This window comes from Schistocerca cancellata, chromosome 7, assembly GCF_023864275.1.
Source record: "Schistocerca cancellata isolate TAMUIC-IGC-003103 chromosome 7, iqSchCanc2.1, whole genome shotgun sequence".
Taxonomy (NCBI): domain Eukaryota; kingdom Metazoa; phylum Arthropoda; class Insecta; order Orthoptera; family Acrididae; genus Schistocerca; species Schistocerca cancellata.
Genome location: NC_064632.1, coordinates 578,603,009 through 578,891,366, shown reverse-complemented (window position 1 = coordinate 578,891,366; position 288,358 = coordinate 578,603,009).

The window sequence follows — 288,358 nt, the reverse complement described above, 5'->3', positions numbered from 1 at the left end:
GGTTAGAAAATTTGAAAAGGGAAATGGATAGGTTAAAGTTAGATATAGTGGGAATTAGTGAAGTTCGGTGGCAGGAGGAACAAGACTTTTGGTCAGGTGAATACAGGGTTATAAACACAAAATCAAATAGGGGTGAAGCAGGTGTAGGTTTAATAATGAACAAAAAAATAGGAGTACGGGTAAGCTACTACAAAGAGCATAGTGAACGCATTATTGTAGCCAAGATAGACACGAAGCCCATGCTTGCTACAGTAGTACAAGTTTATATGCCAACTAGCTCTGCAGATGGTGAAGAAATTGATGAAATGTACGATGAGATAAAAGAAATTATTCAGGTAATGAAGGAAGACGAAAATTTAATAGTCACGGGTGACTGGAATTCGAGAGTAGGAAAAGGGAGAGAAGGAAACGTAGTAGGTGAATATGGATTGGGGGAGAGAAATGAAACAGAAAGCCGTCTGGTAGAATTTTGCACAGAGCATAAGTTAATCGTAGCTAACACTTGGTTCAAGAATCATGAAAGAAGGTTGTATACATGGAAGAACCCTGGAGATACTAAAAGGTATCAGATAGATTATATAATGGTAAGACAGAGATTTAGGAACCAGGTATTAAATTGTAAGACATTTCCAGGGGCAGATGTGGACTCTGACCACAATCTATTGGTTATAAACTGTAGATTAAAACTGAAGAAACTGCAAAAAGGTGGGAATTTAAGGAGATGGGACCTGGATAAACAGAAAGAACCAGAGGTTGTAGAGAGTTTCAGGGAGAGCATAAGGGAACAATTGACAGGAATGCGGGAAAGAAATACAGTAGAAGAAGAATGGGTAGCTCTGAGGGATGAAGTAGTGAAGGCAGCAGACGATCAAGTAGGTAAAAAGATGAGGGCTGTTAGAAATCCTTGGGTAACAGAAGAAATATTGAATTTAATTGATGAAAGGAGAAAATATAAAAATGCAGTAAATGAAGCAGGCAAAAAGGAATACAAACGTCTCAAAAATGAGATCGACAGGAAGTGCAAAATGGCTAAGTAGGGATGGCTAGGGGACAAATATAAGGATGTAGAGGCTTATCTCACAAGGGATAGGATAGATACTGCCTACAGGAAAATTAAAGGGACCTTTGGAGAAAAGAGAACCACTTGTATGAATATCAAGAGCTCAGATGGAAACCCAGTTCCAAGCAAAGAAGGGAAAGAAGAAAGGTGGAAGGAGTATATAGAGGGTCTATACAGGGACGATGTGCTTGAGGACAATATTATGGAAATGGAAGAGGATGTAGATGAAGATGAAATGGGAGATACAATACTGCGTGAAGAGTTTGACAGAGCACTGAAAGACCTGAGTCGAAACAAGGCCCCGGGAGTAAACAACTTTCCATTAGAACTACTGACAGCCTTGGGGGAGCCAGTCATGACAAAACTCTACCATCTGGTGAGCAAGACGTATGAGACAAGCGAAATACCCTCAGACTTCAAGAAGAATATAATAATTCAAATCCCAAAGAAAGCAGGTGTTGACAGATGTGAAAATTACCAAACTATCAGTTTCTAGCTGATAGGGAAAGTTGCCTGTTTCTAATGAGCAGTTAAATATATGAGTGAGGGGGTCAGTAATGTACCGGAGGGATAGCTGCAAGATTCTGCTGGGTGTACTATCAACTCCTGCTGGCTATGTTGGTTTTAGACCTGTAACAGCCTTGACTGTTTCCTCCCTGCCTACATGATCCACAAACATTGATAATTTACAGGTGTTGACCTGATTTTCCACTGACTACTGATTTCCAACAAAATTAGTTTCTATTAAATTTTCAGCGATTCCAGTGAAGTAGCTGCTGAATATATTTGCTGTTTCACTTTGGTCAGTAATCATTTCATTGCCATATATCAAGACAGTATTCTCACTGGTTTTCTTTTTCTTGTATGTTTCCTTATTTATGATGTCCCACATTGCTTTTACTTTACTTGTACACTTTTTTGTATGTCTATCATTGTGCATTCTTTTTGTCTGTTTTGTAACCTTTTGTAAAATTTTTGCATAAGTTTTGTAAAGAGTGTGCATATCTGCTGTGACAGTATTTTCCTTGCAGATTTGGAGCAATTCTCTATTTTTTCTGGCAAGAAATTTTAATTGCCTTAGTAATCCATGCATTGCCTCTTTCATTCTTTCTGATATTTACCATTTTTAGAGGAAAGGCTGTATCAGAGTGCTTTGTCAGTTTTTCTAAAAATATGTTGAATTTTGTATTCAGACTCTGTTTGTCATAGACAGCAGACCAGTGTTCACTGTGTGCTTTCATTTGATTTTAGCAGCATCATTTGTCAGCGTATTTTATCGCTGTTGCATGCCGATTGGTCTACATGTACTGAAAACAAGCTTCGGGCCTTGAAACATCTCCCCACGGCTTGGACAACCTCTTCATGCCCCTCTCGGTGGGAGTAGGTAGTTTTGGCCCAGTTTCGGATTGGACACTGCCAGTTCAGCCACCGACATCTGCTGACGGCTGCGCCAGCGCCGTTCTGCCAATGTGGGCAGTTGCTGACGGTATGCCACATTTTAACGTCCTGTCCAAATTTTAATATACTGCGCATTGATCTCGGCCTGCCATGTACTCTGGATGAAATTTTAGCGGATGACAAAGGAGCAGCTGCTCGCGTTCTTTTTTTTATCCACTTGACAAACCTGTCTAAGGACATTTGATTATGCTGTTTTCTTTTAATCCCTAGCCTGTTAATGTGCCTTTTGTGGTGTTGTCCTTTTTAGTTGCTGTTTTAACATTGTGCCTCACAGTGCATTCACAATTTAGTCTGGGCGTTAATGACCACTGTAGTTGTGCGCCCTAAAACCACGAAGAGAAAGAGAGAGAAAAAAAAAGTGCAGTAATGAATTAGAGGTTTATGCTTTCCTGACAGAAGATCCTACATTTAATCTGAATAATCTGAAGTATGTTGCTGTTAACCTTCCCTCCTTCAGTTGTGATGGTCATTTTTAACGCTTTATAGTCACTGAAACCTGCATTAAATACTTTTACGGACCCCTTAAATTTCTCTTTAGCATTCAGGATTTGATCCAATGATGTAGTCACTGAAACCTGCATTAAATACTTTTACGGACTCCTTAAATTTCTCTTTAGCAATCAGGATTTGATCCAATACTGTGTCTGGTTGGTGTTATTCTTGTTGCAAGGTTTACCATGACAGTAAGATTATGTGATTTGATGAGACTGACTAGAGTGACTCTCAGTTTATTGTTTCTGAGAAAGTCAACACAAATTATAACATCATTTCTGGCTGCAGTTACTTTATTTGGGGACCATTCCATTTTTTCTAGGAACACTTCAAATTTTCCTGTTGGAGAACAGTATGCTGAAGCTATTACTAATTTTAATACTGGAACTTTTATGTCTGCCATTTTGAGGTCTTTTCCACAACTATATGGCAAGTCCCCTATACTGGCTACCTAGTTTACAATAGTAGTCACCCAGAGAGTAATTTTTTGTAGGGAGACGGATTTTATTAAGGTTTCATCAAGCCACTGCTCAGAAAGACACATTCCACAAATATCTTTTAGTTAATGCATTATTAGTATATTTAAATCATCAGATTTGCTATATAGGGACTGAACATTTTGGTCAAGGGTTTTCTTTTCTGAATTTGTGGGAATATCTGCAGTACCCCTTACCTTCATTTCAAATGCTGCTCTTTTTGAACTGTTGTAACTGATGATTTTGACTATAAAAAAATCCTACAGATGACTTGACTGCCTCTTGTTTCTTCTAACGGGGTGTATGGAACCACCACCTGTAGCAGGGGAGTTTAGTGCTCATGCTAAAGCGGTGTAGTTGCTATTGGCAACGTAACCATATCCTCGTGGGATCGTTGCAGTTCATCATTGAGGTTTATTCTGATGCTTCAGTGGTTGTTTCCATTGAGACTGCATGTCTTGCAAGAGTATGACTTTTCAGTCGCTGGGACACCATTATTGACAAATAATGCTTCTTGTTCTCTTCTTTCTTTGGTCCAGTTCATTCTTAATTCCTCAGATATCTTCTTTCTTATTTTCTGCTACCCTGAACCACTGGCCATTTGTAGTTTGCATTATTCTGATTACTTTCTTTCCCAAGTCTTCCACCTTTCTTTCGAAATACACTGATCAGTTGTAGTTTGTACTGTTTTGGACATTGTCTTTCCTATTCTTTCTGCTTTCTTATTTCCCTGTCTGTAGTTTTCTGAGGCTTAGTATTAGCACTTGCGATTTTTATGTTCTTAATAATAAGGAAAGCCAATCTTTCACATATCTTTTTTATCCTCTTTGTGTAAATGGAAGCCTTGTAAAGTACTTCTGTTTCAACCTATTCATTCCATTTGAAAATTAACAGCGATTCTTCTTTTGCTTGCATTTTGTAACTCGTCTATTGTCTGTACCATATGGTAAATAGTTGTTTCTATTTTTGATTTTGGATATTGTACATCAAGTCGTTTGGGTTAGTATGAATAATGATATTCATTTTATGACTAAGTTTCAATGTAGTTTGTAATGTTTTGTGCGCATACTTTTTTTACCACTTGAATAGGGCTATCAAACTCATTTGTACCTCCTTCTTTAGGCAGATGTGATAATGGGTTTATCCATTTGTTAGTTTCCTTATGGTTACTGGCAGGGGAACCTCCCCATCGCACCCCACTTCGGGTGGATAGGCCTTGAAAAACTGAACACAGATCAATCGAGAAAACAGGAAGAAGTTGTGTGGAACTATGAAAAAAATAAGCAAAATATACAAACTGAGTAGTCCATGCACAAGATAGGCAACAACAGGGATAGAGTGAGCTCATGAGCACCGTGGTCCCATGGTTACAGTGAGCAGCTGCGGAACGAGAGGTCCTTGGTTCAAGTCTTCCGTCGAGTGAAAAGTTTACTTTCTCTATTTTAGCAAAGTTATGATCTGTCCGTTCATTCATTGAAGTCTCTGTTCACTGTAATAAGTTTAGTGTCGCAAGGTCATAGGTCAACCGATTGCTCCACAGGAAAACATGTCTGATATATTCTATACGACACTGGTGGCGGCATGTGCGTCACATGACAGAAATATGTTGTTGACCCACCTAACTTGTACACTTGGCGAATGGGTAAAAAGTTTCTTCTTCCTTGCCCAATTTAGGTTTTCTTGTGGATGTGATAATCACTCCCACAAAAGTGATGAAAACATAAGAGTTTGTCAAAAACTGCAACAAATGAATGCAACAGTTTCACAGGTGCACAGTTTTCCCTGTGCTCTGTCAAAACAGATGTTTTTAACATTTTCAAATTTTTCTGTGTGTGGACTGTCAAATCCTGCATATGTCCAAGCAAATCTGAACATGTCCTGGAATTTTGGAGAGCGAAGTTGATTATGTGTGAGTGCCTGAACTTTGATAATTGACACACGATCACGTAAACAATACTGCTCTGTGTACCTGTGCAGCTTCAAAAAATCATAGAATCTTCTCACAAAGTATTTCACTTGCCGAAAACCAAACACATCTAAAGGTTGCACAAGAGGTGTACAACCTGGAGGAATGGTAATCATGTCTACTCCCACACTAAAATTTTACAATGCCTGATACTTCTGTCCTGTATAGCTGTCAAGGAGTAAGGCAAAATATTTGTCTGCATAAGGAGCAATCACACGTTCATTAAAGTCTTTCACTAGTCTTTTCTCCATTTTTCCTGATGCACTGCAATTCACAATGACATTCGGCGTTTGCGCAAGTATCCTATTCACCTGTTGCTGAACTTGCGGTCCAAATACACCATTTTTAAAATGTAGGTAAAAGAAATCCTGCTTTGTTCAGAGCTTATTGTACGGTAGAGCTATGTGAAGTGGCATGCAGCTGGTCTAAAGTACATTCCATGTTGCCTTCTTCAACTAACGGTAATGTGCGGGTCGATTTCATTTCATAGTTAAAACCGGACTGATCTGTGTTGATAATATATACGTCTTCATACTGTTGGAATCTGAAGTTAGTTTCTGAAACAAATGTCTTGGAACACTCTAAACGTTCTTCCAGTTTATTCGCGTAGTTTTTGCTTACATATCTCGTAATCTTCCTGCTCGTAATTTTGTATTTTCTTTTGAACGTGACAAGCCAGTGATATGAAGCCTTGAAGTCCAGGCCGATTTGTTTAGCGTAATGCAATCTCCAAATCTGTAGGTCGGTATCATGCACTACACTTAATTCATTTCTGGCTTTAATAAATTGTCGGTATACATGGTTTTCTAGTTCACTGAACTTCTGTCTTCAGGTTCCACCTCGTTCCACGACTTCTTTGCAATATTTAATTGTGCTTTTTTTCCTCCATCCCTTTAAATTTCTTAAATTTATTTGTTACTTCACTCCATAATCTATATTTACGTCTTTTAATTAGTTTGGACAGTAGCCTGTATTGGAGCATTTCCTTCATGTAACCCAAAGAAATACCATCAGATTGAAGTCGCGGTATTTCCTCTTTGTGTTCTTCGTACGGATCGTCAACAATCTCATCATCTGGTACATACAGCCCCGCAGCAATCAGCAAGGTATCATCCTCACCACAGGTACTGTTTATCAACAAATGTAGGAATAATCAAACAAATGTTCGACAATCGTTCGATCCCTTAAGGAACTTTCTGATTCCTTACAGTTCAGAAAATATTCATTGACCTTGTTATTGAAGTCGCGAGCTATATTTGCTGGATTCATATTGCCCACAGAATACATCTCACGTATTTAATGCACTCCCGTCCAAAGTAGCGAACAGTCAACTGCCAGCCAGGGAGCCTCGTTAGCAGGAATACTCTCTCTTCCGTGGGCTGTAGTCGACTGACATCATGTGTTTCGATGTTTCTTTATTTGTAGCGTCCCCATACTACGGTGCAATTACCTCGCATCAGACAGATGGACAGATAATAATTGTCTGAAAATAAAAAATTAAACTTTCCACTCGAGGGAAGATTTGAATCAAGGACCTCTTCTTTCGCAGCTGCTCACGCTTACCACAGGACCACAGCGCTCCTGAGCTCACACCATCCTTGATGTTGCCTGTCTTGTGCATGGACTACTCAGTTTGTATATTTTGCTTATTTTTTTCATAGTTCCACACAACTTCTTCCTGTTTTCTCGATTGATCTGTGTTCAGTTTTTCAAGGCCTGTCCACTGTGCCAACTTTTAACTAAATCTGAGGGGGGTGCAATGGGGAGGTTCCCTTGTGAGTAATTATGCAGGTGTTTATGGTGTTGGCTAAATTGGTAAATTATTTAAAATGTTTTCAAACAGTTCAACAACTCCATCGTGTGTTGTGTTCGACGATAGGGTCTTACAAAACAACTGAATTCTCTGAATATGCATTCGATCAGATTACTTTGAAGGTGGTACTGGGATATGAAAATGTGCTTTATATTGTAATGTAAAAAATCTTTCCATCTCTTGCACTTTAACTTAGATGCACTGTCTTTGAAGAATTTGACAGGCTTGCAAATTGTTACTAAGTAAGTTTAAGGACCCTCCTAATAGTAGATAAGTAAATTGTGCCATTGAGCTTGTAGCATACAGCTTGAAATATTTTGAAAAAAAGGCCACAGAGAGGTACAATTGGGAAGTAGCAGTATAAATTCAGTTTCATAAAAGGTTTTGTGGTGTTGTAATGACCCCAAACATAATGAGTATATAAAACTAAAGTTTCTTCATAAGTATCTGGAATGCACACACACCAGTCGTCATCAGAAACATTACATATGTAGAAGAAAATATTGTTTTCAGTTTTGTACTGCTGTAAAATTTTCTCAAGTGGGTTTTTTGTAAGAAGAGTTTTTATTTTATGCCACATCAGATTTGTATCTTGCAAAGTAGCCATGTTTTTACACATGTCTAAAGAGTTTTGCTTGTAATGTGTGTTTTTCATTATCAAAATTCTGTCATAAGTAGTTTATCCTGTTAAACCTGAAAGATCAGCTAGTACTCATTGCACAAGTCACAAAGCATCAGCCACAACATTGTTATTACATTTGTGATTATATTGAAAATACATTCCTGTAGAAAAGCTCTCAGTCCTGTAATCCTAGATTGTAGTAGCTTACAGGCTGATAAAAAGGTCAGAGCATGGTGGTGATAAAATACCTTAATGTGATTTCTATGAATGTAATTGTACTTTGTAAAAGGTCATATTGCAGATAGAGCTTCTACCTCAGAAGCAGAATATCAATGTTCACACTCTGAAAGGGTCCTACTGGCAAAACTACTCATGTTGATTTCAATCTTCCCATTCTTTTCAGGGTTTGAAATAGACATGCACAATTCTCAAAAGGATGTGTCTGTGGTAACGTAAAAATCTAAATTCATGTCAGTATGACATAGGATTGGAAAATTTTTCATGACAGTTATCAGGATCAGATGTTATTCCTGCAGGAGATATGACAAGACTCAAAAATTTTATTTTCTCATGACAAAACATTGATTTTTGCAAGTTAACTGTAACCCCAGCATGTGAAAATTTATGTAATGTTGTGTCCAATAACTCAGGGTGTTGTCCCCATGTAGCGGTTAAATCGAGACGTCATCAACACATAGTGTTACTTTGTCTAAGAGATCAGGTGCAAAAATTGTATGTAGTGCCATAATAATTACACCAGAATTTGCCTTAAGTCCAAACAGTAAAATGCAAAGCTGATAAATTCTGCAGCATGGAAGCTGCCTATTTCTAAAACTCAATTGACAATAAGACCTGCCAACAGGAATAGCGGAGATCAAGCAAATAGCATAACATCTACATTTACATCTACATCCATACTCCGCAAGCCACCTGACGGTGTGTGGCGGAGGGTACCTTCAGTACCTCTATCGGTTCTCCCTTCTATTCCAGTCTCGTATTGTTCGTGGAAAGAAGGATTGTCGGTATGCCTCTGTGTGGGCTCTAATCTCTCTGATTTTATCCTCATGGTCTCTTCGCGAGATATACGTAGGAGGGAGCAATATACTGCTTGACTCTTCGGTTAAGGTATGTTCTCGAAACTTTGACAAAAGCCCGAACCGAGCTACTGAGCGTCTCTCCTGCAGAGTCTTCCACTGGAGTTTATCTATCATCTCCGTAACGCTTTTGCGATTACTAAATGATCCTGTAACGAAGCGCGCTGCTCACCGTTGGATCTTCTCTATGTCTTGTATCAACCCTATCTGGTACGGATCCCACACTGCTGAGCAGTATTCAAGCAGTGGGTGAACAAGCGTACTGTAACCTACTTCCTTTGTTTTCGGATTGCATTTCCTTAGGATTCTTCCAATGAATCTCAGTCTGGCATCTGCTTTACCGACAATCAACATTATATGATCATTCCATTTTAAATCACTCCTAATGCGTACTCCCAGATAATTTATGGTATTAACTGCTTCCAGTTGCTGACCTGCTATTTTGTAGCTAAATGATAAAGGATCTATCTTTCTGTGTATTCGCAGCACATTACACTTGTCTACATTGAGATTCAGTTGCCATTCCCTGCACCATGCGTCGATTCACTGCAGATCCTCCTACATTTCAGTACAATTTTCCATTGTTACAACCTCTCGATACACCACAGCATCATCTGCAAAAAGCCTCAGTGAACTTCCGATGTCATCCACCAGGTCATTTATGTATATTGTGAATAGCAACGGTCCTATGACACTCCCCTGCGGCACACCTGAAATTACTCTTACTTCGGAAGACTTCTCTCCATTGAGAATAACATGCTGCGTCCTGTTATCTAGGAACTCCTCAATCCAATCACACAATTGGTCTGATAGTCCATATGCTCTTACTTTGTTCAATAAACGACTGTGGGGAACTGTATCGAATGCCTTGCGGAAGTCAAGAAACACGGCATCTACCTGTGAACCCGTGTCTATGGCCCTCTGAGTCTCGTGGACGAATAGCGCGAGCTGGGTTTCACATGACCGTCTTTTTCGAAACCCATGCTGATTCCTACAGAGTAGATTTCTAGTCTCCAGAAAAGTCATTATACTCGAACACAATACGTGTTCCAAAATTCTACAACTGATCGACGTTAGAGATATAGGTCTATAGTTCTGCACATCTGTTCGACGTCCCTTCTTGAAAACGGGGATGACCTGTGCCCTTTTCCAATCCTTTGGAACGCTACGCTCTTCTAGAGACCTACGGTACACCGCTGCAAGAAGGGGGGCAAGTTCCTTCGCGTACTCTGTGTAAAATTGAACTGGTATCCCATCAGGTCCAGAGGCCTTTCCTCTTTTGAGCGATTTTAATTGTTTCTCTATCCCTCTGTCATCTATTTCGATATCTACCATTTTGTCATCTGTGCGACAATCTAGAGAAGGAACTACAGTGCAATCTTCCTCTGTGAAACAACTTTGGAAAAAGACATTTAGTATTTCGGCCTTTAGTCTGTCATCCTCTGTTTCAGTACCATTTTGGTCACAGAGTGTCTGGACATTTTGTTTTGATCCACCTACCGCTTTAACATAAGACCAAAATTTCTTAGGATTTTCTGCCAAGTCAGTACATAGAACTTTACTTTCGAATTCATCGAACGCCTCTCGCATAGCTCTCTTCACACTACATTTCGCTTCGCGTAATTTTTGTTTGTCTGTAAGGCTTTGGCTATGTTTATGTTTGCTGTGAAGTTCCCTTTGCTTCTGCAGCAGTTTTCTAACTCGGTTGTTGAACCACGGTGGCTCTTTTCCATCTCTTACGATCTTGCTTGGCACATACTCATCTAACGCATATTGTACGATGGTTTTGAACTTTGTCCACTGATCCTCAACACTATCAGTACTTGAGACAAAACTTTTGTGTTGAGCCAACAGGTACTCTGAAATCTGCTTTTTGTCACTTTTTCTAAACAGAAAAATCTTCCTACCCTTTTTAATATTCCTATTTACGGCTGAAATCATCGATGCCGTAACCGCTTTATGATCGCTGATTCCCTGTTCTGTGTTAACTTTTTCAAATAGTTCGGGTCTGTTTGTCACCAGAAGGTCTAATATGTTATCACCACGAGTCGGTTCTCTGTTTAACTGCTCAAGGTAGTTTTCAGATAAAGCACTTAAAAAAATTTCACTGGATTCTTTGTCCCTGCCACCCGTTATGAACGTCTGAGTCTCCCAGTCTATATCCGGCAAATTAAAATCTCCACCCAGAACTATAACATGGTGGGGAAATCTACTCGAAATATTTTCCAAATTATCCTTCAGGTGCTCAGCCACAACAGCTGCTGAGCCAGGGGGCCTATAGAGACATCCAATTACCATGTCTGAGCCTGCTTTAACCGCGACCTTCACCCAAATCATTTCACATTTCGGATCTCCGTCAATTTCCTTCGATACTATTGCACTTCTTATCGCTATAAACACGCCTCCCCCTTCACTGTTCAGCCTGTCTCTGCGGTATACATTCCAATCTGAGTTTAGGATTTCGTTACTGTTTACGTCTGGTTTCAGCCAACTTTCTGTCCCTAGTACTATATGGGCGTTGTGATCGTTTATTAATGAGAGCAGTTCTGGGACCTTTCTATAGACGCTCCTGCAGTTTTCTATTAGCACATTAATATTGTTATTCCCTGTTGCATTTTGCCTACTCCTATCTTGCTGCGTCTCAGGAGGCGTCTTGTCGGGCCTAGGGAGGGGATTCTCTAACCTAAAAAACCCCCATGTGCACTCCACACGTACTCCGCTACCCTTGTAGCCGCTTCCGGCGTGTAGTGCACGCCTGACCTATTCAAGGGGACCCTACATTTCTCCACCCGATAGCGGAGGTCGAGAAATTTGCACCCCAGATCTCCGCAGAATCGTCTGAGCCTTTGGTTTAAGCCTTCCACTCGGCTCCAAACCAGAGGACCGCGATCGGTTCTGGGAACGATACTACAAATAGTTAGCTCTGATTCCACCCCGCGAGCGAGGCTTTCTGCCTTCACCAATTCCGCCAACCGCCTGTACGAACTGAGGATGACCTCTGAACCCAGACGGCAGGAGTCATTGGTGCCAACATGAGCAACAATTTGCAGTCGGGTGCACCCAATGCTCTCTATCGCCGCCGGTAGGGCCTCCTCCACATCTCAGATGAGACCCCCCAGCAAGCAGACAGAGTGAACACTGGCCTTCTTCCCCGACCTTCTCGCTATTTCCCTAAGGGGCTCCATCACCCGCCTAACGTTGGAGCTCCCAATAACTAATAAACCCCTCCCCCCGTGTGCCTGCTCGGACCTTGCTGAAGGAGCAGCCACATGTCCCCTCACAGGCAGAGCGGGCGATGCCACATGGCCAGCCTCCACATTGACCTTCCGCCTCGTGCGCCGCGAACGCCGTTGAACCCGCCACTCCCCTTGGGGAGAGGGTGGCCCAACCGCGCCCGGTACCCGCGAAGATGTCTCGACAGCAGGGACAGTGGGTGAAGCATGTAACACCTGGGGTGTACCTTGCGACGCACCAGACTCCCCACTGCCGCTACACTCCGAGGCAGCAGCCTGAAGACGGCTGACCGCGGCCATCAACACGCTCAGCTGTTCGCGAACAGTGGCCAGCTCCTCCTGCGTCCGTACACAGCAGTCACACATCCTATCCATCCTAAGGAAACAATTTACTGAAGAGAGTTAATCAACCTTTAACTAGACTGCTAATTCACTATAGGCGGCTGCTTATTCACTAAACTGTGGTTGCTAGCCACTTCTTGTAGAAAACAATGAAAATAGCACTACCTGTCTCTGGACTGTATTGAAAACAAACACTAGCACTACTGGCACTATGGTTGACTACAGGGACTCTCTCTGACTGTATTCAAAACAAACACGAAATCTATGGAACACTATTAAGAGCACTCGAAAAATAAAGCTTCCTAAAAGCAAATACACATGGAAGAAGAAGTGACAAGTAAGAAAAATACAGTTAATACTTAAATTAAGGTAGCTCGCTGCACAGCAGACGTGAAGCAGGCGGCAGTTACGACGACACGAAACTTCTGTAATTGCTCTTCTAGATTTTCTGGTTACATGCAGATGGGTATTATTATTTTGTTAAAGGACCACACATCCAGAATGAGGCATACTTGGCCATTAGGTTTATTTACTGCTAATAATAGACCATAGTATGGTGAATGTGATAGTTCAGTTACTTTCCACTGAGACATTCATCTTATTTCTTGATCAATAGCCCCTCGCTTCGTCCACAGAATGGAGTAAGATTTATGTCAAAATGTCATGTGGCATCTTGTCTGTGTGGTACATATACATATTTATTACATCAGGTTTCTCCTCAAAAACATGTGAGAACTTCAAAATTAAGTTTCTTAAATCTAACTGCTGTTGTGTATCCAGATAAGAAGATTCCATTGCCTTGTCTGGTATATATGCTTCATTATCATTTTCACCACACACTCTTCAGGTAAACTCTTTGCTTTTCAAGATTTTACTTTAATTCCCTGTTAGTAATTACCATATTTTACATGTGTTTGTATTAAATCTACTTCAATATCCTTGCTCCTAATGTGTAAGTACCACTTACCTAAAAAAAGTCTAATTTTACAGTCTTTTCATGGAAAAACTCCATACCCAGCAAGTGGTAGACAAGATTGTTTACAGTCAGGAATGTGCATAAGCCGTTTCCGACGACAAACTTTATTTGTGTCTGCACTTAACAGGTTGTAACTTTGATCCTGTGGCTCCACCAATACAATAATTTTGTACCAGATAGGTCAGCACATTATCTATTTATTTAAACTTTTCAAAGAGACTTTGTGAGAAAACATTAGACATCTGTTTCAAAAGTATTTTTGTAGGCATTTTTTCCTGCTATGGCATATATTGAAGTTTGTACTGTAACCTGTGTATTCTAAAATTGGAGACCTAAGTGTGCAGAGGCTGATGCTAGTCAACTCATCTCTGATATTAGTACCATCATTATGCCTTAAGAGATTGACATGACTGCCTTAATTGCCCCCACCCTGTTATACGACTGTCATTGGAAGGCTTACTGAGATTTAAAGGAATTTGTCACAACTTGGTCGTCCAGTTGTGGTGTATGAGTCACAGCAGGGATATTTATGGACAAGCTGTAATTGTGCTAGCAGTTATCAGGCAGACTTTGCGTCATGTAATTAGTTTCTGTGTGAGTAATTTTTATTCTCACTTGGTTCTGGGTGGCATTATGTGAATTGTAGCAACCATTGTGTTTATTTCTATAGGATAATTCACCCCCAGTTCTGGTTGGCATTATGTGAATTCCAGCAACTGTTGTTTATTTCTATAGAACAGTTCATCCCCATTTCCCTGGTAACCAGGGTGGTACTGGTTATTGTACTTACTTTCAAGTTTGTTTCTGTTTTTGCCTACACTGGTCAGCACATCGCGCATCACACTCGGGTGATGACGGAGATGATGTTACATGAGCAGTGTGACAACTAGCATGAAACCAGTTTCACACATACAACAAAAGTGTTGCCACAGTTTGTGGCATACCGCAGTTGTAATGAAATTACAAATGTGAACTCTCAATTCTTAGTCTCACAACTTAAGAGAGACAGCTTTTGTCATGCCACAAAAAGTTCAGCTTGGTTGTATTTCGTTTTGCCACTTTCATCCCACCACTGCTCCCTGGTGGCAGTAATTTGAAACACGAGCATTCCGTCAGTTATTGTGGAGAAATTGGTGCTGTGTTCCATGCTATTTCTGTGTGTTTTAATTTTACTACTGGAAAAAATGTAAACAGCGGTCGGCAGCTACACTTTCGCAGCTTCTGGAACTACAAAAGCACCTACCTATGTTCGATTTTCTGGAACAGTGTGAGGGGTATTGCAGAACAATACTGAATCCCACAATCGTAAAAGATTTTTGGATGAATAAATTAATAAATTTAATACATGTAGCCAAAAAACCATATTGTATAAACTCCATGTTTTGTGAGTCCAGGCATCATATAAATTGTGCATTATATGCTGGAAATAGCTCCTGTGTATGATGTGGCAGCTTTTAAACTAAAAATTAGTTATTCGAAATGTCTGTATCCACAAATATAATAAGATTCTAAAATCTTGGAAGAGTGGCATGTCTGCAGATGATATTTGCATACCAGTTGTTGGTTAGTTTCCCATTGCAGGTAGACTTTTCATCTTCGAATGTAATTTATTTTATAAACGAGTTTGCGGCTCCTGATTTAACCCTGTGCAAAATTTATATTTGAATCCAACATTTGGGTTTTGTCTTCCTTGTACGAGTATTTAACTCTGATCACAGATCTAATCCCATAACCTGCAGTATAACCTCCACACCTGACCATATGATTTCAGTTGACTCCATATAGAAAGCTGTGCAACTGTGTACAATTTGTGGCATCCTGTGTGAACAGTAGCTCACGATGTCACTACAGAAAGCCATAGGTTGTGACACCATATTAGTTGTTTGTGTGTGAACCCAGCTTAAGGCTGGTTTGAACAGTTAATTCTGCACTGCAATGTGGCCCTGCCATTTTGGTGTACAGACCTGGCATTGCTTCCACTGAATTAAATTTTCTTAAAGTAATAAGAGAGAGAGAGATTGTGAAATAATTACTTCATATCGTTCATGAGCTGGTGATAAGTTATTAGAATTTGTGTTGTTGCCATGCATTGTATGATTTATTGCAGTAGAACCGGTGTAATAGTCACATACTTTGACAGTTGGTGGGGGTGCCTTGAACAACTGTAGACAATTCTTGTTGTTCATTTGCAACTTGTGCATTTATTTGGTCATGTCATACCGGCAAATCTTTGCTCACAGTGACTTATTTGTGCTAGTTCAGACTTTGATTTGCCAGAATTTTCTCGTTCAGACATAGTGGCAGTGGCTGTTTCATCTATGACACACTGTAGTTCTGAATTCAGTTTGTCATTTATCTCTACATCCTTTCATGAAAATCACTGTGAAACATTAGCGTTTCAATTATTCTCTGATACCAAGTGGTATAGTTCCCAAACATAGTAATGAAAAATTGGAAAACCACACTTAATATCCAAACAAATTCAAATAATATCACATCACAGCCAATACAGATCAAGCATGGAATATACCAAGGAGACTCATTAAGTCCTTTCTGGTTCTGCCTTGCTCTGAACCCACTATCCAAAATGCTAAATAATACAAATTATGGATATAATATTACTGGGAGATACCAACACAAAATCACACATTTGCTATACATGGATGATTTAAAACTACTGGCAGCAAAATCAACAACTCAACCAATTATTAAAGATAACGTAAGTATTTGGCAATGACATAAATATGGCTTTCGGAACAGACAAATGTAAGAAAAATAGCATAGTCAAGGGAAAACACACTAAACAAGAAGATTACTTATTGGATAGCCACAGCGACTGCATAGAAGTGATGGAAGAAACAGATGCCTATGAATATCTAGGATACATGCAAAAAATAGGAATAGATAATACAAATATTAAAGAAGAACTAAAAGAAAAATATAGACAAAGACTAACAAAAATACTGAAAACACAATTGGCAGCAAGAAACAAGACAAAAGCTATAAATACTTATGCTATACCAATACTGACCTACTCATTTGGAGTAGTGAAATGGAGTAACACAGACCTGCAAGCACTCAATACACTTACACAATCACAATGCCACAAATATAGAATACATCACATACATTCAGCAACAAAAAGATTCACATTAAGCAGAAAGGAAGGAGGAAGGGGATTTATCAACATAAAAACCTACATTATGGACAGGTAGACAATTCAAGAAAATTCTTTATTGAATGAGCAGAAACTAGCAAAATACACAAAGCAATCACTCATATAAATACATCGGCTACACCATTGCAATTTCATAACCACTTCTACAACCCTTTAGATCACATAACATCAACAGATACAAAGAAAGTAAATTGTAAAAAGAAAACACTACATGGCAAGCACCCGTATCATCTAACACAGCCACACATCAGTCAAGATGCATCCAACACATGGCTAAGAAAAGGCAATATTTACAGTGAGACGGAAGAATTCATGATTGCAATACAGGATCAAACAATAAACACCAGATGTTACAGCAAGCATATTATTAAAGATCCCAATACCACAAAAGATAAATGCAGACTTTGCAAACAACAAATAGAAACAGTAGATCACATCACAAGCGGATGTACAATACTATCAAATACAGAATACCCCAGAAGACACGACAATGTAGCAAAAATAATACAACAACAACTTGCCATACAACATAAACTAATAAAACAACATGTTCCCACATACAAGTATGCACCACAAAATGTACTGGAGAATGATGAATACAAATTATACTGGAACAGAACCATTATAACAGATAAAACAACACCACATAACAAACCTGACATACTCACCAATAAAAAGAAGAAATTAACACAACTAATCAAAATATCCATACCTAATACAACAAATATGCAGATGAAAACAGGAGAAAATATTGAAAAATACATCCAACTGGCTGAGGAAGTCAAGGACATGTGGCATCAGGATAAAGTTGACATACCAATTATACTATCAACTACAGGAGTCATACCACACAATATCCACCAGTACATCAACGCAATACAGCTACATCCAAATGTATATATACAACTACAGAAATCTGTAATTATTGATACATGTTCAATTACCTGAAAGTTCATAAATGCAATGTAACATATACCGCACAGTTAAAAAGAAGTCATGCTTGATCAAGGTCTGCGTCACTTTCCATTTTTAACCAGACATAACTTCTGAGAAAGGAAATAAATGATAATAATAGTAATGACATCCACTTTATTTTAGTAACGAACTGGTAATAGGGTATTTGAGCGTTGTTACTTGTAAAACAAGCTAATTCCATGATTATTCTCCTTCTTCCTGAATCTTTCGGTAATATTGTCATACGCTGTGTGTCTTGCTTTCAAATATTCACAAAGCTGGTTTTTCAGCTGGTGTACAAAGAAGAACTGATAAGCAATCCTTGTCCATACTGTTCTTCAAATACACTTTCATGCAGTTGGCATAAGTAAAACTGCTTTCAATTGAAACACTTGTTGCAGGAATGGTAGTAATTAGAAAAAATAGTTTAAAAGTTTCTGGAAGAATTTGATCTGTTTCATTCTCAATCATTCTTTTGATAATGTCTCCAAGACACAGACTGAAATGTTTCTTAATGCTGGAAAGAAAGACAGTCTCCAGTTATACACATAACTGTGCGCAATTGAAGGATGCACTATAATGAATTCAAACTGTCTACAGGAAAATACTGAGCATAATTGGCAAACTGAGTAGCATCACCTAATTTAAGGAAGAGGAGCTTATCATGATGTGAAAATCTATTTTCCAGCTGTGTTACAATATCATCCAGTACCTTGAAGTAAACCTGTTTGTATTTTGACATCAATCAATTGCCATTACTTTCATCCCTCGTTTCAGCTCTATTCATGGAAGCTACAGGCTGCAGATTAGTGGAGCATTTTGTGGAGTTTATACAGTCTATCAGTTTATCTTTATTTCTTGTTTTCTTGAGGCAGCATTGTTGAAAAACTGTGCATCATTGGATTTTTTCCTGAAGAATGCTGAAAAACAGTTTAGTGTTCAAAAACTTTCTTTGAAAAACAAAAAAGAAAAACAAAGTCAGAGTTTAGGGGACTAATTTTAAAACAACAAACTTCTCTTGTAGTCGTTGCACTAGAGACTGGACTGTTAATTGTTTCATTTAAAATCTCAGTTAGCCCCAGACAGTTTTTGTGATTGTTGTTGTTATTGTTGTTGTTGTTGTCTTCAGTCCTGAGACTGGTTTGATGCAGCTCTCCATGCTACTCTATCCTGTGCAAGCTTCTTCATCTCCCAGTACCTACTGCAACCTACATCCTTCTGAATCTGCTTAGTGTATTCATCTCTTGGTCTCCCCCTATGATTTTTACCCTCCACGCTGCCTTCCAATACTAAATTGGTGATCCCTTGATGCCTCAGAACATGTCCTACCAACCGATCCCTTCTTCTGGTCAAGTTGTGCCACAAACTTCTCTTCTTCCCAATCCTATTCAATACTTCCTCATTAGTTATGTGATCTACCCATCTAATCTTCAGCATTCTTCTGTAGCACCACATTTCGAAAGCTTCTATTCTCTTCTTGTCCAAACTATTTACCGTCCATGTTTCACTTCCATACATGGCTACACTCCATACAAATACTTTCAGAAATGACTTCCTGACACTTAAATCTATACTCGATGTTAACAAATTTCTCTTCTTCAGAAACGCTTTCCTTGCCATTGCCAGTCTACATTTTATGTCCTCTCTACTTCGACCATCATCAGTTATTTTGCTCCCCAAATAGCAAAACTCCTTTACTACTTTAAGTGTCTCATTTCCTAATCTAATACCCTCAGCATCACCCGACTTGATTCGACTACATTCCATTATCCTCGTTTTGCTTTTGTTGATGTTCATCTTATATCCTCCCTTCAAGACACCATCCATTCCGTTCAACTGCTCTTCCAAGTCCTTTGCTGTCTGACAGAATTACAATGCCATCGGCGAACCTCAAAGTTTTTATTTCTTCTCCATGGAGTTTAATACCTACTCCAAATTTTTCTTTTGTTTCCTTTACTGCTTGCTCAATATACAGATTGAATAACATTGGGGAGAGGCTACAACCCTGTCTCACTCCCTTCAAAACCGCTGCTTCCCTCTCATGCCCCTCGACTCTCATAACTGCCATCTGGTTTCGGTACAAATTGTAAATAGCCTTTCGCTCCCTGTATTTTACCCCTGCCACCTTTAGAATTTGAAAGAGAGTATTCCAGTCAACATTGTCAAAAGCTTTCTCTAAGTCTACAAATGCTAGAAACGTAGGTTTGCCTTTCCTTTTTGTGATTGGCAGATATTATTCTGGCGTTACAGTTCCGCCTCATTTCAGGGTTGGAAGGAATGTGTTTACCAAAGAGAATTTTACGTTTGGAAGACTGGTGTAGGAAAACAGGAATACAATGAAGCATGGAAGAAAGACATCCTTACTGGTATTGTACAAACAGTTCTACTGCAAACTAAATTTAGACAATATGCAAAATAGTGAGTAAAAATAGCTTGGGGAATGGGGCTGGGGGACAATTTCATGGACCTTAATTTTTAGGCCATTTAATTCTCCATGTTCACTGCATTTGGTACAACTAACATAAGAAAAACCTAGAGAGATGGCACACAGATACTGGGCGGTTGTGTAGCAGAAGGGCAACACAACTTAGGACAGCCTGTATCCCCTCTTCTGTCTCTTGTAGTGGCAGCTGGTCGCCATGGCAACTGAGAATTTTCAGGCAGCATGGAATGGCTCTGCCTACCTCACCATATGCTTCACACCTCCAGCTGCATTAGGTTATGGTTAAGCTCTCGCATGTTGGTGTGCTGTCTAGTGCTGGTGGTTAGAATGAACTAACGCAAGCAAATGCCTTTCGCTCTCACTGACAAAAGTGCATAAAGGTTTACTGGAAACGAAAACTGTTGTTGCTACTGCGACTGCTTCTTCTGACACAAAAAATCAGGAGGGCTGACCTGCCTCCCTTGCCTTCTCTGATCAGCCGCCGCAAGTGTAGTACTAGATACTCATTGATTTGAAGAATATTACATGAATTAGAGAAAAATATTTATTCTTTGAAAAAGCTATTTACTCTTTGACTTTTGAACTTCTTCATATTTGTATAAAAAATTTTCGTGGTTGATATGTGCTGTACAATACCATTCAAAGTAGTGAATACAATGCTCATCCAAACTTCGATGTGTTTAATCCACACTACTTCAAGAATATGATGCATAGATGTGTGCTGCTGTCCATGCTCCTCTGTATGCACTGCTCAGCAGTGATGCTGCAGATATTGACGAATCATGTGTTGAGGCATCTGGGAGAGAGGAGAGTGGGGAGCACATCACGAGCTATGCTTACCCAAATAGGCAGTCACAAAGGGGCAGGTGATGTTATTGCACATACTTTAGTTTACTTAATGTCACCCATCATAACAAAACTACTGATAGGAGAGCACAGGCACAGGTAACAGCTAGTAAAGAATAGAGGTAAACTTCATAATGTAGTAGCATTGCTATCCTGCAAGTGATACTATTTTCTCTGGGTTTGTTGCAGATTTTAGTTGACTATCTCTACGCGTGTGAAGTAGCACTGTGGTAATAGTAACTTTGGCTAGAAGCATCAGAATTTTGCCATGATGTCATGCAATCTACTACTGTAGCAGAGGTTTATGTACTGAGGTGTGGTATTTCTTATACATAGATCACCCTTGGTTAGAAATCAGTACTCGGTTTCCCTGGATGATGTCGATCAATTCAGAGAAGTTCAATGCGGGAGGAGGAGTGAGGACACCAAGGAACCCAAGTGTGGAACTTGACATCAGATGTGTAACATGACACCAGATGTGACAAGATTGTTATATCATCTTGTATGAGCATAACTATCCTACTACTTGTGCGCTGCAGCATTATTATATCACGGGGCCATACTGATAACACCACTGCAGCCCACCGAGACCATGCAAATTTTCTCGAATCCTGTCTTTGAACCAGCTTTGCTATCCTACTTATGTGGTTTCCCAAACAGAACAATTTCAGCTATAGAATTGTATGAATGTGGAAAGAGGGTTGATAGAAGTAAGAAAGGAAAATTAGGAATGGGTTTGCAGGGTCAAAGAGAGAAAAATGATTGAGCCCCAAAGACAGAATCCCATACAACACCCACTCCAGAATACCCTCCCCAATGGTTTCTTCACCAAGACACCAGAAAATGAAGAATGTGTGATATACCATACAGAACAAACTTGTCCCGGTTTCACTTATACAGGCCCCAAAAATTGATCCTGACATACCCTTTTAATTAGCATGAACAGAGGAAGTACCCACATGCTTGGAATTTGTTGTGCAGTCATCACTATAAGTAGAACTGTCTGTTGTCATTACCTCCACAGGCTGTTATTGACTTATGGTATGTAACATTCCCTATAAAAGAAATCTTACAAACCATGCCACAACACATCATAGTATAGAGAAAGTATAAAATTGTTATTACACATAACATACATAATTTGTCGTCTATACTTGATAATGCTAACACAACATTTCTATAAACTATACAACCTGTGATGGATATTCAGTTGTGATGTTTTCTTCTATCACAGCTGTAACAGATCCCGTTTATTAAAGTGCCCCTTTGTTCTACACGTGAGAGATCAGTGGTAAGTCTCTCTGTAATTGAGCATTGGTAATCTCTGTCTTTCTACCACTAAGACAGTGCATGCGTACTGTGAGGCTTAGGCATGGTCAGCCACAGTAGAGACACTCGCGGAGTAGCTTTCCAACTTCAGAAATACTAGTCAGTGGTGGCATAATCCGTATCACTTCAGGCAGGAGGGGGGGGGGTACCATCATAGTCTCAGATGTTATTGAATTTATCGTATGTTAAAATTCAGGAGTAAGTAAGAAACACGTATTTTTTGTTTTCTCCAAAAAAATTCCTGCCACGAGATACAGGCCTCCAAAGATGACACTGCAAACACCATTTTGAAGATGCTAATTTTGGAAATTTTTTTAAAATGCTGTATCTCTGTAACAGTTCTAAAAAATTTTGTTAGGTTTTTGTTATTTGAAAGGTAATTTCTTAATGTTCACTATGCTATCCTCTGTTTGGACATATCTGTCAAAGTTCTTTTACTGTTGCCTCGTGAATTTTTTTATAATTTTCAGAAATTTTATACTTTTTTCAAAAATGCCAATCCAGAAACATTATTTCTTTTTTCTGTTGGTTAGTACCATGTAGTACTATATTCTCTGTAAAGGAGAGCTTACATTTTTAAGTTGGACAGGTTTTATTTTAAAAAATCATTTTCTTAACTTTCAAGGGTAATGTATGTCTTCACTGAAGTTGTTTCTTACTAATTTCTTTATTACAATGTATATTTCTATGATCTTTGTTGCAGTTATTTCTTTTCACTTTCATTTTTGCAGATATTTATTACACTTTGCTGTAGTTTCTTGTCAGTTTCTTTGTCATGGTTGTTCATAGCAGGTTTCTGTATTGTAGTTGTTCAGTGCTAATTTGTTTACTGAAGAGGCTTCTAAGAAATCGGAGACTGTCCAGTGAGTTCTGAGTTTTTGTGAGGAATTTGTCAGTTGACATAGTTGCACTGTGTTTTCTGAAAAGGATTGTTTGAAATGTCTTCTGACTGGGGCCACAGGAGAGTGAAATGTACTGACTATTTGCATATCCATAAGAGAGTGATATATAAGGAAAAAAGAAAAAGACTTTGTTCAGGTTGGGAATAAGTGTTCTCGTTTGAAGACTGTTTCAAAGTGAAGATGTTTCCAGTGACAACTTCTTGCATTCTAAATGTTTTGACAGAATAACAAAAATGATACTATCTGAACAAGGTGAAGCCTCCCAAGGTGCAGATGATGCAAATTTTACACCAATAAAGGAAGAATTAAACACCCTGAATCAGTCAACTACAGAGGCAGTTGTTAGTCCTGTTAAGAAACCGTGGTCAGTGAAGTCGAGTCATAAGCTGCATGCATCAAGAAAGTGGAGAGAAATTACTAAAGATATTGATGAATACACTACAGCAAAACTGATCACACTCTTCAAAGTAGAAATTCTATTTTCAGAAGAAAATGAACCAAAGCAGCCTTGTACCTCTTGCCAGGAATTTTTCACAAATATCAATTTAGCTGTTGGATATTGTGCATCCTACAGTGAAAAGGTGCATGTTTTAACTATTATTCTAGAGACATTTTCAAAGAAAACAATTTTGAACCACGTTCCATCAGTATCAAAGTACATGGTAGACAAATCAAGAAATGTGAGGTCTGTAAAAAAGAGTCTTTGGAAGACCAGATCCCTGTTATGGTCATCCTGTAGAAGCAGCTTAAGTTCAAATAATGCAGTCGTTTCACCTGGAAGATAAATGGGACTTTCTCACCAGAGTGCCAACAAAAAAGACACTATAACTGTAACAGTTGGATGTCAAAAAGTTGTGAAAGATGAAGAGGTACATAACTTGCAGTATTAAAGAAACTTTTGCAATGTATAAGGGCAACTACGCAACTTCACATATTGGAAGATCAAAATTTTATGCACTATGACCTAAGTGGGTAGTTCCACACTCACCTAGAGATGTATGTTTATGTGTGTAATGTGTGAATTTTGAACTTTGTGTGGTAACTTTGAAGAACTTACTGGAGCACATGACACATAAACCTTGGTGGGGCATGTGAAATCTTTAGTAGTCTGTAACGTAAAGCGAAAGACTTGTTTGTTTCAAGAATTTGGTGACTGCCCTGGAAAGGGAGGACTGTCTTTGCAGACATTTGGCCTGGAAGACATGGCAGATAACTCTGCTGAAATTACATGTGTGACATGGGAGGAAAATAAACAAATTAAGAAAACTGTTGCCTTTGATAGTTTCATTGATGGGCTTGGTAAATGGTCAGTGAAAGCAGTAACACACCAGCATCTGAAGAAATAGCAACAACACATTGCAGAAGTGAAAGGATGTGTACAGGCTGAAGAACTATGTTTAGTGCCTCACTGTGATTTTGGTGAGAACTGGACTGTAATTCTCCCTCAAGAAGTATAAGGGTATCATTGGAGTAATGACCAGGTTTGAATTTTTACAGGTGTGACATATTTTCAAAACAAGATCACAAGTGTTGCAGTTACAAATGATGACACAGGACATGACTCAGCACATGCTTTGCTAGCAATGTGCAAAATTCTTCAACTGCAAACAGGGGAAGAAAAGATCATCATTATTTCTGATGGTGCTCCAAGTCATTTTAAAAATCGTTACCAACTGTTTGAATTGAGTAAGTTGCTTGTGCCAACTGACTGGGTATACAGTGCTGCTGGTCATGGGAAGGGGCCTTGTGATGGTGTGGGAGGCCTGCTGAAGCACGATGCTACAAAACATCTTTTCAGACCAAATTTTATTGACTTCAAAATGCTGAGGATTTTACGAGATTCGTGAAATCTTACACATCCACAGCCCTCATTCTTTTGCCGAAAGAGAAAATCAAAGAATTCCATGAGCAGAAAGAAGAAGAGTGGTCTAAACAAACTACTCCTGTGAAAGGAATTCAGAAGATACATTTTTGGACTCAGAGTGATGTGTAAACCCATATTGCACGCACTTTAAAAAGCAAGAAAGAGGAAATTTTGTTCGTTCGGTCAACGCCACAGAAACAGCAGGATAATATTCAGATTCACAACCTGAGAAGAGAGATGTTTTTGGTGTGTGTGTATGACTGTGGCTGCTGGATTGCAGAGATTATAGACACCAGTTATGAGTTAAATGAAATTGTGAACTTTATGCTACCACATGAATGTAGGTTTCCAGTTGAAGGACAGCAACAATGCCATCAGTGCTCACTTCCTGTTCACAATGTTTTGAAGATTGTAAGTGCTCCAGTTCCTATTGGTTCAACAGGAAGGCATCACTCTATATCAAAGGAAGATACTGAAGCAGTGGAACACATTTTTAGTTCATTGACTGGCTAATTTCAGTACAAAACAAGAGTGCACATAAATTGAACCCTTTAAGTCTTTGGATCTATCACATACATTTTGGAACCATTTAAAATGCTTGAAAAATAAGTCTTTCTCATCTTTCAAAACTAAAATTATGTTAAATAAGGCTAGGTTTTGCTTTTTATGAGCTTGTTATGTGATAATGTGGTATGCATGGCAAAAATTTCAATTGTTTATAAAACCTGTTTAACCTAAAAGTGGAAGCTCTCCTTTTCAGGGAATGTAGAACTAGATGGTACTAAGTAACAGAAAAAAATCAGAATTTTATGTATCAGCATTTCTGAAAAACATAAAAAAAATTTTTCCCATAAATTATAAAAAAGAGTTCAGAATGGTATAGCAAAAGAACTTTGACAGATAAGTCCAAGTGGAGGATTTCTTTGTAATCATAAAGCAATTAACTTTCAAATAAAAAAAAACCCTCAACAAAATACATAGAACTGTTCCAGAGATACAACATTCAAAATTTTTTTCCAAAATTTGCATTTTTAAAATGGTATGCACAGTGTCATTTTTAGAGGGATGTATCTCAGAGCAGAATATTTTTGGAGAAAACAAAAAAATATGTGTTCCTTACTTGGACCTTCAGTTTAACATATGATAAATTCAATAACATCCGAGACTGTGAAGGTAAGATTTTATCCTAACCTGCCCGAATTGATATGGACTATGCCAAGTAGTTCAGTCCATGATGCATAGTCATTGACTCTGTAGAAAGCGGTCAGTTGCTCCTTTTGCCATTTTTTTCTTCCTTGTTCTGACCATATGTTTTTCTTTTAGGACTGCAGTCAGGGGTGCTAACAATGCAGTGGCATAGGAAAGGTGCCATTGGTAATAGTTTTAGCATGCCCAGAAAGCTTCTCAAATCTTTGTAGGCAAAGGCACGTTGCAGACAGCATCCATGCCTTCCGACAATGGTGTGATTCCAGCTTTGCACCAACCCAGCTGGACAAAATTTGAAAGCCAAGGAACTTGATGCAGCTCTTTCCAAACGCACATTTATCTTGGTTGACTCCATGTTGGCACAGGTGGACCTAGTGCTGAGTAAACGACTGCAAGAAAACCAGGGTGACACCCATACAACAAAAGAGGAATTCAAGGTCGCTGAGCAGTTGATAAATGTAGCACTGCCAAGTTTGAGCAGCATTCTTCAACCCATATGGCATATAACAATACTCTAATAACTCAAATGACATGGTGAGGGCTGTCTATTCAACATAGCTAGTACCACAGGAATTTGCTATTAAGTTCAGGTACAGTCAATAACGCTGAAACTTCAGCTATCACTATGGAGTTGTTGAAATCAATGATGTGTGGTATTGGATACCTGTTGGGTATCATTAGGCAGTTCAGTGCATGGTAGATGCCACATTGTACATGGTAACATGTAATAACTGTAAAATATTTTATTGTATTCTGCTTCCCTCATTTTAGCTTAGCGTCAGGTAGTGGCGTGAGCAGTTAAGTTAGGTACGCCGCAATACTTGCGGCCGGGCCCGACGTGCTATTACACTGAGCTAGGGATGTCACCATGGTATTGCTGAGTGGAAGATACCAACTTCCTGCCACAAACCCGCCAATGGAAGGTCAGGGTGCCATCACGTGAGGTACCCAAGAGGATCAATGAGGTAGAGGCTGCAACTGCGGGTTGCTCTCTTGCCTGCCAGCTTCCTTACCCTCTGGAAATGTCTATCAGTCCTTCCTATTAAGGGCGAAATGCTCTTTCCATACCATGTGTGTTTCACTCCGTGACCATACCCAGTGTGTGAATATTGTACATATTGGTGATGCGTCTTGGGAATAAAACCCATTTTTCCCTGAAACCTAGTATTTCTCATTTTACTTGTAGGAAAAACACCCCAGATGCCCACCTGTTCTCCTGATACCACCCTGACATGTGCAAACTGGTGTTCAAGAGTGGGATTTTTCCCATTGTTTGATCAGAATTGATATTTTCCTGCCAATCCTATGTGCTAGCAACCGCAGGCCCCCACACTGATGCCACCTCTGTGTGATGATTATGTTATTGGTCATGCCACTGCCTGAGGTTAAGTGAAAATGATGGACGTAGAATACAATAAAAATTTTCTAACATTATTACCCATTACCTATTTCCTTCTTCAAATCAGAACTAGGATGGAGATCGTTAACTGTTATTAAGTCCTCAACTTGGAATGCTTTTTTTAAAATTGTCTTTCCATGTCCTACTTTCTGCCTGTTTGTGTAAATTGTTGTTTATTGATTATGTATTTCTTCTGCTTTAATTTCTATTCAAAATGGCTACTTTAGTATTCATCAATGAAAGTTTCATTCGTAATCTCCATTGGTGATAAACCTGTAGACATATGTGGTAGGTAACCCATTCAAAGTAATTTAGAACTTATGACTTACCTTAGCCCATGTGGTATATTTGTTAGAACACTATGAGCTACACAGATCTGCTATGTCTTTCACCACTTGATCACAAGGCTGATGTTTCGAACTAGCTACATGTTTTATTTCTTCCAATCCTAGAAACTCTAAGTTATTGCTTGTACATTGTGATACGTTATCCATAAGGAGGTCGCAAGACTTACTTACATTTTTAAAATAGTCTCTTAAATATTCTATAACGACAACTTAGTTGGCTAGATTGACAGGATGAAGTTTTAATAACTTCTAACAGTACAAAGGTGTAAGTGGCTCCTCCTCAATCTGCAGGTATGTAATTCTTGAGAAACATCAGCAGAAGTTACATTGAGTAATCCTTTTGGTAATATTGGATATAACTTATACTGTAGACAGCTATTATCTTCATGAACCATCTGGCATATGCCGCAAGATTGTAGCAGCTTTACTATTTTTCAACTTGAGTTCTTAAAGTAATAAAATTTATTCTTGCGCTTTATACACTTTCATATGCACTCTGCATCCTTTTTTGATAAATCATAATAAGAAATTCTTCAGTACTCTGTAGAATTCATAGTTTACAACCAGATACAGTAACATTTAATCTCCAGAAGAAGATACCATCAAGTATCATCCATAATGCCTCTGCTGGTAACAACAATGCCTTTTCACCCTGCTGAAATTTAATGCTAAAATATTCGTCTTTTTTTATTGCCCACTTCATTCTTAAGGCTAGGGTTCTTAACTCATTATTGGTATAACTCATGGTTAGGAAATTGATTGCAAAAATGACACCAGGTTGTTCAGTGCATTTCATTTCATTGGTTGTGAGAACCTTTTATGTAATTTCTATATCGAATTCTGTAAAACACAAGACCCACCTCACAAAACGGTAGTGTAAAAACCTGCTCTCCATCAGGATTCCTAGTGCTTGGTGTTCGGTGTAAATTATTTTCGATCTCCAAACAATCATTTGGAATTTTCGAATACTCCAAACAATAGCTATAAAAATGTTGTTGTTGTTGTTGTTGTTGTTGTTGTCTTCAGTTGAGAGACTGGTTTGATGCAGATCTCCATGCTACTCTATCCTGTGCAAGATGCTTCATCTCCCAGTACCTACTGCAACCTACATCCTTCTGAATCTGTTTAGTGTACTCATCCCTTGGTCTCCCTCTACAATTTTTACCCTCCACACTGCCCTCCAATACTAAATTGGTGATCCCTTGATGCCTCAGAATATGCCCTACCAACAGATCCCTTCTTCTAGTCAAGTTGTGCCACAAATTTCTCTTCTCTCCAATTCTATTCAGTAACTCCTCATTAGTTACGTGATCTACCCATCTAATCTTCAGCACTCTCCTGTAGCACCACATTTCGAAAGCTTCTATTCTCTTCTTGTCCAAACTGTTTACCGTCCATGTTTCACTTCCATACATGGCTACACTCCATACAAATACTTTCAGAAATGACTTCCTGACACTTAAATCTATACTCGATGTTAACAAATTTCTCTTCTTCAGAAACGCTTTCCTTGCCATTGCCAGTCTACATTTTATATCCTCTCTACTTCGACCATCATCAGTTATTTTGCTCCCCAAATAGCAAAACTCCTTTACTACTTTAAGTGTCTCATTTCCTAATCTAATTCCCGCAGCATCACCCGACTTAATTCGATTACATTCCATGATCCTCGTTTTGCTTTTGTTTATGTTAATCTTATATCCTCCTTTCAAGACACTGCTCATTCCGTTCAACTGCTCTTCCAGATCCTTTGCTGTCTCTGACAGAATTACAATGCCATCGGCGAACCTCAAAGTTTTTATTTCTTTTCCATGGATTTTAATACCTACTCCGTATTTTTCTTTTGTTTCCTTTACTGCTTCCCTTTCATGCCACTCCAATCTTATAACTGCCATCTGGTTTCTGTACAAATTGTAAATAGCCTTTCACTCCCTGTATTTTACCCATGCCACTTTTAGAATTTGAAAGAGTATTCCAGTCAACATTGTCAACAGCTTTCTCTATGTCTACAAATGCTAGAAATGTAGGTTTGTCTTTCCTTCATCTATTTTCTAAGATAAGTCGTAGGGTCAGTATTGCCTCACGTGTTCTAACATTTCTACAGAATCCAAACTGATCATCCCCGAGGTTGGCTTCTACCAGTTTTTCCATTCGTCTGTAAAGAATTCGTATTAGTATTTTGCAGCCGTCGCTTATTAAACTTATAGTTCGGTAATTTTCACATCTGTCAACACCTGCTTTCTTTGGGATTTGAATTATTATATTCTTCTTGAAGTCTGAGGGTATTTCGCCTGTCTCATACATTTTGCTCACCAGATGGTAGAGTTTTGTCAGGACTGGCTCTCCCAAGGCTGTCAGTAGTTCTAATGGAATGTTGTCTACTCCCGGGGCCTTGTTACGACTTAGGTCTTTCAGTGCTCTGTCAAACTCTTCACGCAGTATCATATCCCCTATTTCATCTTCATCTACGCTCTCTTCCATTTCTATAATATTGTCCTCAAGAACATCGCCCTTTTACAGACCCTCTATATGCTCCTTCCACCTTTCTGCTTTCCCTTCTTTGCTTAGAACTGTTTTTCCATCTGAGCTCTTGATATTCATACAAGTGGTTCTCTTTTCTCCAAAGGTCCCTTTAATTTTCCTGTAGGCAGTATCTATCTTACCCCTGGTGAGATTAAATTCAATATCCTTTCTGTTACCCAAGGATTTCTATTAGCCCTCGTCTTTTTACCTACTTGATCCTCTGCTACCTTCACTATTTCGTCTCTCAAAGCTACCCATTCTTCTTCTACTGTATTTCTTTCCCCCATTCTTGTCAATCGTTCCCTAATGCTCTCCCTGAAGCTCTCTACAACCTCTGGATCTTTCAGTTTATCCAAGTCCCATCCCCTCAATTTCCCACCTTTTTGCAGTTTCTTCAGTTTTAATCTACAGTTCATAACCAATAGATTGTGGTCAGAGTCCACATCTGCCCCTGGAAATGTCTTACAATTTAAAACCTGTTTCCTGAATCTCTGTCTTACCATTATATAATGTATCTGATACCTTTCAGTATCTCCAGGCTTCTTCCGTGTATACAACCTTGTTTCATGATTATTGAACCAAGTGTTATCTATGATTAAGTTATGCTCTGTGCAAAATTCTACCAGGCGGCTTCCTCTTTCAATCCTTACTCCCATTCCATATTCATCTACTACGTTTCCTTCTCTTCCTCGAACTCGGGACCTTTGCCTTTCGCAGGCAAGTGCTCTACCAACTGAGCTATCCTTTCGGAAACATGGCTTAGCCACAGCATGGGGGATGTTTCCAGAATGAGATTTTCACTCTGCAGCAGAGTGTGGGCTGATATGAAACTTCCTGGCAGATTAAAACTGTGTGGTCGACCGAGACTCAAACTCGGGACCTTTGCCTTTTGCGGGCAAGTGCTCTACCAACTGAGCTACCGAAGCACGACTCACGCCCGGTACTCACAGCTTTACTTCTGCCAGTATCTCGTCTCCTACCTTCCAAACTTTACAGAAGCTCTTCTGCGATCCTTGCAGAACTAGCACTCCTGAAAGAAAGGATACTGCAGAAACATGGCTTAGCCACAGCCTGGGGGATGTTTCCAGAATGAGATTTTCACTCTGCAGCAGAGTGTGCGCTGATATGAAACTTCCTGGCTTCGGTAGCTCAGATGGTAGAGCACTTGCCCGTGAAAGGCAAAGGTCCCGAGTTCGAGTCTCGGTCGGGCACACAGTTTTAGTTTGCCAGGAAGTTTCATATCAGCGCACACTCTGCTGCAGAGTGAAAATCTCATTCTGGAAACATCCCCTTAGGGGAAATAATAGTTACAAAAGCTGCTAACAGATGGCGCTGTAATCGCCATACGTAATGGCTAGTATAAATAGTGATCCGAAGCCCAGAGCGATCAGTTCCACTATTGAAACGTGAAAGGAGGTTAGCGTACCGAAGGAAGAGATTAAAACCATGTACTCCATTGAACAACGCGTTTTTCTGGTGCTAGAGTACCACCGGTTAGAAAAGAGTCCTACGGCAACAAGGCGATTTAATGTTCCAAAAGGACCCAATGCGAAAACCATTCATACGCTCTTCGCAAAATTTCAACGAACAGGCAGCGTAACTGATGATCTAGTGGGGCATGTTGGCCGCAAGCAAATCTTTTAGCTCCTCCCTTATCCAAATCCGAGGAATACATTTCAGTTCTGGAAGTGTGACCTGCTACGTTGATAACGAGCCTATCAACAACAGAATCCATGGAGGCAACCAGGCGCAGCACTTTCTATTCTCCCTTTATGACGAGCCGTTCTATATCCCGTCACCGTTCGGAAGTTACGTGTGGAAAAGCTGCATGCGTTAGTTCCGGTACGTCTGTCAATGTTAACAGTCTTGTTACTTCTCAGGCCAAATCCTGCAGCTTGGCTCCAGATCAGCATTTGTATGATGTGCACGACGCTGTGAAAATGATTGTTTTTCATGTTTCCAAGAACCTCTGTGGTATAAAACGATGGACATAGTCCAAATAAAGAGGATTTGGATTTTCATTTCTGCCTTAAAAATTAAATTGTTATGTTTTTTTAGTTTAAACTACTTTTTTCATAAAACATCGATAGTTAAAAATTTGTGTTTGAAATGGAAACAGGAAATTTGCGTCCAATATGTAATTAGAAACAAGAAGACGTGCATTATTCATAAAAATGATGATGCGATTCATAATTACGAAATGTAGGTATTTCAAATTGAACAAGGAAAAAAAATGATATTTGGGAGATTTGAACTAGTGTATGAAAAAGGGAGTTTGGTTCACAATCCAATACTCTACCGATGGTGCTACACCTTCAATCCAGTTTTAATAATTTTTAATAATTAACTGCAGTATATAAATTGTGGGAAAACTTCACATAAACACTGGGAAAACTTCAAAGCCGATTTTGTCCGTAAATTTATGAAAAACATGAAGGGCAGCCTATTTCTCAGCACTTTTTACCGCGTCCCATGCGCATGTTTCACTACAGGACAGAAAGCGGCCTCAAGCCATTTTCATACTCACATTAACAGCGCGACAATCCGAGCACAACGCTGCAGATGCTGTGACTACATAATTTTTGAAATAAAAACCATGTGGCTAAACCGTGATTAAGAAAAACTTTGATGGCTGTTAATACATTTGAATATCTTAAAGTTTCATTTAACGTAACTTAGTAATAAGATATCTAATACATAAGTAGGAACTACTTCCAAGAACGTAACAACGCCAGTGTAAGTGTGCTACAGGTTCTGGCCAATCATCGCGTTTGTGTTTGTTCACATCAGGTTTATTCTTGTGATGAACGGATTATAGTAGCACCTTTTCCATAGCTGTGTAACTGAACTCGTAGTTTTTAAGGTTTCTGCTTGTGAAAGGGATAGTTTTTTCAGGCTCCCCAGCTTCAAGATTTCATTTCCCTTGAAACAACCCTGAAGTGATGTCACATTGTAAAGATTCCTTTTCTAATTTAAATGGCTCATGCATCACAGGACAGTTCAGTCTAGGTCATGCTTGCTTAATATTCTTAAAGGCTTCTGACGTCCCTTCATCCAATATCTGTCTTATCTTTGTTGTAATAATGTTCACAGTCTAGGATCGTTCATTACTCGAATGTGCATGTAGTGATGGTAAACTCTTGCTAGTTCCAGCAAAGAGCGTAATTGTTTAGCATCCTGGGGTTGCGGCCAATCTTTCACAGCCCTTATCCTTTCAGGATCAAGTTTGATTCTATGTACCCCTACAAGATGTTCCTCCCGCAGAAATGAGATTTGGAAAGTTTAACAACACATTTCTTATAAAACTTCTGGTGAGTTTTGTTAATAAAGTATTATGTTGTTCCCATGTCTAGGACACTATTAAGATATCATCTATGTAGAGAATCAGTTCTTGTAATAATTCTTTCCTCAAAGGTTCATGAACTGAAATATTTATGCCAGAAGGCCGTACTTTGAATTGATATGACTTTCATCAGACAAGAAGTCTGTATAATGTTTTCAGTTTTTGTGTAACCTCAATTGCCAGTGCCCCTCATGTAATAATGTTAGGACCTCCCATCGCAAACTTGCAGGAACAACCACGCGAGGAGCTGTATCATCGATAGCCAGAAGGAGAACTCCTTCCAAGACAGAGGCGGTCTCGTAGAACAAAATAATTATGAAGAGGGTCGGAGGCCTGGCCTGGAGGTCGGGACAACCACCCCTGCTGAACGAGGTGAACTACTTGCTGGAGAACCAGATGAGCTGCCGTTTCCCTGGCTACTCTAGAACTAGTGATCGGGAAGCCATCAATCGCTTGGCGGGACGCCACATCCAAATTAAAACTCATAATCTCCTCCTGATCAAACTTAGGATCCGGCCCACCGGAAGACAGGAAAGAGCGTCGGCGTTGGCATGCTGTCCGGTAGGGCGAAAATGAATGTCATAATGGTACTTAGAGAGGAACATGGCCCAGCGCTGCAGTCTGTGGGCCGCCCTATCCGGAATCTGAGAGGCGGGGCCAAATAACGATATTAATGGCTTATGGTCAGTGATTAACTGAAACTTCATGCCATACAAGAAAGGGTGAAACTTGGTAACAGTGTAGACAGTGGCCTAAGCCTCTTTTTCCACCTGGGAGTAATGGGCCTGTGCGGGACTAAGAGTTTTAGACGCAAACGCCAGTGGCTGCTCGGAGCCATCCGCGTTGCGATGGGCAAGGACTGACCCCACCCCGTACTGCGAAGCATCTGTAGCTAGGACCAACAGCTTATTGGGGTCAAAAGTAGCCAAACAAGGCGCTGACATGAGGAGGCCCTTCAACGAGGTGAACGCGCGCTCGCATGCAGGCGACCAATCAAAAGGAACACCCTTGCGCAGAAGGCAGTACAGGGGGCGGTCTGTGGTGGAAGCCTTGGGAATGGACCGGTGGTAATAGGCAATCTTGCATAAAAAAGCTTGTAACTCCTTCAGCAAAGCGGGCCGCGGAAGGTTGACGATAGCTTGGACCAACCATCCTAGTGGCGGGACGCCGTGCTGAGAGATGGTGTAGCCCACATACTCAATGGACGGTTGGAAGAAGTTCGACTTACGCAGGTTGCAACGCAGGCCCACGGACCTTAATTTGAGAAAGAGAGTTCGACGGTTGTGCAAGTGTTCCTTCGTGCTGCGGCCTGTGACAATTATGTCGTCCAGGTAAGAAATACAATGAGGGATTGTCGACGTGATGCGCTCAAGATAACGCTGAAATATTGCCGGGGCACTGGATATTCCGAAGGCCAACCGCTGGTATTGGTAAAGGCCAAATGGGGTGTTGATGATCGCCAGCCGTTTGGCGTCCTCATCAAGTGGTATCTGATGATAAGCCTCCGAAAGAACGAATTTCGAAAAATATTGGCCTTCCGCCGCGTTGGAGAACAATTCATCAGAATGAGGCAAGGGATAGGTGTCCACCACCAATTGGGAATTAATGGTGGCCTTGAAATCGCCACAAAGACGTAATTTTCCCAAGGGTTTCCTGACACTCACTAGAAGAAATGGGTGAACGACCCCGAGGGCTGTCTGCTGGTCTAGCTCTGCTTTTACCTGAGGGCGGAGAGCCAAGGGGATCTGCCTCGCGCATAGAAAATGCGGGCGAGCTGATGCCTTCAACGTTAAGTGAGCTTCAAAGTCTGGAACACGCCCCAGGCCCTCCTCAAAGATATCCTTAAAGTCAGAGGTCAAAGATTCCAATGATTGATAGGGAACGTCTTCAGAGACCAACTGTATGGTGTCTGCGATAGAAAAACCAAAAGCTTGAAAGGCATCCAATCCAAAAAGGTTAGCGGAGCTCGCATCACTGACAACAATAAAAGTAAGAGGCCGAGTGACTGATTTGTAAGTAACGTCGGTAGTGAATTGACCCAGTAGGGGAATGAACTGTTTACCATAACCGCGAAGACGCCGGTAAACTGGCGCCAATGGGGGCGACCCAAGGTTGGAGTAAGTTTGTGCATTCAACAAGGAAACTGCCGCGCTCATATCTACTTGCAGTTGTAATCGGCACGACAGAACCGACACCTCAATAAAGAGTTTGCGTGTCGATGCGTCAGGAGCCTGGTCTGATGAAACTTCCTGAATGTCAACGTTCATGTCCTCTGTACCTGCTTCCTTCGAGTCTTTTGAGGTTGAGCGGCAAACTTTAGCAATGTGTCCTTTTTTATTACATTTGCGACAAACGGCCCAACGCTGGGGGCACTCTGACCGATCATGATGTATATAGCACGACCCACAGGACGGTAACAGGGGCCGGTGGCTGGAACTCTGTTTACGCACCGTGCGGGGAGCAGCCGTAACGGCTGGATTGTACCGTTTGCACTTCGTCCAACCGGGACGCAGTGGACGCGTCCGTGCCGCCCCGAACCGCCACGACGTCGCACCGCACTTCCAACTGTTGACCTGCGGTGTGAGAGACTTCATACGAGTGAGCAATGGACAGGACTTCCTCGAGGGAAGGGTCTTCCAACTGCAGGGCCCGTTGCCGGACCTCCCTATCAGGGGCCGAACGAACAATGACATCGCGCACCATAACATGGACACACAACTCCCGTGACTGCTCCGTGACAAAATGACACTTGCGACTAAGACTGTGCAGGGTAGCGGCCCATGCCCGGTAAGACTGATGGGGCTGTTTCTTGCATTGATAGAACTCGACACAACATGCGTGCGGCGGCTATAAGATAAAGACAGCAATGAACACAATGCATCAAAATACAAGGACGAGGGTTCCTGCAATGGCACTAGCTGCCGCAAAACTTAGTACAGCGGGGGAGATATCCAAAACAAGAAAAGAGCACGACATACCTCCACATCGGCAACATGAAATGCCTGGAAATGCTGTTGAAGGCGATGTTCATATGCATCCCAATCCTCCGCCGTCTCGTCATACAGCGGAAAGGGAGGAGGGAATGGCGCTGGAGCAGACTGAGCAACGCCAGAAGCGCTTGTTTCAAGGTTGCCATGAGCTCCGTGTGCTGCTCAACCAAAACCCGCACTAAATCCTCCATGCCGTAGACAGCTGCAAAACCGGAACAATGACGCAACACGCGAAAGAAAGACCCTACTCGTCGCCAATTGTGTAATAACATGATTCATGTTGTCCGTCGCACTTCACATAGTGTAGACCGGGAACTGTCCGCTAAGCGTGCCTGACGTACAACTGACTGGGCACGGCCTGTGCTGCCTGAGTTGTTGTTCCGCCGGCAGAGGGCGCGGTCGAATTCTCGCGTGGCCTCTGGTGGACGGGACTTTACTTGCGGCAACTACTGTCCGTGATGCGCCGTGTCAATGTGCACCTCCCGTGATCTTTCTGGTGGCTACTGCAGTACACAGTTGCCAAAACATCCTAATATTTATGTAGAGCGTTATATTTTTCAAAACATGGCACCGTGCAGACAGCCACATCACACTTTCTGCATCTTATGCATCTCATTTTTCGTTGCGAATGAGCGGTACATCCTACACAGCACCTCTGGGGAATTCCTTTTTTCTCCATTTCTCTTTATTCTGCAGTCGGAAAGGGCTTTCTTCTTTCGTTGTCCGTGGGATTGCACTTTTACACATTTGACTATGAAATTTATCAAGAATCTGATGGATTATTTCAAAGTGGTATTTTGCTAGTGGTATCTTCTGTTGCTTTTGTATTTCAAAAATAGTTTTTGCATTAAGCACACAAGTCAGTCAAATAGAAGAATACTTTCTTGTACGGCTTGATTGCCTTTTGGATTCACTGTACAAAAGATAACAGCATGTCTGTCTTATCAACTGCACTCATTGACTTGTTATAGCTGACAACACAGGTAGGTTTCAATTTGTTTTGGCCCAATGTATGTTCTGTCTTCTCTGTCTCCACAAACTCTGGTCCATTTATGGTGGGAAGTATCGAGAGTTCTTTCTTGTCCATCCATTTGAGTGCCATTAATGTTCCACAGCACTTGAGCTGTATTTCCCCATTTTTTAGCTTGTCTGGCAACAGAGGTACACATTTCCTGATTTTGCTTACTGTTCTGACGGTGTTTGTACATTTATCATGGAGCCACAGGAATAATTCGGGGCTCGAATACCAATTGACTAAATAAATGGTATGATCTTTGTGGAGGTATGGCAATAACAAACTCATAACAACATCACTTGATTTTCCCCAGTTACCATTTCCAGATCCTACTTCCATGGCGGCGCCAGTATAGACAATATAATCCAAAATAGTGTGTATGTCACAAAGGACGAAAATTTTAATGGCAAAATGGCTATGTTTATTTTGTATGTACTGCTTAAATCGAAGTCTTCCTTTGAAAATTAGCAGACTTTTGTTGATCACTAGGTTTTCAAAGGGTACTTCTGCCTCACAGAATTTATTTTTTGTGTAATCTACAATGAGATGTATTTTTACAAGAATATCTTGAGATGCAGTGGAATTGTCACTGAAGTGCAGGATCAACTTGTACTGGTCCCTGGCCATTGTGTTGGAAAATACGGGTGTTTGAAGCAAAGAATCTGCAGAAACGAATTCCATGGACATGAAGTAATAAAATAAAATAAAATCTAATGGCTTGCTGACTCTTCAAAGTCTACTTTTAATCTGCTAAATATGTTCACAAAACGGTGTCGTTTCTTCACTGGATGATTCTCCGTCCAGTCATACTTTATTTTTCCTGACGTAGTTTCACTTACTACCTCTTCTTTTCAATCTTCAGAGGAAGAATCTTCTGTTTGTGATGTCGAGGATTCAGCAATACATCCAGATGCATCCAACTCTTTCTCAGAAGAAAGCTCCGAAGTATCAGCACAATCTTCGTCGCTACTATTCATAAGAATATCCATGATTTCCTTGTCTGATATATTGTGTCCCAACATGGGAAAGAGGCTACACAAGTGAACGTTGTTGTGTCACCAGAAGCGAAAAGAGGACTGGCCGAATGTTAGACTCGTAAGCAGAAAGGGTCCAGGGGAGGTGAAAACTAAAGCTCTTTTCTACATTACAAAGAAGACCGGGTAATGACACTGTTGTCAGAAATGCAGACAACAGTGGGTAACCATTCTATTGAGTACATTTACCTGCTCCTGAACTTGGGCATATATGACAGCTCTTAGCTGTCTGGACTTCCCACCCACTGGGCATACATGTACGCCCATATCCGTCTGGCCTTTCCACCTGCCGGACATACGTGTATGCCCTTAGCCACAAAAGGGTTAAAAACATAATCACTGACAAAAGTCTCATTTGGAGTGTGACTTCTGACAATCTCTGGCACAACCCTTCAGTTAGAAAAGTTTGCATACATTGGAAATTTCCTCTAATTATAGGTACACACATTTCTTGTCCTGCTTCCCGTAATACCTATAATATAGGCACCGGTAACAAATGGTATGGGACACAGGTCTTTGTTTCTCATTGTTTGTAGTAAATTTTCTGAGATCAGTGAAATCTCACTCTCAGAGCCTATATAAATACACACTTTCCTTCTGAAAATTTTCCCATCTATTATGGATTTTGGCTGAATTCCTTCTGTTTTCTCCTCCTCGTTCAACAACTCCTCTTGCATAGGTATTTTACGTGTAAAAGTTGTGAACTTTTCTATATATGGACCTATGTCTGTATTTTCATGTCATGGATCCTGGCCACTGCCCTAGTGTGTGCCACATTTTCCATTATCATTGCAGGATAATTCTGTTTTATTACCTTGTAATTTAACACAGATCCATTTACGGGTATTGTATTATCAATGCAGTTGTTGACAGTTTGGTACAAACACTTGCAAATGTGTGTTTATTCTTTTTCCTGTCTTTTGAAGTACTTTGGTTGTGGTGATTATGAACATGACAGTTTCTCTTTTCTTTGCAGAGTGGTTGGGAAAACACTTTCCCATGGTGTTGTCATTTCCCCAGTTTTCTCTCTGGACATTCTCACTGTCTTCTTTATTTACAGTATCTAGGCCTTAAATTAAGGTCAGCGAATCACTTATGGTTGTCCATCCTCTTTATAAAATTTACTTTCTTAGATAATGGGGGCAATCTGTGTACAAATACTTTCACTAGATGAGATTCCCCTAATGGTTTATCTAAACGTTTGCACTGAGTTAGATGTCACTCAAAGTATTTCTTTTAACATCTCAAGAACTATTGTGATACTCTGTGTCTGGCAATTTGAAAGTCAGCTTTTCTTGTGTGCTGGAGGACCAGAATTTCCTCTTGAACTTTTCCTGAAAATAGTCCCATGATTTAAAATCTTCCAAATGAGCAGTTCCCCCATTCTCCTGCATCTCCTACGACATCCGTAAGGGCAAAATCTGTTTTCTTATAATCTTGTCATTTCTTAGGTAATGGCCCAGAAAATATTCACTAAAAATAAATTGGGTGTACCTCCTTAACCAGGTTTGAACTTTGAAAATTGTTTTGATAAGTTCATGCTATTTCCTATTTGAAGGTCCTCTATAAAATTATTTCATACCCCAGTATTGTTGATAGCCATTTTGTTATTGTGTTCTCACTTGCTATTTTCAAGTGCTACCCATAACTTTTGAAATTCCTTTGGGCCTTCTACATATCACCCACAGAACTGTTGATAGTGCTGGTAGACTCAACCTTCTCTTGTACTTTTTCAACTAGTCCCTGTATATGTGCCTCCAAATTAGTCCAAGTGTTCTGATCATTAATTACTTTACCAAATTCTATATTTTATTCCAGCACCTCCACTCAGCCTTGTGTATCTGGGATTTGAGTGTGTGTACTTTCGAATTCACGGGTTGAAAATTCCTCTGTTTCATTTTACTGTTTGCTTTTTTAAACTGTACTTTAGCCTCTTCCTGTACTAAGAAAGATCCACTGTTTTTCTACTTCAGTTTGTATGAGGGTCACTCCAAAAGAAATGCACAATATTTTTGTAAAAATACAGTTTTCATTCTGCATGTGTGAAAGTTTTACAGTGTGTAGATACATCCTTGCCACTTGTTTTCAAACTTAGTTCAACTTGTTCCTGTGAGTGGTGCCGTCACAGCATGTCTTCAAGATGGCTGCTACACTTCACGTTCGCCAGAAGCAATGTGCTGTCATAGAATTCATGTGCTGTGAAAATGAGACAGTGAGAAACATCCACAAGAGGTTGAAAAAGGTGTATGGAGATGCTGCTGTCGATCGCAGTACAGTTAGTCGGTGGGCAAGCAAGTTACGTGATGAAAGTGGGCACGGCAGTATTGGGAATTGTCCTCGCAGTGGCGGGCCTCGTATTGCACACACTTCAGTCAATGTGCAGAGAGTTAACGAATTAGTGACTGCTGACAGACTCATCACAGTGAATGAATTGTCACGCTACATTGGGATAGGGGAAGGAAGTGTTTGCATAATACTGAAAGTGTTGGCGTTAAAAAAGGTTTGTGCCAGGTGGGTTCCCAGGGTGTTGATAGTGGCTCACGAAGAAACAGGAAAAACGGTATGCAGTGAACTTTTGGAACAGTACGAGAATGGTGGAGGTGAATTTCTTGGAAGAATTGTGACAGGTGATGAAATATGGTTCCATCATTTTTCACCAGAGATGAAGAGGCAATCAATGGAGTGGCATCACACAAATTCACCCAAGAAAAATAAACTCAAAACCACACCTTCTGCTGGAAAAGTTAGGGCTACGATGTTTTTCGATTCCGAAGGACTCTTGCTTGTGGACATCTTGCCAAGTGGAACCACCATAAATTCTGATGCATATGTGATGACACTGAAGAAACTTTAAGCTTGACTGAGTCATGTTCGACCACATTGGCAAAAGCAGGATGTTTTGCTGTTGCACGACAATGCACGGCCACATGTCAGTCAAAAAATGATGGAAGCGATCACAAAACTCGGATGGACAACACTGAACACCCGCCTTACAGTCTTGACCTGGCTCCATTTGGCGATCATCTCTTTGGAAAACTGAAGGACTCTCTTCATGGAGCAAGGTTTGACAATGATGACTCCCTTGTGCATGCTGCCAAACAGTGGCTCCAACAGGTTGGTCCAGAATTTCACTGTGCGGGTATACAGGCGCTGGTTCCAAGATGGTGTAAGGCAGTTGAGAGGGATGGAAATTTTGTGGAGAAATGAAAATATTGTTCCTAAAGGATGTATCTACACACTGTAAACCTTTCAAACACGTAGAATAAAAGACGGATTAAAAAAAAAATAGTGTGCATATCTTTTGGAGTGACCCTCGTATCTCCTACTACAGCTTTAATAATGTCACTTCCATATTTGAAATTTTATCACTTATTTCCTCTTTTGAAGAGTCTACAGAGCCTCTAATAACTCATCTTCTTCACCAAAATTGGCATACAACTTTAATAACAAAATTTATATCCTCGTTTGTAGCTAAACACCATCATTAGATTTTGTCCTGGCTACCCAAAGCCAGTAAAATGTGTATTAATTCTCCACAGAATAAATTACTAATTTAAAAATGAATCAGGTCAGTGCTGTCTACAGCTCACTTAATCAGGCACACAGCTAGCTGCACTGTTCTGACAATGTGAAATGAATGGGCTAACTGATGTGACAACCTGCCGCAGAGTCAATATGTAGCCAGCTTATTTGCCACTGCATTGGGAAGCAAAGCTGCACTATTGTTCTGCAGGTCTGTCATCACAGGGATGCACCTGGAGATTGCTTCTGCAATTTTAGTCTCAAAATCACAATGTGGAATTCTGTATCTTTGATGAAATTCTTCTCTACTTGTGTGTCAAAGGTTACTTAAGTGTGGATATTTTTCTCTGTAGAGCTCATTGCTAAAGTCACTTAATATGCTTTGTCCAACTCTTTGTAACACTTCTTCTGTCTTAACCAAATTAAATTATTTCTTCTTAAATATTCAAATTAATTCTGGCAACACAGCTGTATGTGCCTGCTTAAATTTTGTCAGTTGTTGATTTGGGTTGTTCTGGGCAACATCGTATCTTTATCTATTATTTTTGTCAAAATACCTCAAAATTCTTTTCATTATTATTAAAGATCTCTTCCTGTAACATCACATTTCCAGGTCCTTCCACCTGTGGCACCAAAATGGAGTGACACAACAGGTGTTTTGCTATGATGACTTCCACTCCACACATGATCTGTCACCCTGCTGATATGTGTGCCAATTTTTACATTATAAATATATCATGGTCGACATTCGTGATGTTATTCTGTGTAGTGGACTTGCTGAGCAGTGCGACCAGACTGTGACGTGTCCACTTGACAATGGACTTCTTCGCTTTTTGCAGGTCAGCTGCTGAAAGAGGGCTGGCCGGAGTGGCCAAGCGGTTCAAGGCGCTACAGTCTGGAACTGCGAGACCGCTATGGTCGCAGGTTCAAATCCTGCCTTGGGCATGGATGTGTGTGATATCCTTAGGTTAGTTAGGTTTAAGTAGTTCTAAGTTCTAGGGGACTGATGACCACAGCAGTTAAGTCCCATCGTGCTCAGAGCCATTTGAACCATTTGCTGAAAGAGATCTCTTATCCATTCAAGCTATTAAAATGATGTAGTCACTTTCATGATAACTCTTCTGTATTGTAAGTGCAATCTTTCCATTGCACAACTTCATTTACAGTTTTGTGGGTGAACAGATGTCTATTAACCTGTAGCTCAAAATAGATCATAACACGTATTCATGTACTGACATGACACTACAGATTGACGCTTCTAATACATACTCTTGAGTTGTTATGGTGTTGAAATTATTGGCCATGCCTTTCACTCCATGACTTCCAAGGCACTACCACAGCAAGTGGGGACCCCCATTCCCAGTTGCACTTTGTCAGTGTTCTAAGCTGATGTCTTCTACACCCCATCTACACATATGGCAAGCCAGAGTGCGCATAGTGGAATGTTCCTTACCTAACAACTACCTAAACTACATTTTTGGTTTCCATGAGCATCTTTTGCTGGCAGGAGTGGTTAGAAGTGTAATATGTTATTCTACAGAATAGACATCTGACACACAGCACTTAAACATACACAATAAGCAAAATTTGTAAGACCCTGAACATTTCAATTAAGAAATACGCTAAAATTTTGTTTATAATTAGACAGCCCTCCACACTCTGCTACCAAAATGTAGTTGAACAGGAAAATCATAGGGCTGGATTGAGATGTGAATGACCATTACTGCTAACCATTTTATTCCACACAAAATATCATCACAGAAGGAACTCTATTGATTTCAAGGCTGTGTGGTTAAGATTTATATCAAGCCCTTGAACATTAAGGAGCATCTCTGAACACATTTAACCTTAATCAATATTAAACAAAATAGAAAAGCTGTGAATCAGTTTGGCAACTCACAAAGAAGATAACTTGGACTCAGCAGCTATTTTAAATTGAATAAAATTGTACTGCAACATAGGCTTACATAAGGGAGGGAGGAAAGGGGGCACTTTCCCCATCCTGGAATCAAGGTTACAGACTTTGTTCATTACATAATTCTCACAAATTTGCAGCAGTCACTGTCTGAGGCTTCAGTAAACAGCAGATTTAACACTGCTGACCATGACAAGAAACACTGCAGCTTTAGCAATAACTGTACATCATCGGCTCTTTTTTTTAATAATATCAATTCCTCAGCGCGGCTGCAGCTTTGGTGCTTATCTGCAGATAGGATGGATATGGTCTTTAAATAATCATGGTGAAATAATGTCCTCAGTCTTTCTCTGTTTCTTTCTCATTCATCAGTAAGGAGCTGCTCTAAAATCTTGGCGCATGGATTCCATTACTAATTCCCAAGACATAAACGTGCTATTCACTCATTCACAATTCCCATAAATGCACTCCTATCCCATTCACAATTCCCATAAATGCTCCCCTCTCCTTGATACATAGCAGACTCACAACTGTAGTTTACCGTGTGTTTATCAAAGAAGAAAATATTATGACCGCTGATTCTGCATTCAGTTTTACACGACAGGGACATTGTAGTACACTCAGAAGAATGTGGCCATGCTTTATGCTAAATGTGTAAACCTGTTCCTCATTCCAAGCACATCAGTTGGAAAGAAGGTGCTGTTCTGTAACAGTGGGGAAAAAGGGTGAAATTTCAATGTTAAAAAAAAGTGCTCTTCAGAACTAGGACTCTCTCAAAGTCTGTATGAGCAGCAGAGCACAACATGCAGCTACAGAGGTGCATAGCAATTTAGTGAAATGGAAAGACAAGGATTACATTGGTGCAATCTGATTCTAAGAAATAATTTGAGGATGATTTTGGAACCTTATGCACATTCATCTAGTTGTTTATTGGCCGTGGGCTACACTTTACCAAACCACCTGAACAAAATGTGGTTTTCAAATAGCATGCCAGTCATGATTCAACAATAAAATATAGAAATCATGAAAGTAATGCAATAAAACCATTAATGCAAACAGAGGTGTAGTTTTACAGGCGAACAGTGTCAGTCGGTATCAACTTTTCTAAAGTTTGTTTTCCATTTCTCCACTTTGAGGAGTAGAAATTCAGCATGTTTGTTGATATACAGCAGTATTTTCTCAATCATTTTGACATTTGTTTCATCCCAGATTTTTATTTTTCAGTTTCAACCTAACGCTATGTAACTTATGTTCTTGATTTATTTCATAACCTGTTGGATACCCTCGGTTTCATCATATGATGATGTAATTTCAGATAGTAGAATGGAAAAAGTGGCATTCATATTATAAAAATATGTACTTTGAATGGAACATTGAAATATGCCTACCATTTAGACACCATAGATATGTAAAAATACTAAGTAGACAACTATCAAACTTTTCTTGTCTTATTTAGTTCCTGGGGCATGGCATGTTCCAAATGAACTGGATTGGTTATACCAAAACTTTCAAGTATTGAATCTCGTTCTCCTCTCGGAAAAATTCCTGTGGACATCCGTGTACCACAATGCAGTCACTAAACTTATTACTCAAATAATGCTCGACCAACCACAGATCTAGTACATCAGTTAAAATATGACTGAATATGTAAGTAAAATCCTTGCCACTATTAAAAATCAGAATGATTAAAATGATAATCCAGTCTGGTAATTACATACAAAAATCCTTGATTAACCAGCTGTTATTTGCTCATTTTTTAGAAATATCAACCATTTATGACATCCAGACAATACAGTCATCCAAACATCCAAGCAATTAGCCTCTTTTTAAGAGTCCACTGTCATAATGTTGTGTCCTCCCACCCATCAGCCTCACATGGTCCAGGCTGAAAATTTACCACACAGATCAATGTGCATCCAAAAAGCCCTGTTTTCCTGAACACATTCCCTGAGGTATGGGATTTGGGATGGAAGTCATTAAAGCAAAGACGTTTTTTGTCGCGGCAAGATCTATTTACAAAATTTCAGTCACCAAGTTTCTCTTCCAAATGCGAAAATACTTTGTTGAGCCCAGCCTACATAGGTAGGAATGATCATCAAAATACAATAAGAGAAATCAGAGCTCGAACAGAAAGGTTTAGGTGTTCATTTTTCTCGCGCGCTGTTCGGGAGTGGAACGGTAGAGAGATAGTATGATTGTGGTTCGATGAACTCTCTGCCAAGCACTTAAATGTGAATTGCAGAGTAATGATGTAGATGTAGATGTAGGTGAGCTCTGTCAGCACCATCTTAGACCACACAACATGGAATACTTGTCTGTCGACATGCACATGTTGCCTCAGTGCAGTATTTAAATTGCTGCTGTTATGTGATTGCATAAATTACACAGTTCCATAAGCCTTTATTGTGAGCCACGATAAAGGTTTGATCAAATTGATCAGGTGACTCAGCATGCTCAGATAAAGCAAATTTTTTCAGAGTAATGAAGGTGATAAGACCTCTTTCTCCTTACTGTGTAGTTCTACAGTGCGCACTGTTTGTCTGTTCTGTGGCTCTGAGTTGAGGAAGATAAGCTGTATGCTGAAAAGACACAAAATCAAATTTCTTCAGGCCACCAACAAAAATACGACAATTATTGAGACCAGTTAAAAATATGGAAGGTCTCAGAACAGCTGTTGTGTGTAAGATACCTTATAAATATAGCCAATCTCACGTCGAACCAACAATGCACAGTATAGAACAATGTAGGATGGATCATGAGAAGTGTTTTTGCTTATGCTACCCAGAAAAATCTGCTTTATCTGAGCCAGTTCTAGAATATAGGCACTGAATAAAATGTGAAATCTGTCATGTCTTGCACTGATAGCTATTGGGACTGTGGAATAACAGAAGCCATCAAAATAAATATCAGAGGTAACGCCCTTACCAGAGATGGCAGCCTGCAGCTCTGTAAAGCGTGGGACCCAGCAATCACAAGGCTGAAGCAGGCACACTGGATGCAGGAGTCTGTGTGTATCCACATGTGACAATGCCTTGAGGACCAGTGATACCAAAGCCGACTGCTAGAGTACATAAGGGTGTACCAGCAGCCCATCAGCAGTCATTGCACCTGACAATGGCCAGGGACTTAAAACTTTCGGGCTGATAGGCCATGGTCGATGTATAAAACTCTCCCCTGATGTTTCGTCTCTGACTGTGGGAGAGGTAAAGCTGTGAACTGCAAAGGGAACTCGAGAAAGTGCTGATTATATAGGCAGTGCAGAGGGCACCATTGTCCGTCACATGGCGTCGGCTGTGAGACTGTCTCTGGTAATGCCAACATTCTCTATTGAAAGTAATCAATCATCGTGCTTCCGACGCAATGCTGACATCCAAGTTTTATCCAGTTTAACATCTTCCTTTTTCCGGTTAAAATTATTATGGTGTTTATCAATCTTGATGGCCTCTCTATACATGGACGCATAATAATGCTAGGTTCTAGATATAACGCTCATCTCGCTGAATTTTATTTTGTGATTACCTTCCTGGTAAACATGTTCTGTGACGGTCGGTTTATCCATGTGACCCAGGCAGCAATTCCTCTCATGTTCCGCAAGATGGGTGTTAACATATCTCTTTGTGGTAGCGACATAAACCTGTCCACAACTACAAGGAATTTTATAAACCCCCGGTATAGCCAAAGGACGTTGTGCATCTTTTGCCGATCTTAAATATTCTTTTATTTTCCTCGTGGGTCTGAAAATAGTTTCCACCTCGTACTTGCTTCATGCTTTCTCAGTGTGATCTGTGACCTTACTAATGAACGGAAGAAAAACCTTGCCATTGGGCAGCTGTTGTTCATCATTGTTCCCGATTCTGTGTCTAGAGTGAAGTGCTTGATCTATCTCCTTGCTACAATAAATATTTTTCATGAAAGTCGACCGTAGATGTTCAATCACAGCTTCTAAATAAACAGGTTCACAAATTTTGTATGCCCTGCCTACCAAGGTTTTTATTACCTCTTTTCTTTGTAGGGTGGTGGTTTTGAATCTTTATGCAGATAACGATCAGTGTGTGAGGTGTTTCTATATGCCTTATGGCCCAATGTTACGTCCCATCGTTTAATCACAGGCACATTCAGAAAATTCAGTTGCCAGTTTCTCTCCGTCTCCATAGTAAATTGGATTTTCGGATTAATGCTGTTTAGATGTGTCAGGAAGGCATCCAACTCCTCTGCTCTGTGTGTCCATACTACGAAAGTGTCATCATCATAGCAGTATCATCTGGCTGGTCTCTTACTGCCTGTTGTTCAAAAGTCTCCATAAACAAGTTACACACAGCAGGACTGCCCAAAGCCACCGCATCAACCTGTTCAAAAAAGTCAATATTGTATTGAAAGTAGGGTGTGGTGAGGCAGTGTCTGAATAATGCCACAATATCAGTAGGAAAAATATCCGCTATGCATGAGGTAGTTTTATTTAACGGAATCATGGTAAATAATGACACAACATCGAAACTAATGAGTACATCATCCAGGTGCACACTCATTTCCTTTAACTTGTCAATGAAATAAGCTGAATTTTTAATATGACTGTCAGTCCTACCAACATAAGGTTGCAGCAATGAGGCAAGGTGTCCAGCTAACTCGTGGGTGGGACCGCCTACAGTGCTGACAATTGGCCTCAAAGGAATCTTAGGTTTATGCGCTCTGGGTAGTCCATAGAGTCTAGGTGGGTACGCTTCTGTTTTACAAAGCAGCTTCTTATCATCGGAGGGGAATGAAGCTGCTTTTACCAGTTGATTGGTCATTTTTAAAATCTTCATAATTGGATCCTTCTGAAGTGTTTTGTAATTGGAGGGAACCAAAGCGTCCTTGATCTTTGAAGACAGTACCGACCGTGAAAGCCTACATTGTATGATCAATGGCCAATGAGTTCTTCATGAAAAGCACGTGGCATTTTAACCACTTGAAGTGGCTGGAAGCCAGAGAACATTTTATTCCTTATAGTGAGTGTCTGATTATGGAAGAAATTGCTGTCATCATCTGTAAATCATGAGGGTTTATTGCAGTTCCATACCGTGTGAGAGAGTACGTAGCCACACTCACATTGGTAGGTATTCGGTTTATTCTTTTCAGGTAGAATAACAGATAATCATGTGAGTATGGTTGACCAGTTTACCTGCCTATCAACACCGTAGAGACAGCATCATGGTGAAGCAGACACAAATCAGTATGTCTCCCCAGCGATTTCAGTGTCTAGCAGTGCCCACGCTACGATGGAGGATGACGATGACGACGACGATGACTTATGGTTGAGGTTTACTGCCGCCAACTTATATTTCGCAAAAAGACCACAAAGATAAGATAATAGAGATTAGGGCTCGTACAGAGGCATATAGGCAGTCATTTTTCCCTTGTTCTGTTTGGTAGTGGAACAGGGAGAGAAGATGCTAGTTGTGGTACGAGGTACCCTCCGCCGTGCACCGTATGGTGGATTGCGGAGTTTGGATGTAGATGTAGGGTGCTACACAGCAGGGTCATAAGTGCCCTGTCACTGCTGTCCTTCATCAAAAGAAGTGGCAGGTAGTACCCATTAGCAGAAAGGTGTTCCAGTTTGGAATGTGTCGTTACAAAGGTTTGAGTATTTAGAAATGGTTGCTAGATGGCAACGTGACATTACTGTTGTTTTAAAATTCATAAATTATGTTATGAAAACAATGCCAGCTCAGAAATTGGCTGAATAGTTTCTTTAGAATTAGAAGTTGAAGAAGAAGCCAAGTAAAGAACTGAAGATTTCATGTGAAGCTTTTCACTGGAAGACACTTTTACAATTTTCCTGAGGAAGTAGCTGAGTTGCTGACATCAGTTGTTAGTACAGCTTTTGATAAATAGCATTCAGAAAAGAACTTTTACAATAGGTTTGTAGAATTTTGTGTCATCGTTCTTTCATCAGCAATTACTTTTGTGAAGATCCACCAAAATACATTGTTTGTAAAAACATTGATGCTGTGTGCAACAAAATGGAACGGGATCAACATATCTCTTATTGTGGGGTAGTGGCATCGTTACTCCATATTGAAGACTGTAGTACTTTCAGTTATACATCTTTAACTACTAAGAATCAACAGTGTCTAGTAATGGCAATTCAGACATGACAAAATGCCCATAGAGTGAAGGTAGGTTGGATGAACTGGAAAAGGTTGTCTTGCTTACTGTGCTACAGGAAAATAAATCAGAAGGCTAAAGAATGGTGTGGGTGTTGTGCCTCGCCGATCATTCAAAGCGCCGCCGCGCAATTACGCGCGTCCTCTACGTGCGGCGCTGTCTGCCAGCCATGCGGCAGCTGCGCCACCTAAGCGGCCAGCCGAGCAGCGGCCGCTAGACTGGGACTCAGTGCTCATTCGAATGCTAACGTTTACACATGTCTTGCTTGTCAACTTACTCTGTGACTTATATGTGTTGTGTCGTTCTGAAATATATGTGTTAAACTTGACGTTATAACAATTGGTGACGAGGTAGTGGATTTTTCCTTTTCACCGTTGACCCACAGGTTTCCATGGCTACTGTCGAGCAACTATTGCAAAACCTCCTTGAACGGCAAATGCTTCTAACTGCGGCGATTCGCGATTTTCGCGTGGCGTCAAATGCGGGGCGTTTCTCGTCGTTGGCTATACCTCCTTTTCCTCCTTGCGACGAGATGGCGGAAGACTGGTCTGATTATGAAAAACGTCTTCGACAGCACTTCTTGGCATTTCATGTCACGGACGAACAACCATGTAAGTATCTGTCCCTTTCCTGGATTTCACCTCAAATGTATCGGTTGTTGTCGCATTTGGCTCCTTTGAAGGATCCTGCGTCTTTGTCCTTTGCTGAAATGTGCTCACTCTCTATTTTCAAAAGCAAACGCATGTGGTAGCCTCTCGTGTTGTCTTTTATCGTTGTCAAAAACAGCCACATCAATCCTATCACGCTTGGGCTGCTGAACTTCACGGCCTCAGTCGAAAGTGTCAATTTGTTACTGACGTTTACAAAGAATCCTATGCCGATTCCATGGTACGGGATGCTATTATCCAGTCGGCACCCGACAAAGAAGTTCGGCAACGGGCCCTTCAGTTGGCAAATCCGACTCTAGATGAAGTTCTTTCCATTGCGCAGTCTTTTGAAATTTCTCGTGCCGCTGGGGCGCAAATAGAGGCGTGGGGTGATGTCGGGGAAATACAACCTCTGTGCGCTGTTGACGCGTGCGGCGCGTCCCCGCCGGCCGACGTGGCGGCAGAGCGCTCCCACGCGCAGCCTCGGCCTAGCCGTAAACAACCCGCTAAGAAACTGCAGCAAAAGCCCTGGCAACTTCCTTCATGTCCGCGGTGTTTTACGAAACATTCACCCGAGGATTGTCCCCAACGTTGGGCTGTGTGTCACAATTGCAAAAAGAAAGGTCATGTGTCTTCCGTTTGCAAATCCGACCGCATACATGATGTTTATGAACATGACGCTGATTCTGATTCTGTGTTGTCTGTCAATTGCACTTCTTCCCTTTCAGGGAAGTTATTCCTCACTGTCCAAATCCTTGGTCGAGATGTTCGCATGCAGGTGGATACCGGTTCTGCTGCCACTATAATTAATTCTCAGATGTATCTTCAGTTGGGTTCTCCACTCCTGTCACCTCTCACCTGTCACTCGGCAATTACGGACGTACAGTAAGCAGAAGATTTTTCTCTTGGGACAGTTTCGTGCTGAGGTATCTTACAAATCCGTCGTTCGCACTGTTCCCTTATTTGTAGTCGACCAGAGCAACGCAGAAAATCTTTTTGGTTTCGATGCCTTTCGCGTTTTTGGGTTCTCCATAGATGACTCTGTCAATATTGTCTCTGATGCTATTCCTTATGCTCAACTGGATTCCTTGTCGACGACATTTTCGTCCCTTTTTTCTCCTGGGTTAGGCCGTGCAAACGACTTTGAAGCTCATATCACGCTCAAACCCTCTGCTCAGCCTAAGTTTTTTCGGGCTCGGCCCATTCCTCTGGCTCTTCGTGATCGGGTAAAATGGGAGTTGGATCGTCTCACTACTTCAGGGGTCTTGCTTCCTGTCACTTCCAGTGAGTGGTCCTCTCCTGTTGTTGTTGTTGCAAAGCCAAATGGTGATATTCGTCTCTGTGGCGATTTCAAAGCCACTGTAAATGCTCAATGCCTCATCGACACTTACCCTATGCCCCGTCCTGAAGAACTGTTCACTAAACTTGCTGGAAGCCAGTATTTTTCTAAAATTGACCTGTCAGAAGCTTATCATCAACTTCCTCTCGACGCTGCTTCCCGGCAGTTTCTGGTCCTTAGCACACCTTTCGGCCTCTATCAATACCAAAACTTGCCATTCGGGGTTGCTAGCGCCCCTGCTCTCTTTCAGCGATTCTTGGAACAATTATTGCTCCCTGTCCGTGGGTGTATCAATTACATCGACGACATTGTCACTGGCTCCACCACTGAAGAACATCTTCAAAATCTCCGCACACTTTTTCATGTCTTACAGACGGCTGGTCTTAAGTGTAATCTTCAGAAATCACAATTTTTTCAGGCATCTATCACGTACTTGGGGTTTCAACTCTCTCTGGGGATGGTATTAGTCCGCTTCAGCAAACTGTCGCTGCGATCGATGCCCTTCCTCGCCCTACATCTGTTAAGGAACTGCAGGCCTTCTTGGGGAAAATAGCATACTATCACAAGTTTTTACCGTCTGCGGCTTCGGTGGCTCAGCCGTTGCATCGCCCGTTGCATAAAAATGTGCCTTTCCACAGGTCCGCGTCATGCGATGCGGCTTTCCAGAAATTGAAGACTATGCTGAAACAGGCCCCGTGCCTGGCTACTTATCAACCTGGCCAACATCTTGTTCTTGCCACAGAGGCCTTCAATACGGGGCCAGTGCAGTCCTTGTGCACTGTTTTTCTGATGGTTCGGAACAACCCATTGCTTATGCCTCCAAAACGCTCATGGATGCCCAACAAAAGTATTCTCAAATTGAGAAAGAAGCTTTGGCCATTATTTATGCTCTTCATCAGTTTGCTGTTTTTCTCTATGGCTCAAAATTTCATCTTGTTACGGATCACAAACCACTTGTTTCCTTGTTTCATCCATCAACGTCACTTCCCGACAAGGCTGCACACCGCCTCCAGTGTTGGGCTATTTACTTGTCTCGTTTCAATTATGAGATTCATTTCCGGCCAACGGCTGAACATGCAAATGCTGATGCTCTGTCTCGCCTTCCCATGGGTCCTGATCAGGCATTCGATAGGGACGAACTTTTGTGTTTCCACCTGGATGTTGCCGAGCAGCGGGTTGACGGGTTCCCCATCACTGGGGACAGGCTGGCGGCTGCTACGGGTTCTGACCCTACCCTCTCCCGGGTTTTACGCTGTATTCAGAAGGGTTGGCCAGATCGCCCGTCCGCTAAGAGTTCTGATCCGTTGTGGAACTACTACGCTTTGCGCTACCGCCTCACGGCTAGGGGTGGTGTTATCCTCCTTTCCACTGACGATGCTTCGCCGCGTGTTGTGGTACCTGCATCTTTGCATGCTTCGGTCTTGCGCCTCCTTCACCAAGGGCACTGGGGTGTGTCTCGCACAAAATCTCTGGCGCACCGTCATGTGTACTGGCCTGGCATCGACTCTGAAATAGCACACATGGTCGTTGCCTGCGGCCCTTGGGCGTCACAGGCCGCTGCCCCGAAGTCATCTTTGTCACCGTGGCCGTTGCCTGAGAAACCCTGGGAGCGCATTCATGCTGACTTTGCGGGACTCTTTTTAGGCTTTGCGGGACTCTTTTTAGGTACTTATTGGCTCCTCGTAATTGATGCCTACTCTAACTTTCCTTTCATTGTCTGTTGCACGTCGCCTACCACCGCGGCAACCACCAGTGCTCTCGCCCACATTTTTTCTTTGGAAGGCCTCCCCTCTGCTCTTGTTACTGATAATGGTCCGCAATTTGCCTCTTCCGAATTTGCGGATTTTTGTGCTCATCACGGCGTTATGCATGTCACGGCCCCGCCGTTCCATCCACAATCCAACGGTGAGGCTGAATGGCTGGTCTGCACGTGCGGAAACTTCTGACTTCTTCTGCTGCTGATGATGCGCTTCACCAGTTTCTGGCATCTTACCGTTTCACCCCCATGGGCGACCACAGCCCGGCTGAGCTCTTACATGGCCGACAGCCCCGCACGCTACTTCATGTTCTGCGGCCTTCCACCTCACGGCCGCAGGTGCCTTCACTTGGCCGGTTCACCGCCGACGACCTCGTCTGGGTACAGGGATATGGCAGGCGGCCAAAATGGAGCCCGAGCCGCATCTTACGACACCGTGGCAGACGCCTGTATGAAATCCAGACGGACACGGGTGTTGCAGTGCGTCATTAGGACCAGCTTTGGCCTCGTGTGCCGGCAACGCCTGTTCTGAATGCCGCTACACCACCTTCGGCTCTACCTGACGCTCGGAATCTTGGCATCTCTCAATACTCACAACGGAGCCCTGTCACCGTCTTCGCAATGCCAGCACAAGAATGGACGCCACCAGGAGACGTGCCCATGCAGGAACCGGATGACCATCCTCTGTCAGAGCAAATCTACTCGCCTCCTCCTCCAACGGACGCCCACACATTGCCCATGTCTCCTGTCATATCAACTGGACTTGCCGCAGCGGGCAGATTGGTGCATAGGGCCCCAGCAGATTCGACCCCTTAGTCTCCTGTCATCTCGACCCGTTATCATCGGGGACACTTCTGTCCGTACGGGAAGCCTCCTCCTTGAGACTTTACGGCGAGTCAAACAACGCCTATGGACGTTAGCCATCTCCAGGACACCTCCATCAAGACCAGTGCAACAATTTCAGAGGGGGGAAAAGTGTTGTGACTCGCCGATCATGCATTCAAAGCGCCACCGCGCAATTACGCGCGTCCTCTACGTGCGGCGCTGTCTGCCAGCCATGCAGCAGCTGCGCCACCTAAGCGGCCAGCAGAGCAGCGGCCGCTAGACTGGGACTCATTGCTCATTCGAATGCTAAGGTATACACATGTCTTGCTTGTCAACTTGCTCTGTGACTTATATGTGTTGTGTCGTTCTGAAATATACGAGGTGCATTCAAGTTCTAAGGCCTCCGATTTTTTTTCTCCAGACTGGAAAGAGATAGAAACATGCGCATTGTTTTAAAATGATGCCACGTTCATTGTCAATACGTCCCAGAGATGGCAGCACCGTACGGCAGATGGAACTTTATCGCCAGCGGCGAGAATGAGAACTATTTTAAATACTTAAAATGGCGACGTTTTCCTTACTTGAACAGCGTGCAATCATTCGTTTTCTGAATTTGCGTGGTGTGAAACAAATTGAAATTCATCGACAGTTGAAGGAGACATGTGGTGATGGAGTTATGGATGTGTCGAAAGTGCGTTCGTGGGTGCGACAGTTTAATTAAGGCAGAACATTGTGTGACAACAAACCGAAACAACCTCGGGCTCGCACAAGCCGTTCTGACGACATGATCGAGAAAGTGGAGAGAATTGTTTTGGGGATCGCCGAATGACTGTTGAACAGATCGCCTCCAGAGGTGGCATTTCTGTGGGTTCTGTGCACACAATCCTGCATGATGACCTGAAAATGTGAAAAGTGTCATCCAGATGGGTGCCACGAATGCTGACGGACGACCACACGGCTGCCCGTGTGGCATGTTGCCAAGCAATGTTGACACGCTACGACAGCACGAATGGGACTTTCTTTTCGTCGGTTGTGACAATGGATGAGACGTGGATGCCATTTTTCAATCCAGAAACAAAGCGCCAGTCAGCTCAATGGAAGCACACAGATTCACCGCCACCAAAAAAATTTCGGGTAACCGCCAGTGCTGAAAAAATGATGGTGTCCTGTTATGGGACAGCGAGGGCATAATCCTTACCCATTGCATTCCAAAGGGCACTACGGTAACAGGTGCATCCTACGAAAATGTTTTGAACAACAAATTTCTTCCTGCACTGCAACAAAAACGTCCGGGAAGGGCTGCATGTGTGCTGTTTCACCAAGACAACGCACCCGCACATCGAGCTAGCGTTACGCAACAGTTTCTTCGTGATAACAACTTTGAAGTGATTCCTCATGCTCCCTACTCACCTGACCTGGCTTCTAGTGACTTTTGGCTTTTTCCAACGATGAAAGACACTCTCCGTGGCCACACAGTCACCAGCCGTGCTGCTATTGCCTCAGTGATTTTCCAGTGGTCAAAACAGACTCCTAAAGAAGCCTTCGCCGCTGCCATGGAATCATGGCGTCAGCGTTGTGAAAAATGTGTACGTATGCAGGGCGATTACGTCGAGAAGTAACACCAGTTTCATCGATTTCGGGTGAGTAGTTAATTAGAAAAAAAATCGGAGGCCTTAGAACTTGAATGCACTTCGTATGTGTTAAACTTGACGTTATAACAGTGGGAGTCATAATGAGATTTTCAGTGCTGCAAGTAGCAGAGAAATGGGCACCAGCTAAGGCACATTGCACAGCAACAGATGTGGTTGAAATTAGAATTTTAAGAATAATTCGTGCCCCCCCCCTCCCCCAGCCTCAGAGCTGGTAGGATCAGAGAGGAGAGAACAAGAGGCAGCTAATGGAGATGACAAAGAAGGTTCAAGAAGGAAGACTGTAATGGTATGGACACATCATGAGGAAAGATGACAACTATGTTGGCAAGAGATTGGTAGTAATGGTGGTATGTTACAAAGGAGAGGCAGACCAAGAAGATGGATAGATGGACTGTGTACATGAGGATTTTACGGAGAAACTATAGTACCAAGGAAAACAGAGAAGACTCACCAACAACCTCACCCCTCATACGAGTGGGAAAAGCAATAGGAAAATAAGATGATGATTTAGGTGTGATCTGATTTTATGGATTCCGCGTAATTTGATTGCAGCTCAAAAGCAGGTTAGTTTCAGTTGGTAAGAGGAAATGCTCCAGAATTTGACCAAGAAAATACAAAATACATGTACAATATTGTAACAGGGGACATGACTTGGCTACCTTTGCACAAACCAGAAACTGTGGAGCAATCAGCTGTCTGGTTGTTCCAACATGAACCAAAACCAATAAAGATGGTTCATTCTCGAAGCCTTTCCAAGAAAGTAAGAGCTCATTCATTGCTTAGGCTGGACATGTCATGACCATTGCTTTACTCTTTAGAGGATTGGAGAACAGTTAATGCTGGATAGCATACCACAATTTGTTTGCCTCAAGTAACTGATGAAATCAGGATAAACAACTGTATATGTTGCTTCATAATTCATCATAACTGCTCTCACTATTACAGAACACACCAAACAGCTGATTGTTTCAGTATTGAAAAACCATTAAATTAATGCCCCATTGCCTGGTTCACCTGACTTAACATCTTAAGACTCCTTTTCGTCCCTTTGTGTCAAACAAAAAAATCCATGGTCATCAGTGAATTTCGTCTCCTCAAGAAGGTGCTGAATCCTTCCAAAAATAGGTTTTTGAATTAACCAACATCAGAGTGGAAACAGATGTTCTCAGAACGGATTCCAGTGCATGTCAGTGTGTAAATTTTAAAGGTGAATATTCATATTGTTAACCACCTGCTGTGATACACTCCTGCCTGACAAGATCATCTACCAGCCACAAAGAAAGTACAATTCTTTCTTGTGCACCGAGGTGTTTACAACTTGGGATAAACCAGGAGTGAGACATCAGCAAGACTCCGTATTTAAGCCTACCTCAGATGGAATAAGGTTGACCACGAATTTTATGGGTGCCACACCAGACTGCTGGCTAGCAGGGGGTAGAGAGGGCTGCTTGCTGTCTGACGGTCTCACAGTGTAATATTTGGTGCAGCAGGTGGAAAACTCTGCAGATAGCACGAACGGCAGCATTCACAAGCTGGCTGCCCTGCGGTCTTTGTCAAACAATTTTAAAGAAACTGTTTCACAAATAAATTTGATTCCCACACATCAATTTCATGACAAACTTCCTCAATTGTCACAGTTTTTGTGATATTATGAAATTAATTCATCACACAAAATTTGAATAGTCTCCAATAAAAAATAGCAGCACTGTGAGTTTACATTTGCTGCATACTATATCATTCATTAATGTGTATGAAATGTAGCTAACGTATTCAATTTTTGGAAGAGTCCTGTATCTGTCTGCAATCTCAAGAAAATGGATTGCATATAGTGCACTCACTTTTGATCATGTGCACAAATTGAGTATGAAAAGGTTCGAGCTACTGAAATGAGGTTTTGGCAAATGGTAGCATGCAGAAGTGAGAGTATTTTTCTATATGTTTAATGTGCGAAACTTCCTTAGCCACTGCAAAATACAGGTAACTACTGATTTCCTCAACGGACTAATGCAGTTTCTGGGGCATTGATGAAATGGGAAGTGCCATAGGTTTGCAAGAACATAAGTGAAGAAATTACACATTCATTTGTATACTAAGAAGGAGTTTTGCCACAAAGTGTTGGCTTGTCTTGCTCACAGTTGCTAGTTTAACGATACACTGTTTCACTATTCTGTTGTGATTGCAACAGCATTAGAACATTAATTGTTGTTGTTGTGGTCTTCAGTCCTGAGACTGGTTTGATGCAGCTCTCCATGCTACTCTATCCTGTGCAAGCTTCTTCATCTCCCAGTATCTACTGCAACCTACATCCTTCTGAATCTGCTTAGTGTATTCATCTCTTGGTCTCCCTCTACGATTTTTACCCTCCACACTGCCCTCCAATGCTAAATTTGTGATCCCTTGATGCCTCAAAACATGTCCTACCAACCGATCCCTTCTTCTAGTCAAGTTGTGCCACAAACTTCTCTTCTCCCCAATCCTATTCAATACCTCCTCATTAGTTACGTGATCTACCCATCTAATCTTCAGCATTCTTCTGTAGCACCATATTTCGAAAGCTTCTATTCTCTTCTTGTCCAAACTATTTACCGTCCGTGTTTGACTTCCATACATGGCTACACTCCATACAAATACTTTCAGAAACGACTTCCTGACACTTAAATCTATACTCGATGTTAACAAATTCCTCTTCTTGAGAAACGCTTTCCTTGCCATTGCCAGTCTACATTTTATATCCTCTCTACTTCGACCATCATCGGTTATTTTACTCCCTAAATAGCAAAACTCCTTTACTACTTTAAGTGTCTCATTTCCTAATCTAATTCCCTCAGCATCACCCGACTTAATTTGACTACATTCCATTATCCTCGTTTTGCTTTTGTTGATGTTCATCTTATATCCTCCTTTCAAGACACTGTCCATTCCGTTCAACTGCTCTTCCAAGTCCTTTGCTGTCTCTGACAGAATTACAATGTCATCGGCGAACCTCAAAGTTTTTACTTCTTCTCCATGAATTTTAATACCTACTCCGAATTTTTCTTTTGTTTCCTTTACTGCTTGCTCAATATACAGATTGAATAACATCGGGGAGAGGCTACAACCCTGTCTCACTCCTTTCCCAACCACTGCTTCCCTTTCATACCCCTCGACTCTTATAACTGCCATCTGGTTTCTGTACAAACTGTAAATAGCCTTTCGCTCCCTGTATTTTACCCCTGCCACCTTCAGAATTTGAAAGAGAGTATTCCAGTTAACATTGTCAAAAGCTTTCTCTAAGTCTACAAATGCAAGAAACGTAGGTTTGCCTTTTCTTAATCTTTCTTCTAAGATAAGTCGTAAGGTCAGTATTGCCTCACGTGTTCCAACATTTCTGCGGAATCCAAACTGATCTTCCCCGAGGTCGGCTTCTACCAGTTTTTCCATTCGTCTGTAAAGAATTCGCGTTAGTATTTTGCAGCTGTGACTTATTAAACTGATTGTTCGGTAATTTCCACATCTGTCAACGCCTGCTTTCTTTGGGATTGGAATTATTATATTCTTCCTGAAGTCTGAGGGTATTTCGCCTGTCTCATACATCGTGCTCACCAGATGGTAGAGTTTTGTCATGACTGGCTCTCCCGAGGCCATCAGTAGTTCAAATGGAATGTTGTCTACTCCCGGGGCCTTGTTTAGACTCAGGTCTTTCAGTGCTCTGTCAAACTCTTCACGCAGTATCTTATCTCCCATTTCATCTTCATCTACATCCTCTTCCATCTCCATAATATTGTCCTCAAGTACATCGCCCTTGTATAAACCCTCTATATACTCCTTCCACCTTTCTGCCTTCCCTTCTTTGCTTAGAACTGGGTTGCCATCTGAGCTCTTGATATTCATACAAGTGGTTCTCTTCTCTCCAAAGGTCTCTTTAATTTTCCTGTAGGCAGTATCTATCTTACCCCTAGTGAGACAAGCCTCTACATCCTTACATTTGTCCTCTAGCCATCCCTGCTTAGCCATTTTGCACTTCCTGTCGATATCATTTTTGAGACGTTTGTATTCCTTTTTGCCTGCTTCATTTACTGCATTTTTGTATTTTCTCCTTTCATCAATTAAATTCAATATTTCTTCTGTTACCCAAGGATTTCTATTAGCCCTCGTCTTTTTACCTACTTGATCCTCTGCTGCCTTCACTACTTCATGTCCTCAGAGCTACCCATTCTTCTTCTACTGTATTTCTTTCCCCCATTCTTGTCAATTGTTCCCTTATGCTCTCCCTGAAACTCTGTACAACCTCTGGTTCTTTCAGTTTATCCAGGTCCCATCTCCTTAAATTCCCACCTTTTTGCAGTTTCTTCAGTTTCAATCTGCAGATCATAACCAATAGATTGTGGTCAGAATCCACATCTGCCCCAGGAAATGTCTTACAATTTAAAACCTGGTTCCTAAATCTCTGTCTTACCATTATATAATCTATCTGATACCTACTAGTATCTCCAGGATTCTTCCAGGTATACAATCTTCTTTTATGATTCTTGAACCAAGTGTTGGCTATGATTAAGTTATGCTCTGTGCAAAATTCTACAAGGCGGCTTCCTCTTTCATTCCTTCCCCCCAATCCATATTCACCTACTATGTTTCCTTCTCTCCCTTTTCCTACTGACGAATTCCAGTCACCCATGACTATTAAATTTTCGTCTCCTTTCACTACCTGAATAATTTCTTTTATCTCGTCATACATTTCATCTATTTCTTCATCATCTGCAGAGGTAGTTGGCATATAAACTTGTACATTAATAAGATGAATTTTTGCAAACTGCTGTATTTCGGCAAAAGAGAAGTGTAAGTGTTACTCAAAACTTATCACTGTGATAATTCTCTGACGAGAAACAAAATAGACTAAGAAGCCTGATGAAAATAGAATCACCACTTCTGTTGGAATTTCAGTGGAATCCTTTATCCCAGCCTATTTATCTCCCTACACCCACACAGCTTCAATTCATTGACTTTTTCACCTCAAATATCTTTTTATTTGTTTAAGAAATAATCTACTTTCCTCTTGAAGTGCAGCTGCAAGTGACCAAGTGACTCATAAAAGGAATGTTTTGTCAAACAGAACTATTCTCATATTTGGAACCAAAATAGGAAGTCTAGTTGAGACAATACAACTATATCATAGCACTGAAGCTCTGATCATTCTGACTACTTGCAGATCCGGTCATGTAGTGCAGCCATCAAAGTGAAAATAGGTTATCAACATCTTTGATGAGCAGAATGGTATCTGAGGTGAAATTTCAAGTCCCTTGCTCTGTAAAAGGATAGTAACAAAAAGACGGTACACTATTTGGTTTGAAATTTTTTTCATATTTCTCAGATCATTGGGATGTGGAAAGAAATTAGACGTATCTGACCTGGGTGGCAAGCATCCAGGGCATGATGGTTGATCGATTATTCATATGATTGTGAAACGCATTCCTCTTGGTTTCCATACATTTTTGAACACATTCTGAGTTTGTTTCTAAATGAATCATAAGTTGTTTTTTGAACAGTGCATAGTGCACGTGACGTCTCTGTCGAGGGAATCCTAGTCGCATCTAGAAATAAACTTTCCTGCAGAAAAAAGAGGACAGGGCTATACGAACTGAGCAGAGTAAAGAGAATGGATGAATGCCAATCGCTGTCTGATTATATGGTTGATTGGGTTTGTGAATGATCAGGATTGTTATAATTACTAGCTAAATACATAGATTCAGACTACCAGAGTGGAAATAAACGACTAACAGGATTGACAGGTAAGAAAGATTAAGCATTATCTTCTCGGTGTGTCGAAGAAAAAGATATTTTGACAGAAAATTTTTGGCCAAGTCGCTACACTAGTAAGGGTCAGTTTTACCGTCCCCTGCTAGCAGCCGCTAAGTTCTATTCTGGAAGTAGCGCCCAGAAAATCGTTGCACGAACATGTAACAGCTCCTAACCGGAGAGTAATTGCAGAATAACCAAACCGGTGATTCTGGCAGGGTTAGTGAAGTTAACTGGTGAAGAAATTTTGACAATGGCAGGAATAGTTACAGAATTCTGATGACAAGATTGTGTGTTAGAACGAGGAAGGAGAAGAAATGGGGACATCACACAAATTAGGAAAGAAAATGACGATTCCAAATTTATATAGAAGTTTCTACTACTACTTTTTGATCTCATGGTTGAGAAGCTGGAGCGTATGAATGAAATGTGAAACTATTTCCTAGCATAAAGATTTTTGCTTGTAGTAGGCCTAATAGTCATTTGATATTGGTACTCAGTGAATTATATTCTGTCGTGTTATAAAAATGACCACTTGTGCCAAAACATTCTCGTTTATTTGGTGTGCGTTACAATTGCTGCAATATTGGAAAGGCCTATTTTGTTTTATGTAGCAGACAATGACAAAATAGATGTAATCAGGCCGAGAAACCACACCAGTCTTGTATACTATTTGTATTAACAGCTTTTTCAGCATTAAACAACATTTCGATTTTTCATGTAGCAAAACGTTTGCCAATAGACTTTCGCAGAAATGAAAGCACGCCATGTAAAGCTGTAGCAAGATTAGAGAGAGAAAAAAATGCTAGGAGCTAAGGATTGCAGAAATGTGTACTGTCTTGATTGTCTTTACTGGTTTTTTGTATCCTAAATCTAATTTTATATCACACAAAACAGCAAGTTATTAGCTAATAGGCAATAAAGAGTGCAAATTTTTGAAGAGTTATGAGGTGTGATTGGAAAGTTTTTAAAATTGGCTTGTAATTTACAATAGTGGTACTTACATGCTACTGTGATGCATCTCCTTCAAAATAGTCCCCTTCTCACTGAACATTCCGACTTCACCCGTGTTTCCACTTTTGGAAACATTCCTGGAAATTTTTTTGCTGAAGCGTGCTAAGGACGCTCTCTGTATTTGCCTGGATGTCTTCAGTCGAGTCAAATCATTTCCCTTTCAGTGAAAACTTTAGTTTAGGAAACAGGTTGAAGTCCTCAGGGGCCAAATCAGGGGAATATGGAAGTTGTGGAAGCACAGGAATCTTGAAGTTCGCCAAAAATTTAATGATGGAGAAGACACGATGAGCCGGACCATTGTCACTGTGTAGCACCCATTCCTGTCTTTCCACAGTGCAGGTCTTTTCTTTTGCAACTTTTCGCGCAAATGCTCAAGGACACATTTGTAGCATTCCTGGTTAATTGTGTGTCCTCCAGTTGTAGATTCATGATGCACAATACTGGTAGAATCGAAAAAAAAATCGTAAACATTGTCTTCACCTTCACCTTTGACCGACTTTGCTGTGCTTTTTTTTCAGTCGTGGTAAACCTGGAGTCTTCCACTGCGAAGACTGCACTTTGGTTTCAGGATCATATCCATATATCCACGATTCATTACCTGTAGTAATTATCATCTTCAACAAATCTGGGTCATTTTTAGTCCGATTAATCAGTTCTTGGCACACTTAAAGTTGGTATTGTCTCTGGTCCCTTACAACACTTTTGGAATGAATTTTGCGGACACTCAACTCATGTTCATATCTTCAGTTAAAATTGACTGAACTGCATAGAAACTTAAGTTCATCAGCTATCTCCCTAATTGTAGGTCTACGATCTTTGAGCGCACTAAGTCGCAAACTTTCACAACATTTTCATTTGCTATTGAGGTGGAAGTGTAACGTCTACGCTCGGGCGTACGTTAACTCTTTAAAGCCTGTACTATGGTAAGTTGACGGGCTTCACCTTATAAGAAAGGATTTTAGTAAATATATTGACCGTGTGTACCTGAATGGAGGCCAAATCAGACCTACACCCACTCAGTAACAACAATGATACGTCAAGGAAGTCTAAAGTGCAACTACACGTTAGGACGGGCAAGAAACATACACAGTAGATGCTACCAATTGTTAATAATACGGTCGCCAGCCTAATTAGGCATTAACTGAGTTTCTTCCCTGTACAAGAGGAAGTACGTTCAAGCATAACAACATGTAGTAACATTGCATTATATGGTAAATTTTAGAACCAGAAAAATCTAATGAACTAATATTTTCACTTTCTGTACTAATTTAGACAAGCTATAAATACACAACATTACACTATAATGATTACTACAAACTGAGTTTTGTCTATTGATCCGGCTGAAATCGGGCATAGGTTACCCTAGAAACAGCACTTTTGAAACACACATACAATGTCAATTTTAAGAAGGGTAAAACACTGATAAATTCAGGTTTTATATTGACTTTAACTTTGCTGGTCAAAGCAGTTCAGCACACTTCAGGATTCAAATGAATAGAAAAGAAAGAAAGAAGAAGGGGGGGGGGGGACCCTGAAACTGTTATGATCACTGTAGTGAAAGTTTGATCATTGAGAGCCTTAAGCATTCTAGATTTCCAATATATGATTTACCACTCTTTTTGTCTTATTTCCTGCTCATTTAACTGCTGTTATTTTTGTCTCAATTTAAATAAACTTCATTACTAAACCAATTTCAATATTATCTTTCAACTTGGTCAGACCTATATTATTCGTCCAGTATTTCATTAACAACAAAGTTCTTTAAACATCATTCTAACATAGATAGGTTTGCAGGTAATTATTATTAACATAAACTTTAAATCTTCATCTTGGGATACTCGGATTGCACAACATGTGGAAAGGACCCTGTCTAGGTTAGTTGTGAGGATAATTAATTGATAGCACAGTTCTGGTAAAATTTAAGTTGTTATTGAACAGTATGTAGCAAAAGTAACACTGGTCCACATGAATACAGTACTAAATGTTTCAACCTGTTCGTATCGATGAGGCGGTATGCAGGCGGCGGGATGGCGAGGCACAAAGCACACGTGCAATTACAGCAATGGCTCATGAAATATCAGCACTTTACTTCTTCATGGCATCGCAATGCTTTTCCATTTAGTGCCTATGAAATATTGTCATGCTGTATAGACGTCGGAAACAGCGCATCCGAGGCTCAACGAAACCACTTTTTCCAGGAGAGCCTCCTCGATCCAGCACGTGTTTCTCAGATCGATGCCCAACTCCGACTACTACTGCTGAGCCCGTTATGCCGTGCAGCATCCGTGTGCATTTTCCCTCGTTCGCTTGCCTCCACCTTTTACCGCTCCCCTACAGACAGGGTATTCACCAAATGTTTTACATTCCACATATTCTAATGCATTGCCTACGTATGGACCAGGCGTACAAATACAATTTTCACATCTTACAATAGTTTCAACATTAGGTACACTTCCCTTCGATTAGCACATTACTTGAAATTGAACATAAATATTAAAATTTACATCGAAAATTGTTTATAGCTTCTTTAACATAATGTCATGAAACAAAAAAGAAAGGAAACCAGAATATCGATTATACTAATTGATCGAAATTCGGAAAAAAAAAATTTATTACATATACAGTAGGATAACGTTAGTGTTGTTACACATGCCCCTGTTTCCATTAAATTTTACTAAGTGCAAATTTGATGGGAACACTGAACTTTATATTTATACACTGGTTCTGAATCTTTGTGTGATTGTCCCATCAAAAAAAATTTATACCACAAACTTCCTTTTACTCACTTTACATAAGTCTATAATTTTTTAACATATCAAGAACATTTTCCTATCGTTTGCTTAAGTGCCTTCGGCACAGTCCAACCTCTTATCACAACATTATTTAAGTAGCAAACTACTCATCATTGTTCAATTTCTCAGACAAATAAAAACCAAATTTGGAACACAAACACTTATTTGCAAAAGCAAATACAAATATCTATATACACTATAAAACAATTTGTTGCTGCTTGCATTGAATGGCAGTCCATTTCCTTATTTACTAAAAAAAACACACAATAATATTTAGAAAATTACTACACACATTTGCTGCCTATTATTTAAATTCCAGCAGTCCTTTTCACATCATATTAACATATCTCCTGTACCACACTTACAATTCTCCTTTGACTATATATCTGCCCTCTTTGGTGTTTTGCAGTCCTTTCTTTATGTTATGACTCATTTACTGCCCATTTTGGTTTTTGGCAGTCCCATCTTTTATCTGGCTTACAGCATTTATCCTTTCTTTTGAGCCCTTTCCTCTATAACTCTTTACATTTACAGTACATTTGGTAATCTGAAACTCACATAATTACATTAGTACACTGATATTGGTCTACCAATGTTACAAAAGTTTGTTACATTTGGCATAAATTAGTTTCAGCATAATATACAGCACATTTACCGCAAATTGTTTTCTGACTGTACTTAGGTCATTCACTTCTAGGAACATACAGTTTCAGGTCCACAACATTTCTTACACCTAAAGGTCTTTTGGATTTTGGGGAGATCAGGTAGTAAGCATTATCGTGTGGAATGTTCTGTATTATGTATGGTCCATTATAAATATATTTAAATTTGGAAATTTCATGGTTCAAATCACTAGATTTTTCGTGGGTTTTTTAAAAGAACATAATCTCCAATTTTAAATTTTGAAACTTTCAGATTTTTATCATGTCTTTTAGATCTCGATTCAGCTTTTTGCTTTGCCCTATTTCTGACTAATTCTTTCTTTTGATTCAATCCCAACCTTGTACAAGGCGGAAACTCTAGTTTTTCCTCAATCAAACTTTTACTTCTGCTGCCTAACAAATTTTCTTCTGGTGGGAACCCAGTAGATTCATGATGTAAGGTGTTCATGACATTCTCAAATCCTATATAAACTTGCCCCAGGCTATAAATCATGCCCCTTACTTCATTTTTCGCCACAACGCACATTGGTCGATTGTGACATCGTCCCAAGATACGTTCCTGACCTGTGAACCATTTATATCTGGTGGATTTTTAGGTTTCTGGAGTTCAAAGTCTTTACTTACTTGAACTCGTTGCAAAATAGACCCTGAGTCGTCAAGTGGCTCTTTCTTTCTTTGTTCACTCTCAACATCTGGATTTTGTTTTGAAACTTCGTCATCATTAGGTATAATATCGCAATTAACTATATTTCCATTATTTCCACTATTACCAAAATATTCGTCATCTGAACTATCGTCAGAATCCGACCATTCTGGATCGCTTTCAGGTTCTAACATAAAAGCTTTTCTGAGACAGGCACTAAGTTCTTCCTCTACGTTTTCGTCAGGTTTAGATTTTAACTCAGTATCCTCTTTCGGCAAAACGTCCTCATTATCAGCTTTACTCACATCTACTGTTACTTCATATTTAGTGTAATCCTCATGGACTTCAATTACTTTCAGGTAATTGCCTGCCTCTTCCTCACAGAGCCTTTCGGTAGCAGCTCGTACTGTTAGTGGATCGTTAACAGAAGTTACTTCCTCGTCAATGCTTATGATTTCATCCTCCAATTCCTTCCTACTTTTAATCATCGTCCTATCGGCAGCACGCGTACTTTGCGCGGCGCTGTTTACTCTCTCCTCTTCAATTTTGAGCCACGTCACCTTATCGACGTCCCTATTATCTCCTTTTTCATTAATTAACTTCCTTGCCTCATACTCCTTCTTAAAATCTTCCCACTCACATTGCTTGAGGCCCTTGTACAGATCGTCGATCTGCACACACCAATCACTTACTTCTGCTAGTTCATTCTCGCCATTTACTTCATTGCTAACACTGCTAACCGCACCTCTCTGTGTATACACAGTTTCATCTATTATTTCCTTCGCCACGGAATTACCACTCGTAATGTATTCCCCAGTTCTTACGGCAATGTTCGTTCCTAATGCTGCCGCATTGCTAGCGGCTTCTCTCTGAACAGCTGTTCTGCTAGGCTGGGCCATTGCCCTCTGATGCTCCACTCTCCTGTTAACGAGTATCGCTCTGCGCGGCGAGGATGACTCATTCGCGCTCACACCTGACGCTTGTTTCGCAACAACACGTTGCGTCGTTCCACGCCTGTCTCTAACCTGTCTCATAACATTACTGTCAGTTCGGTAACTTTTCTTAAATCGGGGCCGGTATGTACTGTCCGCTTCCGTTTGGCCCGCTACGTTCGCGAAAATCAGTTTCCCGCGTCATTATTATCTTGCGCGGTATACCCTGTACCGCGACTTAGATAACTTCTCCTTCCTCTGCCTCTGCCTCTTCCTCTCTGTATCATGTTGACGCGAAACCCTTCACTGTCATTTCTCTCGTCCCTATTACGATTATTTCTATTGCCAGAATTCTGGTAATTGGCACGACTTTCGCGCCAGTGGTCTTCGTCTTCGACCCTTTCGAGAAACGCTTGGAAGTTGCGATGATTGCTTCCCACGTATCTCTTTGAATCTTCTGGAAGCTTTTTATATAGCTCCCATATTATTTCAGAATCGGATCTTCTTCCTCTTAAATGCGTCAACTTCCGGTACCAATATTCGCAGAAATCTTTTAAAGAATTCCTGCCCCTGTTATCATGAAGTTTGGCCATGATAAATTCGCACCACAAATGATCCTGTTTTTGTTCGGACCAATATTCTTCCGTAAATTTTTGCTTAAATTCTTCGAACGTCATTCGTTCGGTATTCAAATTTATTCCCCATCGCTTAGCGTCACCTGCTGAGGCGTTAATTACTACGTTTATCTTTTCCTGATCAGACAAGTGTTCAGGAAACATTCTCTCGCAATTTTTGATGAAATCTAACGGATGCCATCCGTTATGTTTCTTGGCGGGATCGAAGCGTTCCTCACCTTCCAATAGCTTCGTAAGTGGTGTGCCATTACAGACAACACCAAGCCTATCTTTAATTTTACCCTCAAGATCGAAAATTTTGCCTTGAATTTTCGATGTATTTTGTTCACACTTTAGTACACATCCGGTCACCCTTTCCCTTAATTCTCTTTCAGTGTCTGAAACTGCCTTTTTCAACTGTGATTTTCCGTGTTGACATTCGTTTACGATCTCAGTTTTAAGACCGAAAACTTTTTCGTCTTCTTTTGTTTCAGCCAGAGTTTCTACTTTCTCTTGGATGCTGAGAATTTCAACATCAAACCTACCGTTAATGTTGTCAATTTCCCCCTGCATAGTATCCATATTTTTATTAATTGTGTCAATTTCAAACTTCATAGTATTTATCACAGAGCTTAAACTACCCACTTTTCGTTCTACCTGTTCTATTTGTTTACTAATTTTAATTCCTTGTTCTTTGACCTGTGCTTTAATCTGATCATTCTGTGTTTTGACCTGATTACTTTGTGCTTTGAGCTGCTCATCAACGTGTGTTTTAAGCTGACTAACCTGATTACTGACTTGTTTTTGAAGCTGATCATTCTGTCCTGCAATTTGTTTGGTTAATTGTTCAAATAAATCGTTCATGCTTAAAATTTTCACACTGTTTTGTTCTACGGAATCTGTGTGTTCCGATCCTACCTCAAAATTTTCTTTCGGTTCTTTCTTCCTCTGTGGAGAATCAAACATATCAGTGGATTCGTTCACGTACCCACTATCATCTACAAAGTCATCCCCTACTTCTTGTTTTATCCCTTGCTGTGTTCGAGGCAATCTCGACATTTCAATCTATTCATTAACATGTTCGTGATATTGTATGTACGCCAACTGTCTTCCGCTAACGCCATCTGTTATCTGGCCGCTTAAACTCCTGCTATTGCCATGCGCATCTTCCATTACGCTCGGCACATCTACCCTGTCTACTCTCCTGTCCATACTGAATGCAAATTACACCACACAACCGTACTTGATGTTCGCTGTTATTTATTTTACTAACTAATATTGCAATTCGTGCCACTGAACAACCACTGTTCGGAATTCACATTAATTTGTGACTGACAACAACGGGATGTCCTGTCACCGGGAAGCCACTTGTAACGTCTACGTTCGGGCGTACGTTAACTCTTTAAAGCCTGTACTATGGTAAGTTGACGGGCTTCACCTTATAACAAAGGATTTTAGTAAATATATTGACCGCGTGTACCTGAATGGTGGCAAAATCAGACCTACACCCACTCAGTAACAACAATGATACGTCAAGGAAGTCTAAAGTGCAACTACACGTTAGGACGGGCAAGAAACATACACAGTAGATGCTACCAATTGTTAATAATACGGTCGCCAGCCTAATTAGGCATTAACTGAGTTTCTTCCCTGTACAAGAGGAAGTACGTTCAAGCATAACAACACGTAGTAACATTGCATTATATGGTAAATTTTAGAACCAGAAAAATCTAATGAACTAATATTTTCACTTTCTGTACTAATTTAGACAAGCTATAAATACACAACATTACACTGTAATGATTACTACAAACTGAGTTTTGTCTATTGATCCGACTGAAATCGGGCATAGGTTACCCTAGAAACAGCACTTTTGAAACACGCATACAATGTCAATTTTAAGAAGGGTAAAACACTGATAAATTCAGGTTTTATATTGACTTTAACTTTGCTGGTCAAAGCAGTTCAGCACACTTCAGGATTCAAATGAATAGAAAAGAAAGAAAGAAGAAGGGGGGGGGGGGGGGGACCCTGAAACTGTTATGATCACTGTAGTGAAAGTTTGATCATTGAGAGCCTTAAGCATTCTAGATTTCCAATATATGATTTACCACTCTTTTTGTCTTATTTCCTGCTCATTTAACTGCCGTTATTTTTGTCTCAATTTAAATAAACTTCATTACTAAACCAATTTCAATATTATCTTTCAACTTGGTCAGACCTATATTATTCGTCCAGTATTTCATTAACAACAAAGTTCTTTAAACATCATTCTAACATAGATAGGTCTGCAGGTAATTATTATTAACATAAACTTTAAATCTTCATCTTGGGATACTCGGATTGCACAACATGTGGAAAGGACCCTGTCTAGGTTAGTTGTGAGGATAATTAATTGATAGCACAGTTCTGGTAAAATTTAAGTTGTTATTGAACAGTATGTAGCAAAAGTAACACTGGTCCACATGAATACAGTACTAAATGTTTCAACCTGTTCGTATCGATGAGGCGGTATGCAGGCGGCGGGATGGCGAGGCACAAAGCACTCGTGCAATTACAGCAATGGCTCATGAAATATCGGCACTTTACTTCTTCATGGCGTCGCAATGCTTTTCCATTTAGTGCCTATGAAATATTGTCATGCTGTATAGACGTCGGAAACAGCGCATCCGAGGCTCAACGAAACCACTTTTTCCAGGAGAGCCTCCTCGATCCAGCACGTGTTTCTCAGATCGATGCCCAACTCCGACTACTACTGCTGAGCCCGTTATGCCGTGCAGCGTCCGTGTGCATTTTCCCGCATTCGCCTGCCTCCACCTTTTACCGCTCCCCTACAGACAGGGTATTCACCAAAGGTTTTACATTCCACATATTCTAATACATTGCCTACGTATAGACCAGGCGTACAAATACAACTTTCACATCTTACAATAGTTTCAACATTAGGTACACTTCCCTTCGATTAGCACATTACTTGAAATTGAACATAAATATTAAAATTTACATCGAAAATTGTTTATAGCTTCTTTAACATAATGTCATGAAACAAAAAAGAAAGGAAACCAGAATATCTGTTATACTAATTTATCGAAATTCGGAAAAAAAATTTATTACATATACAGTAGGATAACGTTAGTGTTGTTACAGAAGGACAGCCGGACCGTTGTTCATCTTCAAATGATTCACGAACATTTTTAAATCTGTTGAACCAGACAAAAACATTTGAGCGGCTCATACAATTATCTCCAAAAGCTGTTTTTAATAGTTCGTAAGTCTCAGAAGCAGTTTTCCTGTTTTAAAACAAAATTTCACACAAACTCGTTGCTCTGTTTTTACGTCAATTTTCACGCAGACAGAATCCGGCAACAAGCCCTAACAGACCCGCTCTTAACCAGTTGCCACAATGAACTGAATAAAGAAAACACAGTTTCCTGTTAGAGGGCATTCAAGAACAAGGCAATGACTCATTCCCTACCCCTCGTTCTTTTATTTTCCCCTTTTTTTTAAAAAAAAAAAAAGAAGAGGGGCAGGACGTCAGACCATCTGACTGGGAGCAGGAGAGGCACAACAGGACATTCTAATTTCCACTGTCCTGAATATGGTTTGATGGCATCCATTACAAAATGTACAAGTTTCAATTCCACAGAGTGAAATACAGTGATGTGCGATAGAAGAATGCTTTGTAAAGAGGCGTGGCACTGCACTGTAGCATACTTAAGACCAAATAACATGTCATATGTTTCCTCAGACACACTTATGTTTTATGTATCAGACTCCTCAGAAAGATGTGTGCTACAAAATAAACATATTTTTGAAAGTTAGATTTTTAAAAAGTTTTGACGTCCTATCTCAAGCACTCGAGGGGGCCCGCCACTATCTAATATTACCCCGGTTCGGAAATATCGTAGATCCGGCGCTGATGTGCAGAGCAGTCTGAGTTATAGTGGGAAAGTGGGTAGTCTCCATGTGACCCATGTTTACATTTAATGATTTTGCTGTTTCCTCTTCATTTACTTCTCTCACGTGAAATGAAAACAAAATGGATTTCTGTGGCCAGGAGCTATCAAGTCAATTAAATTACATTCATTTAATTATGGAGGGTTAAAATATGTTATTAGTTTCAGATTTTATTTTATTTCCACCTTTTTGACAGTCTAGCATTAATGGCCTTGCAGAACAATGGAGTTGTTTTTGTAGGTTTGCTAAAGAAATTTGGCTTTTCATAACCTTTTCTGCTGAGGCAGTCAATGTGTCTGAAACGAAGTGTTTAATGCCACACTATTAGCTAGTTTCAAATGTTCGCTGCATTTCAAATGCACGTTTTCATCTTCTAGCACAAATGGCATTATGCCATAATAAAGAACCACTCTGAAAAGCTTAATATCAGGTTCAGGCCTGCTTCATTGGGAATCTGGACATAGGAATGTGCACTTTTTAGTATTGTTCATGAAATTCCGATGCTCTTGGAGTATCCTGTGATGTCTTGTTTCTTTTATGACATAATGTAAGATCGTTTAATGTTTTACACGTACGAACATCCGGGCTTCCTACGTCATCGTAGCTGCGCAAGGGCGGTGGCGCCTGTTACCTGGCGCTCCCTGGCAACTGCTGAAACAAACCTATTTCTAACAGGTTGCGGGAAAATATTGTGAATGGTGGTTCGAAAAGTGTTACTTTCAAAGAACTAACTTTCCTTTTAGCGAATTGAACTGTTGAACTATGTGCGAATGTACAATGAATTTCTTAAATCACAGAGCATTTGACTCTTGCTTAAAAGTGTGTGTGTGTGTGTATGTGTGTGTGTGTTGAGGCTTATGGGCGCTCAACATCGAGGTCATCAGTGCCCTGACACACATTAAAAGGAACGAATGTGGACAGACCTAAGAAAACTAAAGCTCACACTCAAAGAAAGCAGGAAAAGAGGGAAAACACTACATAAGAAAGTAAAACCTAAGGAAAGGGGAAACATAGCAACAAAAATGTCACAGGAAATTGTTATTGGCTGGCCACTTACATAAAAAATGGGCGAGCTTGTCACACAGTGAGCAAATTAAAATCCTCTCCCTAAAATCTTTGTAAAAACATTTGACAGGGCACAGAACTTTAAAACTTTAACCTCATTCGTCCGAGTGTTGCCTAAAAGAGATGGCAGGTCCGCTGGCAAGTCAGCCGCGACCCGCTGGTCAGAAAATAAAACGCAATCTAATAAAACGTGGCGCACAGTGACCTGGACGCCACAAGCACCACACATTGGAGTGTCCTCTCGCCGGAGAAGGAAGCCATGCGTCATAGGGCTGTGGCCTATTCGAAGCCGAGTGAGGAGAACCTCGTCCCGTCGATGGGGCTGAAAGGAAGTCCACCACACACGCGTTGTGGGCTTGACTATACAAGCTTATTGTCAGTCACTTCCAGCCACTCATCCTCCCACCGACGCATGACCCGTGAGCTCAACAGCGAGGTGAGTGCGTGCAAGGGGATAGCACACTGAGATACTTGTGGGACGAGACACGCCTCCTTGGCTGCGAGATCCGCCCTTTCATTCCCAGCAATGCCGACATGCCCCGGAACCCAGCAAAAAGCTACAACCTTCCCCAGTCGATGTATTCGGAGGAGGGCATCCTGGATGGTCTGGACTATTTTATCTGCCGGATACAAACGTTGGAATGAGTGAAGGGCACTGAGTGAATCGGAACAGACAAGAAATTTAGGAGAGGAAGAATGTCTCATGTGCTCCAGTGCCCGCAAGATCGCAGACAATTCTGCATCAAAGACAGTAAAAGTCTGAGGCAGTCAGACCTTGAGGACACGATATGGAAAAACAACTGAGCAACCAACAGAATCCCCTTGTTTCGACCCATCCGTAAAAACAGCTAAATAGTCGTGGTGCTCAGATAAAATGGCAGAAAATGCTGCATTAAAAACGGTGGGAGGAGTGCAATCTCTCTTGTACTGCAATAAATCTAAAATCACTCTCGGCCTCTTCAGTAACCAGGGTGGCAGGCGGTTAAAACCTTGGATTTGGGTTTTATGATGTGGAGATACTAGTGAGAAATTGGAATTTCATGTTGTTTAGACTAGTGTGAAGTGATTTGTGCGTCGCAATACCATTCACATAAAAGGAACAGCGATATTCACATGCTGCCAGGCCCACTACGTGGCAGCCTCTAACAGGGAGTTCAGATGAAGTGCCTACACCCGTACCATACGTAACATCTAGCCGAAAACTTTGGGAGTCATACACAGCACATCTTTAAATAGGATAACAGTTCGCGTAACTTATGGCCACACAGTTTAGTTCATGTACCGTCAAATAATGTTTGTGTGTGTGAGCGAGAGAGAGAAGAGACGCAGACCAGTGTCGAGTGCCCCCTGTCCTGACTCCAGGTGCAGCTGGAGAGCAGCCCGAGCAGTGCGTCCAGCTGGCAGCCGCTCCCCCCGCCGCTACACCAGGAGCACACACCGCCGGCTGCCGCTGCGGGAGGCGGAGCGCCGCCACTGCCGCGACACCACACTGCGGCTCTGCGCTGCGGAGCTGTCGGTGGAGCGGTGGCTGAGCACCAGTGCGCGGCCCACCACAGTGTGGTCATTTTACGATCTATATAATTTATGAAGTTTGCAGTTTTTACATTTTTTCCTGTTCGTCCCCGGACCTCGCGTGTCTCCGACGGCTGATAGCGTCGCCCCGCGAAATATCCAGTGGACCCCCGCTTTATAATTCCTCGGTTTATTGTGTTCTCGGGCTGGATGCCTCGCCGTCGCATTGATCGATGAGGTCCCCAAAATTCACTGTTATTCGACTTAAAAGACACTGGGAGACTTTGAACTCTGTGGAAGTCACTGCGACTGGCTTCTCTGGTGGGGACAGTGCATTCCACTCCTCCTGAGATGCAGAGTCCCGTGCTTTCTGTACTCGTGGGGTCTTCAGGAGGCAGTGTAGTGCAATGCAGAGAACAAAGACTTCGTTTTGGTGACGCCGTCTGTCATGCAACAGGGAAGAATCATATTGAAGAAAAATATTTTGAAGAAAAAAAAAAAGGATTTTATATTTTGAGGCAGTCTCTGTCTTCGCGTATAAACGGGAACTTGACTTGATAACACGTCAACTGTCAGCAATGTTACAACTTCAAAAACTTCAAAAACCAAGCATTATTTATCCCAAAAACTATGAAACACATGATGAATAAGATTGCATTGTATGTAATGTCCCAGATATTATAGGTTTGTTAAAAGTTTTGTCTTGTTAAATAAATCACATTATGACACAGCATAAAATTTGTTACGATCACTGTGTGCGATATAACTCAGTTAACAGCTGCACATTTCTGGGCAGGGTCACACTTCAGCAAACAAATCAAGTAATATCCACCACGTTGAAAAATTACTAACCTGTGCACAGTGAAATCTGTTTCGGAGGTGTATCAGAGATAATTTGTTACTAACAGGTGACAATCTGAGCTTTGGCGTCATCTGTGCATCTCATTGTAAGCGTGAAAACCATACATTTCGAACAAAAGATTTTCAGCACAACGTTGCAAGTTTACTTTACAGATGTGGTGGATGTAATTAAGATGAAAGACAATGTTTCACTGAAAACTTCCTGCAAATACAGCCACCATGTAGGCGAGCTACCTACAAATCAAATCACAGTTTAGAGGTGACAGGTTCTGTAGCTAACATACCTCTCAATGGCCGCCCAAAATTAATAACTACTGATGAAAATCTGCATCTAATTGCAAAGACTTTCGTTCAACCACCCAAGAAATCTGCAAGAACAGATTCAAAGCAACTACTGAAGTTCAAGGAGGATGGTAAAAATATTACATCTGAAGCCTACGCCGTAAACGACTAGAGCTTTATCGAAGAGTGTGTGTGTGTGTGTGTGTGGTTTGAGGTTTTCGGGCGCTAAACAGCGTGGTCATCAGCGCCCAAACGCATAGAGTGTGTGTGTGTGTGGTTTGAGGTTTTTCGGGCGCTAAACAGCGTGGTCATCAGCGCCCAAACGCATAGAAACAGGAACACATGCAGTGAAGGGACGAAGACGGACAGCCAGCGGACAAGGAGAACAGCTAAAAGACACAGAGCTGACGCAGTTACAAATCCTCACATACAGAGGCAAAACAAGAGGAAAAGAAACGCACTAAAAGAGGAAAGGAAACACAAGGAAAAGAGAACAGAAATCGAAGTGAAACAAGTAGGTAATCGTGACTGGCGGACCTCTTACTTAAGCCTGGGTGAGCCAGTCACCCAGCAGCACATAAAAATCCTCTCCCTAAAATCCGAGGCAACAAATTGGACAGGACACAAAACCGTAAGACCTTGACCACAGTCGTTGCGTCGTCTTGCAAAATAGAGGTCAAATCCAGTGACAAGGAAACCACCGCCCTCTGGTCAGAGAATAAAGGACACTCAAGTAAAATGTGGCGGACAGTAATCTGGACGCCCCAAGCACTGCAGATTGGGGGTCCTCCCTCCAGAGTAAATAACCATGCGTTAAGTGACTGTGCCCGATGCGGAGGCGAGTGAGGAGAACCTCATCCACCTGTACGCCTGGTATGACGTACGCTATGGCCGCGAGGTGGCCTTGACCAAACGCAGCTTATTTTCACCGACTGCCGGCCACTCCTCTTCCCATTGACGCATAACACGAAAACGCAAAAGGGAGGTAACAGCATGGAGGGGGCGGCACATTCAACAACGTGAGGGAGGGAACATGCATCTTTGGCAGCCACATCCGCCAGTTCGTTTCCTCTAATACCCACGTGCCCCGGCACCCAGCAGAAAGAAACCTCCTTCATTTGCCGTTGCAGGTGGAGGAGGGCATCATGGATGTTCTGGACGACCGTATCCGCTGGGTACAAGTGTTGCATGGTCTGAAGGGAACTCAGGGAGTCAGAAAAGATGAGAAACTTAAGACTGGGAACACATCTCATCTGCTCCAATGCCAGCAAGATCGCAAACAATTCGGCATCAAAGATGGTAAACGGTGCAGGAAGAGGTAACTTGACGACTCGATCAGGGAAAAAAACAGCACCACCAACAGAGTCCCCCCTGGTACATGGTCAGGATGCTGGTTTAAAATATCGTAAAATAAGGAGGTAAAAACAAACGCAGGAATGCAGCTCCTCCGGTGCTCTGACATGTCTAAAAGGACGCTGGGCCTCTGGAGCAACCTGGGAGGCAGGCGGGTAAAACCCTGGAGTTGTGGTGCACACGCTACACAACAAGGGACTCAAGCAAATCTTTGGCACGAATCCCAAATGGTCTCGGTGCCGTGCGACGACTGGAAAAGAGATGTTCCATAGGCGGTCATTCAATGGTAGGGTTTTTATAGAGGTTTACCTTCCTCACAATCCAGGCGGTCAAGCAAAGATTACCATTCCCTGCAGCACATAACATTCCATCGCCGCGCCATGCGGTGGTCGCTGAAGCATGTTCGGGGGTTATGGTGACAGGAGACTGGCGGCGCTGACCAGTCCCCAGCTCAAGACCCCGGGGTCGCCAAGCCCGTACTCAGCAAATGAATGCTGAGCCCCTGGGGAGAAAAATCATATCTATGCTGTCCAGGAGATCAACACTTTTTTCCTGACCTTTATTATTATTCTTACTATTGTTATTTTTAATTGGCTGTCGCTGTGGGTTTAGCGGGTGGGGCAGAGTGGGGAGGGCTGAGATGTCGTGGCCTGGCCACAGTGTCTCCAGCACCCCCAACTGGCGGGGCTCACTTTGGGAACAAAGGAAGGGTAAAGCATATTGAACATACAGAGAAATAAGGTTTTTCATTGTTATTTTTTGTTTATGTATATATTTACTTACTTTTTTATGGCGAAAAACTAAATAAGTCAACAATGGTAAATAAGTAAACAAAGAAAGTCTCTACAGGGGGGAGAAAGGCTGCTGCAGTTAGCAGTCCCCTCCGTGTCGCCCACCCGACACTCAACCTGTCACGTATATCTTCACCGAAACAATCATCAGTTCCCCAGAGAGTGGTTCTCCATGTTTGGAGTCTTCAGTTGTTGGCCGGAGGTTCCAGCTGCACGGACAGTCGCGGAAGGCACTGCCTATGTAATTTGCAAAGAACTGCTGATACTTCTGAATGCGAACAATTTTGGTATGTCTTTCTTGCAAGTAATTCCGGAAGTCCAACACGTCTTTGCATCATTACAAAATAGGTAACTAACCTCTTGTCTTCTGATCCACGCAACTACATTGGCTTTCGACGAGGGTAGTAGGTATCTTCCTGGGAAATGAGGGCTTTTGTATCAGTATGTGCCGGCGTTACTCAAAGAAAGTAGGCCACAATTTGTCACACCATGGCCATTTGCTGCTTGCCTCTCCCCACTATCCCTGTCTGGAGTTCAGCAGGTAGTGCAATTGGGTGAGTCTACCATGTTGATCTGTTGAAGTCTTGGTTGTGTCTCCTGTTTGCAGTTGACTGTGTGTGTGGTTTGAGGTTTTCGGGCGCTAAACAGTGTGGTCATCAGCGCCCAAACGCATAGAAACACATGCAGTGAAGGGACGAAGACGGACAGCGAACAAGGAGAAAGGCTAAAAGACACAGACCTGACGTAGTTACAAATCCTCACATACAGAGGCAAAACAAGAGGAGAAGAAACGCACTAAAAGAGGAAAGGAAACACAAGGAAAAGAGAACAGAAATCGAAGTGAAACAAGTAGGTAATCGTGAATGGCGGACCTCTTACCTAAAGCCTGGGTGAGCCAGTCACCCAGAAGCACATTAAAATCCTCTCCCTAAAATCCGAGGCAACAAATTGGACAGGACACAAAACCGTAAGACCTTAACCACAGTCGTTACGTCGTCTTGCAAAATAGAGGGCAAATCCGGTGGCAAGGAAACCACCGCCCTCTGGTCAGAGAATTAAGGACAGTCAAGTAAAATGTGGCGGACAGTAATCTGGACGCCACAAGCACTGCAGATTGGTGAGTCCTCCCGCCGAAGTAAAAAACCGTGCGTTAAGGGACTGTGCCCGTTGCGGAGGCGAGTGAGGAGAACCTCATCCCGCTTGCATGACTGGTAGGACGTACGCCATTGCCGCGTGGTGGCCTGAACCAGACGCAGCTAATTTTCACCGACTGCCAGACACTCCTCTTCCCATTGACGCATAACACGAAAACGCAAAAGGGAGGTAACAGCATGGAGGGGGACGGCACATTCAACAACGTGAGGGAGGGAACATGCATCTTTGGCAGCCACATCCGCCAGTTCGTTTCCCCTAATACCCACGTGCCCCGGCACCCAGCAGAAAGAAACCTCCTTCCCCTGCCGTTGCAGGTGGAGTAGGACATCATGGATGTTCTGGACGACCGTATCCGCTGGGTACAAGTGTTGCATGGTCTGAAGGGCACTCAGGGAGTCAGAACAGATGAGAAACTTAAGACTGGGAACACATCTCATCTGCTCCAATGCCCGCAAGATCGCAAACAATTCGGCATCAAAGATCGTAAACGCTGCAGGAAGCCGTATCTTGACGACTCGATCAGGCAAAACAACAGCACAACCAACAGAGTCCCCCTGTTTAGAGCCATCCGTAAATACTGGTACATGATCGGGATGCTGGTTAAAATATCATAAAATAAGGAGGTAAAAACAAACGCAGGAGTGCAGCTCTTCCGGTACTCTGACAAGTCTAAAAGGATGATGGTTGGTTGGTTGGTTGATTTAAAGATTAAAGGGACCAAACTGCAAAGGTCATCGGTCCCTTGCTTCATAAAACCACAGTGCACAGTGAAACCATCCACCAGTCAGGCGAAGCACTAAAATAAAAATTCCGGGGGAAGAAAAGCCCCATGGTCAATGGTAAGACAACACGGAAAACGGAGCACAGCAACAAAAAGTACATAGAGAACAAAGGCAGAAGGAATTAAAACTGCACAGCAGAGGACTGTGGCTGGCTGATCACGAAAATAATAGGATGAGCCAGCCACTCTGCAACACGTTGAATCGTCCAGCCTAAAAGATTAAGGTGGAGTCGAATTACAACACAAAACAAAGTAGAAGATACAGCACAAAAGATGGTGATGTAATAAAATTAAATGGACCTATAAAAGCCGCTTGTGCGAATAAAACTTAAAACCCGATCTGCCAGAGAGACATTGTCACCTAAAAGAGATGATAAATCACCCTGGAGATTAAATGCACGCCTGAGAGCGGTTAAAAGAGGACATTCCAACAACAGATGGGCCACCGTCATGGTTGCACCACAGCGACAATGAGGGGGGTCCTCTCGACGCAGCAGATGACCATGCGTCACATAACAGTGACCAATGCGGAGCCTACAGAGAATAACAGAATCCCTGCGAGAGGCCCGCGTGGAGGAAACCCACACGGTCGTGGTCTCCTCTACATGCCGCAGCTTGTTGGGTACAGACAGAGTGCGCCATTCGTCTGCCCACATCCCAAAGACCCGACGGCGTAACACCGATCGAAGATCAGTGGCCGGGAGGCCGATCTCCAACGGCAGTTTGCGGGTGGCTCCTTTAGCTAACTTGTCGGCGTGTTCGTTTCCCGCTATCCCAACATGTCCCAGGGTCCATATGAACACCACTGAACGTCCACGCTGTTCAAGAGCATGAACGGACTCCTGGATGGCAACGACAATGGGATGGCGTGGGTAGCACTGGTCAAGAGCCTCTAGACTACTGAGAGAGTCACTGCAAATGACAAAAGACTCGCCAGCGCTGGTACGAACGCGCTCAAGGGCACGAAAAATGGCTGTTAGCTCTGCGGTGTAAACACTGCAGCCGTCCGGCAAGGAGCGCTGGTCTACATAGTCCGCATGAGCGTAAGCGTACCCCACACTGCCATCAACCATCGAGCCATCTGTATGGATAGCCTCCGAGTCGCGGGATGCGTCGAGGAGAGCAAGAAATTGGCGGCGCAAGACTGCAGGAGGAACTGAATCCTTTTGCCATTGTGAGAGGTCCAGCCGAAGCTGCGGCCGACGAATACACCAAGGTGGTGTATGATGGTGGACCTGAAAAGCAGATGGAAGAGGCAAACACTCCACACACGCGTTGTGGGCTTGACTAAATGGAGCTTATTGTCATGAAAACGAACAGTGATTTGTGAGTAGTCAGTGATTGAATATAAATCGAAAATAAAGTGCGAAAAGTGTTTAAAGCGTACTTAGTGCATTTGTTACTAGAAGGCTGATTTTATTTCTATTTTAGACTATGTCTAAACGCTAAAGGGACTCTTGCCAGATCTGAAGAAAAACGGCGAAAATATAAAGGACGCCGAAAAAATGAAACAGACGAAGAGCTCGAAGCACGTTTAAGATCTCAACGAACGAGAACGAGCACCTTGAGAAGCAGAAAAACCGAGGAACTACGAAATGAACGTTTTGAAGAATCAATAATTGCGACACAATCTTATAATAAAAGACTGTGAACTCAAGCCAACCATGAAAATATCACCCTATGAGTAGCGCGGGTGAGGACAAGCAAGAGTACAACCTAATAAATAAAGTATTAACCTACGAACCGACGAACACGTCTTAATCGGAAAAATGGATAACATCTACCAATTTTGCAACGCCAAGAATTTCAGTAGAGAACCACCAGAAGTCTGTTGCGTGAATGGAAAAATAACCACCACTGGAAGCTTCACCGCGGAAATTTTTATATTAGCCTACATGGCCGAGAAAGATCAGAATTAAAACACTATCTTCAAACACAAAAGCGTACAACGCTTGTTTTCGCCGTCACTTCGATCAACTCTAACAGAAATGAAATCGATTATGCAGACATGACATCAGAAAGAATGAGATGCGTGAACAACTGTCGCCTTCTGTGTGACGTTTCAGTTGATTACTTAGTTGTTACTTGGTTTATTGATTGGTTGGTGTGATTTTTAAAGGGACCAAACTACATGGTCATCGGTCCCTTGTTCCACTGAAGTAAGTCCATGGGATACTACGGAAAACATACAGGACGCACAGCAGGAGTTCGAGACAGACAAAGAAATCACAAAGCTGAACACACTAGGGACAACAGAAAACAAGAAAAGCACATACATACATGAAACAGACAGAAGAGCTTAAAACAGTAGAGCAGATATCCTGGGCTGGCTGATCACGAGGATTTGCAATATGTATTGCTGTGAGTATCCACATATGCCGCTGAGTGTACCTAGGAAATTATATCATCGCACGATACCTAGTTCAGAAGATATGACGTCAAAAACATTAAGAAGAAGGCCAGACGCTGCGTGGTATGGGCGTGGACGAACAGCTGTAAGTAAATACCTGGGCAATGCCGGATTTCTCCGCTAGTTTTTAGTAATTTACCGTGGAAATTGGTTTTCGAAAAAGTGAGCTGCTGTTGTGTACTCTTATAAAAAAGTCATGTTTTCTGAGCAGTTTACAAGTACTACAGAGGGTGTAAAAGCACTGGACTGAGGACATAAGCCTAGATAATCGGTATTACCTTATCAAAATTCTCATCTTAGTTCTGCTTAAAACGATATCAGAGCCATACGTATATTACGACGACTCCACATGCCTGGGCGGCATTACCACGTTCTTCCATACTTAACTCAAAAATTTGAGTCTAAGGAGTAGCGTCACTTCTCTGATGAACATCATTTTCAATACTTTCAGGTTCAGAACCTTACTAACACATCAGTATCTCTTTAAAATGTAGTTAGTGAAAAAAAGTCAACAATAACGAACGGAATTTACGTTTCACAAAATTTTTTATAGTGGGTATAATGTACACTTCCCCGCCCCCCTCGCCTCCCCCCCCCCTCTCCGTTCAAAGTACACCTGGACTCCACTTGTGTGTGTGTATGGTTTAAGGTTTTCGGGCGCTAAACAGCGTGGTCATCAGCGCCCAGCTTCCACATCAGTATTTCGTTCTTACAAGTTAACAACAAATAAAGAATTTTATTGTTTTTCAATTTATTATGGTGTGCACAAAGTACCCCTCCACTCTTGGTTATGAAAAATGCTTTAGTACTGCTAATGTTAATGGATTATCCAGTTATGGCAAAATGCGACACACCTATACTCTACGTAAAAAAACAGTCATAGCCTATAATGGTTTGCTACCGGCGAAATGATGTGCCTGTCTATTTTTATAATCGTTTCGTCAGCCAAATTAGTGGTGTCTCTCCAGAGGCTTTTGTTAGGGCGTTGAGAATACGGAAAAAGTTTAGTGACAGTAATTCTGTTAATGCAATGGTGAGTCCTGGCTGTCTTACTGGTAACAATATTCAGCAAATTGTATTTTTTGGTAAGTAAAGGAGAAGTTGTTTTGTCATGTAGAACTAGTCCATTACCAATTAAAGTTTTCGGATTTGTATCCATAAGATTATTCGCCACCTTGCCTACTGGGGGGAATAATTAGATTAAATTAGATGGTATTCATCTTGACGTCTTTTTATTGTCATGAATCCTCAGAATACAGAAGTGCTACATCTTTAGCTGGATGTGTACATGGCGTAGAAGAATGTTAATTTGTAACGGCAGGCAGTAATATGTCGACACTATATTTAAAAAATGACAATCAGGACCTATAATGTTTGTGGTGGTGGTGTGTTGGGGCTTATGGGCGCTCAACATCGAGGTCATCAGCAGCCCTGACACACATCAAAAGGAACGAATGTGGACAGACCTAAGAAAACTACAGCACACACTCAAAGAAAGCAGGAAAAGAAGGAAAATACTACATAAGAAAGTAAAACCTAAGGAAAGGGGAAACATAGCAACAAGAATGTCACAGGAAATTGTTATTGGCTGGCCACTTACATAAAATATGGGCGAGCTTGTCACACAGTGAGCAAATTAAAATCCTCTCCCTAAAATCTTTGTAAAAACATTTGACAGGGCACAGAACTTTAAAACTTTAGCCATAATCGTCCGAGTGTTGCCTAAAAGAGATGGCAGGTCCGCTGGCAAGTCAGCCGTGACCCGCTGGTCAGAAAATAAAACGCAATCCAATAAAACGTGGCGCACAGTGACCTGGACGCCACAAGCACCACACATTGGAGATTCCTCTCGCCGGAGAAGGAAGCCATGCGTCATAGGGCTGTGGCCTATTCGAAGCCGAGTGAGGACACCTCGTCCCGTCGATGGGGCTGAAAGGAATTACACCAGACACGCGTTGTGGGCTTGACTATACGGAGCTTATTGTCAGTCACTTCCAGCCACTCATCCTCCCACCGACGCATGACCCGTGAGCTCAACAGTGAGGTGAGTGCGTGCAAGGGGATAGCACACTGAGATACTCGTGGGGCGAGACACGCCTCCTCAGCTGCGAGATCTGCCCTTTCATTCCCAGCAATGCCGACATGCCCCTGCGTACCTGCTATCAGTATATATAGATTGTCATCTCTTTCCATACAGAAAAATCGGCGAATGCTGTGTTGCTTATATTTCTCTCTACGTTTACGAAATGTTACTGACTTTCTCAATCGTGATTAAGCAATTACAAGATGCATATCAAAACTTCGACACATCTTTCCTGTCGTTCACGCCACAAATTTGACATTTTTAGGCGTAACTACGGAAATGAAGAGAATTACACAAAACTCGCATGATTTACACTGTTAGCCCACGTTTAGTCCAATTATTTCGCATGTTTTCCGAAGATGAAAATGAAGTTACTTTGTTGTATCTGAGTGTATACGTTCAATAAGTATTATTTATTGTTTTTGGAAACTCTTTATGAAAGTGTTTGACTAATTAATGCAAGAATGGCGCATCTTCACCTCCGTTAATCTAGTTGGTAAGTACCTACAATTCGTGCCAATATAAATGAATCTCTAAATCTTACCACAGATTTTGTTATCATCCTACGTACCTTTCCCCTGGCATATGGGGTTAGTACCATGATTACCTTGGGGCAAGTCAGAAACAGACCAGGTCACAATTTATACCGTTTGTACTTATTCTACAGGGCATATATTCCAAATGTTAATGTCAGTGCAGAGAGGGTTCCTTTGTATTTCTTGGCACACATCTTGTTCCGAGTCACACACGTCAACATCTGTCAGGAATGTTCATTAAGGGGAGCCCTCCCCCGCACTGTGGAGTTGTCGTTTTCCATACAAGGTATAAAAAACGTCAGATAGGCAATATTTACTGTGCTATTTGCTAACTCATTCCTGGAGACATTGGTTGGTTACAGTTGTGGCTGCCGCTATTAATTCTTCGCCAGTTGTGGGTCTGAAAAAGCATAGTGGTGTCTATGAGAATAAGGATAAGGAATAGGCACTTATCGCCCCCCCCCCCCCCCCGCTCCCCCCGCCATTACGCGCGGAGCACACATCGCCGGCAGCCTCTGCGGGAGGCGGACCGCCGCAAGCGCTGGCACTGCCGTGACGTCACACTGCGGCTCTGCGCTGCCGAGCTGAGCACCAGTGCGCGGCCCACCACAGTCTGGTCGTTTTACGACCTCTACAATTTATAAAGTTTTGCAGTTTCCCGTGTTTTCCTGTTCGGCCTCGGACCTCGTGTGTCTCTGACGGTTGATAGCGTCGCCCCGCCAAATCTCCAGTGCAGCCCTACTTTAATTCCTCGGTTTGTTGTGTTTCTCTGGGCTGGATGCCTCGCCGTTGGATTGACCCATGAGGTCCCCAAAATTCACCGCTATTCCGCTGAAGATCACAGTGTAAAAGACACTGGGAGACTTGGAACTCTGTGGAAGTCACAGCGACTGGCTTCTCTGGTGGGAACAGCGCATTCCACTCCTTCAGCGATGCAGAGTCCGGTGCTTTCTGCACTCGTGGGGTCTGCAGGAGGCAGTGTAGTGTTATGCAGTGAACAAAGACTTCGTTATGGTGACGCCGCCTGTCATGCAACAGGGAAGAATCTTACTGAAGAAAAATATTTTGAAGAAAAAAAAGGATTTTATATTTTGAGGCAGTCTCTGTCTTCGCGTATAAACGGGAACTTGACTTGATAACACGTTAACTGTCAGAAATGTTACAAAAAAACTTCAAAAACCAAGCATTATGTATCCCAAAAACTATAAAACACATGATCAATAAGATTGCATTGTATGTTATGTCCCAGATATTTAATGGTTTGTTAAAAGTTTTGTCTTGTTAAATAAATCACAATATGACAAGCTTTAAAACTATTTTTTATGTATTTGTGTGCAAAATACTACTTAAAATAGTTTTCTGATTACACAGCACAAAATTTGTTACGATCACTGTGTGCGATATAACTCAGTTAACAGCTGCACATTTCTGGGCAGGGTCACACTTCAGCAAACAAATCAAGTAATATCCACCACATTGAAAAATTACTAACCTGTGCACAGTGAAATCTGTTTCGGAGGTGTATCAGAGATAATTTGTTACTAACAGGTGACAATCTGAGCTTTGGCGTCATCTGTGCATCTCACTGTAAGCGTGAAAACCATACATTTCGAACAAAAGATTGTCAGCACAACGTTGCAAGTTTACTTTACAGATGTGGTGGATGTAATTAAGATGAAAGACAATGTTTCACTGAAAACTTCCTGCAAATACAGCCACCATGTAGGCGAGCTACCTACAAATCAAATCACAGTTTAGAGGTGACAGGTTCTGTAGCTAACATACCTCGCAATGGCCGCCCAAAATTAATAACTACTGATGAAAATCTGCATCTAATTGCAAAGACTTTCATTCAACCACCCAAGATATCTGCAAGAAAAGATTCAAAGCAACTACTGAAGTTCAAGGAGAATGGTAAAAATATTACATCTGAAGCCGTAAACGACATGATGTTTATCGAAGTATATGTGTGTGTGTGTGTGTGTGGTTTGAGGTTTTCGGGCGTTAAACAGCGCGGTCATCAGCGTCCAAACGCATAGAAACAGGAACAAATGCAGTGAAGGGACGAAGACGGACAGCGAACAAGAAGAACGGCTAAAAGACACAGAGCTGACGCAGTTACAAATCCTCACATACAAAGGCAAAACAAGAGGAGAAGGAACGCACTAAAAAAAAAGGAAAGGAAACACCAGGAAAAGAGAACAGAAATCGAAGTGAAACAAGTAGGTAATCGTGACTGGCGGACCTCTTACCTAAAGCCTGGGTGAGCCAGTCACCCAGCAGCACATTATAATCCTCTCCCTAAAATCCGAGGCGTACTGCATCAAGAATCTTGAGATACGAAGGCCTCGCTGACCCATACACAGAGCATCCATAGTCAAGACGCGACCGGACCAAAGCCCTATTTACCGATTTTTCGGCGCTGAGGACGCTACATGAGGCATACCGTACGTATGTACGCAGTAGAGTGCGTTAGATACACCCTCGCTATTTCGGAGCACAACCACCAGATCGTCAGCATGAACTGGACATCGAAACGTAACTCCTCGGAATATCATGCCCGTGATCTTCTGACGAAGGCGGCATAGTAGAGAATCAAGCGCCAGTGCACACAAGTGTCAAAAACGGGCATCCCTGCACCAACGAACGTGCGATGGAAGTACGGAGCGTGAGGTGGCCGTTGATTAGAGGTAAGGATGTGCTGCGGATAGCCCATGTTCAGGATGGATGATGATCGATGGAGAGGGATTTAAGGGCGCACGACGGCAAGGTCTTCAGCGCCCGCTCAGTAACCGATTGAGATGGGTGTCAAGAAAAGACTCAGAACAATAAGATAAAACAGAACGTAAGACACAGGAAACTAGCTTGGAAAAATATGTGCCTGCCCACACCGAAGCGTGGGACGAAGCATGCCGCCAGCAGTAAAACATGGAAAACCCAGGAAGAAAGTGGAAGAGGGAGCTAAAACAATATAGCAGATGGTAGTGGCTGGCTGACCGCAAGGAAAGAGGGAGGAGCCAGCCACTTTGCAATACAGTAAAACCTCCAGCCTAAAAGTTTAGGCCAGTGTCCAGACACATAACAAAACTTTGAAACCCTAGACACACACGTCTCATCATTAGCTAAAACACAGGGCAGGTCCCCATCAACTTGTGCTTCTGCCCTTCCACCATGGTATAAAATGCAGTTAAAATGGGCCGGACAGAGATGTGCACACCACAAGCATCACAAATCGGGGGATCCTCCCGCCATAATAGAAACCTATGTGTGAGAGGACAGTGCCCAATCTGAAGACTTCTTCCCGCCTGAGCACCTGGCAGGAGGTACGAAACGGCCGAGTTGTTGACAAACTGCAGTTTATTGGCCATCACCGCCAGCCATTCTTCCTCCCACTACTCCATGCACTTCTTGTGGAGCGCGGAAATGACGGACTGCAAGGGAATAGGACACTTGACCACATCCTGCTCTTTGCAGACTTCCTTGGCAGCCTGATCGACTTGTTCATTGCCGCATATTCCTACATGACCAGGCACCCAGCAGAAGGACACCACTTTACCCCGCCGTTGGAGCAAGTACAGTTGGTCATACATCAGCTGGACCACCTCCTCAGTTGGGTAGAGATTCTGCAATGATTGTAAGGTACTAAGAGAATTGGAGCAGAGGACGAATCGTTTGCCCCGAACACGATTCATCCGCTCCAGTGCCTTTAGGATCGCGTGGAGCTCCGCTGCGAAAACGGTATATTCATCATGGAGGCGGATCTGGGTAACATGATCAGGTAACACTACAGAACAGCCAATGAAACTCTCCTGTTTGGAGCCATCAGTGTAACGACGGTAAAACCGTGATGCGTATCTTAAATGTTAAAAAACTGAGATTAGAAGGTAAAGTCTGGTATAATATCTTTCTTAAAATTAGTCAAATCTAAAATAAGGCTTCTCCAACCACGATGGAAACCATGAAGAACAGCCATATCCATCGCAGAGAGACAATCCTGTGTGTGAATCCCATAGGGCCACGTCGCCCGTTGCCAGTTATGAAACAGCCGTGCCAGAGGAAGCTGAGCAACGGTATGGTATGCAGGTGTATATGGTGTGGACAAAGTTTTATACGCCTGGCGCACCGTAAGTAGCCACTGCCGCATATGAAGTGGCGGTTCACCAACCTCTGCACAGAGGCTTGGTATGGGGCTAGTTCTAAATGCCCCAGTGGCCAACCGAAGCCCCTCATGGTGCACAACGTTCAACATCTTTAAGTAAGAAGGCCTCGCATACCCATACACCGTGCACTCATAATCGAGCTGAGATCGCACAAACTCCCTGTAAAACTGGAGCAGACAAGTCCTGTCGGTTCCCCATGTACTGTGGCTAAGTCGCTTTAAAATACTTTAACCCTTAAGTCACCGTCGTTTAAGGTCTTTAAGATGAGATAATCACGTAAGCGTCTAATCAAAAATGAGCCCCAGAAATCTCACCGTGTCTTTAAAAGCGAGGACAGAGTCCCTTATCCTCAACTCAGGAAAGGTTAAAATCGAACGAGAACGGTGAAGAAGAGCACACACAGACTTCTCGGTGGAAAACTTGTACGATCAAACTTAAAACCACTCTTCTGCGCCCAGTCATCCAAACGTCTAAGAGTAAGTTGCAACTGACGTATTGTCGTTGCAAGGCTTGAAGAGGAGCAAAACAAAGAGAAATCATCCACAAACAAGGACACTGGACAGGACTTTTCACTATGGAGGTAATGCTATTAATAGCGATGGCAAAGACAGTCACACTTAAAACGCTACCCTGAGGGACACCGTTCTCCTGCTCAAAGCGGTTAGACAGTACGTCACCAATTCGGTATCTAAAATATCGTGGCGAGAGGAAATACTGAATAAAAAGACGAAGTCAACCACGAAAACCCCATTCGTGAAGCTGCTCCACGATGAGACGCCTCCAAGTAGTATCGTAGGCCTTCTCTACGTCAAAAAATACACCTAGAAGGTGATGATGGCGTAGGAAAGCTTGTTGTATAGCCGCCTCCAGGAGAGCAAGGTTATCGAAGGTGGAACGAAACCTCCTGAACCCACACTGTAAGCGACTAATGAGTTGCCGGGATTCTAACATCCAGACAAGGCGGTGGTTGACCATCCGCTCCAAGGCCTTTCCATGCAACTAGTGAGGGAAACACTATGGTAGCTACTCGGGCTCGTGCGGTCTTTCCCAGGTTTTAAAAAAGGAATTAAAACTGCCTCACGCCACGAGTCAGGAAAGAGACCTGACGCCCAAATGGCATTAAAAAGTGCGAGGAGGATTTCTTTGTTGCGCCTTGTGAGGTGCTGTTGACTACTGTAACGGATCCTGTCGTGACCAGGGGATGTGTCACGAGCTGCAGACAATGCAGAATCTAGCTCCCACATAGAAAATGGGTAGTTGTAAACTTCATGAGAGGTGGACTGGAAGTCCAGACTACACCTCTCACCAACGGCTCTATGGCGCTGGAAACCCGGATCCTGACTGGTCGTTGCAGTAACCATGGCAAAATACGCTGCCATAGTCTGGGCAATGTCTCGCGGATCCATGTGGAGAGTGCGATTAGCCATTACAGAAGCCATGGGGCACCTCCCTCCTCTCCCAGAACTTCTCCTGATGGTCTCCCACACAATGGAACTTTTGGTGGAACGACTAATGGTGTTCAGAAACTGTTGCCACGACCACTTCTTGCTCTCTCGAGTAATGCGGCGACATTTCGCCCTCGCCACCCTAAAGGCTGCAAGATTCTCAGTAGTCGATCAACACTGGAACCGATGCAGAGCCGCACGCCAGGTCCTGATTGCAGAGCAGCATTCGGCACTCCACTAAGGGACAGGTTGCCTCTCGTGTGTGTGTGTGTGGTTTGAGGTCTTTGGGCGCTAAATAGCGTGGTCATCAGCGCCCAAACACATAGAAACAGGAACACATGCGGTGAAGGGACGAAGACTGGTGGCCTGTGGACTGTGGAATGGATGCTTCACCGGCGTGATGGACAGTTTTGGTAATATGATCCACCCATGCCACAACATTTGCACAGTGTTCAAACTGGACCTACTGGCTATAAAGTGTCCAGTCAGCCCCACTGAGCAGCCATCTAGGTGGTCACCTTTCGGGGCCCACGCCATCTGGCAGGTGAATCTGAATTGGGAAGTGATCACTGCCATGCAAGTCAGTGACCACTTCCCACTGAGCACTGGCGGCAAGGTGTGTGTGTGTGTGTGTGTGTGTGTGTGTGTGTGTGTGGTTTGAGGTTTCCGGGCGCTAAACAGCGTGGTCATTAGCGCCCAAAAGCATAGAAATAGGAACACATGCAGTGAAGGGACGAAGGCGGACACCGAACAAGGAGAACGGCTAAAAGACACAGAGCTGATGCAGTTACAAATCCTCACATACAGAGGCAAAACAAGAGGAGAAGAAACGCACTAAAAGAGGAAAGGAAACACAAGGAAAAGAGAACAGAAATCGAAGTGAAACAAGTAGGTAATCGTGACTGGCGGACCTCTTACCTAAAGCCTGGGTGAGCCAGTCACCCAGCAGCACATTAAAATCCTCTCCCTAAAATCCGAGGCAACAAATTGGACAGGACACAAAACCGTAAGACCTTAACCACAGTCGTAGCGTCGTCTTGCAAAATAGAGGGCAAATCTGGTGGCAAGGAAACCACCAGCCTCTGGTCAGAGAATAAAGGACAGTCAAGTAAAATGTGGCGGACAGTAATCTGGACGCCACAAGCACTGCAGATTGGGGGGTCTTCCCGCCGGAGTAAAAAACCGTACGTTAAGGGACTGTGCCCGATGCGGAGGCCAGTGAGGAGAACCTCATCCCACCTGCATGAGTGGTAGGACGTACGCCATGGCCGCCTGGTGGCCTTGACCAGTCGCAGCTTATTTTCACCGACTGCCAGCCACTCCTCTTCCCACTGATGCATAACATGAAAATGCAAAATGGAGGTAACAGCATAGAGGGGGATGGCACATTCAACAAAGTGAGGGAGGGAACATGTATCTTTGACAGCCACATCCACCAGTTCATTTCCCCTAATAACCACGTGCCCCAGCATCCAGCAGAAAGAAACCTCCTTCAGCAACCAACTCCTTCATGAGGAGCCTTGCCGTAGTTGCCACAAGTCGCTTCGCCTTTACACCCTAAGGTGGTATGCCCAAAACGCTGGCATTCAAAACAGCGCATTGGGGTCGGGAAATAAGGCCTCACACTAAGGTGAAGGAAGGTAGCTTTAACATGTTCAGCAAGTTTCGTGTTACTGAAGGTCAGAAAAAAGGAGTCGGATTTGACAAGATTGCCGTCAACCCTCCTCATGATACGTTTTACATCATCGATATCTACCGGAGCCCACTCATGTTGCAGTTCTTCGCTGGGAATGTCGACTAGATCCCGGCATGTCAGAAAACCTTCGCTATAATTCAAGGTGCTGTGCAGTACAGTGATGGATGGGTGAATGGATGGAGAGGGTCGTATGGGCACACAACGGCAAGGCCTTCAGCGCCCGCTCAGTAACAAATTGAAATAGGTGTTAAGCAAATACTCAGAACAGTAAAATAAAACAGAACGTAAAACACGGGTAACAAGCTTGAAAAAAAATATGTGTCTACCCACACAAACTAAAGCACACACTCAAAGAAAGCAGGAAAAGAAGGAAAATGCTACATAAGAAAGTAAAACCTAAGGAAAGGGGAAACATAGCAACAAAAATGTCACAGGAAATTGTTATTGGCTGGCCACTTACATAAAATATGGGCGAGCTTGTCACACAGTGAGCAAATTAAAATCCTCTCCCCCTAAAATCATTGTAAAAACATTTGACAGGGCACAGAACTTTAAAACTTTAACCAAATTCGTCCGAGTGTTGCCTAAAAGAGATGGCAGGTCCGCTGGCAAGTCAGCCGCGACCCGCTGGTCAGAAAATAAAACGCAATCCAATAAAACGTGGCGCACAGTGACCTGGACGCCACAAGCACCACACATTGGAGGGTCCTCTCGCCAGACAAGGAAGCCATGCGTCATAGCGCTGTGGCCTATTCGAAGCCGAGTGAGGAGAACCTCGTCCCGTCGATGGGGCTGAAAGGAAGTACACCAGACACGCGTTGTGGGCTTGACTATACGGAACTTATTGTCAGTCACTTCCAGCCACTCATCCTCCCACCGACGCATGACCCGTGAGCTCAACAGCGAGGTGAGTGCGAGCAAGGGGATAGCACACTGAGATACTTGTGGGACGAGACACGCCAACTTGCTGCGAGATCTGCCCTTTCATTCCCAGCAATGCCGACATGCCCCGGAACCCAGCAAAAAGCTACAACCTTCCCCAGTCGATGTATTCGGAGGAGGGCATCCTGGATGGTCTGGACTATTTTATCTGCCGGATACAAACGTTGCAATGAGTGAAGGGCACTGAGTGAATCGGAACAGACAAGAAATTTAGGAGAGTAAGAATGTCTAATGTGCTCCAGCGCCCGCAAGATCGCAGACAATTCTGCATCAATGACAGTAAAAGTTTGAGGCAGTCGGACCTTGATGACGCGATATGGAAAAACAACTGGGCAACCAACAGAATCCCCTTGTTTCGACCCATCCGTAAAAACAGCTACATAGTCGTGGTGCTCAGATTAAATGGCAGAAAAAGCTGCATTAAAAACGGTGGGAGGAGTGCAATCTCTCTTGTACTGCAATAAATCTAATATCACTCTGAGCCTCTTCAGTAACCAGGGTGGCAGGCGGTTAAACCCTTGGATTTGGGGTTGTACAGACTCCACACCGAGGGACTCCAGTACACGTTGCACACGGATCCCAAATGGCAACGTAGCCCGGGGACGGCGGGAAAGACGGCGGCCCAGAGGTGGATGGCCAACAAGACGGTGAGCAGGCGAGCTGGGAGCTGCAAGAAACTTACAAGCCTGGCGCACCAGCACGAGCTGCCGCCGGATGGTGAGTGGCGGTTCGCCAGACTCACCACAGAGGCTCGGTACGGGACTGGTCCGATAAGCACCCGTGGCTAGTCGACTCCCAGCATGGTGAACAGCATCAAGGATCCACAAATAAGATGGCCTCGCTGACCCATATACTGTGCAGCCATAGTCCAGCTGTGAACGCACAAAAGCTCCATAAAACTGAAGGAGACGCGCTCTGTCCGCGCCCCAAGACCTGTGGCTGAGGCACTTGAGAATGTTCAGTGCCTTCAGCGTTCTGGCTTTCAAGTCACGTAGGTGTGGCAGCCATGACAACCTAGAGTCAAAAATTATGCCTAGAAACCGCACTGTGTCTCTAAAATGTAGGACAGTATCCCCCATATGCAAGGCAGGCAAAGTAAAAAGATGACGAGAACGATTAAAATGAACACAAACACACTTATCGGCAGAAAACCGAAAACCCGTCTTTGCAGCCTACTCCTCTAACCGCCGCAATGTTAGCTGCAACTGACGGCTCACGGTTGCAACACTGGAGGAGGAACAGAAAACAGCAAAGTCGTCCACAAATAAGGAGCACTGTACTGGACACCTCACTGTAGACGTTATACTGTTGATAGCTATGGCAAAGAGGGTAACGCTTAAAACACTGCCCTGGCGAACACCTTTCTCTTGCTCAAAGCGATCAGACAGTGTGTTACCAACGCGGGTCCGAAAAAAACCGCTGAGACCGGAAAGACCGAATGAAAATGTGGAGGCGGCCACGAAAGCCCCATTGATGCATTTGTGCAAGAATACAGTGTCTCCAAGTAGTATCATATGCCTTACTGATATCAAAGAAGATACCGATACAGTGATGCTGACGGAGAAAAGTCTGCTAAATAGCCGCCTCTAGGAGGGTCTGGTTGTCGTCCGTGGACCGAAATTTTCGGAATCCACACTGAAAGCGGCTAAGGAGCTGTCTGGTCTCTAACAGCCAGACCAGACGCCGGTTAACCATCCGTTCCAGGGTCTTTCCGACACAGCTTGTCAAGGCGATACTACGATAACTACCGGGACATGTGCGGTCCTTTCCTGGTTTGAGGAGAGGGATGAGGATTGCCTCCCTCCACGAGGTGGGGAACACTCCTGTCTGCCATATGAGATTAAAACATTCGAGGAGGATTTCCTTTGACGCCGCTGGCAGATGTCGAAGCATGGAGTACCGGATGCGGTCGTAACCTGGTGCAGTGTCAGAAGTCTCAGTAAGTGCCGATTCAAGTTCCCACATGGAGAAAGAGGAATTGTAGGCCTCAGAACTGTTCGAACGAAAGTCCAAGGTCGCTCTTTCGACTGTCACACGGTAGCGACGAAACGCTGGATCCTGATTTGCAGTGGCAGTACTTTGTGCAAAATGCTCTGCCAGCGTCTGAGCAATGGCTCTGGGTGTTGTTTGGAGGCATCCCTGGTTCAGGACAGCAGCTATTGGTAAACGGCTATGTTTACCGGAAATCCTCCGGATGGCTTCCCATACTCTTGTGGAACAAATGGAACGGCTGATGGAGTCCAGGAACTCCTGCCAAGACCTTTTCTTGCTCTCTTTAATGACACGGCGTGCCCTGGCTTTGGCGATTCGAAAGGCGGTTAGATTGACCGCTGTTGGGCGGCATTTAAATCGGCGAAGAGCCGCACGCCTGTCCCGAATGGCTGAACGGCACTCTTCTGTCCACCAAGGCACAAGGCGCCGCTTAAGAGTGCCAGAAGACTGTGGTATGGACAGGTCAGCAGCATGATGGACCACAAGCGTGATGTGATCCACTCATTCTTGTACTTTATTTTGGCGGTCAAAGACAGCCAACCGAGTGTGTCCAAAGTGCTGGCATTTAAAACACCGCATGGGGTTGGGGTAATAAGGCCGTACACTGAGACATAGGAAACCTGCCTTCACATGCTCTGGCAATTTGGTGCTGTTAAATGTAAGGATAAATGAGTCAGTCTTTATGAGAGCACCATCCACCCGTTTCATAATGTGTTGCACGTCGACAATTCCTTCCCGGGACCATTCAGCCTTCAGTTCGTCTTGGGGAATGTCAACGAGATCTCTGCAAGTCACAACACCCTTGCTGTATTTCGAGGTGTTGTGAAATTCAGTCTCTATCGCAAACTCCCCAAGAAATTGTGCCTTCTGAAGGTTCTGGACTTGCTGGAAGCTAGATGTTTCAACCAACAAGGTGCCATTTCGCAAGCGCTTTACAGATTTTAATGTGCCAGCAATACCTTCTAAGCCCTTCTGTATATAAAATGGCGAAACTTTTTCAAAACTCACATCTTTTCTTTTAATTATGAAAAACACATTCTGCGAAGCAGCATGGGTTCTGTTACTACTACCTGAATCAGGATGACTGGCTACACGAGCCCTCTTGTTGGATTGGGTGTTAGAACCCACCAGCGGTCCACCCTTTCCGCTGGCAGGAGAAGAATAAAAGTTCGAGGGTTCCATCTCGGTCCCACGAGCAGCTAGGGAACTAGAAGTCCACCTAGGCAGAGCCCCGCGTGCCTAGGTAAGCCTTATACAACTGGGGTGCGGCAGGTGCCCCAGAGGTTGCTCGCTTGCGACTGTTCCACCCCAACAGCCATGCATCTTATAGGCGCGCAGCACACCGTAAGATTGAGGGGTTTTTATAGAGGTTTACCTTCCTCGCAATCCAGGAAGTCAAGCCAAGATTACCATTGCCCGCAGCACACAACATTCCACCGACGCGCCATGCGGTGGTCGCTGAAGCATGTCCGGGGGTTGCGGTGACAGGAGACTGGCGGCGCTGACCAGTCCCCAGCTCAGGATCCCGGGGTCGCCAAGCCCGTACTCAGCAAATGAATGCTGAGCCTCTGGGGGAACGTCTGTAGCGTTTGATTCAACCCCGATTAGAACTGACTTTAATATGGCTGCCACACAACAACGACTAGCCGAATTTTTTCTGGGACAAAGGAAGAACCATTTATGATGAACAAACATAACACACTAATTCTCCGTTTTAACAGTAGTTAGTCTTTGTTTCAGGCTGTCGTTGGAGTCCTGCGGTGGCCAGCTGCGCCGTAGATGGTATACTTCGCTGCAAGCCGCAACTCTGCAGTCGTCTGTATTCAGTAAACTGGTTGACTTTGACCAGATTCTGCTCGTAAGATATTTTCAGGCGCAATCTCTAAAACTTTTTACAAAAATACTTAAAAGGAGATTTTTCAGACTACTCATTACACCCTCGTTTCATTTCATATGAAATTCATAAATTTTGATAATAATTTGAGGCAACACCTATTAGTAATGCCAATTTAACGCAACAACAATTTTGACGCATTACAGAGCCTTCTCCTCGCCTCAGGTTATTATCAAATAGATAACACAAATAACAATTCTCTTAAAACTGTTTCTTTAGAATTTACATGAACAAAGCTTAGGTGTTCACCCTTCCTTTAAAGTTTTTCCAGTGAATGTAAGATAACATTTGTTTTATCGTGGTTATTCTTTAGACATAATTTTTAATATTCAATAACTCAGCTCATCGGTTTTGCTCGTTGTGGAAGGCAGTGATAGACTAATTCAAGTCCATACATTGAAAAGAAATGGATACTTGTAACACATGCACTTATCGTACCCTACCAGTACTTAGACAGGAACACGACAGACCTTTCAGAAGACTGGATCTAAACTCTTACCTTCACCTTTTAACTGATCAACAGTCAGTACAGAAATAATCCATGTGTCGTTCCCTCGGAATACAGTATCAATGCTCTTCTGATGGTATGTCCTATAACCAGAACAATTTTGTTTGAAAACCAGTTTTTGATTTCCCTTCAAGCAGTTTAAATATTTCCTCTAAAAATATTCTTTGTATTGAGAAAAAAATGTAACTATTATGGCAGAGGCATTGAGAATCGATAAAGTGATGGGTATTTGTTAATCCTTGAACTAAGAGTGTGAAAATGTTCTTTAGTTTTGATTGGTTTGTATTTTGATGTGATTAGCGCTGACTCTGTTTCTGTCTAGTGTGTTCTTGATCTGAGTTTCTGTTTTGAATTGGAAAGACATGATAAAATGTTTTGTATTAACAAGCTCGTGCGTTGAAGAACATGATTTAGTACGTCCTAAAGTGGTGACCCAGAACTGAATGATGATTCATTCTGTGCACACTAGACAATGGATCCTCACATCACACCAACACTGTGAAGATGCAATGTCAAGGCTTGCCGTCGACCAACGACGGTGTACCGCCACCACCTGCACCATTTGCTGACACTGGTTCAAACAACAACAACAGTAACAGAGTCTGCAACACAAAAATTCCACCCTTCTGGCCTACAAGACCACAACTTCTGCTTATGCAAGTGGACGCCATTTTCTGGCAGCATGGAACTGTTCAAATGCTGAGCGTTTTGCTTTGGTCATTTGTCAGTTGGAATTAAGCGTTGCTGAGCTACTTGGCGACGTTTTGACTCAACAACAATATGTGTTATTTAAAGCGTTTTCCTTTGCTGCCGGAATCGCGACTTCAACGTATTGTAGACAGTGAATGTTGCGGCAGTGATTCCCTGTCCCACATCCTCTGGTCGCTGTGCACTCTGGCAGGAAACGAATTGTTGCCACAGCAATCACTGAACGTGTTTCGCCTCTCTAGACTGTCTCAGAATGTGCTTTTCCTGAACTGCGTGGATGAAAATGACGGCCCCGATCGCGCTTGCAAGCAGTGGCGGGCCCGGATTTGCTCGTTTCACCGCATGGAATGTGTGGTTCGGCGCCAGAGACGTACATGAATAAGCTGATCAACGAATTTGACCATGCTTAATTTTCGGCTTGCGAAGAAAGAAGGGAACGAGGACAGTAACGAGGTTGGCTCAGCCACACGTCACAGGTCCTAGTGCCATAGGTGTCTTGGCAAAGCTGTGAGACAATTCACTCATCCCTGTGAGCACCCAAACACTGTGGACAAGCGCCAGTAGATGCCCACGCTCGTCCGGATGCTACAGAGTGCCTACCACTCGGCAAGAATGCTATGGTAGCGGCAGTTAACGGCTCTACTACCGGTAGTTTATTCATCAGAGACGAAACCTCGGGAGCTCGTTTCCTAGTTGATACTGGATTGGAGATTAGTATCGTGCCACAGATGAAAAATGAATTCCGCCAGTCGACTAGCATTCCTATAATAACGGCTTCTAATCATTTTCACATTCCGATGTTTTGGCAAGAAGACACTGAGATTGACATTTGATGACGGATTCTGCGCTACTTGGAATTTTGTGGTTGCTGATGTTTCAGGACCAGTCGTAGGAAGCAGATTTTGTCAGGCATTTTTCCATGGTGTCTGAGTTAGCGACTGCTGTGTGATAAGAATAAATCTAAATACTAAGATGGTATCTGTTCTTTCGGACCATGCAGCTCGTTAGAATGAAATTACAATGAAATGAACATCCTTAGCTGCTTACAGGGGTTGACATAAGTCAACGGGGACGGATGAAAATGTGTGCCCTGACCGTGGCTCGAACCCGGGATCTCCAGCTTACATGGCCGCTCTATCCATCTGAGCCACCCAGGACACAGAGAATAGCGCGCTGCAGGGATTTATCTCTGGCACGCCTCCCGCGAAACCCACATTCTCGACGTATTGTCCCGCACTACGTTCGTAGTGCCCCCGCCCATTATACTCATTACTCGCGGTGCGTTGCCGGTTCCCGTAAGAGTTCGGGCACTGTTTGTGCATTCGCACAGAAGAGTGTGTGTGTGTGTGTTGGGGCTTTATGGGCGCTCAACATCGAGGTCATCAGCGCCCTGACACACATTAAAAGGAACGAATGTGGACAGACCTAAGAAAACTAAAGCACGCACTCAAAGAAAGCAGGAAAAGATGGAAAATGCTACATAAGAAAGTAAAACCTAAGGAAAGGGGAAACATAGCAACAAAAATGTCACAGGAGATTGTTATTGGCTGGCCACTTACATAAAAAATGGGCGAGCTTGTCACACAGTGAGCAAATTAAAATCCTCTCCCTGAAACCTTTGTAAAAACATTTGACAGGGCACAGAACTTTAAAACTTTAACCACATTCGTCCGAGTGTTGCCTAAAAGAGATGGCAGGTCCGCTGGCAAGTCAGCCGCGACCCGCTGGTCAGAAAGTAAAACGCAATCCAATAAAACGTGGCGCACAGTGACCTGGACGCCACAAGCACCACACATTGGAGATTCCTCTCGCCGGAGAAGGAAGCCATGCGTCGTAGGGCTGTGGCCTATTCGAAGCCGAGTGAGGAGAACCTCGTCCCGTCGATGGGACTGAAAGGAAGAAGATGGTCAAGTGGCCGGTTAGCCTTAACTATATATATATATACTAAGATGGTATCTGTTCTTTGGGACCATCGGTGACCATGCAGCTCCTTAGAATGAAATTACAATGAAACGAACACCCTTAGCTGCTTACAGGCGTTGACATACGTCAACGGGGACAGATGAAAATGTGTGCCCTGACCGGGACTCGAACCCGGGATCTCCTGTATCCGAAAGCACAGATACCACCTTAGTATATACATAGTTAAGGCTCACCGGCCACTTGACCATCTTCTGCTTCTGTGCGAATGCACAAACAGTGCCCTAACTCTTACGGGAATCGACAACGCGCCGCGAGTAACGAGTATAATGGGCTGGGGCACCACGAACGTAGTGCGAGACAATACGTCGCGAATGTGGGTTTCGCGGGAGGCGTGCCAGAGATAAATCCCTGCAGTCAGGCTGTTCTCTGTGTCTTCGGTGGCTCAGATGGATAGAGCGTCTGCCATGTAAGCAGGAGATACCGGGTTCGAGTCCCGGTCGGGGCACACATTTTCATCTGTCCCCGTTGACGTATGTCAACGCCTGTAACCAGTTAAGGGTGTTCATTTCATTGTAAGAATATATCTACCTTCCAGTCTCTCGACTGTGTGAGGCCGCATACTGTGCGATGCTGCCGATATTAGCTTTTGACCATGTCCAGGTTTTTCGCAGGTAAATTGCATTTGCTTACATTGTCGTCAATGTGGAATTCACTCTCATGCATTACTCGAGAAGCCTTGTCACACCGGCCGCCACTGCTGTGGCAACAGAGGAAGGCAGTGGTGCGTCCAACAGCAACAGGCACAGCAGCGGCCTCACGTCCTGTTCCAGGCAAGCCTCGGTGCCTTAAGCAAGTGTCTGTTCTACGGCAGCATCGCGTTGGCCATGTCTGTATTTGGGGGCTACAAGAAGAAACGTTGCCGCATTAGATTCGTGATCATCGTGCTGCCCTTGTATGTGGGGTGATGGGATGGTGCACGACTCGGGTACAACACGATGAGGTCTGTTCTGCACATTATCTAATTTGGGCAGCAGCCGTTACATTTCTGACATGTTACAGCCAGTGGTTGGGCTCTTGTCTTCGAGCAATCTGTGACGCTGTCTTTTGACCAGATAACGCAAGACCGCCTGTTGCCCGAGTTGTCCTGACCAACTTGGCCTCCTGAACGTTCTCCAAATCTCTGACCCACTGAAAACATCTGGTCGTGGGGTGCCACGAGGCTAGCACGACAACACTCGATAGCCGCTGCCATTGATGTACTCTGCCGTTATACAGTGCGCAAAAGTGTCACAGTTTCGAAATGCCGTAATTGTCTCCCATTGCGGCGCGTAAGTTTGAAATTCGGCTCAAAGGTGCCTACGACCCTCCTCTCTTATGATGCTAGAGCGTGCCGTCTTATGACGTCAAAAATGGTTCAAACGGCTCTGAGCACTATGGGACTTAACTTCTGAGGTCATCAGTCCCCTAGAACTTAGAACTATTTAAGCCTAACTAACCTAAAGCTGCTGTCGCACAGTTCCAGACTGAGGCGTCTAGAACCGCTCGGCAACTCCGGCCGGCGACTACGGATTTCGGGATTATATTTCAAGTGAGAGCTTGTTTATATTGTCCCGTTTAACTATAACAAAGCATGGGGTTGCCTTAAGAAAATCTGGTCATGGTATAAGAAGACAAGTGAAAATGGGAAATAAAATTACTTGAATTAATAAGTAAATGTCTCTCTTATGTATGTAAATTTTGATTAGGTCAGTGAAAGGAATACTGTCATTTTTATGAATAAGGAACTTGGGGTTGTGTTCTGAAACCAGTTTACGTTCATCCAGCTTAAATTGTAATGGAGGTACATTCATGAAACCTTTTTTACGGCCGTGTCCTGACATAAGCAACAAAGCATATTCCACAAGATTTGTCACAGGAGGTGCCCAGGTGGCGTATGTGTCTGGCAACTGGTTCGTAAAGCGAGAAATGCAAAACTGTGGTATTTTAAATATTCTGAAAATGCGATTCCCCTCCTTAGTTCATTCCGTACGTTACTAATTTTGTGATGTATGGGACTTGTAGCGTGCTGGTCATGAAAGACCAACAAATCATATCGGATTATTGCATGATACACGCGCTGTTGTAAAACATTCATATCACATATAGAACCTTTATCTTTAGTTATTTATTGATTATTAATTTAAGAAAAAATCATACACAAACAAGATTCCAAAGTTTCTTTATTTAAGACACTGAAAAGGCCATTTGAATATCTTCGTGCATCATTACTTTCATTGAAAAAGCTGCTGTGTGGGACCAGGTGTTCTACAGGTTCGATGATGAAACTGGCTGCCTACGAAACAGATGAACTGATGCACTTTTTTTTTTTAATTTTGGAAGCCTAAAATTCAAATGTTGTTACCTTGTAATATATCTCTTCTCATCATCACACTTATGACTGTGGTTAGCACACTGGACTCCCATTCAGGGGGACGATAGTTCATATACCCGTCCAGACAACCACATTTAAGTTTGCTGTGGTTCACTTAAATCGCTACAGGCAAATTCTGAGATGGCTGCTTTGGAAACGGCTCGCCCGAATCCCCCACCCTGCAGTAATGCGAGCTTGTGCTCCGTCTCTGTTGTTCGGGCCGTGGATGGGATGTCAAACTGTGTGTGTGTGTGTGTGTGTGTGGTATGAGGTTTTCGGGCGCTGAACAGCGTGGTCACCAGCGGCCAAACGCATAGAAACAGGAACACATGTAGTGAAGGGGCGAAGACGGACACCGAACAAGGAGAACGGCTAAAAGGCACAGACCTGATACAGTTACAAATCCTCACATACAGAGGCAAAACAAGAGGAGAAGAAACGCACTAAAAAACGAAAGGAAACACAAGGAAAAGAGAACACAAATCGAAGTGAAACAAGTAGGTAATCGTGACTGGCAGACCTCTTACCTAAAGCCTCGGTGAGCCAGTCATCCAGCAGCACATTAAAATCCTCTCCCTAAAATCCGAGCCAACAAATTCGACAGGACACAGAACCGTAAAACCTTATCCACAGTCGTTGCGTGGTCTTGCAAAATAGAGGGCAAATCCGGTGGCAAGGAAACCACCGCCCTCTGGTCAGAGAATAAAGGACAGTCAAGTAAAATGTGGCGGACCGTAATCTGGATGCCACAAGCACTGCAGATTGGGGGGTCCTCCCGCCGGAATAAAAAACCGTGCGTTAAGGGACTGTGCCCGATGCGGAGGCGAGTGAGGAGAACCTCATCCCGCCTGCATGACTGGTAGGACGTACGCCATGGCCGCGTAGTGGCCTTGACCACACGCAGCTTATTTTCACCAACTGCCAGCCACTCCTGTTCCCATTGACACATAACACGAAAACGCAAAAGGGAGGTAACAGTATGGAGGTTGGTTGGTTGGTTTAAGGATTAAAGGGACCAAACTGCAGAGGTCATCGGTCCCTTTTTCCCAAAATTCTAAAAATAGCCACAGAGAATAAAAGAAAATGTTCAACAGAATAGGAGACAGAGGACACAGAACAATAGAAAGAGACAAGGACCAGACAAAACGAAATAAAATCACAGGGAGTGTGACCGTGGTTGGCCGACCATAGGAACAAAAAAAGGAAAAGCCAACCACCGAAAACACATTAAAAACTTAGTTTAAAACCGTAGGCCAAAGTCCAGAATCAACACAAAACAAGAAAATAAAACAGAAACACTCAGATTAAAGAATAAAAACCCCCTGCCCGAATAAAACGTAAAACTAAGTCAGCCATAACAGGGTCATCAGATAAAGGGCAGGGAGCGTATCAGGCAGCGCAAATGTCTGCCTGACCACAGCTAAAAGGGGGCAGGCCAACAAAATGTGGGCCACTGTCAAAGCCAGCCCGCAGCGACATACAGGAAGGTCCTCCCGGCGCAGTAAATAACTGTGTGTCAGCCGGGAGTGGCCAATGCGGAGCCGACAAAGGACGACTGAGTCCCTGCGGTTGGCTCGCATGGATGACTGCCACACAGTCGTCGTCTCCTTAATGGCACGGAGTTTATTGGGTGTGATCCGATCGCGCCATTCAGCGTCCCAAAACGCAAAAACTTTTCGGCGGAGGACTGCCCGCAAATCAGTCTCTGGGAGGCCAACATCCAGAGACGGTTGTCTCGTGGTCTCTTTCGCCAGGCAGTCAACATGTTCATTGCCTGGGATACCGACATGACCGAGGGTCCACACAAAGACCACAGAGCGGCCGCAACGCGCAAGAGTATGCAGGGACTCATGGATAGCCATCACCAGACGAGAACGAGGAAAACACTGGTCGAGAGCTCGTAAAACGCTCATGGAATCGCTACAGATAACGAAGGACTCACCTGAGCAGGAGCGGATATACTCTAGGGCATGAAGATGGCGACCAGCTCAGCAGTGTAAACGCTGCAGCCATCCAGCAACGAACATTGTTCAGAATGGTCCCCTAGAGTTAATGCATACCCGACTCGACCAGCAACCATCGAACCGTCAGTGTAAACAATGCCAGAGCCCTGATACGTGGCCAGGATAGAATAAAAGCGGCGGCGGAAGGCCTCTGGAGGGACTGAGTCCTTCGGGCCCTGTGCCAAGTCGAGCCGAAGGCAAGGGCGAGGAACACACCATGGGGGTGTACGCAAAGGGGCCCGGAAAGGAGGTGGAACAGTGAAACCCCTAATCCCGGAGAGGAGCTCTTTGACGCGTATGGCGATCGGACAACCCGACCGGGGCCGACGGTCTGGCAGATGGACGACAGACTGTGGGAACAGGACATGGTAATTTGGATGTCCGGGCAAGCTAAAGACATGGACAGCATAAGCGGCCAGTAATTGTTGGCGTCGTAACCGCAGTGGAGGGACACCCGCCTCCACCAGTGTGCTGTCCACAGGGCTGGTCCGAAAAGCACCAGTGGCAAGGCGTATCCAGCTATGGAGGATTGGGTCCAGCACCCGCAACGCAGATGGGGATGCTGAGCCATAGGCTAGGCTCCCATAATCCAGGCGAGACTTGATTAACGCCTGGTAGAGCCGCAACAGGGTAGATCGGTCGGCGCCCCAGCGGGTGTGGCTCAAACATCGCAGAGCATTGAGATGCCGCCAACACGCCTGTTTGAGCTGCCGGATATGAGGCAGCCAAGTTAAGCGGGCATCGAAAACCACCCCCAAAAACCTGTGTGATTCCACCACTGAAAGAAGGTCGCCGGCTAGATAAAGTCGCGGCTCCGGGTGGACAGTGCGTCGCCGGCAGAAATGCATAACGCAGGTCTTGGCTGCCGAAAACTGGAACCCATGAGCTACAGCCCAAGACTGCGCCTTGCAGATAGCACCCTGTAGCTGACGTTCAACGGCTGCAATGCCAGTAGAGCTGTAATAAAGGCCGCAGCGAGCCCGTTAATGGCTATTAAAAACAGGCAGACACTTAAAACAGAACCCTGTGGCACACCGTTCTCCTGGACGTGGGTGGAACTATATGAGGCTGCGGCTTGCACGCGGAAGGTACGATACGACAGAAAATTTCTGATAAAGATCGGCAGAGGGCTCCGAAGACCCCATCCATGAAGCGTAGAAAGGATGTGATGACGCCATGTCGTATCGTACGCCTTCCGCATGTCGAAAAAGACAGCGACCAGGTGCTGACGGCGGGCAAAGGCAGTACGGATGGCCGACTCCAGGCTCACCAGATTGTCGGCGGCGGAGCGGCCCCTCCGGAACCCACCCTGAGACGGAGGCAGAAAGCCCCAAGACTCCAGTACCCAATTCAAGCGCCGGCTCACCATCCGTTCGAGAAGCTTACAAAGAACGTTGGTGAGGCTAATGGGGCGGTAGCTGTCCACCTCCAAAGGGCTCTTGCCCGGTTTCAAAACGGGGATGTCAATGGTTTCCCGCCATTGCGACGGAAACTCACCCTCGACCCAGAGACGGTTGTAAAGGTCGAGGAGGCGTCGCTTGCAGTCCACTGAAAGGTGTTTCAGCATCTGACAGTGGATGCGATCGGGCCCGGGAGCGGTATCAGGGCAAGCAGCAAGGGCACTGTGAAATTCCCGCTCACTGAATGGAGCGTTGTAGGATTCAGAAGTGTGGGTGCGAAAAGAAAGACTCCGACGTTCCATCCGCTCTTTAATGGAGCGGAAGGCCTGGGGGTAATTCGTAGAAGCGGAACTCATAGCAAAATGCTCTGCCAAGCGGCTTGCAATGACGTCGGAGTCTGTACAAACTGCTCCGTTCAGTGAGAGCGCAGGGACGCTGGCAGGGGTCCGATAGCCGTAGACGCGTCGAATCTTCGCCCAGACCTGCGATGGAGTGACATGGAGGCCAATGGTGGACACATACCGCTCCCAGCATTCCTTCTTGCCTTGGCGGATAAGGAGGCGGGCCCGCGCACGCAGCCGTTTGAATGCGAGAAGGTGGTCTATGGAGGGATGTCGCTTGTGACGCTGAAGCGCCCGCCGACGATCTTTAATCGCTTCAGCGATCTCAGGCGACCACCAAGGCACAGCCCTCCGCCGAGGGGACCCAGAAGAACGGGGAATGGCAGATTCGGCGGCAGTAACGATGCCGGTGGTGACCAATTGAACCACCGCATCAATGTCATCACGAGAGAGAGGCTCAATAGCGGCAGTGGAGGAAAACAAGTCCCAGTCAGCCATATTCATAGCCCATCTGCTGGGGCGCCCAGAAGAGTGGCGCCGTGGCAGTGACAGAAAGATTGGAAAATGGTCACTACCACACAGGTCGTCATGCACACCCCATTGGACAGACGGTAAGAGGCTAGGGCTACAGAGCGATAGGTCAATGGCGGAGTATGTGCCATGCGCCACACTGAAGTGTGTGGAGGCACCGTCATTTAAGATCGAGAGATCGAGCTGCGCCAATAAATGCTCAATAGTGGCGCCTCGACCTGTTGGCACTGACCCACCCCACAGAGGGTTATGGGCGTTAAAGTCGCCCAGTAACAAGAAAGGTGGCGGCAATTCGGCTATCAGCGCAGCCAGGACATGCTGCGTGACATCACCCTCCGGTGGAAGGTAAAGACTGCAGACAGTAACAGCCTGTGGCGTCCACACCCGAACAGCGACAGCCTCCAAAGTTGTATGTAGAGGGACAGACTCGCTGTGGAGAGAGTTAAGGACATAGATGCAGACGCCACCAGACACCCTTTCATAAGCTACCCGGTTTTTAATAATGACCCCGATAGCCACGGAGGGCGGGGGTTCGCATTGCTGGAAACCACGTTTCCTGAAGTGCAATGCAGAAGAAAGGGTGAAGGCTGATAAGTTGGCGCAGCTCAGCTAGATGTTGGAAGAAACCGCTGCAGTTCCACTGGAGGATGGTATTGTCCATGTCGGAGAAAGGGGTGACGGGACTGGGTAGGTAGATTACGCCGCTGGGTCACCTGCTGCCTCCGATTGAGCACCTGTGCCAGTGCTTGCCATGGCGTCTGAGGGATCGGCGAGATCGAGGTCCTCAGCGGACGCCAGAATCTCCACCTCGTCCTCAGACGCAGAGCTTGTAGGAAGCGGTGGGACGGGTGCCACCACAATGTTGGTATTCTTGGGGACTTTCTGCTGGTTCTGTTGCTGCTTCTCTCGTCGTGCCTTCGGTGGTTCAGGCTTGGAGGGCTACACAGGGTCAGTCTCAGGGACGGAGGACGACCGTGAGGCCCTACGACCAGGGACTGGTGGTTGTTTGAGCCAGTTGCGGGTGTCTGCTGTGCCGCTGGTCGGAACTTGCGAAGGGAGGTCCCCAAGGGACCCCTTCCTTGCGAGAGTAGCCAAAGATGTCTTACTCTTCTCCGGCTGGGAAGGGGGAACAGATGTCCCCGATGGTTTGGGGGGTGTTGCTCCTGAAGTAGATGGAGCAGGAGCAACAGGTTGTGAAGTGCCCCCCACAAGCAAGGGGGCTGGTGGATGCTGACCGATCTTAGAGCCGATTCGTGATGATGGGAGAACCGTCGTTGCAGCAGCGGCGTAGGTTGATGTCATTGCCACAGGATGGAGCCTCTCATATTTCCGTCTAGCCTCGGGGTAGGTCAGGCGGTCCAGGGTCTTATATTCCATTATCTTCCTTTCTTTCTGCAATATCCTACAGTCCGGCGAGCAGGGGGAATGGTGTTCTCCGCAGTTAACAGAGATAGGAGGCGGGGCACATGGAGTATCGGGATGCGAAGGACGTCCACAATCCCGACACGTGATGCTGGGAGTTTAGCGAGATGGCATGTGCCCGAACTTCCAGCATTTAAAACACCGCATTGGAGGAGGGATATATGGCTTCACATCACAACGGTAAACCATCACCTTGACCTTTTCGGGTAAAACATCACCTTCAAAGGCCAAGATGAAGGCACTGGTGGCTACCTGATTATCCCTCGGACCCCGATGGACGCGCCGGACGAAGTGAACACCTCATCGTTCGAGGTTGGCGCGTAATTCATCGTCGGACTGCAGAAGAAGATCTCTGTGGAATATAATACCCTGGACCATGTTGAGACTCTTACGCGGCGTGATGCTAACTGAAACATCCCCCAACTTGTCGCAATTGAGCAACATCCGTGACTGGGCAGAGGATGCCGTTTTGATGAGCACAAAACCAGAGCGCATTTTGGACAAGCCCTCCACCTCCCCGAACTTGTCCTCTAAATGCTCCACAAAAAACTGGGGCTTGGTGGACATAAACGATTCTCCATCAACCCTCGTACACACGAGGTACCGGGGTGAATAGTCTCCACTGCCTTCTTTAGCAAGACGTTCCTCCCATGGAGTGGCTAGGGAAGGAAACGATCGCTGATCAAATTTCTTCACGTTGAGGTTAGACCTCGATCGCTTAGAGACTGCTGGTGGAGGCCCACCAGCGAGAAATGATGTACCACGCTTCATTGCGGGTCATCCGCCCTGATGTCACCTACTCCGACCAAGGGCCCTCCCCACGGGCGCCACCCAGCCGCAGAAATAGCCACCGGGCAGGATGGTCATTGCCGGGAGTCCCGATGCCCCAGGGAGATGGGCATCTACTCCTTGGCATACGTGGTGAGTTAACGGCGCAGGCATCAGTAGAGCGATCCCTGTGTTGTCAGGGGGCTACAACCAACAGGGTACATGGCGGCCCCACCACAACGGACTGGCTACCATGCTGGATGTTAGGTCACATGTGATCCATGGTCGCCGTCAGTGCAGAAAAGGGCCCTGCACAGTGTTTGGCAGAAAGTGTACGCAGGACCGTATAGCATGCCCAAGCGATGGAGAGCGGGCAGGACTGCAATGCAACGACGAATAAGATGGCGAAAGTTCTCAACACAACATGGACACAACGCACCAAGTAAGGCGCCCTTCCCCAATCAGCTCGCTCTTGGAAAAATTTTGAGATATGGAGGTCAAACCATCACATAAGGCCGAAACGTTTGAGACTCCTTTTAGTCGCCTCGTACGACAGGCAGGAATACCGCGGGCCTATTCTAACCCCCGAACCCGCAGGGGGCCAGCATGGAGGGGGATGGCACATTCAACAACGTGAGAGAGGGAACATGCATCTTTGGCAGCCACATACACCAGTTCGTTTCCCCTAATTCCCACGTGCTCTGGCACCCAGCAGAAAGAAACATCCTTCCGCTGCCGTTGCAGGTGGAGTAGGGCATCATGGATGTTCTGGACGACCGTATCCGCTGGGTACAAGAGTTGCATGGTCTGAAGGGCACTCAGGGAGTCAGAACTGATGAGAAACTTAAGACTGGGAACACATCTCATCTGCTCCAATGACCGCAAGAACGCAAACAATTCAGCATCAAATTTGGTAAACGCTGCAGGAAGCCGTAACTTGACGACTCGATCAGGGAGAACAACAGCACAACCAACAGAGTCCCCCTGTTTAGAGCCATCCGTAAATACTGGTACATGGTCGGGATGCTGGTTTAAAATATCATAAAATAAGGAGGTAAAAACAAACGCAGGAGTGCAGCTCCTCCGGTACTCTGACAAGTCTAAAAGGACGCTGGGCCTCTGAAGCATCCAGGGTGGCAGACGGGTAAAACCCTGGAGTTGGGGTGCCACACGCTCCACACCAAGGGACTCAAGCAAATGCTTGGCACGAATCCCAAATGGTCTCGTTGCCCTTGGCCGACTGGAAAAGAGACGTTCCATAGGCAGTCGGGCAAAAGTAGGGTATGCAGGGGAGGTAGGACATGCAAGGAATTGACACACCCGTCGCACCATGAGGAGTTTCCGCCGGATGGCGAGCGGCGGTTCCCCTGCCTCAGCACACAGGCTGAGGATGGGACTGGTACGGAAGGCACCAGTAGCCAGCCTGATACCCTCATTGTGTACTGCGACAAAAATCTTCAGATACGATGGCCTCGCTGACCCATACACAGTGCATCCATAGACAAGACGCGACTGGACGAAAGCCCTGTAAAACTGCAGCAGACGCGCCCGATCTGCTCCCCAGGACCGATGGCTCAGACACTTCAAATTATTCAGCGCCTTCAGGGCCCGCAACTTGAGGTCTTTAGGATGCGGCAACCACGACAACTTGGAATCAAAAGTGAGGCCCAGGAACCTCACAGTGTCCCTAAAAGGAAGAATGGTGCTCCTCAGACGCAATTCAGGGGAGGTAAAAGCAGGTCGAGAACGATTAAAATGAACACACACACATCTGTCTGCAGAAAACGTAAAACCCGTCTTCGCAGTCCATGCCTCTAATTGCTTTATCGTAAGCTGCAGCTGCCGACTAGCAGTGACAAGACTGGAGGAAGAACAGAAAACAGCAAAATCGTCCACAAACAAGGAGCACTGGGCAGGACACCGGATAGTGGACGTGATACTGTTAATGGCGACGGCAAAGAGTGTTATACTTAAAACGCTTCCCTGAGGAACACCATTCTCCTGCACGTACAAGTCAGATAGCACATTACCAACCCGATATCGAAAGAGGCGGCGGGGAAGAAAGGACCGAATGAAGATGGGGAGATGGCCACGAAAGCCCCACTGATGGAGTTGATTGAGGATACGGCGGCGCCAAGTAGTGTCATACGCCTTATTAAGGTCAAAGAATACACCTAGACAATGCTGGTTACGTAGGAAGGCCTGCTGGATGGCCACCTCAAGCAGGGACAAGTTGTCTATAGTTGAACAACATCTCCGAAAGCCACACTGAGAGTGGCTAAGGAGCTGCCTGATCTCGAGCAGCCAAACTAGGCGACGGTTGACCATGCGTTCCAATGTCTTCCCAACACAGCTCGTCAAAGCAATACTTCGATAACTACTGGGATGCATTCGGTCTTTTCCCGGTTTGAGGAGGGGAATCAAAATCGCCTCCCTCCACGAGTCGGGGAACGTGCCGGATGACCATATCATATTAAAACAATTCAGGAGAACTTCCTTGGATGGCAGCAACAAGTGCTGCAGCATGCTGTACAGGATTTGATCATCACCTGGCGCAGTATCATGACCCACAGACAGCGCCGAATCCAGTTCCCACATTGTGAAGCGGCAGTTGTAGGGTTCAGAATTTGGAGACCGGAAGTCCAAGTGATCCCTCTCGATGGCAGTGCGGTAGCGGCAGAAATCTGGATCACAGTTAATAGTGGCAGTATATTCGGCAAAATACATGGCCAGTGTCTGGGCAATGTCTCTCGGCGCCGTGAGTAGACAACCCTGATGCAGCAATGCCGTGACAGGTAGTTGGCTGCGTTTCCCGGAAATCCTCCTGATGGCTTCCCATACTTTTGTAGAAGTAGTGGAGCGGGAGATGGAGTTCAGGAACGATTGCCATGAACGTCGTTTACTCTCTTTAATCACTCGCCGCGCTTTCGCTCTTGCCACCCGAAAGGCCGCAAGATTGTGAGCTGAGGGACGGCACTTGAAGCGGCGCAGAGCTGCACGGCGGGCTCGGATGGCTGAGCGACAATTCAGCAGCATGGGAGATCACGGCTGTAACATGGTCGACCCATTCGTGGACGCTGGCACGGTGTTCCAAAACAGCTAAATCGCTGAAAAGTGTCCAGTAAGCTCTGCAGAGGTGCCACCTGGGTGGCACTGGTAATGCCACAGTCTCATCCAGGAGGCGAATCCAAAGGGGGAAGTGGTCACTAGAATGGAGGTCAGCGGCAACCTCCCACAGAGCAGAATCCGCAAGTGCTCGAGAGCAAAAGGAAAGGTCAATAGCTGACGACGACCCAGAAGCAGTACCGAAATGAGTGGGAGCACCAGAGTTGAGGCTGCACAGTTCTTCGGATGCCATGAGGCTTTCCAGAATGCGACCCCTGGGGCAAGTAGTCGTAGAGCCCCATAAGACATCATGAGCATTGAAGGCCACCAGAAGGAGAAATGGGCGGGGGAGTTGGGTAATAAGGTCTGTGAGAGCCTCAGAGTCTATTGCATCCTGAGGTGGTAAGTAAACGGAACAGATTGTGAGCCTCCGCCCCACAAGAAGGTCAACTGCAACTGCTCGCAAGTCCGTAACAAGAGGGAGCTCAGATGGGTGGTGCATGTCATGGACAAAAACTGCAACACCACCCTTTGCCCTTTCCCCCATCAGATCATCTTTTCGATACATGGTATAGCCCCGTAAAGAAGGAGCATCAGTGGCCTGGAAATGTGTCTCTTGGAGACATAAGCGAAAGGGGCGCTCTTGTACAAGGAGTTGTAATTCGGCCACATGCTTCCTGAACCCATTCAGGTTCCACTGTAATATGGGAGCCAGTGATCAGGGTGCCTGAATTTTCACCCTGCCCCTGTGCTTTGGATGAGAGCCCGTACTGGCTGGAGATTTATTCTTGGAGCGAGAATATCGCCCCCGGTCGACATCAGTGTCCATCAGCTCTGATGGCGACCCAAGGGAGATGTCAGATAGTACGATGGCATCGTCATCAGACTGGCCCTGACTAGTCTCCTCAGGTGGCAAAACCTTCACCTTCGGCGTCTTCATCTTGGGGGGGTTAGAATGCAGAACCTTGTCAACAGTTGGAGCTTTACTCGCCTGGGCAGAAGGTGCCATATGGGGAGGGGCAGGAAGTACCCCAATGTCAGCAACCACGGTCTTGTCCGACGTTGTGGGGAGAGATGCAGGTTGCAAAACAACCGCAGCAGCACAAGTGCACTGGCAAACGCAGGTATTAGTGCTGACACTAGCAACCTCCGTTTGTGTAGCAACAGTGGCCAACTGTACCGGTTTCTGCAGAGTGGAAGCGAAAGATGTTGTAAACACAGGAGGCAGCATGGCCTTAAAGAGCTTCTTGGCCTCACCATAGGGGATGCGCTTAGTTGTTTTGATCTCCTGTATCTTCCGTTCCTCGAGATAGATGGGGCAGACCCGGCTCCAGACAGGGTGACTCCCAGAGCAATTCACGCGATGAACAATCGGCTCCTTCATGGGCAGGCTGACCACATTTACCACAAGTGGCTATCCCATTGCACCCTAAAGTAGTATGCCCAAAGCGCTGACATTTAAAACAGCACATTGGGTTGGGGAAATATGACCGTACTGGCAAACGTAATTAACCCGCTTTAACATGCTCTGGGAGTCTCGGGCAATTGAACGTGAGAATAAACGAGTCGGATTTGAGTAGGTCACCATCGACTTGTTTCATAATATGCTGCACGTCGACAATACCTTCGTCAGCCCACTCAGATTTCAACTCGTCCTTGGGGATATCCACCAAGCCCCTACACGTCACAACACCCTTACTATAGTTCAAAGTGGAGTGGAGCTCGGTCTCGATAGCGTACTCTCCGAGACAGGTTGCTTTCCTAAGAGAAGTGACTTGACGAGAACTAGAATTTTCATCTAACAGAGTCCCATTGCGCAGACGCTTCACAGATTTCAGTGTTCCTGCAATTACCTCAAGACCCTTGTCGATGTAAAAGGGAGAAACTCTCTCAAAGCTACCTACCTTCCGTTTGACAATCAAAAACACATTCTGATTATCAGCATGTGCTCTGTTACGACAGTCTGATAAATCTCTAGTAACACCAGGTGCTGGAGGACTCCCAGCACGAAGTCGCTTTTTCGATTGGGTGTGTTTTCCTACCAGTGGCCCACCCAATCCACTGGTAGGGGGAAACGTAGAGGTCGAAGGGTCCATTGTGGTCCCACGAGCAGCTAGGGAACTAAAGGTCCGCTCAGACAGAGCCCCACGTGCCTGAATAAGCCTTATACAACTGGGGTGCGGCAAGTGCCCCAGAGGTTGCCCGCTTGCGACTGTTCCACCCCAACAGCCATGCATCTTATAGGCGCGCAGTACATCGTAAGATTGAGGGGTTGTTATAGAGGTTTACCTTCCTCGCAATCCAGGCGGTCGAGCCAAGATTATCATTCCCCACAGCACACAACATTCCACCGCCGCGCCATGCGGTGGTCGCTGAAGTATGTCCGGGGTTTACGGTGACAGGAGACTGGCGGCGCTGACCAGTCCCCAGCTCAGGACCCCAGGGTCACCAAGCCCGTACTCAGCAAATGAATGCTGAGCCCCTGGGGGGTTGAGCATTTGAATTGATCGCTTCACTATCTGTAAAGCCTTAACGGTTCATTTGTGTGTGCACCATGCATGATGAATGTTTTTGTGGGGTGAGCTTGCTTGGTTGTGTCAGACTAGTGAGAGTATGTTACTGTTATAACTCTTGCATTAATCGTACTTCACATGTACTTCTCAAATTTTTGAACATATATTTTTGAAACATTATATTTCTCTGAAGTGAAATGTCTAGCACGCTATGCTAAAGAGATGTACTACGTGTGATGTAAACAAATTATTATTATATTAAAACATTTTGCATATTGTCTTGTTATTTATTATTATTATTATAATTTTTATTATTATCGCTGAAAGTACCAACTACCGTCCAATCCGGCTCCTCTCTCACACTATGAAGATATTAGAACAAATTGTTGATAACAGGCTCCGAAATATAGTCTAGCTCACGGTAAATAAATCTGCATCTACATCTACGTGATTACTCTGCCATTCACAATAAAGCGACAGGCGAAGAGTTCAATGGACCACGTCCAAGCTGTCTCTCTACCGTTCCACTCTCGAACGGCGCGCTGGAAAAACAAGCACTTAAATTTTTCTGTGCTAGCCCTGATTTCTCTTATTTTATCGTGATGACCATTTCTCCCTATGTAGGTGGGTGCCAACAGAATATTGTCGCAATTGGAGGACAAAACTGGAGATTTAAATTTCATGAGAAGATGCCTTCGCAACGAAAAACGCCTTTGTTTTAATGATTGCCTCTCCAATTCACGTATCATGTCTGTGACACTATCTGGCCTATTTTGCGATAGTACAAAACGAGCTGCGTTTCTTTGTACTTTTCGATGGAATCCGTCAGCCCCACCTGATACGGATGCCACACAACACAGCTATACTCCACCATAGGGTGGAAACCGTGGTGTATGCAGTCTCTTTACTAAACCTGTTCCATCTCTTAAGAGTTCTGCCAATGAATCGCAGTCTTTGGTTTGCTCTACCTAAACCATTATCTATGTGACCTTTCCAATTTAGGTTATTTGTGACTGTAATCCCTAACTATATAGTTGAATTTACAGCCTCCAGATTTGTGTGACTTACCACATAATCGAAGTATACCGGATTTATTTCAGTACTCATGTGAATAACCTGCCGGCCGCGGTGGTCTAGTGGTTCTAGACGCGCAGTCCGGAACCGCGCGACTGCTACGGTCGGAGGTTCGAGTCCTGCCTCGGGCATGGATGTGTGTGATGTCCTTAGGTTAGTTAGGTTTAAGTAGTTCTAAGTTCTAGGGGACTGATGATCACAGATGTTAAGTCCCATAGTACTCAGAACCATTTGAACCATTTTTTATGTGAATAACTTCACACTTTTCTTTATTCAGGGTCAATTGCCACTTTTCGCACCCTACAGATACCTAAATCATTTTAGTCATTTGAAGACTATACAAGGCGTTAAACGGCAGCATCATCTGGAAGTAACCAAGGGGGCTACTCAGATTGTCTCCTGTTGTTGCTGTTGTGGTCTTCAGTCCAGACACTGGTTTGATGCAGCTCTCCATGCTACCATATCCTCTGCAAGCTTCTTCATCTCGTAGTACCAATTGCAACCTACATCCTTCTTTATCTGCTTAACGTGTTCATCTCTTGGTCTCCCACTACGATTTTTACCCTGCACGCTGCCCTCCAATACTAAATTGGTGATAACATGACGCCTCAGAACGTGTCTGTGTGTGTGTGGGAGGGGGGGGGGGAAGGGGAAGGTTGAGGTTTTCGGGCGCTAAACAGCGTAGTCATCAGCGACCAAAATCATAGAAACAGCAACACATTCAGTCAAGGGACGAAGACAGACAGCGGACAAGGAGAACGGCTAAAAGACACAGGCCTGACGCAGTTCCAAATCCTCTTATCCAGAGGCAAAACAAGAGGAAAAGAAACGCACTCTAAAGGAAAGGAAACACAAGGAAAAGAGAACACTAATTGAAGTGAAACAACTAGGTAATCGTGACTGGCGGACCTCTTACCTAAAACCTGGGTGAGCCAGTCACCCAGCAGCACATTAAAATCCTCTCCTTAAAATCCGAGGCAACAAATTGGACAGGACACAAAACCCTAAGACCTTAACCACAATCGTTGCGCCGTCTTGCAAAATAGAGGGCAAATCCGGTGGCAAGGAAACCACCGCCCTCTGTTCAGAAAATAGGGGACACTCAAGTAAAATGTGGTGGACAGTAATCTGGACGCCACAAGCACTGCAGATTGGGGGGTCCTCCCGCTGGAGTAAAGAACCATGCGTTAAGGGACTGTGCCCGATGCGGAGGCGAGTGAGGAGAACCTCATCCCGCCTGCATGACTGGTAGGACGTACGCCATGGCTGCGTGGTGGCCTTGACCAGACGCAGCTTATTTTCACCGACTGCCAGTCACTCCTCTTCCAGTTGACGCATTACACGAAAACGCAAAAGGGAGGTAACAGCATGGAGGAGGACGGCACATTCAACAACGTGAGGGAGGGAACATGCATCTTTGGCAGCCACATCCGCCAGTTCTTTTCCCCTAATACCCACGTGCCCCGGCACCCAGCAGAAAGAAACCTCCTTCCCCTGCCGTTGCAGGTGGAGTAGGCCATCGTGGATGTTCTGGACGACCGTATCCGCTGGGTACAAGTGTTGCATGGTCTGAAGGGCACTCAAGGAGTCAGAACAGATGAGAAACTTAAGACTGGGAACACATCACATCCGCTCCAATGCCCACAAGATCGCAAACCATTCGCCATCAAAGATGGTAAACGCCACAGGAAACCGTAAGTTGACGCCTCGATCAGGGAAAACAACTGCACAACCAACAGCGTCCTCCTGTATAGAGCCATCCGCAAATACTGGTGCATGGTCGGGATGCTGGTTTAATATATCGTAAAATAAGGAGGTAAGAACAAACCAGGAGTGCAGCTCCTCCGGTACTCTGACAAGTCTAAAAGGACGCTGGGCCTCTGGAGCAACCAGGGAGACAGGCGGGTAAAACCCTGGAGTTGGGGTGCCACACGCTCCACACCAAGGGACTCAAGCAAATGTTTAGCACGAATCCCAAATGGTCACGTTGCCCTGGGGCGACTGGAAAACAGACGTTTCATAGGCGGTCGGGCAGCAGTAGAGTATGCATGGGAGGTAGGACAGGCAAGGAATTGACACACCCGTCGCACCATGAGGAGTTTCCGATGGATGGCGAGTGGCGGTTCTCCTGCCTCTGTGTGTGTGTGTGTGGTTTGAGGTTTTCGGGCGTTAAACAGCCTGGTCATCAGCGCCCAAATGCATAGAAACAGGAACACATGCCGCGAAGGGACGAAGACGGACACCGAACAAGGAGAACTGCTAAAAGACACAGACCTGACGCAGTTTCAAATCCTCACATACAGAGGCAAAACAAGAGGAGAAGAAACGCACTAAAAGAGGAAAGGAAACACAAGGAAAAGAGAACAGAAATCGAAGTGAAACAAGTAGGTAATCATGACTGGCGGACCTCTTACCTAAAGCCTGGGTGAGCCAGTCACCCAGCAGCACATTAAAATCCTCTCCCTAAGATCAGAGGCAACAAATTGGACAGGACACAAAACTGTAAGACCTTAACCACAGTCGTTGCGTCGTCTTGCAAAATAGAGGAGAATCCGGTGGCAAGGAAACCACCGCCCTCTGGTCAGAGAATAAAGGATAGTCAAGTAAAATGTGGCGGACCGTAATCTAGACGCCACAAGCACTGCAGATTGGGGGGTCCTCCCGCCGGAGTAAAAAACCGTGCGTTAAGGGACTGTGCCCGATGCGGAGGCGAGTGAGGAGAACCTCATCCCGCCTGCACGACTGGTAGGACGTACGCCATGGCCGCGTGGTGGCCTTGACCAGACGCACCTTATTTTCACCGACTGCCAGCCACTCTTCTTCCCATTGACACATAACACGAAAACGCAAAAGGGAGGTAACAGCATGGAGGGGGACGGCACATTCAACAACGTGAGGGAGGGTACATGCATCTTTGGCAGCCACATCCGCCAGTTCGTTTCCCCTAATTCCCACGTGCCCCGGCACCCAGCAGAAAGAAACCTCCTTCCCCTGCCGTTGCAGGTGGAGTAGGGCATCATGGATGTTCTGGACGACCGTATCCGCTGTGTACAAGTGTTGCATGGTCTGAAGGGCACTCAGGGAGTCAGAACAGATGAGAAACTTAAGACTGGGTACACATTTCATCTGCTCCAATCCCGCAAGATCGAAAACAATTCCGCATCAATGATGGTAAACGCCGCAGGAAGCCGTAACTTGACGACTCGATCAGGAAAAACAACAGCACAACCAACAGAGTCCCCCTGTTTAGAGCCATCCGTAAATACTGGTACATGGTCGGGATGCTGGTTTAAAATAACATAAAATAAGGAGGTAAAAACAAACGCAGGAGTGCAGCTCCTCCGGTACTCTGACAAGTCTAAAAGGACGCTGGGCCTCTGGAGCAACCAGGATGGCAGACGGGTAAAACCCTGGAGTTGGGGTGCCACACGCTCCACACCAAGGGACTCAAGCGAATGCTTGGCACGAATCCCAAATGGTTTCGTTGCCCTTGGGCGACTGGAAAAGAGACGTTCCATAGGCGGTCGGGCAACAGTAGGGTATGTAGGGGAGGTAGGACAGGCAAGGAATTGACACACCCGGCGCACCATGAGGAGATTCCGCCGGATGGCGAGCGGCGGTTCCCCTGTTCAGCACACAGGCTCAGGATGGGACTGGTACGGAAGGCACCAGTAGCCAGCCTGATACCCTCATGGTGTAGTGTGTGTGTGTGTGTAGTTTGAGGTTTTCGGGCGCTAAACAGCGTGGTCATCAGCGCCCAAACGCATAGAAACAGGAACACATGCAGTGAAGGGACGAAGACAGGAACCGAACAAGGAGGACGGCTAAAAGACACAGATCTGACGCAGTTCCAATTCCTCAGTGTGTGTGTGTGGTTTGAGGTTTTCGGGCGCTAAACAGCGTGTCCATCACATACAGAGGCAAAACAAGAGGAGAAGGAACGCACTAAAAGAGGAAATTATACACAAGGAAAAGAGAACAGAAATGGAAGTGAAAGAAGTAGGTAATCGTGACTGGCGGACCTCTTACCTAAAGCCTGGGTGAGCCAGTCACCCAGCAGCACATTAAAATCCTCTCCCTAAAATCCGAGGCGTACTGCGTCAAGAATCTTGAGATACGAAGGCCTCGCTGACCCATACACGGAGCATCCATAGTCAAGACGCGACCGGACCAAAGCCCTATTTACCGATTTTTCGGCGCTGAGGACGCTACATGAGGCCATACCGTACGTATGTACGCAGTAGAGTGCGTTAGATACACCATCGCTATTTCGGAGCACAACAACCAGATCGTCAGCGTGAACTGGACATCGAAACGTAACTCCACGGAATATCATGCCCGTGATCTTCTGACGAAGGCGGCATAGTAGAGAATCAAGCGCCAGTGCACACAAGTGTCAAAAACGGGCATCCCTGCACCAACGAACGTGCGATGCAAGTACGGAGCGTGAGGTGGCCGTTGATTAGAGGTAAGGATGTGCTGCGGATAGCCCATGTTCAGGATGGATGCTGATCGATGGAGAGGGATTTAAGGGCGCACGACGGCAAGGTCTCCAGCGCCCGCTCAGTAACAGATTGAGATGGGTGTCAAGAAAAGACTCAGAACAGTAAGATAAATCAGAACGTAAGACACAGGAAACTAGCTTGGAAAAATATGTGCCTGCCCACACCGAAGCGTGGGACGAAGCATGCCGCCAGCAGTAAAACATGGAAAACCCAGAAAGAAAGTGGAAGAGGGAGCTAAAACAATATAGCAGATGGTGGTGGCTGGCTGGCCACAAGGAAAAAGGGAGAAGCCAGTCACTTTGCAATACAGTAAAACCTTCAGCCGAAAAGTTTAGGCCAGAGTCCAGACACATAACAAAACTTTGAAAACCTAGACACACACGTCTCATCATTAGCTAAAACACGGGGCAGATACCCATCAACTTGTGCTTCTGCCCTTGCATCATGGTATAAAATGCAGTTAAAATGTGCCGGACAGAGATGTGCACACCACAAGCATCACAAATGGGGGGATCCTCCCGCCATAATAGAAAGCTATGTGTGAGAGGACAGTGCCCAATCTGAAGACTTCTTCCCGCCTGAGCACCTGGCAGGAGGTACGAAACGGCCGAGTTGTTGACTTGACAAACTGCAGTTTATTGGCCATCACCGCCAGCCATTCTTCCTCCCACACTCCATGCCCTTCTTGTGGAGTGCGGAAATGACGGACTGCAAGGGAATAGGACACTGGACCACATCCTGCTCTTTGCAGACTTCCTTGGCAGCCTGATCGACTTGTTCATTGCCCCATATTCCTACATGACCAGGCACCCAGCAGAAGGACACCCCGCCGTTGGAGCAAGTACAGTTGGTCATACATCAGCTGGACCACCTCCTCAGTTGGGTAGAGATTCTGCAATGATTGTAAGGTACTAAGAGAATCGGAGCAGAGGACGAATCGTTTGCCCCGAACACGATTCATCCGCTCCAGTGCCTTTAGGATCGCGTGGAGCTCCGCTGCGAAAACGGTATATTCATCATGGCGGCGAATCTGGGTAACATGATCAGCAAACACTACAGAACAGCCAATGAAATTCTCCTGTTTGGGGCCATCAGTGTAACGACGGTAAAACAGTGATGCGTATCTTAAATGTTAAAAAACTGAGATTAGAAGGTAAAGACTGGTATATTATCTTTCTTAAAATTAGTCAAATCTAAAATAAGTCTGCTCCAACCGCGACGGAAACCATGAGGAACAGCCATATCCATCGCAGAGAGACAATCCTGTGTGCGAATCCCATAGGGCCACGACGCTCGTTGCCGGTTATGAAATAGCCGTGCCAGAGGAAGCTGAGCAACGGTATGGTATGCAGGTGTATATGGTGTGGACAAAGTTTTATACGTCTGGCGCACCGTAAGTAGCCACCGCCGCATATGAAATGGCGGTTCACCAACCTCTGCACAGAGGCTTGGCATGGGGCTAGTTCTGAATGTCCCAGTGGCCAACCGAAGCCCTTCATGGTGCACAACGTTCAACATCTTTAAGTAAGAACAACTCGCAGACCCATACACTGTGCACCCATAATCGAGCTGAGATCGCACAAACGCCCTGTAAAACTGGAGCAGACAAGTCCTGTCGGTTCCCCATGTACTGTGGCTAAGTCGCTTTAAAATACTTTAACCCTTAAGTCACCGTCGTTTCAGGTCTTTAAGATGAGGTAATCACGTAAGCTTCGAATCAAAAATGAGCCCAAGAAATCTCACCGTGTCTTTAAAAGCGAGGACAGAGTCCCTTATCCTCAACTCAGGAAAGGTTAAAATCGAACGAGAACGGTGAAGAAGAGCACACACAGACTTCTCGGTGGAAAACTTGTACGATCAAACTTAAAACCACTCTTCTGCGCCCAGTCATCCAAACGTCTAAGAGTAAGTTGCAACTGACGTATTGTCGTTGCAAGGCTTGAAGAGGAGCAAAACAAATCAAATCGTCCACAAACAAGGAACACTGGACAGGACTTTTCACTATGGAGGTAATGCTATTAATAGCGATGGCAAAGACAGTCACACTTAAAACGCTACCCTGAGGGACATCGTGCTCCTGCTCAAAGCGGTTAGACAGTACGTCACCAATTCGGTATCTAAAATATCGTGGCGAGAGGAAATACTGAATAAAAAGACGAAGTCAACCACGAAAACCCCATTCGTGAAGCTGCTCCACGATGAGACGCCTCCAAGTAGTATCGTAGGCCTTCTCTATGTCAAAAAATACACCTAGAAGGTGATGACGGCGTAGGAAAGCTTGTTGTATAGCCGCCTCCAGGAGAGCAAGGTTATCGAAGGTGGAACGAAACCTCCTGAACCCACACTGTAAGCGACTAAGGAGTTGCCGGGATTCTAACATCCAGACAAGGCAGCGGTTGCCCATCTGCTCCAAGGTCTTTCCCATGAAACTAGTGAGGGAAACACTACGGTAGCTACTCGGGCTCGTGCGGTCTTTCCCAAGTTTTAAAAAAGGAATTAAAACTGCCTCACGGCACGAGTCAGGAAAGAGACCTGACGCCCAAATGGCATTAAAAAGTTCGAGGAGGATTTCTTTGTTGCGCCTTGTGAGGTGCTGTTGACTACTGTAACGGATCCTGTCGTGACCAGGGGATGTGTCACGAGCTGCAGACAATGCAGAATCCAGCTCCCACATAGAAAATGGGCAGTTGTAAACTTCATGAGATGTGGACTGGAAGTCCAGACTACACCTCTCACCAACCGGTCTATGGCGCTGGAAACCCGGATCCTGACTGGTCGTTGCAGTAACCATGGAAAAATACGCTGCCATAGTCTGGGCAATGTCTCGCGGATCCATGTGGAGAGTGCGATTAGCCATTACAGAAGCCATGGGGCACCTCCCTCCTCTCCCAGAACTTCTCCTGATGGTCTCCAACACAATGGAACTTTTGGTGGAACGACTAATGGTGTTCAGAAACTGTTGCCACGACCTCTTCCTGCTCTCTCGAATAATGCGGCGACATTTCGCCCTCGCCACCCTAAAGGCTCCAAGATTCTCAGCCGTTGGTCGACACCGGAACCGACGCAGAGCCGCACGCCAGGTCCTGAGTGCAGAGTGGCATTCGGCACTCCACTAAGGGACAAGTTGCCTCTCGTGTGTGTGTGTGTGTGTGTGTGTGTGTGTGTGTATGTGTGTGTGTGTGTGTGTGTGTGTGTGTGTGTAGTTTGAGGTTTTCGGGCCCTAAACAGCGTGGTCATCAGCGCCCAAACACATAGAAACAGGAACACATTCGGTGAAGGGACGAAGACTGGTGGCCTGTGGACTGTGGAATGGATGCTTCACCGGCGTGATGGACAGTTTTGGTAATATGATCCACCCATGCCACAACATTTGCACAGTGTTCAAACTGGACCTACTGGCTATAAAGTGTCCAGTCAGCCCCACTGAGCAGCCATCTATGTGGTCTCCTTTCGGGGCCCACGCCATCTGGCAGGTGAATCCAGATTGGGAAGAGATCACTGCCATGCAAGTCAGTGACCACTTCCCATTGAGCACTGGCGGCAAGAGCTGGAGAGCAAAGCGAGAGATCAATGGCAGAGAATGACCCAGTCGCTGTGCAGAAATGAGTGCTCTGTCCTCCATTGAGCAAGTAGGCACAGGATTACAGGAGAAGCCTCTCAATTTCTCTACCCCTGGGACAGGTAATTGCAGAGCCCCAAAGCACATTGTGGGCATTAAAATCACCGCAAATAATGAACGGCTGGGGCAGCTGAGTAAGAAGATCGGTGAGGGCCGTTTCATCAAGTGCATCATGTGGGGGCAAGTAAAGTGAACATACAAAGGATGACACACGTGCACGAACACAGCGACGGCCTTTAAAGTCGTTGTAAGCGAGAGAGGCGAGGTGCGATAGTCCAGCCTGACGAAAATACTTATGCCTCCTCTAGCTTTCTCTCAACACAGGTCGTCCATTTTGTGCAGTGTATAGCCTCGTACTCCATAAGCTCTGGGGAAGAGTCAGATGAAGCATCATGTAAAACGACATCTGCATGGTCAGACGGTTTACCACGTGATTTTGCCCGCTGTTGCTGCTGTATAGAAGCTTTCTGCGGTTTGGTGGGCTTTGGGGGAGCTGACATGGGAGGGGTAATGGCCGTGCTGCGCTTCGGAACAGCCTTAGGTGTTCGAGGAGCCAGGGGCTAGCCCATGTTCGCCACTGTACCTTTGTCTGCCATTCGAGTAGGGGCTACAGGCTCTGCAACACTGGCTGCATTGCAAGTGCACTGACATCTGCAGGTGTTAGTGCCAACACTCACCACCTCTTTCTGTTTAGAAGCATTGCCTTTTGGAGTAGGCTTCTGAATCATGGGTGCAAAAGACACAGCAAATGTGGGAGGCTGAATCGACTTGTAGATTTTTTTGGCCTCACCATATGGCATACGTTTGGTTGCTTTTATTTCCTGGAATTTGCATTCCTCCAAAAATATTCGGCAATCCCTACTCCATACAGGGTAGTTCCCAGAGAAATTTATACATTTTGCTGGAGACGAGGTGTGTGTGTGTGTGCGTGGTTTGAGGTTTTCGGGCGCTAAACAGCGTGGTCATCAGCGCCCAAACGCATAGAAACAGGAACACATGCAGTGAAGGGACGAAGACGGACAGCGAACAAGGAGAACGGCTAAAAGGCTCAGACCTGACACAGTTACAAATCCTTACTTACAGAGGCAAAACAAGAGGAGAAGAAACGCACTAAAAAAGGAAAGGAAACACAAGGAAAAGAGAACACAAATCGAAGTGAAACAAAAAGGTAATCGTGACTGGCGGACCTCTTACCTAAAGCCTGGGTGAGCTAGTCACCCAGCAGCACATTAAAACCTTCGCCCTAAAATCCGTGGCAACAAATTGGACAGGACACAAAACCGTAAGATCTTAACCACAGTCGTTGCATTGTCTTGCAAAATAGAGGGTAAATCCGGTGGCAAGGAAACCACCGCCCTCTGGTCAGAGAATAAAGGACAGTGTGTGTGTGTGTGTGTGTGGTTTGAGGTTTTCAGGCGCTAAACAGCGTGGTCATCAGCGCCCAAACGAATAGAAACAGGAACACAGGCAGTGAAGGGACGAAGACGGACACCGAACAAGGAGAACGGCTAAAAGACACAGACCTGACGCAGTTCCAAATCCTCACATACAGAGGCAAAACAGTCAAGTAACATGTGGCTGTCGTCACAAGCACTGCAGATTGGTGGGTCCTCCCGCCGGAGTAAAAAACCGTCCATTAAGGGACTGTGCCCAATGCGGAGGCGAGTGAGGACAACCTCATCCCGCCCGCATGACTGGTAGGACGTATGCCATGGCCACGTGATGATGATGATGATGATTATTATTATTAGTGTTTTAGGGCGCACAACAGCGAGGTTATCAGCGCCCATACCCAAAAGTTCAATTCAGAGCCGAATTGTGAGAGAATTGGTATCGTTCAAATGGCAAGATTGGACACAGCACATCAAAACAGGGAGATAAAACTAAAAATAAAATAGCAGTACAAACAGGTAAAAATAATTAACGGTGGCTGAGTGACCACTTACAGATAATGGGTGACCAAACCACTGGACAGCACATTAAGACTTCAATCCCAATATTTTGGGAAGAAGGCCAGACATCACACAAAAACGTAAAACTCTAGTGGGTGGCCTTGACCAGTCGCAGCTTATTTTCACCGACTGCCAGCCACTCCTCTTCCCAATCACGCATAACACGAAAACGCAAAAGGGAGGTAACAGCATGGAGGGGGACGGCTCATTCAACAACGTGAGGGAGGGAACATGCATCTTTGGCAGCCACAGCCACCAGTTAGTTTCCCCTAATACCCACGTGCCCCGGCATCCAGCAGAAAGAAACCTCCTTCAGCAACCAACTCCTTCATGAGCAGCCTTAACGCAGTTGCCACAAGTCGCTTTGCCTTTACACCCTAAGGTGGTATGCCCAAAACGCTGGCATTCAAAACAGCGCATTGGGGTCGGGAAATAAGGCCTCACACTAAGGTGAAGGAAGGTAGCTTTAACATGTTCAGCAAGTTTCGTGTTACTGAAGGTCAGAATGAAGGAGTCGGATTTGAGAAGATTGCCGTCAACCCTCCTCATGATACATTTTACATCATCGATACCTTCAGGAGCCCACTCACGTTGCAGTTCTTCGCTGGGAATGTCGACTAGATCCCGGCATGTCACAAAACCTTTGCTGTAATTCAAGGTGCTGTGCAGTACAGTGATGGAGGGGTGGATGGATGGAGAGGGTCGTATGGGCACACAACGGCAAGGTTTTCAGCGCCTGCTCAGTAACAAATTGAGACGGGTGTTAAGCAAATACTCAGAACAATAAAATAAAGCAGAACGTAAAACACGGGTAACAAGCTTGAAAAAAAAAATGTGCCTACCCACACCGAAGCTTGGAATGATGCTCGCCGTCAGCAGTAAAACATGGACAACACAGGAAGAAAGTGGTAGAGGGAGCTAAAACAATATAGCAGACGGAAGTAGCTGGCTGAGTGTGTGTGTGTGTGTGTGGTTTGAGGTTTTCGGGCGCTAAACAGCGTGGTCATCAGCGCCCAAACGCATAGAAACTGGAACACATGCAGTGAAGGGACGAAGACGGTGGTGGTGGTGTGGTGTGTTGGGGCTTATGGGCGCTAAACATCGAGGTCATCAGCGCCCTGACACACATTAAAAGGAACGAATGTGGACAGACCTAAGAAAACTAAAGCACACACCCAAAGAAAGCAGGAAAAGAAGGAAAATACTACATAAAAAAGTAAAACCTAAGGAAAGGGGAAACATAGCAACAAGAATGTCACAGGAAATTGTTATTGGCTGGCCACTTACATAAAATATGGGCGAGCTTGTCACACAGTGAGCAAATTAAAATCCTCTCCCTAAAATATTTGTAAAAACATTTGACAGGGCACAGAACCGCTGGTCAGAAAATAAAACGCAAGCTCGCCGTCAGCAGTAAAACATGGGCAACACAGGAAGAAAGTGGTAGAGGGAGCTAAAACAATATAGCAGACGGAAGTAGCTGGCTGACCGCAAGGAGTCAGCCACTTTGCAATAGAGTTTAGGCAAGAGTCCAGGCACATCACAAAACTTTAAAACCCTAGACACACACGTCTCATCATTAGCTAAAACACAGGGCAGGTCCCCATCAACTTGTGCTTCTGGCCTTGCATCACGGTATAAAATGCGGTCTGTTAAAATGTGCCGGACAGAGTTGTGCACACCACAAGCATCACAAAACAGGGGTCCTCCCGCCATAATAGAAAGCTTGTGTGAGAGGACAGTGCCCGATCCGAAGACGCCCGATCCAAAGAGGGGTCTCATCCTCCCACCTGAGCAACCGGCAGGAGGAACGCCATGGCCGAGTTGTTGACTTCCCAAACTGCAGTTTATTGGCCATCACCGCCAGCCTTTCTTCCTCCCACAACTCCATGCACTTCTTGTGGAGTGCAGAAATGACAGACTGCAAGGGAACAGGACACTGGACCACATCCTGCTCTCTGCAGGCCTCCTTGGCAGCCCGATCGGCCTGTTCATTGCCCTATATCCCTACATGTCCTGACACCCAGCAGAAGGATACCTCCTTTCCCCGCCGTTGGAGCAAGCACAGTTGAATATCTATCAGCTCGACCATCTCCTCTGTTGCATACAGATCCTGCAACGATTGTAAGGTACTACGAGAATCGGAGAAGAGGAGAAATCGATTGCCCCGAACACAATTCATTTGCTCCAGTGCCTTCAGGATCGCGTGGAGATCCGCTGCGAAAACGGTGTATTCACCAGGGAGGCGAATCCAGGTAATATGATCAGGGAACACTACAGAACAGCCAAAGAAATTCTCTTGATTGGAGCCATCAGTGTAAACGACGGTAAAACCGTGATGCACATCTAAAATGTTAAAAAACAGAGATTAGAATGTAAAATCTGTTGGTACAGAGACAAAACTACAGGGTCATCAGTCCCTTTTTCCTCATGAAAACAAATCTCAAGTTAAAACAATTCCCAAAAGGAGCTGGGGAAAGGAAAAGGGCGGAAAACTAGTGGGGAACCATACGGAAAGGAGAAAAAAAACGAAAGAAGATAACCAAAAGGGGAAAACGTACACTAAAAGGAAAGGTAATGGAAAGTATTAAAATAATATAGCAGGTGGCCAAGGGTTGCTGATCACAAGAATGGCAATCTGACTTGAAGCAAACCATCGATTCCCATATGGGGGTCTATGAAGGCGACATTATACTCTTATATTAAACCCTCTCAGTTGTCACGTTTAGTGGTCGACGCATTTGCAAAATTTGGCTTCCACAGCTCGTGTGTAATGTCTGATACACTAGATCAACATCCAAGGTTCAAAGTTCGCCATCTTGTGACATGCTGCCGAGTCCACTACACAACAGCCTCTAAGAGACAGTTCAGATATAGTGTCTACATCCTGCCCTTGCACAGCATCCAGTCACAATATTTGGGTGCCTTACAAGACACAGCTTTAAAATATACAGCCATGCGCACAACTATCAGTGGCACACTTTCGCTCACTTGGAGTATTAAGAATATCTAAACATTGTCTGTGTGTGTGTGTGTATGTGTGTGTGTGTGTGTGTGTGTGTGTGTGTGTGTGTGAAAACAAGTGATAGTGTGTGTTTTGGGGCTTATGGGCGCTCAACGTCGAGATCATCAGCGCCCTCACACACATTCAAGAGAACGAATGTGTGCAGACTTAATAGTGTGTGTGTGTGTGGTTTGAGGTTTTCGGGCGCTAAACAGCGTGGTCATCAGCGCCCAAACGCATAGAAACAGGAACACTTGCAGTGAAGGAACGAAGACGGACACCGAACAAGGAGAACGGCTAAAAGACACAGACCTGATGCAGTTCCAAATCCTCACATACAGAGGCAAAACAAGAGGAAAAGAAACGCACTAAAAGAGGAAAGGAAACACAAGGAAAAGAGAACAGAAATCGAAGTGAAACAAGTAGGTAATCGTGACTGGCGGACCTCTTACCTAAAGCCTCGGTGAGCCAGTCACCCAGCAGCACATTAAAATCCTCTCCCTAAAATCTGAGGCAACAAATTGGACAGGATACAAAACCGTAAGACCTTAACCACAATCGTTGCGTCATCTTGCAAAATAGAGGGCAAACCCGGTGGCAAGGAAACCGCCGCCCTCTGGTCAGAGAATAAAGGACAGTCAAGTGAAATGTGGCGGACCGTAATCTGGACGCCACAAGCACTGCAGATTGGGGGGTTCTCCCGCCGGAGTAAAAAACCGTGCGTTAAGGGACTGTGCCCGATGCGGAGGCGAGTGAGGAGAACCTCATCCCGCCTGCATGACTGGTAGGACGTACGCCATGGCCGCGTGGTGGCCTTGACCAGACGCAGCTTATTTTCACCGACTGCCAGCCACTGCTCTTCCCATTGACACATAACACGAAAACGCAAAATGGACGTAACAGCATGAAGGGGGACGGCACATTCAGAGCTTCTTGGCCTTACCATAGGGGATGCGCTTAGTTGTTTTGATCTCCTGTATCTTCCGTTAATCGAGATAGATGGGGCAGACCCGGCTCCAGACAGGGTGACTCCCAGAGCAATTCACGCACTTTACAGGCGATGAACAATAGGCTCCTTCATGGGCAGGCTGACCACATTTACCACAAGTGGCTATCCCATTGCACCTTAACGTAGTATGCCCAAAACGCTGACATTTAAAACAGCGCATTGGGCTGGGGAAATATGGCCGTACTGGCAAACGTAAGAAACCCGCTTTAACATGCTCTGGGAGTCTCGGGCAATTGAACGTGAGAATAAACGAGTCGGATTTGACAAGGTCCCCATCGACTCGTTTCATAATATGCTGCACGTCGACAATACCTTCGTCAGCCCACTCAGATTTCAACTCGTCCTTGGGGATATCCACCAACTCCCTACATGTCACAATACCCTTACTATAGTTCAAAGTGAAGTGGAGCTCGGTCTCGATAGCATACTCTCCGAGATGGGTTGCTTTCCGAAGAGAAGTGACTTGACGGGAACTAGAAGTTTCAACTAACAGAGTCCCATTGCACAGTCGCTTCACAGATTTCAGTGTTCCTGCAATTCCCTCAAGACCCTTGTGGTTGTAAAAGGGGAAACCCTCTGGATTATCGAAACACAAGATAAAAATTCCAGGGGAAGAAAATCCCGAAGGTCAATAAGAAAGAAACGTGGAAAACGGAGCACAGCAATAAAAACAACAAAGAGAAGAAAGGCAGAAAGAATTAAAACTGCACAGCAGAGGACTGTGGCTGGCTGATCACGAAAATAATAGGATGAGCCAGCCACTCTGCAACACGTTAAAACGTCCAGCCTAAAAGATTAGGGTGGAGTCGAATTACAACACAAAACAAAGTAAAAGATACAGCACAAAAGAGGGTGATGTAGTAAAATTAAATGGACCTATAAAAGCCGCTTGCTTGAATAAAACCTAAAACCCGATCTGCCAGAGAGACATTGTCACCTAAAAGAGATGATAAATCATCCTGGAGATTAAATGCACGCCTGAGAGCGGTTAAAAGAGGACATTCCAACAACAGATGGGCCACCGTCATGGTTGCACTACAGCGACAATGAGGGGGGTCCTCTCGACGCAGCAGATGACCATGCGTGAGATAAGAGTGACCAATGCGGAGCCTACAGTTAATAACAGAATCTCTGCGAGAGGCCCGCATGGAGGAACCCCACACGGTCGTGGTCTCCTTTACACGCCGCAGCTTGTTGGGTACAGACAGAGTGCGCCATTGGTCTGCCCACATCCCAAAGACCCGACGGCGTAACACCGATCGAAGATCAGTGGCCGGGAGGCCGATCTCCAACGGCAGTTTGCGGGTGGCTTCTTTAGCTAACTTGTCGGCGTGTTCGTTTCCCGCTATCCCAACATGTCCCGGGGTCCATATGAACACCACTGAACGTCCACGCTGTTCAAGAACATGAACGGACTCCTGGATGGCAATGACAATGGGATGGCGTGGGTAGCACTGGTCAAGAGCCTGCAGACTACTGAGAGAGTCACTCCAAATGACAAAAGACTCTCCAGTGCTGGTACGAATGCACTCGAGGGCACGAAGAATGGCTGTTAGCTCTGCGGTGTAAACACTGCAGCTGTCCGGCAAGGAGCGCTGGTCTACATAGTCCGCATGAGCATAAGCGTACCCCACATGGCCATCAACCATCGAGCCATCTGTATAGATAGCCTCCGAGTCGCGGGATGCGTCGAGGAGAGCAAGAAATTGGTGGCGCAAGACTGCAGGAGGAACTGAATCCTTTTGCCATTGTGAGAGCTCCAGCCGAAGCTGCGGCCGACGAATACACCATGGTGGTGTATGTTGGTGGACCTGAAAAGCAGATGGAAGAGGCAAACACTCGAGGTTAGTAAGGAGTGACTGAACACGGATCCCAATGGTATGGCCCGATCGGTGCCACCGGTGTGGTGTATGGACTGCCGCATTGGAGAAAAGGAGATGGTAGTTAGGGTGACGAGGTGAACAACGAACATGGGCAGCATAGTCAGCTAAGAGTTGTAGACGCCGAATGTGGAGCGGAGGAACCCCAGCCTCAGCAAGTAGGCTATTAACAGGACTGGTGCGGAATGCTCCTGTTGCCTGTCGAACCCCACAGTGGTGAACGGGGTCCAGCAGTTGCAACACTGAGGGCGACGCTGAGCCATACGCCACACTCCCATAATCCAGTCGGGACAGCACAAGGGCTTTGTAGAGCTGCAGCAGCGTATTACGATCTGCACCCCAAGTTGTGTTACTGAGGCAGCGAAGGGCATTCAGATGCTGCTAGCACTGACGCTTGAGTTGACGAATATGTGGAAGCCAAGTAAGCTGGGCATCGAACAGCAATCCCAGAAAACGGTAAGTATCAACAACCCTGAGCATGGCATCCTGAAGATAGAGCTCAGGGTGGGGATGGACAGTTCGACGCCGACAAAAGTGCATAACACAAGTCCTCGCAGGAGAAAATTGAAACCCATGGGCTAGGGCCCACGCCTGCGCCTTGTGTATGGCTCCCTGCAACCTACGTTCTGCAACACTAATGGTGGAAGAGCTGAAAAAGATGCAAAAATCGTCAGCATATAACGTGGGTGAGACAGACGACCCTACTGCTGCTGCAAGGCCATTAATGGCCACAAGGAAAAGGGGCACGCTCAATACAGCGCCCTGTGGAACGCCGTTCTCCTGGATATGAAGTGAACTATAGGATGTGCCAATTAAAACGCGGAATGTCCGTACAGATAAAAAATTCTGAATAAAAATGGGGAGAGAGCCCCGGAGACCCCACCCGTGCAACGTGGCGAGAATATGGTGCCGCCACGTCGTGTCATATGCTCTGGAAAAGCGGAAACAACCGCTGCAGTCAGTGTCTCAACCGCCACATCGATGGTACCGTGGGGGAGAGAATCAACAGTGGCAGCAGAGGAGAACGTTTCCCAGTTTGTCTTGCTAAATGCCCATCTAGGCAGGCGTTCATGGGATCGACGCTGGGGTAGTGAAAGGAAGATGGGAAAATGGTCACTACCACACACGTCGTCATGGACTCTCCAGTGGACCAATGGTACAAGCCCTGGGCTGCACAACGACAGATCTATGGTCGAGAACGTGCCATGCGCCACACTGAAATGTGTGGCGGCGCCAGTGTTTAAGAGACAGAGGTCGAGTTGGGAGATGAGATTCTCGACCTCTCTGCCTCGGCCAGTAACCTTCGTTCCACCCCACAGGGGATTGTGGGCGTTAAAATCCCCCAGGAGAAGAAAAGGCGTGGGGAGTTGGGCGACAAGTGCAGCCAATTCGGTCAGGGAGACTGTACCACCTGGAGGGAGGTAGACACTGCGGACGGTTATCTCCTGGGTAGTCCTTACGCGTACAGCCACAGCTTCCAATGATGTTTGAAGGGGCACAGGAGCACTATATACAGAGGTAAGGACATACACGCAGGTTCCACCTGACACACAATTGTAAGTGCTACGGTTGCAGTAATAACCCCTGTATCCACGAAGGACAGGGGTCCGCATTGCCGGGAACCAGGTTTCCTGGAGGGCAATGCAGAAAGCAGGTGTCATGCTTAGAAGCTGTCGTAGCTCAGGGAGATGGCTAAAATAACCGCCACAATTCCACTGGAGGATTGTACAAAGCGTGTCCTGTAAGGGCATTAAGGTACTGAAAAAGCAAATTACTTCACAGAGTCACACGCTGCCACTGACTGAGTGACTGACGTCGCAACTGCCATCGTTTCTGAGACGGCGAGATCGAGGACATCAGGGGACGCAAAGAGCTCGACCTCATCCGCAGAGGCTGAGCTGACAGGAAGGGTTGGCGCGGGAACCACTGGGTCCTTAGGCTTCTTAGAGAGCTTCCTCTTCTCTCTCTTGTCTTTGGGAGGAGGGTTCGCATGCTGGGAGGGCTTTCCTGATGCATTGTCAGGAACAGAGGAAGAGCGGGAAGCCCTTCGACCAGCAGCTGGTGGCTTCCTCAGCCACTGGATAGCGTCTAGCGAGACACTGGTAATATCCTTGGAAGGGACTCCCCCAAGGGACCCCTTCCAGATGAGTGAGGTCTGAGGAGGCTGTTGCCTCTCCGGCTGAGCAGCCAGAGGAGGCTGTTGCTTCTCCAGCTGAGGAGCCGGAAGAGGCTCTTGCCTCTCCGGCTGAGCAGCCGGAGAAGGCTGGTGCCTCTCCGGCTGAGAGGTGGGGATGGATGTCCCCAGTTGTTCAGGGTCCACTGCTCCCAAACCGGGTGTTTTGGGAACAGTGGAAGAGAGTGTGGCCCCTACCAGCGGTGGGGCAGGCGTAACTTTACTGTTCTGTGGGCCAACTGAGAAGGGAGTCTTTGCAGGAACTGGTGGCAGCAGAGTTGCAGCAGCATAACTTCTCAACATAGATGTGGGGTTCAGCCGTTCTAGCTTCTTCCTTGCCTCTTGGTAAGTTAAATGGTCCAGGGTCTTAATTTCTTGTATCTTCCGCTCTCTTTGGTAGACTGCACAGTCTGGCGAGCAGGGAGAGTGATGCTCCCCACAGTTAACGCAGGTGGGAGGCGGAGCACATGGAGCATTAGGATGTGAAGGTCGTCCACAATCACGACATGAGGGGCTGGCAGTGCATCTGGAGTACATATGTCCGAACATCCAGCACTGGAAGCATCGCATAGGGGGCGGGTCATAGGGTTTGACATCGCACCGGTAGATCATCACCTTGACCTTCTCAGGCAAGCAGTCGCCCTCAAAGGCCAGGATGAAGGCACCGGTAGCGACCCTATTATCCTTGGGCACCCTAAAGACACGACGGACAAAGTGCACACCTCGTCGTGCCAGGTTCTCCCGTAGCTCGTCATCAGACTGTAGCAGAAGATCTTTATGAAAAATAATCCCCTGGACCAAATATAAGGACTTATGGGGAATGACATGATCGGGGATGTCACCGAGCTACGGTGACATCGCTCGTGACTGTGCAGATGAAACTGCTTGTATCAAAATAGCCCCGCTCCTCATTTTAGAAACAGATGCCACTTCCCCAAACTTATCTTCAAGATGGTGAACAAAGAAGAGAGGCTTAGTCCCCAAAAACGAATCCCCATCGGTTCTGATACACAAGGTATCGCGGTGAATACGGCTCCTGTCTGTCTGCAGCCCTACGTTCCTCCCATGGCGGTACAAGTGTTGCATGGTCTGAAGGGCACTCAGGGAGTCAGAACAGATGAGAAACTTAAGACTGGGAACACATCTCATCTGCTCCAATGCCCGCAAGATCGCAAACAATTCGGCATCAAAGATGGTAAACGCTGCAGGAAGCCGTAACTTGACGACTCGATCAGGGAAAACAACAGCACAACCAACAGAGTCCCCCTGTTTAGAGCCATCCGTAAATACTGGTACATGGACAGGATGCTGGTTCAAAATATCATAAAATAAGGAGGTAAAAACAAACGCAGGAGTGCAGCTCCTCCGGTACTCTGACAAGTCTAAAAGGATGCTGGGCCTCTGGAGCAACCAGGATGGCAAACGGGTAAAACCCTGCAGTTGGGGTGCCACACGCTACACACCAAGGGACTCAAGCAATTGCTTGGCACGAATCCCAAATGGTCTCGTTGCCCTTGGGCGACTGGAAAAGAGACGTTCCATAGGCGGTCGGGCAACAGTAGGGTATGCAGGGGAGGTAGGACAGGCAAGGAATTGACACACCCGTCGCACCATGAGGAGTTTCCGCCGGATGGCGAGCGGCGGTTCCCCTGTCTCAGCACACAGGCTGAGGATGGGACTGGTACGGAAGGCACCAGTAGCCAGCCTGATACCCTCATGGTGTACTGCGTCGAGAATCTTCAGATACGCAGGCCTCGCTAACCCATACACAGTGCATCCATAATCAAGACGCGACCGGACGAGAGCCCTATAAAACTGCTGCAGACGCGCCCGATCTGCTCCCCAGGACCGATGGCTCAGACACTTCAAATTATTCAGCGCCTTCAGGTCCCACACCTTGAGGTCTTTAAGGTGCGGCAACCACGACAACGTGGAATCAAAAGTGAGGCCCAGGAACCTCACGGTGTCCCTAAAGAGAAGAGTGGTGCCCCTCAGATGCAATTCAGGGGAGGTAAAAGCATGTCGAGAACGATTAAAATGAACACACACACATTTGTCTGCAGAAAAGGTAAAACCCGTCTTCGCAGTCCATGCCTCTAATCGCTTTATCGTAAGCTGCAGCTGCCGACTAGCAGTGACAAGACTGGAGGAAGAACAGAAAACAGCAAAATCGTCCACAAACAAGGAGCACTGGGCAGGACTCCGGATAGTGGACGTGATACTGTTAATGGCGACGGCAAAGAGGGTGACACTTAAAACGCTTCCCTGAGGAACACCATTCTCCTCCACGTACAAATCAGATAACACATTACCAACCCAGTATCGACAGAGGCGGCGGGAAAGAAAGGACCGAATGAACATGGGGAGATGGCCACGAAAGCCCCACTGATGGAGTTGATTGAGGATAAGGCGGCGCCAAGTAGTGTCATACGCCTTATTAATGTGAAAGAATACACCTAGACAATGCTGGTTACGTAGGAAGGCCTGCTGGATGACCGCCTCAAGCAGGGTCAAGTTGTCTATAGGTGAACGACATCTCCGAAAGCCACACTGAGAGTGGCTAAGGAGCTGCCTGATCCCGAGCAGCCAAACCAGGCGACGGTTGACCATGCGTTCCAATGTCTTCCCGACACAGCTCGTCAAAGCAATACTCCGATAACTACTGGGATGCATTCTGTCTTTTCCCGGTTTGAGGAGGGGAATCAAAATCGCCTCCCTCCACGAGTCAGGGAACGTGCCAGATGACCATATCATATTAAAACAATTCAGGAGAACTTCCTTGGATGGCAGCAACAAGTACTGCAGCATGCTGTACAGGATTTGATCATCACCTGGCGCAGTATCATGAGCCACAGACAGAGCCGAATCCAGTTCCCACACTATGAAGGGGCAGTTGTAGGGTTCAGAATTTGGAGACCGGAAGTCCAAGTGATCCCTCTCGATGGCAGTGCGGTAGCGGCAGAAATCTGGATCACAGTTAATAGTGGCAGTAGATTCGGCAAAATACATGGCCAGTGTCTGGGCAATGTCTCTCGGCGCCGTGAGTAGACAACCCTGATGCAGCAATGCCGTGACAGGTAGTTGGCTGCGTTTCCCGGAAATCCTCCTGATGGCTTCCCATAATTTTGTAGAACTAGTGACGCGGGAGATGGAGTTCAGGAACGATTGCCATGACCGTCGTTTACTCTCTTTAATCACTCGCCTCGCTTTGGCTCTTGCCACCCGCAAGGCTGCAAGGTTGTCAGCTGATGGACGGCACTTGAAGCGGCACAGAGCTGCACGGCGGGCTCGGATGGCTGAGCGGCACTCAGTGTTCCACCAAGAGACAGGGCGCCTCTTGGGATGACTTGAGGACCGTGGGATCGACAATTCAGCAGCGTGGGAGATCACGGCTGTAACATGGTCGACCCATTCGTGGATGCTGGCACGGTGTTCCAAAACAGCTAAATCGCTGAAAAGTGTCCAGTCAGCTCAGTAGTGGTGCCACCTGGGCGGCACTGGTAATGCCACAGTCTCATCCAGGAGGCGAATCCAAAGGGGGAAGTGGTCACTAGAATGGAGGTCAGCGGCAACCTCCCACAGAGCAGAATCCGCGAGTGCTGGAGAGCAAAAGGAAAGGTCAATAGCTGACGACGACCCAGAAGTAGTACAGAATTGAGTGGGAGCACCAGAGTTGAGGATGCACAGTTCTTCGGATGCCATGAGGCTTTCCAGAATGCGACCCCTGGGGCAAGTAGTCGTAGAGCCCCATAGGACATTATGAGCATTGAAGTCCCCCAGAAGGAGAAATGGGTGGGGGAGTTGGGTAATAAGGCCTGTGAGAGCCTCAGAGTCTATTGCATCCTGAGGTGGTAAGTAAACGGAACAGACTGTGAGCCTCCGCCCCACAAGAAAGTCAATGGCAACTGCTTGTGTGTGTGTGTGTGTGTGTGTGTGTGTGTGTGTGTGTGTGTGTGTGTGTGTGGTTTGAGGTTTTCGTGCGCTAAACAGCGTGGACATCAGCGCCCAAACGCATGGAAACAGGAACACATGCAGTGAAGGGACGAAGACGCACACCGAACAAGGAGAACGGCTAAAAGACACAGACCTGACGCAGTTCCAAATCCTCACATACAGAGGCAAAACAAGAGGAGAAGAAACGCACTAAAAGAGGAAAGGAAACACAAGGAAAAGAGAACAGAAATCGAAGTGAAACAAGTAGGTAATCGTGACTGGCGGACCTCTTACCTAGGCAACTGCTTGCAAATCCTTAACGAGAGGGATCTCAGATAAGTGGTGCATGTCATGGACAAAAACTGCAACACCACCATTTGCCCTTTCCCCCATCAGATCATCTTTTCGATACACGGTATAGCCCCGTAAAGAAGGAGCATCAGTGGCCCGGGAATGTGTCTCTTGGAGACATAAGCACAAGGGGCGCTCTTGTACAAGGACTTGTAATTCGGCCACATGCTTCCTGAACCCATTCAGGTTCCACTGTAATATGGGAGCCAGTGATCAGGGTGGCTGAATTTTCACCCTGCCCCTGTGCTTTGGATGAGAGCCCGTACTGGCCGGAATTTATTCCTGGGGCGAGAATATCGCCCCCCGGTCGACATAAGCTCTGATGGCGACCCAAGGGAGATGTTAGATAGTACGATGGCATCGTCATCGGACTGACCCTGACTAGTCTCCTCAGGTGGCAAAACCTTCACCTTCGGCGTCTTCGTCTTGGGGGGCTTAGAATGCAGAACCTTGTCAACAGTTGGAGCTTTACTCGCCTGGGCAGAAGGTGCCATATAGGGAGGGGCAGGAAGTACCCCAATGTCAGCAACCACGGCCTTGTCCGACGTTGTGGGGAGAGATGCAGGTTGCAAAACAACTGCAGCAGCACAAGTGCACTGGCAAACGCAGGTGTTAGTGCTGACTCTAGCAACCTCCGTTTGTGTGGCAACAGTGGCCAACTGTACCGGTTTCTGCAGAGTGGAAGCGAAAGATGTTGTAAACACAGGAGGCTGCATGGCTTTAAAGAGCTTCTTGGCCTCACCATAGGGGATGCGCTTAGTTGTTTTGATCTCCTGTATCTTCCGTTCCTCGAGATAGATGGGGCAGACCCGGCTCCATACAGGGTGACTCCCAGAGCAATTCACGCACTTTACAGGCGATGAACAATTGGCTCCTTCATGGGCACGCTGACCACATTTACCACAAGTGGCTATCCCATTGCACCCCAACGTAGTATGCCCAAAGCGCTGACATTTAAAACAGCGCATTGGGCTGGGGAAATATGGCCGTACTGGCAAACGTAAGAAACCCGCTTTAACATGCTCTGGGAGTCTCGGGCAATTGAACGTGAGAATAAACGAGTCGGATTTGACTAGGTCCCCATCGACTCGTTTCATAATATGCTGCACGTCGACAATATCTTCGTCAGCCCACTCAGATTTCAACTCGTCCTTGGGGATATCCACCAAGTCCCTACACGTCACAACACCCTTACTATAGTTCAGAGTGGAGTGGAGCTCGGTCTCGATAGCGTACTCTCCGAGACAGGTTGCTTTCCTAAGAGAAGTGACTTGACGGGAACTAGAAGTTTCAACTAACGGAGTCGCATTGCGCAGACGCTTCACAGATTTCAGTGTTCGTGCAATTCCCTCAAGACCCTTGTGGATGTAAAATGGAGAAAATCTCTCAAAGCTACCCTCCTTCCGTTTGACAATCAAAAACACATTCTGATTATCAGCATGTGCACTGTTACGAGAGTCTAATAAATCTCTAGTAACACCAGGCGCTGGAGGACTCCCAACACGAAGTCGCTTTTTCGATTGGGTGTGTTTTCCTACCAGTGGCCCACCCAATCCACTGGTAGGGGAAAACGTAGAGGTCGAAGGGTCCATTGTGGCCCCACGAGCAGCTAGGGAACTAAAGGTCCACGCAGACAGAGCCCCGCGTGCCTGAGTAAGCCTTATACAACTGGGGTGTGGCAGGTGCCCCAGAGGTTGCCCCCTTCCGACTGTTCCACCCCAACAGCCATGCATCTTATAGGCGCGCAGCTCTCCGTAAGATTGAGGGGTTTTTATAGAGGTTTACCTTCCTCGCAATCCAGGCGGTCAAGCCAAGATTACCATTCCCCGCAGCACACAACATTCCACCGCCGTGCCATGCGGTGGTTGCTGAATTATGTCCGGGGTTTACGGTGACAGGAGACTGGCGGCGCTGACCAGTCCCCAGCGCAGGACCCCGGGGTCGCCAAGTCCGTACTCAGCAAATGAATGCTGAGCCCCTGGGGGGATGATGATGATGATGATGATGATGATATTGGTTTCCTGGAGCTCAGCAGCGTGATTATCAGCATACGTACAGAAGACACTACATGCTTAGTAGAAATAAAATAGTTCCTGATAAGCAGTGTCCTTGGGACAAATGCACGTGTACACACTTACGAGGGACTTCAAAGACTGTCTGGCAATCGCAACACAAACATTAGGAGTTCACCAGTATATTACAATGGATAATAAAACTTGTACATGGGACTGTGTGTGTCTACATGTTCGTTCGTGCCTTTCAGTCGGCATTAAATGAAACTATAAGACACGTTGTTCCAGGAGGAATGGTCAGTATTCAGGAACTTGACTGGAACAAGTATTCGAAGCAACAAAGTCTAGCGAACATAGGCTAGAAAATGCATATCTTATGAGCTATCAGCAATTCCTCACCATCGACACTGTGAAATAAGTGTGTTCCTCTGCAAGCCCTTAGCTTTACAGACTTTGAGAGATAGTGTTATGGAACAAAACAAGGAAAAACTTTCCAGTGTGTGTGTGTGTGTAGGTGTGTGTGTGTGTGTGTGTGTGTGTGTGTGTGTGTGTGTGTGTGTGTTTAGTTTTCGGGCGCTAAACAGCGTGGTCATCAGCGCCCAAATGCATAGAAACAGGAACACATGAGGTGAAGGGGTAAAGACTGACAGTGAACACGGAGTGTGTGTGTGTGTGTGTGTGTGTGTGGTTTGAGGTTTTCGAGCGCTAAACAGCGTTCTCATCAGCACCCAAATGCATAGAAACAGGAACACATGAGGTGAAGACGGACAGTGAACAAGGAGAACGGCTAAAAGACACAGACCTGACGCAGTTCCAAATCCTCACATACAGAGGCAAAACAAGAGGAGAAGAGACGCACTTAAAAAGGAAAGGAAACACAATGAAAAGAGAACAGAAATCGAAGTGAAACAATGATCATGGACCGTGCAGTGCAGCCATGAGGAATTATCTTCGCTACTGTGAAACACATCTCTTCTACTGAACAAGTGATAATAGCTCATAAGGTACGCACTTTAGAGCCCATGTATACTAGACATTTTTTCCTTTTTCTTGTTCCATACTACCTCCTTCCAAACTGTGGAAAGCATAGCGGCTCCAGTAGAAGAGATTTGTTTCATAATGTCGAAAACAAAGTAGTGACCATATCTCTTAAGGTATGCATTTAACAGCCCATGTTTATCAGACATTTTGGCTCGAATGATCGTTCCTGTCATATCCGTGAACACTGGTCATTTATCCCCAGACAACCTGTATAATGTCCACACAAGATACTATCTAAACCGATAGTTAGTTGAAGAGGACGCTAATATTTATTCCCTGGTAGATGTGGCTGGTAGACCACTAATAAAAACAGAGAAAGAGCTAGCCAGTATGAGAACTAGTAAATCTTGGGGAATAAGTGCGATAAACACGCTGAAACGAAAAGGTCTGTGTCTCACTCTCAAAATATAGAATGAAGGAGATATTGATACAAAGTGAAAAGTGGAAAGTGGTTAAGATAATGGTAGCAGGCTTGATCACTGACTAAAAGAGAGTTAACGAGCTACTTCTGAGGGACATTAAACTAACCTTCTCCAATAATTTAAGCAGGAGGCTTGACAATACACAAAACCTTAGAACCTTAACTTTGCTCGTATCAATGTTATTCAAAAGAGTGGAACAATCGTTATCAAGAAAATATCACTGTTCTACAAAAATATTTCTTTTCTATTTCTGAAAAAATACATTGTGAGCATAGTTGTACCTCGAGTGCTGAATTCGAAACTGTTTTAGTGTTTTTTTTATGTCACGAAAAGTTTATAAGTAATAGCAATTTTATTTCTCTTTCCTGTTTCTGATATAGTCCAGCAAATATGACAAAATTCGATAAACGAATTCACGTTTTCATGATGTTATAAGTTCATAAAAATAAAGGAGGGTGAGATCTATCATATAAAACAGTAATCTTTGTGTTCACGGTTCGTAGCATTTATCTGCCGCGAGAAATTGCAGAAAATGGACAAAAAAATGAGCCACTATTGTAATGCACATCACTTTTTTCTCTTGTATTGTGAATCTTTCTTCTATCGAATGATATTCCAGCAATAATCTGCTACTATAGAAGATACCCACTTCCCTTCATAACGCCTTTCTATGAAAGATAAGTCTTGATGGATTCTTTCGCCATGTTCATGCGATATGTCACTACAACTTCCGTGAAATAGTCCAGATCAGAGTCCATCCTATATACCTCTAAAGACATATTGCACCCCAGATCTCGATATTCTTTGATCGTGTCATTCACCATTGCTTTGTAGTTAGTAGCTCTTCTTCTTCCGATGCAGTTTTCATACACCATCTTGAAACAGTCCCATGCTCTTTGTCAGTTAAATGTGCTTCAAAATTTGCATCTTTCTGCAGCTCCTTAATTTGTGGAATCACAAATACACCTTCCTTCATTTTTGCTGCTGAAAGATGGGGGAATCTGGTAGCTAGATATGCAAACACCTGCCTGTTGGATCCATTGCCTTTACGAATTGTTTCATTAGGCAAAGTTTGATGTGAAGTGATGGAAGTAGTATATCTTCAGGAAGTACCAGACTTGCACATTGTACATTCTTTTCACCCACTTTCAATCTCCGCCTGGGCCATTTCTTTACACGTAGTGAGAATTTCTGTCTCGACTATCCCACTCGCAAAGAAAACAGGCATACTTTGTGTAGCCTTTTTGCATTCCCAGTACCATAGCAATTACTTTGAAATATGCACATACTTTCCATTTGTATTTATTGTATTTGAATGATTTTTACATCCTTTGTACGAATTTGTAATTCTCTTTGGTCAAGATGGCATAAGCTACTGGAACAGAGGATATTTTATTTCTGTTATGGAGCAAAACATCCCTGAGACTCGTTTTCGATGACTCTATGAAAACTGTGTGTGTGTGTGTGTTGGGGCTAATGGGCGCTCAACGTCGAGGTCATCAGCGGCCTGACGCATTAAAGGGAACGAATGTGGGCAGACCTAAGAAAACTGAAACACACACGCAAAGAAAGCAGGAAAAGAAGGAAATGCGATATAAGAAAGTAGAATGTAAGGAAAGGGAAAACGTAGCAACAAGAATGCCACAGCAAATTGTCATTGGCTGGCAACTTACATAAAATATGGGCGAGCTTGTCACACAGTGAGGAAACTAAGATCCTCTCCCTAAAATTTTTGTAAAAACATTTGACATGGCACAGAGCTTTAAAACACATTCGTCCGAATGTTGCCTAAAAAAGATTGCGGGTCCGCTGGCAAGTCAGCTGCGGCCCGCTGGTCAGAAAATAAAACGCAATCCAATAAAACGTGGCGCACAGTGACCTGGACGCCACAAGCACCACACATTGGAGGGTCCTCCCGCCGGAGCAGGAAGCCATGCGTCATAGGGCTGTGGCCTATCCGAAGCCGAGTGAGGAGAACCTCGTCCCATCGACAGGGCTGAAAGGAAGTACACCACACATGCGTTGTGGGCTTAACTCCCCACTCCTGTGAAATATACCAGAAGTTCAACACTTTCATTAGGCCAGCAATGTCATTCCAAAATGCCAGTGCTCCGTCAGTTGCAAAATAGGAAAGAAAGACATGTTCTCTTTACCTGAACACACTGACTTTAGTACTTTGGCAGAGTAGATTATACTCTTGTAATCTTGAATCAAGCAGTTGCGCCTTTTGTTTACTGCGTCCCAGATCACGTACTAAATCATTTAAATCTGCTTGTGATCACAAATGTGTCGATGACTCACTTGTGCAGTGACATAAAGGATCGTCATCTGTGATTTTATTAGTACTATTTATTTCATTGTCACTCCGAATTTGACTCTGAGCTCTAAAAGGTATTGGAAGGCTGTCACAATGCTGCACTGCCATTCTAGCTGAAGGCAGATCTAGGTAAACCATGAGCCTCTTCCAATTTTTTGCTTGTAAAACCCTGAATTTTTCTTAGACGGAAACAACAATCAGTAACGTGGTCCTTGGGCTCTCTCCACACCATGGGCACAGCGAACAACGCCACATTCTCTTTACCTTTCCACCACTGAATTACTTTCCAGTAACATGTAACACAACAGATATTTGGTGCCCATTCTCTTTCTTGACCTCTTACCTCTACTCCAAAGTAATGTTTATATGCTATCTTTATGACTGTTAAAATTTTCTTTTTACTTCTGACAAAGGTGAGCTTCCCACAGATAAAGACGAAGCTGTGTAGCTTATATCGACAACCACAACGACGTGGAATTTCTGAAAATTTAAAAATACCTCTTCAGTAATACACCTGTAATACATTAATACTAGAAAACTAGAGAAACGCTGATATGTAAAAATAAGAAGTCAATTTACCTTCAGCTCCAGGCTAAATCAGTTTAAACACAGGAACTTAGAAGGTCAACTGTGCTTGGAAATATAAGAGACATGGTTACTCTCAGACAAAACACTCACTCGTTAGGATTGACACAAATTATGGCTAACATCACTCTTGTAAACTCGATGCACCTTCCTCTGGGAAGCGTGAAGGATTACTGCCGAGGCAGCGACCGGCTGTCGCTGTTAGAGTTGATGAGCTGTTGCGGGTAGTCTTAATGACATAGGTGAGGCTGGGGATAACCCAATGACGTCTGATTCTTCCCACCTGCTGCTGAACAAGAAATTGTCACGTTCCGTTACTGTGTGTGTGTGTGTGTGTGGTTTGAGGTTTTCGGGCGCTAAACAGCGTGATCATCAGCGCCCAAACGCATAGAAACAGGAACACATGCAGTGAAGGGACGAAGACGGACACCGAACAAGAACGGCTAAAAGACACAGACCTGACGCAGTTCCAAATCCTCACATACAGAGGCAAAACAAGAGGAGAAGAAACGCACTAAAAGAGGAAAGGAAACACAAGGAAAAGAGAACAGAAATCGAAGTGAAACAAGTAGGTAATCGTGACTGGCGGACCTCTTACCTGCAGCCTGAGTGAACCAGTCACCCAGCAGCACATTAAAATCCTCTCCCTAAAATCCGAAGCTACAAATTGGACAGGACACAAAACCGTAAGACCTTAACCACAGTCGTTGTGTCGTCTTGCAAAATAGATGGCAAATCCGGTGGCAAGGAAACCACCACCCTCTAGTCAGAGAATAAAGGACAGTCAAGTAAAATGTGGTGGACCGTAATCTGGACGCCACAAGCACTGCAGATTGGGGGGTCCTCCCGCCGGAGTAAAAAACCGTGCGTTAAGGGACAGTGCCCGATGCGGAGGCGAGTGAGGATAACCTCATCCCGCCTGCATGACTGGTAGGACGTACGCCATGGCCGCGTGGTGGCCTTGACCAGACGCAGCTTATTTTCACTGACTGCCAGCCACTCCTCTTCCCATTGACACATAACACGAAAACGCAAAAGGGAGGTAACAGCATGGAGGGGGACGGCACATTCAACAACGTGAGGGAGGGAACATGCATCTTTGGCAGCCACATCCACCAGTTCGTTTCCCCTAATACCCACGTGCCCCGGCACCCAGCAGAAAGAAACCTCCTTCCCCTGCCGTTCCAGGTGGTTGTGGTCGTGGTGTGGTGGTGTGTTGGGACTTATGGGCGTTCAACATCGAGGTCATCAGCGCCCTGACACACATTAAAAGGAACGAATGTTGACAGATCTAAGAAAACTAAAGCACACACCCAAAGAAAGCAGGAAAAGAAGGAAAATACTACATAAGAAAGTAAAACCTAAGGAAAGGGGAAACATAGCAACAAGAATGTCACAGGAAATTGTTATTGGCTGGCCACTTACATAAAATATGAGCGAGCTTGTCACACAGTGAGCAAAGTAAAATCCTCTCCCTAAAATCTTTGTAAAAACATTTGACAGGGCACAGAACTTTAAAACTTTAACCACAATCGTCGGAGTGTTGCCTAAAGGAGATGGCAGGTCCGCTGGCAAGTCAGCCGCGACCCGCTGGTCAGAAAATAAAACGCAATCCAATAAAACGTGGCGCACAGTGACCTGGACGCTGCAAGCACCACACATTGGAGGGTCCTCTCGCCGGAGCAGGAAGCCATGCGTCATAGGGCTGTGGCCTATTGGAAGCCGAGTGAGGAGAACCTCGTCCCGTCGATGGGGCTGAAAGGAAGTACACCAGACACGCGTTGTGGGCTTGACTATACGGAGCTTATTGTCAGTCACTTCCAGCCACTCATCCTCCCACCGACGCATGACCCGTGAGCTCAACAGCGAGGTGAGTGCGTGCAAGGGGATAGCACACTGAGATACTTGTGGGGCGAGACACGCCTCCTTAGCTGCGAGATCTGCCCTTTCATTCCCAGCAATGCCGACATGCCCCTGCGTACCTGCTATCAGGATAAGTAGATTGTCATCTGTTTCCATACAGAAAAACCGGCGAATGCAGTGTTGCTTACATTTCGCTCTACGTTTACGAAATGTTACTGACTTTCTCAATCGTGATTAAGCAATTACAAGATGCATATCAAAACTTCGAACACATCTTTCCTGTCGTTCACGCCACAAATTTGACATTTTTAGGCGTAACTACGGAAATGAAGAGAATTACACAAAACTCGCATGATTTACACTGTTAGCCCACGTTTAGTCCAAGTATTTCGCATGTTTTCCGAAGATGAAAATGAAGTTACTTTGTTGTATCTGAGTGTATACGTTCAATAAGTATTATTTATTGTTTTTGGAAACTCTTTATGAAAGTGTTTGACTAATTAATGCAAGAATGGCGCATCTTCACCTCCGTTAATCTAGTTGGTAAGTACCTACAAATCGTGCCAATATAAATGAATCTTTAAATCTTACCACAGATTTTGTTATCATCCTACGTACCTTTCCCCTGGCATATGGGGTTAGTACCATGATTACCTTGGGGCAAGTCAGAAACAGACCATGTCACAATTTATACCTTTTGTACTTATTCTACAGGGCGTATATTCCAAATGTTAATGTCAGTGCAGAGAGGGTTCCTTTGTATTTCTTGGCACACATCTTGTTCCGAGTCACACACGCCAACATCTGTCAGGAATGTTCATTAAGGGGAGCCCTCCCCCGCACTGTGGAGTTGTCGTTTTCCATACAAGGTATAAAAAACGGCAGATAGGCAATATTTACTGTGCTATTTGCTAACTCATTCCTGGAGACATTGGTTGGTTACAGTTGTGGCTGCCGCTATTAATTCTTCGCCAGTTGTGGGTCTGAGAAAGCATAGTGGTGTCTATGAGAATAAGGATAAGGAATAGGCACTTATCGCCCCCCCCCCTCCCCCCACCGTTACGCGTGGAGCACACATCGCCGGCTGCCTCTGCGGGAGGCGGACCGCCGCAAGCGCCGCCACTGCCGTGACGTCACACTGCGGCTCTGCGCTGCCGAGCTGTCAGTGGAGCTGTGGCTGAGCACCAGTGCACGGCCCACCACAGTCTGGTCGTTTTACGACCTCTACAATTTATAAAGTTTTGCAGTTTTCCGTGTTTTCCTGTTCGGCCTCGGACCTCGTGTGTCTCTGACGGCTGATAGCGTCGCCCCGCCAAATCTCCAGTGCAGCCCTACTTTAATTCCTCGGTTTGTTGTGTTTCTCTGGGCTGGATGCCTCGCCGTTGGATTGACCCATGAGGTCCCCAAAATTCACCGTTATTCCGCTGAAGATCACAGTGTAAAAGACACTGGGAGACTTGGAACTCGGTGGAAGTCACAGCGACTGGCTTCTCTGGTGGGAACAGCGCATTCCACTCCTTCAGCGATGCAGAGTCCGGTACTTTCTGCACTCGTGGGGTCTGCAGGAGGCAGTGTAGTGCTATGCAGTGAACGAAGACTTCGTTTTGGTGACGCCGCCTGTCATGCAACAGGGAAGAATCATATTAAAGAAAAATATTTTGAAAAAAAAAAGGATTTTATATTTCGAGGCAGCCTCTGTCTTCGGGTATAAACGGGAACTTGACTTGATAACACGTCAACTGTCAGCAATGTTACAAAAAAACTTCAAAAACCAAGCATTATGTATCCCAAAAACTATAAAACACATGATCAATATGATTGCATTGTATGTTATGTCCCAGATATTTAATGGTTTGTTAAAAGTTTTGTCTTGTTAAATAAATCACAATATGACAAGATTTAAAATTATTCTTTATGTATTTGTGTGCAAAATACTACTTAAAATAGTTTTCTGATTACACAGCATAAAATTTGTTACGATCACTGTGTGCGATATAACTCAGTTAACAGCTGCACATTTCTGTGCAGGGTCACACTTCAGCAAACAAATCAAGTAATATCCACCACGTTGAAAAATTACTAACCTGTGCACAGTGAAATCTGTTTCGGAGGTGTATCAGAGATAATTTGTTACTAACAGGTGACAATCTGAGCTTTGGCGTCATCTGTGCATCTCATTGTAAGCGTGAAAACCATACATTTCGAACAAAAGATTTTCAGCACAACGTTGCAAGTTTACTTTACAGATGTGGTGGATGTAATTAAGATGAAAGACAATGTTTCACTGAAAACTTCCTGCAAATACAGCCACCATGTAGGCGAGCTACCTACAAATCAAATCACAGTTTAGAGGTGACAGGTTCTGTAGCTAACATACCTCGCAATGGCCGCCCAAAATTAATAACTACTGATGAAAATCTGCATCTCATTGCAAAGACTTTCATTCAACCACCCAAGAAATCTGCAAGAACAGATTCTAAGCAACTACTGAAGCTCAAGGAGAATGATAAAAATATTACATCTGAAGCCTACGCCGTAAACGAGTGTGTGTGTGTGTGTGTGTGGTTTGAGGTTTGCGGGCGCTAAACAGCGTGGTCATCAGAGCACAATCGCATAGAAACAGGAACACATGCAGTGAAGGGACGAAGACGGACACCGAACAAGGAGAACGGCTAAAAGACAAAGATCTGACGCAGTTCCAAACCCTCACATACGGAAGCAAAACAAGAGGAGAAGAAACGCACTAAATTAGGAAAGGAAACACAAGGAAAAGAGAACAGAAATCGAAGTGAAACAAGTAGGTAATCGTGACTGGCGGACTTCTTACCTAAAGCCTGGGTGAGCCAGTCACCCAGCAGCACATTAAAATCTTCTCCCTAAAATCCGAGGCGTACTGCATCAAGAATCTTGAGATACGAAGGCCTCGCTGACCCATACACAGAGCATCCATAGTCAAGACGCGACCGGACGAAAGCCCTATTTACCGATTTTTCGACGCTGAGGACGCTACATGAGGCCATACCGTACGTATGTACGCAGTAGAGTGCGTTAGATACACCATCGCTATTTCGGAGCACAACCACCAGATCGTCAGCGTGAACTGGACATCGAAACGTAACTCCACGGAATATCATGCCCGTGATCTTCTGACGAAGGCGGCATAGTAGAGAATCAAGCGCCAGTGCACACAAGTGTCAAAAACGGGCATCCCTGCACCAACGAACGTGCGATGGAAGTACGGAGCGTGAGGTGGCCGTTGATTAGAGGTAAGGATGTGCTGCGGATAGCCCATGTTCAGGATGGATGATGATCGATGGAGAGGGATTTAAGGGCGCACGACGGCAAGGTCTTCAGCGCCCGCTCAGTAACCGATTGAGATGGGTGTCAAGAAAAGACTCAGAACAGTAAGATAAAACAGAACGTAAGACACAGGAAACTAGCTTGGAAAAATATGTGCCTGCCCACACCGAAGGGTGGGACGAAGCATGCCGCCAGCAGTAAAACATGGAAAACCCAGGAAGAAAGTGGAAGAGGGAGCTAAAACAATATAGCAGATGGTAGTGGCTGGCTGACCGCAAGGAAAAAGGGAGGAGCCAGTCACTTTGCAATACAGTAAAACCTCCAGCCTAAAAGTTTAGGCCAGAGTCCAGACACATAACAAAACTTTGAAACCCTAGACACACACGTCTCATCATTAGCTAAAACACAGGGCAGGTCCCCATCAACTTGTGCTTCTGCCCTTCCACCATGGTATAAAATGCAGTTAAAATGGGCCGGACAGAGATGTGCACACCACAAGCATCACAAATCGGGGGATCCTCCCGCCATAATAGAAAGCTATGTGTGAGAGGACAGTGCCCAATCTGAAGACTTCTTCCCGCCTGAGCACCTGGCAGGAGGTACGAAACGGCCGAGTTGTTGACAAACTGCAGTTTATTGGCCATCACCGCCAGCCATTCTTCCTCCCACAACTCCATGCACTTCTTGTGGAGCGCGGAAATGACGGACTGCAAGGGAATAGGACACTTGACCACATCCTGCTCTTTGCAGACTTCCTTGGCAGCCTGATCGACTTGTTCATTGCCGCATATTCCTACATGACCAGGCACCCAGCAGAAGGACACCACTTTACCCCGCCGTTGGAGCAAGTACAGTTGGTCATGTATCAGCTGGACCATCTCCTCAGTCGGGTATAGGTTCTGCAGTGATTGTAAGGTACTAAGAGAATTGGAGCAGAGGACGAATCGTTTGCCCCGAACACGATTCATCCGCTCCAGTGCCTTTAGGATCGCGTGGAGCTCCGCTGCGAAAACGGTATATTCATCATGGAGGCGGATGTGGGTAACATGATCAGGTAACACTACAGAACAGCCAATGAAACTCTCCTGTTTGGAGCCATCAGTGTAACGACGGTAAAACCGTGATGCGTATCTTAAATGTTAAAAAACTGAGATTAGAATGTAAAGTCTGGTATATTATCTTTCTTAAAATTAGTCAAATCTAAAATAAGGCTTCTCCAACCACGATGGAAACCATGAAGAACAGCCATATCCATCGCAGAGAGACAATCCTGTGTGTGAATCCCATAGGGCGACGTCGCCCGTTGCCAGTTATGAAATAGCCGTGCCAGAGGAAGCTGAGCAACGGTATGGTATGCAGGTGTATATGGTGTGGACAAAGTTTTATACGCCTGGCGCACCGTAAGTAGCCACTGCCGCATATGAAGTGGCGGTTCACCAACCTCTGCACAGAGGTTTGGTATGGGGCTAGTTCTGAATGCCCCAGTGGCCAACCGAAGCCCTTCATGGTGCACAACGTTCAACATCTTTAAGTAAGAAGGCCTCGCATACCCATACACCGTGCACTCATAATCGAGCTGAGATCGCACAAACGCCCTGTAAAACTGGAGCAGACAAGTCCTGTCGGTTCCCCATGTACTGTGGCTAAGTCGCTTTAAAAAACTTTAACCCTTAAGTGACCGTCGTTTAAGGTCTTTAAGATGAGGTAATCACGTAAGCGTCTAATCAAAAATGCCCCCCAGAAATCTCACCGTGTCTTTAAAAGCGAGGACAGAGTCCCTTATCCTCAACTCAGGAAAGGTTAAAATCGAACGAGAACGGTGAAGAAGAGCACACACGGACTTCTCGGTGGAAAACTTGTACGGTCAAACTTAAAATCACTCTTCTGCGCCCAGTCATCCAAACGTCTAAGAGTAAGTTACAACTGACGAGTTGTCGTTGCAAGGCTTGAAGAGGAGCAAAACAAAGACAAATCATCCACAAACAAGGACACTGGACAGGACTTTTCACTATGGAGGTAATGCTATTAATAGCGATGGCAAAGACAGTCACACTTAAAACGCTGCCCTGAGGGACACCGTTCTCCTGCTCAAAGTGGTCAGACAGGATGTCACCAATTCGGTATCTAAAATATCGTAGCGAGAGGAAATACTGAATAAAAAGACGAAGTCAACCACGAAAACCCCATTCGTGAAGCTGCTCCACGATGAGACGCCTCCAAGTAGTATCGTAGGCCTTCTCTACGTCAAAAAATACACCTAGAAGGTGATGATGGCGTAGGAAAGCTTGTTGTATAGCCGCCTCCAGGAGAGCAAGGTTATCGAAGGTGGAACGAAACCTCCTGAACCCACACTGTAAGCGACTAAGGAGTTGCCGGGATTCTAACATCCAGACAAGGCGGTGGTTGACCATCCGCTCCAAGGCCTTTCCCATGTAACTAGTGAGGGAAACACTATGGTAGCTACTCGGGCTCGTGCGGTCTTTCCCAGGTTTTAAAAAAGCAATTAAAACTGCCTCACGCCACGAGTCAGGAAAGAGACCTGACGCCCAAATGGCATTAAAAAGTGCGAGGAGGATTTCTTTGTTGCGCCTTGTGAGGTGCTGTTGACTACTGTAACGGATCCTGTCGTGACCAGGGGATGTGTCACGAGCTGCAGACAATGCAGAATCCAGCTCCCACATATAAAATGGGTAGTTGTAAACTTCATGAGAGGTGGACTGGAAGTCCAGACTACACCTCTCACCAACCGCTCTATGGCGCTGGAAACCCGGATCCTGACTGGTCGTTGCAGTAACCATGGCAAAATACGCTGCCATAGTCTGGGCAATGTCTCGCGGATCCATGTGGAGAGTGCGATTAGCCATTACAGAAACCATGGGGCACCTCCCTCCTCTCCCAGAACTTCTCCTGATGGTCTCCCACACAATGGAACTTTTGGTGGAACGACTAATGGTGCTCAGAAACTGTTTCCACGACCACTTCTTGCTCTCTCGAATAATGCGGCGACATTTCGCCCTCGCCACCCTAAAGGCTGCAAGATTCTCAGTAGTCGATCAACACTGGAACCGATGCAGAGCCGCACGCCAGGTCCTGATTGCAGAGCAGCATTCGGCACTCCACTAAGGGACAGGTTGCCTCTCGTGTGTGTGTGGTTTGAGGTCTTTGGGCGCTAAATAGCGTGGTCATCAGCGCCCAAACACATAGAAACAGGAACACATGCGGTGAAGGGACGAAGACTGGTGGCCTGTGGACTGTGGAATGGATGCTTCACCGGCGTGATGGACAGTTTTGGTAATATGATCCATCCAGGCCACAACATCTGCACAGTGTTCAAACTGGACCTATTGGCTATAAAGTGTCCAGTCAGCCCCACTGAGCAGACATCTAGGTGGTCACCTTTCGGGGCCCACGCCATCTGGCAGGTGAATCTGAATTGGGAAGTGATCACTGCCATGCAAGTCAGTGACCACTTCCCACTGAGCACTGGCGGCAAGGTGTGTGTGTGTGTGTGTGTGGTTTGAGGTTTCCGGGCGCTAAACAGCGTGGTCATCAGCGCCCAAACGCATAGAAATAGGAACACATGCAGTGAAGGGACGAAGGCGGACACCGAACAAGGAGAACGGCTAAAAGACACAGAGCTGATGCAGTTACAAATCCTCACATACAGAGGCAAAACAAGAGGAGAAGAAACGCACTAAAAGAGGAAAGGAAACACAAGGAAAAGAGAACAGAAATCGAAGTGAAACAAGTAGGTAATCGTGACTGGCGGACCTCTTACCTAAAGCCTGGGTGAGCCAGTCACCCAGCAGCACATTAAAATCCTCTCCCTAAAATCCGAGGCAACAAATTGGACAGGACACAAAACCGTAAGACCTTAACCACAGTCGTAGCGTCGTCTTGCAAAATAGAGGGCAAATCTGGTGGCAAGGAAACCACCAGCCTCTGTTCAGAGAATAAAGGAGAGTCAAGTAAAATGTGGCGGACAGTAATCTGGACGCCACAAGCACTGCAGATTGGGGGGTCTTCCCGCCGGAGTAAAAAACCGTACGTTAAGGGACTGTGCCCGATGCGGAGGCCAGTGAGGAGAACCTCATCCCGCCTGCATGAGTGGTAGGACGTACGCCATGGCCGCCTGGTGGCCTTGACCAGTCGCAGCTTATTTTCACCGACTGCCAGCCACTTCTCTTCCCACTGATGCATAACATGCAAATGCAAAATGGAGGTAACAGCATAGAGGGGGACGGAACATTCAACAAAGTGAGGGAGGGAACATGCATCTTTGACAGCCACATCCACCAGTTCATTTCCCCTAATAACCACGTGCCCCAGCATCCAGCAGAAAGAAACCTCCTTCAGCAACCAACTCCTTCATGAGGAGCCTTGCCGTAGTTGCCACAAGTCGCTTCGCCTTTACACCCTAAGGTGGTATGCCCAAAACGCTGGCATTCAAAACAGCGCATTGGGGTCGGGAAATAAGGCCTCACACTAAGGTGAAGGAAGGTAGCTTTAACATGTTCAGCAAGTTTCCTGTTACTGAAGGTCAGAAAAAAGGAGTCGGATTTGACAAGATTGCCGTCAACCCTCCTCATGATACGTTTTACATCATCCATATCTTCCGGAGCCCACTCATGTTGCAGTTCTTCTCTGGGAATGTCGACTAGATCCCGGCATGTCAGAAAACCTTCGCTATAATTCAAGGTGCTGTGCAGTACAGTGATGGATGGGTGAATGGATGGAGAGGGTCGTATGGGCACACAACGGCAAGGCCTTCAGCGCCCGCTCAGTAACAAATTGAAATGGGTGTTATGCAAATACTCAGAACAGTAAAATAAAACAGAACGTAAAACACGGGTAACAAGCTTGAAAAAAAATATGTGTCTACCCACACAAACTAAAGCACACACTCAAAGAAAGCAGGAAAAGAAGGAAAATGCTACATAAGAAAGTAAAACCTAAGGAAAGGGGAAACATAGCAACAAAAATGTCACAGGAAATTGTTATTGGCTGGCCACTTACATAAAATATGAGCGAGCTTGTCACACAGTGAGCAAAGTAAAATCCTCTCCCTAAAATCTTTGTAAAAACATTTGACAGGGCACAGAACTTTAAAACTTTAACCACAATCGTCCGAGTGTTGCCTAAAAGAGATGGCAGGTCCGCTGGCAAGTCAGCCGCGACCCGCTGGTCAGAAAATAAAACGCAATCCAATAAAACGTGGCGCACAGTGACCTGGACGCTGCAAGCACCACACATTGGAGGGTCCTCTCGCCGGAGCAGGAAGCCATGCGTCATAGGGCTGTGGCCTATTCGAAGCCGAGTGAGGAGAACCTCGTCCCGTCGATGGGGCTGAAAGGAAGTACACCACACACGCGTTGTGGGCTTGACTATAAGGAGCTTATTGTCAGTCACTTCCAGCCACTCATCCTCCCACCGACGCATGACCCGTGAGCTCAACAGCGAGGTGAGTGCGTGCAAGGGGATAGCACACTGAGATACTTGTGGGACGAGACACGCCAACTTGCTGCGAGATCTGCCCTTTCATTCCCAGCAATGCCAACATGCCCCGGAACCCAGCAAAAAGCTACAACCTTCCCCAGTCGATGTATTCGGAGGAGGGCATCCTGGATGGTCTGGACTATTTTATCTGCCGGATACAAACGTTGCAATGAGTGAAGGGCACTGAGTGAATCGGAACAGACAAGAAATTTAGGAGAGTAAGAATGTCTAATGTGCTCCAGCGCCCGCAAGATCGCAGACAATTCTGCATCAATGACAGTAAAAGTCTGAGGCAGTCGGACCTTGAGGACACGATATGGAAAAACAACTGGGCAACCAACAGAATCCCCTTGTTTCGACCCATCCGTAAAAACAGCTACATAGTCGTGGTGCTCAGATTAAATGGCAGAAAAAGCTGCATTAAAAACGGTGGGAGGAGTGCAATCTCTCTTGTACTGCAATAAATCTAATATCACTCTGAGCCTCTTCAGTAACCAGGGTGGCAGGCGGTTAAAACCTTGGATTTGGGGTTGTACAGACTCCACACCGAGGGACTCTAGTACACGTTGCACACGGATCCCAAACGGCAACGTAGCCCGGGGACGGCGGGAAAAACGGCGGCCCAGAGGTGGATGGCCAACAAGACGGTGAGCAGGCGAGCTGGGAGCTGCAAGAAACTTACAAGCCTGGCGCACCAGCAGGAGCTGCCGCCGGATGGTAAGTGGCGGTTCGCCAGACTCAGCACAGAGGCTGGGTACGGGACTGGTCCGATAAGCACCCGTGGCTAGTCGACTCCCAGCATGGTGAACAGCATCAAGGATCCACAAATAAGATGGCCTCGCTGACCCATATACTGTGCAGCCATAGTCCAGCTGTGAACGCACAAAAGCTCCATAAAACTGAAGAAGACGAGCTCTGTCCGCGCCCCAAGACCTGTGGCTGAGGCACTTGAGAATGTTCAGTGCCTACAGCGTTCTGGCTTTCAAGTCACGTAGGTGTGGCAGCCATGACAACCTAGAGTCAAAAATTATGCCTAGAAACCGCACTGTGTCTCTAAAATGTAGGACAGTATCCCCTATATGCAAGGCAGGCAAAGTAAAAAGATGACGAGAACGATTAAAATGAACACAAACACACTTATCGGCAGAAAACCGAAAACCCGTCTTTGCAGCCCACTCCTCTAACCGCCGCACTGTTAGCTGCAACTGACGGCTCACGGTTGCAACACTGGAGGAGGAACAGAAAACAGCAAAGTCGTCCACAAACATGGAGCACTGTACTGGACTCCTCACTGTAGACGTTATACTGTTGATGGCTATGGCAAAGAGGGTAACGCTTAAAACACTGCCCTGGGGGACACCGTTCTCTTGCTCAAAGCGATCAGACAGTGTGTTACCAACGCGGGTCCGAAAAAAACCGCTGAGACCGGAAAGACCGAATGAAAATGTGGAGGCGGCCACGAAAGCCCCATTGATGCATTTGTGCAAGAATACAGTGTCTCCAAGTAGTATCATATGCCTTACTGATATCAAAGAAGATACCGATACAGTGATGCTGACGGAGAAAAGTCTGCTAAATAGCCGCCTCTAGGAGGGTCTGGTTGTCGTCCGTGGACCGAAATTTTCGAAATCCACACTGAAAGCGGCTAAGGAGCTGTCTGGTCTCTAACAGCCAGACCAGACGCCGGTTAACCATCCGTTCCAGGGTCTTTCCGACACAGCTTGTCAAGGCGATACTACGATAACTACCGGGACATGTGCGGTCCTTTCCTGGTTTGAGGAGAGGGATGAGGATTGCCTCCCTCCACGAGGTGGGGAACACTCCTGTCTGCCATATGAGATTAAAACATTCGAGGAGGATTTCCTTTGACGCCGCTGGCAGATATCGAAGAATGGAGTACCGGATGCGGTCGTAACCTGGTGCAGTGTCAGAAGTCTCAGTAAGTGCCGATTCAAGTTCCCACATGGAGAAAGGGGAATTGTAGGCCTCAGAACTGTTCGAACGAAAGTCCAAGGTCGCTCTTTCGACTGTCACACGGTAGCGACGAAACGCTGGATCCTGATTTGCAGTGGCAGTACTTTGTGCAAAATGCTCTGCCAGCGTCTGAGCAATGGCTCTGGGTGTTGTTTGGAGGCATCCCTGGTTCAGGACAGCAGCTATTGGTAAACGGCTATGTTTACCGGAAATCCTCCGGATGGCTTCCCATACTCTTGTGGAACAAATGGAACGGCTGATGGAGTCCAGGAACCCCTGCCATGACCTTTTCTTGCTCTCTTTAATGACACGGCGTGCCCTGGCTCTCGCGATTCGAAAGGCGGTTAGATTGACCGCTGTTGGGCGGCATTTAAATCGGCGAAGAGCCGCACGCCTGTCCTGGATGGCTGAACGGCACTCTTCTGTCCATCAAGGCACAAGGCGCCGCTTAAGAGTGCCAGAAGACTGTGGTATGGACAGGTCAGCAGCATGATGGACCACAAGCGTGATGTGATCCACTCATTCTTGTACTTTATTTTGGCGGTCAAAGACAGCCAACCGAGTGTGTCCAAAGTGCTGGCATTTAAAACACCGCATGGGGTTGGGGTAATAAGGCCGTACACTGAGACATAGGAAACCTGCCTTCACATGCTCTGGCAATTTGGTGCTGTTAAATGTAAGGATAAATGAGTCAGTCTTTATGAGAGCACCATCCACCCGTTTCATAATGTGTTGCACGTCGACAATTCCTTCCTGGGACCATTCAGCCTTCAGTTCGTCTTGGGGAATGTCAACGAGATCTCTGCAAGTCACAACACCCTTGCTATAGTTCAAGGTGCTGTGAAATTCAGTCTCCATCGCAAACTCCCCAAGAAATTGTGCCTTCTGAAGGTTCTGGACTTGCTGGAAGCTAGATGTTTCAACCAACAAGGTGCCATTTCGCAAGCGCTTTACAGAATTTAATGTGCCAGCAATACCTTCTAAGCCCTTCTGTATATAAAATGGCGAAACTTTTTCAAAACTCACATCTTTTCTTTTAATTATGAAAAACACATTCTGCGAAGCAGCATGCGTTCTGTTACTACTACCTGAATCAGGAGGACTGGCTACACGAGCCCTCTTGTTGGATTGGGTGTTAGAACCCACCAGCGGTCCACCCTTTCCGCTGGCAGGAGAAGAATAAGAGTTCGAGGGTTCCATCTCGGTCCCACGAGCAGCTAGGGAACTAGAAGTCCACCTAGGCAGAGCCCCGCGTGCCTAGGTAAGAATTATACAACTGGGGTGCGGCAGGTGCCCCAGAGGTTGCTCGCTTGCGACTGTTCCACCCCAACAGCCATGCATCTTATAGGCGCGCAGCACACCGTAAGATTGAGGGGTTTTTATAGAGGTTTACCTTCCTCGCAATCCCGGAAGTCAAGCCAAGATTACCATTGCCCGCAGCACACAACATTCCACCGACGCGCCATGCGGTGGTCGCTGAAGCATGTCCGGGGGTTGCGGTGACAGGAGACTGGCGGCGCTGACCAGTCCCCAGCTCAGGATCCCGGGGTCGCCAAGCCCGTACTCAGCAAATGAATGCTGAGCCTCTGGGGGAACGTCTGTAGCGTTTGATTCAACCCCGATTAGAACTGACTTTAATATGGCTGCCACACAACAACGACTAGCCGAATTTTTTCTGGGACAAAGGAAGAACCATTTATGATGAACAAACATAACACACTAATTCTCCGTTTTAACAGTAGTTAGTTTTTGTTTCAGGCTGTCGTTGGAGTCCTGCGGTGGCCAGCTGCGCCGTAGATGGTATACTTCGCTGCAAGCCGCAATTCTGCAGTCGTCTGTATTCAGTAAACTGGTTGACTTTGACCAGATTCTGCTGGTAAGATATTTTCAGGCGCAATCTCTAAAACTTTTTACAAAAATACATAAAAGGAGATTTTTCAGACTACTCATTACACCCTCGTTTCATTTCATATGAAATTCATAAATTTTGATAATAATTTGAGGCAACACCTATTAGTAATGCCAATTTAACGCAACAACAATTTTGACGCATTACAGAGCCTTCTCCTCGCCTCAGGTTATTATCAAATAGGTAACACAAATAACAATTCTCTTAAAACTGTTTCTTTAGAATTTACATGAACAAAGCTCAGGTGTTCACCCTTCCTTTAAAGTTTTTCCAGTGAATGTAAGATAACATTTGTTTTATCGTGGTTATTCTTTAGACATAATTTTTAATATTCAATAACTCAGCTCATCGGTTTTGCTCGTTGTGGAAGGCAGTGATAGACTAATTCAAGTCCATACATTGAAAAGAAATGGATACTTGTAACACATGCACTTATCGTACCCTACCAGTACTTAGACAGGAACACGACAGACCTTTCAGAAGACTGGATCTAAACTCTTACCTTCACCTTTTAACTGATCAACAGTCAGTACAGAAATAATCCATGTGTCGTTCCCTCGGAATACAGTATCAATGCTCTTCTGATGGTATGTCCTATAACCAGAACAATTTTGTTTGAAAACCAGTTTTTGATTTCCCTTCAAGCAGTTTAAATATTTCCTCTAAAAATATTCTTTGTATTGAGAAAAAAATGTAACTATTATGGCAGAGGCATTGAGAATCGATAAAGTGATGGGTATTTGTTAATCCTTGAACTAAGAGTGTGAAAATGTTCTTTAGTTTTGATTGGTTTGTATTTTGATGTGATTTGCGCTGACTCTGTTTCTGTCTAGTGTGTTCTTGATCTGAGTTTCTGTTTTGAATTGGAAAGACATGATAAAATGTTTTGTATTAACAAGCTCGTGCGTTGAAGAACATGATTTAGTACGTCCTAAAGTGGTGACCCAGAATTGAATGATGATTCATTCTGTGCACACTAGACAATGGATCCTCACATCACACCAACACTGTGAAGATGCAATGTCAAGGCTTGCCGTCGACCAACGACGATGTACCGCCACCACCTGCACCATTTGCTGACACTGGTTCAAACAACAACAACAGTAACAGAGTCTGCAACACAAAAATTCCACCCTTCTGGCCTACAAGACCACAACTTCTGCTTATGCAAGTGGACGCCATTTTCTGGCAGCATGGAACTGTTCAAATGCTGAGCGTTTTGCTTTGGTCATTTGTCAGTTGGAATTAAGCGTTGCTGAGCTACTTGGCGACATTTTGACTCAACAACAATATGTGTTATTTAAAGCGTTTTCCTTTGCTGCCGGAATCGTGACTTCAACGTATTGTAGACAGTGAGTGTTGCGGCAGTGATTCCCTGTCCCACATCCTCTGGTCGCTGTGCACGCTGGCAGGAAACGAATTGTTGCCACAGCAATCACTGAACGTGTTTCGCCTCTCTAGACTGTCTCAGAATGTGCTTTTCCTGAACTGCGTGGATGAAAATGACGGCCCCGATCGCGCTTGCAAGCAGTGGCGGGCCCGGATTTGCTCCTTTCACCGCATGGAATGTGTGGTTCGGCGACAGAGACGTGCATGAATAAGCCGATCAACGAATTTGACCATGCTTAATTTTCGGCTTGCGAAGAAAGAAGGGAACGAGGACAGTAACGAGGTTGGCTCAGCCACACGTCACAGGTCCTAGTGCCATAGGTGTCTTGGCAAAGCTGTGAGACAATTCACTCATCCCTGTGAGCACCCAAACACTGTGGACAAGCGCCAGTAGATGCCCACGCTCGTCCGGATGCTACAGAGTGCCCACTACTCGACAAGAATGCTATGGTAGCGGCAGTTAACGGCTCTACTACCGGTAGTTTATTCATCGGAGACGAAACCTCGGGAGCTCGTTTCCTAGTTGATACTGGATTGGAGATTAGTATCGTGCCACAGATGAAAAATGAATTCCGCCAGTCGGCTAGCATTCCTATAATAACGGCTTCTAATCATTTTCACATTCCGATGTTTTGGCAAGAAGACACTGAGATTGACATTTGATGACGGATTGTGCGCTACTTGGAATTTTGTTGTTGCTGATGTTTCAGCAGCAGTCGTAGGAAGCAGATTTTGTCAGGCATTTTTCCATGGTGTCTGAGTTAGCGACTGCTGTGTGATAAGAATACATCTATATACTAAGATGGTATCTGTTCTTTCGGACCATGCAGCTCGTTAGAATGAAATTACAATGAAATGAACATCCTTAGCTGCTTACAGGGGTTGACATAAGTCAACGGGGACGGATGAAAATGTGTGCCCTGACCGTGGCACGAACCCGGTATCTCCTGCTTACATGGCACACGCTCTATCCATCTGAGCCACCGAAGACACAGAGAACAGCCCGACTGCAGGGATTTATCTCAGGCACGCCTCCCGCGAAACCCACATTCGCGACGTATTGTCTCGCACTACGTTCGTGGTGCCCCAGCCCATTATACTCATTACTCGCGGCGCGTTGCCGATTCCCGTAAGAGTTAGGGCACTGTTTGTGCATTCGCACAGAAGCAGAAGATGGTCAAGTGGCCTGTGAGCCTTAACTATATATATATACTAAGATGGTATCTGTGCTTTCGGACACAGGAAATCCCGGGTTCGAGTCCCGGTCGGGGCACACATTTTCATATGTCCCCGTTGACGTATGTCAACGCCTGTAACCAGTTAAGGGTGTTCATTTCATTGTAAGAATATATCTGCCTTCCAGTCTCTCGACTGTGTGAGGCCGCATACTGTGCGATGCTGCCGATATTAGCTTTTGAACATGTCCAGATTTTTCGCAGGTAAATTGCATTTGCTTACATTGTCGTCAATGTGGAATTCACTCTCATGCATTACTCGAGAAGCCTTGTCACACCGGCTACCACTGCTGTGGCAACAGAGGAAGGCAGTGGTGCGTCCAACAGCAACAGGCACAGCAGCGGCGTCACGTCCTGTTCCAGGCAAGCCTCGGTGTCTTAAGCAAGTGTCTGTTCTACGGCAGCATCGCGTTGGCCATGTCTGTATTTGGGGGCTACAAGAAGAAACGTTGCCGCATTGGATTCGTGATCATCGTGCTGCCCTTGTATGTGGGGTGATGGGATGGTGCACGACTCGGGTACAACACGATGAGGTCTGTTCTGCACATTATCTAATTTGGGCAGCAGCCGTTACATTTCTGACATATTACAGCCAGTGGTTGGGCTCTTGTCTTCGAGCACTCTGTGACGCTGTCTTTTGACCAGATAACGCAAGACAGCCTGTTGCTCGAGTTGTCCTGACCAACTTGGCCTCCTGAACGTTCTCCAAATCTCTGACCCACTGAAAACATCTGGTCGTGGGGTGCCACGAGGCTAGCACGACAACACTCGATAGCCGCTGCCATTGATGTACTCTGCCGTTATACAGTGCGCAAAAAAGTGTCACATTTTCGAAATGCCGTAATTGTCTCCCATTGCGGCGCGTAAGTTTGAAATTCGGCTCAAAGGTGCCTACGACCCTCCTCTCTTATGATGCTAGAGCGTGCCGACTTATGACGTCAAAAATGGTTCAAATGGCTCTGAGCACTATGGCACTTAACTTCTGAGGTCATCAGTCCCCTAGAACTTAGAACTATTTAAACCTAACTAACCTAAAGACATCACACAGATCCATGCCCGAGGAAGGATTCGAACCTGCGACCGTAGCTGTCGCACAGTTCCAGACTGAAGCGTCTAGAACCGCTCGGCGACTGCGGCCGGCGACTACGGATTTCGGGATTATATTTCAAGTGAGAGCTTGTTTATATGGTCCCGTTTAACTATAACAAAGCATGGGGTTGCCTTAAGAAAATCTGGTCATGGTATAAGAAGCCAAGTGAAAATGGGAAATAAAATTACTTGAATTAATAAGTAAATGTCTCTCTTATGTATGTAAATTTTGATTAGGTCAATGAAAGGAATACTGTCATTTTTATGAATAAGGAACTTGGGGTTGTGTTCTGAAACCAGTTTACGTTCATCCAGCTTAAATTGTAATGGAGGTACATTCATGAAACCTTTTTTACGGCCGTGTCCTGACATAAGCAACAAAGCATATTCCACAAGATTCGTCACAGGAGGTGCCCAGGTGTCGTATCTGTCTGGCAACTGGTTCGTAAAGCGAGAAATGCAAAACTGTGGTGTTTTAAATATTCTGAAAATGCGATTCCCCTCCTTATTTCATTCCGTACGTTACTAATTTTGTGATGTATGGGACTTGTAGCGTGATGGTCATGAAAGACCAACAAATCATATCGGATTATTGCATGATACACGTGCTGTTGTAAAACATTCATATCACATATAGAACCTTTAACTTTAGTTATTTATTGATTATTAATTTAAGAAAAATTCATACACAAACAAGATTCCAAAGTTTCTTTATTTAAGACACTCAAAAGGCCATTTGAATACCTTCGTGCATCATTACTTTCATTGAAAAAGCTGCTGTGTGGGACCAGGTGTTCTACAGGTTCGATGCTGAAATTGGCTGCCTACGGAGCAGACGAACTGATGCACTTTTTTTTTTTAATTTTGGAAGCCTAAAATTCAAATGTTGTTACCTTGTAATATATCTCTTCTCATCATCACACTTATGACTGTGGTTAGCACACTGGACTCCCTTTCAGGGGGACGATAGTTCATATAGCCGTCCAGACAACCACATTTAAGTTTGCTGAGGTTCAGTTAAATCGCTACAGGCAAATTCTGAGATGGCTGCTTTGGAAACGGGTCGCCCGAATCCTCCACCCTGCAGTAATGCGAGCTTGTGCTCCGTCTCTGTTGTTCGGGCCGTGGATGGGATGTCAAACTGTGTGTGTGTGTGTGTGGTATGAGGTTTTCGGGCGCTGAACAGCGTGGTCACCAGCGCCCAAACGCATAGAAACAGGAACACATGTAGTGAAGGGGCGAAGACGGACACCGAACAAGGAGAACGGCTAAAAGGCACAGACCTGATACAGTTACAAATCCTCACATACAGAGGCAAAACAAGGAGAGAAGAAACGCACTAAAAAAGGAAAGGAAACACAAGGAAAAGAGAACACAAATCGAAGTGAAACAAGTAGGTAATCGTGACTGGCAGACCTCTTACCTAAAGCCTCGGTGAGCCAGTCACCCAGCAGCACATTAAAATCCTCTCCCTAAAATCCGAGCCAACAAATTCGACAGGACACAGAACCGTAAAACCTTATCCACAGTCATTGCGTGGTCTTGCAAAATAGAGGGCAAATCCGGTGGCAAGGAAACCACCGCCTTCTGGTCAGAGAATAAAGGACAGTCAAGTAAAATGTGGCGGACCGTAATCTGGACGCCACAAGCACTGCAGATTGGGGGGTCCTCCCGCCGGAGTAAAAAACCGTGCGTTAAGGGACTGTGCCCGATGCGGAGGCGAGTGAGGAGAACCTCATCCCGCCTGCATGACTGGTAGGACGTACGCCATGGCCGCGTGGTGGCCTTGACCACACGCAGCTTATTTTCACCGACTGCCAGCCACTCCTGTTCCCATTGACACATAACACGAAAACGCAAAAGGGAGGTAACAGCATGGAGGTTGGTTGGTTAGTTTAAGGATTAAAGGGACCAAACTGCAGAGGTCATCGGTCCCTTTTTCCCAAAATTCTAAAAATAGCCACAGAGAATAAAAAAAATGTTCATCAGAATAGGAGACAGAGGACACAGAACAATAGAAAGAGACAAAGACCAGACAAAACGAAATAAAATCACAGGGAGTGTGACCGTGGTTGGCCGACCATAGGAACAAAAAAAGGAAAAGCCAACCACCGAAAACACATTAAAAACTTAGTTTAAAACCGTAGGCCAAAGTCCAGAATCAACACAAATCAAGAAAATAAAACAGAAACACTCAGATTAAAGAATAAATACCCCCTGCCCGAATAAAACGTAAAACTAAGTCAGCCATAACAGGGTCATCAGATAAAAGGGCAGGGAGCGTATCAGGCAGCGCAAATGTCTGCCTGACCACAGCTAAAAGGGGGCAGGCCAACAAAATGTGGGCCACTGTCAAAGCCAGCCCGCAGCGACATACAGGAGGGTCCTCCCGGCGCAGTAAATAACTGTGTGTCAGCCGGGAGTGGCCAATGCGGAGCCGACAAAGGACGACTGAGTCCCTGCGGTTGGCTCGCATGGATGACCGCCACACAGTCGTCGTCTCCTTAATGGCACGGAGTTTATTGGGCGTGATCCGATCGCGCCATTCAGCGTCCCAAAACGCAAAAACTTTTCGGCGGAGGACTGCCCGCAAATCAGTCTCTGGGAGGCCAACATCCAGAGACGGTTGTCTCGTGGTCTCTTTCGCCAGGCAGTCAACATGTTCATTGCCTGGGATACCGACATGACCGAGGGTCCACACAAAGACCACAAAGCGGCCGCAACGCGCAAGAGTATGCAGGGACTCATGGATAGCCATCACCAGACGAGAACGAGGAAAACACTGGTCGAGAGCTCGTAAAACGCTCATGGAATCGCTACAGATAACGAAGGACTCACCTGAGCAGGAGCGGATATACTCTAGGGCACGAAAGATGGCGACCAGCTCAGCAGTGTAAACGCTGCAGCCATCCAGCAACGAACATTGTTCGGAATGGTCCCCTAGAGTTAATGCATATCCGACACGACCAGCAACCATCGAACCGTCAGTGTAAACAATGCCAGGATAGAATAAAAGCGGCGGCGGAAGGCCTCTGGAGGGACTGAGTCCTTCGGGCCCTGTGCCAAGTCGAGCCGAAGGCATGGGCGAGGAACACACCATGGGGGTGTACGCAAAGGGGCCCAGAAAGGAGGTGGAACAGTGAAACCCCTAATCCCGGAGAGAAGCTCTTTGACGCGGACGGCGATCGGACAACCCGACCGGGGCCGACGGTCTGGCAGATGGACGACAGACTGCGGGAACAGGACACGGTAATTTGGATGTCCAGGCAAGCTAAAAACATGGACAGCATAAGCAGCCAGTAATTGTTGGCGCCTCCACCAGTATGCTGTCCACAGGGCTGGTCCGAAAAGCACCAGTGGCAAGGCGTATCCCGCTATGGAGGATTGGGTCCAGCACCCGCAACGCAGATGGGGATGCTGAGCCATAGGCTAGGCTCCCATAATCCAGGCGAGACTGGATTAACGCCTGGTAGAGCCGCAACAGGGTAGATCGGTCGGCGCCCCAGCGGGTGTGGCTCAAACATCGCAGAGCATTGAGATGCCGCCAACACGTCTGTTTGAGCTGCCGGATATGAGGCAGCCAAGTCAACCGGGCATCGAAAACCACCCCCAAAAACCTGTGTGATTCCACCACTGAAAGAAGGTCGCCGGCTAGATAAAGCCGCGGCTCCGGGTGGACAGTGCGTCGCCGGCAGAAATGCATAACGCAGGTCTTGGCTGCCGAAAACTGGAACCCATGAGCTACAGCCCAAGACTGCGCCTTGCAGATAGCACCCTGTAGCTGACGTTCAACAGCTGCAATGCCAGTAGAGCTGTAATAAAGGCCGCAGCGAGCCCGTTAATGGCTATTAAAAACAGGCAGACACTTAAAACAGAACCCTGTGGCACACCGTTCTCCTGGACGTGGGTGGAACTATATGAGGCTGCGGCTTGCACGCGGAAGGTACGATACGACAGAAAATTTCTGATAAAGATCGGCAGAGGGCTCCGAAGACCCCATCCATGAAGCGTAGAAAGGATGTGATGACGCCATGTCGTATCGTACGCCTTGCGCATGTCGAAAAAGACAGCGACCAGGTGCTGACGGCGGGCAAAGGCAGTACGGATGGCCGACTCCAGGCTCACCAGATTGTCGGCGGCGGAGCGGCCCCTCCGGAACCCACCCTGAGACGGAGCCAGAAAGCCCCGAGACTCCAGTTCCCAATTCAAGCGCCGGCTCACCATCCATTCGAGAAGCTTACAAAGAACGTTGGTGAGGCTAATGGGGCGGTAGCTGTCCACCTCCAAAGGGCTCTTGCCCGGTTTCAAAACGGGGATGTTAATGGTTTCCCGCCATTGCGACGGAAACTCACCCTCGACCCAGAGACGGTTGTAAAGGTCGAGGAGGCGTCGCTTGCAGTCCACTGAAAGGTGTTTCAGCATCTGACAGTGGATGCGATCGGGCCCGGGAGCGGTATCAGGGCAAGCAGCAAGGGCACTGTGAAATTCCCACTCACTGAATGGAGCATTGTAGGATTCAGAAGTGTGGGTGCGAAAAGAAAGACTCCGACGTTCCATCCGCTCTTTAATGGAGCGGAAGGCCTGGGGGTAATTCGTAGAAGCGGAACTCATAGCAAAATGCTCTGCCAAGCGGCTTGCAATGACGTCGGAGTCTGTACAAACTGCTCCATTCAGTGAGAGCGCAGGGACGCTGGCAGGGGTCCGATAGCCGTAGACGCGTCGAATCTTCGCCCAGACCTGCGATGGAGTGACATGGGGGCCAATGGTGGACACATACCGCTCCCAGCATTCCTTCTTGCCTTGGCGGATAAGGAGGCGGGCCCGCGCACGCAGCCATTTGAAGGCGAGAAGGTGGTCTATGGAGGGATGTCGCTTGTGACGCTGGAGCGCCCGCCGACGATCTTTAATCGCTTCAGCGATCTCAGGCGACCACCAAGGCACAGCCCTCCGCCAAGGGGACCCAGAAGAACGGGGAATGGCAGATTCGGCGGCAGTAACGATGCCGGTGGTGACCAATTGAACCACCGCATCAATGTCATCACGAGAGAGAGGCTCAATAGCGGCAGTGGAGGAAAACAAGTCCCAGTCAGCCATATTCATAGCCCATCTGCTGGGGCGCCCAGAAGAGTGGCGCCATGGCAGTGACAGGAAGATTGGAAAATAGTCACTACCACACAGGTCGTCATGCACACCCCATTGGACAGACGGTAAGAGGCTAGGGCTACAGAGCGATAGGTCAATGGCGGAGTATGTGCCATGCGCCACACTGAAGTGTGTGGAGGCACCGTCATTTAAGATCGAGAGATCGAGCTGCGCCAATAAATGCTCAATAGCGGCGCCTCGACCTGTTGCCACTGACCCACCCCACAGAGGGTTATGGGCGTTAAAGTCGCCCAGTAACAAGAAAGGTGGCGGCAATTCGGCTATCAGCGCAGCCAGGACATGCTGCGTGACATCACCCTCCGGTGGAAGGTAAAGACTGCAGACAGTAACAGCCTGTGGCGTCCACAGCCGAACAGCGACAGCCGCCAAAGTTGTATGTAGAGGGACAGACTCGCTGTGGAGAGAGTTAAGGACATAGATGCAGACGCCACCAGACACCCTTTCATAAGCTACCCGGTTTTTATAATAACCCCGATAGCCACGGAGGGCGGGGGTTCGCATTGCTGGAAACCACGTTTCCTGAAGTGCAATGCAGAAGAAAGGGTGAAGGCTGATAAGTTGGCGCAGCTCAGCTAGATGTTGGAAGAAACCGCTGCAGTTCCACTGGATGATGGTATTGTCCATGTCTGAGAAAGGGGTGACGGGACTGGGTAGGTAGATTACGCCGCTGGGTCACCTGCTGCCTCCGATTGAGCACCTGTGCCAGTGCTTGCCATGGCGTCTGAGGGATCGGCGAGATCGAGGTCCTCAGCGGACGCCAGAATCTCCACCTCGTCCTCAGATGCAGAGCTTGTAGGAAGCGGTGGGACGGGTGCCACCACAATGTTGGTATTCTTGGGGACTTTCTGCTGGTTCTGTTTCTGCTTCTCTCGTCGTGCCTTCGGTGGTTCAGGCTCGGAGGGCTTGGAGGGCTGCACAGGGTCAGTCTCAGGGACGGAGGACGACCGTAGGCCCTACGACCAGGGACTGGTGGTTGTTTGAGCCACTTGCGGGTGTCTGCTGTGCCGCTTGCGAAGGGAGGTCCCCAAGGGACCCCTTCCTTGCGAGAGTAGCCGAAGAAGTCTTACTCTTCTCCGGCTGGGAAGGGGGAACAGATGTCCCCGATGGTTTGGGGGGTGTTGCTCCTGAAGTAGATGGAGCAGGAGCAACAGGTTGTGAAGTGCCCCCCACAAGCAAGGGGGCTGGTGGATGCTGACCGATCTTAGAGCCGATTCGTGATGATGGGAGAACCGTCGTTGCAGCAGCGGCGTAGGTTGATGTCATTGCCACAGGATGGAGCCTCTCATATTTCCGTCTAGCCTCGGGGTAGGTCAGGCGGTCCAGGGACTTATATATTCCATTATCTTCCTTTCTTTCTGCAATATCCTACAGTCCGGCGAGCAGGGGGAATGGTGTTCTCCGCAGTTAACAGAGATAGGAGGCGGGGCACATGGAGTATCGGGATGTGAAGGACGTCCACAATCCCGAAACGTGATGCTGGAAGTTTAGCGAGATGACATGTGCCCGAACTTCCAGCATTTAAAACACCGCATCGGAGGAGGGATATATGGCTTCACGTCACAACGGTAAACCATCACCTTGACCTTTTCGGGTAAAACATCACCTTCAAAGGCCAAGATGAAGGCACCGGTGGCTACCTGATTATCCCTCGGACCCCGATGGACGCGCCAGACGAAGTGAACACCTCGTCGTTCGAGGTTGGCGCGTAATTCATCGTCGGACTGCAGAAGAAGATCCCTGTGGAATATAATACCCTGGACCATGTTGAGGCTCTTATGTGGCGTGATGCTAACTGAAACATCCCCCAACTTGTCACAATTGAGCAACATCCGTGACTGGGCAGAGGATGCCGTTTTGATGAGCACAGAACCAGAGCGCATTTTGAACAAGCCTTCCACCTCCCCGAAATTGTCCTCTAAATGCTCCACAAAAAACTGGGGCTTGGTGGACATAAACGATTCTCCATCAACCCGCATACACACGAGGTACCGGGGTGAATAGTCTCCACTGCCTTCTTTAGCAAGACGTTCTTCCCATGGAGTGGCTAGGGAGGGAAACGATCGGTGATCAAATTTCTTCACGTTGAGGTTAGACCTCGATCGCTTAGAGACTGCTGGTGGAGGCCCACCAGCGAGAGATGATGTACCACGCTTCATTGCGGGTCATCCGCCCGGATGCCACCTACTCTGACCAAGGGCCCTCCCCACGGGCGCCACCCAGCCGCAGCAATAGAGCAATAGCCACCTGGCAGGATGGCCATTGCCGGGAGTCCCGATGCCCCAGGGAGATGAGCATCTACTCCTTGGCAAACGTGGGGAGTCAACGGCGCAGGCATCAGTAGAGCGATCCCTGTGTTGTCAGGGGGCTACAACCAACAGGGTACATGGCGGCCCCACCACAACGGACTGGCTACCGTGCTGGATGTTAGGTCACATGTGATCCATGGTCGCCGTCAGTGCAGAAAAGGGCCCTGCACAGTGTTTGGCAGAAAGTGTGCGCAGGAGCGTATAGCATGCCCAAGCGATGGAGAGCGGGCAGGACTGCAATGCAACGACGAATAAGATGGCGAAAGTTCTCAACACAACATGGACACAACGCACCAAGTAAGGCGCCCTTCCCCAATCAGCTCGCTCATCGGAAAAACTTTGAGATATGGAGGTCAAACCCGACAGGGGACCATCACATAAGGCCGAAACGTTTGAGACTCCTTTTAGTCGCCTCGTACGACAGGCAGAAATACCGCGGGCCTATTCTAACCCCCGAACCCGCAGGGGGCCAGCATGGAGGGGGACGTGAGGGAGGGAACATGCATCTTTGGCAGCCACATCCGCCAGTTCATTTCCCCTAATTCCCACGTGCCCTGGCACCCAGCAGAAAGAAACCTCCTTCCCCTGCCGTTGCAGGTGGAGTAGGGCGTCATGGATGTTCTGGACGACCGTATCCGCTGGGTACAAGTGTTGCATGGTCTGAAGGGCACTCAGGGAGTCAGTACAGATGAGAAACTTAAGACTGGGAACACATCTCATCTGCTCAAACGCCCGCAAGATCGCAAACAATTCGGCATTACAGATGGTAAACGCTGCAGGAAGCCGTAACTTGACGACTCGATCAGGGAAAACAACAGCACAACCAACAGAGTCCCCCTGTTTAGAGCCATCCGTAAATACTGGTACATGGTCGGGATGCTGGTTCAAAATATCATAAAATAAGGAGGTAAAAACAAACGCAGGAGTGCAGCTCCTCCGGTACTCTGACAAGTCTAAAAGGACGCTGGGCCTCTGGAGCAACTAGGATGGCAGCAAACAATTCAGGAGAACTTCCTTGGATGGCAGCAACAAGTGCTGCAGTATGCTGTACAGGATTTGATTATCACCTGGCGCAGTATCATGAGCCACAGACAGCGCCGAATCCAGTTCCCACATTGTGAAGCGGCAGTTGTAGGGTTCAGAATTTGGAGACCGGAAGTCCAAGTGATCCCTCTCGATGGCAGTGCGGTAGCGGCAGAAATCTGGATCACAGTTAATAGTGGCAGTAGATTCGGCAAAATACATGGCCAGTGTCTGGGCAATGTCTCTCGGCGCCGTGAGTAGACAACCCTGATGCAGCAATGCCGTGACAGGTAGTTGGCTGCGTTTCCCGGAAATCCTCCTGATGGCTTCCCACACTTTTGTAGAACTAGTGGAGCGGGAGATGGAGTTCAGGAACGATTGCCATGACCGTCGTTTACTCTCTTTAATCACTCGCCGCGCTTTCGCTCTTGTCACCCGAAAGGCCGCAAGATTGTGAGCTGAGGGACGGCACTTGAAGCGGCGCAGAGCTGCACGGCGGGCTCGGATGGCTGAGCGACAATTCAGCAGCATGGGAGATCACGGCTGTAACATGGTCGACCCATTCGTGGACGCTGGCACGGTGTTCCAAAACAGCTAAATCGCTGAAAAGTGTCCAGTAAGCTCTGCAGAGGTGCCACCTGGGTGGCACTGGTAATGCCACAGTCTCATCCAGGAGGCGAATCCAAAGGGAGAAGTGGTCACTAGAATGGAGATCAGCGGGAACATCCCACAGAGCAGAATCCGCAAGTGCTGGAGAGCAAAAGGAAAGGTCAATAGCTGACGACGGCCCAGAAGCAGTACAGAAATGAGTGGGAGCACCAGAGTTGAGGATGCACAGTTCTTCGGATGCTATGAGGCTTTCCAGAATGCGACCCCTGGGGCAAGTAGTCGTAGAGTTCCATAAGACATTATGAGCATTGAAGTCCCCCAGAAGGAGAAATGGGCGGGGGAGTTGGGTAATAAGGTCTGTGAGAGCCTCAGAGTCTATTGCATCCTGAGGTGGTAAGTAAACGGAACAGATTGTGAGCCTCCGCCCCACAAGAAGGTCAACTGCAACTGCTCGCAAGTCCGTAACGAGAGGGAGCTCAGATGAGTGGTGCATGTCATGGACAAAAACTGCAACACCTCCCTTTGCCCTTTCCCCCATCAGATCATCTTTTCGATACACAGTATAGCCCCATAAAGAAGGAGCATCAGTGGCCCGGAAATGTGTCTCTAGGAGACATAAGCAAAAGGGGCGCTCTTGTACAAGGAGTTGTAATTCGGCCACATGCTTCCTGAACCCATTCAGGTTCCACTGTAATATGGGAGCCAGTGATCAGGGTGGCTGAATTTTCACGCTGCCTCTGTACTTAGGAGGAGAGCCCGTACTGACCGGAGATTTATTCCTGGGGCGAGAATATCGCCCCCGGTCGACATCAATGTCCGTCAGCTCTGATGGCGACCCAAGGGAGATGTCAGATAGTACGATGGCATCGTCATCGGACTGACCCTGACTAGTCTCCTCAGGTGGCAAAACCTTCACTTTCGGCGTCTTCGTCTTGGGGGGCTTAGAATGCAGAACGTTGTCAACAGTTGGAGCTTTACTCGCCTGGGCAGAAGGTGCCATATGGGGAGGGGCAGGAAGTACCCCAATGTCAGCAACCACGGTCTTGTCCGACGTTGTGGGGAGAACTGCAGATTGCAAAACAACCGCAGCAGCACAAGTGCACTGGCAAACGCAGGTATTAGTGCTGACACTAGCAACCTCCGTTTGTGTAGCAACAGTGGCCAATTGTACCGGTTTCTGCAGAGTGGAAGCGAAAGATGTTGTAAACACAGGAGGCTGCATGGCCTTAAAGAGCTTCTTGGCCTCACCATAGGGGATGCGCTTAGTTGTTTTGATCTCCTGTATCTTCCGTTCCTCGAGATATATTGGGCAGACCCGGCTCCAGACAGAGTGACTCCCAGAGCAATTCACGCACTTTACAGGCGATGAACAATTGGCTCCTTCATGGGCAGGCTGACCACATTTACCACAAGTGACTATCCCATTGCACCCCAACGTAGTATGCCCAAAGCGCTGACATTTAAAACAGCGCATAGGGCTGGGGAAATATGGCCGTACTGGCAAATGTAAGAAACCCGCTTTAACATGCACTGGGAGACTCGGGCAATTGAACGTGAGAATAAACGTGTCGGATTTGACTAGGTCCCCATCGACTCGTTTCATAATATGCTGCACGTCGACAATATCTTCGTCAGCCCACTCAGATTTCAACTCGTCCTTAGTGATATCCACCAAGTCCCTACACGTCACAACACACTTACTATAGTTCAAAGTGGAGTGGAGCTCGGTATCGATAGCGTACTCTCCGAGATAGGTTGCTTTCCTAAGAGAAGTGACTTGACGGGAACTAGAAGTTTCAACTAACGGAGTCCCATTGCGCAGACGCTTCACAGATTTCAGTGTTCCTGCAATTCCCTCAAGACCCTTGTGGATGTAAAAGGGAGAAAATCTCTCAAAGCTACCCTCCTTCCGTTTGACAATCAAAAACACATTCTGGTTATCAGCATGTGCTCTGTTATGTCTGATAAATCTCTAGTAACACCAGGCGCTGGAGGACTCCCAGCACGAAGTCGCTTTTTCGATTGGGTGTGTTTTCCTACCAGTGGCCCACCCAATCCACTGGTAGGGGGAAACGTAGAGGTCGAAGGGTCCATCTCGGTCCCACGAGCAGCTAGGGAACTAAAGGTCCGCTCAGACAGAGCCCCGCGTGCCTGAGTAAGCCTTATACAACTGGGGTGCGGCAGGTGCTCCAGAGGTTGCCCGCTTGCGACTGTTCCACCCCAACAGCCATGCTTCTTATAGGCGCGCAGCACACCGTAAGATTGAGGGGTTTTGATAGAGGTTTACCTTCCTCGCAATCCAGGCGGTCAAGCCAAGATTACCATTCCCTGCAGCACACAACATTCCACCGCCGCGCCATGCGGTGGTCGCTGAAGTATGTCCGGGGTTTACGGTGACGGGGTCGCCAAGCCCGTACTCAGCAAATGAATGCTGAGACCCTGGGGGGATGATGATGATAATGATGATGATATTGGTTTCCTGGAGCTCAGCAGCGTGATTATCAGCATACGTACAGAAGACACTACATGCTTAGTAGAAATAAAATAGTTCCTGATAAGCAGTCTCCTTGGGACAAATGCACGTGTACACACTTACGAGGGACTTCAAAGACTGTCTGGCAATCGCAACACAAACATTAGGAGTTCACCAGTATATTACAACGGATAATAAAACTTGTACATGGGACTGTGTGTGTCTACATGTTCGTTCGTGCCTTTCAGTCGGCATTAAATGAAACTATAAGACACGTTGTTCCAGGAGGAATGGTCAGTATTCAGGAACTTGACTGGAACAAGTATTCGAAGCAACAAAGTCTAGCGAACATAGGCTAGAAAATGCATATCTTATGAGCTATCAGCAATTCCTCACCATCGACACTGTGAAATAAGTGTGTTCCTCTGCAAGCCCTTAGCTTTACAGATTTTGAGAGATAGTGTTATGGAACAAAACAAGGAAAAACTTTCCAGTGTGTGTGTGTGTAGGTGTGTGTGTGTGTGTGTGTGTGTGTGTGTGTGTGTGGTTTTCGGGCGCTAAACAGCGTGGTCATCAGCGCCCAAATGCATAGAAACAGGAACACATGAGGTGAAGGGGTAAAGACGGACAGTGAACACGGAGTGTGTGTGTGTGTGTGTGGTTTGAGGTTTTCGGGCGCTAAACAGCGTTGTCATCAGCACCCAAATGCATAGAAAGAGGAACACATGAGGTGAAGACGGACAGTGAACAAGGAGAACGGCTAAAAGACACAGACCTGACGCAGTTCCAAATCCTCTCATACAGATGCAAAACAAGAGGAGAAGAGACGCACTAAAAAAGGAAAGGAAACACAATGAAAAGAGAACAGAAATCGAAGTGAAACAATGATCATGGACCGTGCAGTGCAGCCATGAGGAATTATCTTCGCTACTGTGAAACACATCTCTTCTACTGAACAAGTGATAATAGCCCATGTATACTAGACATTTTTTCCTTTTTCTTGTTCCATACTACCTCCTTCCAAACTGTGGAAAGCATAGCGGCTCCAGTAGAAGAGATTTGTTTCATAATGTCGAAAACAAAGTAGTGACCATATCTCTTAAGGTATGCATTTAACAGCCCATGTTTATCAGACATTTTGGCTCGAATGATCGTTCCTGTCATATCCGTGAACACTGCTCATTTATCCCCGGACAACCTGTATAATGTCCACACAAGATGCTATCTATACCGATAGTTAGTTGAAGAGGACGCTAATATTTATTCCCTGGTAGATGTGGCTGGTAGACCACTAATAAAAACAGAGAAAGAGCTAGCCAGTATGAGAACTAGTAAATCTTGGGGAATATGGGCGATAAACACGCTGAAACGAAAAGGTCTGTGTCTCACTCTCAAAATATAGAATGAAGGAGATATTGATACAAAGTGAAAAGTGGAAAGTGGTTAAGATAATGGTAGCAGGCTTGATCACAGACTAAAAGAGAGTTAACGAGCTACTTCTGAGGGACATTAAACTAACCTTCTCCAATAATTTAAGCAGGAGGCTTGACAATACACAAAACCTTAGAACCTTAACTTTGCTCGTATCAATGTTATTCAAAAGAGTGGAACAATCGTTATCAAGAAAATATCACTGTTCTACGAAAAGATTTCTTATCTATTTCTGAAAAAATACATTGTGAGCATAGTTGTACCTCGAGTGCTGAATTCGAAACTGTTTTTAGTGTTTTTTTATGTCACGGAAAGTTTATAAGTAATACCAATTTTATTTCTCTTTCCTGTTTCTGATAGTCCAGCAAATATGACAAAATTCGATAAACGAATTCACGTTTTCATGATGTTATAAGTTCATAAAAATAAAGGAGGGTGAGATCTATCATATAAAACAGTAATCTTTGTGTTCACGGTTCGTAGCATTTATCTGACGTGAGAAATTGCAGAAAATGGACAAAAAATGAGCCACTGTATTGTAATGCCCATCACTTTTTTCTCTTGTATTGTGAATCTTTCTTCTATCGAATGATATTCCAGCAATAATCTGCTACTATAGAAGGTACCCACTTCCCTTCATAACGCCTTTCTATGAAAGATAAGTCTTGATGGAATCTTTCGCCATGTTCATGCGATATGTCACTACAACTTCTGTGAAATAGTCCAGATCAGAGTCCATCCTATATACCTCTAAAGACATATTGCACCCCAGATCTCGATATTCTTTGATCGTGTCATTCACCATTGCTTTGTAGTTAGTAGCTCTTCTGCTTCCGATGCAGTTTTCATACACCATCTTGAAACAGTCCCATGCTCTTTGTCAGTTAAATGTGCTTCAAAATTTGCATCTTTCTGCAGCTCCTTAATTTGTGGAATCACAAATACACCTTCCTTCATTTTTGCTGCTGAAAGATGGGGGAATCTGGTAGCTAGATATGCAAACACCTGCCTGTTGGATCCATTGCCTTTACGAATTGTTTCATTAGGCAAAGTTTGATGTGAAGTGATGGAAGTAGTATATCTTCAGGAAGTACCAGACTTGCACATTGTACATTCTTTTCACCCACTTTCAATCTCCGCCTGGGCCTTTTCTTTTCACGTAGTGAGAATTTCTGTCTCGACTATCCCACTCGCAAAGAAAACAGGCATACTTTGTGTAGCCTTTTTGCATTCCCAGTACCATAGCAATTACTTTGAAATCTGCACATACTTTCCATTGTATTTATTGTATTGGAATGAATTTAACATCCTTTGTACGAATTTGTACTTCTCTTTGGTCAAGATGGCATAAGCTACTGGAACAGAGGATATTTTATTTCTGTTATGGAGCAAAACATCCCTGAGACTCGTTTTCGATGACTCTATGAAAACTGTGTGTGTGTGTGTTGGGGCTAATTGGCGCTCAACGTCGAGGTCATCAGCGGCCTGACACATTAAAGGGAACGAATGTGGACAGACCTAAGAAAACTGAAACACACACGCAAAGAAAGTAGGAAAAGAAGGAAATGCGATATAAGAAAGTAGAATGTAAGGAAAGGGAAAACGTAGCAACAAGAATGCCACAGCAAATTGTCATTGGCTGGCCACTTACATAAAATATGGGCGAGCTTGTCACACAGTGAGGAAATTAAGATCCTCTCCCTAAAATTTTTGTAAAAACATTTGACATGGCACAGAGCTTTAAAACTTTAACCACATTCGTCCAAATGTTGCCTAAAAAAGATTGCGGGTCCGCTGGCAAGTCAGCTGCGGCCTGCTGGTCAGAAAATAAAACGCAATCCAATAAAACGTGGCGCACAGTGACCTGGACGCCGCAAGCACCACACATTGGAGGGTTCTCTCGCTGGAGCAGGAAGCCATGCGTCATAGGGCTGTGGCCTATTCGAAGCCGAGTGTGGAGACCCTCGTCCCGTCGATGGGGCTGAAAGGAAGGACACCAGACACGCGTTGTGGGCTTGACTATACAGAGCTTATTGTCAGTCACTTACAGCCACTCATCCTCCCACCGACGCATGACCCGTGAGCTCAACAGCGAGGTGAGTGCGTGCAAGGGGATAGCACACTGAGATACTTGTGGGGCGAGACACGCCTCCTTAGCTGCGAGATCTGCCATTTCATTCCCAGCAATGCCGACATGCCCCCGCGTAGCTGCTATCAGTATAGGTAGATTGTTATCTGTTTCCATACAGAAAATCGGCGAATGCAGTGTTGCTTATATTTCGCTCTACGTTTACGAAATGTTACTGACTTTCTCAATCGTGATTAAGCAATTACAAGATGCATATCAAAACTTCGTCACATCTTTCCTGTCGTTCACGCCACAAATTTGACATTTTTAGCGCCCGAAAACCTCAAACCACACACACACACACACACCCAAAATCTGCAGTGCTTGTGGCGTCCAGATTACGGTCCGCCACATTTTACTTGACTGTCCTTTATTCTCTGACCAGAGGGCGGTGGTTTCCTTGCCACCGGATTTGCCCTCTATTTTGCAAGATGACGCAACGACTGTGGTTAAGGTCTTACGGTTTTGTGTCCTGTCCAATTTGTTGCCTCGGATTTTAGGGAGAGGATTTTAATGTACTGTTGGGTGATTGGCTCTCCCAGGCTTTAGGTAAGAGGTCCGCCAGTCACGATTACCTACTTGTTTCACTTCGATTTCTGTTCTCTTTTCCTTGTGTTTCCTTTCCTCTTTTAGTGCGTTTCTTCTCCTCTTGTTTTGCCTCTGTATGTGAGGGTTTGGAACTGCATCAGGTCTGCGTCTTTTAGCCGTTCTCCTTGTTCGGTGTCTGTCTTCGTCCCTTCACTGCATGTGTTCCTGTTTTTATGCGTTTGGGCGCTGATGACCACGCTGTTTAACGCCCGAAAACCTCAAACCACACACACACACACACACACACACACACACACACACACTCGTTTACGGCGTTGGCTTCAGATGTAATATTTTTATCATTCTCATTGAACTACAGTAGTTGCTTAGAATCAGTTCTTGCAGATTTCTTGGTTGGTTGAATGAAAGTCTATGCAATGAGATGCAGATTTTCATCAGTAGTTATTAATTTTGGGCGGCCATTGCGAGGTATGTTAGCTACAGAACCTGTCACCTCTAAACAGTGATTTGATTTGTAGGTAGCTCGCCTACATGGTGGCTGTATTTGCAGGAAGTTTTCAGTGAAACATTGTCTTTCATCTTAATTACATCCACCTCATCTGTAAAGTAAACTTGCAACGTTGTGCTGAAAATCTTTTGTTCGAAATATATGGTTTTCACGCATACAATGAGATTCAGAGATGACGCCAAAGCTCAGATTGTCACCTGTTAGTAACAAATTATCTCTGATACACCTCCGAAACAGATTTCACTGTGCACAGGTTAGTAATTTTTCAACGTGGTGGATATTACTTGATTTGTTTGCTGAAGTGTGACCCTGCCCAGAAATGTGCAGCTGTTAACTGAGTTATATCGCACACAGTGATCGTAACAAATTTTGTGCTGTGTAATCAGAAAACTATTTTAAGTAGTATTTTGCACACAAATACATAAAAAATAATTTTAAAGCTTGTCATATTGTGATTTATTTAACAAGACAAAACTTTTAACAAACCATTAAATATCTGGGACATAACACACAATGCAATCTTATTGATCATGTGTTTTATAGTTTTTGGGATACATAATGCTTGGTTTTTTAAGTTTTTTTGTAACATTGCTGACAGTTGACGTGTTATCAAGTCAAGTTCCCGTTTATACGCGAAGACAGAGACTGCCTCAAAATATAAAATCCTTTTTTTTTTCTTCAAAATATTTTTCTTCAATATGATTCTTCCCTGTTGCATGACAGGCGGCGTCACCATAACGAAGTCTTTGTTCACTGCATAGCACTACACTGCCTCCTGCAGACCCCACGAGTGCAGAAAGCACCGGACTCTGCATCGCTGAAAGAGTGGAATGCGCTGTTCCCACCAGAGAAGCCAGTCGCTGTGACTTCCACCGAGTTCCAAGTCTCCCAGTGTCTTTTACACTGTGATCTTCAGCGGAATAACGGTGAATTTTGGGGACCTCATGGGTCAATCCAACGGCGAGGCATCCAGCCCAGAGAAACACAACAAACCGAGGAATTAAAGTAGGGCTGCACTGGAGATTTGGCGGGGCGACGCTATCAGCCGTCAGAGACACACGAGGTCCGAGGCCGAACAGGAAAACACGGAAAACTGCAAAACTTTATAAACTGTAGAGGTCGTAAAACGACCAGACTGTGGTGGGCCGCGCGCTGGTGCTCAGCTCGGCAGCGCAGAGCCGCAGTGTGACGTCACGGCAGTGCCAGCGCTTGCGTCGGTCCGCCTCCCGCAGAGGCAGCCGGCGATGTGTGCTCCGCGCGTAATGGCGGGGGGGAGCGAGGGGGGGGGGGGGCGATAAGTGCCTATTCCTTATCCTTATTCTCATAGACACCACTATGCTTTCTCAGACCCACAACTGGCGAAGAATAAATAGCGGCAGCCACAACTGTAACCAACCAATGTCTCCAGGAATGAGTTAGCAAATAGCACAGTAAATATTGCCTATCTGCCGTTTTTTATACCTTGTATGGAAAACGACAACTCCACAGTGCGGGGGAGTGCTCCCCTTAATGAACATTCCTGACAGATGTTGGCGTGTGTGACTCGGAACAAGATGTGTGCCAAGAAATACAAAGGAACCCTCTCTGCACTGACATTAACATTTGGAATATACGCCCTGTAGAATAAGTACAAACGGTATAAATTGTGACCTGGTCTGTTTCTGACTTGCCCCAAGGTAATCATGGTACTAACCCCATATGCCAGGGGAAAGGTACGTAGGATGATAACAAAATCTGTGGTAAGATTTAGAGATTCATTTATATTGGCACGAATTGTAGGTACTTACCAACTAGATTAACGGAGGTGAAGATGCGCCATTCTTGCATTAATTAGTCAAACACTTTCATAAAGAGTTTCCAAAAACAATAAATAATACTTATTGAACGTATACACTCAGATACAACAAAGTAACTTCATTTTCATCTTCGGAAAACATCCGAAATAATTGGACTAAACGTGGGCTAACAGTGTAAATCATGCGAGTTTTGTGTAATTCTCTTCATTTCCGTAGTTACGCCTAAAAATGCCAAATTTGTGGCGTGAACGACAGGAAAGATGTGTCGAAGTTTTGATATGCATCTTGTAATTGCTTAATCACGATTGAGAAAGTCAGTAACATTTCGTAAACGTAGAGAGAAATATAAGCAACACTGCATTCGCCGATTTTTCTGTATGGAAACAGATGACAATCTATATATATACTGATAGCAGGTACGCAGGGGCATGTCGGCATTGCTGGGAATGAAAGGGCAGATCACGCAGCCAAGGAGGCGTGTCTCGCCCCACGAGTATCTCAGTGTGCTATCCCCTTGCACGCACTCACCTCGCTGTTGAGCTCACGGGTCATGCGTCGGTGGGAGGATGAGTGCCTGGAAGTGACTGACAATAAGCTCTGTATAGTCAAGCCCACAACGCGTGTCTGGTGTACTTCCTTTCAGCCCCATCGACGGTACGAGGTTCTCCTCACTCGGCTTCGAATAGGCCACACCCCTATGACGCATGGCTTCCTGCTCAGGCGAGAGGACCCTCCAATGCCATCTCTTTTAGGCAACACTCGGACGAATGTGGTTAAAGTTTTAAAGATCTGTGCCCTGTCAAATGTTTTCACAAAGATTTTAGGGAGAGGATTTTAATTTGCTCACTGTGTGACAAGCTCGCCCATATTTTATGTGAGTGGCCAGCCAACAACAATTTCCTGTGACATTCTTGTTGCTATGTTTCCCCTTTCCTTAGGTTTTACTTTCTTATGTAGTGTTTTCCTTCTTTTCCTGCTTTCTTTGAGTGTGAGCTTTACTTTTCTTAGGTCTGTCCACATTCGTTCCTTTTAATGTGTGTCAGGGCGCTGATGACCTCGATGTTGAGCGCCCATAAGTCCCAACACACCACCACCACAACCACCTGCAATGGCAGGGGAAGGAGGTTTCTTTCTGCTGGGTGCTGGGGCACGTGGGTATGAGGGGAAACGAACTGGCGGATGTGGCTACCAAAGATGCATGTTCCCTCCCTCACGTTGTTGGATGTGCCGTCCCCCTCCATGCTGTTACCTCCCTTTTGCGTTTTCGTGTTATGCGTCAATGGGAAGAGGAGTGGCTGGCAGTTGGTGAAAATATGCTGCGTCTGGTCAAGGCCACCACGCGGCCATGGCGTACGTCCTACATGTCATGCAGGCGGGATGATGTTCTCCTCACTCGCCTCCGCATCGGGCACAGTCCCTTAACGCACGGTTTTTTACTCTGGCGGGAGCACCCCCCAATCTGCAGTGCTTGTGGCGTCCAGATTACGGTCCGCCACATTTTACTTGACTGTCCTTTATTCTCTGCATTTGTTCCTGTTTCTATGCGTTTGGGCCCTGATGACCACGCTGTTCAGCGCCCGAAAACCTCAAACCACACACACACACACACACACACACCCACACACACACACAGTTTGACATCCCATCCACGGCCCGAACAACAGAGACGGAGCACAAGCTCGCATTACTGCAGTGTGGGGGATTCGGGCGAGCCGTTTCCAAAGCAACCATCTCAGAATTTGCCTGTAGCGATTTAAGTGAACCTCAGCAAACTTAAATGTGGTTGTCTGGACGGCTATATGAACTATCGTCCCCCTGAAAGGGAGTCCAGTGTGCTAACCACAGTCATAAGTGTGATGATGAGAAGGGATATATTACAAGGTAACAACATTTGAATTTTAGGCTTCCAAAATTAAAAAAAAAATGCATCAGTTCATCTGCTCCGTATGCAGCCAATTTCATCATCGAACCTGTAGAACACCTGGTCCCACACAGCAGCTTTTTCAATGAAAGAAATGATGCACGAAGATATTCAAATGGCCTTTTCAGTGTCTTAAATAAAGAAACTTTGGAATCTTGTTTGTGTATGAATTTTTCTTAAATTAATAATCAATAAATAACTAAAGTTAAAGGTTCTATATGTGATATGAATGTTTTACAACAACACGTGTATCATGCAATAATCCGATATGATTTGTTGGTCTTTCATGACCAGCACGCTACAAGTCCCATACATCACAAAATTAGTAACGTACGGAATGAAATAAGGAGGGGAAACGCATTTTCAGAATATTTAAAATACCACAGTTTAGCATTTCTCGCTTTACGAACCAGTTGCCAGACAGATACGTTACCTGGGCACCTCCTGTGGCGAATCTTGTGGAATATGCTTTGTTGCTTATGTCAGGACACGGCCGTAAAAAAGGTTTCATGAATGTACCTCCATTACAATTTAAGCTGGATGAACGTAAACTGGTTTCAGAACATAACCCCAAGTTCCTTATTCATAAAAATGACAGTATTCCTTCCATTGACCTAATCAAAATTTACATACATAAGAGAGACATTTACTTATTAATTCAAGTAATTTTATTTGCCATTTTCACTTGCCTTCTTATACCATGACCAGATTTTCTTAAGGCAACCCCATGCTTTGTTATAGTTAAACGGGACCATATAAACAAGCTCTCACTTGAAATATAATCCCGAAATCCGTAGTCGCCGGCCGGAGTTGCCGATCGGTTCTAGACGCTTCAGTCTGGAACTGTGCGACAGCTACGGTCGCAGGTTCGGATCCTTCCTCGGGCATGGATCTGTGTGATGTCTTTAGGTTAGTTAGGTTTAAATAGTTCTAAGTTCTAAGGGACTGATGACCTCAGAAGTTAAGTCCCATAGTGCTCAGAGCCGTTTGAACCATTTTTGACGTCATAAGACGGCACGCTCTAGCATCATAAGAGAGGAGGGTCGTAGGCACCTTTGAGCCGAATTTCAAACTTACGCGCCGCAATGGGAGACAATTACGGCATTTCGAAACTGTGACACTTTTTTGCGCACTGTATAACGGCAGAGTACATCAATGGCAGCGGCTATCGAGTGTTGTCGTGCTAGCCTCGTGGCACCCCACGACCAGATGTTTTCAGTGGGTCAGAGATTTGGAGAACGTTCAGGAGGCCAAGTTGGTCAGGACAACTCGGGCAACAGGCGGTCTTGCGTTATCTGGTCAAAAGACAGCGTCACAGAGTGCTCTAAGACAAGAGCCCAACCACTGGCTGTAACATGTCAGAAATGTAACGGCTGCTGCCCAAATTAGATAATGTGCAGAACAGACCTCATCGTGTTGTACCCGAGTCGTGCTCCATCCCATCACCCCACATACAAGGGCAGCACGATGATCACGAATCCAATGCGGCAACGTTTCTTCTTGTAGCCTCCAAATACAGACATGGCCAACGCGATGCTGCCGTAGAACAGACACTTGCTTAAGACACCGAGGCTTGCCTGGAACAGGACGTGACGCCGCTGCTGTGCCTGTTGCTGTTGGACGCACCACTGCCTTCCTCTGTTGCCACAGCAGTGGTAGCCGGTGTGACAAGGCTTCTCGAGTAATGCATGAGAGTGAATTCCACATTGACGACAATGTAAGCAAATGCAATTTACCTGCGAAAAACCTGGACATGGTCAAAAGCTAATATCGGCAGCATCGCACAGTATGCGGCCTCACACAGTCGAGAGACTGGAAGGCAGATATATTCTTACAATGAAATGAACACCCTTAACTGGTTACAGGCGGTGACATACGTCAACGGGGACAGATGAAAACGTGTGCCCCGACCGGGACTCGAACCCGGTATCTCCTGCTTACATGGCACACGCTCTATCCATCTGAGCCACCGAAGACACAGAGAACAGCCCGACTGCAGGGATTTATCTCTGGCACGCCTCCCGCGAAACCCACATTCGCGACGTATTGTCTCGCACTACGTTCGTGGTGCCCCAGCCCATTATACTCATTACTCGCGGCACGTTGCCGATTCCCGTAAGAGTTAGGGCACTGTTTGTGCATTCGCACAGAAGCAGAAGATGGTCAAGTGGCCGGTGAGCCTTAACTATATATATACTAAGATGGTATCTGAGCTTTCGGACACAGGAGATCCCGGGTTCGAGTCCCGGTCGTGGCACACATTTCATCTGTCCCCGTTGACGTATGTCAACGCCTGTAAGCAGCTAAGGGCGTTCGTTTCATTGCAATTTCATTCTAACGAGCTGCATGGTCCGATAGAACAGATACCATCTTAGTATATAGATGAGTAGTAGTAGTAGTAGTAGAAGGGTTGTGTGGGCGCACGACAGCAAGGTCTTCAGCGCCCGTTCAGTATCATAGTGAGACGGGTGTGAAGAAAAAAACTCAGAACATTTACATATAACGGAACAGAAAACACGGGGAACAATCATTGAAAAATATGTGCTCACCCACACCGAAGCGTGGGATGAAGCAGGGCGTCAGCAGTAAAACATGGACAACACAGGAAGAAAAAGGTAGAGGGTGCTAAAACAATGTAGCAGATGGAAGTGGCTGGCTGACCGCAAGGAAAAAAAGGGAGGAGTCAGCCACTCTGCAATACACTAACACCTCCAGCCTAAAAGTTTAGGCCAGAGTCCAGACACATCACAAAACTTAAAAACCCTTGACACACACGTCTCATCGTTAGCTAAAACATAGGGCAGATCCCCATCAACTTGTGCTTCTGCCCTTGCATCACGGTATAAAATGCAGTCTGTTAAAATGTGCCGGACAGAGATGTGCACACCACAAGCATCACAAAACGGAGGATCCTCCCGCCGTAATAAATAGCTATGTGTCAGAGGACAGTCCCCGATCCGAAGACGTGTGAGCGCCACCTCTTCCCGCCTGAGCAGCCGGCAGGAGGAACGCCACGGCCGAGTGGTTGACTTTACCGACCGCAGTTTATTGGCCGTCACCGCCAGCCATTCGTCCTCCCACAACTCCATGCACTTCTTGTGGAGTGCTGCGATGACTGACTGCAAGGGGATAGGACACTGGACCACATCCTGCTTTCTGCAGGCCTCCTTGGCAGCCCGATCAGCCTGTTCATTGCCCCAAATGCCGACATGACCAGGCACCCAGCAGAAGGATACCTCTTTACCCCGCCGTTGGAGCAAGTACAGTTGGTCATGTATCAGCTGGACCATCTCCTCAGTCGGGTATAGGTTCTGCAGTGATTGTAAGGCACTAAGAGAATCGGAGCAGAGAAGAAATCGATCGCCCCGAACACGATGCATCTGCTCCAGTGCCGTCAGGATCGCGTGGAGCTCCGCTGCGAAAACGGTATATTCAGCAGGGAGGCGAATCCGGGTAACATGATCAGGGAACACCACAGAACAGCCAAGGAAAGCCTCCTGTTTGGAGCCATCAGTATAAACGGCAGTGACACCACGATGCACATCTAAAATGTGAAAAAACAGAGATTGGAACGTAAAATTTGGTGTGCCAGCTTTCTTAAAATTAGTCAAATCTAAAATAAGTTTGGGTCTCCGGAGGAGCCAAGGTGGAGATCTGCTCCAACCGCGACGTAAAACACGAAGACCAGCCATAGACATCGCACCGAGGCAATCCTGTGCGCGAATCCCATAGGGCTGCGTCGCACGTTGCCGGTTATGAAACAATCGTGCCAGAGGAGGCTGAGTAACGGTATGGTATGCAGGGGTGTATGGTGTGGACAAAGTTTTATACGCCTGGCGCACTGTAAGTAGCCGTCGCCGCATATGAAGTGGCGGTTCACCAGCCTCTGCACAGAGGCTTGGTATGGGGCTAGTTCGGAATGCCCCAGTGCAACCGAAGCCCTTCATGGTGCACAACGTCCAACATCTTTAAGTAAGAAGGCCTCGCAGACCCATACACCGTGCACCCATAATCGAGCCGAGATCGCACAAACGCCCTGTAAAACTGGAGCAGACAAGTCCTGTCAGCTCCCCATGTACTGTGGCTAAGACATTTTAAAATACTTAAAGCCTTAAGTGACCGCCGTTTCAGGTCTTTAAGATGAGGTAACCACGTGAGCTTCGAGTCAAAAATGAGCCCCAGAAACCTCACCGTGTCTTTAAAAGTAAGAATAGCGTCCCTCATCCTCAACTCAGGAAAGGTTAAAATCGAACGAGAACGGTTAAAAAGAACAGATACAGACTTCTCGGTGGAAAACTTAAAACCACTCTTCTGCGCCCAGTCATCCAAACGCCTAATCGTAAGTTTCAACTGACGAGTTGTCGTTGCAAGGCTTGAAGAAGAGCAAAACAAAGAGAAATCGTCCACAAACAAAGAACACTGGACAGGACTTTTCACTACGGACGTAATGCTATTAATAGCGATGGCAAAGAGAGTCACACTTAAAACGCTACCCTGAGGGACACCGTTCTCCTGCTCAAAGCGATCAGACAGGACGTCACCAATCCGGTATCTAAAATATCGTGGTGAGAGGAAAGACTGAATAAAAAGAGGAAGACAACCACGAAAATCCCATTCGTGAAGCTGCTCCAGGATGAGACGCCTCCAAGTAGTATCGTAGGCCTTCTCGATGTCGAAAAATACACCTAGAAGGTGGTGACGGCGTAGGAAAGCCTGTTGTATAGCCGCCTCCAGGAGGGCAAGGTTATCGAACGTGGAACGAAACCTCCTGAACCCACACTGAAAGCGACTAAGGAGTTGCCGGGATTCTAACATCCAGACAAGGCGGCGGTTGACCATCCGCTCCACGGTCTTCCCTATGCAACTAGTGAGGGCAATACTACGGTAGCTACTTGGGCTTGTGCGGTCTTTCCCAGGTTTTAAAAAAGGGATTAAAACTGCCTCACGCCACGCGTCAGGAAAGTGACCCGACGCCCAAATGGCATTAAAAAGTGAGAGGAGAATTTCTATGTTGCGCAATGTGAGGTGCCATAGCATACTGTAATGGATCCTGTCGTGGCCAGGGGATGTGTCACGAGCTCCAGACAACGCAGAATCCAGCTCCCACATAGAAAATTTGCAGTTGTAAACTTCATGAGAGGTGGAATGGAAGTCCAGACTACATTTCTCAGCAACGGCTCTATGGCGCTGGAAACCTGGATCCTGACTGGTTGTTGCAGTAACTGTGGCGAAATTACGCTGCCATAGTCAGGGCAATGTCTCGCGGATCCGTGTGGAGAGTGCTATTATTCATTACAGCAGCTATGGGGCACCTCCCTCCTCTGCCAGAAATTCTCCTGATGGTGTCCCACACAATGGAACTTTTGGTGGAACGACTAATGGTGTTCAGGAACTGTTGCCATGACCCCTTCTTGCTCTCACGAATAACGCGGCGACATCTTGCCCTCGCCACCCGAAAGGCTGCAAGATTCTCAGCATTCGGCCGACACTTGAACCGACGCAGAGCTGCACGCCTCGTCCTGATTGCAGAGCGACATTCGGCACTCCACCAAGGCACAGGTGGCCTCTTCCGGTGGCCTGTGGACTGTGGAATGGATGCTGCAGCGGCGTGGTGGACCATTTTGGTAATGTGATCCACCCACACCTCAACATTCGCACAGTGTTCGAATTGGGCCAATTGGCTATAAAGTGTCCAGTCAGCTCCACTGAGCACCCATCGTGGTGGTCTCTTTTCGGGGTCCACGCCATCTGGCAGGTGAATCCAGATTGGGAAATGATCACTGCCGTGCAAGTCAGCGACCACTTACCAGTGAGCACTGGCGGCAAGAGCTGGAGAGCAAAGCGAGAGATCAATGGCAGAGAACGACCCAGTCGCTGTGGAGAAATGAGTACTCTGTCCTCCATTGAGCAAGTAGGCACAGGATGACAGGAGAAGCCTCTCAGTTGCTCTACCCCTGGGGCAGGTAATTGCAGAGCCCCAAAGCACATTGTGGGCATTAAAATCACCACAAATAATGAATGGCTGGGGGAGCTGGGTAAGAAGGTCAGTGAGGGCCGCTTCATCAAGAGCATCATTTGGGGGCAAGTAAAGTGAACATACAGTCAATGGATGACGCACGTGCACGGACACAGCGACGGCCTGTAAAGTCGTCGTAAGTGAGAGAGGCGAGGAGTGGTAGTCCGTCCTGAATAAATACCTACGCCTCCTCTAGCTCTCTCTCCACGCAGGTCGTCCTTTTTGTGGAGTGTGTAGCCTCGTATCTCAGGGGAGTATGATGGATGGAAATACGTCTCCTGGAGACAGAGACACAGTGGTCTACCCTGAGAGAGTAGACGAAGTTCCTGCACATGCGTCCTGAACCCTTGCAAGTTCCACTGGAGTATGGGAGCCATCTATGTTGGGGGTAGCACCTTCATCCTGTCTCTCCGACGGGGCGGGGAGACCGCAGCAGGTGGAGAGGCGGGCGTGGGACGAGATGATTGCCCCACACATACATCGTACTCCATCAACTCTGGGGAAGAGTCAGATGAAGCCTCACCTAAAACAACATCCACATGGTCAGATGGTTTCCACGGGATTTGACGCGCTGTTGCTGCTGTACAATAGCTTTCTGTGGTTTGGTGGACTTTGGGGGAGCCGATGTGGGTGTGGTAATTGGCGCACTGGGCTTGGGAACAGCCTCAGCTGTTGGAGGCGCCAGGGCCTGGCCCAAGTTTGCCACTGTACCTTTGTCTGCCGTTCGAGTAGGGGCTACTGGCTCTGAAACACTGGCTGCGTTGCAAGTGCACTGACAGCTGCTGGTGTTAGTGCCAACACTCACCACCTCAGTCTGCATTGAGGCATCGACTTTTGGAGTAGGCTTCTGAACGAGGGATGCAAAAGATGTAGCAAATGTGGGAGGTTGCATCGACTTATAGATCTTCTTGGCCTCACCATAGGGGATACGCTTGGTTGTTTTTATTTCCTGGACCTTGCATTCCTCTAAAAATATTCGGCAGTCCCTACTCCAAACAGGGTGGTTCCCAGAGCAATTAATACATTTAGCCGGAGACGAGCAACCAACTCCTTCATGAGCAGCCTGACCACAGTTTCCACAAGTTGCTTCGCCTTTAAAGCCTAAGGTGGTATGCCCAAAACACTGGCATTTGAAACAGCGCATTGGGGTCGGGAAATAAGGCCTCACACTAAGGCGAAAGAAGCCAGCTTTAACATGTTCAGGAAGCTTTGTGCTACTGAAGGTCAGAATAAAGGAGCCGGATTTGACAAGAGTGCCATCAACCCGCTTCATTATGTGTTGGACATCAACGATACCTTCTGGAGACCACTCACGTAGCAGTTCTTCCTTGGGAATGTCAACTAGATCCCGGCATGTCACAACACCTTTGCTGTAGTTCAAGGTGCTGTGCAGTTCAGTGTCTATGGCATACTCTCCAAGGCTTTTAGCAGATTGGAGGTTAGTTGCTTGCTGGGAAGTGGAAGTTCCCACTAGCAAGGTCCCATTACGTAAGCGCTTCACCGATTTTAAGGAGCCACAGATTCCCTCCAATCCCTTTTGTATATAGAAGGGCGAAACCTTCTCGAAACTACCCTCCTTCCGTTTCACAATGAGAAACACATTCGGATTACGAGAATGCATTCTGTTACCTAAGACTGGACTGTTCAAAGAAGCGCCGGAGTCAGGGGGACTGACTACACGGGCCCTCTTAAGAGACTGGGTGTTAGAACCTTCCAGCGGCCCACCCTTTCCGCTGGGAGGAAGAAAAGAGGATTTCGAAGGATCCATCTCGGTCCCACGACCAGCTAGGGAACAAGAAGTCCACCTAGACAGAGCCCCGCATGCCTAGGTAAGCCTTATACAACTGAGGTGCGGCAGGTTCCCCAGAGGTTGCCCGCTATCGGCTGTTCCACCTCAACAGCCATGCATCTCATCAGCGCGCAGCACACCTTGAGATTGAGGGTTTTTTTATAGAGGTTTATTCCATCCTCGCGATCCGGGCGGTCAAGCCAAGATCCCCATTCCCTGAGACACACAACGTTCCACCGCCGCGCCGCACGGTGGTCGCTGAAGTATGCTCAGAGCTGACGGTGACAGGGGACTGGTGGCGCTCACCAGTCCCCAGCTCAGGAACCCCGGGGTCGCCAAGCTCGTACCCAGCAAATGAATGCTGAGCCCCTGGGGGCTCATTTGCTGAGTACGGGCTTGGCGACCCCGGGATCCTGAGCTGGGGACTGGTCAGCGCCGCCAGTCTCCTGTCACCGTAACCCCCGGACATGCTTCAGCGACCACCGCATGGCGCGTCGGTGGAATGTTGTGTGCTGCGGGCAATGGTAATCTTGGCTTGACTTCCGGGATTGCGAGGAAGGTAAACCTCTATAAAAACCCCTCAATCTTACGGTGTGCTGCGCGCCTATAAGATGCATGGCTGTTGGGGTGGAACAGTCGCAAGCGAGCAACCTCTGGGGCACCTGCCGCACCCCAGTTGTATAATTCTTACCTAGGCACGCGGGGCTCTGCCTAGGTGGACTTCTAGTTCCCTAGCTGCTCGTGGGACCGAGATGGAACCCTCGAACTTTTATTCTTCTCCTGCCAGCGGAAAGGGTGGACCGCTGGTGGGTTCTAACACCCAATCCAACAAGAGGGCTCGTGTAGCCAGTCCTCCTGATTCAGGTAGTAGTAACAGAACGCATGCTGCTTCGCAGAATGTGTTTTTCATAATTAAAAGAAAAGATTTGTGTTTTGAAAAAGTTTCGCCATTTTATATAAAGAAGGGCTTAGAAGGTATTGCTGGCACATTAAATTCTGTAAAGCGCTTGCGAAATGGCACCTTGTTGGTTGAAACATTTAGCTTGCATAAAGTCCAGAACCTTCAGAAGGCACAATTTCTTGGGGAGTTTGCGGTAGAGACTGAATTTCACAATACCTCAAAATACAGCAAGGGTGTTGTGACTTGCAGAGATCTTGTTGACATTCCCCAAGACGAACTGAAGGCTGAATTGTCCCGGGAAGGAATTGTCGACGTGCAACACATTATGAAACGGGTGGATGGTGCTCTCATAAAGACTGACTCATTTATCCTTACATTTAACAGCACCAAATTGCCAGAGCATGTGAAGGCAGGTTTCCTATGTCTCAGTGTACGGCCTTATTACCCCAACCCCATGGGGTGTTTTAAATGCCAACACTTTGGACACACTCGGTTGGCTGTCTTTGACCGCCAAAATAAAGTACAAGAATGGGTGGATCACATCACGCTTGTGTTCCATCATGCTGTTGACCTGTCCATACCACAGTCTTCTGGCACTCTTAAGCGGCGCCTTATGCCTTGGGGGACAGAAGAGTGCCGTTCAGCCATCCAGGACAGGCGTGCGGCTCTTCGCCGATTTAAATGCCGCCCAACAGCGGTCAATCTTACCGCCTTTCGAATCGCGAGAGCCAGGGCACGCCGTGTCATTAAAGAGAGCAAGAAAAGGTCATGGCAGGAGTTCCTGGACTCCATCAGCCGTTCCACTTGTTCCACAAGAGTATGGGAAGCCATCCGGAGGATTTCCGGTAAACATAGCCGTTTACCAATAGCTGCTGTCCTGAACCAGGGATGCCTCCAAACAACACCCAGAGCCATTGCTCAGACGCTGGCTGAGCATTTTGCACAAAGTACTGCCACTGCAAATCAGGATCCAGCGTTTCGTCGCTACCGTGTGACAGTCGAAAGAGCGATCTTGGACTTTCGGTTGAACAGTTCTGAGGCCTACAATTCCCCTTTCTCCATGTGGGAACTTGAATCGGCACTTACTGAGACTTCTGACACTGCACCAGGTTACGACCGCATCCGGTACTCCATGCTTCGACATCTGCCAGCGGCGTCAAAGGAAATCCTCCTCGATCTCATATGGCAGACAGGAGTGTTCCCCACCTCGTGGAGGGAGGCAATCCTCATCCCTCTCCTCAAACCAGGATAGGATCGCACATGTCCCGTTAGTTATCGTAGTATCGCCTTGACAAGCTGTGTCGGAAAGACCCTGGAACGGATGGTTAACCGGCGTCTGGTCTGTCTGTTAGAGACCAGACAGCTCCTTAGCCGCTTTCAGTGTGGATTCCGAAAATTTCGGTCCACGGACGACAACCAGACCCTCCTAGAGGCGGCTATTTAGCAGACTTTTCTCCGTCAGCATCACTGTATCGGTATCTTCTTTGATATCAGTAAGGCATATGATACTACTTGGAGACACTGTATTCTTGCACAAATGCATCAATGGGGCTTTCGTGGCCGCCTCCACATTTTCATTCGGTCTTTCCGGTCTCAGCGGTTTTTTTCGGACCCGCGTTGGTAACACACTGTCTGATCGCTTTGAGCAAGAGAACGGTGTCCCCCAGGGCAGTGTTTTAAGCGTTACCCTCTTTGCCATAGCCATCAACAGTATAACGTCTATAGTGAGGTGTCCAGTACAACGCTCCTTATCTATGGACGACTTTGCTGTTTTCTGTTCCTCCTCCAGTGTTGCAACCGTGAGCCGTCAGTTGCAGCTAACAGTGCGGCGGTTAGAGGAGTGGGCTGCAAAGACGGGTTTTCGGTTTTCTGCCGATAAGTGTGTTTGTGTTCATTTTAATCGTTCTTGTCATCTTTTTACTTTGCCTGCCTTGCATATGGGGGATACTGTCCTACATTTTAGAGACACAGTGCGGTTTCTAGGCCTAATTTTTGACTCCAGGTTGTCATGGCTGCCACACCTACGTGACCTGAAAGCCAGAACGCTGAAGGCACTGAACATTCTCAAGTGCCTCAGCCACAGGACTTGGGGTGCGGACAGGGCGCGTCTCCTTCAGTTTTATGGAGCTTTTGTGCGTTCACGGCTGGACTATGGCTGCACAGTATATGGGTCAGCGAGGCCATCTTATTTGCGGATCCTTGATGCTGTTCACCATGCTGGGATCCGACTGGTCACGGGTGCTTATCGGACCAGTCCCGTACCCAGCCTCTGTGCTGAGTCTGGCGAACCGCCACTTACCATCCGGCGGCAGCTCCTGCTGGTGCGCCAGGCTTGTAAGTTTCTTGCAGCTCCCAGCTCGCCTGCTCACCGTCTTGTTGCCCATCCACCTCTGGACCGCCTTTTTTCCCGCCGTCCCCGGGCTACGTTGCCATTTGGGATCCGTGTGCAACGTGTACTAGAGTCCCTCGGTGTGGAGTCTGTACAACCACAAATCCAAGGTTTTAACCGCTGAAGAGGCCCAGAGTGATTTTAGATTTATTGCAGTACAAGAGAGATTGCACTCCTGCCACCGTTTTTAATGCAGCATTTTCTGCCATTTTATCTGAGCACCACGACTATGTAGCTGTTTTTACGGATGGGTCGAAACAAGGGGATTCTGTTGGTTGCTCAGTTTTTTTTCCATATCGTCTCCTCAAGGTCCGACTGCCTCAGACTTTTACTGTCTTTGATGCAGAATAGTCTGCGATCTTGCGGGCACTGGAGCACATGAGACATTCTTCCTCTCCTAAATTTCTTGTCTGTTCCGATTCACTCAGTGCCTTTCACTCATTGCAACGTTTGTATCCGGCAGACAAAATTGTCCAGACCATCCAGGATGCCCTCCTCCGACTACAGCGACTGGAGAAGGTTGTAGCTTTCTGCTGGGTTCCGGGGCATGTCGGCATTGCTGGGAATGAAAGGGCAGATCTCGCAGCCAAGGAGGCGTGCCTCAATCCACAAGTATCTCAGTGTGCCATTCCCTTGCACGCACTCACCTCGCTGTTGAGCTCACGGGTCATGCGTCGGTGGGAGGATGAGTGGCTGGAAGTGAATGACAAAAAGCTCCGTATAGTCAAACCCACAACGCGTGTGTGGTGTACTTCCTTTAAGCCCCATCGACGGGACGAGGTTCTCCTCACTCGGCTTCGAATAGGCCACAGCCCTATGACGCATGGCTTCCTTCTCCGGCGAGAGGACCCTCCAATGTGTGGTGCTTGTGGCGTCCAGGTCAATGTGCGCCACGTTCTATTGGATTGCGTTTTATTTTCTGACCAGCGGGTCGCGGCTGACTTGCCAGCGGACCTGCCATCTCTTTTAGGCAACACTCGGACGAATGTGGGTAAAGTTTTAAAATTCTGTGCCCTGTCAAATGTTTTTACAAAGATTTTAGGGAGAGGATTTTAATTTGCTCACTGTGTGACAAGCTCGCCCATATTTTATGTAAGTGGCCAGCCAATAACAATTTCCTGTGACATTTTTGTTGCTATGTTTCACCTTTCCTTAGGTTTTACTTTCTTATGTAGCATTTACTTTCTTTTCCTGCATTCTTTGAGTTTCTGCTTTAGTTTTCTTACGTCTGTCCACATTCGTTCCTTTTAATGTGTGTCAGGAAGCCGATGACCTCGATGTTGAGCGCCCATAAGCCCCAACACACCACCACCACCATCATCGTCACGTTGAAGGTCGAATGGTTACAGTAAACCTGCAGCAGTAAATCGGAAATAACTACTGGACACCCACGAAAGGTTCCAAACACACACCGATTGTAGCGTTACTTCATTGGACGTAAGTCTTCATGCTGCCTGTTTCATTCAATAGCGATGTAATTTCTGAGTTCCATCGTATAGTTGAAAGTCGAATAGTTACAGTAAACCTGTAGCAGTGCATCGGACTCAACTACTGGACTCCCAGAAAATATTCCAAACATTCTACAAATGTAGAATTACTTCGCCGGACATAAGTCGTCATGGTTTCTGTTTCATTCAATAGCGATGCAATTTATGTTTTCCATCGCCAAGTTGAAGGTCTAATGGTTACAATAAACCTGCAGCAGTGCATCGGAAAGTACTACTGGACACCCACGAAAGGTTCCAAACACACACCGATTGTAGCGTTACTTCACTGGACGTAAGTCGTCATGGTGCCTATTTCATTCAATAGCGATGTAATTTCTGTGTTCCATCGTATAGTTGAAGCTCGAATACTTACAGTAAAGCTGCAGCAGTGCAACGGAAACTACTACTGGACTCCCAGAAAATATTCCAAGCATACTATAAATGTAGCATTACTTCGATGAACATAAGTCGTCATGGTTTCTGTTTCATTCAATAGCGATGCAATTTCTGAGTTCCATCGTCAAGTTGAAGGTCGAATGGTTACAGTAAACCTGCAGAAGTTCAACGGAATCTACTACTAGACACCCAGGAAAGGTTCCAAACACACACCGATTCTAGCGTTACTTCACTGGGCGTAAGTCGTCATGGTGCCTGTTTCATTCAATAATGATGTAATGTCTGTGTTCCATCGTATATTTGAAGGTCAAATAGTTACAGCAAACATGCTGCAGTGCATCTGAATCTTCTACTGCACTCCAAGAAAAGAATCAAACATACTACGAATGTAGCATTACTTCTCTGGACATAAGTAGTCATGGTTTCTGTTTCATTCAACAGCGATGCAATTTCTGCATTCCATCGTCAAGTTGAAGGTGGAATGGTTACAGTAAACCTGCAGCAGTGCATCGGAAACTACTACTGGACACCCAGAAATGGTTCCAAACACACACCGATTCTAGCGTTACTTCACTGGACGTGAGTCGTCATGGTGCCTGTTTCCTTCAATAGCGATGTAATTTCTGAGTTCCATCATATAGTTGAAGGTCAAATAGTTACAGTAAACGTGCAGCAGTGCATCAGAATCTACAACTGGAATCCCAGAAAATATTCCAAACATACTAAAAATGTAGCATTACTTCGCTGGACATAAGTCGTCATGGTTTCTGTTTCGTTCAATAGCGATGTAATTTGTGTGTTCCATCGTATTGTTGAAGGTCGAATAGTTACAGCAAACCTCCTGCAGTGCATCGGAATTTTCTACTGGACTCCCAGAAAAAATTCCAAAGATACTACAAATGTAGCAATACATCACTGGACATAAGTCGTCATGTTTTCTGTTTCATTCAATAGCGATGCAATTTCTGTGACCCATCGCCAAGTTTAAGGTGGAATGGTAACAGTGAACCAGTAGCAGTGCATCGGAATTTACTACTGGACACCCAGAAAAGGTTCCAAACACACTCCGATTGTAGCGTTACTTCACTGGACGTTAGTCGTCATGGTGCCTGTTTCATTCAATAGCGATGCAATTTCTGTGTTCCATCGTCAGGTTGAAGGTCGAATGGTTACGGTAAACCTGCAGCAGTGCATCGGAAACTACTACTGGACACCCAGGAAATATTCAAACATACTACAAATGTAGCATTACTTCGCTGGAAATAGGTCGTCATGGTTTCTTTTTCATTCAATAGCGATGCAATTTCAGCATTCCATCGTCAAGTTGAAGGTCGAATGGTTATAGTAAACATGCAGCAGTGCATCGGAAACTACTACTGGACACCCAGAAAAATTTCAAATCACACTCCGATTGTAGCGTTACTTCACTGGACGTAAGTCGTCATGGTGCCTGTTTCATTCAGTAGCGATGTAATTTGTGAGTTCCATCGTATAGTTGACGGCCGAATACTTGTAGTAAACCTGCAGCAGTGCATCAGAATCTACTACTGGACCCCCAAAAAATAATCCAAACTTACTACAAATGCAGCATTACTTCGCTGGACAGAAGTCGTCATGGTTTCCGTTTCATTCAATAGCGATGCAATTTCTGAGTTCCATCGTCAAGTTGAAGGTGCAATGGTTACAGTACACCTGCAGCAGTGCATCGGAAGCCACTACTGAACACCCAGGAAAGGTTCCAAGTACACTCCGATAGAAGCGTTACTTCACTGGACGTAAGTCGTCATGGTGTCTGTTTCATTCAATTGCGATGTAATTTGTGAGTTCCATCGTATAGTTGACGGCCGAATAATTGTAGTAAACCTGCAGCAGTGCATCAGAATCTACTACTGGATCCCCAGAAAATAATCCAAACTTACTACAAATGTAGCATTACTTCACAGGACGTAAGTCGTCATGGTATCTGTTTCATTCAATAGCGATGCAATTTCTGTATTTCAACGTTAAGTTGAAGGTCGAATGGTTACAGTAAACCGTCAGCAGTGCATTGGACTCAACTGCTGGACTCCCAGAAAATATTCCAAACATACTACGAATGTAGCATTACGTCGCTGGACGAAAGTCGTTATGGTTTCTGTTCCATTGAATAGCGATGCCAATTCTGTGTTCCGTCGTCACGTTGAAGGTCGAATGGTTACAGTAAATTCGCAGCAGTGCATCGGAAACCACTACTGAACACCCAGGAAATGATCCAACCACATTCCGATTGTTGCGTTACTTTACTGGACATAAGACGTCATGGATCCGTTTCATTTAATAGCGATACAATTTCTGTGTTCCATCGTCAAGTTGAAGGTCTAATGGTTACAGTAAACCTGCAGCAGTGCATCGGAAACTACTACAGGACAATCAGGATAGGTTCCAAACACAAACCGATTGTAGTGATACTTCACTGGACGTAAGTCTTCATGGTGCCTCTTTCATTCAATAGCGATGCAATTTCTGTGTTCCATCGTATATTTGAAGCTTGAATAGTTACAGTAAACCTGCAGCAGTGCATCGGCCTCTACTACTGGACTCTCAAAAAGCATTCCAAACATACTACAGATGTAGCATTACTTCCCTGGACATAAGTCGGCATGGTTTCTGTTTCACTGAATAGCGATGCAATTTCTGTGTTCCATCGTCAAGTTGACGGTCGAACGGTTACAGTAAACCTGCAAAAGTGCATCGCTATATACTACTGGACTCCTAGAAAGTATTCCAAACATACTACAAATATAGCATTACTTCGCCGGACATAAGTCGTCATGGTTTCTGTTTCATTCAATAGCGATGCAATTTCTGTGTTCCATCGTCAAGTTGAAGGTCGAATGGTTACAGTAAACCTTCAGCAGTGCATCGGAAACTACTACTTGACACCCATGAAATGTTCCAACCACATTCTGATTGTTGCGTTACTTCACTGGACATAAGTTGACACGGATCCGTTTCATTTAAAAGCGGTGATATTTCTGTGTTCCATCATCAAGTTGAACATCGAATGGTTACAGTAAACCTGCAGCAGTGCATCGGAAACTACTGCAGGACAATCAGGAAAGGTTCCAAACACACAACGATTTTAGTGATACTTCACTGGACGTAAGTCTTCCTGGTGCCTGTTTCATTCAATAGCGATGCAATTTCTGTGTTCCATCGTATATTTGAAGCACGAATAGTTACAGTAAACCTGCAGCAGTGCATCGGAAAGTACTACTGGACCCCCAGAAAAGTTTACAATCATACTACGATTGTAGCGTTACTTCACTGGACGTAACTCGTCATGGTGCCTGTTTCTTTCATTAGCAATTTAATTTCTGAATTCCATCGTATAGTTGAAGGTCGAAAAGATACAGTAAACCTGCAGCAGTGCATAGGACCCAACTACTGGACTCCCAGGAAATATTCCAAACGTACAACAAATGTAGCACTACTTCGCTGGACATAAGTCGTCATGGTGCCTGTTTCATTCAATAGCAATTTAATTTCTGTGTTCCATCGTATAGTTGAAGGCGGAATAGTTACAGAAAGCCTGAAGGTGTGCATCGTACTCAACTACTGGACTCCCAGAAATTATTCCAAACATACTACAAATGTAGCATTACAACGCTGGACGAAAGTCGTTATGGTTTCTGTTCCATTGAATAGCGATGCCAATTCTGTGTTCCGTCGTCACGTTGAAGGTCGAATAGATACAGTAAACCTGCAGCAGTGCATCGGAAACTGCTACTGGACACCCAGGAAACCCTCCAAACACACACCGATTGTAGCGTTACTTCGCTGGACATAAGTCGTCATGGTTTCTGTTTCTTTTAATAGCGATGCAATATCTGTGTTCCATCGTAAAGTTGAAGGTCGAATGGTTACAGTAAACCTGCAGCAGTGCATCGGAAACTACTACTGGACACCCATGAAATGTTCCAACCACATTCCAATTGTAGCGTTACTTCACTGGATATAAGTCGTCATGGATTTCGTTTCATTCAATAGCGATGCAATTTATGTGATGATGATGATGATGTTTGGTTTGTGGGGCGCTCAACAGCGCGGTTATCAGCGCCCGTACAATTTCCCAACCTTTGCTCAGTCCAATGTAGCCACTTTCCTGGATGGTGATGAAATGATGAGGACAACACAAACACCCAGTCATCTCGAGGCAGGTGAAAATCTCTGACGCCGCCGGGAACCTGGGACCCCGTGCTCGGGAAACGAGAACGCTACCGCGAGACCACAAGCGGCGGACATGCAATTGATGTGTTCCATCGTCAAGATGAAGGTCTAATGGTGCAGTAAACCTGCAGCAGTGCATCGCAAACTACTACTGGACACCCAGGAAAGGTTCCAAACACACACTGATTGTAGCGTTACTTCACTGAACGTTAGTCTTCATGGTGCCTGTTTCATTCAATAGCGATGCAATTTCAGTGTTCCATGGTATAGTTGAAGCTCGAATAGTTACAGTAAACCTGCAGCAGTGCATCGGAAACTACTACTGGACACCAAGGAAAGGTTCCAAGTACACTCCGATAGTACCGTTACTTCACTGGACGTAAGTCGTCATAGTGCCTGTCTCATTCCATAGCGATTTACTTTCTGCGTTCCATCGTATAGTTAAAGGTCGAAGAGTTACGGTAAACCTGCAGCAGTGCATCGGAATATACTACTGGACTCCTAGAAAATATTCCAAACATACTACAATTGTAGCATTACTTCGCTGGACATAAGTCGTCATGGTTTCTTTTTCACTGAATAGCGATGCAATATCTGTGTTCCATCGTCAAGTAGAAGGTCGAATGGTTACAGTAATCCTGCAGCAGTGCATCGGAAACTACTACTGGACACACAGGAAAGGCTCCAAACACACACCGATTGTAGCGTTACTTCACTGGACGTAAGTCTTCATGGTGCCTGTTTAATTCAATACCGATGCAATTTCTGTCTTCCATCGTAGAGCTGAAGCTCGAATAGTTACAGTAAACCAGCAGCAGTGCTTCGGAATCTACTACTGGACTTCCAAAAAATAATCCAAACCTACTACAAATGTATCATTACTTCGCTGGACGTAAGTCGTAATGGTTTCAGTTTCATTCAATAGCGATGCAATTTCTATGTTCCATCGTCAAGTTGAAGGTCGAATGGTTACAGTAAACCTGCAGCAGTGCATCGGACTCTACTACTGGACTCTCAAAAAGCATTCCAAAGATACTACAAATGTAGCATTACTTCCCTGGACATAAGTCGGCATGGTTTCTGTTTCATTCAATAGCGATGCAATTTCTGTGTTCCGTCGTCACGTTGAAAGTTGCGATGGTTACAGTAAACCTGCAGCAGTGCATCGGAATCTACTACTGGACTCCCAGAAAACCTTCCAAACAATCTACAAATGTAGCATTACCTCACTGGTCATAAGTCGTCATGGTTTCTGTTTCATTCAATAGCGTTGCGATTTCTGTATTCCATCGCTAAGTTGAAGGTCGAATGGTTACAGTATACCTGCAGCAGTGCACCGGAAACTACTACTGGACACCCAGGAAAGGTTACAATCACATGCCGATTGTAGCGTTACTTCACTGGACATAAGTCGTCATGGATTCCGTTTCATTCAATATCGATGCAATTTATGTGATGATGATGATGATGTTTGCTTTGTGGGGCGCTCAACAGCGCGGTTATCAGCGCCCGTACAATTTCCCATCCTTTGCTCAGTCCAATGTCGCCACTTTCCTGGATGGTGATGAAATGATGAGGACAACAAAAACACCCAGTCATCTCGAGGCACGTGAAAATCCCTGACGCCGCCGGGAACCCGGGACCCCGTGCTCGGGAAACGAAAACGCTACCGCGAGACCACAAGCAGCGGACATGCAATTGATGTGTTCCAGCGTCAAGATGAAGGTCTAATGGTACAGTAAACCTGCAGCAGTGCATCGCAAACTACTACTGGACACCCAGGAAAGATTCCAAACACACACTGATTGCAGCGTTACTTCACTGAACGTAAGTCTTCATGGTGCCTGTTTCATTCAATAGCGATGCAAATTCTGTGTTCCATGGTATAGTTGAAGCTCGAATAGTTACAGTAAACCTGCAGCAGTGCATCCGAAACTACTACTGGACACCCAGGAAAGGTTCCAAGTACACTCCGATAGTACCGTTACTTCACTGGACGTAAGTCGTCATAGTGCCTGTCTCATTCCATAGCGATTTACTTTCTGTGCTCCATTGTATAGTTAAAGCTCGAATAGTTACAGTAAACCAACAGCAGTGCGTCGGAGTCTACTACTGGACTCCCAAAAAATAATCCAAACCTACTACAAATGTAGCATTACTTCGCTGGACATAAGTCGTCATGGTTTCTGTTTCATTCAATAGCGATGCAATTTCTGTATTCCATCGTCAAGTTGAAGGTCGAATGGTTACAGAAAATCTGCAGCAGTGCATCGGGAACTACTACAGGACACCCAGCAAATATTCAAACATGCTACAAAAGTATCAATACTTCGTTGGGCATCAGTCGTCATGGTTTTGGTTTCATTCAATGGCGATGCGATTTCTGTGTTCCATCGTCAAGTTGAAGGTCGAATGGTTGCAGTAAACCTGCAGCAGTGCATCGGACTCCACTACTGGACTCCCAGAAAGTATTCTAAACATACTACAAATGTAGCATTACTTCGCTGGACGGAAGTCGTTATGGTTCCTGTTCCATTGAATAACGATGCCAATCCTGTGTTCCGTCGTCACGTTGAAGGTCGAATGGTTACAGTAAACCTGCAGCAGTGAATCGGAAATTACTATTGGACATTCAGGAAATGTTCCAAACGCACTCCGATTTTAGCGTTACTTCACTGGACGTAAGTCTTCATGGTGATTGTTTCATTCAGTAGCGATGTAATTTCTGTGTTCCATCGTCAAGTTGAAGGTCGAATGGTTATAGTAAACCTGCAGCAGTGCATCGAAATCTACTACTGGACTCCCAAAAAATAATCCAAACCTACTACAAATGTAGCATTACTTGGCTGGACATAAGTCGTCATGGTTTCAGTTTCATTCAATAGCGATGCAATTTCTATGTTCCATCGTCAAGTTGAAGGTCGAATGGTTGCAGTAAACCTGCAACAGTGCATTGGACTCTACTACTGGACTCTCAAAAAGCATTCCAAAAATACTACAAATGTAGCATTACTTCCCTGGACATAAGTCATTATGGTTTCTGTTTCATTCAATAGCGATGCAATTTCTGTGTTCCGTCGTCACGTGGAAAGTTGCGATGGTTACAGTAAATCTGCAGCAGTGCATCGGAATTTACTACCGGACTATCAGAAAATGTTCAAACTTACTACCAATGTAGCATTACTTCGCTGGACATAAGTCGTCATGGTTTCTGTTTCATTCAATAGCGATGCAATTTCAGTGTTCCATCGTCAAGTTGAAGGTCGAATGGTTACAGTAAACCTGCAGCAGTGCATCGGAGATTAATACTGGACACACCGAAAAGGTTCCAAACGCACTCCGATAGTAGCGTTATTTCACTGGACGTAAGCCTTCATGGTGCCTGTTTCATTCAGTAGCGATGTAATTTCTGAGTTCCATCAAATAGTTGAAGGTCGAATATATACAGTAAATCTGCAGCAGTGCATAGGACCCAACTACTGGACTCCCAGAATATGTTCCAAACATACAACAAATGTAGCATTACTTCGCAGGACATAAGTCACCATGGTTTCTGTTTCACTGAGTAGCGATGCAATTTCTGTGTTCCATCGTCAAGTTGACGGTCGAACGGTTACAGTAAACCTGCAAAAGTGCATCGGAGATTACTACGGGACACCCAGGAAAGATTCCAAACACTCTCCGATTTTAGCGTTACTTCACTGGACGTAAGCCGTCATGGTGCCTGTTTCATTCAATAGCGATGTAATTTCTGTGTTCCATCGTATAGCTGACAGTCGAGTAGTTACAGTAAACTTGCAGCAGTGCATCGGAATCTATTACTGGGCTTCCAGAAAATATCCCAAGCACACTATAGATGTAGCATTACTGCGATGGACATAAGTCGTCATGGTTTCTGTTTCATTCAATAGCGATGCAATTTCTGAGTTCCATCTTCAAGTTGAAGGTCGAATGGTTACAGTAAACCTGCAGCAGTGCATCGGACTCTACTACTGGACTCCCAGGAAAGGTTCCAAACACACTCCGATTTCAGCATTACTTCACTGGCCGTAAGTCTTCATGGTGCCTGTTTCATTCAATTGCGATGTAATTTGTGAGTTCCATCGTATAATTGAAGGTCGAATAGTTACAGTAAACATGCAGCAGTGCATCGGACTCTACTACTGGACTCCCAGAAAACCTTCCAAACAATCTACAAATGTAGCATTACCTCACTGGTCATAAGTCGTCATGGTTTCTGTTTCATTCAATAGCGTTGCGATTTCTGTATTCCATCGCTAAGTTGAAGGTCGAATGGTTACAGTATACCTGCAGCAGTGCACCGGAAACTACTACTGGACACCCAGGAAAGGTTACAATCACATGCCGATTGTAGCGTTACTTCACTGGACATAAGTCGTCATGGATTCCGTTTCATTCAATATCGATGCAATTTATGTGATGATGATGATGATGTTTGCTTTGTGGGGCGCTCAACAGCGCGGTTATCAGCGCCCGTACAATTTCCCATCCTTTGCTCAGTCCAATGTCGCCACTTTCCTGGATGGTGATGAAATGATGAGGACAACAAAAACACCCAGTCATCTCGAGGCACGTGAAAATCCCTGACGCCGCCGGGAACCCGGGACCCCGTGCTCGGGAAACGAAAACGCTACCGCGAGACCACAAGCAGCGGACATGCAATTGATGTGTTCCAGCGTCAAGATGAAGGTCTAATGGTACAGTAAACCTGCAGCAGTGCATCGCAAACTACTACTGGACACCCAGGAAAGATTCCAAACACACACTGATTGCAGCGTTACTTCACTGAACGTAAGTCTTCATGGTGCCTGTTTCATTCAATAGCGATGCAAATTCTGTGTTCCATGGTATAGTTGAAGCTCGAATAGTTACAGTAAACCTGCAGCAGTGCATCCGAAACTACTACTGGACACCCAGGAAAGGTTCCAAGTACACTCCGATAGTACCGTTACTTCACTGGACGTAAGTCGTCATAGTGCCTGTCTCATTCCATAGCGATTTACTTTCTGTGCTCCATTGTATAGTTAAAGCTCGAATAGTTACAGTAAACCAACAGCAGTGCGTCGGAGTCTACTACTGGACTCCCAAAAAATAATCCAAACCTACTACAAATGTAGCATTACTTCGCTGGACATAAGTCGTCATGGTTTCTGTTTCATTCAATAGCGATGCAATTTCTGTATTCCATCGTCAAGTTGAAGGTCGAATGGTTACAGAAAATCTGCAGCAGTGCATCGGGAACTACTACAGGACACCCAGCAAATATTCAAACATGCTACAAAAGTATCAATACTTCGTTGGGCATCAGTCGTCATGGTTTTGGTTTCATTCAATGGCGATGCGATTTCTGTGTTCCATCGTCAAGTTGAAGGTCGAATGGTTGCAGTAAACCTGCAGCAGTGCATCGGACTCCACTACTGGACTCCCAGAAAGTATTCTAAACATACTACAAATGTAGCATTACTTCGCTGGACGGAAGTCGTTATGGTTCCTGTTCCATTGAATAACGATGCCAATCCTGTGTTCCGTCGTCACGTTGAAGGTCGAATGGTTACAGTAAACCTGCAGCAGTGAATCGGAAATTACTATTGGACATTCAGGAAATGTTCCAAACGCACTCCGATTTTAGCGTTACTTCACTGGACGTAAGTCTTCATGGTGATTGTTTCATTCAGTAGCGATGTAATTTCTGTGTTCCATCGTCAAGTTGAAGGTCGAATGGTTATAGTAAACCTGCAGCAGTGCATCGAAATCTACTACTGGACTCCCAAAAAATAATCCAAACCTACTACAAATGTAGCATTACTTGGCTGGACATAAGTCGTCATGGTTTCAGTTTCATTCAATAGCGATGCAATTTCTATGTTCCATCGTCAAGTTGAAGGTCGAATGGTTGCAGTAAACCTGCAACAGTGCATTGGACTCTACTACTGGACTCTCAAAAAGCATTCCAAAAATACTACAAATGTAGCATTACTTCCCTGGACATAAGTCATTATGGTTTCTGTTTCATTCAATAGCGATGCAATTTCTGTGTTCCGTCGTCACGTGGAAAGTTGCGATGATTACAGTAAATCTGCAGCAGTGCATCGGAATTTACTACCGGACTATCAGAAAATGTTCAAACTTACTACCAATGTAGCATTACTTCGCTGGACATAAGTCGTCATGGTTTCTGTTTCATTCAATAGCGATGCAATTTCAGTGTTCCATCGTCAAGTTGAAGGTCGAATGGTTACAGTAAACCTGCAGCAGTGCATCGGAGATTAATACTGGACACACCGAAAAGGTTCCAAACGCACTCCGATAGTAGCGTTATTTCACTGGACGTAAGCCTTCATGGTGCCTGTTTCATTCAGTAGCGATGTAATTTCTGAGTTCCATCAAATAGTTGAAGGTCGAATATATACAGTAAATCTGCAGCAGTGCATAGGACCCAACTACTGGACTCCCAGAATATGTTGCAAACATACAACAAATGTAGCATTACTTCGCAGGACATAAGTCACCATGGTTTCTGTTTCACTGAGTAGCGATGCAATTTCTGTGTTCCATCGTCAAGTTGACGGTCGAACGGTTACAGTAAACCTGCAAAAGTGCATCGGAGATTACTACGGGACACCCTGGAAAGATTCCAAACACTCTCCGATTTTAGCGTTACTTCACTGGACGTAAGCCGTCATGGTGCCTGTTTCATTCAATAGCGATGTAATTTCTGTGTTCCATCGTATAGCTGACAGTCGAGTAGTTACAGTAAACTTGCAGCAGTGCATCGGAATCTACTACTGGGGTTCCAGAAAGTATCCCAAGCACACTATAGATGTAGCATTACTTCGATGGACATAAGTCGTCATGGTTTCTGTTTCATTCAATAGCGATGCAATTTCTGAGTTCCATCTTCAAGTTGAAGATCGAATGGTTACAGTAAACCTGCAGCAGTGCATCGGACTCAACTACTGGACTCCCAGGAAAGGTTCCAAACACACTCCGATTTCAGCATTACTTCACTGGCCGTAAGTCTACATGGTGCCTGTTTCATTCAATTGCGATGTAATTTGTGAGTTCCATCGTATAATTGAAGGTTGAATAGTTACAGTAAACATGCAGCAGTGCATCGGACACTACTACTGGACTCCCAGAAAACCTTCCAAACATACTACAAATGTAGCATTATCTCACTGGACATAAGTCGTCATGGTTTCTTTTTCATTCAATAGCGTTGCGATTTCTGTATTCCATCGCTAAGTTGAAGGTCGAATGGTTACAGTATACCTGCAGCAGTGCACCGGAAACTACTACTGGACACCCAGGAAAGGTTACAATCACATTCCGATTGTAGCGTTACTTCACTGGACATAAGTCGTCATGGTTTCTGTTTCATTCAATAGCGATGCAATTTCTGTGTTCCATCGTCAAGTTGAAGGTCGAATGGTTACAGTAAACCTCCAGCAGTGCATCGGAAACTACTACTGGACACCCAGGTAATATTAAAACATGCTACAAATGTATCATTACTTCGCTGGACATAAGTCGTCATGGTTTCTGTTACATTGAATAACGATACAAATTCTGTGTTCCTTCGTCACGTTGAAGGTCGAATGGTTACCGTAAACCATCAGCAGTGCATCGGAATCTACTACTGGACTCCCAAAAAATAATCCAAACTTACAACAAATGTAGCATTACTTCGCTTTACATAAGTCGTCATTGTTTCTGTTTCATTCAATAGCGTTGCCATTTCTGTATTCCATCGCTAAGTTGAAGGTCGAAACGTTACAGTATACCTGCAGCAGTGCATCGGAAACTACTACTGGACACCAAGGAAAAGTTACAATCACATTCCGATTGTAGCGTTACTTCACTGTTAGTAAGTCGTCATGGTGCCTGTTTCATTCAATAGCGATGTAATTTTTGTGTTCCATCGTATAGTTGACGGTCGAATAATTATAGTAAACCTGCAGCATTGCATCGGAAACTACTACTGGATCCCCAAAAAATAATCAAAGCTTACTACAAATGTAACATTACTTCGCTGGACATAAGTCGTCATGGTTTCCGTTTCATTCAATAACGATGCTATTTCTGTGTTCCATCGTCAAGTTGAAGGTCGAATGGTTACAGCAAATTTGCTGCAGTACATCTGAACATACTACTGGACATTCAGGAAAGGTGCAAACACACTCCGATTGTAGCGTTACTTCACTGGACGTAAGTCTTCATGGTGATTGTTTCATTCAGTAGCGATGTAATTTCTGTGTTCCATCGGCAAGTTGAAGGTCGAATGGTTATAGTAAACCTGCAGCAGTGCATCGGAATCCACTACTGGACTCCCAGAAAATATTCAAATCATAGTACAAATGTAGCATTACTTCGCTGGACATAAGTCGTCATGGTTTCTGTTTCAATCAATAGTCATGCGATTTCTGTGTTCCATCGTGAAGGGGAAGATCGAATGGTTACAGTAAACCTGCAGCAGTGCTTCGGAAACTACTACTGGACACCCAGGAAAGACTCCAAACACATTCCGATTGTAGCGTTACTTCACTGGACGTAAGTCGTCAAAGTGCCTGTTTCATTCATAGCGATTTAATTTCTGTGTTCCATCGTATAGTTGAAGCTCGAATACTTACAGTAAAGCTGCAGCAGTGTATCGGAATCTACTACCGGACTCCAAGAAAATTTTCCAATCGTACTATAAATGTAGCATTTCTTCGCTGTACATAAGTCGTCATGGTTTCTGTTTCATTCAATAGTCAAGCAATTTCTGTGTTGAATCGTTAAGTAGAAGGTCGAATGGTTAAAGTAAACCTCCAGCAGTGCATCGGAATCTACTACTGCACTACCAGAAAATATTCAAACGTACTACAAATGTAGCATTACTTCGCTGGACATAAGTCGTCATGGTTTCAGTTCCATTCAATAGCGATGCAATTTCTGTGTTCCATCGTCATGTTGAAGATCGAATGGTTACAGTAAACCTGCAGCAGTGCATCGGAAAGTACTACTGGACACCCAGGAATGGTTCCTAGCACACACCGATTCTGGCCTTACTTCACTGGACGTAAGTCTTCATGGTGCCTGTTTCATTCAATAGCGATGCAATTTCTGTGTTCCATCGTATAGTTGAAGCTCGAATAGTTACAGTAAACCTGCAGCAGTGCATCCGACTCTACTACTGGACACCCAGAAAACATTCCAAAGATACTACAAATGTAGCATTACTTCCTTGGACATAAGTCGTTATGCCTTCTGTTTCATACAATAGCGATGCAATTTCTGTGTTCCGTCGTCAAGTTGAAGGTCGAATGGTTACAGTAAACCTGCAGCACTGCATCGGAAGCTACTACTGGACACCCAGGAAAGGATCCAAACTCACACCGATTGTAACGTTCCTTCACTGGACGTAAGTCTTCATGGTGCCTGTTTCATTGAATAGCGATGTGATTTCTGTGTTCCATCGTATAGTTGAAGCATGAATAGTTACAGTAAACCTGCAGCAGTGTATCGGACTCTACTACTGGACTCCCAGAAAACATTCCAAAGATGTTACAAATGTAGCATTACTTCCCTGGACATAAGTCGGGAAAGTTTCTGTTTCATTCAATAGCGACGCAATTTCTGTGTTCCATCGTCAAGTTGAAGGTCGAATGGTTACAGTAAACCTGCAGCAGTGTATCGGAATCTACTACTGGACTACCAGAAAATGTTCAAACGTACTACAAATGTAGCATTACTTCGCTGGACAGAAGTCGTCATGGTATCTGTTTCATTCGATAGCGATGCAATTTCTGTGTTCCATCGTCAAGTTGAAGGTCGACTGGTTACAGTAAACCTGCAGCAGTGCATCGGGAACTACTACGGGACACCCTGGAAATGATCAAACATGCTACAAAAATATCATTACTTCGCTGGACATAAGTCGTCATGGATTCTGTTTCATTCAATGGCGATGCAATTTCTGTGTTCCATCGTCAAGTGGAAGGTCGAATGGTTACAGTAAACCTGCAGCAGTGCATCGGAAACTACTACTGGGCACCCAGGAAAGGATCCAAACACAAACCGATTGTAGCGTTTTTTCACTGGACGTAAGTCTTCATGGTGCCTTTTTCATTTGATAACGATGCAATTTCTGTGTTCCATCGTATAGTTGAAGCTCGAATAGTTATAGTAAACCTGCAACAGTGCATCGGAATGTACTACTGGACCCCCTGAAAAGTTTCCAATCACACTCCGTTTGTAGCGTTACTTCACTGGACGTAAGCCGTCATGGTGTTTGTTTCATTCAATAGCGATGTAATTTTTGTGTTCCATTTTATATTTGACGGTCGAATATTTATAGTAAAACTGCAGCATTGCTTCGGAATCTACTACGGGACTCCCAAAAAATAATCCAAACCTACTACAAATGTAGCATTACTTCGCTGGACATAAGTCGTCATGGTTTCTGTTTCATTCAATAGCGATGCAATTTCTATGTTCCATTGTCAAGTTGAAGGTCTAATGGTAACAGTAAACCTGCAGCAGTGCATCGTAAACTACTACTGGACACCCAGGCAAGGTTCCAAATACACACCGAATGTAGCATTACTTCACTGGACGTAAGTCTTCATGGTGCCTGTTTCATTGAATAGCGATGCAATTTCTGTGTTCCATCGTCATGTTGAAAGTCGAATGGTTACAGTAAACCTGCAGCAGTGCATCGGAAACTACTACTGGACACCAAGGAAATATTCAAACATACAACAAATGTAGCATTACTTCGCTGGACGTAAGTCGTCATAGCTTCTGTTTCATACAATAGCGATGCAATTTCTGTGTTCCATCGTCAAGTTGAAGGTCGAATGGTTACAGTAAACCTGCAGCAGTGTATCGGAATCTACTACTGGACTACCAGAAAATGTTCAAACGTACTACAAATGTAGCATTACTTCGCTGGACAGAAGTCGTCATGGTATCTGTTTCATTCGATAGCGATGCAATTTCTGTGTTCCATCGTCAAGTTGAAGGTCGACTGGTTACAGTAAACCTGCAGCAGTGCATCGGGAACTACTACGGGACACCCTGGAAATGATCAAACATGCTACAAAAATATCATTACTTCGCTGGACATAAGTCGTCATGGATTCTGTTTCATTCAATGGCGATGCAATTTCTGTGTTCCATCGTCAAGTGGAAGGTCGAATGGTTACAGTAAACCTGCAGCAGTGCATCGGAAACTACTACTGGGCACCCAGGAAAGGATCCAAACACAAACCGATTGTAGCGTTTTTTCACTGGACGTAAGTCTTCATGGTGCCTTTTTCATTTGATAACGATGCAATTTCTGTGTTCCATCGTATAGTTGAAGCTCGAATAGTTATAGTAAACCTGCAACAGTGCATCGGAATGTACTACTGGACCCCCTGAAAAGTTTCCAATCACACTCCGTTTGTAGCGTTACTTCACTGGACGTAAGCCGTCTTGGTGTTTGTTTCATTCAATAGCGATGTAATTTTTGTGTTCCATTTTATATTTGACGGTCGAATATTTATAGTAAAACTGCAGCATTGCTTCGGAATCTACTACGGGACTCCCAAAAAATAATCCAAACCTACTACAAATGTAGCATTACTTCGCTGGACATAAGTCGTCATGGTTTCTGTTTCATTCAATAGCGATGCAATTTCTATGTTCCATTGTCAAGTTGAAGGTCTAATGGTAACAGTAAACCTGCAGCAGTGCATCGTAAACTACTACTGGACACCCAGGCAAGGTTCCAAATACACACCGAATGTAGCATTACTTCACTGGACGTAAGTCTTCATGGTGCCTGTTTCATTGAATAGCGATGCAATTTCTGTGTTCCATCGTCATGTTGAAAGTCGAATGGTTACAGTAAACCTGCAGCAGTGCATCGGAAACTACTACTGGACACCAAGGAAATATTCAAACATACAACAAATGTAGCATTACTTCGCTGGACGTAAGTCGTCATAGCTTCTGTTTCATACAATAGCGATGCAATTTCTGTGTTCCATCGTCAAGTTGAAGGTCTAATGGTTACATTTAACCTGCAGCAGTGCATCGGAATTTACTACTGGAGTCTCAGAGAATATTCCAAACATACTACAAATGTAGCACTAGTTCACTTGACATAAGTCGTCATGGTTTCTGTTTCATTCAATGGCGATGCAATTTCTGTGTTCCATCGTGATGTTGAAGGTGTAATGGTTACAGTTAACCTGCAGCAATGCATCGGAAACTACAACTGGACACCCAGGAAATATACAAACATACTACAAATGTAGCATTACTTCGCTAGACATAAGTCGTCATGTCTTGTGTTTCACACAATAGCGATGCAATTTCTGTGTTCCATCGTCAAGTTGTAGGTCGAATGGTTATAGTAGACCTGCAGCAGTGCATCGGAAGCTACTACTGGACACCCTGGAAAGGTTCCAAACTCAAACCGATTGTAGCGTTACTTCACTGGACGTAAGTCTTCATGGTGCCTGTTTCATTCAATAGAGATGCAATTTCTGTGTTCCATCGTATAGTTGAAGCTCGAACAGTTACAGTAAACCTGCAGCAGTGCATCCGACTCTACTACTGGACTCCCAGAAAACATTCCAAAGATACTAGAAATGTAGCATTACTTCCCTGGACATAAGATGACATAGTTACTGTTTCATTCAATAGCGATGCAATTTCTGTGTTGCATCGTCAAGTAGAAGGTCGAACGGTTAAAGTAAACCTGCAGCAATGCATCGGAAGCTACTACTGGACACCCAGGAAAAGTTCCAAACTCACACCGATTGTAGCGTTACTTCACTGGACGTAAGTCTTCATGGTGCCTCTTTCATTGAATGGCGATGCAATTTCTGTGTTCCATCGTACAGTTGAAGCACGAATAGTTACAGTAAACCTGCAGCAGTATATCGGACTCTACTACTGGTCTCCCAGAAAACATTCCAAAGATGTTACAAATGTACCATTACTTCCCTGGACATAGGTCTGGAAAGTTTCTGTTTTTATTCAATTGCGACGCAATTTCTGTGTTCCATTGTCAAGTTGAAGGTCGAATGGTTACAGTAAACCTGAGGCAGTGTATCGGAAACTACTACTGGACTACCAGAAAATGTACAAACATACAACAAATGTAGCATTACTTCCCTGGACATAAGTCGGGAAAGTTTCTGTTTCATTCAATAGCGACGCAATTTCTGTGTTCCATCGTCAAGTTGAAGGTCGAATGGTTACAGTAAACCTGCAGCAGTGTATCGGAATCTACTACTGGACTACCAGAAAATGTTCAAACGTACTACAAATGTAGCATTACTTCGCTGGACAGAAGTCGTCATGGTATCTGTTTCATTCGATAGCGATGCAATTTCTGTGTTCCATCGTCAAGTTGAAGGTCGACTGGTTACAGTAAACCTGCAGCAGTGCATCGGGAACTACTACGGGACACCCTGGAAATGATCAAACATGCTACAAAAATATCATTACTTCGCTGGACATAAGTCGTCATGGATTCTGTTTCATTCAATGGCGATGCAATTTCTGTGTTCCATCGTCAAGTGGAAGGTCGAATGGTTACAGTAAACCTGCAGCAGTGCATCGGAAACTACTACTGGGCACCCAGGAAAGGATCCAAACACAAACCGATTGTAGCGTTTTTTCACTGGACGTAAGTCTTCATGGTGCCTTTTTCATTTGATAACGATGCAATTTCTGTGTTCCATCGTATAGTTGAAGCTCGAATAGTTATAGTAAACCTGCAACAGTGCATCGGAATGTACTACTGGACCCCCTGAAAAGTTTCCAATCACACTCCGTTTGTAGCGTTACTTCACTGGACGTAAGCCGTCTTGGTGTTTGTTTCATTCAATAGCGATGTAATTTTTGTGTTCCATTTTATATTTGACGGTCGAATATTTATAGTAAAACTGCAGCATTGCTTCGGAATCTACTACGGGACTCCCAAAAAATAATCCAAACCTACTACAAATGTAGCATTACTTCGCTGGACATAAGTCGTCATGGTTTCTGTTTCATTCAATAGCGATGCAATTTCTATGTTCCATTGTCAAGTTGAAGGTCTAATGGTAACAGTAAACCTGCAGCAGTGCATCGTAAACTACTACTGGACACCCAGGCAAGGTTCCAAATACACACCGAATGTAGCATTACTTCACTGGACGTAAGTCTTCATGGTGCCTGTTTCATTGAATAGCGATGCAATTTCTGTGTTCCATCGTCATGTTGAAAGTCGAATGGTTACAGTAAACCTGCAGCAGTGCATCGGAAACTACTACTGGACACCAAGGAAATATTCAAACATACAACAAATGTAGCATTACTTCGCTGGACGTAAGTCGTCATAGCTTCTGTTTCATACAATAGCGATGCAATTTCTGTGTTCCATCGTCAAGTTGAAGGTCTAATGGTTACATTTAACCTGCAGCAGTGCATCGGAATTTACTACTGGAGTCTCAGAGAATATTCCAAACATACTACAAATGTAGCACTAGTTCACTTGACATAAGTCGTCATGGTTTCTGTTTCATTCAATGGCGATGCAATTTCTGTGTTCCATCGTGATGTTGAAGGTGTAATGGTTACAGTTAACCTGCAGCAATGCATCGGAAACTACAACTGGACACCCAGGAAATATACAAACATACTACAAATGTAGCATTACTTCGCTAGACATAAGTCGTCATGTCTTGTGTTTCACACAATAGCGATGCAATTTCTGTGTTCCATCGTCAAGTTGTAGGTCGAATGGTTATAGTAGACCTGCAGCAGTGCATCGGAAGCTACTACTGGACACCCTGGAAAGGTTCCAAACTCAAACCGATTGTAGCGTTACTTCACTGGACGTAAGTCTTCATGGTGCCTGTTTCATTCAATAGAGATGCAATTTCTGTGTTCCATCGTATAGTTGAAGCTCGAACAGTTACAGTAAACCTGCAGCAGTGCATCCGACTCTACTACTGGACTCCCAGAAAACATTCCAAAGATACTAGAAATGTAGCATTACTTCCCTGGACATAAGATGACATAGTTACTGTTTCATTCAATAGCGATGCAATTTCTGTGTTGCATCGTCAAGTAGAAGGTCGAACGGTTAAAGTAAACCTGCAGCAATGCATCGGAAGCTACTACTGGACACCCAGGAAAAGTTCCAAACTCACACCGATTGTAGCGTTACTTCACTGGACGTAAGTCTTCATGGTGCCTCTTTCATTGAATGGCGATGCAATTTCTGTGTTCCATCGTACAGTTGAAGCACGAATAGTTACAGTAAACCTGCAGCAGTATATCGGACTCTACTACTGGTCTCCCAGAAAACATTCCAAAGATGTTACAAATGTACCATTACTTCCCTGGACATAGGTCTGGAAAGTTTCTGTTTTTATTCAATTGCGACGCAATTTCTGTGTTCCATTGTCAAGTTGAAGGTCGAATGGTTACAGTAAACCTGAGGCAGTGTATCGGAAACTACTACTGGACTACCAGAAAATGTACAAACATACAACAAATGTAGCATTACTTCCCTGGACATAAGTCGGGAAAGTTTCTGTTTCATTCAATAGCGACGCAATTTCTGTGTTCCATCGTCAAGTTGAAGGTCGAATGGTTACAGTAAACCTGCAGCAGTGAATTGGGAACTACTACGGGACACCCTGGAAATATTCAAACATGCTACAAAAATATCATTACTTCGCTGGACATAAGTCGTCATGGTTTCTGTTTCATTCAATGGCGATGCAATTTCTGTGGTCCATCGTCAAGTGGAAGGTCGAATGGTTACATTAAACCTGCATCAGTGCATCGGAAACTACTACTGGGCACACAGGAAAGGTTCAAAACACAAACCGATTGTAGCGTTTTTTCACTGGACGTAAGTCTTCATAGTGCCTGTTTCATAGAATAGCGATGCGATTTCTGAGTTCCATCGTATAGTTGAAGCACGAATAGTTACAGTAAACCTGCAGCAGTGTATCGGACTCTACTACTGGACCCCCAGGAAACATTCCAAAGATGTTACAAATGTACACTACTTCCCTGGACATAACTCGGCAAAGTTTCTGTTTCATTCAATAGCGACGCAATTTCTGTGTTTCATCGTCAAGTTGAAGGTCGAATGGTTACAGGAAACCTGCAGCAGTGCATCGGAATCTACTACTGGACTACCAGAAAATGTTCAAACATACTACAAATGTAGCATTACTTCGCTGGACATAAGTCGTCATGGTTTCTGTTTCATTCAATAGCGATGCAATTAGTGTGTTCCACCGTCAAGTTGAAGGTCGAATGGTTACTTTAAACCTGCAGCAGTGCATCGTAACCTACTACTGGACACCCAGGCAAGGTTCCAAACACACACCGATTGTACCACTACTTCACTGCACGTACGTCTTCATGGTGCCTGTTTCATTGAATAGCGATGCAATTTCTGTCTTCCATCATATAGTTGAAGTTCGAATGGTTACAGTAAACCGGCAGAAGTGCATCGGAAACTACTACTGAACACCCAGGAAAGGTTCCAAACACACACCGATTTTAGCGTTACTTCACTGGACGTAAAACTTCATGGTGACTGTTTCAATAAAAAGCGATGTAATTTCTGTGTTCCATCGTATAGTTCAAGTTCGAATAAATACAGTAAACTTGCAGCAGTGCATCGGAAAGTACTACTGGACGCCCAGGAAAGGTTCCAAACACACACCGATTGTAGCGTTGCTTCACTGGACGTAAGTCTTCATGGTGCCTGTTTCATTCAATTTCGATGTAATTTCTGAGTCCCATCGTTTAGTTGAAGGTCGAATAGTTACAGTAAACCTGCAACAGTGCACCGGAATCTACTACTGGGCTCCAAAAAAATATTCAAAACCTTCTACAAATGAGGCATTACTTCGCCAGACATAAGTCGTCATGGTTTCTGTTTCATTCAGTAGCGATGCAATTTATGTGTTCCATCGTCAAATTGAAGGTTGAATGGTTACAGTAAACCTGCAGCAGTGCATCGGTAACTACTACTGGACACCTAGGAAAGTTTCCAAACACACACCGATTGTAGCGTTGCTTCACTGGACGTAAGTCATCATGGTTTCTGTTTCAATGAATAGCGATGTAATTTCTGTGTTTCATCGTCACGTTGAAAGTCGAATGGTTACAGTAAACCTGGAGCAGTGCAACGGAAACTACTACTGGACACCCAAGAAGGGTTCCATACACACTTCGATTGTAGCGTTACGACATTGGACGTAAGTCTTCATGGTGTCTGTTTCATTCCATAGCGAAGTACATTCTGAGTTCCATCGTATAGTTGAAGGTCGAATAGTTACAGTAAACCTGCAGCAGTGTACGGATTCAACTACTGGACTCCCAGATAATATTCCAAACATAATACAAATGGTGCATTTATCCGCTGGACATAAGTCGTCATGGTTTCTGTTTCATTCAATAGCGATGCAATTTCTGTGTTCCATCGTCAAATTGAAGGTCGAATGGTTACAATAAACCTGCAGCAGTGCATCGGAATCTACTACTGGACTACCAGAAAACATTCCAAACATACTACAAATGTAGCATTACTTCGCCGGACATAAGTCGTCATGGTTTTGTTTCATTCAATAGCGATGCAATTTCTGAGTTCCATCATCAAGTTGAAGGTCGAATGGTTACAGTAAACCTGCAGAAGTGCATCGGAATCTACTACTGGACACCCAGGAAAGGTTGCAAGCACACTTCAATTGTAGCTTTACTTCCCTGGACGTAACTCGTCATGGTGACTGTTTCATTTAATAGCGATGTAATTTTTAGATTCCATCGTATAGTTGAAGCTCGAATAGTTACAGTCAACCTGCAACAGTGCATCGGAAAGTACTACTGGATACCCAGGAAAGGTTACAAACACTCTCCGATTGTAGCGTTACTTCACTGGACGTAAGTCTTCATGGTGCCTAATTCATTCAATAGCGATGTAATTTCTGTTTTCCATCGGATATCTGAATATAGAATTGTTACAGTAAACCTGCAGCAGTGCATTGGAATCTACCACTGGATTCCCAAAAAATAATCCAAACTTACTACAAATGTAGCATTACTTCGCTGGACATGACTCGTCATGGTTTCTGATTCATTCAATAGCGATGCAATTTCTGTATTCCACCGTCAAGTTAAAGTTCGAATGGTTACATTAAACCTGCAGCAGTGTATCGGAAACGACTACTGAACACCCAGGAAAGGTTCCAAGTACACTTCGATAGTAGCGTTACTTCACTGGACGTAAGTCGTCATGGTGCCTGTTTCATTCAATAGCGATGTAATTTCTGTGTTCCATCGTGTAGCTGTAGGTCCGATAGTCACAGTTAACCTGCAGCAGTGCATCGGAAACTACTACTGGACACCCAGGAAAGGTTAAAAACACACTCCGATTGTAGCGTTACATCACTGGACTTAAGTCGTAATGGTTTCTGTTTCATTCAGTAGCGATGGAATTTCTGTCTACCATCGTCAAGCTGAAGGTCGAATGGTTAGAGTAAACCTGCAGCTGTGCATCGGAAACTACTACTGGACACCCAGGAAAGATTCCAAACACACTCCTATTGTTCCGTTACTTCACTGGACGTAAGTCGTCATGGTGCCTGTTTCATTCAATTTCGAAGTAATTTCTGTGTTCCACCGTATATTTCAAGGTCGAGTAGTTACGGTAAACCTGCAGCAGTGCATCGGAATCTACTACTGGACTCTCAGAAAAAATTCCACAAATGCTATATGTAGCATTACTTCGCTGGACATAAGTCGTCATGGTTTCTGTTTCATTCAATAGCGATGTAATTTCTGAGTTCCATCGTCAAGTTGAAGGTCGAATGGTTACAGTAAACCTGCAGAAGTGAATCGGAAACAACTACTGGACACCCAGGTAAGGTTGCAAACACACTCCGATTGTAGCGTTACTTCACTCCATGTAAGTCGTCATTGTAGCTGTTTCGTTCAATAGCGAAGTAATTTCTGTGTTCCATCGCATAGTTGAAGGTCTAGTAGTTACAGTAAACCTGCAGCAGTGCATTCGAATCTACTACTTGACTCTCAGAAAAAATTCCAAACATACTAAAATTTAGCATTACTTTGCTGGACATAAGTCGTCATGGTTTCTGTTTCATTCAATAGCGATGCAATTTCTGTGCTCCATCGTCAAGTTGATGGTCGAATGGTTACAGAAACCCAGCAGCAGTGCATCGGAAACTACAACTGTACACCCAGGAAAGGGTCAAATCGCACTCCGATTGTAGCGTTACTTCACTGGACTTAAGTCTTCATGGTGCCTGTTTCATTCAATTTCGAATTAATTTCTGAGATCCATCGTATAGTTGAAGCTCGAATAGTAACAGTAAACCAGCAGCTGCGCATCGGTATCTATTACTGTACACCCCGAAAATATTCCAAACAAACTACAAATGTAGCATTACTTAGCTGGACATAAGTCCTCTTGGTTTTTGATTCATTGAATAGCGATGCAATTTCTGTGTTCCATCGTCAAGTTGAAGGTCGAATGGTTACAGTAAACCTGCAGCAAAGCATCCGAAACTACTACTGGACACCCAGAAAAGTTTCCAATCACACCACGATAGTAGTATTATTTCACTCCACGTAAGTCGTCATGGTGCCTGTTGCATTCAATAGCGATGTAATTTCTGTGTTCCATCGTATAGTTGACGGTCGAATATTAATAGTAAACCTGCAGCAGTGCATCGGAATCTACAACTGGACTCCCAGATAAGATTAAAAACTTACTAGAAATGTAGCATTACTTCGCTGGCCATAAGTCGTCATGGTTTCTGTTTCATTCAATAACGATTCAATTTCTGTGTTCCATCGTCAAGTTGAAGGTCGAATGTTTACAGTTCACCTGCAGCGGTGCATAGGAATCTATTACTGGACTCCCAGAAAATATACCAAACATACTACAAATGTAGCATTAGTTCACTGGACATCAGTCGTCATGGCTTCTGTTTCATTGATTAACGTTGCAATTTCTTTGTTCCATCGTCAAGTTGAAGGTCGAACGGTTACAGTAAACCTGCAGCAGTGCATCGGAATCTACAACTGGACTCCCAGATAAGATTAAAAACTTACTAGAAAAGTAGCATTACTTCGCTGGCCATAAGTCGTCATGGTTTCTGTTTCATTCAATAGCGATGAAATTTCTATGTACCATTGTCAAGTGGAAGGTCGAATGGTTGCAGTAAATCTGCAGCAGAGCATCGGAAACTACTACTGGACACCCAGGAAAGGTTCCTAACACACTCCGATTGTAGCGTTACTACACTGGACGTAAGTCATCATGGCGCCTGTTCCAATCATTAGCGATGTAACTTCGGATGTTCCATCGTATAGCTGAAGGTCGAATAGTTACAGTAAACCTGCAGCTGTGCATCGGAATTTCCTACTGGACTCCCAGATAACATTCCAAATACACTACAAATGTAGCGTTAGTTCACTGGACGTAAGGCGTCATGGTGCCTGTTTCATTGAATAGCGATGCAATTTCTGTTTTCCATCGTCACGTTGAAGGTCGAATAGTTACGGTAAACCTGCAGCACTGCATCGGACTCTACTACTGGACTCCCAGAAAGTATTCCAAGCATACTACTGGTGTAGCATTACTTTGCTGGACATAAGTCGTCATGGTTTCTGTTTCATTCAATAGCGATGCATTTTCTGTGTTCCATCGCAATGTTGGAGGTTGAATGGTTACAGTAAACCTGCAGCAGTGCATCATTATCTACTACTGGACTCCCAGAAAATATTCCAAACATACTACAAATGTAGCATTACTTGGCTGGACATAAGTCGTCATGGTTCCTGTTTCATTCAATAGCGATGAAATTTCTGTGTACCATTGTCAAGTGGAAGGTCGAATGGTTGCAGTAAACCTGCAACAGTGCATCGGAAACTGCTATTGGACACCCAGAAAAGGTTCCAAACTCACTCCGATTGTAGCGTTATTTCACTGGACGTAAGTCGTCATGGTGCCTGTTTCATTTTATAGCGATGTAATGTCTGTGTCCCATCGAATAGTTGAAGGTCGAATAGATACAGTAAACCTGCAGCTGTGCATCATAATCTACTACTGGACTCCCAGAAAATTTTCCAATTATACTACAAATGTAGCATTACTTCGCTGGAAATATGTCGTCATGGTTTCTGTTTCATTCAATCGCGATACCATTCTTGTGTTCCAACGTGAAGCTGAAGGTGGATTGGTTACAGTAAACCCGCAGCAGTGCAACGGAATCTACTACTGGTCACCCAGGAAAGGATCCAAAGACACTCAGATTGTAGTGTTACTTCACTGGACGTAAGTCATCATGGTTTCTGTTTCATTCAATAGCGATGTAATTTCTGTGTACCATCGTCAAGTTGAATGTCGAATGGTTAGAGTAAACCTGCAGCAGTGCATCGGAAACTACTACTGGACATCCATGAAAGATTCTAAGCACACTACTATTGTAGCGTTACTTCACTGGTCGTAAGTCGTCACGGTGCCTGTTTCATTCAATAGCGAAGTACTTTCTGTGTTCCATCGTATAGTTGAAGGTCGAATAATTACAGTAAACCTGCAGCAGTGCATCGGAATCTGCTACGGGACTCTCAGAAAAAATTCCAAACATGCTATAAATGTAGCATTACTTCGTTGGACATAAGTCGTCATCATTTCAGTTTCATTCAATAGCGATGTAATTTCTGTGTTCCATCGTACAGTACAAAGGTCGAACAGTAACAGTAAACCTCCAGCAGTGCATCGGAAAGTACTGTTGCACACCCAGGAAAAAGTCCAAGCAAATTCCGATTGTAGCGTTACTTCACTGGACGTAAGTTTTCATGGTGCCTGTTTCATTCAATAGCGATGTAATTTCTGAGTTCCATGATATAGTTGAAGGTCGAATAGTTACAGTAAACCTGCAGCAGTGCATCGGATTCAACTACTGGACTCCCAGAAATTATTCCAAACATACTACAAATGTAGCATCACTTCGCTGGACATAAGTCGACATGGTTTCTGTTTCATTCAATAGCGATGCAATTTCTGTGTCCCATCGTCAAGTTGAAGGTCGAATGGTTACAGTAAACCTGCAGCAGTGAATCGGAAATTACTACAGGACACCCAGGAAAGGTTCCAATCACACTGCGATTGCAGCGTTACTTCACTGGACGTAAGTCTTCATGGTGTGTGTTTCATTCACTAACGATGTAATTTCTGAGTTCCATCGTATAGTTGAAGGTCGAATAGTAACTGTAAACCTGCAGCAGTGCATCGGACTCAAGTACTGGAATCCGCGAAAATATTCCAAACATACTACAAATATAGCATTACTTCGCTGGACATAATGCAACATGCTTTCTGTTTCATTCAATAGCGATGCAAATTCTGTGTTCCATCGGTAAGTAGAACGTCGAATGGTTTCAGTTAACCTGCAGCAGTGAATCGGAAATTACTACTTGACATCCAGGAAAGGTTCCAATCACACTTCGATTTTACCGTTTCTTCACTGGACGTTAATCTTCATGTTGCCTGTTTCATTCAATAGCGATTTAATTTCTGTGTTCCAGCGTATAGCTGAAAGTCGAATAATTACAGTCAACCTGCTGCAGTGCATCGGAATCTACTACTGGACTCCCAGAAAATATTCCAAACATACTACAAATGTAGCATTACTTCGATGGAGATAAGTCGTCATAGTTTCTGTTTCATTCAATCGCGATGCAATTTCTGAGGTCCATCGTAAAGTTGAAGGTCGAATGGTTAGTGTAAACCTGCAGCAAAGCATCGGAAACTACTACTGAACACCCAGAAACGTTTCTAATTACACCACGATTGTAGCATTATTTCACTCTACGTAAGTCGTAATGGTGCCTTTTTCGTTCAATAGCGATGTAATTTCTGTGTTCCATCGTATAGTTGACGTCGAATATTTATAGTAAACCTGGAGCATTGGATCGGAATCTACAACTGGACTCCCAGATAATATTCAAAACTTACTAGAAATGTAGCATTACTTCGCCGGACAGAAATCGCCATGGTTTCTGTTTCATTGTATAGCGATGCAATTCCTGTGTTCCATCGGCAAGATGAAGGTCGAATGGTTTCAGTAAACCTGCAGCAGTGCATCGGAAATTACTACTGGACACCCTGGAAAGGTTCCAAACATACTCCAATTCTAGCGTTACTTCACTTAACGTAAGTCGTCATGGTTTTTGTTTCATTCAATAACGATTCAATTTCTGTGCTCCATCGTCAAGTTGAACGACGGATGTATATAGTTAACCAGCAGCAGTGCATCGGAATCTACTACTGGTCTCAAAGAAAATATTCCAAACATAGTACAAATGTAGCATTACTTCGCTGGACGTAAGTCGTCATGGTTTCTGTTTCATTCAATAACGATTCAGTTTCTGTGTTCCATCGTCAAGTTGAAGGTCGAATGGATACAGTTAACCAGCAGCTGTGCATCGGAAACTTCTACTGGACACCCAGAGAAGGTTCCAATCACACTCCGATTTTAGCGTTACTTCACTGGACGTAAGTCGTCATGGTGCCTCTTTCAATCAATAGCGATGTAATATCTGTATTCCATCGTATAGTAGAACGTCGAATAGCTCCAGTAAACCTGCAACAGTGCATCGGTATCTACTACTGGACCCCCAGAGAATATTCAAAACATACTGCAAATGTAGAATTACTTCGCTAGACATAAGTCGTCATGGTTTCTGTTTCATTCAATAACAATTCATTTTCTGTGTTCCATCGTCAAGTTGAAGGTCGAATGGTTACAGTTAACCTGCAGCTGTGCATCGGAATCTACGACTGGACACCCAGAAAAAATTCCAAACATACCACAAATGTAGCATTACTTCGCTGGAAATAAGTCGTCATGGTTTAGGTTTCATTCAATAACGATTCAATTTCTGTGTTCCGTCGTCAAGTTGAAGGTCGCATGGTTAACGTTAACCTGCAGCTGTGCATCGGAAACTACTACTGGACACCTAGGAAAAGTTCCAAACACACTCAGATTGTAGCATTACTTCACCGGACGCAGGTCGTCATGGTTTCTCTTTCATTCGGTAGCGATGCAATTTTTGTGTTCCATCGTCAAGTAGAAGGTCGAATGGTTACAGTTAACCTGCAGCAATGCACCGGAATCTGCTACAGGACTCCCAGAATATATTCCATACATACTACAAATGTAGCATTACTTCACTGGACATAACAAGTAATGGTTTATGTTTCATTCGATAACGATTCAATTTCTGTGTTCCATTGTCAAGTTGAAGGTTGAATGGTTACAGTTAACCTGCAGCAGTGCATCGGAATCTGCTACTGGACTCCCAGAAAATATTACAAACATACTACAAATGTAGCATTACTTCGCTGGACATAAGTAGTCATGGTTTCTGTTTCACTCAATAACAATAAAATTTCTGTGTTCCATCGCCAAGTTGAAGGTCGAATGGTTACAGTTAAACTGCAGCTGTGCATCGGAAACTACTGCTGGGCACCCAGGAAAGGTTCCAAACACACTCCGATTGTAGCATTACTTCACTGGACGTAAGTCGTCATGGTTCCTTTTCATTCAATAGCGATGCAATTTCTGTGTTCCATCGTCAAGTTGAAGATGGAATGGTTACAGTTAACCTGCAGCAGTGCATCGGAATCTACTACTGGACTCCCAGAAAATATTCCAAACATACTAAAATTATAGCATTACTTCGCTGGACATAAGTCGTCATGGTTTCTGTTTCATTCAATAACGATTCAATTTCTGTGTTCCATCGTCAAGTTGAAGGTCGGATGGTTACAGTTAATCTGAAGCAGTGCATCGCAATTTACAACTGGACTCCCAGAAAATATTCCAAGCATACTACAAATGTAGCACATCTTCGCTGGACATAAGTCGTCATGGTTTCTGTTTCATTCAATAACGATTCAATTTCTGTGTTCCAACGTCAAGTTGAAGATCGAATGGTTACAGTTAACCTGCAGCTGTGCATCGCAAACCTCTACTGGACATCCAGGGAACGTTAAAATCACACTCCGATTTTAGCGTTACATCACTGGACGTAAGTCGTAATGGTGCCTCTCTCTTTCAATAGTGATGTAATATCTGTATTCCATCGTATAGTTCAACGTCGAATAGCTACAGTAAACCTGCAACTGTGCATCGGAATCTACCACAGGACTCCCAGAAAATATTCAAAACATACTGCAAATGTAGCATTACTTCGCTGGACATAAGTCGTCATGGTTTCTGATTCATTCAATAAGGATTCATTTTCTGTGTTCCATCGTCAAGTTGAAGGTCGAATGGTTACAGTTAACCTGCAGCTGTGCATCGGAAACTACTACTGGACACCCAGGAAAGGTTCAAAGCACACTCCGATTGTAGCATTACTTCACTGGACGTAAGTAGTCATGGTTTCCGTTTCATTCAGTAGCGATGAAATTTCTGTGTTACATCGTCAAGTTGAAGGTCGAATGGTTACAGTTAACCTGCAGCAATCCATCGGAATCTACGAGTGGACACCCAGAAAATATTCCAAACATACTACAAATGTAGCGTAACTTCGCTAGACATAAGTCGTCATGGTTTCTGTTTCATTCAATAGCGATTCAATTTCTGTGTTCCATCGTCAAGTTGAAGGCGAATGATTACAGATAACCCGCAGCAGTGCATCGGTATCTACTACTGGACTCAAAGAAAATATTTCATAGATACTACAATTGTAGCATTACTTCGCTGGACATAAGTCGTCATGGTTTCTGTTTCATTCAATAACGATTCAAATTCTGTGTTCCAACCGCAAGTTGAACGTCTAATTATTACAGTTAAACCGCAGCTGTGCATTGGAAACTACTACAGGTCACCCAGGAAAGGTTCCAAACACACTCCGATTGTAGCATTACTTCACTGGACATAAGTAGTCATGGTTTCTGTTTCATTCAATAGCGATGCAATTTCTGTGTTACATCGTCAAGTTGAAGGTCGAATGATTACAGTTAACCTGCAGCAGTGCATTGGAATCCACTACTAGGCTCCCAGAAAATATTTGAAACATACTACAAATGTAGCATTCCTTCGATGGACTTAAGTCGTCATGGTTTCTGTTTCATTCTGTAACGATTCAATTTCTATGTTCCTTCGTCAAGTTGAAGGTCGAATGGTTACAGTTAACTTGCAGCAGTGCATCGGAATCTACTACTGGACACCCAGAAAAGGTTCCAAACACACTCCGATTGTAGCATTACTTCACTGGACGTAAGTCGTCATGGTTTCTGTTTCATTCAATAACGATTCAATTTCTGTGTTCCATCGTCAAGTTGAAGGTCGAATCGTTACAGTTAACGTGCAACAGTGCATCGGAATCTACTACTGGACTCCCAGAATGTATTCCAAACATACTACAAATGTAGCATTACTTCGCTGGACATAAGTCATCATGGTTTCTGTTTCATTCAATAACGACTCAATTTCTGTGTTCCATCGTCAAGTAGAAGGTCGAATGGTTACAGTTAACCTGCAGATGTGCGTCGGAATCTACTACTGGACTCAAAGAAAGCATTCCAAACATAGTTCAAATGTAGCATTACCTCGCTGGACATAAGTCGTCATTGTTTCTGTTTCATTCAATAACGATTCAATTTCTGTGTTCCATCGCCAAGTTGAAGGTCGAATGGTTACAGTTAAACTGCAGCTGTGCATCGGAAACTACTGCTGGGCACCCAGGAGAGGTTCCAACACACACCGATTGTAGCATTACTTCACTGGACGTAAGTTGTCATGGTTTCTGTTTCATTCTATGACGAATCAATTTCTATTTTCCTTCGTCAAGTTGAAAGTCGAATGGTTACAGTTAACCTGCAGCAGTGCATCGGACTCTACTACTGGACACCCAGGAAAGGTTCCAAACACACTCTGATTGTAGCATTACTTCACTGGACGTAAGTCGTCGTGGTTTCTGTTTCATTCAATAGCGATTCAATTTCTGTGTTCCATCGTCAAGTTGAAGGTCGAATGGTTACAGATAACCTGCAGCAGTGCATCGGAATCTGCTACTGGACGCCCGGAAAATAATCCAACCATACTACAAATGTAGCATTACTTTGCTGGACATAAGTCGACATGGTTTCTGTTTCTTTCAATAGCGATGCAATTTCTGTGTTCCATCGTCAAGGTGAAGGTTGAATAGCTACAGTAAACCTACAGCAGTCCGTCGGAATCCACTACTGGACTCCCAGAAAATATTCAAAATATACTACTAATATAGCATTACTTTGCTGGACATAAGTCAACATGGTTTCTGTTTCATTCAATAACGATTCAATTTCTGTGTTCCCTCGTCAAGTTGAAGGTCGAATGGTTATAGTTAACCTGCAGCAGTGCATTGGAATCTACTACTGGACTCCCAGGAAAATATTCCAAACATACTACAAATGTAGCATTACCTCGCTGGACATAAGTCGTCATGGTTTCTGTTTCATTCAATAACGATTCAGTATCTGTGTTCCATCGTCAAGTTGAAGGTCGAATGGTTACAGTTAACCTGCAGCAGTGCATCGGAATCTACTACTGGACTCCCAGAAAATATTCCAAACATACTACAAATGTAGCACATCCTCGATGAACAAAAGTCAACATGGTTTCTGTTTCATTCAATTACGATTCAATTTCTGTGTTCCATCGTCAAGTTTAAGGTCGAATGGTTACAGTTAACCTGCAGCAGTGCATCGGAATCTACTACTGGACACCTCGGAAAGGTACCAAACACACTCCGATTGTAGCATTACTTCATTGGACGTAAGTCGTCATGCTTTCTGTTTCATTCAATAGCGATGCAATTTCTGTGTTCCATCGCCAAGGTGAAGGTCGAATGGCTACAGTAAACCTGCAGCAGTCCATCGGAATCTACTACTGGACTCCCAGAAAATATTCAAATCATACTACTAATGTAGCATTACTTTGCTGGACATAAGTCATCATGGTTTCTGTTTCATTCAATAACGAATCAATTTCTGTGTTCCATCGTCAAGTTGAAGGTCGAATGGTTATAGTTAACGTGCATCAGTGCATCGGAATCTACTACATGACTCCCAGAAAATATTCAAAACATATTACAAATGTAGCATTACTTCGCTGGACCTTAGTCATCATGGTTTCTGTTTCATCCTATAACGATTCAATTTCTATGTTCCTTCGTCAAGTTGAAGGTCGAATGGTACCAGTTAACCTGCAGTAGTGCATCGGAATCTACTACTGGACACCCAGGAAAAGTTCTAAACACACTCCGATTGTAGCATTTCTTCACTGGACGTAAGTCGTCGTGGTTTCTGTTTCATTCAATAGCGATTCAATTTCTGTGTTACATCGTCAAGTTGAAGGTCGAATGGTTACAGTTAACCTGCAGCAGTGCATCGGAATCTACTACTGGACTCCCAGAAAATATTAGAAACATACTACAAATGTAGCATTTCTTCACTGGACATAAGTCGTCATGGTTTCTGTTTCATTCTATAACGATTCAGTTTCTATGTTCCTTCGTCAATTTGAAGGTCGAATGGTTACAGTTAACCTGCAGCAGTGCATCGGAATCTACTACTGGACACCCGGGAAAGGTTCCAAACACACTCCGATTGTAGCATTCCTTCACTGGACGTAAGTCGTCATTGTTTCTGTTTCATTCAATAGCGATGCAATTTCTGTTTCCCATCGTCAAGGTGAAGGTCGAATGGCTACAGTAAACCTGCAGCAGTCCATCGTAATCTACTACTGGACTCCCAGAAAATATTCCAACATACTACAGATATAGCATTATTCCGCAGGATATAAGTCGTTATGGTTTCTGTTTCATTCAATAACGATTCAATTTGTGTGTTCCGTCGTCAAGTTGAAGGTCGAATAGTTACAGTTAACCTGCAGCAGTGCATCGGAATCTGCTACTGGTCTCACGGAAAATATTCCAAACATACTACAAATGTAGCATTACTTCGCTGGACATAAGTCGTCATGGTTTCTGTTTCATTCAATAACGATTCAATATCTGTGTTCCATCGTCAAGTTGAAGGTCGAATGGTTACAGTTAACCTGCAGCAGTGCATCGGAATCTACTACTGGAATCACAGAAAATATTCCAAACATACTGCAATTATACCACATCTTCGCTGGACATAAGTCTTCATGGTTTCTGTTTCATGCAATAACGATTCAATTTCTGTGTCCCATCGTCAAGTTGAAGGTCGAATGGTTACAGTTACCCTGCAGCAGTGCATCGGAATCTACTACTGGACACCCAGAAAAAATTCCAACCATACTATAAATATAGCATTGCTTCGCTGTACATAAGGCGTCAAGGTTTCTGTTTCATTCAATATCGATACAAATTCTGGGTTTCATCGTCAAGTTTATGGTCGAATGGTTACAGTTGACCTGCAGCAGTGCATCGGAATCTACTACTGGACACCTGGAAAAGGTTCCAAATACACTCCGATTGAAGCATTACTTCACTGGACGTAAGTCGTCATGGTTTCTGTTTCTTTCAGTAGCGATGCAATTTCTGTGTTCCATCGTCAAGGTGAAGGTCGAGTGGCTACAGTAAACCTGCAGCAGTCCATCGGAATCTACTACTGGACTCCCACAAAATATCCAAACATACTACAAATGTAGCATTACTTTGCTGGACATAAGTCAACATGGTTTCTGTTTCATTCAATAACGATTCAATTTCTGTGTTCCCTCGTCAAGATGAATGTCGAATGGTTATAGTTAACCTGCAGCAGTGCATCGGAATCTACTACTGGACTCCCAGAACATATTCCAAACATACTACAAATGTAGCATTACGTCGCTGTACATAACTCGTCATGGTTTCTGTTTCATTCAATAACGTTTCAATATCTGTGTTCCATCGTCAAGTTGAAGGTCGAATGGTTACAGTTAACCTGGAGCAGTGCATCGGAATCTACTACATTACTCCCAGAAAATATTCAAAACATATTACAAATGTAGCATTACCTCGCAGGACATTAGTCATCATGGTTTCTGTTTCGTTCAGTAACGATTCAATTTCTGTGTTCCATCGTCAAGTTGAAGGTCGAATGGTGACAGTTAACCTGCAGCTGCGCATCCGAAACTACTACTTGACACCCAGTAGAGGTTCCAAACACACTCCGATTGTATCATTACTTCACTAGACGTAAGTCTTCATCGTTTCTGTTTCTTTCAATACCGATGCAATTTCTGTGTTCCATCGTCTAGTTGAAGGTCGAAGGGCTACAGTATACCTGCAGCAGTGCATCGGAATCTACTACTGGACTCCCAAAAAATATTCCGATTATACTACAAATGTAGCATTACCTCGCTGGACATAAGTCGTCATGGTTTCTGTTTCATTCAATAACGATTCAATTTCTGGGTTCCATCGTCAAGTAGAGGGTCGAATGGTTACAGTTAACCTGCAGCGGTGCATCGGAATATATTACTGGACTCCCAGAAAAAATTCCAAACATACTACAAATGTAGCATTACTTCGCTGGACATAAGTCGTCATACTTTCTGTTTCATTCATTAACGATTCATTTTCTGTGTTACATCGTCAAGTTGAAGGTCGAATGGTTACAGTTAACCTGCAGCTGTCCATGGGAAACTACTACTGGACACCCAGGAAAGTTTCCAAACACACCCCTATTGTAGCATTACTTCACTGGACGTAAGTCGTAATGGTTTGTCTTTCATTCAATAGCGATGCAATTTCTGTGTTCCATCGTCAAGTTGAAGGTCGAATGGCTACAGTAAACCTGCAGCAGTGCATCGGAATCAACTACTGGACTCCCAGAAAATATTCCAAACATACTAAAAATGTAGCATTGCTTTGCTGGACATAAGTCGTCATGGTTTCTGTTTCATTCAATAGCGATGCAATTTCTGTGTTCCATTGTCAAGTTGAAGGTCGAATGACTACAGTAAACCTGCAGCAGTGCATCGGAATCTACTACTGGACTCCCGGAAAATATTCCATACATACTACAAATGTAGCATTACTTCACTGGACGTAAGTCGTCATGGTTTCTGTTTCATTCAATGGCGCTGCAATTTCTGTGTTGCATCATCAAGTTGAAGGTCGAATGGCCACAGTAAACCTGCAGCACTGCATCGGAAACTTCTACTGGACACCCAGGGAAGGTTCTAAACACACTCCGATCGTAACGTTACTTCACTGGACCTAAGTCGTCATGGTGCCTGATTCATTAAATAGCGATGCAATTTCTGTGTTCCATCGTTAAGTTGAATGTCGAATAGTTACAGTAAACCTGCAGCAGTGCATCGGAATCTACTACTGAACTCCCAGAAAAAATTCCACACATACTACAAATGTAGCATTATTTCGCTGGACATCAGTCGTCATTGTTTCTGTTTCATTAAACAGCGATGCAATTTCTGTGTTTCATCGTCATGTTGAAGGTCGAATGGTTACAGTAAGCCTCCATCAGTGCATCGGAAATTACTACTGGGGACCCAGGAATGCTTCCAAACACACTCCGATTTTTGCGTTACTTCAATGTACATGAGGCGTAATGGTTCCAGTTTCATTCAATAGCGATGTAATTTCTGTGTTCCATCGTAAAGTTGACGGTCGAAAAGTTACAGTAAATCTGCAGCAGTGCATCGGAATCTTCTACTGGACTCCCAGAAATTATTCCAAACATGCTACATATGTAGCATCACTTCGCTGAACATAAGTCGTCATGGTTTCTGTTTCATTCAATAGCGATGCAATTTCTGTGTTCCATCGTCAAGTTGAAGGTCGAATGGTTGCAGCAAACCTGCAGCAGTGCATCGGAAACTACTACTGGACACCCAAGAAAGCTTCCAAACACACTCTGATAGTAGCGTTACTTCACTGGACGTAAGTTGTCATGGTGCCATTTTCATCAATAGCGATGTAATTTCTGTGTTCCATCGTATAGCTGAGGGTCGAATAGTTACAGTGAACCTGCAGCACTGCATCAGAAGCTACTACTGGGGACCCAGGAAAGCTTCCAAACACACTCCGATTTTAGCGTTACTTCAATGTACATGAGGCGTCATGGTGCCAGTTTCATTCAATAGCGATGTAATTTCTGTGTTCCATCGTAAAGCTGACGGTCGAATAGTTACAGTAAACCTGCAGCAGTGCATCGGAATCTACTACTGGACTCCCAGAAAATATTCCAAACATGCTACATATGTAGCATCACTTCGCTGAATATAAGTCATCATGGTCTCTGTTTCATTCAATAGCGATGCAATTTCTGTGTCCCATCGTCAAGTTGAAGGTCGAATGGTTTCAGTTAACCTGCAGCACAGCATCGGAAACCACTACTGGACACCCAGGAAAGCTTCCAAACACACTCCGATTTTAGCGTTACTTCAATGGACATGAGGCGTCATGGTGCCAGTTTCATTCATTAGCGATGTAATTTCTGTGTTCCATCGTAAAGTTGACGGTCGAATAGTTACAGTAAACCTGCAGCAGTGCATCGGAATCTACTACTGGACTCCCAGAAATTATTCCAAACATGCTACATATGTAGCATGACTTCGCTGGACATATCTCGTCATGGTTTATGTTTCATTAAATAGCGATGCAATTTCTGTGTTCCATCGTCAAGTTGAACGTCGAATGGGTATAGTAAACCTGCAGCAGTTCATCGCAAACTACTACTGGACACCCAGGAAAGCTTCCAAACACACTCCGATTGTAGCGTTACTTCACTGGACGTAAATCGTCACGGTGCCGTTTTCATTCGATAGCGATGTAATTTATTTGTTCCATCGTATAGTTGAAGGTCGAATAGTTACAGTAAACCTGTAGCAGTGCAACGGAATCTACTACTGGAGTCCCAGAAAATATTCCAAACATACTACAATTGTAGAATTACCTCGCGGGACATAAGTTGTCATGGGTTCTGTTTCTTTCAACAGCGATGCAATCTTTGTGTTCCATCGTCAAGTTGAAGGTCAAATGTTTACAGTAAACCTGCAGCAGTGCGTGGGAAACTACTTCTGGGGACCCAGGAAAGATTTTTCATTCAATAGCGATGCAATTTCTGTGTTCCATCGTCAAGTTGAAGGTCGAATGGTTACAGTAAACCTGCAGCACAGCATCGGAAACTACTACTGGACACCCATGAATGGTTCGAAGCACACTCCGATTTTAGCGTTACTTCACTGGACGTAAGTCGTCATAGTGCTTGTTTCATTCAATCATTAGTAATACACACTGATCAAGCGTGCCTATCAGGAGAGAGGCCAAAGACAGACTTGCAGGCAATGCGCTGCCAACACCCTCTCTACCACCAGTATTTAGATCGCAGCCTCGGTCTGGAGGGCTGTCAGATAGTCAGCCCAGTCGCATGTTTAACGGGGTTCTTTTTTTCATAAGAACAAGAAGCTACTTATCTTTAAACAAGTTTTTGTGGTACAAGCTACCAATTTAGCCTCACTGCTTGTGAAGTACAAGTCCCTCTATATACATAACACTGGTAGCTAGATACTGACTGACTCTGAACTAGAGTATGTGACTGACTGACTCTGACTGCGACACTGGTCCTCCAAACCTGCAGAACTAGCACTCCTGAAAGAAAGGATACTGCAGAGACATGGCTTAGCCACAGCCTGGGGGATGTTTCCAGAATGAGATTTTCACTCTGTAGCGGAGTATGCTCTGTTATGAAACTTCCTGGCAGATTAAAACTGTGTGCCAGACCGAGACTCGAACTTGGGACCTTTGCCTTTCATGGGCAAGTGCTCTACCGTCTGAGCTACCCAAGCACGACGCACGCTCCATTCTCACAGCTTTACTTCTGGCAGTAGGAGAGCTTCTGTAAAGTTTGGAAGGTAAAAGACGAGGTACTGACAGAAGTAAAGCTGTGAGGACGGGGCGTGAGTCGTGCTTGGTAAGCTCAGATGGTAGAGCACTTGCTCGCGAAAGGCAAAGGTCTCGATTTCGAGCCTTGGTCCGTCACACAGTTTTAATCTGCCAGGAAGATTCATATCAGCGCACACTCCGCTGCAGAGTGAAAATCTCATTCGTGATGAGATGTTTTAATTGAGTGAGAGATCTGGAGAATGCGTTGACCAAGGTACAGACAAATGGCTTTTGTTGGGTTCATGAACGAAGACCCAAAATGATCACAGAGGACAAAAAATTGGTGTAGTCACAAATTTTTGTACAGTAGCAGGATGGAGTGCCATTAACAACATACTAAAAATCATGACCAATGGGATATGAACACTGCGGTGTTTGGGCTTTAAAAGTTGGCTTTTCTACTTTTTTTCTTGAATAAGTCGAAAACTCGGCTTCTAGAGTAAATGTTTCACAGTAAAAGTGAAATGACATTAAATTTCCTACAAAAATAATGTGTTATCCATTTTTATCTAGGATTAATAGTTTCTGCACAACATGGGAAACGTTAAGGAGTTGCTATTAAATTAAGTGAGTTAAAAGCAAACTGTTCAATAAGTAACACAATAATTTTCTTTTTCTGAACGGAAGTTGGCTTTATTCAGGATTCCCGCTGCATCCTATTATTCACTGGTCTTTTGACTACAAAACTCTGTTTCTCAATATAATTCCCATTCAGTGCAACAACCTTACACTACGTTACTGGGATGGGCAGTACGCCCGCATGGTACCAATCTAGCGGTCGACGTCAAAGCTAACGTTTCGCTGCATCAGAAACCTCACCGCACAGTGCGTCCTTCATTTGGCCAAATGGATAGAAGTCAGAAGGTGTCTATCATTTTGTGTTACATAGCAAGGAAACCAGCAGGCACACAACTTTGAGTACCACAACCGGGGATGATTGTGTCAGCACTAGCAATGGAGACGTGCACTTGAGCAATGAGGTATCTAAACTGTGATCCATAAATCACTTCAAATGAGAGTGTTCATACGTTCCAGAATTTCAGGGGTCACATTTGTGCCAGCAGATACATGGGAGATCAGACAGGTTTTTATGACCGCATCTTGACGATGACTCACCGTGATTTGCTTACTGCCAGATCTCCGTAGACATACTGCAAGCCGCTGTGAATATCTGCGACACTCTGGTTTTCTTCCAAAAGAAACTCAACAACAGCTCTCTGCTTGGAAGGCACCTCCATTACAGAGCCCGTTCTGAAGTTTATGTATAGCACCATGTATTGAACTTCATGAAACTATGGGGTCTGAAGTGGGAGTGTTCCACTATGTCACACAACAAATTCCGAATTTTTTCCACCGAAATTGGGCGAGAAAAAAAATTTGCATTGTGTATTGAACGCCCCTATAAAGGTGTGTACCACATATTGTACAGTATGATTGTATTAAGGTATAATTTGTGTTTCTTGTGTGTAACAAGATGGTGAGGGAGAGGGGCGGGGTGGAGTCTATGTTCATGATGGAAGGACTGTTGAGAAGTACAGTACTTCCCTCTTTAGTAGGCCTGCAAAATGAAGAGCAGGCCGGCAAGTGCCCACTGTCTATACTCCACTTCGTTACAAGGAGGAAGTAGAGAAAAATCGACCCTTCTGCCAGTCGCCTTGTTAATCACTGGCTGCACAATGTGGAGACATGCCTGGGGGATTTTCTTTCCACAGAGTGCGTTGACACTGTACAGAATACAGGTATGAGACACTGATAATTCTAATAAACATATGCAATGCCGATTGTTTGCTACTATCAGTTCCATTTCCATAGATACAACATTTTCATAGTAATCCCAGAGTCTGGAGATGGGTGTAGAAACGCAAGCAAGCAGGCAGGTCCAGACCAGAAAGAGTAACGTGTTTATACTGAGGGGGGAAACAAGCCAGTCTTTGCACAATAGTTCTGAGAGTGACTTCAATCCACTGAGGGCTTTCTGATATAAAAGGGATGATTTTGTATGGCAGAGGATACGAATTATATGTTTACTACATCGACACTGTATGTGGTGATATATTTCTGGGTTGGAGATCGGTTTCACGCCCTATTATTCAATCTCCTGTCCTCAGTGAGAGAAGAGTGTAATTGAGTAATAGTCTTTCCGTATTTGACGATATGTATAGCACTTTTCGAGGTTTAGTCGTCGACGCAATATAGCGATCAGCGTAAAATAGTTTTTTGCCGCTGAAAGTCACATCTGTAGAAAGAAAGAAAAGGCGGAATGTGCTTCCCTAGGACTGAGGAGAATCGTGACATATAGCCACTGTGAGTGTAGGCATACCATACTTTTTTGGGTGCTGTATAGATATAAAAGATAACTGCACTGTTTATGTAAAATGTGTATATATTGCATTGTAAAGTTACTATGGCTTATGTTGTGTAAAATGTGTATATATTGCATTGTAAAGTCACTATGGTTTATGTTGTTGCATGACTAGAGATGATGACTGTATGTCCCATCATGAGGGACATATAGATTCAGCACATCGATAACCATGAGGGTTTGACAGTGACTTTTTATGTGGAAAATTATGTGCGCCATAGGTACTGAGATTCATTGTAAAGCACAACTGTCAAGAGGAGACATTATCTGTACATCAATCAGTGTCAGATTTTAGCAGCAATCGTAATATTCAATTGTAGCTACACTGGTAAACACGTCCCTGGATTCCAATATTCTTGTGAGTCTCATATGTATGTGGTGATCTGTAGACAACTTTGTGGGTTTAACTGTCAGTGGAAGTTAGCGATCTGTGCAAAATAATTTTAATGCTGAAAGTCTTGTCTGCAGAAAACAATTGCGAACACTGCTCCTACTGGACACGCATTGCAGCTGTGCGTCATCACGCCAGCAACGGTAAACACACGTGCGCGCAGTCACGAGGATGACTTGGCGGTTATTTAGATAGACATGTGAAGTCAGTATAATATTCGACGAAGTTTCACATGCTATCAGCAGTGGAGTGAGAGTGATGGGTCACACAGGCTTGCGTCCAGTGTTGACACATCTGCAAATAGATCTTCGCTCCTGTCAGCAGCGATGCTTAGGAGAACATGTATTTCTACATCTCCATCTACATGGTTACTCTGCAATTCATACTTAAGTGTCTGGCAGAGGATTCATCGGACCATTTTCATACCACTTCTCTATCATTCCACTCTCAAATGGCGTATGGGAAAAAGGAACACCTAAAACTTTCTGTTCGAGCTCTGATTTCTCTTATTTTATTATGATGATCATTTCTCCCTACATAGGTGGCTGTCAACAAAATATTTACACATTCAGAAGAGAAAGTTGGTGATTGAAATTTTGTAAATAGATCTCGCTACAAAGAAAACTGCCTTTGTTTCAGTGACTGCCATCCCAACTCGTGTAACATATCAGTGACATTCTCATCCCTATTGTGTGATAACATGAAACGAGCTGCCTTTCTTTGTAGTTTTTTGATGTCCTCTGTCAATCCCACCTGGTAAGGATCCCATACAATTCAGCAATATTCCAGCAGAGGACAGACAAGTGTAATGTAGGCTGTCTCTTTAGTGGGTTTTTTGCACCTTCTAAGTGTTCTGCCAACAAAGCACAGTCTTTGTTTGCCCGCATCTCGTGGTCGTGCGGTAGCGTTCTCGCTTCCCACGCCTGGGTTCCCGGGTTCGTTTCCCGGCGGGGTCAGGGATTTTCTCTGCCTCGTGATGGCTGGGTGTTGTGTGCTGTCCTTAGGTTAGTTAAGTTTAAGTAGTTCTAAGTTCTAGGGGACTTATGACCACAGCAGTTGAGTCCCATAGTGCTCAAAGCCGTTTGAACCACAGTCTTTGTTTCGCCTTCCCCACAATATTATTCGATGTACCAGGTATGAACAGGATGTCACCACCTCATTCTTGTGGGCACCTGTGCATGACTTGGCAGCTGATGGCCACGTCACTTCACAGGGGCTGTCGGTTCATCTCGACTGCTGGTACCCGCCTGTGCGGTCTAGAGGACGGGGGCGGCGGACGGTGCCTATGTGTGTCTGTTGCATTGTTTTGCGAGCAAGTCTGTAGGCTGTGTTATGCGTTAATTGGACAGTTTACGAGTTGATTTCGGGTCTACACATGAGTGTGCTGCATTACTTAGGAGGAGTTTGCATGTCTGTACTGTAATTATTTCAGTAATTTAGGAGTTGCCTGCAGAGCATTCTTTAAAAGTAGTTTACAGGTCTGTAGGCTGTGAGGCATGATCCCAAGCATGTAAGATTGTGTGTTTTGTATCAGTGTGATAAATATACTCCATCCATAAATAAACTGTTTCAGAATAAATAAAGTACACTCCTTCCTTACTCTCTCCAGCAACCCAGCGCAGGCTGTCATTTCCCCCTCCAGACAGCCGTCTTGGGTTACATCATGGATCAGAGGTCAGCGTCCATTTGGTGACAGTACTGTGTACTGGGCCCATACCTTGTGGTGACCACACTGTTTCCTGTCATTTCCCCCACCATCTTAGATTACATCACAGAATAGACGACAGCACCCTTTGGTGGCAGTACTGTGTACTAGTCCAGTTGGACTCCATACCACATGGTGAACACACTGTTTGCCGCCATCTTGAATATCGGTACTTGCATCATCAGCTGATGTCATGGCACCATCTTGTATTACGTCACCGAATGGATGACAGCGCCCTCTGGTGATGGTACAGTGTACTAGGTCAGTTTGGCTCTGGACCTCATGGTGAACACTGGATTGAGGTAATGCCTCAAATTGCTTAAATAAACACTGGTGCATGATTTCGACATTTGATGATTAGCAAGCGTGTTTGCAGAGTCTTTTATATGGATTTATTATTTTGATTATTTACGAATTGTTTGGCTCTCTGGACGTAAATGTGTTGCATTATTTACAAGTGGTTTGCAGGTCTGTTGGCTGTGTGGCACGTCACAGTGTGTGTTCAGTATCACTGTGATAAATATACTAGCTCTCAGAATCTGCCCCTAAATAAATTGTCCCAAAATAAATAAATTACACTCCTTCCTCTCTCCAGCAGCCCAATGCAGGCTGGGTCCTTTTCCCATCAATCCCTAGAAAGAGGTGGTGGTCAGATGGCTTAGGTTAGTGGAGGTAGTCCAAGTGACCTTTCTTTCCAGTCTTTTCTTAGCTTAGCAGAGATAGCCCTGGAGACCTTTCTTTACTGCCAAAATTCAAATTTCCCACTAATTCCTAGGACGAAGTAACTTATTTTAGTGGAGGTGGTCCTACTGCCCTTTCTTTCCCTCCATTTTCTTGAGTTAGTAGAGATAACTATGGTGTGATGAATTATCCTGTTGGAATTTGATTTTCCTGTCATTTTACTGGGAGAGGGGAGGGGAGGGGGGTTGGGTTAGTGGAGGTTGCCCAATTGACCTATCTTCCCACTCAAATCCGCCATCTTGGATGATGTCACAGCAGCTATTTTGGATGACATCATGCACTGTTGCCAAGTCTACTCAGCGCCATTTTGGATACATCAGGCAACCATGGAAAGTGGTGCAGCTACTGCCTTGCCCCAATACTCACGAGGTTTCGGAGAGAACGATAGTCAAGTGCAGTACTCGTACATGAATACTAAAGTGAACATGCCATGCTAACCAGAGTGAAGTAAACTAAAATCCCACCAGCTGTGAAATTTTGTGCACTATATATCAGTGTTTATGCAACCTCCTTTATTATGTACAGTGGTATGTATTCCATAAATTTGTCTGCCACTTATTTTGCCTTACTGCATGGGTACTGATGTATTTTTGTGCTCATGATGTAAACGTTTCTTTAACAGACTGTCTCATAATGGGCCACACCCGAAGTGCATAATAAAGACTTTGGATTCAATCAACATTTCTCTGAAACACCGAAGATATGTTATTAGCGACCAATCAGCATTGTACACTCCTGGAAATTGAAATAAGAACACCGTGAATTCATTGTCCCAGGAAGGGGAAACTTTATTGACACATTCCTGGGGTCAGATACATCACATGATCACACTGACAGAACGACAGGCACATAGACACAGGCAACAGAGCATGCACAATGTCGGCACTAGTACAGTGTATATCCACCTTTCGCAGCAATGCAGGCTGCTATTCTCCCATGGAGACGATCGTAGAGATGCTGGATGTAGTCTTGTGGAACGGCTTGCCATGCCATTTCAACCTGGCGCCTCAGTTGGACCAGCGTTCGTGCTGGACGTGCAGACCGCGTGAGACGACGCTTCATCCAGTCCCAAACATGCTCAATGGCGGACAGATCCGGAGATCTTGCTGGCCAGGGTAGTTGACTTACACCTTCTAGAGCACGTTGGGTGGCACGGGATACATGCGGACGTGCATTGTCCTGTTGGGACAGCATGTTCCCTTGCCGGTCTAGGAATGGTAGAACGATGGGTTCGATGACGGTTTGGATGTACCGTGCACTATTCAGTGTCCCCTCGACGATCACCAGTGGTGTACGGCCAGTGTAGGAGATCGCTCCCCACACCATGATGCCGGGTGTTGGCCCTGTGTGCCTCGGTTGTATGCAGTCCTGATTGTGGCGCTCACCTGCACGGCGCCAAACACGCATACGACCATCATTGGCACCAAGGCAGAAGCGACTCTCATCGCTGAAGACGACACGTCTCCATTCGTCCCTCCATTCACGCCTGTCGCGACACCACTGGAGGCGGGCTGCACAATGTTGGGGCGTGAGCGGAAGACGGCCTAACGGTGTGCGGGACCGTAGCCCAGCTTCATGGAGAGGGTTGCGAATGGTCCTCGCCGATACCCCAGGAGCAACAGTGTCCCTAATTTGCTGGGAAGTGGCGGTGCGGTCCCCTACGGCACTGCGTAGGATCCTACGGTCTTGGCGTGCATCCGTGCGTCGCTGCGGTCCGGTCCCAGGTCGACGGGCACGTGCACCTTCCGCCGACCACTGGCGACAACATCGATGTACTGTGGAGACCTCACGCCCCACGTGTTGAGCAATTCGGCGGTACGTCCACCCGGCCTCTCGCATGCCCACTATACGCCCTCGCTCAAAGTCCGTCAACTGCACATACGGTTCACGTCCACGCTGTCGCGGCATGCTACCAGTGTTAAAGACTGCGATGGAGCTCCGTATGCCACGGCAAACTGGCTGACACTGACGGCGGCAGTGCACAAATGCTGCGCAGCTAGCGCCATTCGACGGCCAACACCGCGGTTCCTGGTGTGTCCGCTGTGCCGTGCGTGTGATCATTGCTTGTACAGCCCTCTCGCAGTGTCCGGAGCAAGTATGGTGGGTCTGACACACCGGTGTCAATGTGTTCTTTTTTCCATTTCCAGGAGTGTATATGGTTAGTGGATCATAATTGTCGTATACATCACGCGTGACTTCAAGTTGCAATTGCAATTGGTAATTCTAACGCAAGAAAGAATATGGACAGATTCTTCACCAGTCTCTGCACGTGGTTCCACACTGTTAGAGCGGAAACTAATCCTCAGTTATCCTATAATGAAAATAACTTCGCTATATGAAGTCGAGCTCAGAAGCAGTTCTGTCTGCTTACATAAGAGAACTGGACAGGAAACGCTGAGGATGACGAGGTCAGTCAGAAAGTGACCTCTGGCCGGGACCCTCCTCACGACTGCTGCAGGCTGTTCGCTTTCGGACATTTCACGCCGTACGCGACAACGGCCGTCTGCCTCACGGAGCGTAAGACTTGATGCATCTGAGGAGGCCGCCTGCCGTTCGTCAGTGGACGTCCAGTCGTGGTGTTGGCGTGCCAATTCCAGGATTCGTCGCCGATGACCAACAGTCAGCTTGGGTGCTACAACACCGAGGTTGAAACTAACTTGATGTTAACGATGTTCCATTTTACACGTATGACATTTCACTTCAGCAAACGCATGTAGCGCTATGGCTGTTTTATAATTTCGTCTTTTTATTACTGACAAACTAGTGTGCTTACGCTGCATTATGACTGGAATGTGTTCTCACTTAGTGACCAATACGTTTACAGTTTAAATTTCCGAAGATCGCATGGCTACAGGAAGTTTCTGTAGAAACCGGTATATCCTGAATCAAATAATATTTAGGAATATAGGATTAAAAAAAAAATCTTTCAATCCAATCCACAGATATACAATCAATACTGAATAAACTGAGTTATATTATTTCTGTTGTGCAAATACAGAAGTCCAATTTAAAACGGTCTGCTGCCATCGCTTGGTATTATTCTCTCGGGTACTAGGGCATGAAGATCACAAGAAAATCAGAAAACTAAAAAATCGAATCTTGTTGCAAAGGCACTGCCCACAGCACCCGCGACATCAGAAAATAGTATGTAGTTCCAATATATAATTTTCTTTTTCACTTAAAAATATTTGTTGTGGTGCCTTATAATGTGTAGATTCAAAATGTGTAAGTGGTAAGCTTCTACCAACAACCATAGTTTTGTGAAACTGGATTTCTCTTTGTGTAGCACTCGCCTTTCCGTCCCTGTTTTCTCTCTTTTCTGTAACGTGGCCCGAGGTGTCACGATATAACGTCAAGATTGGCTCGTAATGAAAAAAGGTTGACGACCACTTGTTCAGAAAGACACCATATCGGTGTGATTATTTTTAAATAACATGATTTTAAACATGGCTGCGGCAGCAACTGTTAAAATTCTTCACAATAAAGGATGACAGCCAAAAACAGTTGCAGGATAAAATTTATTAAAATTCTTGACCAAGGTTTCGGTACATATAAATATACCTTCATTAGAAGTAAAACTTCCTGAACAGAAAGACAATTCATTAGAAAAGCCATATCAACGAAAGTGAGAAACAGAAGCTTAAGTAACGGTGAAATTACTACAGTAATGCAGGCACAGAATCATTAGTACTTACTAAAATTACATCATGCAATGGAGAGTAATAAAAACAATTATGCCAAAGGCGTCGTCAGTAATTAAAACATCTCCATTTGTACAACATATGTAATGGGCCCATTTTTACCTAACAAGTGTTCTTTATACCTAACTTTAATGGGTCTACCTGTCTGCCCTATGTAATAGTTTGGGCAGTCGTTACACGTAATTTTGTATACCCCGGACTTAGTGCTGAGTTCTTCTCGTGTTCCAATATTATGAATTACTCTACGTTTCAGGCTATTATTTACGGAAAAGGCAACTCTATAACCGTATTGTTTCTGTAAAAGTCTTCTTATCTTATATGAAACGTTCCCTAAAAATGGAGTAGAAATAAAGTTATTACTCTCATACTTTTTTTCCCTGTTATCTCCTAAAGTAGAAAATTTTACAGCTGTTTTTTTCTTAGCAATTTGGTCAATTAATTTAGGGTCATATCCATTGTTAGTAGCTATTGATTTTAATAAAGATATTTCATTTTCAAAAACAATTCTGTGCTAAAGGTGTGTTCACAGCGCGTTGAACTGCGGAATGAAAAAAGGCGATCTTGTGAGTTTGAGGATGACAGGAATCTGCTGGAATAATATTATCAGAAAAAGTTTCTTTACGAAAAATGTCGAAGCTAATAGTGTTACCCGATAACTTGAGTTTCAAATCAAGAAAATGGAGTTCTCTCTCGTTATTTTGAATCTCTTTTGTGAATTTCATTTTCTCATGGAAACTGTTGAAAACATGAAACAGTTGTTGTAGATCTTGGTCACACCCTTGAAACAATATGAGTATATCATCAACATAACGAGCATAAAAAGAAATCTTATTGCCTAACGTAGGATTGTTTTTGAAGAAATTTTCTTCTAGTGCATTCACAAAGATGTCAGCTAAGATGCCAGCTAACGGGAAACCCATGGCTAAGCCGAATGGTTGTTCATACATTTTACCATTAAACTGGAAGTAATTGTAATCTAGTACAACATGCAGTAGTGACATAAGTTCTGACAACTGTAGCTCACTTAGAGTTTTATGTTGTCGAATGTTACCTTCAATAATCTTAAGAGTGATATCCACTGGAACATTAGTGTATAAACTTACGACGTCAAAAGAAACCAAACAAGAGGAAGAAGTGATCCCTATCGATTTTAGCTTGTTTATTACCTCAGCACTATTTTTAACAGAGTAGTTGTTTCCAAAAACAAAGGCTTCTTTAATTTTAGTGTGTAAAAATCTCGCTAGTTTATGATGTGGGCTCTTTATTCCGTTAACGATGGGACGAACTGGGTGTTGACTTTTGTGTACCTTAAACTGACTTCTAAGCATAGGTGCTCTAGGGTTCATATTAATTAAGGTTTTCTTTTGAAACTCTTTCATAAGATGTTTACTTCTTCTTAACGTATCCCGAATTTGCTTTTGTAACATAGGGGTATGATCCTGCTCAATTTCAAATATACCATTTTCATCAAAAAAAGACAAAGTTTTAGCAATATATTCACTTTTATAGGCTACAACAAGCGAATATCCTTTGTCTGATTTAGTGATGAGAGCCTCATTATTTTTTAGTTTACGGTTAATACTAGTAATAATGTTACCCCCTCTCTGTTTTAAATCACTGTTTTTTACCGACTTGGCCTCTCTTTCTATAATTACGCTACATTCATGAGCAATCCTATTTTGTTGGGATTTTTCAGTTTTTACGGAATCAAGACCAACTTTAAGGTCAACAATAAAATTATCTACCACTTTAGGATCGTTAATATTAGGCATGAAATTATATTTAAAACCTCTCGCTAGCATGGAGCTTTCTTGAGGGGTAAAGCTTATAGAAGTTTTGTTTATTACTCTGTCGAAAAATTGGTGTTCGCAATTGACAGTTCTTTTTGCATGAACAACATTAGATTTTGGGGTAACATTTTCCAGTTTATGAAGTTTAAAATCATGCCTACACTGAATTTCAACCTTACGATTGTGTAACCACTCATTAACACTATGCCAAATACTGTCTACATGAAAGTTAAAATAATCTTTAAAAGTTCTAGTAATATAGAGGTACAAAGAGTAAGCTTCTTCATTTAGTTTATCTTTCTTCTTATAAAGGTCACTGATTCTGTCACTCATAATTTGTTTCACCAGTTTAGCTTTAGTAGATGGAAACTTCTTACACTGTTTCACATTGATAAAGGCCTTCACGTAATTCGGTGTCAAATGGCGTCTCTCACACTGTTTAGTGAAATCAATAGCCATACCTGTTTTCAGGATTTTAAATGAGATGTCCATGTATTTAGAAACAGCCTTTGAAACCTGGGCAGGTACATATTTCATGATTTTAAACATGGCTGCGGCAGCAACTGTTAAAATTCTTCACAATAAAGGATGACAGCCAAAATTTATTAAAATTCTTGACCAAGGTTTCGGTACATGTAAATATACCTTCATCAGAAGTAAAACTTCCTGAACAGAAAGACAATTCATTAGAAAAGCCATATCAACGAAAGTGAGAAACAGAAGCTTAAGTAACGGTGAAATTACTACAGTAATGCAGGCACAGAATCATTAGTACGTGCTAAAATTACATCATGCAATGGAGAGTAATAAAAACAATTATGCCAAAGGCGTCGTCAGTAATTAAAACATCTCCATTTGTACAACATATGTAATGGGCACAGGGTCCATGTCTCTACTGCATGTTGTACTAGATTACAATTACTTCCAGTTTAATGGTAAAATGTATGAACAACCATTCGGCTTAGCCATGGGTTTCCCGTTAGCTGGCATCTTAGCTGACATCTTTGTGAATGCACTAGAAGAAAATTTCTTCAAAAACAATCCTACGTTAGGCAATAAGATTTCTTTTTATGCTCGTTATGTTGATGATATACTCATATTGTTTCAAGGGTGTGACCAAGATCTACAACAACTGTTTCATGTTTTCAACAGTTTCCATGAGAAAATGAAATTCACAAAAGAGATTCAAAATAACGAGAGAGAACTCCATTTTCTTGATTTGAAACTCAAGTTATCGGGTAACACTATTAGCTTCGACATTTTTCGTAAAGAAACTTTTTCTGATAATATTATTCCAGCAGATTCCTGTCATCCTCAAACTCACAAGATCGCCTTTTTTCATTCCACAGTTCAACGCGCTGTGAACACACCTTTAGCACAGAATTGTTTTTGAAAATGAAATATCTTTATTAAAATCAATAGCTACTAACAATGGATATGACCCTAAATTAATTGACCAAATTGCTAAGAAAAAAAAAACAGCTGTAAAATTTTCTACTTTAGGAGATAACAGGGAAAAAAAGTATGAGAGTAATAACTTTATTTCTATTCCATTTTTAGGGAACGTTTCATATAAGATAAGAAGACTTTTACAGAAACAATACGGTTATAGAGTTGCCTTTTCCGTAAATAATAGCCTGAAACGTAGAGTAATTCATAATATTGGAACACGAGAAGAACTCAGCACTAAGTCCGGGGTATACAAAATTACGTGTAACGACTGCCCAAACTATTACATAGGGCAGACAGGTAGACCCATTAAAGTTAGGTATAAAGAACACTTGTTAGGTAAAAATGGGGAAAACGTATATAATTCCACCTTTGCTGAACATCTATGGCTCTTACGGCACACGCCAAGTGAACTGGACGACGTAGAGCTGCTTCATGAAGCTAATAAAGGTTACAAACTAGACTTGCTCGCAGAATTAGAGATTTTCAAGCATCTGTCTCTAAAAGACGGTTTTGTTCTTAATGAACAGGTGCAGCTTCGAAACAAAATTTTTTTAGATAGTTTCAAACCCCTCATTGCCTTAATGTAACATAGTCTGGCTGACTAGTAGTTATTTTCTTGCTTCTTAATGTCGGTGAAATGCGCTTTTCCTGTCTTGTTGGGATTCTACGTATTGTGATGTTTGTTTGTTATTAATTTCAATGTGTATGTATGGTTAAGTGACTACTATGTTTTATTCATAATGACAGTTGTTTTCGTTTTCTTATAACATTTTTGGTCGTTTCGCTAGTATGTATTTCGCTGCCTACGTTACGCGAGACTCTCGCGCATTACACTAGTGCCCTCTCTTGTCAGATGTTCCAAGCGCAAGCTTTATCCGTTTGACACTAGGATACAGATAAATTGGTTCTATATTTCTATTTTACATAAATGTCTTTAATTGGCCTGATACGTTTTACTTATTAAGACAGAGTTTGAATTAACACAACATTTAATAATTTTTGATGCGCTTATGTATGTATTTATGGATTTTAATATGCGTGAGTCTGGCACATGCAAGTGCCCTCTCTCGGCGAAACCATCTGCCCTAGTGCTTTGACACTCGTGTCTCAATAGTTCATAAGTGAAGTAATGCTGCTAATACTGTTCGCTTGGACCCTGTGCCCATTACATATGTTGTACAAATGGAGATGTTTTAATTACTGACGACGCCTTTGGCATAATTGTTTTTATTACTCTCCATTGCATGATGTAATTTTAGTAAGTACTAATGATTCTGTGCCTGCATTACTGTAGTAATTTCACCGTTACTTAAGCTTCTGTTTCTCACTTTCGTTGATCCCGTTTAAATGCAACCCTACCACTCAACTCGTCCAAGTTCTGGTCGGCCTTCCGTCGCCTTACCGGAACTAAACCCTCCCCCTACTATCCTCTTCTCCACGATGATCACCCCTTCCCTGACGCCCTTAGTAAGGCCAATCACTTTGCCTCCTACCTCTCCGATGTTTTCTCCATACCCGATGATCCCCAGTTCGATTACTCCCTCTTCCCGGATATCCGCGATCGAACTGACACCTCTGTCCCTCCCCTCGCTCCTGGTTTCCAGTACTTGGACAACATTACACACACGGAACTCAATGCCCCTATCACTACACAGGATCTCATTGATACACTCCGCACAAAACGCAACACCGCTCCTGGTCACGATCGTGCCACCTACCGTCACCTTCGTGAAGCTCCTGTCTCTTTCCTCTCCACCCTGGCCAGGCTCTACAATGTAGTCCTGTCCACCGGTTACTACCCCGACCTGTGGAAAACCTCCCGTATCCTCATGTTCCTTAAACCTGGCAAACCGCCGTCCGCCGTCTCCTCTTACCGTCCTATCAGCCTTACCTCGGTATTCAGCAAGGTCCTGGAATCTATTCTCACCCGCCGCATCCACCAGCATCTCCGCCAGCACCGCCTCCTTCCCGTCACCCAGTGTGGCTTTCGGCCATCCTTCTCTTCTGACGATCTTCTCCTTCACCTCACTCATCTCCTTTCCGAACAGCTTAATTCCCGTCGCTCCGCAATCTTCCTCTCCCTTGACCTCGAACGCGCTTATGACCGCGTCTGGCATTCCGGTCTCCTCTTCAAGCTCCAAACCTTTGCCCTTCCCATTAACTACGTCCGTCTGATCGGTTCCTTTCTCTCCCGCCGTCCTTCCTATGTCACCATCCATAACACAGATTCCTACACCTTTTTCCCCTCCGCCGGTGTGCCCCAAGGCTCCGTCCTCTCCCCCCTTCTGTACCTCTTGTACACGGCGGACATGCCGCCGCCGTCACCCCCCGTCCACCTTCTCCAGTTTGCCGATGACACTGCCTTCCTTGCCCTTGCCCCCACCCTGCAACGCTCCCAACGCCTTCTCGAATCCCATCTTGACCGCTTCACTGCTTGGTGCAACCAGTGGTTGCTTAAGGTCAATCCCTCCAAAACCCAGGCGATCATTGTAGGCAAAACCACCCCTTCCTTCCGCCTCCTTGATTTCTATCTCACCGTCTATGGCCGTCCTATCGCCCTCACTCCCACCCTTCAGTACCTTGGCGTCACCCTCGACCGTCGCCTCTCCTGGACTCCCCATCTCCGGACAATCCAAGCCAAGGCACGTTCCCGCCTCCGTCTCCTCAAGCTCCTTTCTGGCCGTACGTGGGGTTTGGACGCCTCCACAATCCTCCACACCTATAAATCCCTCATCCGCCCTATACTTTGTTACGCCCATCCCGCCTGGATCTCCGCGCCCCCTATCTTTTATAAATCCCTCCAAATCCTTGAACGCCATGCTCTCCGCCTTGCCTATCGCATCCGTCTCCCCTCCCCCACGCGGATCCTGTATGATCTCATCCCCTTCCCCCACCTCCTCCTTTTCCTTGAAAGGATACGGATCCTGTACACCTCCCGTAAACTTGATCCTCCTCACCCGCTCGTGTCCCCGATCCTCTCCCACCCCCGCCCGCTGCCGCGCCTGTATTCCCACATCCCACCCGGTCTCCATCTCTCCACCCTCCTTACCCTCTCCCAAGGTGGCTTCCGCCAGCTCCCCCTCCCTGATGATGTCCTCCTCCCCTGCATATACCCCTCCTATCAACTTTGATCCTCCCCCCCGCCTCCTGTGTCCTTTCCTTTAGGCACCCTCCCTCCCCCCCATTCCCTTCCCTTCTCTTTCCTTTCCCCCCTCCCTCCTCCCCTCTCCTCCGGGCTTCCCCTCCCCCTTCCTCCCTCCCCCTCTCTCCTTTGCCCATGGCATCTCTGCTCTCCCCTCTCCCATCTCCCCTTCCTCCTCCTTCACCTCCACTCTTGGCAGGTCCCCGGACTCGTACACGCTGAGTGAACATTCGTGCGCCGGAGGTCGTCGCCATCAGTGTATCGTGTGTGCCGTCGTGTTTAGTGTTCAGTGTTGCCGTCGTACTCCATCGTTCACCTGTGCCATCGCCATCTTCAGTGTTCGTGCGTCGTGACAACAGTTTGTAGTGAATTATCGTCGAGTGTGAACGGCTCCGTGTTTGTCTTTATGTGTCTTCTTTTTATTAACCACCGTTATGACGCATCTGTGTATTCTTTCTGTTTTTCATATCTCCTCTACGGCTGAAGAGCGGCGTACCATGCTGCTGACAGCCTGCCTGTTTTGTACGGGTTTTAAATCACAATAAAGGAAAAAAAAAACACTTTCGTTGATATGGCTTTTCTAATGAATTGTCTTTCTGTTCAGGAAGTTTTACTTCTGATGAAGGTATATTTACATGTACCGAAACCTTGGTCAAGAATTTTAATAAATTTTATCCTGCAACTGTTTTTGGCTGTCATCCTTTATTGTGAAGAATTTTAACAGTTGCTGCCGCAGCCATGTTTAAAATCATGAAATATGTACCTGCCCAGGTTTCAAAGGCTGTTTCTAAATACATGGACATCTCATTTAAAATCCTGAAAACAGGTATGGCTATTGATTTCACTAAACAGTGTGAGAGACGCCATTTGACACCGAATTACGTGAAGGCCTTTATCAATGTGAAACAGTGTAAGAAGTTTCCATCTACTAAAGCTAAACTGGTGAAACAAATTATGAGTGACAGGATCAGTGACCTTTATAAGAAGAAAGATAAACCAAATGAAGAAGCTTACTCTTTGTACCTCTATATTACTAGAACTTTTAAAGATTATTTTAACTTTCATGTATACAGTATTTGGCATAGTGTTAATGAGTGGTTACACAATCGTAAGGTTGAAATTCAGTGTAGGCATGATTTTAAACTTCATAAACTGGAAAATGTTACCCCAAAATCTAATGTTGTTCATGCAAAAAGAACTGTCAATTGCGAACACCAATTTTTCGACAGAGTAATAAACAAAACTTCTATAAGCTTTACCCCTCAAGAAAGCTCCATGCTAGCGAGAGGTTTTAAATATAATTTCATGCCTAATATTAACGATCCTAAAGTGGTAGATAATTTTATTGTTGACCTTAAAGTTGGTCTTGATTCCGTAAAAACTGAAAAATCCCAACAAAATAGGATTGCTCATGAATGTAGCGTAATTATAGAAAGAGAGGCCAAGTCGGTAAAAAACAGTGATTTAAAACAGAGAGGGGGTAACATTATTACTAGTATTAACCGTAAACTAAAAAATAATGAGGCTCTCATCACTAAATCAGACAAAGGATATTCGCTTGTTGTAGCCTATAAAAGTGAATATATTGCTAAAACTTTGTCTTTTTTTGATGAAAATGGTATATTTGAAATTGAGCAGGATCATACCCCTATGTTACAAAAGCAAATTCGGGATACGTTAAGAAGAAGTAAACATCTTATGAAAGAGTTTCAAAAGAAAACCTTAATTAATATGAACCCTAGAGCACCTATGCTTAGAAGTCAGTTTAAGGTACACAAAAGTCAACACCCAGTTCGTCCCATCGTTAACGGAATAAAGAGCCCACATCATAAACTAGCGAGATTTTTACACACTAAAATTAAAGAAGCCTTTGTTTTTGGAAACAACTACTCTGTTAAAAATAGTGCTGAGGTAATAAACAAGCTAAAATCGATAGAGATCACTTCTTCCTCTCGTTTGGTTTCTTTTGACGTCGTAAGTTTATACACTAATGTTCCAGTGGATATCACTCTTAAGATTATTGAAGGTAACATTCGACAACATAAAACTCTAAGTGAGCTACAGTTGTCAGAACTTATGTCACTACTGCATGTTGTACTAGATTACAATTACTTCCAGTTTAATGGTAAAATGTATGAACAACCATTCGGCTTAGCCATGGGTTTCCCGTTAGCTGGCATCTTAGCTGACATCTTTGTGAATGCACTAGAAGAAAATTTCTTCAAAAACAATCCTACGTTAGGCAATAAGATTTCTTTTTATGCTCGTTATGTTGATGATATACTCATATTGTTTCAAGGGTGTGACCAAGATCTACAACAACTGTTTCATGTTTTCAACAGTTTCCATGAGAAAATGAAATTCACAAAAGAGATTCAAAATAACGAGAGAGAACTCCATTTTCTTGATTTGAAACTCAAGTTATCGGGTAACACTATTAGCTTCGACATTTTTCGTAAAGAAACTTTTTCTGATAATATTATTCCAGCAGATTCCTGTCATCCTCAAACTCACAAGATCGCCTTTTTTCATTCCGCAGTTCATCGCGCTGTGAACACACCTTTAGCACAGAATTGTTATTGAAAATGAAATATCTTTATTAAAATCAATAGCTACTAACAATGGATATGACCCTAAATTAATTGACCAAATTGCTAAGAAAAAAAAACAGCTGTAAAATTTTCTACTTTAGGAGATAACAGGGAAAAAAAGTATGAGAGTAATAACTTTATTTCTATTCCATTTTTAGGGAACGTTTCATATAAGATAAGAAGACTTTTACAGAAACAATACGGTTATAGAGTTGCCTTTTCCGTAAATAATAGCCTGAAACGTAGAGTAATTCATAATATTGGAACACGAGAAGAACTCAGCACTAAGTCCGGGGTATACAAAATTACGTGTAACGACTGCCCAAACTATTACATAGGGCAGACAGGTAGACCCATTAAAGTTAGGTATAAAGAACACTTGTTAGGTAAAAATGGGGAAAACGTATATAATTCCACCTTTGCAGAACATCTATGGCTCTTACGGCACACGCCAAGTGAACTGGACGACGTAGAGCTGCTTCATGAAGCTAATAAAGGTTACAAACTAGACTTGCTCGAAGAATTAGAGATTTTCAAGCATCTGTCTCTAAAAGACGGTTTTGTTCTTAATGAACAGGTGCAGCTTCGAAACAAAATTTTTTTAGATAGTTTCAAACCAATCATTGCCTTAATGTAACATAGTCTGACTGACTAGTAGTTATTTTCTTGCTTCTTAATGTCGGTGAAATGCGCTTTTCCTGTCTTGTTGGGATTCTACGTATTGTGATGTTTGTTTGTTATTAATTTCAATGTGTATGTATGGTTAAGTGACTACTATGTTTTATTCATAATGACAGTTGTTTTCGTTTTATTATAACATTTTTGGTCGTTTCGCTAGTATGTATTTCGCTGCCTACGTTACGCGAGACTCTCGCGCATTACACTAGTGCCCTCTCTTGTCAGATGTTCCAAGCGCAAGCTTTATCCGTTTGACACTAGGATACAGATAAATTGGTTCTATATTTCTATTTTACATAAATGTCTTTAATTGGCCTGATACGTTTTACTTATTAAGACAGAGTATGAATTAACACAACATTTAATAATTTTTGATGCGCTTATGTATGTATTTATGGATTTTAATATGCGTGAGTCTGGCACATGCAAGTGCCCTCTCTCGGCGAAACCATCTGCCCTAGTGCTTTGACACTCGTGTCTCAATAGTTCATAAGTGAAGTAATGCTGCTAATACTGTTCGCTTGGACCCTGTGCCCATTACATATGTTGTACAAATGGAGATGTTTTAATTACTGACGACGCCTTTGGCATAATTGTTTTTATTACTCTCCATTGCATGATGTAATTTTAGTAAGTACTAATGATTCTGTGCCTGCATTACTGTAGTAATTTCACCGTTACTTAAGCTTCTGTTTCTCACTTTCGTTGATCCCGTTTAAATGCAACCCTACCACTCAACTCGTCCAAGTTCTGGTCGGCCTTCCGTCGCCTTACCGGAACTAAACCCTCCCCCTACTATCCTCTTCTCCACGATGATCACCCCTTCCCTGACGCCCTTAGTAAGGCCAATCACTTTGCCTCCTACCTCTCCGATGTTTTCTCCATACCCGATGATCCCCAGTTCGATTACTCCCTCTTCCCGGATATCCGCGATCGAACTGACACCTCTGTCCCTCCCCTCGCTCCTGGTTTCCAGTACTTGGACAACATTACACACACGGAACTCAATGCCCCTATCACTACACAGGATCTCATTGATACACTCCGCACAAAACGCAACACCGCTCCTGGTCACGATCGTGCCACCTACCATCACCTTCGTGAAGCTCCTGTCTCTTTCCTCTCCACCCTGGCCAGGCTCTACAATGTAGTCCTGTCCACCGGTTACTACCCCGACCTGTGGAAAACCTCCCGTATCCTCATGTTCCTTAAACCTGGCAAACCGCCGTCCGCCGTCTCCTCTTACCGTCCTATCAGCCTTACCTCGGTATTCAGCAAGGTCCTGGAATCTATTCTCACCCGCCGCATCCACCAGCATCTCCGCCAGCACCGCCTCCTTCCCGTCACCCAGTGTGGCTTTCGGCCATCCTTCTCTTCTGACGATCTTCTCCTTCACCTCACTCATCTCCTTTCCGAACAGCTTAATTCCCGTCGCTCCGCAATCTTCCTCTCCCTTGACCTCGAACGCGCTTATGACCGCGTCTGGCATTCCGGTCTCCTCTTCAAGCTCCAAACCTTTGCCCTTCCCATTAACTACGTCCGTCTGATCGGTTCCTTTCTCTCCCGCCGTCCTTCCTATGTCACCATCCATAACACAGATTCCTACACCTTTTTCCCCTCCGCCGGTGTGCCCCAAGGCTCCGTCCTCTCCCCCCTTCTGTACCTCTTGTACACGGCGGACATGCCGCCGCCGTCACCCCCCGTCCACCTTCTCCAGTTTGCCGATGACACTGCCTTCCTTGCCCTTGCCCCCACCCTGCAACGCTCCCAACGCCTTCTCGAATCCCATCTTGACCGCTTCACTGCTTGGTGCAACCAGTGGTTGCTTAAGGTCAATCCCTCCAAAACCCAGGCGATCATTGTAGGCAAAACCACCCCTTCCTTCCGCCTCCTTGATTTCTATCTCACCGTCTATGGCCGTCCTATCGCCCTCACTCCCACCCTTCAGTACCTTGGCGTCACCCTCGACCGTCGCCTCTCCTGGACTCCCCATCTCCGGACAATCCAAGCCAAGGCACGTTCCCGCCTCCGTCTCCTCAAGCTCCTTTCTGGCCGTACGTGGTGTTTGGACGCCTCCACAATCCTCCACACCTATAAATCCCTCATCCGCCCTATACTTTGTTACGCCCATCCCGCCTGGATCTCCGCGCCCCCTATCTTTTATAAATCCGTCCAAATCCTTGAACGCCATGCTCTCCGCCTTGCCTATCGCATCCGTCACCCCTCCCCCACGCGGATCCTGTATGATCTCATCCCCTTCCCCCACCTCCTCCTTTTCCTTGAAAGGATACGGATCCTGTACACCTCCCGTAAACTTGATCCTCCTCACCCGCTCGTGTCCCCGATCCTCTCCCACCCCCGCCCGCTGCCGCGCCTGTATTCCCACATCCCACCCGGTCTCCATCTCTCCACCCTCCTTACCCTCTCCCAAGGTGGCTTCCGCCAGCTCCCCCTCCCTGATGATGTCCTCCTCCCCTGCATATACCCCTCCTATCAACTTTGATCCTCCCCCCCGCCTCCTGTGTCCTTTCCTTTAGGCACCCTCCCTCCCCCCCCATTCCCTTCCCTTCTCTTTCCTTTCCCCCCTCCCTCCTCCCCTCTCCTCCGGGCTTCCCCTCCCCCTTCCTCCCTCCCCCTCTCTCCTTTGCCCATGGCATCTCTGCTCTCCCCTCTCCCATCTCCCCTTCCTCCTCCTTCACCTCCACTCTTGGCAGGTCCCCGGACTCGTACACACTGAGTGAACATTCGCGCGCCGGAGGTCGTCGCCATCAGTGTATCGTGTGTGCCGTCGTGTTTAGTGTTCAGTGTTGCCGTCGTACTCCATCGTTCACCTGTGCCATCGCCATCGTCAGTGTTCGTGCGTCGTGACAACAGTTTGTAGTGAATTATCGTCGAGTGTGAACGGCTCCGTGTTTGTCTTTATGTGTCTTCTTTTTATTAACCACCGTTATGACGCATCTGTGTATTCTTTCTGTTTTTCATATCTCCTCTACGGCTGAAGAGCGGCGTACCATGCTGCTGACAGCCTGCCTGTTTTGTACGGGTTTTAAATCACAATAAAGGAAAAAAAAAAACACTTTCGTTGATATGGCTTTTCTAATGAATTGTCTTTCTGTTCAGGAAGTTTTACTTCTGATGAAGGTATATTTACATGTACCGAAACCTTGGTCAAGAATTTTAATAAATTTTATCCTGCAACTGTTTTTGGCTGTCATCCTTTATTGTGAAGAATTTTAACAGTTGCTGCCGCAGCCATGTTTAAAATCATGAAATATGTACCTGCCCAGGTTTCAAAGGCTGTTTCTAAATACATGGACATCTCATTTAAAATCCTGAAAACAGGTATGGCTATTGATTTCACTAAACAGTGTGAGAGACGCCATTTGACACCGAATTACGTGAAGGCCTTTATCAATGTGAAACAGTGTAAGAAGTGTCCATCTACTAAAGCTAAACTGGTGAAACAAATTATGAGTGACAGAATCAGTGACCTTTATAAGAAGAAAGATAAACTAAATGAAGAAGCTTACTCTTTGTACCTCTATATTACTAGAACTTTTAAAGATTATTTTAACTTTCATGTAGACAGTATTTGGCATAGTGTTAATGAGTGGTTACACAATCGTAAGGTTGAAATTCAGTGTAGGCATGATTTTAAACTTCATAAACTGGAAAATGTTACCCCAAAATCTAATGTTGTTCATGCAAAAAGAACTGTCAATTGCGAACACCAATTTTTCGACAGAGTAATAAACAAAATTCCTATAAGCTTTACCCCTCAAGAAAGCTCCATGCTAGCGAGAGGTTTTAAATATAATTTCATGCCTAATATTAACGATCCTAAAGTGGTAGATAATTTTATTGTTGACCTTAAAGTTGGTCTTGATTCCGTAAAAACTGAAAAATCCCAACAAAATAGGATTGCTCATGAATGTAGCGCAATTATAGAAAGACAGGTCAAGTCGGTAAAAAACAGTGATTTAAAACAGAGAGGGGGTAACATTATTACTAGTATTAACCGTAAACTAAAAAATAATGAGGCTCTCATCACTAAATCAGACAAAGGAAATTCGCTTGTTGTGGCCTATAAAAGTGAATATATTGCTAAAACTTTGTCTTTTTTTGATGAAAATGGTATATTTGAAATTGAGCAGGATCATACCCCTATGTTACAAAAGCAAATTCGGGATACGTTAAGAAGAAGTAAACATCTTATGAAAGAGTTTCAAAAGAAAACCTTAATTAATATGAACCCTAGAGCACCTATGCTTAGAAGTCAGTTTAAGGTACACAAAAGTCAACACCCAGTTCGTCCCATCGTTAACGGAATAAAGAGCCCACATCATAAACTAGCGAGATTTTTACACACTAAAATTAAAGAAGCCTTTGTTTTTGGAAACAACTACTCTGTTAAAAATAGTGCTGAGGTAATAAACAAGCTAAAATCGATAGAGATCACTTCTTCCTCTCGTTTGGTTTCTTTTGACGTCGTAAGTTTATACACTAATGTTCCAGTGGATATCACTCTTAAGATTATTGAAGGTAACATTCGACAACATAAAACTCTAAGTGAGCTACAGTTGTCAGAACTTATGTCACTACTGCATGTTGTACTAGATTACAATTACTTCCAGTTTAATGGTAAAATGTATGAACAACCATTCGGCTTAGCCATGGGTTTCCCGTTAGCTGGCATCTTAGCTGACATCTTTGTGAATGCACTAGAAGAAAATTTCTTCAAAAACAATCCTACGTTAGGCAATAAGATTTCTTTTTATGCTCGTTATGTTGATGATATACTCATATTGTTTCAAGGGTGTGACCAAGATCTACAACAACTGTTTCATGTTTTCAACAGTTTCCATGAGAAAATGAAATTCACAAAAGAGATTCAAAATAACGAGAGAGAACTCCATTTTCTTGATTTGAAACTCAAGTTATCGGGTAACACTATTAGCTTCGACATTTTTCGTAAAGAAACTTTTTCTGATAATATTATTCCAGCAGATTCCTGTCATCCTCAAACTCACAAGATCGCCTTTTTTCATTCCGCAGTTCATCGCGCTGTGAACACACCTTTAGCACAGAATTGTTTTTGAAAATGAAATATCTTTATTAAAATCAATAGCTACTAACAATGGATATGACCCTAAATTAATTGACCAAATTGCTAAGAAAAAAACAGCTGTAAAATTTTCTACTTTAGGAGATAACAGGGAAAAAAAGTATGAGAGTAATAACTTTATTTCTATTCCATTTTTAGGGAACGTTTCATATAAGATAAGAAGACTTTTACAGAAACAATACGGTTATAGAGTTGCCTTTTCCGTAAATAATAGCCTGAAACGTAGAGTAATTCATAATATTGGAACACGAGAAGAACTCAGCACTAAGTCCGGGGTATACAAAATTACGTGTAACGACTGCCCAAACTATTACATAGGGCAGACAGGTAGACCCATTAAAGTTAGGTATAAAGAACACTTGTTAGGTAAAAATGGGGAAAACGTATATAATTACACCTTTGCTGAACATCTATGGCTCTTACGGCACACGCCAAGTGAACTGGACGACGTAGAGCTGCTTCATGAAGCTAATAAAGGTTACAAACTAGACTTGCTCGAAGAATTAGAGATTTTCAAGCATCTGTCTCTAAAAGCCGGTTTTGTTCTTAATGAACAGGTGCAGCTTCGAAACAAAATTTTTTTAGATAGTTTCAAACCCCTCATTGCCTTAATGTAACATAGTCTGGCTGACTAGTAGTTATTTTCTTGCTTGTTAATGCCGGTGAAATGCGCTTTTCCTGTCTTGTTGGGATTCTACGTATTGTGATGTTTGTTTGTTATTAATTTCAATGTGTATGTATGGTTAAGTGACTACTATGTTTTATTCATAATGACAGTTGTTTTCGTTTTATTATAACATTTTTCGTTGTTTCGCTAGTATGTATTTCGCTGCCTACGTTACGCGAGACTCTCGCGCATTACAGTAGTGCCCTCTCTCGTCAGATGTTCCAAGCGCAAGCTTTATCCGTTTGACACTAGGATACAGATAAATTGGTTCTATATTTCTATTTTACATAAATGTCTTTAATTGGCCTGATACGTTTTACTTATTAAGACAGAGTTTGAATTAACACAACATTTAATAATTTTTGATGCGCTTATGTATGTATTTATGGATTTTAATATGCGTGAGTCTGGCACATGCAAGTGCCCTCTCTCGGCGAAACCATCTGCCCTAGTGCTTTGACACTCGTGTCTCAATAGTTCATAAGTGAAGTAATGCTGCTAATACTGTTCGCTTGGACCCTGTGCCCATTACATATGTTGTACAAATGGAGATGTTTTAATTACTGACGACGCCTTTGGCATAATTGTTTTTATTACTCTCCATTGCATGATGTAATTTTAGTAAGTACTAATGATTCTGTGTCTCCCATAAGTCCAACCCCTCGTCCAAGTCGTGGGAGATGGGCAACGGCACAAAGTAGGGGACTGCCTATAGGGGCGATGTACAGCGGGGACTTCGTGTGCCCCAGGACCGCTACGGTAGCTGAGAAGGCTCTATGGGAACCCTGAAACGTGACGGCTAACGGGGCTCTGGTGAAGCTGCGATAGGCCTAGCAAGCCAGTAGTGGATAAATCAACTGCTTTTAAAAAGGGAACATGCCTCGGATCACGGAACGGATCTAAAGGAAACCGACCAAGCAATGGAAAAGGATTACGAGATGGTTTACGACTGGGCACCTTAAACGTAAGGACTCTAACTGGGAAGTTAGAAGAAATTGTAGAAATGATGGAAAGGAGGAAATTGGACATCTTGGGACTTGCTGAGACTAGGTGGAGAGGAGTTGGTGAAAAACCACTAAGTAAAGGATGTAAACTGTACTGGATAGGGAATGAGAGGGGAAGAAATGGAGTGGCAATAGTGGTCAGAGAGGGTCTGCAGGAGGAGGTGGAAGGTATCAATGATCGAATGATAAAAGCCAGAGTACGAGTGAAAGGAAAAAGCATTGAAATCATCCAAGCATATGCCCCACAGGTGGGGTGTACAAAAAAGGAGAAGGAGGAATTTGAAGATGACATGCAAAAGCAGCTAAATGGAGGTAATCAGATTATAATAGGGGACCTCAATGCACATGTTGGCACAGACAGGAAAGGATTCGAGGAGATAATGGGACCAGAGGCCTGGGGGAACCGAAATAGAGAAGGAAAATTGTTGCTGGAATTCTGCAAGAGGAATGGGCTGACGATCGCAAATTCCTGGTACAAGAAGAGAAGTAGTCACAAAATAACTTGGTACAGTGGGGACTGGTCCCAAACTTCAGTAGTAGACTATGTACTAGTGGATAGGCAGATGATGAGCAGCCTCACAGATGTTAAGGTCGTTCCATCTGAGGCCTTAGACAGTGACCATCGGCTGTTGGTAGCCACCCTGAGAGAGAAAAAAGATAGGAGGGCAACAGATATACAGGAGAAAAGGTTGAAGACATGGATGCTGAAAGAGGATGAACGGAGGACCCAGTACCAGACACTGATCAGGAAGAAGCTGCCAAAGGAAGATCAGAGAACAGTGGAAGAAGAATGGGGAGATTTTAAGAGGGCCCTAGTTGAGGCAGCTGAGATTGTGTGCGGAAGAACTAGCACAAAGAGGAGAAGTAAGGAAACCCCATGGTGGAACAACATATGTAAAGAGGCAGTACTTCGAAAGAACAAAGCCTTCAGAGAATGGTTCCAGACCCGAACAGAGGAAGCTAGGGTAAAATATAAGGAAAGCAAGAAAGCGGCACAGACCATAGTAAGGGCGGAGAAGAAGAAGTGGATGGAAAAATGGACAAGAATGTTAGAAGAGGACAGTGAAGGGAACAAAAAAGTACTTTACACCATGGTAAGAAATAAGAGGAAGGACAGAAGCGAGTGCCTGAGGATCATGGATAATAATGGAAGAGTTGTGGAGGAAATGCATGAGCTCAAAAAGATTTGGAAGGAGTACTTTGAAGATCTGTTGAATGCCGCCAAGCGGGTAACTAACAGCGATGGAGAGCCTAAAGCAGCAGACGATGATAATAGTGGGGAAATTGATGATCTAACTTGGAATGAAGTGGAAGAAGCCATAAAGAGGATGAAAGGGGGCAAGGCACCAGGTTGGGACGAAGTCACAGTGGATATGATACGAGCAGCAGGAGAAGTAGGAACCCAGTGGCTATACAGAGTGCTGAGGGTGGTGTGGAAGGAGAACAGAATTCCTGAGGATTGGAAGAAAGGAATTATAGTCCCGATCTTCAAGAAAGGGGATAAAAGGAGATGTGAGAACTACAGAGGAATCACCCTGCTATGCCACTGTGGAAAAATCTATGAAAAGATCCTGGAGAAGAGAATAAGAAGCAGTATTGAAAGTAGACTGCAAGAGGAGCAGTATGGTTTCAGACCAGGAAGATCAACAACGGACCTCATATTTGCGGTAAGGCAACTGCAGGAAAGGCACTATGAGTACGGGAAGGACTTAATCATGGCCTTTTTAGATATTGAGAAGGCGTATGACAGTATCTGTAGGGACAAGCTCTGGGATGTGCTGAACGCAAAAGGGATAGATGAAGAGATAACACGAAAAGTCAGAAAAATGTATGAGGGAAGTGAGAGTTGTGTGAAAGTGGGGAGGGAATGTACTGCATGGTTCAAGCTGGAAAATGGGCTGCGACAGGGAAGTGCACTTTCGCCTTTATTGTTTATTATTGTTATGGATGAAATCCTACAGCAAGTGTCAGATGCAATTGGAGATCATAAAATGAAAGCAGTGCTTTTTGCCGATGACCTGATGTTATGGGGAAATTGCGAGAAGGAGGTGCAAGAGCAGTTAGATGGATGGGAGGCAACGGCAGCACAATATGGAATGCATTTCTCTGCAAAGAAAAGTAAAATAATTGTCACAACAAGGAAGACGAATAGGCCAAATGTGGATATAACTTGTGGAGGGGAAAAACTACAAGTGGTAGAGAACTTCAAGTACCTGGGAAGCGTGATTGAAAGTAAGGGGGGAAACGCAATGGAAATAAATGAAAGGTGCAGAAAAGCAGGGCAGTTCTACAAATGCATTAGGGGGCTTATTTGGAGCAAGGAGGTGCCACAGAAATCCAAGGGAATTATATACCGAACCTACTTTGTCCCCATATTGGCATACGGAAGTGAGACATGGGTAATGCACAAAAGCGACAAAAGTAGAATACAGGCTAGCGAAATGAAGTTCCAGAGGAGCAGGTTGGGTGTAACAAGACGAGACAGATTGCGAAATGAGTATGTGAGGGAAAGACTAAAGGAGGAACCAGTACAGGACAGGATAGAAAAATCAAGACTGCAGTGGTATGGACACATGAAGAGAATGGATGAGGGAAGAATTCCTAAGAGGATGTTTGATCTGCAACTGGAGGGGAAGAGGCCCAGAGGAAGACCAAGAGATAGATGGGTGAAGGGAGTGAAGGAATGTGTGACGAGAAGAGGAGAGAACTGGACGAAGGTGGAAGAGGGGGAATGGTGGAAAGACAGAACACGATGGAGAGGCTTGTGTTCCCGACAGACCCAGCCAGTGGCTGGAAACTGTCCAAGATGATGATGATGACTAATGATTCTGTGCCTGCATTACTGTAGTAATTTCACCGTTACTTAAGCTTCTGTTTCTCACTTTCGTTGATATGGCTTTTCTAATGAATTGTCTTTCTGTTCAGGAAGTTTTACTTCTAATGAAGGTATATTTATATGTACCGAAACCTTGGTCAAGAATTTTAATAAATTTTATCCTGCAACTGTTTTTGGCTGTCATCCTTTATTGTGAAGAATTTTTAAATAAGATTTGGACAAAAATCGTGGTGGTTCTTAATCAACGATATACCTGAATTCTAAAACAGCGCTATGGGAACGTGCCTAGTTGTACATAGTGTCGTTTCATGTATCAGTATAGCGCCATCTCTTGTGTACCACAAACATCTGAAAATAACATAAAAAATGGTTCAAATGGCTCTGAGCACTATGGGACTTAACTTCTGAGGTCATCAGTCCCCTAGAACTTACAACTACTTAAACCTAACCAACCTAAGGACATCACACACATCCATGCCCGAGGCAGGATTCGAACCTGCGACCGTAGCGGTCGCTCGGTTCCAGACTTTAGCGCCTAGAACCGCTCGGCCACACCGGCTGGCGAAACTGACTTCCTCCAGCTTTATTGTGTCGGTATTCGTGTATTACAGTGAAGATGCTAGTATGATTAACAACTAAGTGACAAAGTGTGAACGCTGTCTTTCATTTGTTAGAACAATTGTAAATCCAAATAATGTTTACTGAAGAGCCAAAGACACAGGTATACTTGCCTAATTTCGTGTAGTGCCCCGCGAGCATGCAGAAGTGAGGCAGCACGACATGGTTTGGACTCGACTAATGTCTGAAGTAGTGCTGGGGGGGAAGTGACACCATGAATCCTGCAAGGCTCGTCCGTAAACCCGTAAGAGTAGGCCTACGAGGGGGTGGAGATCACTTCTGAACAGCACGTTGCAAGGCATATGCTCAATAATGTTCCTGTCTGCGGAGTTTGGTGCCCAGCGGAAGTGTTTAAACTCAGAAGAGTGTTCTTGGAGCCACACTGCAGCAATTGTCGACGTGTGGGGTGTCGCATTGTGCTGCTGGAATTGCCCAAATCCGTCGGAACGCGCAATGGACATAAATGGATGCAGGTGACAGGACAGGATGCTTATGTACGTGTCACCTGCCAACGTCGTATCCAGATGTATCAGGGGTCCCATATCAATCCAACTGCACACGCCCCACACCAATAGATAGCCTCCACCAGCTTGAACAGTCCGCTGCTGAAGTGCAGCGTCCACGGATTCATGAGGTTGTATCCGTACCTGGACACGTCCATCCGCTCGATAGAACTTGAAACGAGACTCGTCCGACCAGAGAACATGTTTCCAGTCATCAACAGTCCAACGTCGGTGTTGGCGGTTACAGGCGAGGCCTAAAGCTTTGTGTCGTGCAGTCATCAAGGGTACACGAGTGGGCCTGCGGCTCCTAATGCCCATATCGGAGTGGTTCCGTCGAATGGTTCCCACGCTGACATTCGTTGACGGCCCAGAATTGAAACCTGCAGCAGTTTGCGGAAGGATGGATGGTACGTTAAAGGATTCTCTTCAGTCGTTGTTAATTCCGTTATTTTAGGATCTTTTTCCGACCGCAACGATGTCGGAGACATGATGTTTTACCGCATTCCTGATATTCACGGTACACTCGTGAAATGTTCGAACGGGAAAATCCCCACTTCCTCCGTACTTCGGAGATGCTGTGTCCCATCGCTCGTGCCTCGACTGTAACACCACGTTCAAACTCACTTAAATGTTGTTAACATGCCATTGTAGCAGCAGTAACCGATCTGACAACTGCTCCAGACACTTGTTGTCTTATATAGGCTTTGCTGACCACAGCGCCGTATTTTGCCTGTTTACATAACTCTGTATTTGAATACGCTCGGCTATACTAGTTTCTTTGGCGCTTCAGAGTACACCGAAAACCTGGAATCAAAGCCCGTGACTCTTAAGGTAGGAGACGAGTGCCATTAGAAACCAGTTAGACACGGTCGGTCTCTGGATAGTATTCACTTGCTTAACATCTGTGCTCTGTTGAGGGAGTCAACTGACCTTGTGGCACCTGTTACACTTCTGAAAGCGCGCTCTCGGAAATATGACCTTCAGTTCCGCAAAAGGCAGTGCTACATAGAGGGTATACCGCGTAATAGCAGACCTCTCACATGTAACATCGGTTCTACAGCGCGGCTGTGTTACCCAATATGTTTGCATCAATCTCCAAGCATCGTAAATAAGATACATCTTTGTTACAGTTCGAAATGTAACGTCTGAAAATGTTTTTAATGCGTGACTCAGTTTCAGTACACAGTCACGTTTCGCAGCATATGAACTGTAACTGCAATGCGGGTTGACTGGGCATAACTCTAATGGAGGGTACATTTCGTTACGAACGCCACGTTTTACGTCTCCGTAACTTACCGGAATTATTCACAATTAACTAGCAGGCAGTTGTTTACTTCAGTAAACATATTAGAGTCCGACGTGTAAAAACATAAAGTTCTGTTGTTTGTTGTTGTGGTCTTCAGTCCTGAGACCGGTTTGATGCAGCTCTCCATGCTACTCTATCCTGTGCAAGCTTCTTCATCTCCCAGTACCTACTGCAACCTACATCCTTCTGAATCTGCTTAGTGTATTCATCTCTTGGTCTCCCCCTACGATTTTTACCCTCCACGCTGCCCACCAATACTAAATTGGTGATCCCTTGATGCCTCAGAACATGTCCTACCAACCGATCCCTTCTTCTGGTCAAGTTGTGCCACAAACTTCTCTTCTCCCCAATCCTATTCAATACTTCCTCATTAGTTATGTGATCTACCCATCTAATTTTCAGCATTCTTCTGTAGCACCACATTTCGAAAGCTTCTATTCTCTTCTTGTCCAAACTATTTACCGTCCATGTTTCACTTCCATACATGGCTACACTCCATACAAATACTTTCAGAAATGACTTCCTGACACTTAAATCTATACTCGATGTTAACAAATTTCTCTTCTTCAGAAACGCTTTCCTTGCCATTGTCAGTCTACATTTTATATCCTCTCTACTTCGACCATCATCAGTTATTTTGCTCCCCAAATAGCAAAACTCCTTTACTACTTTAAGTGTCTCATTTCCTAATCTAATTCCCTCAGCAACACCCGACTTAATTCGGCTACATTCCATTATCCTTGTTTTGCTTTTGTTGATGTTCATCTTATATCCTCCTTTCAAGACACTGTCCATTCCGTTCAACTGTTCTTCCAAGTCCTTTGCTGTCTCTGACAGAATTACAATGTCATCGGCGAACCTCAAAATTTTTATTTCTTCTCCATGGATTTTAATACCTACTCCGAATTTTTCTTTTGTTTCCTTTACTGCTTGCTCAATATACAGATTGAATAACATCAGGGAGAGGCTACAACCCTGTCTTACTCCCTTCCCAACCACTGCTTCCCTTTCATGTCCCTCGACTCTTATAACTGCCATCTGCTTTCTGTACAAATTGTAAATAGCCTTTCGCTCCCTGTATTTTACCCCTGCCACCTTTAGAATTTGAAAGAGAGTATTCCAGTCAACATTGTCAAAAGCTTTCTCTAAGTCTACAAATGCTAGAAACGTAGGTTTGTCTTCCCTTGATCTTTCTTCTAAGATAAGTCGTAAGGTCAGTATTGCCTCACGTGTTCCAGTATTTCTACGGAATCCAAACTGATCTTCCCCGAGGTTGGCTTCTACCAGTTTTTCCATTCGTCTGTAAAGAATTCGTGTTAGTATTTTGCAACTGTGGCTTATTAAACTGATTGTTCGGTAATTTTCACATCTGTCAACACCTGCTTTCTTTGGGATTGGAATTATTATATTCTTCTTGAAGTCTGAGAGTATTTCGCCTGTTTCATACATCTTGCTCACCAGATGGTAGAGTTTTGTCAGGACTGGCTCTCCCAAGGCCGTTAGTAGTTCCAATGGAATGTTGTCTACTCCGGGGGCCTTGTTTCGACTTAGGTCTTTCAGTGCTCTGTCAAACTCTTCACGCAGTATCGTATCTCCCATTTCATCTTCATCTTCATCTTCATAATATTGTCCTCAAGTACATCGCCCTTGTATAGACCCTCTATATACTCCTTCCACCTTTCTGCTTTCCCTTCTTTGCTTAGAACTGGGTTTCCATCTGAGCTCTTGATGTTCATTCAAGTGGTTCTCTTATCTCCAAAAGTCTCTTTAATTTTCCTGTAGGCAGTATCTATCTTACCCCTAGTGAGATAAGCCTCTACATCCTTACATTTGTCCTCTAGCCATCCCTGCTTAGCCATTTTGCACTTCCTGTCGATCTCATTTTTGAGACGTTTGTATTCCTTTTTGCCTGCTTCATTTACTGCATTTTTATATTTTCTCCTTTCATCAATTAAATTCAATATTTCTTGTGTTACCCAAGAATTTCTACTAGCCCTCGTCTTTTTACCTACTTGGTCCTCTGCTGCCTTCACTACTTCATCCCTCAAAGCTACCCATTCTTCTTCTACTGTATTTCTTTCCCCCATTCCTGTCAATTGTTCCCTTATGCTCTCCCTGAAACTCTGTACAACCTCTGGTTCTTTCAGTTTATCCAGGTCCCATCTCCTTAAATTCCCACCTTTTTGCAGTTTCTTCAGTTTTAATCTACAGGTCATAACCAATAGATTGTGGTCAGAGTCCACATCTGCCCCTGGAAATGTCTTACAATTTAGAACCTGGTTCCTAAATCTCTGTCTTACCATTATATAATCTATCTGATACCTTTTAGTATCTCCAGGGTTCTTACATGTATACAACCTTCTATCATGATTCTTAATCCAAGTGTTAGCTAAGATTAAGTTGTGCTCTGTGCAAAATTCTACCAGGCGGCTTCCTCTTTCATTTCTTAGCCCCAATCCATATTCACCTACTATGTTTCCTTCTCTCCCTTTTCCTACACTCGAATTCCAGTCACCCATGACTTAAATTTTCGTCTCCCTTCACTACCTGAGTAATTTCTTTTATCTCATCATACATTTCTTCAATTTCTTCGTCATCTGCAGAGTTAGTTGGCATATAAACTTGTACTACTGTAGTAGGTGTGGGCTTCGTATCTATCTTGGCCACAATAATGCGTTCACTATGCTGTTTGTAGTAGCTTACCCGCATTCCTATTTTCCTATTCATTATTAAACCTACTCATGCATTACCCCTATTTGACTTTGTGTTTATAACCCTGTAGTCACCTGACCAGAAGTCTTGTTCCTCCTGCCACCGAACTTCACTAATTCCCACTATATCTAACTTTAACCTATCCATTTCCCTTTTTAAATTTTCTAACCTACCTGCCCGATTAAGGGATCTGACATTCCACGCTCCGATCCGTAGAATGCCAGTTTTCTTTCTCCTGATAACGACGTTCTCTTGAGTAGTCCCCGCCCGGAGATCCGAATGGGGGACTATTTTACCTCCGGAATATTTTACCCAAGAGGACGCCTTCATCATTTAATCATACAGTAAAGCTGCATGCCCTCGGGAAAAATTACGGCCGTAGTTTCCCCTTGCTTCCAGCCGTTGGCAGTACCAGCACAGCAAGGCCGTTTTGGTTATTGTTACAAGGCCAGATCAGTCAATCAACCAGACTGTTGCCCTTGCAACTACTGAAAAGGCTGCTGCCCCTCTTCAGGAACCACACGTTTGTCTGGCCTCTTAGCAGATACCCCTCCGTTGTGGTTGTACCTACGGTACGGCTATCTGTATCGCTGAGGCACGCAAGCCTCCCCACCAACGGCAAGGTCCATGGTTCATGGGGGGGATTAAGTTCTGTAAGACATTAAATTACTAACAAGATCCTTTGTTGAATAAAAACAGCTCTTGATCGTCGACATATACATCTGATGAATAGTATTGCATCAGATACATTTTTTTGGATATGTATGTGTAATCAAGGAAACTTGTAACATATTTTCTTAGATTCTATGTCTTCCCCAGTGTCTCGATCATTCGTAGCATATAAATACCGGGTGATCAAAAAGTCAGTATAAATTTGAAAAATTAATAAACCACAGAATAATGTAGATAGGTAAAAATTGACATACATGCTTAGAATGACATGGGGTTTTATTAGAACAAAAAAAAAGAAAGAAAACGAAGTCCACAAAATGTGCGACAGATGCCGCTGGATAACTGCTACCGTGACGGGTGAGAGGTACGCCGATATGTTACAGGATCGCATCATCCTCAGCCTGGGTGATAAACACCTGTTGGAACGTACGATGTTTATGCAGGATGGCGCTCCGCCCCATGTTGCTAGACGCGTGAAAGATCTCTTGCGCGCGTCGTTTGGTGATGATCGTGTGGTCAGCCGCCACTTTCGTCATGCTTGGCCTCCCAGGTCCCCAGACCACAGTCCGTGCGATTATTGGCCTTGGTGTTACCTGAAGTCGCAAGTGTATCGTGATCGACCGGCATCTCTAGGGATGCTGAAAGACAACATCTGACGCCAATGCCTCACCGTAACTCCGGACATGCTTTACAGTGCTCTTCACAACATTGTTCCTCGACTACAACTATTGTTTGCGAATGATGGTGGACATATTGAACATCTCCTGTAAAGAACATCATCTTTGCTTTGTCTTACTTTGTTATGCTAATTATTGCTATTCTGATCAGATGAAACGCCATCTGTCGGACATTTTTTGAACTTTTGTAGTTTTTTGGTTCTAATAAAACCCTATGTCATTCTGAGCATGTGTGTCAATTTTTACCTCTATCTACATTATTCCGTGATTTATTCAGTTTTCAAATTTATACTGATTTTTTGATCACCCGGTATAAGAGGCGATCCAAAAGTTTCCGTTGGAGATCGTTGCTGCTGCGTATATGCAGCTCATGTGTGGGTATATAAGCACCGACCTGCAGGAAAGGTATCATGGTGACATTCGTGTTCATCTGACATGCGTGCGGTAAACGCCGAGATGTGAACTATGGCGACGTTGTTACAAAATTCGTACAAACAGGATCAACATGCTGTTATTCTTTTCTTGGCTGCCGAAGGACCAACACTTGTAGACGTCCATCTGAGAATGAAGAACGGGTATGGGGCAGCACGGCTGTCGAAAACACGCGTTGTGGAATGGTGTGCGACAGGGGGTCCTGCTGCTTCACGACAGCGCGGAAGTTACGACGACTCAAGTGACGGACACTCTTCACTCGTACACCCCCCCCCCCCCCCCTCGACCCCTCCCAAACCCTGTATGTAGTCCTGAATTCTCCCCACGCGATTATCGCTGGGTCTCTTAAAAAAAGACTCGAAGGGTCGACGATTCCTGCCGGACGTGGATGTGCTGCAGGCAGTTACGGACTCCTTCATGCAGCAGAACACGGCATTTTACCAAAAGGGTATCTTCAACCCGGTGCGTCGATGGGATGATTGTCTGTGTTCACGGCGATTTTGCCTGTTTGGCATAACTATTCTGGACTGTGCGGCCTTCGAACGGAAACTTTTTGATCGCCCCTTACGGCTTTGAACGAAAGTGGAATAATTTTTCAGTTTGTTTCTACTCATACGGTGCTCTCTCAGATCAGTAAGCACTGATGCTCCTGTATTTTTAATAGACTGTTAGTGATATTCTCTAAATTTATCTAGTACATTTCAATTTGTTCTATATAATGTGTGGGGTTTTACTTACACTGTAATTTAGTGAAATACTCCATGACGTCACCTAAAAGATAATGGGCTTCTTTAGTGGGCGGTCCCTCTACGCCTGAAAAGAAATTCATGGTTCCTCGGAAGGTATACGAAAAGCTGTGGCATCATATAACAATAGGCCATTTCGTCCAAAAATGGTATGCTTGTTAGTTGATTATTAAGACTTGGTGACCCTTTCATTCTAGTTGCGTTGCAGCTGCTAAAAGCGTTGTGTTTATATGAAACTCATTTCATAGGAAGTTCTGGTTCTGAGTATTTCAAAATAATTTTGTGGTAGATTTTTAGTTGGAAACTTCCAGTCCGTACTAATGTACTTGGAATTACTGGATCCAGCTTTAATAATTATAATGAACTGCTACGCTATACGAAGAGTAGCAACGGTTATAAATTAGACAAATACGTCTAGTTTGATCTTCAACTTGTTTCCACGTCTAACTTGAGTATGGGTATATTCGTTTTATTAATTTTAAGCAAGTTCGCTATTTACTAATTTTTAAATAGTCAGCGTGCACTCATACACAAACCGCCACCATCTACATTCATATGTCATCCGCAGAAAAAAAATTTACAACAGAAACAGTATGTTCACTCTCTGCTTAGCAGTCTTATTTCAAACAATGTACGTATACACAATACAACTATCGTTACCAATCTGTAAAGTGGGTTCAATGCTCCTAGGGTGTGTAAGTCATAGTTCCTCATTCATGCAGCGCAGGTATCGAATAACTTGTCAGGTTATGTTTTACTTCAGATGTCAACCATATGATAGGTAGACTATTTTCAATAATTACCTGTGAAAGGACTCTATTGTGGGACACTTACTTGTGGCACCCGAATATTGTAGTGATACTAATGTAAACTAACATGAAACTATTATATTATAAATGATGTGTGTCTCTGATGGACGCTATAAAGCGGATCGCTGACTGTGTACGACTGCAGAGCCAAAGTTACTGCTTCTGGTCTGAGACTGCAGTGCTGGAGTAATAGAGTGCTTGGCGCACGGCAGTGAGCGAAAGAGGATGGAGCAGGCAGTTTTTGTGGAGTGCTCCGTAAAGCCACCAAGTGTTACATTACAATGCAGGAATTACGAATACATGTATTATTGGAAACATAAATGTGGAAGCAGAAGTCTTGTCGAAGGCAAGGTAAAGAAGTTAAATTCTTAGGACTTTCGTTCTGCCAGCGCGGTAGTGTAAATGAGTTGGCTGATAATTCGTAATAGTGAGCTCTATGTTGAGTAACTCCAGAATGTACGTAAACAGATTAGATGTATACGCTAGTTAGGTATTTCGCTTTTGTAATCGTTCTAAGATTTGTTAACACACGTATACATAATTTGATGATTTGTCTTTATGCTTATTTTAGTGAGGTTAAATTATAATTGCTGTACACATCTCATTGTTTGTGACTCAATTAGAAAAAGAGTATGAAATTTTTCTGATAACGTAATTTCAATTGTCAGACGTTTTGGGAAGCCAAACTTAACTTCGAATACAATTTCGATATTGGAAAAGTCAGTGTTAGTAATTCACCCAAATCAATACTGCGTCCCTGTCCAGGTCAATGTTTCTCAAAGCCGTCGAATATTTCTTAAATGTTTCCACTTACGAGCAAAAAGAATTTCATGTACATTTCAAAGTATTACGGCCAGCATTCCACGCCGCTCAGCCTGTAGCTAGTATATTTCATTCTTCTTCATGAGATCAGAATATATAACGACCCACCGTTGCTGCTTTAGATCAGAGACAATTTTACTTATTTGTTATGTGCACAGGGACCGAAGTTATCAGTTTTGAATAGGGCCAGAGAATTCAGTACCTAAGGGACTGAATGTATTTTCCAGTGACTGTATTTCTTCATTGGTATTGGGAGTTCCATAGCCCAATCAGTTCGTATCAGGTTTTGGCTGAAAGTAACCTAGAGTAAATACACCACTTGTAGTTACAACACGCTACACGATAACTGCAGTTTTGTATGCATTCCCAGTTCAGGCATTTATTCAACGGATTCCAAAGAAATGAATAAAGAAGTTACACCTGATATGATGTAGTGGATGCTGCCATATATGTAGCAGGTTAGCGACAGTAGTATTGACAGCTCACAGATATCAGAGTCCTGTAAGTGTTTGCTTGTATGTGTACAAAATGGCACTCATGTTGCGTATCAACTGTACAAATTCCTTCCACAGTTCTTTGGTAGTAATACTAAAGAAAGTAATTCAGAGGGAATCTTATAGGAGCAAAATATTTGCTTTCTTGTTCCTAGAACCAAATATGTAAACGCAAATAAACCTTTTTTAAATGTCGTACTGACTTGGTTCCGAAATTATCTTGAAGTATAGAAGCACTCTGGTGTCTCACGATGCCTGCCAACCCACCTGGCTTTGTCACGGTACCTCGCAGCGACCGGAACCACTTTTTCTTTCCACAACCTCCACTATTTGTCCCCTTCGCATTCTCAATCTGTATCCCAATGCGGGCGCTGAGCCAGACTCGAATGTGTTATCAAGCTACAGTGTCCATGCATGTGCTGCATCTAACTCACGAAACTCTACATCGCACACGGAAATCTCCAACCTCTGCCCGCTTGTCTCGACGAATTCTAACATATGTTTTAACGCAGAGAAATCAGTGTAATTCTTGTGTCAGAGACCTGTCTCAAACCAAGCATTCCCGCCCGTCTCGTGAATCTAGACAGGTCTGCGTCTCTAAGGTACGAGAGTTGTAACATATGACGGGGGTGGAGTAGGTGTTTAACTAAGCTCTGATTTATTATCTACCGTGTTACACCCATCCAACAATAATAAAGACACATAAGTGGAATTTATGATAATGGAGGTCAGATCACTTAACAGAATATGCCATATCTATATCCTCTACAAGCCTTCTATGGATGACCTATTCCGAGTCCAAATAGCCATGCGATTATGTGCACTGTCAAGTCACATTAGTGTGCCGTCTGCCAAAATGCTTCTGCAGCATTCAGCGTGGAATATAGCCAGTCGTGCAGAACGAGAGTCTGAGACATTCTCGAAGCTACCGAGAGGAATGTGGAGCCACGTCGACTCCAGTGTGGTGGCCAACAGCTGAGGACCCATGGAGCTTTGAGCCCAATGGAAGTTGTCCCACAGATTCTCGATTGCGTTTAAATACGGGGAGCTCCGTGGCCAGGGGAGTACGGTAAACTCGTAATCGCGATTTCCGAAACACTGTGAGCAGTGCGACACGTTGAATTGTCCTGCTGCTAGGCGCCAACGTATCGAGGAAAAACAAACTGTACGTTGGGTTGGGCATGGTCCTCAAGCAATGATGCATTACTCTGTAGATCTGTTGTGCCTTTCAGAATGACGAGATCACCTAGGGAATGCCACGAAAACATTCCCCCGACTATGATGTACCCTGCTCTGGCCTGGACCCTTACGCCTGTTCTTGCAGAGTTTTTGTCTTCAAACGTTTCTTGCTGTACATGCAAAAGGCCATGTGTCCGATGGAGCACAAAACGTGATTCATCCGAAGAGGCCACCCGTCGCCGCTCAGTAATGTTCAGTTGTGGTACTGGCGTGCAAATTCAGGCTTCGTCGCCGATGAACAAGCGGGAACCAGGCGGCTGCTGCGGAGACCCATATGCGGCAACGTTCGCTGAATGGTCGTTGAGGAGAATCTGTTTGCAGCCCCGCGGTTCATCTAGGCAGTCAGTTAGTCAACAGTTGCATGTATATTCGCCCGTACACATCTCCGCAGCGCTCGTTTATCCCGGTCATCTATGGCCGATGTGCTGATTCTGGACAGCGCGATTTTGCCATGCACTGTATATTTTCTACATCTACATCTACATACATACTCTGCAATCCACCATACGGTGCGTGGCGGAGGGTACCTCGTACCACAACTAGCATCTTCTCTCCCTGTTCCACTCCCGAAGAGATCGAGGAAAAAATGACTGCCTATATGCCTATGTACGAGCCCTAATCTCTCTTATCTTTGTGGTCTTTCCGCGAAATGTAAGTTCGCGGCAATAAAATTTTACTGCAGTCAGCCTCAAATGCTGGTTCTCTAAATTTTCTCAGTAGCGATTCACGAAAAGAACGCCTCCTTTCCTCTAGACACTTCACTCGAGTTCCTGAAGCATATCCGTAACACTCGCGTGATGATTAAACCTACCAGTAACAAATCTAGCAGCCCGCCTCTGAATTGCTTCTATGTCCTCCCTCAATCCGACCTGATAGGGATCCGAAACGCTCGAACAGTACTCAAGAATAGGTCGTATTAGTGTTTTATAAGCGGCCTCCTTTACGGATGAACCACATATTCCCAAAATTCTACCAATGACTCCGAAGACGACTATCCGCCTTCCCCACAACTGCCATTAGATGTTTGTCCCACTTCATATCGCTCTGCAATGTTACACCCAAATATTTAATCGACGTACACTACTAATGGAGTATTCAGATATTACAGGATTATTTTTCCTATTCATCTGCATTAATTTACATTTATCTACACTCCTGGAAATTGAAATAAGAACACCGTGAATTCATTGTCCCAGGAAGGGGAAACTTTATTGACACATTCCTGGGGTCAGATACATCACATGATCACACTGACAGAACCACAGGCACATAGACACAGGCAATAGAGCATGCACAACGTCGGCACTAGTACAGTGTATATCCACCTTTCGCAGTAATGCAGGCTGCTATTCTCCCATGGAGACGATCGTAGAGATGCTGGATGTAGTCCTGTGGAACGGCTTGCCATGCCATTTCCACCTGGCGCCTCAGTTGGACCAGCGTTCGTGCTGGACGTGCAGACCGCGTGAGACGACGCTTCATCCAGTCCCAAACATGCTCAATGGGGGACAGATCCGGAGATCTTGCTGGCCAGGGTAGTTGACGTACACCTTCTAGAGCACGTTGGGTGGCACAGGATACATGCGGACGTGCATTGTCCTGTTGGAACAGCAAGTTCCCTTGCCGGTCTAGAAATGGTAGAACGATGGGTTCGATGACGGTTTGGATGTACCGTGCACTATTCAGTGTCCCCTCGACGATCACCAGTGGTGTACGGCCAGTTTAGGAGATCGCTCCCCACACCATGATGCCGGGTGTTGGCCCTGTGTGCCTCGGTCGTATGCAGTCCTGATTGTGGCGCTCACCTGCACGGCGCCAAACACGCATACGACCATCATTGACACCAAGGCAGAAGCGACTCTCATCGCTGAAGACGACACGTCTCCATTCGTCCCTCCATTCAAGCCTGTCGCGACACCACTGGAGCCGGGCTGCACGATGTTGGGGCGTGAGCGGAAGACGGCCTAACGGTGTGCGGGACCGTAGCCCAGCTTCATGGAGACGGTTGCGAATGGTCCTCGCCGATACCCCAGGAGCAACAGTGTCCCTAATTTGCTGGGAAGTGGCGGTGCGGTCCCCTACGGCACTGCGTAGTATCCTACGGTCTTGGCGTGCATCCGTGCGTCGCTGCGGTCCGGTCCCAGGTCGACGGGCACGTGCACCTTCCGCCGACCACTGGCGACAACATCGATGTACTGTGGACACCTCACGCCCCACGTGTTGAGCAATTCGGCGGTACGTCCACCCGGCCTCCCGCATGCCCACTATACGCCCTCGCTCAAAGTCCGTCAACTGCACATGCGGTTCACGTCCACGCTGTCGCGGCATGCTACCAGTGTTAAAGACTGCGATGGAGCTCCGTATGCCACGGCAAACTGGCTGACACTGACGGCGGCGGTGCACAAATGCTGCGCAGCTAGCGCCATTCGACGGCCAACACCGCGGTTCCTGGTGTGTCCGCTGTGCCGTGCGTGTGATCATTGCTTGTACAGCCCTCTCGCAGTGTCCGGAGCAAGTATGGTGGGTCTGACACACCGATGTCAATGTGTTCTTTTTTCCATTTCCAGGAGTGTATATTTAGAGTTAGCTGCCATTCTTTACACCAATCACAAATCCTGTCCAAGCCATCTTGTATCCTCCTACAGTCACTCAACGACGACACATTCCCGTAGACCACAGCATCAGCAAACAGCCGCACATTGCTATCCACCCTATCCTAAAGATCATTTATATAGATATAAAACAACAGCGGACCTACCACACTTCCCTGGGGCACTCCAGATGATACCCTCACCTCCGATGAACACTCACCATCGAGGACAACGTACTGGGTTCTATTACTTAAGAAGTCTTCGAGCCACTCACATACTTGGGAACCAATCCCATATGCTCGTACCTTAGGAGCATGCAGTGGGGCACCGAGTCAAACGCTTTCCGGAAGTCACGGAATATGGCATCCGTCTGATACCCTTCATCCATGGTTGGCAAGATATCATGTGAAAAAAGGGCGAGTTGCGTTTCGCAGGAGCGATGCTTTCTAAGGCCGTGCTGATGCATGGACAGCGACTTCTCTGTCTCAAGGAAATTCATTATATTCGAACTGAGAATATGTTCGAGAATCCTGCAACAAACCGATGTTAAGGATATTGGTCTGTAATTTTGAGGATCCGTCCTTCTACCCTTCTTATATACAGGCGTCACCTGCGCTTTTTTCCAGTCACTCGGCACTTTACGTTGGGCAAGAGATTCGCGATAAATGCAAGCTAAGATAGGAGCCAATGCAGTAGAGTACTCTCTGTAAAACCGGACTGGAATCCCATCAGGACCTGGCGATTTATTTATTTTCAACCCATTCACCTACTTCACTATGTCCTCCATTCGGGAATCTGTACGAGACTCAAACGGCAGTATGTTTGTACGATCCTCCTGCGTGGAAGATTTCTCAAATGCTAAATTTAAAATTACAGCTTTCGTTTTGCTGTCTTCCGTTGCCAGGCCAGACTGATTAGTGAGTGACTGGATGGAAGCCTTCGACCCGCTTACCGATTTTACGTAAGACCAGAATTTCCTTGGGTTTTCAGCAAGGTCTTTTGCTATGGTATGACGGTGGTAGTGGTTGAATGCTTCGTGCATTGCTCTTTTTACAGCAGCACGAATCTCTACTAACTTTTATCTGTCCTCATTCTCCCGATCTTTCTTGTACCGCGAGTGCAACTGCCTTTGCTTCCTGAGCATTCTCCGAATTGCGCTGTTAAACCACGGTGGGTCTTTTCGTCCGTAACCCAATTTTTCGGCACATACTTGTCCAATGCGTCATTTACAATGTGTTTAAAATTTGCCCATAATTCTTCCATGTCCATCATACCGGAAGTAAATGAAGTCGATTCATTTACTAAGTGGGATGCTAATAACTGCTTATCTGCTCTTTCTAGTAAGAATACTCTCCTAGCCATCTTGACCGACTTTTTAACTTCCGTAACCATAGTCGTAATGACAACATCATGATCACTAATCCCTGTCTCAACGCTGACACCGTCGATGACGTCTGGTCTGTTCGTGGCTACCAGATCTAAAATATTTCCATTACGCGCTGGCTGTCGATTTAGCTGCTCAAGACAGTTTTCAGATAATGTGTTCAAAAGTAATTCACACGACGGCTTGTCTGTATCACCTGTAATGAATCCATAGACATCCCAGTCTATACTAGGTAGGTTGAAGTAGCCTCCGACTAATATAGCATCATCCGGGTACTTCTGCGATACGGAATGTAGACTCCCTTTGAATGATTCTAGAACTGTCACGGTGGAACCTGGTGGCCGATAATAACAACCCACAATTAGCTTTATTTTCCCTAGCCCTGTTAAACGTGTCCAGATAACTTCACAATCACACTCTACTTCGACCTCAGTAGACACAATATTTTTGTAAACTGCAATGAAGACACCACCTCCTACGGTGTCTAATCTGTCTTTCTGATACACGTTCCAACCCTAACTAAATATTTCAGAACTTCCTATCTCAGGGTTCAGCCAGGTCTCAGTCCCGAGAATAATTTACGCACCACACGCTTCCTGGAGGGCAGTAAATTCAGGAACTTTATTCCGAACACACTGAAAATTTACTGCTAATATCTTGATAGCTGAAGTGTCTTTATACTGAGCGCATCCTGATTTCCCTGCCTGCACGTCGACTGGTGAGTGTTCATCAGGACACCTCGCACTACTGCCTAGCCTAAAAAAAAACCCATGTGCATGCCACAAGTACTCTGCTACCCGAGTAGCCGCTTTCTTTGTGTAGTGCGCCTCTGACCTATCTAGGGGCGTCCTACAATTCCCCACCCAATAGCGCAAGTCTAGAAATCTGCAGCCAAGACCGTCACAGAATCGACGAAGCCTCTGGTTGAGACCCTCCACTCGGCTCCAAACCAAAGGACCCCGATCCACTCTGGGGACGATGCACCAAATCCGCCAGCCGCCTGTACGTACTGAGGATCGCTTCAGAACCCAAGCGACAGGCATCATTGGTGCCGACGTGAGCAACTACTTGCAGACAACTGCAACCCGTACGCTCGATAGCCGCAGGCAAGACCGCCACCACATCTAGGATTAGGCCCTCTGGCAGACAAACCGAGTGCACGTTGGATTTCTTTCCAGCCCTGTACGCAATTTCCCTAAAGGGCTCCATCACCCGCCTAACGTTGGAGCTCCCAATAACCAGCAAGCCTTTGCCCCCGTGTGCCTGCTCGGTCCCTGCTGAAGGAGCGGCCACCTGCCCACTGACAGGATGAACGGGCGAGGCCAGCCGGCCAGCCTCCACATTGGCCCTCCGCCTCGAGCGACGCGAACGCGTTGCAGTCCGCCAGTCACCCTGAGGTGAGGGCGGCCCCAACGCGCCGGGTGCCCTAGAAGGTGCCTCAGCGCCTGAGTCAGCGGACGAAGTAAGCGACACGAGGTGTCTCAAGCGACGCGCCAGACCCTCCGCCATCGCTGCACCTCGAGGTAGACGGATGACCGTGGCCAACAGCACGCGCAGCTGCTCGTGAACCGCGGCCAGTTCCTCCTGCGCCCGCACACAGCACGCACACACCCTATCCATTCTACTGCTAATATCTAACGACTCTGCGAATTTATACTCTACGGCTACCAATAAGCAACATTACTCCTCTCAAATACGAGAATACGCAAGGATTTTATGTAATTAAATATGCAAGCGCACAAACACTCGGAAAGAAATTAAGAATCAAACTACAGGGTGTTTCAAAAATGACCGGTATATTTGAAACGGCAATAAAAACTAAACGAGCAGCGATAGAAATACACCGTTTGTTGCAATATGCTTGGGACAACAGTACATTTTCAGGCGGACAAACTTTCGAAATTACAGTAGTTACAATTTTCAACAACAGATGGCGCTCCAAGTGATGTGAAAGATATAGAAGACAACGCAGTCTGTGGGTGCGCCATTCTGTACGTCGTCTTTCTGCTGTAAGCGTGTGCTGTTCACAACGTGCAAGTGTGCTGTAGACAACATGGTTTATTCCTTAGAACAGAGGATTTTTCTGGTGTTGGAATTCCACCGCCTAGAACACAGTGTTGTTGCAACAAGACGAAGTTTTCAACGGAGGTTTAATGTAACCAAAGGACCGAAAAGCGATACAATAAAGGATCTGTTTGAAAAATTTCAACGGACTGGGAACGTGACGGATGAACGTGCTGGAAAGGTAGGGCGACCGCGTACGGCAACCACAGGGGCAACGCGCAGCTAGTGCAGCAGGTGATCCGACAGCGGCCTCGGGTTTCCGTTCGCCGTGTTGCAGTTGCGGTCCAAATGAAGCCAACGTCCACGTATCGTCTCATGCGCCAGAGTTTACACCTCTATCCATACAAAATTCAAATGCGGCAACCCCTCAGCGCCGCTACCATTGCTGCACGAGAGACATTCGCTAACGATATAGTGCACAGGATTGATGACGGCGATATGCATGTGGGCAGCATTTGGTTTACTGACGAAGCTTATTTTTACCTGGACGGCTTCGTCAATAAACAGAACTGGCGCATATGGGGAACCGAAAAGCCCCATGTTGCAGTCCCATCGTCCCTGCATCCTCAAAAAGTACTGGGCTGGGCCGCCATTTCTTCCAAAGGAATCATTGGCCCATTTTTCAGATCCGAAACGATTACTGCATCACGCTATCTGGACATTCTTTGTGAATTTGTGGCGGTACAAACTGCCTTAGACGACACTGCGAACACCTCGTGGTTTATGCAAGATGGTGCCCGGCCACATCGCACGGCCGACGTCTTCAATTTCCTGAATGAATATTTCGATGATCGTGTGATTGCTTTGGGCTATCCGAAACATACAGGAGGCGGCGTGGATTGGCCTCCCAATTCGCCAGACATGAACCCCTGTGACTTCTTTCTGTGGGGACACTTGAAAGACCAGGTGTACCGCCAGAATGCAGAAACAATTGAACAGCTAAAGCAGTACATCTCATCCGCATGTGAAGCCATTCCGCCAGACACGTTGTCAAAGGTTTCGGGTAATTTCATTCAGAGACTACGCCATATTATTGCTACGCATGGTGGATATGTGGAAAATATCGTACTATAGAGTTTCCCAGACCGCAGCGCCATCTGTTGTTGACAATTGTAACTACTGTAATTTCGAAAGTTTGTCTGCCTGAAAATGTACTGTTGTCCCAAGCATATTGCAACAAACGGTGTATTTCTATCGCTGCTCGTTTAGTTTTTATTGCCGTTTCAAATATACCGGTCATTTTTGAAACACCCTGTACAAAACAAATATGAAAGCTAAATATGCGACTCGCTACTGCACCGCTGCTGCACTGATACTTCACCAGCGGCTGCTCAAGGCTCACTGACCTGTGTCAAAAGCGCACTGGCTGTCCAAAACAAACAAGTGACTAACGACTCCGCGAATTTATACTCTACAGCTATCAATAAGTAATATTACCCCTCTCAAATACGAGAATACGCAAGGATTTTATGTAATTAAATATGCAAGCGCACAAACACTCGGAAAGAAATTAAGAATCAAACTACAAAACAAATATGAAAGCTAAATATGCGATTCGCTACTGCACTGCTGCTACACTGATCTCTGGTCCAGATCTCTGGTCCAGATTGTATGCCAGTCAGGTTCCTTTCAGGGTATGCTGATGGAATAGCTCCATACTTAGCAATCATATGCTGTTGCTCACGCATCGAAAGATCCGTACCTAAGGACTGCGAAGCTTCACAGGTTCCAACAATACCCAGGAAAAGAAACAAGTGTAATACGCTCAATTACAGATCCACATTGCAATAGGTTTTTTGAAAATAGTATTGTGTTCGAACATTATGAATTACTCCAGGAAAACGATATATTGGTAAATACTCAGGACGGATTTAGAAAATATCGTTCTTGTGAAACACAACTAGCTCTTTATTGTCACGAAGTAATGAGTACTATAGACAGAGAATGTCAAACTAATTCTATATTTTTAAATTTCTAGAAGGCTTATGACACCATTCCTCATAACCGACTTCTAATCAAATTGCAAGTCTGTGGAGAATCACCTCTGTTGTGAGACTGGATTCGTGAGTTCCTGTCAGAAAAGTCACGTTTCGTAGTCACTGACGGAAAGTCATCAAGTAAAAAAGAAGCAATACCTGGCGTTCCCCAAGTAAGTGTTATAGGCCTTCTGTTGTTCCTGATGTACATAAACGATTCAGGAGATAATGTGAGTAGCACTTTAGATTGTTTTCAGATGATGCTACCGTTTGCCGTCTTGTACAGTCATCAGATGAGCAAACCCAACTGCAAAGTCATCTAGACAAGATATTAGTATGGTGCGAATTGACTAAGTAATGAAAAGAGTCATTTACATGGGTACTAAAAGGAATACGCTTAATTTCTGTTACAGGATAAATCACACACATCTAAAGGCTGTAAATTCAACTTAATACTTAGAGATTACAACTACGAATAACTTAAATTGGGACGATCACGTAGATAATGTTACGGGGGGAAGCAAGCCAACGATTTCGAGTTATTGGCAGAACACTTAGGAATTGTAACAGGTCAACTCCAGAGACTGCCTACACCACGCATATGCACGCTCCTCTGGAGTACTGCTGTGCAGTGCGGTGTAGAGTGCGCATCACATGGGATTGTCGGAGGACGTCGAAGAAGTTCAAAGAAGGACAGCTCGTGTCGTGTTATCGAGAAATAGGGGAGAGTGCGCCACGGATATGATACACGAACGGCAGTCATAAAAAAAAAGGCGTTTTCGTAGCGGCTGGATCTTTTCGTGAAATTTCAGTCAAATGGCTCAAATGGCTCGGAGCACTATGCGACTTAACTTCTGAGGTCATCAGTCGCCTAGAACTTAGAACTAATTAAACCTAACTAACCTAAGGACATCACACACATCCATGCCAGAGGCAGGATTCGAACCTGCGACCGTAGCGGTCACGCGGTTCCAGACTGAAGCGCCTTTAACCGCACGGCCACACCGGCCGGCAAATTTCAGTCACCACCTTCCTCCTCAGCCTGCAAAAACATTTTGTTGACACCACCTTACGCAGGGAATAATGCTCATCATGTTACATCTTAGTGTGCGAGCTCTTATGTATCATATTTTAAGCGCTCATTTTTCCACCGCGCCGTTCGAGAGAAACAGTACAATAACAGCCTGAAAATGGTTCAACAAACCCTCTGCTAGGCACTTAATTGTGAATTGGGGATTAATCATGTAGATACATACGTCGATGTATTGATGACTGATCTAGAAATCGGCTTGGTTACGATTTCACTCCTTTGTAGCGGAATCATATTGCTGCTCAGAACACTCTAAGTTGGTTCAGTGGTTTCTGGTGCTTTTGTTGGATGGTAATAGTGGTTAGAAAGTAATAATAGTTTTAGTTTGTCCCGAAAGACAACAAGATTAAGACGGAGTGAGTTGTAAAAGTTCGTAACACAAGGAACCATTAGTCGAAGCATGAACAGCGTCATTATTCTCTTAGGAAAAGAACGTGTCGAGAGGCCGAATGTACGACGGTACTAGTGGTATTTTGTGCAGTTGGACGCCAACTCCTGAATAGGCCGAACTTTGTTTTCGCGTGTTAAACACAAGTGTAATGTGGCAGAATAGGCTACGGTGGTTTGGCTGCACCTTCGAGCTGATTGATCCCTCCCGTGCCGAGTCCTCCGTTGTAAACCTGCTGGGAAACACCAAAAGCGACGTCCAGAGACGCGATAAAAGGATCGAGTATTAGCAATGCTTTTACGAGAGGAGCGGGAAGAGGTGGAAAGTGAAGTAACTGTGGACTACCACCTGCAGGGGACATCTCTTCTGTTGTGAATGACTAATCTCCTTTTTTATTGTGCTTTTGTAATGTGTTCTTTCATAATTTTCTTGTTGAGCGCTTCTTTCCCCTTTCGTAACATGGTTATTTCTATTGTTTTTCTGCTGTAGGCCTTAACCCCAGCAATAGCGAAGCATTTTCCATACCGCGCGTTACAAAGAGAGGGGAGAGGGGCAGAGTGCTTTACGCCCGCCCTAAAGAACAGGTTGACTTAGTCGTGTATTAAAAACATACTACTTAAAAAAGAACTGACGTGTAAGAAAGGACCATAACCTGAAAACATCTTTTACCACACTCTTAGCAATATCAATACATTTTCGATGACTTGTGTTGTCATGCTTTATGGCCATCATAATTTTTTTTTCTAAACGGCAAATTTCGTTCATTTTTGTTCGCCTTTACTCACAACACAGTTTTCTAAGAGAATCTGATGTGTGTGTATGGTCCTGAACCAGAAAATACTAAATAGCGTTCATAGTGGAGTGAGATGTACTGGGAAGATTTAAAATTCTCGTTTGAACTGAACCCAAAAATTTACAACATTTATGGAATCTGGGAAAAGAATTAATTAAAAAGTATCTTTTTCTCAAAGTTTTAATATATAAAGTAACCGACTAGATTACAATATTTCCAAAAAGTGGGCGTAAAGTGCCCGTCCCCTTTCGTACTGCAAGGGATAGATACCTATTAATGCAATAAATGATGATGATGAATAGGCTACGTCAGTACAAGTGGCTTGAAGAACTCGGGTCTGGTACAAAGCATATTCCGTTATAGACAAGCTCTTCTTAACGAAACCTCATTTATTGTTAAAAACAGAAGAGGTAATATATTTTTTGTCAAAGTATTAAGTAACGTATTACGCAAGATGCTACGTGATCAAAAATTAGAGCAAACGTTGATAACATAGTAATTAGCAAAGAGTGTTCCAAAGATAGGAGCAGAACTAGAAAAAGAAGTCGCTCTGAGTTGCGGTATTAAGGTTCAAAACAGATTATTAAGCAAAGAAGTAATCAGTTTGCTCTACAAAGCTAAAACAAAATTAAGCTTATACACTACACTGATCGGAGAAAAGTAATAAGCAATACAATCAAAGCAAAGGAAATGTTCTTGTGTAATGCTCTAAGCAAAAGACGATAGGTTGTATTATATCTCTGACTCCGTTAGAGACATATCTTCGTCCGCTTGGCAATAATTTTGAAACAGAAAATGGTGACATCTTCTTAATTGTTACAGAAACTGGATAGAACGCTTTAAACTGTAACTGAAAGGTTGCAAAAATGTAACACTTTTGTTCCGAGCATCAAAATTAATTTATTATGAAATTAGGTCACAATGTATAATTACACATTTTTAAAGTTTTTTCAGCCACTGATATGATCGTTGCTTGATATTCGCGGCAGCTAGAAACTTTGTGCAACAAAAGTAATCATGTGCAATTTGCATATAATCAGAATTTAAACTTAGCAATTATATCATTAACGTTAAGGTAAGCAGATCACTTTTGAAAGTTGATCGCTGATACATTACCAGTAGAGCTACCACACTTAGTGCTGACCTTAGGCGAAACGACGGCAGTGAACAATTATTTTAGCGTCCTGCCCCATTGAGAAGAAGCGATAGCAAATAAAGATCGGTTAAATTTGAAGCACGGCCACTCAGGAATGTGTAGGGCGGGCTGTAATTTTCGTATGGCATCGAAACGTGGTAGGTATGCTAATGAATTAATGCGGAATCGATTTACGCTGCAAAAAAATATGGCGCTGTATACTTGTTTGTATGACGGTATCTCATTGAAGCTGTCATTCGGCAAGTCATAACGTGAGTGAAAAGTACAGCCATCGAGAAGAGAGACCACGTGCAGTTAGTGAAACTGTTTTATGTGAGCAGCAGTAATTACAGTACTGCACTGAGAGAGTATGGCCGACTGAAAAGTCAGAGGTCAGGCCCGATGTCATTAAATGGTTTAGGGAAAATGATAGTGAAATTGGAAATCACAGATGAGATTGGTGTGGCACCTGGAAGAGGAAGCCGTCCTATCCCGGTGGAAGTTGTTGACGAGGTTGCTGTTGCTGTACCTGACCATGCAGCACGTGTTCCGCGTAATGACAGTGCTCTTGCAGTGTCACGAGAACTGTCCATCCGACGTTCAACAGTATGGATAGCTATGCAGTCTGTTTTACACTGGTTCAAATTCAAATGGCTCTGAGGACTATGGGACTTAACATCTGAGGTCATCAGTCCCCTAGAACACAGAACTACTGAAACCTAACTAACCGAAGGACATCACGCCCATCCATGCCCAAGGCAGGATTCGAACCTGCGACCGTAGCAGTCGCGTGGTTCCGGACTGAAGCGCCTAGAACCGCTCTGCCACCGCGGCAGGAGCCTACTCGGAAGATAGAAGAGCAGCTCTCGCCAGCTTGGTTACAGATCATCGTCCAGAGCTGACATAGACAGGGAACAACGTTTAGGGAACTCTTAGAAGTGAAGAGACAGTTGTACAATGCATTTGCTATGTACTGTGAAGTTCACCTACGATTATTTACACTTAGCCATTGAGGGCCTTTCTTGTGTAATATTTGATACAGCGTTGCGGACTTCATTATTCAAAAAGTCAAAAAGATAAGTAAACCTTTTTAACTCATTTCTGTGACTTTGTTACTAATTTTTTGGAGTGTCGTAGAACCTTCGTTTATTCTGTTACCTGAGCCTGGGGCATAGCTGTGTAGTAGTGGCACCTCAACTTGCCAGCAGAAAGAAACGTTCTGAGTTACTTCATTCCGAGGGCATGCTGATAAGCAACTCCACAGAATTTTTTAAATTTTTTGTTGTTGTGAAAACTCTTTGTGAGTCACCCTGGCGACGAACACATTTCTCCCGCCGAGATACCGGTTTGCTGATACCACCAGTGTAGATTGTTTGACTTTGTTGGGGGAGACACAACTTCATCTCTCCTTGCACCGTTTCATCACTATAGGTGTGAAGTTCTCGAAGGCGTTCTTTAAGTTTTTCGGTCAGCTGAAAATCAATCACGGGGAGGATGTTCGATTACCATCAACCCGAGGCGTCAGATTGTTGTAGATGCCACAGCACTCGTGTGCGATCTAGCATCCCATGCTACAGGAGTGGATACTCCACGTGTGGACGATATATTCTGCCGTTACAGCACTGTTGAACGGTTCCAACTTGCTTCAGCAAAGCAGAAAAGGCGGCTGTGTAATATGCATGACATGTAATATCTCAACTGATATTGAAAACAGAATAAAAAGTTCAGAGGTATTATACACTCTCGTATACATCACTCTGAGATTCTGCTGGGAAACTATCGGTTGTGGAGTTGTCAAAGGAAAGGTGAAGAACAGCACTGAACTTTTCTAATGTCCGTCGCTACCTGTGACATGCTCGCACTACATGTGCTTCTGTTTTCTTTGGTATTAAACAGTTCTGATTCTAATGCAAGATGTGGTCATGATTGTTGGGAACCAGGTAAAGGATATTTAATACACTGTTGACGTCACGTTTGTTCTACAGGCTCGTATATGCGGCTTACATATACACAGGCGATAATCAGGGTCTCTACACAGATACAAATATTAGAACAATTGGCTGCAGTTTTGCTTGTAATGGTTTAATTACGTTATCTAAATTCGCGACTGGCTCAAAGATAATGAGATGTAGTATGAAACTATTACTGTTATTGCCAATTAAATTAATAGTTGGGAAGAGAGGGACGACATAACCACCTACGTAACTTAAGGATTTGCACTCACGATAAATAATTTCACTGATATTACACTGGCTTCATTGGAGGTTAAGCATCTCCTTGACAGAAATAAATTCAGTTGCAAACTAAAAGATATCGTGAAACAAACCCAAACCTCGTTGCCTACTACACTTCAATCCATCCATGCAATTCCTTAAAAATTTTGATAATATGAACTTTGAATATTGATAACTTTCAAGCAATTGAAAGGCGTCTGCTTTTGCGCGAAGAACTTCTCACGCCGCGTAAACGCTCGTTACGGTAGGCACTTGTCAGCATCACTGATCCGTAGTCTCCTATCTTTCTGTTAGCGCTGTGTGTCTCTGGGTATAGCCTGCCTGATGTGTCTTGACAGGTCGTGTGAGCTTTGACTGGAACCGGGAAAAACAATGTGTGTGGCAGGAAGCAGAATTCGTTTTGGGAGGCATGAATCACTTCGATATGGTTTATGGTGTGATCATTGGTGCCTTGCACATTTGGGCTGGGTTTACGTGACCTTTCAAATCGTGAAGTTATAGGTTTCTGTCCGCAGTACATTTCGCAGTCGTACTGGCCTCGGGGAATCCTAGGTATCTTTTCGCGCTTTCAACTTCTTTAGGACAGGCAGGGATGAATATTCG